A 252,701-nucleotide genomic window follows, 5' to 3' on the forward strand; every position below is an offset into this window, starting at 1 on the left:
AACGCCATCTCTTTCATCACCTGCAAGCCATGCCTTTGTTAAGAGCAGGGGCTGGCCGCCAGGACTGAGGAAACGCCTGTGCAATGATCTCGTTTAAGATGACAGAAGACAGTCAGTCGCTCCCCACAGGGATAACTCGAGGTCCCCAGCAGATGCCTTTTTACCAGCAGATGAATGGACCCTATTCAGGTTCATGGTTGGGGTGGGAGAGGGCTTGGTTGGTGAGGCACAGGGACCTGGCTTCTCACCTTCCCAACTTATCAAAGTTTCCCTGTTCTCCACTTCTTTCCAACAGGCAAAAGAGTAAATGGCAAAGATTTGTCCCAAAGTGATGCTCAGGGATGGTATTCATTTAATTTCTCATTCTCACTTCTTCCCCAAATCACCTAGCTGGCGTCTCAGTGTCAGCAAGCTCATCCCACCTTGTGTCCCGAGGAAAGGGGAGATGAAGGGCATATGTTTGTTTGCAAAATCGGGCTTTCAGAGAAACAGTATTTCTCAAAGTGTGGTCCAAGACCAGCCGCATCAGCAATTCCACATAAAATTGTGGATTCCACCGTGTGGCAGTGTCTCCCAGAATTAAACCCAAACTCACCCTCTAGCCTCTCAACCCCACTCCTAAGTGTAGACAAGAGCACGGAGCATGTGTGTTCCACAAAAGACTGGATTAGAACAGTTGAGCAGCGCTGTTCACAAACGCCCCAAACTGGGATCCACCCAGCTGCCCCTCAGCAGGAGAACAGGGGAATAAATTGTGGTTTATCCACATTCAACGATAGAAGTCAATGAACTCCTGACACAGACAACAGCGTGGGATTCTTCTCACACACATGATGCTGAACAGGATAACCTAGACACAGAAGAGTACCATGTGGTTCCCTTCATAGGAAGTTTCAGCACAGGCTAATCTGTGTCAACAAAAGTTAGAATACTGGTGATCTGCCATCGGAGGTGGAGTGGGGCGGCAGTTACTGGTTAGGAAAGGGCGTTGGGGGTGTTGGGACTGCTCTGTATCCTGATCTGAATAGAGGTTATGCAGGTATATACGTATGTGGAAAACACATAGCTATGTACCTATATGGAGAGCACTAGGTAAATGGCATACTATGGTAGACAGACAGACCACATATGTATAGATATGTAAATATGCACTGAGCCCTGTGCTTACGATTTACAAACGTTACTACATAATTCACACACGCATATTTCCAGCCTCATTCCAGATCTACCAAATCAGAATCTCATTACAGGCGCCAAGGAATCTGCATTTTGCAACCCCGATGTCGGTGGTGCGCACTGAAGGTTGACCACCGGTGATGTAGGCTGTGTGGATGATAAGGGAGGGGCTATTGTCATCCCCCAGAACATACCACACCCCACTTCCCGTCTGGGTTGGAGCACAACAAGATTTTTACTGTCACTAGGGAGTAAGATTGATGTGAGTTCTCTCATCTGTTAAGGTCGGGTGCTGGGATCATGTGAACAAGATTGTCACAGCCTCTATCCCAGACAGAAGCCTCACTCTCGTGGAAATACAAACAGATAAGTCTTCTCTGCTTTTTTTTTTTAATTAAAAATTAAAACCAACTCTTTCTATCTTTCTAACTCTAAGTGGACAAATAGGTATTTTAAACTTGTAATCAGTCTGTAAATGATTTTTGGTTCCATCTTCTTTCCCTGGGTTGTAATCCGCATGTTCAGCATTATTAACTGAAAAAGGAGGCAGGTGACACTCGTTGAGTGTCTAGAATAGGCAAGGCTGTTTTGCTTCTGTGATATCATTGGATTCTAAAAACAAACTAGGAGCGCACCTGAGGCTCAGAAGGATCAGCGCAAATAGGCGGTGCCACTAGGGTTTAACCCCGATCTCTCCAGCTCCGCTGAAGAACGGCTGTTGTTTGGCGGGAAGAGGCTGCTAAGGATCCCAGTCTTCCACTCGTTTAACTTACAGCCAGAAGAGTTTATCTTTGTCATTAAAAGCTATAAGAAAACATCATCTCAATATCTGCATCTTATTCAACAAGTGGATGGATAGAGCGTAATTTATGTAATCATTCCCGTAATTGTTGGAAGAGATGCCTCGTAAGTTTTCTTGCTCATTGAACCTGCCACCTACCAATCTGGTCTGCTTTTTTCTTGGGTCTCTCCCTGCCCTCCGCGTTTGGGGCTGGTTTCAGATTTCCAGTGTTGGCCCAACCAAACGTCTTGATGCACATGTTTTAACATCAGCCATTGCCTTGAGGATGGCTGCCTTTGGACAGGTTATTAAAAATGAATAACCCCAACAAAGCCTATGCACGCTTTTAAGACAGGGACTGTTTTGCCAAACTGCTCTCCAACAACATTCTACTGACTTGCGTTCCTCTCCACAGTGAGCGAGTACCTGTCTCATTCCACTCCCGTCAACTGTGGGTGCCATGACTCATCCGAGCTCCAAACCACACTTGGCCGATACAGCACCGCAATTCAACTGGCATTAACAAGGCTGGTCGTTTTAAATCTATTTATTGTTTCTGTTTTTCCATATATGCATTTCTTAGTCTTGGGAGTGTCGGGGTGAGCTCCTGATATATTAAGAAGCGGTTTTATATTTTGCTGTATCTCATATATCTAGAAGCAGGTTATAGGTTCTACCAAACTCAAGGCAACGGGTCACACAAGCACACAAAACCCAGATCATAGGGCCTCCTTAAGAGTCTGCGCAGGTGGCCTCAAGGGTGTTCATTCAATTATTTAAAAAAACTGTATATATATATGTATGTGTGTATATATTATATAGTAAAGATATTTCTAAACCTATAGTATATTTCACAATTAAAAATTTTTTAAACTGTGTAGCAATTTTTGTTTTAAATAAATTGGTTTGGATCTGAGTGTGCCCATGTACAGCCAAACAGAAGGAATCTCTCTGCTTAGGCGGCCGTGTCTGAAATGAAACCTGGAACTCACTCAAGTGCCCCGGAGGACTCACTCTTTATTTCTGAGATACTGGAATTCAGCGTGAGTTCAGAAGGCACTTTACGGATTGCACTCTGAAATCTTTGAATTGCAGAAATTACCTCAATACTTCATTCTGATTCAAAAAAAGAAAGGAATAGGTTTAACCTATAACCAATCTGCAAAGAATTGACATTTTTACGCTGTTTACCATCTGCCCAGACCATCTCTCTCCAAAGGTCGAATCAACCTTCTTTAACACCCCTTAATATAGTTTGATAGTTGTAGTCATTCACGGAACTCATCTTTCTTACCAAACTGATCCCTAGGTATTCCATGCTTTGTTCCTATTGTGATTTTCATAGATGATTTCTGCTAATTAATTAAATAATTAATAATTTTGCCTTTGCAAAATTCCCAAATTAATTCTAAGAATTTTCATTTCTATTTGCTTAGGTTTTCTAGGTACGCAGTGGCAGCATGTGGACACTGTGGCACTTTTGTTTGTTTGTTTCCTTCTTCCCTGTGGCCGTAACCCTGATTTACACCTCCTGAGGAAAGTTCCTTAAAAGCTTTAACCTGCTGAGTCAGATAAATCTCAGATGGTTTGCTTCTGCCTTGGGAAAGTGGCCTAACCTCTCTGTGCCTCATTTTCCTCATTTGAACCTGGTACTGTTGCCGGTGACTAGGTTCTTGTCCCATCGCAGAAAGAATTCAGAGATGAGACTCTTAGGTTAAGAAAGTGAAGTGGGGATTTATGAAGGGATTTACAGTACACTCTCAAGGGGAGAGCGGGCGGACCCCGGTGAGCAGCTGCCCGGTGTTTCTTTGCAAGTTGGTTACACAGAGTGTCAAAACGATTGGGCAGAATACTCACTGGGGAGGGAAGGGTTTGGGGTTGTATTTCCTGATTTTCATCCCAACTGTTCCTTTCCGAAAGGAGGAGGGATTTTTGTCCTTATTTAGTCTGGATCGGAAGTGTCATGGCATGAGTGCATGATGGGTGCTTCTAATCTGCAAGGCTAATTTTATCAAAATGAGGGCATAATGAGCAAAAGATTACACTCAGACACTGGAGATTCCTGCCTTTTCCAACCTTTCTTTATTGGCCTCAGACTGCTTGTCACCCCCCAGAATGTGTGACCGCTTATCAGCCCAGAGCTTCCTGCTTCTCTTTCTCTGCCCAGCAACCCCTGTTGTTTACATGACGCATGGTTTCCTGCATTCAGCCCGTGCCCCTCCTTTCTGCCCAGTTCCCGCCGTTTGGCCTGAGTCCCCCTTTCTCTGCTCACATAGCTGTCTGCCTGCTCTAACAGAACCACCACCAAATCTTCTTCATACGATTATTGTGAGGGTTGGATAATGCCTACTGGGAGCACAGCATCTGTCTCAAAACTTGGTCCATGTTAGAGAAAGCAGGGTTATTATTATATTTTAACAGGAACTTACCCAAAAGTGACAGAGCGGGGCAGCCAGGTTGTTAAGCCCGAGCTGGGTGGTGGAGCAGACGTGTGCTGACGTATGACACCTGCTATGTCTCCTGGGACTGTGCTGGGTGCTTTCCAAGTATCTCCTAACGTAACCAGCAGCCTCAGGGAGGTAAAGCAGCTGTCCCAGCATCTCCTAATTCCCTCGAAGGGCAAACCTGGCACACCTTGTTGGTCCTGGGGGAAGGGTCAGAGTTTATTCAGCCCAGAGGCGTCCAACCCTGGCTGTGCACTGGGAATATCTGAGGGTCCCTTTATCTTTTCCCTTAACAGAGGCACTGAGGATGGAACCCAGGACCTTGTGCTACCAAGCACACGCCCTACCACTGAGCTACATCCCTACCCGCTCTGACAGCACACTGATGGCTGAGCCCAGCCTCAGACCAACTGGATTGGACTCCCAAAGGTAGATCTGACACCTGCATCTTTTCAAACCTCCCCAGGTAATTGTAATGACCAGGGCTGGGAACCACCGATGGCTCCTATAACACTGACCTTTCAGGCATAACCATGGAAGCCTGGCCCTAAATTCCAGGTGTGCTCAAGGGCATCGTCCCTCTCTTTGCCGTGAGTGAATTCACCCATCACTGCCTGATGTGATTCATTCTGTGTGTCCACTAGGCTGGGCCACAGCGCCCAGATATTCAGTCAAATGTTATTCTGGATGTTTCTTCTAAGGTGTTTGTTGGGTGAGATTAACATTGAAATCCTCAGACTTTGGGCAAAGCCTTACCCTCCATATTGCGGGTGGGCCTTGAGAAACAGAAGACTGACCTCCTTGGAGCAAGAGGGAATTCAGCAGTGGGCTGCCTTGGGACTTGGACTGCAAGTCTGTCTGGGGCTCCAGCCTGCCAGCCTGCCCTGTGGACTGTGGACTTACACCTGCACAAATCACATGAGCTGAGTCCTCCTGTGGTTCTGTTGTACTGGAGAACCTCAATGCACGGCCATTGGGAAAACTGACCTCCTGTTCAATACAGTCATAAATAAAACATCTCACTCCCGTTCTTCTTTGGGAAACTATGACTAGAGAATGAGTGTTACAGAAGCAGGATTTTCAGTCTAAGGGAGGATACGGGTCACCTGGTCCAACAGAGACAGAGGCGCAGAGATGGGCATAGCCCTGGGGTGATTTTGCCCCTCGGGAGACATTGAGCAATGTCTGGAGACATTTTTGGTTATAATGGGGTTGGGGGAGAGGGGCTGGAGTCAGGGATGGGGGTGCAAAGTGGCTACTGGCATCGAGTGAGCAGAGGGGCCAGGGATGCTGTTAACCGTGCCACAATGCACAGAGTTATCCAGCGTAAAAGGCAATTGTGGCAAGGCTGAGAGACCCTGGGTTAGGAGGGGAAACACTTCGTCATAAAGGAATTAACTTCTCACCACTGTGGAGGGAGGAGGATTACACTCAAATCTGGAAGGAGCCCTAACACGGCAACGGGACTCTAGTAGACAGACTGGAAAAACAGGCTGGGGAGAAACATTACTGTAAAGCCTAAAGCACATCGGAACTTCTCAAGAGGCCAGCTCTTCCTGGGAGGTAGGACAGAACGTCCCGCCGTGGGAGCTTCATCGGCTGGTGTGTGGCTTGAATTATGCTCCTAAGTGACCATGAACTGAGAAGGTCTCTTTCTAGGAGTTCTGGCACCACGTCCTAGTGCGAGACAAGAGGTGCTGAGTAGCTGTCTTGTGTTTGGGGGTGCTCCGTGGGGAGGGCTAGGATGCCAGAGTTCCGGTCTTCTCTCCACCAAGGATGAGTTTTTACACTGATGGTAAGAGGTTCATGGTTTCATGTTTTCCCTTCTCAGAACTTGGGATACATCCAGGCAGCAGCAGGAGTGTGCGATGTTCTGAACACAAGGTCAAGTGCAGGCAGTCAGCCCTCAGCAGTGTTTATTAAGGAGTTCATGAGTAAGTGGGGGAAAAAAGGAGCTAATAAACAAGTAAATGACAATTCAGTTCCATCATCTGTTGAGCGAGGATGTCAAAACACTGGAGGTGGTAGCGTGAACCCAGTGGGATGACATAGGGACGTCAGTGAAAAAGATTGCATGTCCTTTAAAAACTCCAGATGTTCTTTGCACGTCTTACAGCCCAGAGTGTGTCCGGGATGATGTTAGAAACAAACAAACAAACAAACAAAAAACAGAAAGGGAGGGCTGAGTTGAGACGAATGTGCCTTAACTTCAGGGAAACAAACACTCCTGTGACGGAAGGCACAGGTTAGACAGCGCGTGGTTGGAGGGCAGGTGTGTCCTGTGAAGCATTTTCATCTCTAGCCAGTTCCACCCGAGCCAAGTGCCACACAGGTGCCTTTCATCAAGCTCGTGAGTCCCCTGGGGATCTGAGAGGTGGACACAGAGCGGGGAGGGGAGTTGCCCACTCCTTCAGACCGCGCTGGTGCAGCCGGGTCCATGCTGGGCACCCAGTCCTAAACCGACCCAGAGGAATTATAGGGACAGGTCAGTAGAGGGACTTCAGATCGTCTTCTCTCATTCGTTTATTCATTAATTCATTCAGCAAATAGTTACAAGGACTATATTTCCTGTGGCTGCTGTCATAAATTACCACAAACTCAGTGGCTTAAATGCCAACTTATTGTCTTATATTTCCAGAGGTCAGAAATCTGACACCGGTGTCTTGGAGCCAAAATCAAAGTGTCAGCAGGGTGCGTGCCTTTCTGGAGGCTCTAGGGGACAGTCCCTTGCTTGCCTGTTACAGCTTCTCAGGACTGCCTGCACTCCTTGGCTCACGGGCCCTTCCTCATCTTCAAAGCTAAAAACCTTGATGACCAAGGAAATGAACACGGGTGGCTCTGTAGACTCACTGCACCCCCTGTGTGACATACCTGAGCCAGAACTACATTGCCTACCTGATTCTCATATGGCTTATGTTAATGGTGGAGGGGGCTTAACAATGCTTTGGGTCCCTGGATGTCAGCGTCAACACAGACGCTGTATGCAACAGCCCTTGAAATGTATAATTGTAATTTTTGCCCAGTATATGGATTCTTGGGTAACGTCTTGGGGCATTAAATGAGGGAATCACTACTGTATATCCACCTGCTCTTCCACCTTCAAGCAAAGGCTGTTTGTACCCGAGTATCAGACAATCATCCGCTGGGTCTGGGGGTTGGTGGTCTGCCAGGCAGGATGCTCCTGTTGGTTGAAGAAAGTTCTTTGGAGAAGGAAGCAGCGGTGAGCTTTTATCGGCCACACTGACAGCAGCTAGGGGACAGGTGCATGGGCTACTGAAGGGGCTACAGGTGGGACATCAATGCATCCACCGCAGGCATCTCCTGAGAGTGATGGGTAGATGGGGAGGTTAGAGGACACTTGAAAAACACTTGGTGGAGAGTGAGATGCCAGCAGCATGGTGCCCGTGTGAATATGGTACCCTGTGTTTAGTGATGGAAGCCACAGATGCTGCTGGCCCAAAGCTGTGAAGAAGGAATGGGAGGAGAAGAGTTTAGGATATGTTAACATCTGGAATCTGACTGAGATGAGGGGACTGGGAAGAAGAGGAGGGCTGGGGGACTGGGGAGAAGCTGAAGGGACCAGTGAACCGCAATAGTCACAAACAGAGCAAGCTGAAAGGAGACTAGATGGTGTCCCGCGGCTGCCCTAACAAAGACAGCACAACAGAAATTTATTCCCTCCCAGTTCCGGAGGCTAGAGTCTGAGATCAGGGCATCAGCAGAGCCAGGCTCCCTCTGCAGAGACTCTGGGGAGAATCCTTTCCCGCCTCTCCAGCTTCCGGTGGTGCCTGTGATCCTTGGCATCAGTTGCCTTCTCCCTATGTGTGTCTGTCTCTTCTTCTTAAAAGGACCCCCATCATATTGGATTAGGGCCACCTAATGACTGTATCTTAGCCTGACTACATCTGCAAAGACTTTATTTCCAATGAAGGCCACATTCACAGGTACCAAGGCTTAGGAACTCAACATATCTTTCTGGCACAGGGAACACAGTTCAACTCATGAAAGTGTAAATCCTGAACTTTATATCTCATCATACTGCTCTGAAAATAAAATAATAGGATGCATGAAAAGATATGGTTAAAAGAAAAAAAGCAAGGCAGTTCTTTCTCCCTCCCTGGCTGAGTCACTAGCTGGATGTTGGGATGCCGGGAAGTTCAGAGGGGGTCCATGAGGCAGGTTCAGCTGGAACCACTTGGAACTGGAAGATTCTGAGACAGCAACATTTTCCTATTTGAAATAGTTCTAAAGACAAATGATGATGGAAGTCACAAGCTGAAATCTTCTGAGCCATAAATTAAATACCATTCTGGGAGCCAGCGACACGGGGTGTGTTAATAATGACTGAAATGGGAAAACATGTCACAGTGCTCATGGTGAGCTTTCTTCATTCAGAACTCTTCACCTGAACTTCCTGGAAACTAATGTGAACATCTCCCCAGATTTCTTTCTGACTTTTTAATGGATGGTTTATAAACATTGTTTTATTTACCAAGTGCCTTGGCAGCACCCGCTGAGTAAAATGAATACACTTATTACAACCACAGCATCCATCCATCACAGTCACTCGCATGGGAGTATTTACGAAAGGAGGACCCTACTCTTGGCCTAAAAGAAAATGGCATGTCGCTAACGGTGTTTATTCAAACTGTTCAGATACCTGCAAGTTCCACCGCCCTTTGGGCTACCCTCTTCTCCAGTGGCTCCCGTCACCCAGTTTCACTGCATTTCTTTCTCCCTTTTGGCTTGCTTGGGAGCCAAGAAAAGAGAAGGTCTGAATCTGGAACAATTAGTCTGGTTTTCGGTTGATAAAAGCCCTAGCAGGTGTGTCATCAAATACCAGGGATGGAAGGGCTGAGTGTGTTGATCTTTGTCTTGGCATCAGAAAGCCAGCAACCGATAGTCACGGCGAGAAGCAGAGGATCTGAGGGGCTGACACCCCCAAAAGGAGAGATCATGGGTGCTTCGATTCTGCAGCACATGAAAAATCACCCTGGAGGAGACTGCAGAGAATTGGATAGGAGGCTGGATGCTTGTGATGGGGAAGCCAGGCAGCAGGCTGATGTCCAGGTGGGGCAGGAAGAGGTTGGGGCTCAGGAGAATGGCAGCAGGGAGGTGAAACCCAGGTAGAGACATCCTCTGAGATGGGGTCACCTGGATGCGCGGAGAAGGAGCCTGACAGGTTGTTCAGCTGGAGCAGCAGGGTGCTTGATGAGGTGGAGGAGGAGGAAGGGTCTTCTTCATGGAAACACCTTTGCATGGCTCCCAGGTCCCCCTGCCCCATGCCCCCGGCTGCTGGCCACTGATGGACAGTCATCCGTTGACTCACCTCCTCATTCGCCCACCTGCCGCCCAGCCTTTCCAGAAGCTCTCACTGCACGTGGCTGAGGGCGCTTGGTAAGTGGCATCCAAGACCCCCTCTGGAGAGAGGAGATGCTCTTCACATCCTTAGCTGAAATATTGATGTGAAACATGGACAGACATCAAGAGACTTAAAACCACACGCTGCGTTTATTCTGACACGGCACTCCTTTACTGGCATCCAGTCTAGGGGAGGGATGCGCAGCAGAGAGGAAGGATTTGCTCCTGCATGCCCTCATCTGGCCTCATTTTTTGAAATGCATCGCCCCTCACACACACTCCATAAATAAACAAACATGTGAGGGACTGACAGAGGGTAATAAAGGTTTAGGAAGAAGAATGAAAGCAGCCAGAGTGGCCACCGGGTGCCAAAGGCTGCTTTTCAGAGAACGTGGGTGGAAAACCTTGTCTCAGGATCCGACCCCACACCCGTAAGACTCACCTCACTCGCCTCCCGCTCACCCCCAACCAGCTCCTGCCTTTCTTGAAAATGCTGATAATTCGTGCATCGTGGGCTTTTTGCATTCATTGTGACTTTTTAGAAATATTGCATTAAGTATTATTTATCTTGATGACTGCTGTTTTCAATACCTCCTTCGTCTCGATTTGCTCCCAGGACAGAGGCTCGCTCGCCTCACCCTAGTCCCAGCTCTGGGAGAAGGAACAACCAGGCTGGGCGGAAAACAAACAAGCACAGGCTCTTGGACGTGCCGACCGAAAACACATGACAACGTGACAGCTGTGAGTTCAGGTTTACTGGGGGCAAAATGAGGACGGCAGCCCGGGAGGCAGCCTCTCAGGTCGCCCTGGAGAACTGCTCCGAAGACGTAGCAAGGAGGGTCACTGTTACACGTGGTTTCAGTGACGGGGCACGTGCTGTGAAGCACGTTTACACGGAGGCTTGCTGCTAGTCACGAGCTGCACACAGCAACGGCTTCGGGGCTTTTCTAGACGCAAGAATCTGGGCTCATAAAACCTCCTCCTGAAAATCTCTATCTGAAGGCCTGTTCTGCCAGTTTTCCCAGAACACAGAGCACCTCCCTCCTGACCTCCACCCTGAGATCCCTTCCGTGGCTGCAGCGACTCGTGACGTATCCCTCGTAGAGGCAGATGGCGGTGCCAGCTGTTAGTTGGCAGATGTCTGTGGGTCTCCCTCCCAAATCCTCTACTGGTTCTCCACCCTTAGAGTTGTCACAAAGCCACAGAAGTGGCCGCTCACTGTCTGGACAGAGGGTGAATGAGGGAGTGCCCAAGACCTGATGCTCACAGCTGGGGTCCTTCTCTGTGGGAATGCCACTCAGTGTCCCCTCTCCTCGCTGCAGGGTGGTGGGCCCTGGGGACTTGCCGTGATCCCAGCAAGCATCTTTGCTGCTTCAGGACAGAGGGTCAGCCTCTGCGTGCACAGCCTCAGAGAGTGCAGCAGGGCTGGATAGGTGGGGCTGGCAACTGGGGCTCCAAGGTCAAGGGGATCTCAGACTCCATATGCATCTCTCTGGGAGGAAGGTCCTGTAATCTTAACCTTCAAGGGAAGAGCCAACACAGGAGACAGGCTTGGCACCCTGCTGAGCACCCAATTCAGAGGAACCCATGGATTCTCCTCACTTTATTCCCCCTCCATTTATGTTTCCGTGAAAGTTAACTCATTGGCTTAACTCATTTTTTCTTTAAAGGAAACAAAATGGCTTTAAAGGCAATCTATTTGTTTATAGATTCATTCTGTTAAGTAGCATATTGATTTCCTTCCATTCATTCTTCTGCTAATGAGTTAATTAGCTCATTAATTAATGAGGGATATTGAGTGAGCACCCGTTATGTTCCAGGCGCTATTTCAAGTGCTGGACGCAGTCGCAAACGTGACGGACTGGCTGGGCTAGGGTTTCAGGAGGAAACCGAACGCACCCCAGATGGTGAAGGGAGGACTCACAGAGGCGTGGGCAGAGGGAAAGGAACAAACAAGGATGGCCAAGGTCCCCAGGACAGCAGGAGCCGTTTCCCCAAGAGCCAAGGGCAAGGGGAGGGCCAGTGTCTAGGGGGCTGACTGAGAGCCCTGGAGGGAGGCTGCCTGGGCCGGGGCGGGGAGGTGCAGTTGGATGCAGCGGTTACCAGAGCTGCTGGACAGAGCAGGGAGGCGGCGGGGAAGATTCGCCCCCGCCTCTGTCTCTTCCTGCCCCTTGTCTGCTGCTGCCTCTCCTGGGCTGGCAGCCAGTTGTAAGAGAAGAGGCTGACACTGTCCTTCAGGGCCAGCCTTCCAGGACTGGAGCAGCACAGGGAAGTTGGGGGACTGGAGCTGGGAGGCAAGGAGAGGGAACAGCACAGAGACCAAACCCCAGCTCTCTGGGCAACGTATTCTAGCTGGAGGACACAGATCAACAAACAGGTAAATGTTCATCAGGTGGTGATTGGTGCCGTTCCAAAGGTAAAAGGATGGAATAGACAGAAATGAGGGGGTTGATTAATTGTGAGGGTTGCATCTAACATTGGGAGGTTAGAGGTCCTTTCCTGTGGGTCTTATTTGAAGTGGAGACCTGAGGGAAGTGAGGAGGGAGCCCTTTGAGTATCTGAGAGAGGGTGTTCTGGGCAGAGAAACAGCAGATAACAAAGGTCCTGAGACAAGCATGTACTAGACTTGCTTAAGAACAACCAGGAGTCCAGCTGGCCAGAGTGGAGGGGAAGAGGGAAGAGAGCGTGTGGACCGGGGTCAGTCAGGTGTGAGACAGTGAGGGTCAGAGCCTGTGGACCTTGCTAAGACATGGCCCTGAGGGGGTGGGGAGCCACTGGGAGGAGGGCGGGTTCTGAACAGACCTGACCCGTTAGAAGGAGCGCTCGGCTGCTCTGGGGGTGGTGCTGGGTGGTGGTGTGGGGAGCAGGCGCTGCAGGTGCAGGGAGAATGGGCAGGAGGCCTCGGCACAACTTAGCCGAGAGCCCCGGGACGGGGGCAGCTGGGACTCAGCTTGATGAGAAGTGGTCAGATCCCGGATAGATCTCAGGCGCAAGGTGGGGCGTGGACAGCAGGTAGGGTGGTGGACAGAAGGTGATGCCATTTACCTGGAGGGGAAGACTGAGGGGAACAGGTTTGTATACAGTGGGCTTGAGATGCATGTTACTCATCTACGTGGAGCAGCGGAGTGCAGCCCAGGAGGGCCGCCCTGGCCTCAGACACACGACCATCATCAAGTCTTCGCTCTGCCAGAACCTGGCCCAGCCACTTTGCTGGCTTCATTTGGTTACCTTAAGGCTGAGGTCCCATGTGGTATCTGAGTGACGATGGCGTGTAGTCTGGATGGGAACGTGGGGTGCAGGTCTGGGCTGGTGATGTGAAATGTGGGAATCATTAGTCTAGAGAAGGGATCGGAAACACCTTGGGGTCAAATGCAGAGAGAAGAGGTCGAGGGGAAGGAGGCTCCACAGAAGAACGTGGAGGGCGGCTAGTGAGGCGGGAAGAACCCAACAAGCTCAGGGGAGGGGCTCAGTGAGCCTGGAAAAGGTCTTAGGTCTTAGCAGCATCCGAGCTGACCTCCTCTGGCCCACTGACTTTCCTCCAATGTCTAGACACGTGCTGAGTCTCCCTGACAAACACAAAGTCATCGAGATGTGCTCAGGGCGGCAAAAGTGTTCTACATTCTTGTGAGTCAGCTCTGGTCAAGTGGGAGAAGAAATATTTATCTTGGACCAGCTGAATTTGATGAATGATTGACCTACAGATGTTAAAAATGGGTAGAATTTACCAGTCTCTGCCAGGTGTTGAGTATTATGTCCACTTATGGTTATTGATCCCCACACATGTTATTATGGGGCATGTTGTGATGTTTATGATACAAGTAAAGAAACTGAGCTCAGAGAGGTTAAGCGAGTTGTTGACGGTCACACAGCTGGTTGGCAGCAGAGTCAGGGTTTGAAGCTGGGTCACTGTGGATGCCAGAGCCTCACTCCAAACAGCTTAGACCAAACTGATGAGCAGGGAGGAGGGTCTGAATTTAGAACATTCCACTCCACTTAAAAAAAAAATTGAAATTTTGAATTTATTTCAAAATGGTGACTAAACCGAGGCATACCACTGACGGGCTTGTGAAGTTAAAGCGACAGTTCCCTGAGGGCTCCAGTCAGACCCAAAGGGATACCCACTGAGCGTGTGATCCACAGAGACAGGCTCTTTAAACTTGGGGGGTTTTTAGAACTTCTCCACCCTAATTTCTGAATGTAATAAAAAAGCCCTTCTGTCATTTTTCTTTTGAAAACATTTTTAGCGGCAAAGCAGAACTGTTTGTTTTCCTCACTTTATTTTTAAAAATGTAGTAGTTATATGCTGACTTACTTAAAATCAGAGGGAGGCAAACAGAACCCCCTGGTGGGTGACCCTGCCTGTCCCCGAAGGCTCCTGTGGCTGGGAACTAACTCAGCTTTTTCACTTTTTAAGGGGCTGAGATTCTGAGGGTGTCCCCAGGGCTGCGTTTGAGTTCACTGACTTTTCTCATCCAAAAGGGTTTGCTTTGTTCTCGATCATTTTTCCAACTAAGTTGTCAAGGCCTGGTCCTGTGGGCTTCCTGGTCAACCTTCCCGAGAAGGGACCTGGGGGCACAGAGACCTAAACAGAACACCTAGAAGGAGCCAAGTGGACCAGTTGGACTCGAATCCACCCCAATGGACTCAGGTAGAAAAGAGGATTAATGGGCAGACCGTGGAAGCTCATGGCTGAATCTGTGGAGAGACTACAGATCCAGGTTCTGGGAAGATGCAGAAAACCCAGGAAGCAGGCAGCAGGAGAGCCTGGTCAGGAGGTCCCTGAGCCCCTGCTGCTGGGCCCTCGGTGTTCTCGCCACCAGACCCTCTCCAGGCAGCCACCTCTGCACGGAGGACACATCCTCAACTCTCCCGCCTCTCTGTGTCGCAATCAGGGTCCAGTGTTGGTGGGCCCACCCAGAGGCGCGTCCAGGCTGGGCAGCCTCGCTGAAGCTTTCTGAGGGCAAGACAGGTCTCAGCGGGTGTTTTGACTTCTCTGCTTAGTTGGTCAGTCGGTCATCAAGTACTCATTAAGTGCCTACTGTGTGCTAGACACTGTTCTGGGCACTGGGGACACAGCAGGGACTAAAAGAGACGAGGTTCCTGCCCCCCGTGGAGTCACGGTCTGTCAGGGAAAATGAGACAGGAGCTCAAAAAACAAAGAGACAAATAAGGTAACTTCAGATATTAAGTATGTTGAAAGACAATAAAAGATAATGAGATGGAGGGGAAGAGGGAGGGAGAGAAAAAGGAGGAGAAGGGGGAGAGGAGGAGGGGGAGGGGAAGGAGGGGAGGAGGGGGAGGGGAAGGAGGGGAGGAGAGGGGGGAGGGAAAGGAGGGGGAGGGGAGGAGGGGGAGGAAGGGAAGGAGAAGATGGAGGGAGGGAAGGAGAAGATGGGGGAAGGAAGGGAGGGACAAGGGAGGAAGGAAAGGAGAGAGGAGGAAGGAGGGAGAGACAGACAGACAGACAGACAGACGTAGGGTCAGGGTGGGTTTGGTTCAGCCAGGGAGGTGAGGGCAGCACTACTACAGAGGAGACGTTTGAGGTAAGACTTGAAGCACAAGAACGAAGCAGCCTTGCAGTGATTTTGGGACAGATTTTCTGGGCAGAGCAAACAGCAAGTGCAAAGGCCCTGAGATGGGGGGAAGCTGGGGGTGTTGGGAGGCAGGGATAGGCCAGGGTCGGGGGGATGGAGGACGCGGGAGAGAGCAAGTGAAGAGGCTGGAGAGCAGACAAGGCCTCTTGGTCACCTGGGACCTCCGTGGCCTGCTCAGTCACACAGCTAGTTGGTAGCAGCGATATTGGCCAAATTCAGTTCAACTGGGGACCTGCTCTGCTTGAGAAGCTTCTGAGCCAAGTGAGGGCACTGACCAGGTGTGTGGACATAGGAGTCTGGATCTCTGGGACACAGTCCAAGCTGGAGAGATGGATTTGGGAGCTGGCAGCATGCTGGTGGTTTTAAGATGACAGATGAGTCTGGGTGAGGACAGCCCCGGAGAGAGTGTGGGCGAAGTGGGGAGCAGGGCCTTGAGCTGAGTCCTGGGGCCCTCCACCCCCGGAGGTTGGTAGGTAACAGGGAGCAGCAGAAGGGACTCAGAACGAGTGGTCAGGGGGGCAGAGGGATAACCAGGCCAGTGTGTGGCCCAGGAGATGGGAAAAGGAAGTTTCCAGAAGGACCCAGAGGAAGTGGAGTGGTCGGCTTCACCAAAGCTGCAGGGAGATTACAGGGACTTGACTGTTGACTTTGGATGATTGATGTTCTCAGAAGAGCAGTTTGAGCGGCCTGGTGGGTCAGCCCCGTGGGCATCAGCTGGGGAGGACCAGACGTGAGACAGTGGGTTCCCGTAGCAAGAGCCAGGAAATGGGCTGACGCCAGGTGGACATCTCCAGGTGGTCACAGGAGGTTGTTTTTTTATTTTTCCCATTGAGGTGAAATGCACTTAACATAAAAATAACCATTTCAAAGTGAACAACTGGACAGCATTTAATACATTCACAATTCTGTACAACCACCACATCTGTCTAGATCCAAAACCATTTTCACCCCCCCAAAGCAACCTTCTCACCCATAAAATAGCCCCCCCCAATCACCTTCTCCCCCAGCCCCTGGCAAACACTGCTCTGCATTCTGCCTCCGCCAAGTTCCTCTTTTGGACATTTTACTAAAATGGAATCACACAATATGTGATCATTCAGATCTAGCCTCTCTTCACTTAGCATAAGGGTTTTAAGATCCTTCCACATTGCATCACGTATCAGAACTTACATTCCATTGTACGGAGAGACCACTTTGTTTACCCATTCATCAGAGGATGGACATTTGGGCCGTTTCCACCTTTCGGCTATTGTGAATAGCAGTGCTGTGAGCATTCGTGTATAAGTTTTTGTTTGAACACCTGTTTTCAATTCTCTTGGTTCTAAACCTGGGAGTGGAGTTGCCGTGTCATACATTTATTTTTTGAGAAGCCATCAAATGATTTCCCACAGTGGCCAAACCAGTTTACATCCCCACTAGCAGCATAGGAGAGCTCTAATTTCTCCACATCCTTGCCAACACTTAGTTTTGTTTTTGTTTTCTTAATTGTAATATTAAGACTTTTTTTATGTAGCCAGGGGTGACCTAAGAGAGAAGGAGAAATTGGTGATGCTCCAGAGAAATGGGATCATTGGTGGAAGGGAATCCAGGAGAAGCTGAAAAAGACTTTCCCATGAGACCCACAAATGGGAGCTCCTCCCAAGTGAGAAGTCGTCTGGATGCCAGACTACAAAAAGAACAAAGAGAAATGTGTCTGACATCAAGCCCCAGGCTCACTTGGATGGGCTGGACAGTGGAAGAGGGTCAGTGCAGACAGAGGGGGTGCTCTTGCTTTAAGCCTCAGTTCTCATCCATCAGCCATGGTGCTTTGGGCAAGTGGGGTGATCTCTGAAAGCCCAGCACGCTAGCTGTGGAGTGGAAATAATGAGATCACAGTGGCTGCTCTTGGGGTTTGATGGGGCTGTACAGAACCAGTGCCTGGCACACAGTAGGTGCTTACTTAAAGTAAGTCCCTTCCTGTGGCTCATCCTTCTGATTAGACTGAAATACCCGATAGGAGTACAGGCTTACCCTTCTTTGCCACCTTCTCAGTATCCAGCACTGTGCTGGCCACGCAGTAGGTGCTCTGTCAACATCTATAAAGGAATAAGTCAAGGAACAAGACTAAAACATCATGATCGATAAAGAGATTTCCGAACAAGAACAGCAACAGCGAATGTTTACCAGACTCTTGCTATGCGGGAGGCAATTGCAAACGTATACACCCAGGAGCGGCGGGTGGGAATATAAACTGGTTTGGTCACTGTGGAAGATAGTTTGGTGTTTCTCAAACAAATAAACAGAATTACCACTTGACACAGCAGTTCCCGCCCTAGGTATGCACCAGACGTCTCATTCGGTCTGCACGTGACCCTGTGATGAGTTCTCCCTTATCCCCACTTGGCAGGGAGGCGGCTTGTCCCATGAAACGTGCTGGGGCAGCTGGGATTTGAGATCTGACATCAAATCCCGGGCTCTGAGTCACCATCTTACACAGTCTATGTGGAGGCTGCTAAACCAATGGTTGAATAGTCCTGGCACCCAGGAATGATTTATTGCAGCAAAAGAGACATCACGACAGAGGTTGGGTGACTGCTTGGGGAAAGGAGGCGGTGGGCACCAGCTAGATACTTGTGGAAGATTTGAAAAGCCTGGGAAAGCAATCCCATGGCTCAGAGACAGACTTTGTCCTGGTGTGTCTGTGTCCGAAAGCACAGCTGAAGCCACCCCAGGCACAGAAATGTCATCTTTCTAGCAGGTGGGCTGTGCTGACATCGGAGGTCAGTTGATAAAGACACCTGGGGAGATGTCTTCCAGAAATCAAGTGATTTCCTTCTGCCTCTCCAGGCCACCTTTGTCAACATTAGGGCACGGGGAACGGGATCAGCCCTGAGAAGGTGGCCCGGTTACTCTTAATCGACGCCAAGGGAATTGGATGGGCTTTTGCAGGCCCCAGCGCTGTCTCTCAGGGCCTGAGTCGTGCCCGTGCCAGGCACAGCGTCCCTTTCCCAAGGTGGGTGGGACTCCTGGGCACCTATCTCTCTGTCCTTCACCCCAGAACCACGCTTCCCTTCCCACCCCTCACCTCCCTCTGTGAACTGCTCAAAAGGAGGCTCTTGGTGATGCTGACTGAGCTGGGATCTCGCATCAGCTACCCAGCAATGCTCTCGGCCCCTCCCCTCTTTCCCTCACATTCATCTGCCACTCCAGCCCTCTGTGTATCCCAGAGTCCTGAAAAATAGAAGGATCAGCACATGAGCATCACTTCGGGACTGGAGAGAGCTCAGGAGGACAACATGGCATGCATAAAGTAACAGCAGTGGCTGATACCACATGGGGAGCGCTTCCCAAAGGACAGCTCTCGTGGACTTCCCCACGGCTGATTTCACTCCTGTGTCGACAAAGCAGTAGGAGTTACCCCTGCATCTTGCTCCTCTGGGCTCCGGACTCGATCAGCCTGCATTCATTTGTGTTTTGCTTTACAACGATCGCGTGTCATTTCACCCGACCTCCATCATAGCTGCCAGGGTCAGTTAGTCCTACACAGTTGTCGAGAAGGGAGCCGACACCCGCGGTCAGCAGTGGCCTCGCCAGGGCACTCCTGCCTTCAGCTCACAGTCCAGAACTTGCTGACCTGCCACTGGGCATGTTTTTACTAAGCTGAGCTGGACATCAATAGCTCGATGTTAATCATTTATCACCGGTCAAAACTGGCAGCACGGAATATTTGCAGAAACAGTTGGGTGTCATTTGATCATTAACACGGCTTTCTTTCACAAATTCACAGGCTTCGGTCTGATTGTAAGGGGAGCCGTCCCATTTGTGAAGCATCTTCTGCTCACTCTTTAGACTGGACCAGGCTGGGGGAGGTCCAGGAAACAGGTAAGTCAGGCTCACAGACTCGGATCAGCTTTGGGGACGATTTCAGGAATTACCGAGCCTCACAGAGCTGCTGGAGCAAGGGATTTAAAAATTGAGCGATGTGAAAATCAACTTGGTGAGGATTAAGTGAGAAAAGGCGCTTGGAGTGCTTAGCGTGGTGTCTGACAAACGTTTATATAAAAACGAAATTGATTATGAGTGATTATGGCTGTGTTATTATTCCAGAGGCCCCTCATTGTCCCTCCCCCTCCCCTCCTCCTTCCCTCCTCCTTTCTCTCTCCCTCCGTCTCCCTCTCCCTCTCTCTCTCTCTGTGTATCTTCCTAGCTGCCCTATTTTCCACATTCTTTTTCAGTATCTTGCTATAGGTTAGCTTTAGCTCCATGCCAAAGTCAATGGAGAGTTAACCCTGAAAATTAAGAATAAAATCACCACCCAGTATTGGTCGGGGAGACCCAGGACCAGAGAGTGTGCAGCGTTTCCTGCTCAGAGCTGTCAGCCAGTGACTTGCTGGACCTCAGGGCTTTGCTCAGCAGGGCCACGTCTTGGGGTGGACAGTACACAAGGCTGCGACTCCAGACAGTTCAGGGAGGTGGCCTCTGCCCACAGGAGCGGATTTGGGAGAAGACCTCCACCTTTGCTGTCTGCGGGCACTTTGCGCCTTCTCTCTGCCTGTGTCCTTCCACCCAGTGCAGGGTCATGAGTGAGGAGCCAGCTTCAAGCAGACCGGGCTCTGATCTGACCTCTGGGACAGGTTGGGTGGGAAAAGATTCTTTTCCGAGCCCCATTTGCTTTACTTCTAGCAGGATCAGTTATAGTGTCCCATGTATGGTGCCCCTGAAGGTTGTATTATAAGGAGCAGCAGCAATAGTACAGCAGAGGTGAATTTCTAAACATGTAACCCCAGGTACAGCCTAGGTTGGGCCAATCAGATTGCCCTGAGCAGAGTCCTACTACCTGTAGCTGCTGGACTGTGGCAGGTGGGCCCCAGGGCCTCAGGGTGTGGCTATTCACCAATGGGAACAGCAGCAACCCAACCTTTCAGGCCACGCTGGCAGGCACCAGCAGAGCTAGTTACACTTGAATAGCAGCAATCTTCGTATTGTTACCGCAGATTGAAAAGGCAGGAGCTAGCATTTTTGGACCCTCGTGCTGGGTTTATATTTACGTTATGTTATTTACTATTCTATTTAAGACTTAGAGAATTATTCTGAGGCAGTTTAAGGTTCTCTAGTCAAACATCAAATGGATCCCCCTCCTTCTCCCCTTAACCAGCTCTAAGCCACCATCTGTTCCGTGAGACCCTTACAAACGAGAGATGCCTTCTCTGTGCTTCGCCAAGGCCGTTGGCAGACATTTACTATGTGCTTCACACTCCTTAACTCATTGAATCCTCACAACAGCCCTATTAGGCAGGTCCTGTTACTACTCCCTACTTGACACAAAGAAATGGAGGTACAGAGTGGTTAAGTAACTTTCCCCAAGTCACACAGCTAATGAGCTGTAGAGCTGGGATTTGAACCCACAGCTCCATATTGCCTGGAGCGCAAGCTGTCTGCACTTGGCCTTGCACTGCACAGGTGGCAGCTCCCCCCTGTGATGTGACGTCTCAGGGACATGAGGTCATTCTCAGCTCTGCAGTGGTCTCTGCATGTGAGGCACACAGTCTCAGGCTTCTGCTGCAGACGGCTCCCCTGGGCAGTGGGTCCCGATGGACTGAGTGTCCCTCATACAGAAGGTCAGAGCCGGCTGTGACCCTGAAGGAAGCCACCGCCCACGCCCCGCTCACTCTCTCCTGGCACCAGCCGTATTCCCCGTTTGCAACAGGTTTTCTGGGAAGATGACAGCAATATCTCCGCATCCTTGGCCTAGGGCACATCTCACCCCTGTCAACATGGAGGACTTACTCAAGCTCTCGGTTTGGATCTGCTGAGCACAATGCTCCCCTGCACCCTGCCCACGCCCCCTCGCCTTGGGTGTAGCCCACAGAAGTGTGTAACACACACGGTGACTGGTTATCGTCCACGCACTGCCTTCTCTTCTCCCCCACGTCTGTGCTCACTCCCTCCTCATCCGTGACTGTCCACCTGCTCTAACTGTGAGTTCTAGGAGGTTCCAGCTTTGGGCAGACAACGCACATCCTCTCCAAATCCACCCTCTGACCCCAGCTTGAATCAAGCCTTCTCTTGGTTTTTCTGCCATCTAAGTCGCCAGTGGAAGCTGACTTCCTGCCGTCACTGCCTCGTCCCACCTGTCACTCACCCAAACACCCAGAGCTCTGACACGTGAGACCCACATCTCCCTTCCAGCACTGAGAGCGAGTGGATGGTCCACACCCTCCCGCTGCCTGACCAGCACTGGTTTTTAAAGCTGCTCCCCAGATGTCCTGGATGGCAGTTTCTCAGCTTCACAAACCTCTCTGCCCCTTCAGCTGATTGCTTGGCCTTGCAGGTCACCGAGAATACAGACGCCATTGGACAGGAGGCCCCGTTCCCGCACTTCCAAACCTGCAGTCCTGCCCGTCCTTCACCCACAGTCGGTCCTCTGCCCATGTCTGCCCATGTCTCTGCTCCTCCCCAGAAACCCCCGGATCCCCCCACCCCTCCACCTCCACTTACCAGTAGCTTCCCTGTGGCCACGTGCCCTGGACACGCTAATTCCTGTTGCTTGAGCCCCAAGCCACATTCAGCCCTGCCGACCACGCGCATCCTCCTCAAGCTCTGTCTTGTCCCCTCTACCGCCTCCTGCTCCCTGTTGTCTCTGACTACGCCTCCTTTGCCATTTTCCGTCCCCCATCTAGCTGGGGTTCCTTGGGAGTTTCCTTCACCCTCTCTCCCTGGGCGACCTTGCCTAGTCCCCAGGTGTTAATTGTTACCCATCTACGTCCACCCAGACCACGTCTTGAGAGCCGCTCTTCTGACTACCCACGTGATGCGTGCACCCAGATGCCACGCAAACACCTCAAGCCACATGCTTCCTGGACAGAGCTCTGTTTCCTCCCAGCCCCACATCTGCTGCTTCCTGGGACTCCTCCAGCTCGATGAATGATAGTCGGCAGCCACTGGACACCAAGGATTTGCCAGGCGTCTCCCCGGGCCTGTTAGATACAGTTTCCCTCATCCAAGAATCGGAGAACTGCAGGAAAACGAGTTAGATAAAAATTGGTTGCGAAACCACAGGCAAGTGGTAGTCGCCGGCGTATTGAGCTGCTTCCAGGAAGCCTGCTTTTTAAGCACAGAAATACGTGACTGTCCCCTGCCCATCCCTGCAGCACACCTCCTGCGGCTCCCCCTTCCTGTGCTGGGCCGGGCCACCCGCCTTCTGTACCCCGTGAGCAGCCCACATGCCAGTCCTAAGCTGCCTCTTCTCCCAGAATGTCAGCTCCCCGAGGGCAGGGCGAGGTCTGTCCTGCTCAAGAGTGCGTCCCCGTAATAATAAGCCCCATAGATAATGGGGGCTTCATAAATAATTACTGAATAAATAATTCAATGTAGGAACATTTTATTTTGCATTTAATTTTTTTATTGAAGTATGTATAGTTGATTTACAATGTTGTGTTAGTTTCCGGTGTACAGCATAGTGGTTCAGTTATACACATATAAATACTCCTTTTTGTATTCTTTTTCATCAAAGGCCATTACAGGCTATTATAAGGTTATTACAAGGTATTGAATATAGTTTCCTGTGCTAAACAGTAGGACCTTGTGGTTTATCTATTTTACATACAGTGGTGTGTGTCTGCAAATCCCGAACTCCCAATTCATCCCTTCCCACTCCTTCCCCCCTCCCCCCAGTAACCATAAGTTCTCTATGTCTGTGAGTCTGTTTCTGTTTTGTAAATAAGTTCATTTGTCTCATTTTTTTTAGATTCTACATGTAAGTGATATCCTATGATATTTTTCTTTCTCTTTCTGGCTAACTTCACTTAGTGTGATGATCTCCAGGTCCATCCCCCAAAATACAGAACACTTCACGAAGCGGCGTGTCATCCTTGTGCAGGGGCCGTGATTATCTTCTCTGTGTGGTTCCAGTTTCAGTACACGTGCTGCTGAAGTCAGCACTGTTTAGGGTTTATTTTAAGTTAAAAATCACACAGACGTGGCTTAAGTACACGTATTGTTTAATAGTATCACTCTGTAAGTACACCTTTTTTCTTTTCTAACATTTTTTATTGAGTTATAGTCATTTTACAATGTTGTGTCAAATTCCAGTGTAGAGCGCAATTTTTCAGTTATACATGAACATACATACATTCACTGTCACATTTTTTTCTCTGTGAGCCACCACAAGATCTTGTGTATATTTCCCTGTGCTACACAGTACAATCTTGTTTATCTGTTCTACATTTTGAAATCCCAGTCTGTCCCTTCCCACCCCCCGCACCCTTGGCAACCACAAGTTTGCATTCTATGTCTATGAGTCTGTTTCTGTTTTGTATTTATGTTTTTTTGTTTTGTTTGTTTGTTTTTGATTTTTTTAGATTCCACATATGAGCGATCTCATATGGTATTTTTCTTTCTCTTTCCGGCTTACTTCACTTAGAATGACATTCTCCTGGAACATCCAGTTGCTGCAAATAGCATTATGTTGTTGGTTTTTATGGCTGAATAGTATTCCATTGTATAAATTTACCACATCTTCTTTATCCAGTCATCTGTTGATGGACATTTAGGCTGTTTCCATGTCTTGGCTATTGTGAACAGTGCTGCTGTGAACATTGGTGTGCAGGTGTCATTTTGAAGTAGGGTTCCTTCTGGATATATGCCCAGGAGCGGGATTCCTGGGTCATATGGTAAGTCTATTCCTAGCCTTTTGAGGAATCTCTATACTGTTTTCCACAGTGGCTGCACCAAACTGCATTCCCACCAGCAGTGTAGGAGGGTTCCCTTTTCTCCGCATCCTCTCCAGCATTTGTCATTTGCATAAGTACACCTATTTTTAATGTTGACTAGTGTGTATTCTTTTATATACCTTCCTCCTCTTCTCAAGTAAGAATTACAAGCATTTTCCAATGACATTAAATATTCTTCTCCAGTGTACATTTTCAAGTACTACATGAGTTTCTGTCATGTGAACGTACCAGGATTTTAAACTTTATTTTGTCCGATTGTGAAGACCATTTTTCTAACAATAAAAATGCTGGCAGTGACAATCAGGCTTAAATCTTTGCACATTTTTATTCCTGCTTTGGATTAACTATTTATAAATGGAATAGTTGAGCCAAAGGAACCTAAGGATTTTATGGCTCGAGAAATGTATTTCGGAATTCCAGAACAGCTGTGTGTTTTTCTCCTTTGTTGTGCCGGAGATCCGAGTCACAATTTTGGTGACTGCTCCCAACTTGACTGGGGACACTGGCACTTTGTTTTGAATTTGCACTGCTTTTGTTTTCACATCTTGGGGACAGAGAATCTGGTGTTTCCAAAACATGCCCCACCGTAAGAGTGACCTGCTGAGAGAGAATGTTCCAGGGAGCGGCCTGTACTTAATAAGCAATGTGGCAAGTGCGGGAAATGCAGAAGCTGTCCAACACGACCATCTGGCAAATGGAGAAACTGAGGCCAGAGAGGCGCCCAGGTCTCTGGGGGTGGGGGAGCTCCCCATCCTGGTGTCCTCTCAGGGCCACCTCCCCTGAGTTACTCATCTGTGACAGCAATTATCTAATGGCTTCTTCCTTGTTCTTTCTTTTTTTAGGAACAAAAATAGGCCAGTCCAAAATCTGAAAACTGACCATGAAGCTCCGGGAAGAGGACCCAGCAGATAACAAAGAAAGCGATTTGGCAAAAAAGAAATTGGTCTGTCCTGGTTTCCTAACCTCTCTCTTGTGTGAGTGTTCAGGTGGTCACAGGCCAGCCCCTCTGACCCCCTCCCTCCTGCCAGGGGAAGTGGTGCAGGTGAGCTCAGGCACAGAAGGGTGAACAGAGGCTGGAGGCAAAGCTACATGGGAAGGACCTGTGTGAAAGGCACGGTGTATACGGCGAGGCTCCGGCTGCTGATGGCCTTGTACTTTGGTGGGTGAGGATACTGTCTGCTGTGACCATCTGGACTTGGGGGGTCTCCATTCCAGAGATCGTTTCTCAACAAGGGGGCATTGATGTTGAAGGTGATAATGTCATAGTCCTTAAGGAAACATTGAAACCCATCCCCCATCACACCACAATGCCCAGTCCACCTGCCTCCTCCTCCAGGAAGTCCTCCACACTTAGAAAGTCTCCTTCCTCAGGACTCCTTGGCCTCTCTCTTTAAATCAGGTTCAAAACCAACAGCCAGAGAGCACCTGTTCTGTACCAGACCTTACACAGGTCTCCCCTTCAGTTCTGGCCACACAGTAGTGAGGGCACTGCTATCCCCATTTTGTAGGCAAGGAACTGAGGCTCAGAGAAGGCCAAAGCCATGTGTCCAAGGCTACATAGCTCGTTTGCAGTGCAGGCAGTCTTGAATGTTGGCCCATCTGTGCCTCGCCTCCTGTGATGAGTGGGGAGGCCACCAGGCGAAGAAGAATATATGCCCATGTTTGTAATTAACCTGTATTTAGCAGGTCAAAGGTCAACACGAGTGTATTTACCAGACTCTGGCAAGTGTGAAGTGATATGTGGGGCATCACCACCTCATCTCCCAGGTGCGACCTGGAGGTCCAGGGAGGCCAAGCCACCTGCCTCAGGTCCTCCGGGACACGGCAGAACCAGGCTAAACAGAGAGCGACCCCCTCCAAGTGGACACAGTACCTTTTCCTGGGCGCCCCATTAGGTTGAGTCAAGGCTCCCGTCTACGCCTTTGGTATGAAGGAGGAGGTGGTGTGGTCATCACAAACCTTCTGCTCAAATGATATTCAGTGGAAAATTCTTTATTTTCCCCCTACCTCTTCCTGATAGGAAATTTTCACCTTGTCCAAGCCAGCGTTACAGTGTCAGGACATCATCCAAGGGAGAGTCTGAGTTCAGTTCCCGAAGCACCTACCGGGCCCCTTCCCTGACCAGCTGGGAATTCAAAAAGGTTTATAGGACACCGAGATTTTTTAGGGCTTCCATGACAAAGCCCCACAGTCTGGGGGGCTTAAACAACGGAGCTGTATCTCTTCACAGTCTGGAGACTAGAAGTCCAAGATCAAGGTGTCAGCAGAGTTGGCCCCTTCTGAGGCCTCTCTCCTAGGCCTGCAGATGGCTGTCTTCTCCGTGTCCTCACGTGGTCGTCCCTCTGTGTGTGTCTGTGTCCTGATCTCTTCTTCCTATAAGGACATTAGTCAGGTCAGATCAGGGCCCTCTCACACGACCTCATTTTACCTTGGTGACCTCTTTAAAAGCCCTGTCTCCAAATACAGTCACCTTCTGTGATACTAAGGTTGGGACTTCAACGTATGAATGTTGGGGGACACAGTTTACCCCCTAACATGCACACGCAAGTCCCTGCCCTCAGTGAGCTCCTGTCCAGAGGGGAAGGCATACATGGGGAAAGACCCCTGGGAGAAAGGGGGTCACAGCCAGCACAGGTCTGAGCAGCACGTGCAACACAGGGGCGGCAGAGAGAGGCCTAGGGAGGCTTCTCGGGGGAGGTGGCGAGGGCACTGAGCACTGAAGGACGAGCGAAGTTACGGGTGGTCAGAGGAAGAGCCCGGGCCGGGCCAGGAGAGCCGGCGAGAGGAGACGCTTACCAAACACTGGCGGACGTGTCTGCGTGGAGGGGTGACTGTCAGAACAGGCCCCAGCACACCCGGGAATGTGTGTTTTATGACCACATCCTTGATAGAACTAACTTTTAGAATCTGCCTGAGAGCCTGGGCCACAACCCGTGCGGGTAGGGAGCTGGCACTGGATTTGGAGGTGAATCCAGGCTCCCCCTGAACTTCTGTTCTTCCCCCCAAACGGCAGCCTAGAGGCTCCTCCTGAGACTGCTGAGAGGGTTGGTGACATCGCGGGTGTGCACACAGCTGGACGAGGGCCTAGCAGTGCAGACATGTGCTGGGAGAGGGCGACTGGGGAACCACGCCGAGTCATGGTCCATCATGGAAGGACGGAACTCGCGTCTGGGAACGGGCCTTAGCGGCTGTCCACTGACACCGAGCTGCCCCAGACCTCTCCTTTTCTGCTGTGGACACCGATCCCCCCGGAGGGAGGAGGCAATTCTTTCTACCCAGAGCACTCACCGTGCCTTTGGTTTAAAAAAAGATGAGGGCGCCTGGGTTAAGAAATAGCTCATTGTCTGGGGACAAGGTGACTTGAAGAGTAATGATGAGTATTCACCGTGCACTTGCTGGACGCCGGGTGCTGGCTTGGGTTCCACAGTTCCCATGTTTTCCGTGTATGAACTCAAGTCTTCCCAAGTCTGTGAGGTGCTGGCACCATCATCACCCCATTCTACAGATAAGGCCGAGTAACTTGCCCCAGAGCTCACAGGCTGTAAAAGTGGCTGGGCCGAGACCCAAACCCAGGCTGTCCAGCCCCAGTGTCTGGGTTTTAACCCACTGAGCTGTGGCAAAGTGGTGGGACAGCTCCCATCACCCTCACCAAGGCTTGTCACCCTGGGAAGCCCTGGGGATGCGAGTGGGAACCTGAGATCCCCCATCTCCCTGAAGGAAGAATGCACAGTTAACCCAACGGCCAGGAGCTTCAGCGGGGACACCTGGGCTCTAGTCTCAGGGGTGTGACTTTAGGCCAAGGTGCTGCTCACCTCTGGGCTGGTTGCTGGCAGGCTCTGGGGAGGATCAGCAGGCAGCCAGCTCCACCAGGAGGAGGAGCTCTGCAGGCCAAGCCGCGCCCTCAGGCTGCAGGACAAAAGGGACACCATGCAAGTTTCTCCTGCTCTGCTGGCTTGTGTCCAGTCCCAGGTTCTGGGAGAGCCCCTGGCGCAGGGCAGGGCCAAGGAAGCTGCTGGCAGTTTGTCCCCACCCCCCACCCCTGGCCTCCAGTCCACACACCACTTCCCACAACCACTCCCTGTCCCTGGCCCGGGCTTCTGCCCTCAGGGCTCAAAATCAGCAGGACTTTGGGCAGGAAAGTGGAGACGGGAGGAATGGTCAGGGACAGCTGGGAGAGGGCCTCCAGTCCACACTTTGTGTCCACTGCGTGGCCCATGGACGTGCTGGGCTGGCTGGCAGGACCTTTAGTGCCTTCTGACTTTGGCAACTCTTGCAACACCGGGACACCAGGGACCCTCCCGGCTGTAGCTGCACATTTGTGTGAACTGCCTGGGTCCTGGCATCTTTGAGTTTTCAACCCCAATGGAGAACATGGAACAATTTTAAATGAAACGGATGGGTCACCTGATCCAATGTGAGTTTTAGTAAGATCAGGTAGACACCCTCCCCCCCATTACAGATGAGGAGACCAGGGAGGATACATAAAAGGGCCTGAGTCAGGGAGGGGGTGGAGGAGGAAATAAGATGCTTAGTACGAAGCCCCAGCAGGACGGCACAGGGTGCAGCCATCCTTCCCCTCCATCGCCCCTCCTAAACTAGACCCCAACCCGCTCAGTTATTTTGCTTCCCCACGTGCCCTGGGGCGTCCATGCCTGCAGCCCTGGCTCAGTGCCCTCTCATCCCACGCCCTTCCTTGCCTGCGTGTTCCCATGGCTTACTCATCCCCTAAGAGACGGCTCAGGAATCACCTCTTCCAGAAAGTCTTCTGGGATCCGCTCCCGGCTGGCCCAGTGCCTCCTATGCGTGTCACATTTTAATCGAGAGCTCCCATGTTAGAGCTCCGCTCTGGACCAGGCTCTGTGAGGGGAGCTGGCCAACCGGCTGAAAATTGTTTCCAGGAGCAGCCAATTCTCCAAGCGGCATCCCGACATCCCTGCGTGATGAATACGCAGCGTGAGTGTTGCCCTGAATGGTTCATGTGCTTGGTAAATAACCAGCCTAATTATTCAGGGTTGGCTTTTCCTTTGGGAAGTTTTGGTTCCCCGTGGAGCAGCGGCTTTCCAACATCACGGGGCTGGATGTTTGCAAAGGCATGTGACCATCCATGCTCCCAGAAGTTCTACAGCGATCCACAGTTTTATTTCAACATGCGTTTTCCATTAAACCCAGGTGGCTGACTTCTCATCTCTGTTTTGTGGTCTTGAGGCCACTGTGGCCTTCCAGGGGTTCTGCAATCCCCAAGCACGCCTTTGCTTCCCTGGCCTCTGCACCTGCTCTCTGCCTCCAGGGGCAAGCGGCCAAGGCAACCTGTCCTAGACATGATTCAAGGCACTTCTCTGACATCTGGGCAATCCAGCCATGCAGTGAGTTAATTCTCACGACATCCTGGTGTGCAGGAGGGGGTCTTGGCTCCTTAATGCTTCCCCTGAGCCAGCCTCCGGGGCAGGCACGTCAGAAGTGTTCCCTCAGCCGGCCGAATGAGCAGGGCAGAGTAATGATCAGCGACAGGTGCTTTTTCTTCCAAACCCTGCACCCTCCCACTTGTTCCAGAGCTGCAGGGCAGCCCGTGTCCACCTCCAGCAGGCTGTTTGGGACTGTGTGTTTTCTATCTGAGCCTCAGAATTGCTCTGCTGCACGATCAGAGCAGGATCAATCTTCCATTTTGTGCTTGTAACCATGGTAGCTCAGAGAAGCAAAGCTACTTGCCTAAGGACACACAGTGAGAAAGTGCTGGAGTCTGGGCTGGAACCCCCAGGCTTCTCCTGCAGCCGGTCACTTTTCCATCTGTCCCAGTCCTTAGGGAGACTTGTCCTGGGTTCATGCCAGTGGCTCCCCTCCCAGCACACTGGCCTTAAGAGGGAAAAGGAAGACTTCATACTCAGGGTGGTGATTCCTGAGAAGACGAGTCTCCCTCTTAGGCTCTCTAGTTGCTGGGATGACTTGGGAACAGGGTAAAAATTCACTGCCCACTTCCCGTTCAGGCAAGATTAAATTGCCACGTTTCCTGTTCGGGAGCTCAGACTCTGCCTCCTCATTCAGGGAGATGCTCCGGCAGAGCCCGGCAGAGGTGCCGCGGGCTGAGCCGACTGCAGGGAGGGCCAGCAAGCTGATCGTTGGGAAACAGGACATGGGCTCCTGGGAACTGAGCTTAGCTCCTCTTATGCATGGTCTGAGCCTCCCAGGGCCTCCTGAGTGTGCCCACCCGAGCAGCAGCCGGACACCGGGCAGGAGGAGAAGAAAGGTAAACACAGAAATCGGCCTCTGTACTTGCCACGAGGGCTGTCTCTGCCCCCTCTGAAAGCCCTAGGGCCTGAGTCCTGGCGTCCTGGTCCATTGACCTTGGCTGTAGGGCTCCAACTCTTGAGCTGCAGATTCCTGGGGCCGACAGCATCTTCTGGCAGCGGCTGTGCTCGTGTGATGCGGCCACGGCAGAGAGCCGCCCGCTCGTGCTGGGTGCTGTCCTCCCCTCCCTCCTGCCCCCACCAGCGGGCACCCTCTGCCCTTGGGGCGGGTATGAGAGGTGGTGGGCCCAGGTGGGCCATGCAGGGGTGGGGGCTCCAAGGGAGACGGCTTCCACCCACTCTGCTCTCTGATGGGTGCAGACAAGGGAATAATGACCAAGGCTGGGAGTGAGGGAAACCCAGGGGACCAGCACAGCCCAGGGGGTCAGAAGGAGTGAGATCTGAACTGAGGCCCAGAGGATGAGTTTAAATACAAAAGGCGATGGAGAACGGGCATTTTGTCCAAAATGATTCTGTTCTGTCAAGGAATCCCACTCAGTTCAAGCTCCTCTTACTGCAGAAAAGTATCCTGGCCCCACACCTGCCAGTGTCCATCTCCGTGGCCCGTCAACCCTCCCTCTGGCCTATCATCCGATCACCAGCATTTTCCGAGCGCCTCCTCTATGACCGGCACAGCGCCTGGAAGCAAGGCTCCCGCCCTCAAAAAGTAAGACCTGCACCCTCTGCCCCGCCCCTGCTGCTGTCCCTCACCGGCCCCGGCCCCCAGACGGGTGAGGGGCTCCCCTGCTCTAACTCCTTTCTTCTGCAGAATATCCCATGAGGCGGGTCCCTTATCACCCCCATTTCACAGATGAGGACATTGAGTCACAGAGCAACTATGTAACTGGTCTAAGTTTGCACAGACACGAGTGGCCGAGCTGGGAGTCAGACAGTATTGAATCAAAGAGAGAAACGTGGAAATGAGGAGGTGAAGCTTCCAGGGAGGCTTTCCATCGGTCTGACATATGAAAGTCTCCAGAAGGGAAGAGTTCAGGGGGATGCAGCCACACTGGCCAGGGCAAGAGAGACCTTAGCATGTAACTCAGGTGCTGGCCATTCTGCGTGGCTGGGCCAGAGGGAGTGGAGAGAGAAAACAGAATAAGTAAACACCCTTTCTGAACACTGGCTACATGCATGTGCCCCCCTCCATGGCCTTGGCCAGCAGCACATCCACCACCGCCTATGCAGCTGGTGCTACAGTTTAGGTCCCATTTTATAGCTGGGCAAACTGAGGCCCAGAAAGGTCAAGACCCTGGACAGGCCCCCCAGCCGAGCGGTGGAGCCTTCTGGTGCTGGAGCCTGAGCTAGAGGCAGCGCTGGGGCAGGGAGAGCAGGGACCTGGCTTCCAAACAGTGTTTGATCTATTCAGTTCCCTAAACTGTGGACCTCATCTGTCATGTCTATTGCTGTGTCCCTGGAGCTGTGTCAGGGCCTGGCACTTAGAACACACAAGCACACACACACACACACACACAATAAATGATGGCAGAGAAAGTAACTTCCAAGAGCACCTGGGCCCCTCCATCTGGTGAATTTCCTCACTTTCCTGGCCAGCCTGGGATGGCAGCCCCTCCAGCCTCCAGCTCCTGCCTTCTGACGAGCCTTTGCCAAGGGGCCCAGATGTTTCTGCTCTGGTCCTAGTGCAGCTGCAGCCGTGCGTGGATGGGGCCATAGGGCAGGATCGCATGGAGGCAGATGCCTGGTTCTCCAGGCCAAGCCCTACATCTCTCTGTCTGCAGGTCCTTGTTCCAAGGTGCTCCCACTGGCCAGTAGATGGCCAGCCCAGCCTGCAGCGGGGCCTGCATGAGCTTGTGTGCATCTCTGCAGCTTCAGGCCCCAGACACTGCTCCAAGGCGAAGAAGCAGTGTGGTGCAGTGATGACTGCACGAGGGCTGGAACCAGGCCATCTGGGCTCCAGTCTCCATCCCAGACAGCACCAGGGACAGCTCCTCACCTCTGTTTCCTCACCTGTAAAAGCAAGCTAAAAAGTACTGATCTGAGGATTCCAGGAGAGAAAATCCAGAAGGCGCTTAGAACAGATGACGAGACTATAGCTCTTAATAAGAAGCAGCTGCGGCTGCTGGCAACTTAGTCTGGCTTTGCTCTTTTGCTCCTCTGTGGGTCAGAGGCAGGCCAGATTCAGCTAAAATAGCAGCGTGTAGCTGCTGTCAGAGCACCTGCAAGGATGGTAGGTCGGCGTTTCCCAGATCTAAATGCAGCAGGGCAAGGAGGGCAGTGGTGTGGCTGCCAACAGAGGCGACCTGAGCTCCGTGGGTTGACCACACCCACCGGGACCAGACCTGGATGGGAAACCCTCCGGCCAGCTGGCTCCAAAAAGACTTGCATCCTTGCCCTGGGAATCCTCTGAGTTGGACTCCCTAGCTAAGGGGACAGCCCAGGTGCCTCCCGCGGGTCCCTGGCTCTGCGCCCAAGTGTCAGGTCTGACTTGCTTTGCTCTCCTTTCCAGGATTGGTCCTGCTCGCTCATCGTGGCCTCTCTCGTGGGCGCCTTCGGCTCCTCCTTCCTCTGTGAGTACAACCTCTCCGTGGTCAACGCCCCAACTCCGGTGAGTGTCCTGCAGTGGCGGGATGCACCCGGCAGAGGGCGCTGCGGCAACGCGGAAAACCAGGTGTTACCACCTAGCCCAGGATGGTACCCCATTCTGCAAACTTCTGCAGGCCAGGTCTATGCCAGACCCCTGATGGACACTTGGGTGAGGGGAGGGACAGAGAGCGTGAGAACAGCCCCGCCTTGGAGGGGTAGGTGAGAGATACAGAAACAGAGGATAGTGACAACGCTTGGGGTCAGTTTCTTGCTTCTAGAGTGTCCTGGGAGACTGTAGAGAGGGGTCTTCGGAGATTCCCAAGGAGTGGATGCTAAAGGTCTTATTCCAGGGCTAGGAGCATGCAATCTGAGTAACCACGAAGGGATCCAGACACAGAAACATTTTCCTGATCTTTCTTTTGTGTTTATGGCTTTAAATCACAGTTAGAGGCCACATGGATATCTGTTGGTTAAGATCCATCACTAATTTTTGTTTTCATCTGGAATGAGGTCATTAGGAGCAATTTCTCAGGCTCTCTTAACACCATTCTGCTAATTTGCAGATGGAGGTTTGGTTCCCACCCACCTAGGCTATTAGGTTTAGGTGCTGCCCATTCCTGGGTGTGCTGGCTTCTGCTTCAACAGCCTCCACCTTGGGGTAAGGTGGATGGGTCAATGGGGGGTATGAGGGAAGACTTCCTGGAGGAGGTGATGCCTGAGTTGCACCCTGAGTTGCACCTCGAAGGTGGAGCAAAGGCACAGAAGCCTGAGATATGAAACATTTGTGGAAATGCAGGTATGATGTGGTCGGAGTGCAGGATGTGTTTTGCAGAGCACAAGGGCAGACACCAAAGACACAGAAACCTCGCTGTGGACCTTCCTGGATGCTTTTAAGGCTTTTGCTTGTTGGGGGCCCAGCATCCTGTGTACAAAACACAGTGGAAGACTGGACCAGCAGCCCAAGGCTTTGCAGACGTGTCACAGGGATCCAGACTCCTTTTGTGCCAGGACAGATCTGGGTTTTTGTTTTTGTATTTTTTTTTTTTTTTTTTTACTGTTAACTCTTTTATATTTGGGGGCTCTGTGTAAGTTTGTTTGAAAAATTGATTCTGATGCTAAAAACAGTTTGAAAACCAGGGAGCCGGGATGGTTTCTCTGAATGCTTGCAGCAATCACTGGCTTTGATTTTGTCACTGTGGTGTCATCCTGAGATGGGATCGGATTTGTTCAGATTTGTCTTTAAAAGAGGTGTGAATGAAAAATATTGCCGGCCACAGCAGTAAACAAAGGATGCTGGGGCCATCAAGTCATCAGCCACTACCACCAACCCTGACTGTGACTGGAGGGCACTCAGGATAGAGACAGGCAGGCAGCCTAGCCTCTGAGCCACCGCCAGTGGTGCCCCCGAGGGAACTCAGGGTGTGGAAGGACAGGACACTGGCCCTAGACAGCTAGGTGCACATCAGAGGAATGATTTCAATGAGCTCAGACCTTTGCACCTTCCCATATATAGAAAAGCACTAAATCCCCTAACTTAGGGTATCTGTTTTTATTATTATTATTACTATTATTATATTATTATTATTATTTAACAATACTCTTTTTATGTTCTGACTACCTGGTCTTTGCGGCAAAACTCTTCTATGTCCCAGCTTCTCCCCTGCCTCTTTGAAGCAACCTCTTAGAGAGATCTGAGAGGCCTCCCAGGTTCAAGTCCTCAGAAAGTCTGCCAAACAAAACATAACTCTCAACTTTAAGGTTGTGCTTTTTTTCCCCAGCTGACAGACGACTGAGAATTTGCCCTCCAGCTTCATGTTGAAAGTTCATGAGGCTCCAGCAGAGGGTGGAGAACCCTTGCACCCATGGTTTACGTGGCAAAGAGACGTGTACAACTTGAAGCTGGAACAGAATGTGTGGGTGGAAAAGTGATAGTCCAAGCAATGACCATGGGGACACGAGGAAGGAGCAATTCTGTCATTCCCGCATTTATTCATTCAAAAAATGTTTTTAAGTAATAAACTTAATATTTTAGACTAGTTTTAGGCTCAGAGCAAACTTGAGCAGAACGCCCAGAGTTCCCAGTACCCTCTTGTCCCCACACAGGCCCAGCCTCCCCCACTGTCACCATCCTGCACTGGCAGGGGTACCTCTGTTTAATCCATGAGCCGAACTTGACACACACCAGCACCCAAAGCCCACTGCTCATTCCTTCCTCCCCGACCCTGGCAGCCGCCGGTCTCTTTGCTGTCTCTACACAGACACACCTCGTTTGATCGTGCTTGGCTTTATCACAAATATTGCATATTTTGCAGATTGAAGGTTTGTGGCAGCTCCATCTGGAACAAGTCGATCAGCGTCATTTTTCCAACAGCATTTGCTTACTTCCTGTCTCTGTGTCACATTTGGGTGATTCTCACAGTATTTCCAGCTTTCCCATGATTCCATCTGCATGGTGCTCTGGGATCAGTCATTTCTGATGTTACTGTTGTACTTGTTTGGGGCACCACCAACCGCGCCCAGAGAAGACAGCGAACTTAGCAGGTAAATGCTGTGTGTGTTCTGACTGCTCCACCCACCTGCTGTTCCCCCGTCTCTCCCCTTGTCCTCCGGCTCCCTGCTCCCTGAGACAGCGCAACATTGAAATTAGGCCAGCGAGTAATCCTACGATGGCCTCTAAGTGTGCAAGTGAAAGGAGTCACACGTCTCTCACTTTAAATCAAAAGCTAAAAATGATTAAGCTTAGTGAGGAAGGTGTGTTGAAAGACAAGAGAGGCTAAAAGTGATTTTGCCAAATAGCCAAGTGAATGCAAAGGGAAAGCTCTTGAAGGCAATTAAAAGTGCTACTCCAGGGGGGCGGTATAGCTCAAGTTGTAGAGTGCGTGCCTAGCATGCATGAGGTCCTAGGTTCGATCCCCAGTACCTCCTCCAAATAGAAATAAATAAAGAAACCTAATTACCTCCCCTTCATAAAACAAACAAACAAACAAAAAGTGCTACTCCAGTGAGCACACAAGTGTTAAAGCAAGGGGATAAATTGGGAGCTGGAGGTTTGCAGATAGTAATATATATAAAATAGATGAACACCATGATCGTGCTGTAGAGCACAGGGAACTATATTCAGTGTCCAGTAGTAATTTATGGTGAAAGAGAATATGAAAATGAATGTGTGTATGTTCATGTATGACTGAAGCATTGTGCTGTACCCCAGAAATTCGCACAACACTGTAAACTGACTATACTTCAAAAAATATATTTAAAAAATTTTTAAAAAACAAATGATAAAGCAAAACAGGCTTATTGCTGACATGGAGAAAGTTGGAGTGGTCTGGATAGAAGATCAAATGAGCCACAACCTTTCCTTAATCCAAAGCCTCACCCAGAGCAAGGCTGGATTCTACTGTCTTCAATTTCGTGAAGGCTGAGAGAGGTGAGGAAGCTGCAGAAGAAGCTGGAAGCGACCAGAGGTTGCTTCACGAGGTTTAAGGAAAGATGCCGTCTCCAGGACATCAGCGTGCAAGGTGCAGCAGCCGGTGCTGATGTACGAGCCGCAGCAGGTTCTCCAGAAGCTCCAGCTCAGAGAATTCATGGAAGTGACTTCACTAAATGACAGATTCTCAATGCAGACAGAACAGCGCTGTGTCGGAGATGCCATCTAGGACTTTCACAGCTAGAGAGGAGAAGTCAGGGCCTGGCTTCAGGGGACAGGCCGGCTTTCTTGTTAGGGGCTAATGCAGCTGGGCTTTAAGTTGAAGCCAATGCTCATTTACCAGCCTGGAAATCCTAGGGCCCTTAAGAATTACACCGACTACCCACAGGCAGGCCAAGTTCACAGGTTAAAACATCTGCCCTCACCTCAGACACCAGCTGCAAGCTTGGGGATTTCAGGGCCGCCTACGACTCTGACCAACTGTTTACAGATTTGGGGAGGCTCCCATTAGCCCCTCAGTCTTGATAATTTGCTAGAACAACTCCAAGAACTCAGGAAAGCAGCATGCTTATGTAATTATAAGTTTTATTATGACAAAAAGGATACCAATGAGAACCAGGCAAAGGAGACCCATACAGTGAGGTACTCTATGGGGGAGGGGGGCTTCCAAATGTAAAACTTCAGGTGTCCTCTCCCTGGAATGTCAAGACACATCACCCTCCCAGCACACTGATACACCAAGTAGTGCCCACAGGTTAGCTCACCCGCACCTCCGTGTCCAGAGCTTTTATTTGGGCTTCATTACCTAGGCATGACTGATCAAATCTGTCTCCAGTCCGCCTCCCCTCCTTGGACGTAGGGAGGGCATGACCTGGCCTCTGGCCACATGGATGGTCCTCCTGGCATGGCCAGCCCCCAACCTGAGATATCGCACATGCATAAAGCACCAGGTGGGGTCTGAGACCCCCTCCATGAATAACAAAGACACACCTCTCATTCCGAAAATCCAAGGGTTTAGAGGCTACCTTCCAAGAACCAGGAAGAAAAGCCAGCCAAATTCCTAATTATACAACTGCACATACACCATGTGCTTCATACAAAATATGTTCTAAACCTAAAAATACCGAAAAAAGAGTTTGTTAAATGAATTAATGAATAAGGGAAGGAAGGAGTGGGAAAGGAAGGAAGGAAGGAAAGAAAGAGAGAAAGAGAGAAAGAAAAAGAAAGAAAGGAAAGAAAGAAAGAAAGAAAGAAAGAAAGAAAGGAAAGAAAGAAAGAAAGAAAGAAAGAAAGAAAGAAAGAAAGAAAGAAAGAAAGAAAGAAAGAAAGAAAGAAAGAAAGAAAGAAAGAAAGAAAGGAAGGAAGGAAAGAAAGGAAGGAAAGGAAGGAAGGAAGGAAAGGAAGGAAGGAAGGAAGGAAGGAAGGAAGGAAGGAAGGAAGGAAGGAAGGAAGGAAGGAAGGAAGAAACTTTGCTTTGCTTTGGGGGTCTAACTTATCACCCCTGCTCCCAAGGCATATAAACTAGGACTAAACTTGAAACAAACCCAGCGTCCGCAAGAATAACAATGAGTGCTTTGGCTTTTACATATAATGAATGACTCAGTGATTTCTAAGTTGGTGACATTTCTCCTCTTAGAAGGAGAGACAGAATCGCACCCCCCTGGTGTTAGTATCTAAGCCCAGCACTTCAGCAAAACAATTAATTTGACATTCCATAAATCTCCCAGCAGAAAGTTTACTGACTCATTCTCCTCTCCGGGATCCTTCCCTAAGGGCAGGTAAACAGGCGGTGATGAGGAGGAAAACCATCACCTCTCTCTGCAAGAAGAGAGCTGTCCCCATTAGCAGCAGGTGTTCGATGCTGGCCCAAAAGAAAGAGTCCAATGAACCAGCAGACAGAGAACCAACAGCGAGTCCTGGTCCTTTCAGTTAATGCTGCCCTGAGCTGCAACTTTAGTGACTCTTCTGGGAGCCCCTGTGCTCTCAGAGAAGGAGAGCACGTGGTGGGGCAGCTCTGTGTGGCCTGAGGCCCACAGCAGGACAGCCAGGATGGATGACGGGTGCAGAGAGGGTCACAGGCATCGGCACCCACTGGGTGGATGGAGGGGCACAGTGGGGCATCTTGGTGGGAGAGGCTGAGATCACAGGAGAAACCAGTGCATCTTGTTGCTACAGAAACGACTGGCCATTATTTTGATGAGACAGGTATCGCAGGAGAGTTTAAGCGCGGGACAGGACTCTGATTTTGGAAAGTCAAAGTTGTTCTTTCTCTTTCCTCTGTCTTCCTTCTGCCTCACTTTGTCCCAGTAGTTGTAAGAGAAAAGCAGGCTGCTTATCAGCAAAAGCAAACGGCACACAGTTAATAATTTAACAATAAAACTGCTCTGTGAATCCCCGTCTATGAAGCAGGAACTGGAACTCTCACTTGTGTCCCAGCTTACTGTGTATACCAAATTATTGTGACAATAATCCCATTTTACAAAAAAAGGAAACTGGGAGGAGGAAGATTGAGTAACTGGTCCAAAGCCACTCAGCCAATGGATGGTGCCCTTGTGTCTGCAGAGGACGGTCACAACCTTGGCCCCACCCAGAGGCCACTTTTCAAAAACTTTTACTGAAGTCTAGTTGATTTACAGTGTTGAGCAGTTTCTGGTGTACAGCATAGTGATTCAGTTATACATATATATCTATTCTTTCTCATATTCTTTTTCATTATAGGTTATTATGGGCTATTGAATATAGCTCTCTGTGCTGTACAGGAGGACCTTGTTGTTTATCTATTTTATATATAGCAGTTTGCATCTGCGAATCTCAAACTCCTAATTTATCCCTCCCCTACCTTTCTCCTTTGGCAACCATAAATTTGTTTTCTATGTCTGTGAGTCTCTTTCTGTTTTGTAAATAAGTTCACTTGTGTCATTTTTTTTTTAGATTCCACATATAAATGATTTCATATGATATTTATCTTTCTCTGTCTGACTTACCTCACTTAGTATGATCATCTCCAGGTCCATCCATGTTGCTGCAAATGGCATTTCATATTTATAGCTGAGTAGTATTCCATTGTATAAATATGCCACATCTTCTTTATCCAGTCATCTTTTGATGGACATTTAGGTTGCTTCCATTTCTTGGCTACTGTAAATGGTGCTGCTATGAACATTGGGGTGCATGCATCTTTTCAAATTAGAGTTTCCCCAAATAAATGCCTAGGAGTGGGACTGCTCTAAGTCTATTTTTAGTTTTTTGAGGGATCTCCATACTATTTTCCATAGTGGCTGTACCAATTTACATTCTCACGAACAGTGTAGCAGGGTTCCCTTTTCTTCACACCCTCTCCAGCATTTATCATTTGTGGATTTTTTTTTTTTTTTTTTTTTTTTTTTTGCAGTGAGGAGGTAATTAGGTTTATCGATTTATTTACTTTTTCCCTGGAGGTACTGGAGGTTGAACTCAGAACCTTGCACATGGTAAGCATGTGTTCTACCATTTGAGTTACACCCTCCCCCCTGTTTGTGAACTTTTTAATATTGGCCATTCTGACTGGTGTAAGGTGATACCTCATTGTAGTTTTGATTTGCATTTCTCTGATAATTAACAATATTGAGCATCTTTTCATGTTATCTCAGAGCAAAGAGCAGGCCTGCATGAATGCACTGTCCCCCCACAAACACAGCTATGCCATCTCTCAAAAGAACGTTCCAGCAGGAGAGAGGCTCTGGATCCTTTTTTTTTTTTTTTTTTTTTTTATAAGATGGGTGTCTGTGTGCACACACACACTTCTCTCTGCTTCTGCCTGGGGCCACACAGAAAATGCGTTTCTTTCCTCATGTTCTATCTAATTAAACCCAAGAGTCAAGCTGCCTCATTGCAAAGGTGGTTGAAGGGGGAACCCAGGAAACTCTGAGGGTCTTACTCTCTGACCATGGCTTGCAGTCCCAAGCATCCTCTTTCACTGTGTTCAGTTTTCATTTTAAAAGCCAGCGAAGGGAGCAAACTGTTCTCAGGTCTAGAAGGAGAGGCCTCTTTCTCAAACTCCTCCGGGGGAGTCACACAGTAGGAAGGAAATAAACCACCACAAACCCGCAAACTGAACATCAAGTTAAGTCCAAATGGAGCTGGACATTTCGCTAGGGACCTGGGAGGTGCGCCGGACCCCAGGGCCGCCCCAGTTTTGCGCATTCGCTAGCAGGGTCGGCACGCAGACTTCCTTGGCCTGTGCTTTGTCACCGCGAGAGGATACAAGCAAGATCAGCCAAAAGGCGAGGCGCCTGGGGCGGGGGCGCAGGGGCCCAGGCACACGCGGCCGGCTCCTCCCCGCGCGGAGCCGTGCGGGTGCACCGAGCTTCCCCGGCAGCCGGCTGTGACCGCAGTGTGAGGTGCTGCCCTCCCGGCAAGCTGAGCAGAGGCTCGGAGCTCGGGGCTTGTATTAGGGGCTGGGCACATAGGCGCCTCCTCTGGGCACGTCCACCACACCTGCCTCCCGGAGAGGAGCAGGCGTGCAGCACAAACGAAGCTGTTTGCTCAGTGTAGGCCCTGGGGGCCCCTCTTCTCTGTTCTGGGAAGAGTGGGGCCCCTCCCCCCATCCAGGTTCCCCGACCCCAGCCCAGGGCCGACCTTGCAAGCAGAACTTTTCAGAGGCTAGAAGTCTCAGGCCACTTTCTCTGCACGGGAGGCCTTAGCTGTGCCACTCAAGTGACATTAGGTGGCACTGCTGGGCTTGTGGAATTTTGTCTTGTGTGGTCCTTGCTTCAAAGAGCATGGCTGGGCGGTGGGCACTTTTGTAAGGAATTCTGTACCGTTGTCCTCCCTGTGCGGATGTGTTCGGTGGTGCGGACTTTCTCTGCAAACCCCTAAGGACCTCCAGGCATGACTTGCTCTGTTATGCAACAGTGTGGGTCCTCCGGGCCATCCATAGAAGGGTTCTATTTATGAGAATTTTTCTAGCCCTCCTGAGAATAATTTGAGGTGAATTCATGACAGGCTCGGTGTGAATCAGTAAGGAACATTAATATCGTAACACAGGCTACAAGGTAATTTGCCTCCCATTATCCTGTCATCATTGGAAGGTGTTCTCTGCCAGCCCTCCCGGCTGGGAATTGCATGGTTCAATTTATTGCCAGAAGCTTGGCCCCTGGCTTGTTGGCAGGGGAAATAGAGGGAAATTATCCATGGATTCATAGACCTGAGAAATAAACAAGTCTAGGACCCTTTTTTGACGAGACAGAAATAATGACGTCCACACCACCGTTAGCCTCTCCAGCTTCTGATGACCATCATGTGCCTCTCGTGGGCCCAGCACTGGGCTGGAGGTGCATCCTCACACTACATCCTTCCAGTAACTCTTTAGGGAGGAAAACCATTGAATGAATGAGGCACTTGAGGCACAGAGAGGTTGAGTGATTTACTCAGGATCACCCAGCAGATACGTGGCAGAGCTGAGAGTTGAATGCAATGAATTCCAGGGCCCTTAACTGCTGAGAACCCTGACCTCAGAGGCATAGCCACTTGCTAGAGGTCACAGAAGGACTCAGTGGTGCAAGCAAGTCTTGAACCCACGACCCTCAGCTCTTTGTGGTGTCTCCTTTCCTTTCACCATATGGCCTCTTACTCACTTCTTTGCTGTTTGGCCTCTAGTAAGTACTAACCATAATATAAATACTCCTCGATGAATTCATAAAACATTTCTGTTAGACTCATCATCTTTTACCAGTGCAGAGCCTCCTCACTGGTCCAGCCACCTCTCAATGAAACTTTCTGAAATAACTCCACACTGCACCTCCTGTGTTCTGAAACCCAAAGTAGAGTCTCGACTGCATGCTCAAATCTCCAATTGCTCCCCAAGGATTTAAAGCAGACTCCTTAGAGAGAAAGATACAAGAAAGGGTTTCTTGGAAGCAGGCTCCATGGAAAAGCAGTGTGGAATCCACGAATGAGATGGCCCCAAGTGGGCCTAGAGGTTAGCTAGCACAGTGAGCTTAAACTATGTTTTACTGCAGAATACTTTTTTCTAATGGAGTCTTATGAGTTTCCCAAACTGTAAAAGGAAACCTATAGTTGAAGGCCCACCTCTCCCAACCTACCCATTCTTCATGATCTTGCCTTAATCTTCCCTCTTTCTTAAAGTCCCATGTCATAGTAATTGTCATGGCGTGGGCGTTGGGGTCAGGTTGACAGTGTTCAGATAAATTAGCTGTGATGACATGCAAGTCCTAAATCTCGGTGGCTTAACACAGTGAGAGTTCATTCTCACTCCTGTCGCTGTCCAAAGCAGGTGAGCAGGGGTGCTCTGCTCCACGCAGTCATTCAGGAGCCCAGGCTCCTTCTGTTGAGTGGCTCCACCTTTCCTTAGGGCTTCAGAGGGCTCTGCTGGGTCCTCTGTGCATGACCAGCCTACAAGAAAAAGGAGTGAGTAGGGACAAGGCACATGAACTCTGAATCCTCAATGAAGGAGACATACACCAAATCAGACTCCTTTGGTGAGAACATACGGCCCTACCCAGATGCAAGGGGCTGAGAAGTGTGACCTGGCAGTGGGGCCAGGAAGGGGAGGCGGGCACAGACGCCATGAGCATGAGCAGGCTCTGCAGTTCCACTGCAGTCTGTAGCTTTCAGGTACATTTCTAGCTCCAGAGTTTTCAGCTCTCATGAAACCTAATAGGATGGCTGGAAGGGTCAGCTGAGGGCAGGTGTACAGATGTCTGATACACACTTAGCAGTCAGCCAAAATTCATTCCATGTCTCCTTTTCTCCCCCACCTCAGTCTTTCCACATGCAGTAGAGTTATGGATGGGACCATCTTTGTGTTTTCTGTACTAAGGATTGGAATAGGGTAGTGGTTCAGAGATAGGCTCTGGAGTCCTGACCCTGCCACTTGCCAAAGGTGTCACCTTAGGAAAGCCCTATGGCTCTGGGCCTCAGATTCCTCATCTGCCCCAGAGAGAAGTCAAAACACAGTACCTGCCTCACAGGGTTTGCAGAGGGGATGAGTTCACATGTGTCCCCATGGCACATTGTAAATTTGACCTATGGGTTACCTATTTTTATTTACATGGTGACCAACCCATGGCAGAGACTCAATTTAAGACACAGACATTTATTTAAGCACCTGTTCTGTACCATGTGCTACAAGTCAGTGTTGACATATACTAGGTCCACAAATCTCAAACCCAGTGAATGTCTGTGCAATGAATCAGCTGAACAACCCTCATCACCTGGCTTTTACTATCACATAAGCTTTCAGGCTGCCTTTCATGTAAGCCTTTGCTGAATTCACACCTGGAGAAGACAAATATTTAATCATCAAAGGCATCACTCTGAAACTAGCTTTTGGGGACTATTTGAAATGTGTTTCTGCAGGGGGCAACTCTCCCAGGCTTAGCCAGCCCTCTGCAGGGGCTTTCATTCCCCAGTTTCCCAAAACTGAAATAAGTCTCTGCAGAGACTTCCAAAGCAGTGTCTAGCAGTGCGTGACGTGAAAGCCGCCTCTTTTCCCACCAGGCTCCTGAATGATTGGAAGGGAAAAGAGAAAATTTCCTCCCAAACAGCATCTTTTTAGTTTTTGCACATTGACTGGAAACTGATCAATGCTGCAAGTGTGGCAGTAAGAGATTCCTCTACCATGGGTATCAGCTGGACTCCTTGCAACATAGCAGCAGTTCCTAGAATCAGTGCAGGATTGCAGTAGGGACCAAGTCACACCCAAGAATAACCTTCAGTGCTTGGGGGTCTCCTGATTATTGGGTGGCAGGAGGGATGCCTGTGAAGTGCTGGATGCTCACTCATTATGCCAGCTTCTCTGGAGAGTCTGGACCCTGTATGTACTCGTTTTAGACCTCGTGGCATCCTGGACCCCCTGCCTTCCTGTGGCCCTTTGGTCCCTCTGGCTTAGCGATTGTCACACTGTTTCTCCCGCTATACTCTGCTGCTTGAGGGCTGTCCTTATGCTCTCCAGGACCTGATAGGGCGTCTAGCCCGTAACAAGGGCCTAACCGATACTGACCTTTAAATCAATAAATGTCCTATTGGACTTAGCTGCTTAACTTTCCACCTTAGTCATGATCGAGGAGTCACTGGGGGTTGTTGTGTTCGGGCTCTGAGGCCAGCAGATCTCACGCAAACCCTCCTGCACCACTTTTTGGGTTCCCTCATTTGTAAATGAGGGTGTCTGCCACTAGGATCATCATGAGGATGAAATGGGATTATTTACGTGTTCTGATAGAGTTCTAGTCGTACGCAACATCAACAATTTTGCCTGATTGAAGCTAAAAAAGAAATCATTGAAAAAATAGGAAGCGGCTCCCAGGATTGGTGGGAGCGCTGGCGAGCCGGGCGGGGAAGCTCCGCTGCCGCTGCCGGGATAACACCCCAGATCTCGCCCGAAGCTGGTCCTGCGGGGTCGGCTGCAGCACCCCCCTGCCGTCTCCCGTCTCCCCCACGGCTGGCAAATGACACCGCAGCTCCCACCGCAGGTGCTGCCGCCGGCGGACCCAGTCCTACCTGAGCGCACTCTGCGGCGGGGGAACCCTCAGCCCCGCCTCTTAGCCACTCCGCGCGCAAAGCCAGGCCTCTGATTGGCTGAGCTGGCTCGGTCACGTGGCCCCTCCCGAACTGCAGGGCATGCTGGGAGGCGCGTCTGCATTTTCAGCCTGGGGTGATGCGGGCACTCTGTTTCCCTCAGGGCTCCTAAAAGGCACGAAGTTCTCCCAAACGAGGAGGGGGCTTCTGACGCTGGGTAGCCTAAAGGATGCCAGATGGTTCCCGGAGAGCTTGAAAACTGCGGGTCAAAGTTCATGTCCAGCCACCGACAGCAAGGTACCCGCTCAGAGAAGCAGCGCCAGGCACCTTGGTGAGGGTCCCAGAGGGTGGGCTTGTTACCCAAACGGGAAAGGGGTTGGGTGGGGTGGGGCGATCCTTGTCTCAACCAAAAGATAAGATTTACAGACAGGAGACAGAAAGCGTTATGTAGCAAAAATATTTTAAAAGATTTAGGAAAAGTGTATGCCACTAAGATTGGAGGCGGGCTGATTCAAGGAGGAGTCCCGGTGTTCTTCGTCCCCCTTTCTCTTATACCCTCGCTTGGAGGTGGTCTTTTGATTGATTGACGGCTCTTGTGCCTGGAGTGCTTAGTCATGTTTAATCCCTTTGCATTGTACTTAACCGTGGTAATGCATAGAAAAGCCCAAAGGGGGAGCCTAAGTCGCAATGTTAATTATAATACAGTGAACACTGGGTCGTGTCTGGTTAAGTCCTTTCTGCTACTGCAGTTGTGGCCGTCGGGTTTTAACCAGGGTGTGCCGGTTTCTTGCTGGCACTCATTTAGAAGAAGTAAAGTCCCTTTGTGCTGGAGGCGGGCATAACACCATCTTCTGGACCCTCCTCCCTCTCCTCCACCTAGCTGCCTGGTGCCCCAACTTACCCAACTACCTTACAGGCTGTTATGGTGGCCCAAGTGAGAGGGACGTGGCTTGGGCTGGCTTCAGTGGTGAAAGAAGTGTGAAGTATTTTGGAGATCAGACAGTGTATTAATTTTCTAGGGATGCCAAAACAAAGTACCACAGACTGTGTGGCTTGAACAACAGGAATTCATTCTCTCACAGTCCTGGAGGCCAGAAGTCCAAGGTCAAGGTGTGGGCAGGGTCAGTTGCTCCCCAGGCCTGTGAGGGCAGGACTGTTCCAGGCCTCTCTCCTTGGCTTGTAGATGGCCATCCTCTCTTCCTGTGTCTTCACATCACCTTCCCTCTATGCATGTCTCTGTTTCCAAATGTACCTTTTTAATATGTACATTAGTATTGCGTTACAGCCCACCCTATTACCTCATTTTAACTTGATTACCTCTGTAAGACCCTATCTCCAAATAAAGTAATGTTCTGAGGTGCTGGAGGCTAGGACTTCAGCATATGAATTTCACGGGGACACAGTTCAACCCATAACAAGGTTTGTCTCTGCGTCCAAGTTTTCCCTGTTTTTTTTTTTTTTGTGTGTGTGTGCATATATATATATATATATATTTTTTTTTATTGAAATATAATCAGTTTGCAGTGTTGTGTCAATTTCTGGTACAGCATCATACTTCGGGCATACATGAACATACATATATTTGTTTTCATATTCTTTTTCACCGTAAGTTACTACGAGATATTGAATATAGTCCCCTGTGCTATACAGTATAAATTTATTATTTATCTATTTTGTATATATTAGTTAGTAATCTGCAAATCTTGAACTCCCGATTTATCCCTTTCTACCCCCTTCCCCCAGTAACGTCAGTTTGTTTTCTATGTCTGTGAGTCTGTTTCTGTTTTGTAAATAATTTCGTTTGTCTTTTTTTTTTTTAAAGATTCCGCAAATAAGTGATATCATATGGTGTTTTTCTTTCTCTTTCTGGCTTACTTTGCTTAAAATGACAAATTTTCCCTTTTAGTAAGAAAACTAGTCATATTAGAGTAGGGTAGACTGGGAGAAGGGGCCAGTAGGGCCCACCCTACTCCAATATTACCTTATCTTAATGACATCTGCAGTGACCCTATTTCTAAATAAGGTCACATTCTGAGGTGCTGAGGTTAGCACTTTAACATCTAAATTGTTGGGGGAGGGGAGGACAAAATTCAACCCATAACAGACAGGGATGAGTCCGAATGGCTTAGTTGAAGGGTGTGGATCAAGGGCAAGAGTTAAGGATAAAGTCAAGACTTTTGGTTGAGCAACTGGTGAACGGTGGTGCTATTTAATAAGGTGGGAAGAAGAAGATAGAGGAATGGATCCAGGTGATGGTTCCCATCCCACTTTCCAACTATCAGCTTAGTAAGGGGCCTGTGCCCCAATCAGGACATAAAGAGAGGTTTGCTAGAGGCTTTTAAGAAAGTTCTTCTTAGTACCAAGAGATCTCTGAGAGACCAGGGTTAGTCTCTCCAGTCAAACATGAATGGGAAAGCATGTAGCCAAAATTGCTACTAGGAGTCATCCTATAATTATGAGTGGGTGCAGCCTTAGGTTAGCCGAATGAAGCAGGAGGAAGCACCTGGATTCCTGACCACATTATGGAACCACAAGATCAATAGTCCTAGTAAATGTCCCTGTTGCTTAGCTATTTTAAGTTGGAATATCCTGTTTCTTGCAGCCAAGAGCATTCTTAAATGATACAGTGCTTTATCAGCTCCCATGGACTAGAAGATCTTTGAGATCCTGGGGCCATGTTTGGTTTATTTCTGTGTCCATATCAGCACGGGTTTGTTGAGTGAATCAGTGGATGATGGCAGATCAGAGCATTTTGTGTATTAACACATGGAAACTTCATCAGTGTTAGAAAAAGCTCTAATTGTTGACAATGTAGTCTGGCCTCACTCCATACAATGAGCAAGGTAGTTATGGATCCAGAAGGAGAGAGAAAATGGGAGGAGAAGAGATACCTCACAGGGAGAGGGTACTACCTCTCCCTGCCTTACCTCCTGCCATCAGCCTGTTTGCTTACGCCAGAAACCCGGCAGTCTGCTGTGTTCCTCTTTTGCCATCGCCAACACCATCCCTCCCCAGACTTGGAGCCAATGACCCAGTTAGTCCTGTCCATTCTACATTCAAAACATATCTCAGATTTACCCCCTTCTTTCATCTCTGCCACCTGGTCCAGGCCACCATGACATGCAGAGCCTCCCAACAGGGTGCCACCTTCCTCCCTCGCCTGCCTCTAATCCACTTGCCACTCTGAAGCCAGAGGCTTCTCCTGAAAATGCAAGCCACACCATGTCCTCCCCTTGATTAGAACCCGCCAACAGTTTCTCACTCTATCCCCCCCAAAAATCCAAGAACAATCAACCTTATTATGACCTTTATGGTCCCACATCGCCTGCCCTTTTCAGCCCTTCCCATTCCATGCAGCCCACTCCTTTCTTTACAGTCCCATTTCATCCCCACAGGCCGCCTTCCGTCACCATGGACATGCCAAGCCATCCTCAGCTGTCTTGGCACATGCTGTTCCCTCTGCCTGGAACACTTTCCCACCATTTTTGAGAAGTTTTTAAATGGTGAAACATAGTATGCTTACAAAAGTATATAAAAAGCATACAAAGATAGTTTAAAGTCTAGCACCCACCTAAGATTAAGAATAAGAATGAAAGAGAATAGAAAATCCTACAAATGCCCCTCTCCAATCATTTCTTCCACCAGCCCCTAGAGGTGACCCCTGACCTGACATTTGAAATAATTGTTTCTTGGCTTCTCTTTGTAGTTTTATAATCTATATATAATTCCCCCAAAGCCTTTTAATTTTGCTTATTTTTGCATTTTATATATGGAATCATACCATATGCATTCTTTTGTTCCTGGCTTATTTCCTTCAATCTTATTTTTGGTAAGATTTTATTTTGTGTGCTTGCATGTAGCTATAGTTCATTCATGTTTGTGGCTGTCACATTTCATTTTATAACTGTTCCAAAGTGTGTTCATCCATTCTGCTGTCAATTGGCATCTGGATTGTTTCCTGTTTGGAACCGTTAAAAGCAATGCTACCATGGATGTTTGGATAGATGTATCCTAGGGCAAATGGGAAAGAGGAGTTTTTAAGAGGAAGTTTCTAGAAATGGATTTGCTGGGTTGTGGGTTAGGCTCATCCTCAACTTTACAAGATAATGCAAACTATTTTCCAAGATGATTGTACAAATTAAACTCACACCATAAATGTGCAAGAGCACACACTGCTGGTCACTGCGTACTTTTACCAGACTTTTCAGTCCTTAACCCACCTGGGGATTGTGTGAGTTCCCCACAAGTACTGGGAACTGCTCTGAGTTCTCGTACGACCTTCACGACAGGCCGCAGACATCAGTATCATCATTCCCCTTTTGCAGATGAGCAAGTCAAAGTCCACCTTGTTTAAATAACTAGCAAATCATGGTGCTGGGATTCAAGCCCAGGTCTGTGTGACCTGAACCTGTGCCTCTTCTGTCATGTCATACTCTGGCTGTTGTTGGAGAAGTTTGTGGGCCCTTATTGGGTTGCTGTGGGTAACTGTGAGCATCTTGGGGATGGGACTCTCTTGGGGAATGTAGTGCACCAGGACCTCAGGCTTTGGGGAACATCAGAATCACTGAGTCCCACCCCAAACCCACTGACTCAGAATTGACAGCAGTGGGGGTCTAGTGAGTGTGGAGTAGACATCTCATTGTGGTTTTAACTTGTGTGTCCCTGTTGACTAATGATAGTGAGCATCATGTCATTAGCTTCCTGGTCATTTGAAATTTTTTTGAAGTCTGTTCAAGTCTTTCACTCATTTCTAATTGGGTTGTCTTCTTATTGACTTGTTAGAATTCTTTACACACTGAGGATACAAGTCCTTTGTATTGCAAACATGTTAGCTCAGTCTGTGGCTTGTCTTCATTTTTCTTGATGTCTTCTAAAGATCAGAACACTTTAATTTTGATGAAATCTAAATGAGCATTTTCTTTTCCTTTAGGACTAGTGTTTTTGTGTGTCTTGAACCTTTATTTACCCCAGGGTGGCAAGTATTCTCTCTTATGTTAGGGATGCATATTTTAAACACATTTCCAGTGTGATTCTGCTATGCACCAAAGTTGGACAAGTCCAGGAATAACAATTTCCCCGGGCTCAGAGTCAGATCTGAGTTTGACTGAGGTTTGCCACTTAACTGAGCAAGTCACTGTCTCTCCGAGCCTTGGTTTCCTTTTCTGCAAAGGGATCGGGTCCAGCCACAAAATTTGTTAGAAGGATTCAATGAACTAAAGCTCAAACAGAACTTAGCAGAGTGCCTTGCAGGAAGAAGGCTGTTTTGTTTATATACTGGCTGGCTTCGAGCCACAGGACCAGACAGAAGGCATTCCTAATACTATACCTAACTCCTGGTTAGGTATTCCTAACACCTCATAACACGGTCTGTTGCTTGTTTTCAGTACATCAAGGCCTTTTACAGTGAGTCGTGGGAAAGAAGGCACGGACATCCGATAGACCAGGACAGTCTGACTCTGCTCTGGTCTGTGACTGTGTCCATATTCGCCATCAGTGGACTCATGGGGACGCTAATGGTGAAGTTGATTGGAAGAGTTCTTGGGAGGTCAGTGGGGGCCGTCTGTTTGGCGATCCCCTCTGTCATGTTCATGATATGTCTGTGTAAGAGTCAGGATCCCAGCAGGCAGCAGAGTTCCACCCATACAGTGCAACTGGAGAGATTTTAATGTTGGGAGGGCAAGGAGAGGAAACAGGGTACCAGAAGCCCAGGAGCGGGGAATCGGTGGGCGATGGGCTGACGAGCAGGCGCTGAGGTTGTGGGGGCGCTGAGCTATGTCAGAACCCTAGTGTCCACACAGAGAGGGAGCTGGGAAGAAATATCCTGGCTTCTCTCTCCTCCTGCCCTCCAGTCTGCTGCAGGTCTCTCACAGGTTAAACCCAAGTGGAAGCCAGAAAAGCCAGGAGTCTCACTGGTAGGGAGGACCAGCCCTCAGGGCACAGAGCAGGGCAGGGAGAGAGGAGACGGTCAGGGTGCCACGGCAAATGCAGAGCAGTCAGCACAGGGTCTTAGAGACGGTTCCATGGAAGTACCTTGAGTTCTGCTTTTCCAAAATCAGTTGCTTAGACAATCTTCCATTGTATGACTGGATGAGAACCTATTTAACCAGTTCCCTATTGATAGACATTTAGGTTATTTCAAATCCTCTGCATTACAAATCCGCTGCAGTGAGTATCAAAAGCTTCATATTGAAATTCTCCATCCAGGCCCTCTCCAGTCAGATCCACTTTACCTCTGAGCTTCATTCCTCACTTATTTTTTTACGGGAAGCCTTCTCTTAGATCTGATTGACTTTTCAGAAAATCCCCCCAAATATTTCCCCTGTGTCCTTGCTCACAGCGACGTCCTGGGGGACACTCTAATGGAGACGCGATGACCGGGAGGGACCCAAACCAACTCCACAGACCTGGATGGTCTTGGGCATGGCACGCCTTCTACTTTGTCACCTTCACCAGAAAATTCATATTCCAAGTTGCCTGTGGTATCCAGGGAGTTTCTGTCTGGTGATGTTTCCTGTCTGGGCCTCTGACTCATTCAGTCATTCATTTACTCCCCAGGCGTTGACCGAGCGCCCGCTGGGCCTGGCGCTCCTCTCCACGCTGGGGACGCGGTGGCGAGCAGGACCGCCGGTCCCTGTGCCCGGCGCTCACATGCTGAAGGGTGGACGGGTACATCGTGGGACCCACAGGGTAGACAGTGGCAGCCCTGGGAGGAAAATGACGCAGGCGGGCAGACAGCAAGGGCGACTGCAGACGGGGCTCCGGGAGACCGCGCGGGGCGGAGACAGGGGCGGAGACCGGCATGACCCAAGGGTGAGAAACAAGCGCATGTTGGGGGAGTTGTGGGAAGAATCCAATGTCCCTGAGGTGGGAGCGTGCTTGGCAGGTCCAAGGAGGAGTGAGGAGGCCAGTGTGGCTGGAGCTTGGTGAGTCGGGGTGAGTGGGTGCAGACGAGGTGGAGGAGGGGCCGGTCAGCTCATGGAGGACTTGTAGGCCACAGTGAGGACTGAGGATGTGAGCTGAGTGTGACGGAAGCCGGGGAGGGTTGAGAGGGATGCGACATGAGCTGGTTATGTTTCAGTAAGAATCCTTCCTCCTTCCATGTGGAGAGGCGTGGGTGAGGGGAGGGCAGGAGTGGAAAGAGGGAGCCAGCCATCTGGAGGAGAGGGCTCTGGGTGGGACACGGTAGCGGTGATACGTGGCCTGACTCCGGCTGTAGGGGGGCCACCAAACCAACCCTGCCCTCTTTCTAAACACATGCATCTGTAGAGTATTAGTTTTAGGCGTTTGTGGAAAGATCGCCAGCTTTTGTTAGAAACCCCTGGGTTTGGATCCCAGCCCTGCCATTTGCCAATTACTGACTTTTGATAAGTTACTGAATGGTTCTGAGCCTCAGTTTCCCAAATTGTAAAATGGGAGCAACCAAATCTACTTCGAAGGGCTGTTAAAAGGCTGACATGAAGATATATACACACACACATACAGACGTATGTATATAAACTGCCTAATGCTGCTGGAACCCAGTAAGAGCTTGTTAAGGGCTAGTGCCCTTCCTTGTCCGTCTCTTACAAACGGGGGGCACCAGGCGTCATTATCAGTGCCGTGAACGAGGCAGGGAGGGGAGAGCCGAACAGTGAGGGGCCAGACAGGAGGTCAGGGAGAAAGAGACTTCACTTACCTCCACTGCGCTGCTGGTGGGAACTAATCAGGATTCTCTAATAACCTAAGCTCTTGCTCCCCAATCTTGGTCTTCAGTAGAAGGGAGATGCCTACAGGAAGAAGGTTAACTGCAGAGAATAATGCCTGATACTCATGTAATGTTTTCTAATTGACCACTCATCTTCATCACCTTTGGTCTCCCACTAATGCTGAAAGGCTGTTATTTTTTTTTTTCCAACTGTCATGGATTTTTCGCCATGATAGACCAAATGTTGGGCAGAAAACAAGCGTCAATCAGTTTGAACAGACTGAAGTTATATAAGTCTATTCTCTGACCACAACATGATTAAGTTAGAAATTGCAAACAGCGTCTAGGAAGCCCCCCTAAATTTGGAAAATAATAAAAACACACTTCTAAATATTGTATGAGTCAAAGAAGAAGTTACAAGGGACATTTAAAATATTTTTGACTGAATGATAATGAAAATACAACATATCAAAATTTGTTGGATGCAGTTAGAGAAAAAAGTGGCTTTTAATGCTTATATTAGAAAAGAACAGGATTTGATAAACTCTGTCCCTTGGGACGAATTTGGCCTGTAGTCTGTTTTTTATGGCCTGTGAACCAGAGGGTATTATGTTCAGTGAAGACAGAGAAAGACAAATACTGTATGTTTTCACTTATACGTGGAATCTAAAAAACAAAACAAATGAACGAACATAACAAAACAGAACAGACTCATAGACTCAGGGAACAAACAGACAGCTGCTAGAGGGAAGGAGGGTGGGGGTTGGGCGAAATAGATGAGGGAGCTTAAGAGGTACAAACTTGTAGTTATAAGATAAGTGAGTCAGGGGATGCAATGTACAGCACAGGAAATACAGCCGGTGCTACTGCAGCAACTTTGCGTGGTGACAGATGGTAAAGAGATTTGGTGGTGATCATTTTGTAATGTATAAACATATCGAGTCACTGTGTTGTGCACCTGAAATGAATATAATATTGTAAGTCAACTGTACTTCAATGAAAGGCTTTGCTGTCGTTTTATGTAAGAGGACACTGAGGCTCAGAGACTTGAGACAATGAAATGGTTAAGGGTGAGGGTCATGAATTAAGATGGCCTGGGTTCTGCCACCTACCTAGGTTAATTTCATCACCTTGTCTGTATCAGGCTTTGCTATATTAAAAAACAAAACAAAACAAAAACATAATGGCTTAAGGCAATAACCATTTTGCTGAGCTTACAGTTTTGAGGGTTGGCAGGGCGGTTCTGACCTGGGCCGGCCCTGCTGGGCTCTGCTGGGCTCTCTCCCCGTGGCTGAGGCTGGCTGCAGGTCGGTCAGTGGCTGGATAAACTTGGATAGTCTCACTCACATGCGGTTACCCGCAGGTTGGCTGGTCTCAGGGGATCCCGCAGGGCCAGCTCATCTCTGCTGCACGTGGCCTCTCACCCTCGGGTGCCCTTGGAATTGCCGTGGAGTTCTCGTGGTTCCAACAAGCAACAAGAGGGGTGAGTGCCTCAGGGAGCTCGCACACACTGTTCTCCCTGCCCAGATCACTCTTCCCTGCACTATCCCTGTAGCTAGTTCCTCATCCACCCCAGGACACTGCTCAGAAGCCAATACAATGAGGCTTCGCTGGCCACCCCATGTAAAACTGCAACTTCTCCACCCAGGCATCCTCTGTCTCCTCCCTCCAACCCCACTTTGTGTTTCTCTGGAGCCCTTGTCACCCCCTACCACACGGCACATTCCTCATGCTTATGCTCAGCCTCCCTCCAATACAATCCCCCCAGCCCTGCCCAGGATACAGACTGCTCAACAGCAAGGCTTTTTATCTGTTTCATTGCCATTGCCTCGGCTTCTAACAGTGACCACAGTGACCACCTCTCAGTATACACTCAGTAAATGTCTGTTGAATGGTAAATAAGTGAAAAATGAGGCTCCTTTGCCATAAAGAAATGGTTTAATTAATAGATAGATAGATAAATAGATAGATAAATAGATAGAAGGAATTATGTTTTTGAAGTAGTTAGAAAAAGTGTCTGTTTAAAGATACCAGATAGCTACCTAGGTAGGGAGGACTTATAGGACCACAGTCTGGGAAAGGAGTAAAACCCAGAGAGGTAAGCCCACATTGGGGGCAGCTTTTCCTCTTAGAGGTATCTCCTAATTCCACAATGATGGCTGAGAATCTGAGATGCTTATTAGACCTCTCAGCAGATTCATGGAGCTGATGAGGAGGAACTGGGGTCGAACTCCTATCACTAGTCACAGTAAGGCTACACCATAGGAGCAAGGGTCAACCATAAATATATCAGCTCTTCAGACCCTTTCAATCACTGATGGAATCCTGGTAAACTGGGATTGCTCGTGCCTCTAGCCTGTCACCCTGCCAGATGCGTTCATCCAGAACCTCAAACTATTTTTACAATTTTCATATATGCTCTGGCATTAAATAAAAAATAACCAGGCATAAAGAAGAAAATCAGGAGATATAACAGAAATAAGAAACAAACTGATAGTGATTCTGGAAATAAAAGTATCTGACACAACCTTTAAAACAATTATGTTTAATATGTTCAGATGATCAAGAGATATGGTCAAGAATTTTGGCAAAGAAATGAAAGTTATATTTTGATTTACCAAATCAAAATTCTGGAACTAAAAAATGCAAAAGCTGAAGTTAAGAATTTAATGGATTGTTTTATCAGTAGGTTGCACTCAACTGAATCAAGAATCAGGGAACTAAAGCATCAAAAATCAGAAGAAAATATCCGGATTGAAGCATGAAAATACAGAAAAGATGGTAAGAAATGTCTGGGAAATTGTAAAAATGCCTAGCATGCATAAATTGGAGAATCAGAAAGAGAGGAGACAGAGCATGGAGAAAAAGCAGTTTTTGTGAACTAATGGCCAACACTTTTTTCAAGACTGATGAACAACATCAAGCAAACCTGAGAAGCAGCATGGATCCCGAGGAGGATAAACACAAGGAAAACCACACCTATGCACAGTTTAGTAAAATTTCTGACTACCAAGGCAAAACAAAAAGTTATTCTAAAACACAGTCAGGATAAAAAGATATCCTACCTTCAAATTAGTAAGAATAGAATGGACAGCTGGCTATTCAACAAAAACAAAGGAAGACGAAAAAGCAGCAAAATGTTATTTTCAAAGAGCTGACAGAAAAGAACTGCCAACCTAGAATTCTCCACCCAATGAAAATGTCTTTCAAAATTAAAGGTGAAACAAAGACACCTTTTCAAGTCAAACAAAAGCTAATAAAGTTTGTCACCAGCACACTTGCACAAAAGTACAAGACGCTAAGTAGTGTTCTTTAGCTGGGGAGCACCGAGGCTTCCTGGCAGCACTAGAAGCCAGGCGAGGGCACGGAACAGACTCTCCTTCAGAGCCTCCAGAGGAGACCAACCCTGCTGATACCTTGATATTATACCTCTGGCCTCCAGAGCTCTGCGAACGCAATTTCTGTTCCCCCCAGTCATAGCACTTCATGACGGCAGCAAAGGAAACCACCACACCTCCTCACTCACGGAGACCTTCATCTATTGAAATCAGCCCCTTCCCATCACAATTCACCCCACCATCTCGTCTTAACATTCCCTGGCTGGTGACAGCATCACTCCCATCTCTGCCTCCATCTTCACATGCCTCTGTGTCTCCATGAATCTTCACATGGCCTTATTATAAGGACACTGGCCTTTGGATTGAGGGCCCACCCTAGTCCAATGTGACCTCATCTTAACTTGATTACATCTGCAAAGGACCCGTTAGGTCAAATTGGGTCACGTTCGTGGGAAGGAGTGAAGCTGAGCTGAGACAGGAGGACAGGAGGGAGTCAGCCTGTGGAGCTGTGTGGACGAGGGCTCCAGAGAAACAGAACAGCCAAGGCTGAGGTCCTGTGGTCAGAATAAGCCTGGAGTGTTCAGTAAACCCTACAGCTGGGGCACCTGGGAGAAGGAAAGGCAAGAGATGAGGTCAGAGATCGAGAGAGGCCACTCGGGTGTGTGGGATGCTTGGCGCAGCACTACGGGCCTAGGATGGCCAACTGTCCTGGTTTGCCCAGCACTCAGGGGGTTCCCAGGACAGAGAACGTTCAGTGCGGAAACCAGGATGGTCCACAGCAAACTGGGATGTGTTGGTCATCCTATGACCAGCTTTCAAATAGACCATCTCCTCATTCACCACTGGTTTAGCCATCAGCATTTCATTTTTCCATGTCATTTCACAACAGGCAAGTAAAAAGAGTCTCCATTAATTGACAGCCTACTGTGTGCCAGGCACTCTGCTAAGCACTTCCATGTATCCAGTCTGTGCAGGCTCCCTGTGAAGGAGGGTTCTTACTGTGTCAGACGGGCTCCGTGTCCTTCACCACGACCCACGCCCCCTCTCTCCTGCCAGCCTTATCATTTCCTTATTAGCTTTTTGTGAGATGATGATAATTATCCCCAGGGGGTAGGAGGCGTGTGAGGGTGAAGACCTAACAGTTTTCTAAGTGTCCATCAAGTGACCATACATGAGGCGGGTGCTTTATTTATAGTAATTTTATTCCCACCGCAACAGGAATAGGCAGCAATGATTACCCTTTCACAGGTGAGTAAGCGGAGCTACAGGAAGCTAATTAACTTGATCAAGGTCACCCCGTGCAGAAGGCAGGGCTCTGGGACTTGAATCCTTGCACATTTCTCTCTATTCCACTGCCCCCTAAGCAGCATTGTGCCAAATTGATCTGTGGCCAGCCCATTTTTACATGAGGCCAGATGCTCTCAATATGTGTGTTTGGGATAAAAATCCAAATATTATCCAGTTTATGTTGCAACTTTGGAGATAATTCCTGTCTTTTTGCTTCTTAAGCATGTTTGCCTTGAGGGGTGAACAACTGTCACTACCACCATCACCACCATCACCACCACCATCACCACCATCACCATCACCTCAACCCCAACATCAGCTGTATCCTCTCCTGAAATCCACGTCCCAGCCATACTTTACGGATTAAGTGATAAAGCGTGTGTTAAAGTGTTGGCAGTTTGTGCAGAGTGCTGGCAGTGGTACTGTGGCTACAATGCTAGTTTTGTCAATCTCAAAGCAGAGGGAGGTGCCACGACCAGAGTCTTCCCTGGAGGAGCCACCTCTCTCACTGCTGCCACGCTTCCTTCACAGGCATCGCCCTCAGTGCGCTCCCCACGCACCTGAGCGAGATCTCGCCCAGGGAGATCCGTGGCTCTCTGGGGCAGGCGACTGCCACCTTCATCTGCATTGGCGTGTTCCCTGGGCAGCTGCCGGGCCTCCCTGAGCTGCTGGGAAAGGTAAGTGTGGCTCCGCAGCCAACCACGTCCGTTCTCATTCCACATCACCATCTCAGCTCCCCATGTCCCTTGCAGGACGAAGGGTAGTCAGTGAACCCTCCCCCCAAAAGTTCGTTCCTAAGCCTTGGAATTCCCGAGCATTCAAGCCTTTCACGTATCACTGGAGAAAAGTTGTTGTTGAGTTCCTTTGATTGAGTTTGATTTTTTTTTTTTTTTAGAAAATAAAGAATATACAACAAATTCAAAGCTCATAGAGCGTTTGAATCCACCCATTCAATAGCTCTTGCTAACAGCTCAATTAGAATTCATTTAGGCTTTTTCCCTTGCTTATTCAAACTTAAACACAGGTGGTTTTTTTTTTTTTTTGTTTGTTTTTAATGGAATCATGCCATATGCATTGTTCTGCTACTTGCTGTCTTCATTTAATGTATTTTGGGACTCTTGCCAAGATGTTTTCAGCTCTACTTCACTCTAGAGTCTTTCCTTCCCACATAAATATGCATAGTCTTCTGTTTTTGGCTTTCTGTTTTGGAAGCAGGAAGGTCTGACTTTAAATCCCAGTGCAACAATATACCTGCTGTGTGGCCTTGGCAAGGAGGAGTGCCTCATCCAGATTGGGGTGGGGAGGGATGTGATCAAGGAAGGCTTCCCAGAAGGGGTGGCCTCTAAATTGAACCCTGAAGGGTGAGCAGCAGTTAGGCAGGTAATGATGGAGTTCAGAGAGAAGACACTGCCCGGAAAGGGGGCAGCTAAAGAAAAGGCCCTGAGATGGGAAAGGGGCTGTGAAAGACTGGGAGTGGCTTGGGGGCTGAGGGAGGAGCACGTGCAGGGAGGGCGGGAGGGGAGGCACCTGTTCCCTGAGCCGCAGTAGACTTACCCCTGGGGGAGTAGGGAGCCCTAGGTGGCACGAGAGCAGGAGAGTGACAAGGCCACATCTGAGTTAGAAGGTGGCTCTGGGGTCGTGGGGGGCAGGTGTGGACAAGGGTGGGAAGGGTGAGGAGGGAGGAGAGGGACCTGACGGAGACTTGCTGTGGGTGCCCGTGGTGAGGGTAGGCGGAGGCGGGAACTGAGGCAGTGGACCAGAGGAGAGAGAAGGGGTGGACTGAGACCCCGGGCCTTGCTGCCTGAGTATCCGATGAGCACGAGGGAAGGAGAAGCGCGAGGACCCCTCCCAGGGACACGAGGCGTCCCCTCCCCACTGACACAAGAGGGCCGGGAGGGAGGAGATTAAACCGCTAGTGAGGGTCCAGCGCCCAATGCCCGCCACTTCTGGGCGCGTGAGCGGAGCACAGCTGTCACGCCGGCCCTGCGCTGAGTGCCCACGGCCGGGGCCGCGTCACGGGCAGCTGTATCTGCAGGCGTGGGAACGGGAGCTGAGAGCCGGGCGGGGCTCACTACTGGGAAAATGCTGGAGCTGCAGCCGGAACCCGCTCAGTCCGCCCGCCGAGCCACGCGTGCGGGTGTCTTCCTCCGCCCGGAACGGGGCCCTCTGGGCTCTCTGGGAATGTGAGAATGACTGACTACAGTTCCAACGTGTGGGTTCTGCCCCTGCATCGAGCAATGTGTCCTGCGATTCAGCTCAGTTCTGACACCACCCCCTGGACGCAGCGTCAGGGCTCAGTCCGCCAGGACTGCCTCACCGTCAGGGCTCATCCAAGTCCAGGTCGTCACCTGTGCTTCTGACCGACGGGCTGTAAATGAGAGGGTCCCAGGACCCCTCCTAGATTCAGTGCATTTGCTAGAGTACTCACAGAACTCAGAAAACCAGTTTACTCACTAGACTACTGGTTTATTGTGAAAGGGTGTAACTCAAGAGCTGTCCGATGGAACTGCTGTAGAGGCTGAGGGCTGAGAAAGGCGCGGGGCTTCCACACTTCAAACCGTGTTCACCAGCTGGGAGGCACTCCAAGCCCCATCCTTTTGGGTTTTAATGGAGCCTTCATTATATAAGCATGATTTTTTGTTTAGTCTTTTAATTAATTTTATTTTTAATACAATTTTTAAAGGTTACACTCCATTAAAAGCTATTACAAAATACTGGCTATATTCCCCGTGTTGTGTAATACGTCCTTGAGCCCGTCTTGACACGGTAGTTGGTACCTCCCCCGCCCCACTTCTCTATTGCCCCTTCCGTCCTGGTAACCACTAGTTCGTTCTCTGTCTGTGAGTCTGTGTCCTTTTTGTTATATTCACTAGTTTGTTGTATTTTTTAGATTCCACATATAAGTGATACCATACAGTATTTGTCTTTGTCTGACTTATTTCACCTAGCATAATGCTCTCCAGGTCCTTCCATATTGCTGCAAATGGCAGAATTTCATTCTTTTTTATTGCTGAGTAATATTCCACACATACCACACCTTCTTTGTTCATTTATCTGTTGATGAACACTTAGGCTGTTTTCATACCATGACAATTGTAAATAATGCTGCTGGGAACACTGGGGTGCATGTATCTTTTCAAATTATTATTTTTGTTTTTTCTCAGATGCATGCCCAGCAGTGGAATTGCTGGATCATGTGGTAGTTCTATTTTTTGTTTTTTGAGAAACCTCCATACTCTTTTCCCCTGTGGCTGCACCAGTTTACATTCCCTTCAACAGTATCTAGGGTTCCCTTTTCTCCACATCCTTGCTAACATTTGTTATGTGTGTTCTTCTTGACGATAGCCATTCTGAAGGTGTGTGAGGTGATATCTTATGGTTTTGATTTGCATTTCCCTGGGGATAAGCGCTGTTGAGCATCTTTTCATGTGCCTGTTGGCCATCTGCATTTCACATAGGCAGGATGTGAAATGTCACATAGGCAGGATGTCACATAGGCAGGATGAATTAAACATGGGCCATTGGTGGCTGAACTCAATCTCCAGCCCCTCTCCCCTTGCCAGACAGCAGAGGGTGGGATTGAAAGTTCCAGCCCTCTAATCGTGTGATTGATTCACCTGGCCACCTGCTCCCATCCTTAGGTGTGGTCCTAAAGTCGCTTCACTAACCTAGACTTAGATGTAGTTGAAAGAGGTTTGTTATGAATATAAAATATCTTGACTGGTCTTAGCACTTAGGAAATTCCAAGGGTTTTAGGAGGAGCTTTGTGCTTCTGGACGAAGACCAAGTACATATTTCTTACTATAAACCCCAACAGGACGGTGAGCGCTGAGGCCGGGAGGACACAGGGTCTTCCTAAGCCTCTTGCCTCCTTCAGCAAAGGTTCCATGAGCAGGAATTAGGCAGGGTGGCTCCAGATGACAGGGTAATGGGGGCTGGTTGGCATTTATCACTTAAAAACCTTTTTTTGGAGGAATGTTTTGCTATTTCTATTGTGGTAAAATATACATAAGGTTTACCATTTTAACCATTTTAAAGTGTGTTATTCTATAGCGTTATGTATGTCTTTGTATATCTCATCTAATCCAGGTCACCTCAGAGGCATCTGCTTCTGATCGTTTATCATCAACCCTTCTGGGTTATTATCGCTACAATTTTGTTTTCTTCATTTGCAAAACTGGAAACAACTCACACATTTGTGGCTGTTGGAGGCATGACAATTTCTCTAATTAATGTTTTTTGAAAACAGTTTCCTTACTGAAGTGAGAGTCCACATTAACGAGACTATTTTGCTTTTTGTTGGTAAAAGTATTTTAAAATTCTGAAAGTAAACATTGCCTGTGTGACAATAAACCAGCATAACAATTACAGCCTCAGCTCTTCAAACATAAGAAATATATTTTAAAATTAATGAATAGAACTGGCCTCCTTGGGTAAAAAGTAAATAAATATCTGCCTCAGGAGAGCCTAAGCTTTTCTCTTTTGAGATACTTTTCAGTTTCTCATCCTTCATCCAAGTTCTCTTTTGTAACTCACTGTCAGTTTCTTTCTGCTCCTTGGGTCCTGTCTCGGTCCTCTGGAGGCTGCTGTAACAGATACCACAGGCCGGCTGGCTTATAAACAACAGAAACTTATTTCTCACAGGTTTGGAGACTGGAGGTCCCAGATCAAGGTGGCAGCGCGATCAGGTTCTGGTGAGGGTCCCCTTTCCTGCTTGTACACAGCCACCTTCTCGCTGTGTCCTCACCTCGGGGACAGCGAGGTCATCTCTCTTCTGTCTCTTCCTCTAAGGGCACTGATCCCATTCATAAGGGCTCCACCCTCATGACCTAAGCACCTCCCAAAAGCCCCACTTCCTAACACTCTAACCTTGGGAATCAGGATTTCAGCATTTGGATTTGGGGGTGGGGGACACATTCAGTCTGCAGCAGGTCCCAGGTCTTTCTTGAACCTCTGTCTTCTCTCTCCATTCACTCACTCGGCACATTCTATGAGTTGCGTGCTGGAGCTGCAGCTTTGATCGTGACCCCGAGCCAGGTACAACCTGCACCTCTATCTTGCTCACGGACTGCGTTGACTGTGTGGCCATGGACAGGTCACCTCCTTGAGCCAGTGTCTCCATCGGTGGCAGGCATGCTCACAAGTCCCAAATCCGAAGCTCCACTTCAACATGACTTCCTCCAGGGAACATCTCTGGCAAACAGTGATCCTGTTCAGCATGTCTCCCGAATGGACACCTTGTCCACGCACCTGTCCCATGCTGTTAGTTCTGCTTTCTTCTGTATCTTTTCTCTGCAGTAGGTCACGTTTTACTGATGCATATATACGTTAAATGCAGAAGCTACAAGTTTGTTCACTCATTCAGCAAATATTCAGGAAGCTTCTGCTCTGGGACGGGTGTTGGGCTGGTGACTGGTGATCATGTACTGGGGAGGTCAGACTGCTCCCTGCTCTGGGGAGCTCACAGGAAAGACAATTCACCAATGATCAGCGGGATGGGGGAAAGGTAGGGCACTGTCCTAGAGTGGGGGGTCAGGGATGGTCTTCCTGTAGAAATGACATTTACACTCATGCCTTGAGGATGCATAGGATTTGCCCAGGTCAGGACTGGTGGGGAGAGAGAGAGGCAGGAGCGGGAAGCGTGTTCCACACAGAGGGAACAGTAAAAGTGAAGGCCCTGTCATCTGTCATCTGTTCAGAGGCAGAAACCCAAGGGGGCCTGGAGCACCAAGACAGAGAGGGAGGTGCCACTAGAAAGGTAAGGGCTGGGGGGCCACACCTGTGTCACGAGTGATTTCAGTGAAGGGTGGACAAGATGAGGGGGCTCAGGGGAGGCTGTGGCAGCTGGGGGGCATGCCTTTCCACTGAGGGTGGCTGCTGCTGTGTCCCCGACAGGTACACGACTGGAGGTGGTTGATTTTCTAATTTTTGAGAGAAGAATCCAGATTTTTATGTCCCATTTCTTGACTTTTATATATTGGAAGCCAGTTGGTTTTTAAAGAAACAAACAGCCTCCTATCTGTGGGTTGGGTCCAGCCTGTTCACACACTTCAACAGGGACTGTGTGTGGCTGTGGAGTTTCTTTATCCAAGAGCCACGGAAGGTCACTGCCAGGTTGAAGTAAGGCAATGACAGAGAGGATGTGTGCTTTAAAAAAGACTCGTCGGCTGCAGCACAGAGAAAGGACTGGATCCCAGTAAAGCCCTAAGAGATTGCACTGGTCTAGTGGAGAGATGGATTAGAGTCATGGCCATGGGCACAGAGAAATCACTTAGTGAGTGGTGGGATGCGGTGCCTGAGGGAGGAGGAGTCAAGGATAAAGCCGAGCATCTGGCACGTCAGCCAGCTAGAGTGGCAGCGGCAGGTGCTAACACAGGGCGCCCTGGAGGAGAAGCAGCTCTGCGGGCATGGATGCCGAGGTCCCTGAAATGAACTGCCCGAGTCGCAGAGCAACTTCAGGGCAGAGCTGATTCAAGAACCCAGGTACCTGGATTCCCAGGCGAGGGTCCCCTCTCCCTGCACCCACCAGGCTCATAAGCATGACACTGGCCAAGGGGCATGGTGCGAATGCCCACCTCTGACCCCAGCAGCTGAGAGGCAGTACTGTTGGTCCCCATAGACTGTCTTTTCCCATCAGATTGGATTTCTTTCGGATAGTCTTGGACTTGGCTACGAGCGTATGTGAGCAACTCAGTGAATGTCTTTTTTTCAAATTCAAGCTCAGGGAAGATGAATTTGGGGTTTCTGGTCCAGGAAAGAATGTCTAATGGGAAGTTTTCATTCATCTCTTCAGGAATTTGTGATACTCCAGCCAAGTGAGAGCCAGTTATTTCGCTAAGTGTCAGCATTTCATTTTCTCTATTTTAATCGTATTTCGTTTACCTTCAAAGACAGAGACAACTGAGCTCCTAAGAAAAAAAAAATTAAAGAGAGAAAAGCTGTGTTCGATGCAGGCAGTTGCTTTGAAATGCAGAGGCTGGAGGAAGCAGCAAGAAGGCTTTAGAACAGCCGCCGGAAGGCAAGAGAGGGAAATAAATGTAGGAATTAACACTGGGGCTGTGAATTTAATCAAAGACACATCATAAAACACTGTGGAGGTGGTGTGACATTTTATTTTTCCAAAGGATATTTCAAAAATGTATTAATTAGCTATTTCTCTGACAATGATAAAGAAGAAAGGAATTGGGATAAAAACTGTAAGCAGAAGTGTGAGAAGACATGGACACAGCTTGAGATCCTAAGTGAATGGTTTCACACCCCTGGGAGGACATCCTTTCTGCACGAGGCGTTGGGCCCAGGAAGAAGTGGGAGCTCAGACTTCATCACTGCTCCAGTGGGGACGCACTTCACGCACGACTCACGTCCAGTTTGTTCCTTTATAAAAATACTTGGAACCGCTGGGAAATATAAAAAAGGAAGTAAAGTCACTTGAAATTCTGCCATGTTAGGAAAGGCAGCGACGTTGAGTATTTTGGTCTATGACTTGCTAGGTATCTATACACCTGTTATGCAGTAGAGAGAACACTGTGCCTTGAGTTCTGCTTTTAAAAAAGCACTAACTATCCCGTCAAAGGCATTTCTCCATATCACTAGATTCTAGGTAGATGCCTATTTTTAAAATAGCGTCAGTAATTTTCAGTGTTACATTATATTCCATCACAAAGGTGCCCTGTAACTATTATTGTCTGTGTTGAATGCCTTTGCTGTCCCTGGATTTTTCACTAACTTGAACAATACTGAAACAAGTATCTTTCATAAATCTCTTACCTCCTGTTTGTTAACTTACTTGTCTGATTTTCATGATCATGGTATACCCATACTCCTTGTAGACAATATGGAAGAAATTGGTAAAGAAAAACATTAAAATGTCTACATCTCACCATTTCTGGACAAACACTTTAACGGTTTTAAAAGCATCTTTCCATTATTTTTTAACACCTTCATTGTGGTATGATTCCTATACAGTAAACTACATGTATTTCAGATGCACAGTGTAATGAATTTTGATAGATGTGTACACCAATGAAACCACCACCACAATCATTATGTTTTAATCATATAAACTTGTACACACACGCACATACTTGGTTCGTTACATTTATAACTTTCTGTATGCTGATCATTTTGCAACACTATGTTGTAAGCAAGTCATGAAAATTATTTGCCATGATAATTTTAAGAACTGTACCTTACTCTCTTTTATGAGTTGCCGTAATTTGTTTCATTGTTCTCTTATTTGCTGGACATCTGGATCGTGTTTATTATTGGAACACTGAATTTGCCAACTTAGAATAAACAGTCTTCTACATAAATCATTATTCAGATCGCGATTTCTGTGGTTTAGGGTCCTGGAAATGGAAACAATAGGACAAAGAATATAATTTATTTGACACTTTCACACATATGGAATTTTTCTCCGGAGAGGCAGCCTCAATTTCCTTCCCATCACACTGTACAGGAGCATACAGCGTCACTACACCTCTGTCATCCATAAGCGTTTAAATGACTCTTTGGTATTTGATAGGCAAAAATAGTAAGTATTGCCTTAGAATATTATCTTCTGTTTCTTTGCTTATTAGCAAGATTGGATATTTCATAAGTGCTTTATTTTCCTGTTAGTGCTGTAACAAGGTACCACAACAGAGACTGAAATTTATCCTCTCGTATTCCTGGATACCAGAAGTTCAAAAGCAGTTTCACTGGAATGAAATCGAGGTGTAAGAAGGGTGGTGCCCCCTCTGGAGGCTCTGGCCAAGGTTCTGCTCCTTAACTCATCTGGCTGCTGGTGGTGGCCAGTGTTCCTCTGCTTGTGGCCACATTGCTCCAGGCTCTGCCCCCGTGGTCACGCTGGCTCCTCTTTTTCCTTTTCTGGTCAAATGTTCCTTTGCCTCCCTCTTCTAAAAGCACCTGGGCATTTAGGGCCCACCCAGATAATCCAGGATACTCTTCCCATCTGGAGATCTTTAATTGCAAAACAAAATGTTTGCCATATAATTTAATATTCCCAGGTTCCAGGAATTAGCATGTGGATGTCTGAGGAGGCCACCACTGAGCCCACCACACTAAGTTCACTCGTTTCCAGGCATTTCTTCTGTAAATTGTCTATTCGTGTGCTTTGCTTATGCATCTGTTGGGGTGTTAATGACTCTCTTAGTAATTTTTACAACCTCTTTTGCTTTGAAGGATATTAACCCTTCAATATATTGGTGGCAAATATTTTTATGGTTCTTCTTTTTACTTTTAATTTCCTTTTTATTTTCAATGTGAGGATTATAAAAAACCATTTTTATTTAACAAAGTCTTTTCCTTTGAGATTTCTTCCACTGATTTTCAGCTTAGGAACTTCTTCCCATCTCAGGAATCTTCATCTGTATTTATTTGTGGGTGGTCTGTGGTGTCTGGTTTTTACATTTAATTCTTAAAATCTTTTGAGTTATTTTAGAATATGGTTAAAGCATTTAAATGCGTCTCTGCCCTTCCTCACTTACCACTTTTTCTTTAACCCAAACAACCTCTCCCCTATTGATGTTTTTTTGGGGATGAAGCAATTAGGTTTATTTATTTACCTATTCTTGGAGGAGGTACTGGGTATTGAACCCAGGACCTCGGGCCTGCGCAGCATGCACTCTATGACTTGAGCTCCACCTTCCACCCTCCCCTGTTGATTTTTGAGGTTTCCTTACCACACATTAAATTCACAATATACCTGAGTTTCTGCTTCTGGGCCATCCACTTTGTTCCTTTTACATTTCTATTCCAGTGCCCACACCTTGCTGTTTTTCTCATGGTAACTTTATTTATCATATGTTTAATACTGGCCTCCCTAGTCTTCATTTTCAAAACTGAGCCAGAAACAGTATTCTCCTGTGGGAACTTTAAAGCTATTTTCTCATTTTCAAGACAAATAAAAATGTCATTGAAGTTTTAGTTGGAATTGTGTTAAACTGATTCATTAGTTTGAACCCAGTTGAGATTGTTCATAATTCATTATTTCCATTGAGAAACATACCGTGCCTCCCTTTTCATTTAGGTTTTCTTTTGTATCACTCAGCTGTTTTTGTATTTCTCACTAAGCAATAAAAGCTAATTTTCTTATTAATTATAGTTATTTTCCATCTTGTTGCTGCTATTGGAGTTTTTTTTTTTTCATTACATTTTTGGTTGTTAACAAAATATGGGAAAGCTATTGATTATATACGTCAATCTGGAACTCTCTTTTGCTTTCTATTTATTTGTCCGTTTGTTGAGGCAATTCAAATGAGTGATCATTGATCACATCTGCGAAGAGTGATAATTCTGCCCCCTCCTTGCTAATAGCTATGCCTTTTCTTTCTTTTTACTGACAATCATGTCTTATTGCTTTGGCCAGTTATGTTAACAATGTTGACTGTAGTGGGCATCTTTGTTTTTTCATGATTTATTGGGAATACCTATTGTGTTTCAGTATTAAGTTTATTAATTCTTAACTAATTTTAAATGGATATTATTTATCTTGGTAAGGAATTATCCATCTCATCTTAGTTTTTATAGACTATAAGCAATGTGGAAAATATTTTCTGATTTTTATTAAGCTATTGATGCTTTTTTGTTACCTGACAATCAATTATTGGGTATTTTATATCATTAGGATGCCCTTGTATTAAACCATCCTTACATCCTGGGGTATATCTTTATTGGTCACTGTGGAATATTCTTTTTATATGTTGTTAAATTTGATTCATTAATATCTTGTTTAGATTTATATACCTATATCCAGTGATGAGATTAGTCTAGAGTTTTAATTTTTATCTCCTTTCATCTTTTACTCATTCTAAAAGATAGTATATAACATTAGTTGATAAGTAAAGTATCAAACATCCTCACTAGTAAAACCATCTCAACCTGGTCTTTTCAGGAAAGCATTCTTTGAGGAAATTTTATCAGTTTCTTCTTTAATTAATCTAATCTATTTTCTTTTGAGTCAATTTTTTAAATTTCTGCCTTTTCAAAAAAGCACTCATTTCATTGAAACATTCAAATATGGACACAGCTATACATATGACTAAATAAAGTTTAATGTTCTCATGTCTATTCTTTACATCTTCTTTCTTGATTTAATTTTATTTATTTGATTTTGCCTTCTCTCTTTTGAAATAAAATTTCCAGATTGTTGCCTCTAATTCTGTTATTTGAAAGATTAAATTCTGTTATCCATTTTATGGCTTTCCAGTTTTATTAATTTCTGCTTTGTCTTTATTATTCATACATTTTTTCCTTTGAACATAGATTTGCCAACTTTCCCAAAATTTTAGAAAAACATTTTTTCAATGTTAGTGCTTCTAAATAATTTTTCATCTTGATTCCATATTCAGAACAATTATTTAGAACAATGTTTTCAATTCCCAAGTAGATGTGACTCTGTTGTTGTCACTCATCACCAGTTTTATTTTGTTGTGTAAAGAGAACGTAATCCATAAATTACTCCTTTGGGGAACACGTGGAAGTTACTCTGTGACTGGTTTGGGATTAATTTTTGTAAACAGTCTATGTTTGCTGAAGGACAGTATCTCTTTCTTGGCGCATTGTAACACAGAGACCTGACATTACAAAACGATCATGATTTCATTACAATAATTAATGTTAACCTACAAAATACTAAGAATCTCATATCAGAAAAACTCCACACAAGATGAAGAAGGGTTGAGAACATGTGATTCTGTAGTAGAAGAATGAAGTCCAAAGGGCAGGGCGCACAGCTCGTCAGGTAGCGGCCGTGCGGGTTCTGGGTCCAGACTGCCCGGCTCTGCCTCCCAGCCCCACTGCCCACGTGCTGTGGGGCTTTGAGTAAGTTTCTGAACCTCTCTTAGCCTGTTTCCTCACCTATCCGATGGGCTTACAGTGGCCCCTGTTTCATGGGACTATTGTAAGACCTGAAGAAGGAAATATATGTCAAACACTCGAAAGAGTACCTGGAGCTGGTGCTAAATAGATGTCAGCCAATAGCTCATTTAATTCAATACTTGGAAATAAATATTATGACTTTCTATTTTAGAGATTAAAAATTCGGTCCCAGAGAGGTTTAATAATCACCCCTTAAATAATCACCCCAGTGACCACAGCAAGAAGGCGGTGGAGGCTGGCTGGAGCCGGAGCTTCCTGGCTTTGCAGCCATGACCTCTGTGCAGCAGGACCTGCAGAGCTGGCCGTGCTGATAGGGAGCGTGGGGGAACATCCCACAAGTTTAGAGTCCTGGCATAGAAGGCCGGCAGGCCAGTCCTTTTCAGTGTCATGTTGTCCCAGCCCCTGAGTGGGTAAAAGGGTTAGAGCAGGCAAGTAGCTAGATATGAGCAGAGAAAGGGGCACCCCGGGGCCAAATGACAGAAAACCATTCATCTTGTGAACAACAGGGGTCCTTGAAAAGGCCAAGAAAAACAGGAACCTCCAGACTGATAAGAACCCATACACTCTGGGTTGACAGGTGTCCTGGAGGCAAAGAAAAGTGGGACAAGACAAGAAGCTCCACCATCGCTTGCTCATTATGACCTCCATCCGACTGTAACCTTCACTTATGACCTCCATCCAAACGTAACCTTTTGTGTATTATGACCTCATCCGACTTCCCGATCAAGACTAAATAAGCATGAAAAACCCTTCCTCCCCCTGGGAAGGTGGAGCTGGGAGGAAGCTCAGGAAAGACGACACCAAGCCCCTCCCCACCGATGAATATTCTGCCCATTCATTTTTACACCCGATAACCAGCCTGCCAAAGAAACTCGGGGCAGCTGCCCACCTGGGTCTGCCTGCTCTTTCCTTGCGAGCATACAGTCTATCCCTTAATAAATCTTTGCTTTGCTTTCTTGCCCCCGGTGTCTCGTTTCTGAATTCTTTCTGAGATGAGACAAGAACCTTCCCCGTCGACAACAAAAGTATCTATTTTCTCTGAGCTTTTGATCTAGAATTCTCTGTCCTTCCTTTAAGCCCGGGAAGAAAAGAGCACTTGATTTTTATAAAAATATAAGACACGTATTCATTCACATTACAGTGATTTTGAGCCCCAAACAGACCCAACAACATTCTAACCCGATGAGAATCTTCTTCATTCTCCAGTGACTTAGAAATCACATCTTTTCTCTTTGAAAAGAAGAATCTCATTTTGGGCACAACTCAGATGTCTTCTGTAGCCAGAGAAAATGCTCTGGTGGGTGGGGAGCAGCCACATGATGAATTTCCTTTGATGGGAAATAGGAAAAAAGAAAATTAGAGACTGTCATCGCTGCATTCTTCCTGCCACTTCAGAGGTCCTCACCGGGTGATGTCCAGACTCCTTCAAATGACATTCTGAGCGCTTGAGTTTTCTCTTTCAGATAATTCAGGCTTTCAAGTGGGGCGTCCTGTCAGCTTCCTGTGTTGGCTATAATTCACCTCTCCAACAATGGGAAGAAGAATTCTGTTCTGTGTGGGAAGGGCTCTGCCTTTTGTCGAGTATTAGAACTCATGTCTGAAAAATTGCTATTAATAAGATTTGTTTAGGGACGACTCACAGCTGGAATCAGAGTGCAGCCTTGCGGGGATCCTTGGAGTGTGACCCCTGCCCCAACCAATTCCTGCTGAATCTGAAATTCTGGGGTATAGCTTAGCAATCTGTGTCTTAACAAGCCCTCCTGGGGAATCTGATGCCTCGTCAACTTTGAGAACTCCCCTCCCAGGAGAGTGGTTCAGAGCTAGGACCTTGGGACCAATGCCTGCATTAGGAACCTGGCTGTTAGGTCTGTGGCTTTGGGCAGGTTACTTAACCTCTTGTGTGTCTTTGTTAGCACAATGGGTATAAATGTGCACAGCTCACTGAGTTGTTGTGCAAATTAGATGCAGCGTTACATGTAGAGTCTTTAGGACTCCGTCCCTAAATATCAGCTCTGTTATCTTCACTCCATGCAAGGCATGTACTGGACACCTCGTGTGCATAACCTCTTTCCTGTGAGCCACTAGAGTTAGCTGTTCCCGCCTAGGTCTTCCCCAAACCACCCTCCTCACTTGGAGACTCGCTTTGCTTTGTTTCCGAGCCAAGTGGCCATCCTCCTGCTGGTCTTTCCCAGGAACTGCAGTCAGAGGCTTCTTTGTATCATCAGAGATTCCACGGTGGGTCTGCAGCACTGAGATGCTCCCTAATTGTGGAAGGAATGCACAAACCTCCCTTGACCTCGGAATGATAACGAATACCCCAGTTCATGAATTGTCTAATGCTTCTTTCTCCTGAGAACCCAAATGGACCCCCCAGCTCATCTGCTGTGATGTGAGCGAGCGGGCAAGAGTCAGGCCACCGAGCCTCGTGCTGTGACTTTGGGTGGTCCCCTCTCCTGACCTCGAGCTCCACGTCACTAAAAGGAGGGGCCTGCACGGAAGTCGCTCTAAGGCTCCTGTCTGCTCGAGCTGCTGCGTGATGGCTCATGTCGTGTGGTGACGCATGCCCCTGGGCTGGGGGCACTTCAGCCCCTGGCCCGCTCAGCTGGTATCTCAGCCTGCAAGCAAGGAAGGTTGAAGGGATACGAAGATAAATTTAATAGGTCTTGAAGCCGTGTCATCTGGAATTTTAAAGACAGTCTTTGAAGCTTGCCTGAACTTTGCTGTCCTGTCTTCAAGACAGCTTCAGGCGAAAGCAATTAGCCCAGCTGACCTCTGAGTAGGTGGCCTGGTGTGGGTGTTGGAAAGAGAATCTCCTGAGCCCTAAGGAGGGAAGCTGGGCGGCTCTGGAGGTGGCTTGGCCCTGAGGCTCCTGCCCTGTGACTCACGTGGCCCTGGCAGCCAGGCTGGTATGCCCTGGAGGGAAAACTAGTTGGCAGGACAATTCGGCAAAAGTCAGGCAGAGAGCAGGGTCATGCATCATCAGACTCTGGCTCCAAGCTCCAAAAGCTGACATTTGCTGGGGGCTGGTTCCACGTGGTAACTCGGAATCCACACAACCCTCTAGGAATTAGGTACCTTCGATATCATCCCCATCTCACAGATGAGAACGCTGAGGCACAGAGAGACTTACGGATGCGCTCAAGGTCACACACAGGTAGCAAGCCGCAGAGCTGGGGTTGGAATGCACGGTGCTGGAATCCCCACCTTGGCCTTTCTTGGGCAGAACCCAGCTCAATAGAAGTGCTTGTAACAAAGTGCTCCCCGCCCACGGCCAGCTCTTACCACCTGGTTGGTCTGGTTATAACACGTTCTCATCAACAAATGCTTCTGAACAGCAAAGGTGCACCCTCATCACGTCCAGGAGTCTGGCCATTTGTTGTCATCCTCATCTCACGGGGCTGTTGGAAAGACAAGAAGATGCACCTGAGACGCCTTGTGACCTACACACTGCTGCGCAGACGTGCAGAGGGGTTGCGTCCCCTGCGGCCTCCGGGACTCTTTGTGCAATGGCTTTTCCTCCCTGGGGTCAGTGACATCACTAGACCCATTTCTCAGATGAGGAGGAGGGCAAGTCTCAGAGATCTTTGGTGCCTGGCTCTGGGCTGTGCAGCTGCCAAGGAGGACTGAACCCTCAGCCCCCGGCCAGTAGGCCCGGCCCCCTCCACTGCCCCACGTGCGGCCTCTCTCTCAGAAATAGGCCCTGAGCCATCTCATGCAAGCCCCACACCACCCTGGGACAGGGGAGACCTTCAGGCAAGAACTGAGGAGGCTCCAAGATGGGCAGCTCTGTCCCATCCCAATCTTTGATTTGCCTGACTGTCCTGTGCAAGTCACTCAGTGCCTCTGAACTCCAGTTCCCCCATTTGGAGATGGGGGTGGGGATGACCCTTCACCCCACAGCGGAGGAGGAGATGCGAGGCTGGAGTAGGACGACTAGAGTTTGCACAGTGCTGACCTGGTGCCAAGCAGTGGGCTTCAGCCACATCCTCTCACTTAAATCCTGCCTCCACCTGGGAGGTAGGTTCTGTCATCACCCCATTTTACAGGTTAGAAAACAGAGACCCAGAGGGGAAACTTTGCTCATGGCTCTCTGGCCAGTGATCTTGGACATGATCTTGGACCTGGGTAGGCATTACGAATGCATTATTATATGTGAGACTCCTAGCACAGCGCTCGGTCCTTCCTCTCCTCTCCGTGAGGACAGGCGTAGCCAAGTCACCTGTCATCTTTGAGTTTGTGCCCTTCACCCAGGAGACTGGGAGAAGATGCTGTTGAGTAAGTGGGGGAAAGCTCTGCCGCCCTTTCCTGAGGAGTCGTCCTATTTCGGGAACGGTTCTAAGCTCTCCTCTGGCATTGTCAGGGAGCCGCTGCCTAGGACTCAGGGCTCAAATTTTGGGGCACCTGGGTGCTTTGCCAGATCCAGCCTGTGGTCAGGCGCCCTCTAGTGTCTGTAGCCAGCAGGAGCCCAAGCCCCCATTTGGACTTTGTCCGTTAGTGATGCATTCATTCATTGAACAAACATTTATCAAGCACCTACTATGTGCCTGGCACTCTTCTAGGCTCTATCCAGCAGTGAACAAAACAGACAGATCCCTGCCCTCATGAACCTTGCATTTTAGTGGAGGACACAGATCAGAGACAAATAAATATTTGAAGTCAGGCGGTAATGAATGCTGTGAAGCAGAACAAAGCAGGAAGGAGGGGTCGGATGGTGAGGGAGGTTATTTTAGAGAGGTTTTAGGCAGGCTGGGGGAGGCCTCTAGGGCTGAGATGCGAATGAAGCATGGGAGTGGCAGAGGCGGATTGCTGTGGAGAGTCCTAGCCCTACCCCAGAGATGCCTCTGCGGCAGCCCTCACCCAGCCTAGTTTCTTCCCCCTCCCACTGGTCCTGTCCATCTCCCTCCACATCTCCATCTCATGCAGCCCCTCTCTTCCTCCCTGCCAACTGCCCCTGAATTCTCCTTGCCTCTCCTCTGGACCACTGCATATGACCTGCATCTGTTATCTTTACCTCCTATGTCCATATCATTCTGACCAACTCATTTTGCTCAAATCAACCAATATTTATGGAGCAGCCACAACTCACCAGACCTCACAGAGAGGAGCCAGGCCAGGTCCCTGCCTGCAAGGAGCTCTCTGTGTGAGGGGCAGCTGGAAGGGACCACAGGCAGTGGCGGCTTGTGTAGTGTAGAAAGCCCAGGGGTGGAGGGACCCCGTGAGCAGCCCTAAGGCAGCAGGGGACAGCCAGGGACAGCCAGGGAAGCCTTTCTGGAGAGGATGGTGTCCACCTTGAGGGCTAGGGGACAATTAGGTAGCCAGGTGGGAGGAAAAGGAGACACCATTCCAAGTAAAGCAAACGGCCAGGGCAAAAATAATAATTGAGAGGGAGCTCGGCACAGCTGAAGACAGAGTGGCTCAACTAGACCACCAGGGAGGCAACGACGATGAGATGAGGAGAGGACAGGGCAACCGGGGCCCCACCCCCCACCGCGTCTGTCATTTCAGTCACATCTGCCCAATCCTCTTCCTCGGGCAGTGCCCTCAGAGGGAGTGGGGAAGCAGCGGGGAAGATGCTCCTGCGTGGGAGTCAGAAAGTCATAGCTTTCCTGCCCCTGCTCCTCTCTAGCTGTGTAATGTGGACAAGTTACTGCGATTCTCTGGGTCTCAGTTTCTGTATCTGTAAAACGGACACACTCACACACACTCCATGGGGTTAATGTAATCACTGAACGAGCTACTACATGTAAAAGTGCTTATCACTGAATTTTATCAAGAGTGGCCATCTGGTAAAGCAGTGGATCCTGTGTCCACCAAATGAAGCCCAGGTTCCTCAGTCTGGCATCCAAGCCCCCTGCATTTGTGTCCAGTCTCCCATCCTAATCCATCTAACCTCTAGCCACCACTCCGCTGCCTGTATTTCTGAGTACCCTCCGCTCCCCCACATCCCATAATCCTCCTGCCGTCCCCTCGTCCTCTGTCACTTACTCTGCCTCTACCTCTCTCAAGCCACATCCCTCAGCCTTCAAGAAAGATCCTCAAATAACTCTAAACTCCAGAAAAGGAGCATAAATTTAGCATCCCTCCTGAAAATAGAAAGAAGCTGAACATCACTTGAGCTTGGCCTGATGCTCCCGACAAAGGCTCTCGCTCGCTCTGTTGAGTTCTCATAATAGCCGCTTCCTGGGTCTCCGGTCTGCGAGGGTAACGTTGGGATGTGCCCTTTCTTCCCGCTCCCTCTGACTTCACCCCGCCTGTGTGCCCACTGGGGCTGCACCCCTCTCCTTAGGATTCACCTTTCTCTTTCCTGCGCTGCCTGGAGTGGGTAGATGTTGTTGGCTGGCTGAGGAAGCACTTCGTCGGGAGGCTAAGCACCTCTTTCATTGGCTTAATTGGATGGAAGGCGCTATCTTGGGCAAGTGAAGGCAAAGCTTGTTTTCTTCCAGGCAGAAGAGCCTGTTTTGTGTTTTCAGTGCGGTTGAATGGAGTCTGAGAGAGCTGGGAAGATGCAGGGCCCCGGGGAGATGCAGACTTGGACACTGTGCTTCCATAATTACATGAGGCCGATGTTGCTTCTGGCGGATTTCAAGTCTCAGCGTTTAGAACAATAAGCCTCCTCTCACATGTTAACTTGACCTCTGAGCTTCCCCAACAGTACCCCCTAATAGCAGCTCCTTTCTGTGCTGAAACACTGAAGGGAGACTGTCTCCCAGTGAGCCTGGGTCCTTGCCCAGGAGGGCTTGGTGTTGAGAACGACAATTTGACAAACATCATCTCCTTCATCCCGCACACACAAACCCAGCAGTCAGACCTGGGGTGTGACTCAGCCCCTCCCCGAGAGCCAGAGCCTTCGGGCTTCTCAGGCCCAGACCAGCTCCGTTTGCGTGGCTGAATCACAGCAAATGGTGCTGAGCATACAGACCGGGGATTCGTCACTAGAATCCCCAGGGAGTGCACTTAATTCCAGAAAAGTGCCCCAAACAAAAATTGTTCAAGTCTCAACTGTATATTTGATTTAAAACAAATTTTAAATTATTTTAGTCAAAACAATACATGCAAATAGTCAAAAACATTCAGTCCTACTAAGAGGCTCATAGGGGATATAATGAGGAACAGTGATCCATTCCTCCACCCTCTCCAGCCTCTTGTGACTCTTCTAGTTGTTATTTGATAATTCCCCCATATTTTAAAATAATTTGAGCCTGTTCCTTATAACCAAACTATCTCCATATAGCTACGTATAAAGTATCCGCTGTAACACTACTTGTAGATTCACTCCCTTTGGACATTCTCATTGATGTCCTGTTGTAATAGTTGAGGTCTAAGCACCCTTACACCACTGTCCCTCCCCTCCTCTTTCTCTACCTTACCCATACAGTTACAGCACAATTTCTTATAATTCACTGTCTGGCAGTTGTATTATTATGATTATGTACCCTGATTACTTTCCTTTCTCGTACAACTGTTTGTTTCTCCTGGAGTTAATAATTCCTTTGTTGTTACTTTTCACTTGCTTAATTTTCTATGTACCTACAGTTGATTTTTTTCCCCAAATACTCCAACGTTAAACACTTGGCAACAAATCTGCAAAATACTGAAATAAATCACTGGCCAGGAGTGACCTCCCTCTTCCTGGCCCGGCTGGACCCCAGCATGTGTAGCAGACACAAAGAGAACACGTGCCCAATGCCATGTTAAAGGGCAGTAATAGAGACACGTGCGGTGGAGCATGGACGAGGGGTGTCAGGGCAGGACCCACAGGGAGGGGACATCTGAGCTGGTTTTAAAGGAAGAGCTAATAGTTTTCCAGGCAAGCCACAGGAAGTCAGAGGTCTTCCAGGCAGAGGGAACAACACATGCAAAGGCTCAGAGGTGTCAGAGAGGAGTTCTCCGAGAGCCTGGAACCACTGCAGATGGGAAGGAGCTGAGGCTGCACAGGTGGCCACATGGAGCATCTTGAGCGCCAAGCTGAAGAGTGTGAGATTTATTCTGGTGATTTCTTTCCATGACAAAACGTGGACTCTCCTTCTCAGACTCCTGGACACAGACCATGAGGGTGCCACCGGGGGGGTCTTCACCTGCTCAGCCAGAGTTTTCTCTCGGCTCCCCCACCCCACGCTCACTCATGCACCTGCTCACCCAAACCACACACAGCCCGGAAGGAGGGACGCCCACGTGCTGAGGGGCTGGGGACAAGAAGCAGCGCCAGAAAATGGTCCTCTGTTTGAAATCTCTGCCCTCTCTTTGGCTTTAGTCGCCTCCTGACATCTGAGGTGTTTCAAAGATAAAGAAAAGGTGAGGTTCTGAAAAAGCCCTTTCTTCATGAAAAACGATGATACTGATGATGACTCTTCCCGTGAGAGCACGGCAGGTGCCTGGTGGCTGGGACACGCCCCACCCTCCACAGCTGTCTGAAAGGGGGCACATCAGAGGCGAGAATGCTGAGGATGGAGATTTGTCAGGAAAAGCTAAACGCAGCCCAGAGCTCCATGCCGATGGTCCCTCCTCCAGCACTCACACCCGCTGCTCTGGTCCTGCTGCTGCTGTCCTCACACCTGCCCTGTCCTTGAGGAAATGTCCACAGACTGAATGAATGACAATGTGACTGAAATGAGATGTTAGCATCGCTTTGAAAATCCAGCCCCATAGCCTGCGTGTGCAGGGAATGCAGGGCACTCAGAGGCGGAGGGGATGGGAGCGTGCACCTGGGTGCAGCCTAGCGTCGTATAGACGACCAGGCAGCACCCGAGAGGGACGGGTACCGTGCTCGTTCGTCAGTGGGTTCAGCAAAGATCTACCAGGGGTGTCCATGTGCAGGGGAGGGGCACCGGGTAGCTGACAGAGACCCCAAGGGGGAGAGGGCATCCAAGGAGGAAGGGCAGTGGCTGATGACATTAGATGGGGGCTCCTGAGAGAGGTTTGCTGGTCTTCAGCTCCTCGACTTCCCACTCGGGTCTTGAGAGGTGAGTTTCATACCCTCAACCCAGACACAAAGTCACAGGTCTGGGGGCACAGACCCACTCAGTCTTCAGTGAAGACGGGCCACTCACGTTGGCTCAGCGCCACAGCAAAGGGAAAAAAGAAGCAACGTCTCTTTGCTCCCAGTCGTGTACCAGGCCCATACTAGGATATCACCTCTGTTAGCCTCACGGCAGCCCTGCAAAATAAATGTTAATTACTCTTCTCATGTGATTCCAGAGAATAAGCAATTTGCTCAAGGCCCTGAGCTAAGTAAGTCGAAGGATCAGAATTTGAACTTGGGTCCAACTCCAAAGCTGAATGAGGCTGTGAAAGGCCCAAGGTTGTGATCCAGGGTTCAGAACTCCTTGGTAACCAGACCGGTCCCTAGTCTCTGGAAATCAAGACTCCCATATCCCCAAAATTGAGGTCATCAATAGGAAAGTCCAGTTCATATGGGCATCCTTGTGCTTGTGTGAGCCTTAGAACAAACCACATTTCCTTGCCTGCCTGCCTGCCTTCCCTCCTTTCTTTTTTTTCCCTTCCTTTCATGGACTCCATTGGAGGCCACTGGTCTGATCACAGATGACCCACAGTGAGGATTTGCTGAAGGAGGTGGCAGGCGAAGCCATGGTCTGAGCAATGAGCCCTGGGAACCGGCATGGTTCAGCTGGAACACAGAAGGCTGGTAAAGGGATTAAAGATGGGCTTCAAGTCCAGGGAGCATCATCTAGGAGAGAATGCTGGTTACCTAACCCCCTCGGGAGAGAGAAGGGCGATCTCTGTAAAGGCCTAGTCAGGGAAGCTGGACCGCACAGCGGCGGAGAGCACAGAGCCGGGTGCCCTGCTGCCGGCTGGCGGTGCTGCTCTTGCCATTCAGCAGATTCATGACTCTGAATGCGTTACTCTGCTTCTTGGTGCCTCAGTTTTCTCAATTGTCAAATGGGAATGAAGACTGGAGTGTTGTGAAGGTGAAATGGAGTTTCTCTGTAAGACAGATTCACACGTGCTCAGCGCCAGCCCATCCCTGTAGGTTGGCCAGAGGAGGGACCCTGCAGGTCAACAACCTTAAAAAACTGCGTGGATTTCTCTCCCTAAAATGAGGGAGGTACAAAGTTGATTTCATAGAAATTATGTTGCGGCAGGACTTTCAACCTGTCTCCCCACCTCGCCAGCCTCGGTTTCCTTGTCTGTGAAACGGGACTAATAGCTTCTGACTCTACTTTCCCACAAGATCGCTTGAGACAGAGGACATCCGAACCCTTTGAAAAGCAGAGACAAGTTGTAGGAAAGGGGGGAGAAGCTGGAGTTTCTTGAAAGGGGACCCTTTGGGCAGGTGACTTCACTTACGTCTAGAACTTGCGACAACTTTCTGAGAGGTTAGTGTTATGCCTTTGAAGGGTAATTTCAGGATTATTCGTAAGACAGGAAAGCGTGAGGGGAATCATACAGCCATGCTCTTGAGGTCTCTGTTGTTAATGAAATAACAACCAGACCATGAGTTTGTACCAGAAGCAGCACTTGTGGAACAACACACGTGGGGCCATGACCTGAGCATCTCAGCATCTGGACTCACCCTGTAGGGTAGGTGATGATGACTCCTGCATGATCTGCGGTGGAGACAGTGACAGGCCGAGCCGGCGTAAGGTGGTGCGGACACACGCTCCCCACCCCGGGGCTCTGTGAGCTGTGGCCTGCCGGGCCCCTCTCCGGAGGTGCTTGTGAGGACGCCGAGGCCAAGAGTTCCATGGACATTCGTTGACCAGCGCTGTTTCCCTTGGGAGACCCAGCTTGTGACAAGGAACCAGCGAGGAGCATTCATCCCTTTCCTTCACAAAGCACCCTGGGGAAGGCGACTGTTTCTCCCTCCCTGAACGGCCGCCGCGCGCGCCTACATCTCGCCTGGGTGGAGTCCTCACGACGGTTTGGTGCAAAGACGAGCCATTGGAGCTGAGCTCGAGTGATCTCTGGTGAGCTCCGTACAGAACTTTCTATGGAGGAGCAGGACTGGTCCAGCCCAATATAATCTGCATACAAATTCGCTATTCAGCCGCCAGCCGCCAGGGGGCAGGCGGCAGGTGTTGCTTTGCTCTGAGAACCGCACGGTATCGGGAATAATGTCACAAAAAGAGCCCCGTGCTTGCATTGGAAGAGCCAGGCTCCGGGTCAGCTGTGCCCCGCGTCCCACGTGAGCTTGCCTGAGCCACCGGACCTTTCTGGGTCTCAGTTTTCCCTTCTGTAGACTGAAAACTGTAATAACGCCTTATCGGGGAATATGATTTATGCTACTTTAACCCTTTAATGGGGTACCACAGGGAAGTCTCAGCACTAAGCCACACGTAGTCCTTTAAAAGCAGGGCTGTGTGCTATTTCAGGGGTCTCTGTCTCCAGCAGCAGCATCAGTTACCTGTGCCCTTCATGTGACCCAACACAAACTCAGTCAAGAGGCATTTGTGAAACACCTGTCATGCCAGGCAGGGGGCAGAAACATAAAAGAACATGGCCAGGGGTGGCCCCGAGAAACTCAGTCTAGTCGGAGAGACAAACTCATAAAGAATACATGCTACACAGTTTCCAAGTGCTTTAATGGAATTCTGTGCCAGGAAAAGATGCCATGCATGGGGGCAGTGCTAAAACTGGGAGGGTTCATCTATGTGTAGATAAGGGCGGGCACTCCTGGGGGGGAAGCAGCACCTGCTTGAGGTGCTGCAAAGGCACAGCATGATGAAATCAGCTTGCTGGATTCAGAGAGGGACCTCGGGTGGGCAGGACCAGAGCAGAGGAGCAGAGGGTTGGTGTCTAGCCAGCAGCAAGGCTGGAATCCCGGAAGGGTTCTCATAAGACAGGGCTTTGTATCCTGAGGGCAGTGGGGAGCCGCTGACTGGTTTAGGCAGAGAAGTAAGTAACTCAGAACATCAAATTCACCTTCTAGAAGGATCACCCTGAGGCTGTGAGGGGAATACAAAGGAATGCAGGAGCATCTCGGGACAATTAAGATGCTGTTCTGAGAATCCAGGCAGAACGCTGTGAGAACCTCCCGTAAGGCAAGTGCTAGCAAGGAGGAAGAGAAGGAGACTCACAAGGTGGATTCAGAAACAGAGCCAACAGGACTCCAGCAGGGGAGGCAGCAAATCAGACGGTAGTGGGAAGGCTGTGAGTTAAACAGGGACATGGAGGTGACATTGAGTTTCTGCATTAGGTATCTGGATAGGTGGTGATGTCCCCAGCTGTGATCAAGGGACAGGCATGGGCGAGCTGGGAGGTGAGGGACACTGTGTGGAGATTGTGGAACCCAAGGGTTATCAGTGGAGCTGCCTACTAGGCAACTGGAAGTGGGAGTTAGGAGCCCCAATGAGAGGTGTGAACTGGACGTGGAGATTTAAAGTCATGGCCCATAAATGTGTCTTAGGTTGGGTTCCTAGGGAAGAGACCCTGAGATGGAGATTTGTGAGCAGGAAGTTGACTGGGGAGTGATCTCAGATCAGCACCTGCCAGGGAGTAAAGAAGTGGGACTCAGCAGGAGAGGGTGGGCAGCCCTCAGTCACAGTGGAGGTCCCAGCCCACAGGGAGCTCTGGACCTGGGAGAGCCTGTCAGAGTCGTACCATTTTCAGGTACAGGAGGGGAGGGGAGGCCTTTGTGCACCCATATCAGCCAGCCATTGGGTGCAGCTTGCTCCAAAGGAGGGGTGAGTAGCCTTGGTGGAGGAAGCATCCTTCAAGGCCATGTCTCGGGGGGAGGACGAGGACCCAGCTGCAGTCCCATAGCCAACAACACTCCCGGCAGTTGGACGATGAGCCCCTCAGTTCCGGGCCGTGCACCACTGTCTGCTGCAGGTGGAGGGGAGGCCCTAGGTGCTCAACTGGTTGCCACCTGGAGCCACCTGCACAGCTTGAACAACCCAGCTCCCACACCCGCAGGCCAATTAACCCCAAATCTGCAAGTGTGGGAGACCATGGGCATCCGTCATTTTCAAAACCCCCCAAGTGATTCCAATGTGCAGCCAAGTTTAAGAACCACTGCCTTGGGGGAAGAGATGGAGATGAACAGAAAGTAGGGCTCAGATCCCTGGGGAGGTTCTCAAAGAAACTGGAGGAGAACCAGGAGAGATGTGTCCTGAAAGACAAGGGGCAGGTGATTCCAGAAAGAAATTGTCACCTGCAGCAAGAACCTATGTGGCCCCATGCCTGGAGGAGAAGGTGACCCAGCTGCTGTAAAATGCACCTGGGATGTGGCTTTAATCAGGCATGGCAAGGTGACAGGCACAGACACTGCCTTTGAAAGAAGAGTTTATTATTCACGGTTCCCAAGGGGAGGGGGCATGCCACCCCATGCAGGACCACACGAGGAGGCACTAGGGTCCATCAGGAGGTGGGAGGAGAGGGGGCAGAGTATGGTCCAGAGCCTTTATCGTGGCTTCTGTGGGAAGGAATGGGTGAGGCGGGGAGGCAAGCTTGAGCAAGCTCAGAATGGTGTAGTTGGAATAATTTCAGGTGGTCCCAGGGCTACAGGAGCTGTCTCTAGTGGTCCGGTGCCTGGGTGATTTAGGCAGGGGAATATTGGCTTGGTGTGTGAGGTTAGACAGAGGAAGTGGCTGGTGTGGGCTCTGGGTTGGTTGGTTTGTGTGTTAAAGGTATGCTCCCAGGCAAGTTGTTTGCTAGGAATTTGCTGGCCTGGGAGGGACAGTCTCTCCAGGATCAGTAAGTCCTCAAGACAGCAAATCATCATAAGACACAGGAAGCAAAAATCCTAGTTAATACATTAGCCCCGAGGGAGGTCAGAGTGGGCTGGATTTTGTCCTTGACTCACAATGATACACAGGAGCCTTGACCTTGGATTCCTCGGGGCTGCAGAGGAGATGACTCTTCTGAGGACAGAGAAAAAGAGCTGCAAACTCCCAGGTCAGGGAAGCTTCAGGGGGAGGGGAGGTCACCCCAGGGGTGGACCTGTCCGGAACTCCCTCTAAAGTGCTCACAGGGAAAGAATTCCAGCCAAAGCATCTGCCGGCCCCAGAGACCTGACCTAGTTCCTCACCACTCTCATCCTGGACGGTCAGACACTGGTTAGAAGCCGGTGGAAGGGAAGGAAGAAAAACAAGAAGCAATCATCTCCCCGCAGTTCTTTTCACTGCAGACCCCAGCCTGAAGCAGACTTGGACTGGGGGAGAGAAAGCGGGTCATTCATTCAGGCCAATTTGATTATGATTTTAAAACTGTGAGCCTAGGACTGAGACGGGGCAGGGTGGGGAAAGTCACCCCCACTGATTAAAATTTGAAGGACTGTAGGAGACAAAAGCCAAGGTTGTCTTTTGATGGCATCATGAACTGTCTGTCTTTCAGCCTTGCTACAGTTCCCTTTGTAAAGTATGGGGCAGGGAGCTTGGCCCATGGAGAGCTGGATACATGCTAGCCTTCGTTATAATTAGTTAGATACTCAGTATGAAGACATATAAAGAAAACTGCCCCATCTCCTCCACCTAAGAGCCTTGGGAGAGTGTTCTCCCCGCCCTTCCTGAGTCTCATCTCCAGCAGCATGGGCCTCAGAGGCCCCTGGACCCTGTCCTGCCGGTGGAGGGGTTGGAGGGGCGCCAGTAGCGGGGGCACCTTGTGATGTCCTTAAATTAGAACCTGACTTGGGGTAAGATCAGTGATTCCAGCTCTATTTAACAGTTTTTGCTGTCTCATCGCAGTCCAGGAGGGTTTTATTTATGGAAAGGCCTGAGGTCATCTATAACTTGGGGGAAATAAGGACTGAGAAGTCTGTTTTTAAAAAGGAAGTCTTGTGGTTAAAGAGCAAGATAATCGAGTTATTGCAAGACCCACTCACCCTACCTGTGCAGGAGTTGAAAAGCATCTCAGCCGACAAGACTATCCACTTTCCTTTCCTCCAGAGTGAAATAAGCAAACGTGGGGACGCAGACCTCGTGCTCTACTGAACACATCAGACTCCACCCAGCACCACTCATCTAAGACTGACTTTCCGTGGCAGCTCATGGTTCTGTGTGAGGCAGGTCACACGTGTTTTTAAAAGCATGCCTTCTTGTTTGAACAGCTCCTGAGAAGGAAGTGCAAATGGCAGGGGTCTTTGTGACAGTGGTGATGTATAAGAAGCCCCTTCCCACATGCCATCGTTTCTCTAGTAGGTGTTTACTGAACTACTACTACGTGCCAGGGTGACCTCTGCCTGCAGGCGGCAAGAAGTCTAGACTGCGCTGTGAAATGCCAAGACCTCGGCTCATGCTGGGACCAGGTACCCAGGAGCACTGTTGAGGGCCACTGAGGATTCTCTGGCCTGAGGCCGATGGAGGAGGTCCCCTGGGTCCCCTGGGTCTGGTGGCCTTGTGGCCCCTCCCTGGTCACTGAGACACCACAGTGTCAGGCTTCATGGATCAGAACTCAGGTTCTGGGATCCGAGACATGGCATTCAGTCGGGCCTCTGTGACAGGACTGTGGCCTCAATGAGCTGTTTCTCTGTGCTGCAGTGAATGTTTCTGTAAAACAGCCATGATAATACTGGGCTCTATCTCTGTGGACTGCTGTGAAAATTCAAGGAGATAATCTATGTGGTGAACTTCTCACCATGCTTGATAGTAAAACCGCTCTTTCCCGTTGAATGTTTAGCGTGTGGGGTCCTATGCCGGGCATTATATACCTCTATTAACTCCTTTAGCCTTCCCGACAACCTATGAGCAGGCATTAACATTATCCCCAGTTTACAGCTGAGAAAACTGAGGCCTGGGCAGTTAGGTCACAAAGAGTGGGAGAGAGGCAGAATTCAAATCCAGACAGCCTGCTCAGGAGCTGCCCAGGCTGCAGGCCACTGCTTGTAAGTGTTTATGACGGTTATTACGTCATCGCCTCTGTCATTGGCAGAGGGGACCTGTTCATTCATCATCACACTTAGGGAAAGCACTTCATGCAGCCTTCCGTATAAGCAGGGCATCGTGGCTATTTTTATTATTTGAATGGGTCACATGGTATCATATAGGCTGAAATATTCTATTTAAAATCACCTACCCACATATCCACTCACACCTTTCTTGGCAGAAGATGGGTAGTAATTACTTCTAAATACAACACTTCTCCCTATAGCTGCTGAACATTTCCAGGAAATCTCTGAACACTCGCTGGAGAAAGCCAAGTTCATGTACTCCACTGTTGGCTAAGCTCAGTCCCCCGGGAGCGAACTGTTGCCCAAGCTCCGCTCTCGACATTCCCGCCACCTTTCTTCCCCGGTCCAGGCACCGCCAGCACCCAACTCCGGGGATCAGTAGCATCTGCTTTTATCCAAGATGGAAACCAGACCACGGCCATTGAAGTGGCCGCTCTTAGGGAAGATTCCACGTGTCCTTGCATTTAAGACACCGTGTATCACAGTCTGTACCACCGACTGGTCTTCTCAGTAATACCTGGAATCCACTCACTGTACTCACGGACTGCATGGTTCCAGGAATGCTGACTTGAAGATTCAAGGAAATACAGGGTGTCCAACTCAGTTCAAAGGCTCTCGGAGGTCCTCAGAGCCAGGTACAAGTGCCATGGAATAGCAGCAAAGCCACCCATGACCCAGGTTCCACCCCGGATCCCATGTCTCCAGCATCCCCAGCCCTACATTTCCTCTACAGCTGTTGTTCCCAATGAGCCCAGGTGGATCACATCTCTGCACGTCCGTACACACTGTTCCCATTCCAGAAGTGCCCTTCCAGCTTCCCCCCTCCTCCTACCAACGGTAGCTCCAAGGGAGCCACCCATCGGAGGTACCTCTCTATTTTGATGCTGTGGGAAACGCTGGGGCTTGATTCCCCCTGTGTGGCTACTGGCTGGGAGGCGTCAGCACAGACATTTCCTTTGTCTCCACATCCCTCACAGCAAACAGCACCAGCTGCCAGGAGGCTGAAAGACTATTATGCAATGAGCTCCCACCAGGCCTGGTACATAGTAGAAGCTTAGTCGGGTTGGTTGCCTTACCTTTTCCCCCAGCTTTCTGTCTTTGCTCTTACTGAGATAGCAGCCAAGCTGTAAGATAAAACAAACAACACACACACACCAAAGAGCTGTAGTGAAAACTCCACTTACGTGTGTGTCATTTTTCAATTCCATGATCTTTTTAAAAAATCTTTTTAATTCACATACCATAAAATTCATCATTTAAAAGTAGTTTTCAGTATAATCACAAAGTTGCATAACCATCACTCCTTTCTAATTCCAGAATATTTTCATCATTCTCATGAATGAAAAATTAATCAGTCAATCTAAGAAAGAAATGGAAATTTTTATTTGAGCCAAATTTGAGGATTATAACTTAGGAAGAGCATCTAAGAAAGCTCTGAGAAGTGTTTCACCCATTAGGAGTCGACGCAGTTATATGAGTTTTTTGAGACAGAAGGCTGTACATTAAATGACCTATTATTGACAGTTTACACAATCAAGATCTAAGCATGTTCATGGTCCCTTACAAGATCAAGAAGGAATGTTATCTTTTAAGAAGTTGTCTTGTTGATGCTAGAAAAATGTCACTCTTTACAGCTGAGCAGACATTTCTGCCCGTGAGGGAGTCTGGTGGATGCGTAATGCAGATATCCAACACACAGAAGAGGGGACAGTGGAGGCCAAAGGGCAGAGAAAATTTTTTATGTATAAATTCTTCTTGTCTTGCCATAAAATATGAATTTTATTTCACACCCCAAAAGGTAACCCCACACCCATCAGCAGTCACTCCCCTCTCTGCCCTCTCCAGTCCCTCAGGTTCACTTGCCCAATGCACAGCAAAGCCAATCTATGGATGCTGAATTGTGGTGAAGGAAAGTACAGCATTTATTGCAGGCCACAAGCAAGGAGAAGGGGCAGCTTATGCTCAAAAGACTTGACTCAAACTCCTCGATGGCTTTTGAAGGGTTTTTAAAGATAGGGTAAGGGAGGGGTTCACAGGGTACCTGATCATCTTGTGCACAATTCTCTGATTGGTAGGTGGTGAGGCAATAGAGTGACATTTTAGGAATCTAAATCATCAGTCTTCTGGCTCCAACCAGCCTGGAAGTCTACATTCATCAGTCGGGGGCTACCTGCTGATGGTCAGCAGTTTCCATCTGGTGGGGTCCTGGTTTCTGTAGAAACAACTCAAGAATGTGCATCAGATTGCTCTCTGTATCCCTCAGGAGGAGCCATGAGTCCTGTGACTCTGTTTTATGATTGGCTTGCTTATTGTTCAAGTTACGATTACTTTTCTTGCATGATTACATTTTATTTCTGCATTCCCCATTTCTTTAATTATCAACTTCTTGAGCTTGATCTTTGAAACTCAGAGAGGCCAATGCTTTTCCTACAAACAAGAAGTGGGGCACATGGAGGGTTCTATTACCAGGAAGGCCCCAGGGTCCTGCTTGGTTTCGCTGGTAGCCACTCATCTGCCTTTGGTCTCCTCTCCTGGCCTCATACAGGGAGCTCCCCACCAAACTGAAAGCTGGCATCCGCCTGACAGGTCCCTCATAGGCCAGGGAGTCGTGCTGACCGGTGAGATCAGAGGAATTTGCAAATATACATTGTTATTATGTACAGAAAGGGGAGCAGAATGGATGGTACTGACCAAGCACTGGCCACCGCCCCTTGGCCAGCTCTGCACTTCAGGGGTCCCTGCTGCGCCACCCTCCTGTGATCCCAGCACTGCCCTGGGACCTCTGTCACAGGGAGTCAGTAGGGAGACACCACAGGGAAACCCTGCAGCTGTGAGAGACAAAGGAGGGCTGAGGGCCCTGTGGTCTCCACATCACAAAGGGCGCATGCCCGCAGGCTCCTGTCCTGAGCCCAGCTGAACCTTCGCCCGTGCAAAGCCTTTCCAGGTCTGGATGGGTCTTCTTTTCTCCTTGGCTGTCTCCGTGTAGCTTCTTAGGAAATAAGACATTCAAGAATTGGGCATTGAGAACTTTGTTTCTCATCTTCCTCCCCATGAGACCTGCCCCCTGTTGCCCTCTCTCCTTTCTGAAGCACAATGAGAGTTTATTTGTAAACCTGGGCTAAAAAAAAAATCGGGACGAATGCTGGCTTAATCAGCATAATAATTCGAGCTCTGTGCATTTAGGCTGCACTATAGGCAAATGGTGCTGCTTGAAGTGGCTCAAAATGCTTCTGGAATGGTGCCTGTGATAGACCCTCCTTGCATTTCACAGCCACAGCAGGTGGGAAAAGTAAAGGTTCCCCCACCCCCCAGGATGAGCTGCGTCCCGCCCTTCATCACCCTCACTTCCTCCGGGATGTTCACAGACAGGAGCAAGGTGGGCCGGGTGCTGTGGGCCCCGGAGGCATTTGGGCATTGGCACCAATACAGCAGTAGTTTTATTGCAAGAAAATGGGGTGCATGAGAGGATGGTTGTGTCCTAGGTCTCCAGCAAATCCCTGAGATGCACCCCACCAAGTGAGTGTCCTTGGCTTTGTACAGAAAGAATTCAAGAGCAAACCACAGTAAAGCGAAAGCAAGTTTTTTTAGAGAGATACACACTCCATAGACAGTGTGGCTCATCTCAAATGTGACAGTGGCCCCAGGGGGTGGGGGTGTTTAGTTTTTATGGGCTGGGTAATTTCACAGGCTAACAAGTGGGAGGATTATTCCAACTAGATTTCCAGAAATTGGGTCACTGCCCACCTTTTTGGCCTTTTATGGTCAGCCTTATGGCTCTCTTGGTGCCAGAAGGCGTGTAATTTAGCAGCTAATACAACACAACCAGTGTATAATGAGGTCAAGGTCCATTGGAAGTCAAATCTTCTGCCATCTTAGGCCTGGTTGGTTCTAACCAGTTTTTGTCACATCCTGTTTCTCTCAATGGCTGTGCCATTCTCTTAATGGTTATGCCCTGCCCCCTTCCTTCCTGTCTCAATTTCCTCTGTGCACCTACTGTGTGCCAGGCCCCACAGTCAAAGCATTATCTGATCCCTCTCTCACAATTGCCTGAGAGGTGTCTGTGGCTGTCCTCGTCCCTCAGGTGAGGACAAAGGGATTCCGAGGGGCCGTGAAAATGGTTTCCAAGACCACACAAAGAGGAAGTAGTAGAGGGGAAATAGCCCAAGGACCTTGGAGTAGGCCAGCCCTTGGCTTCCCTGAACTCCTCCTTCTCAGAGTCACCCCGCAGGTAACCTCCTCACAGGTGGCTCTGAGGGTTCACCAGCCCTGTGCGTGGAAATGCCAAACACGGGGGCCTGGTGCTAAACCAGTGTCCATTCCCTCTCGCAGCTTTGTTCGTGGGACTCGCACTGGGCAAAGGGACCTTGTGCAAAGAGCAGAAGCTGCTTGGCCCAGAGGCCCAGCCCCCAGATAATGACCAAAGTCCTCATAATTCACTAGCCTCCTCTTCTTCCTCAGGAGAGCACCTGGCCATACCTGTTTGGAGTGATTGCCATCCCTGCCTTGGTCCAGCTGGTGAGCCTGCCCTTTCTCCCCAAGAGCCCACACTACCTGCTCTTTGAGAAGCATGACTGGGTGGGAGCTGAGAAAGGTAGGGGGCCCTTAGCCTGGCCCATGCGGCCCCAGCCTCTTCATGGGGGTCAGCACTGCAAGGTGTGCTGGGACCAGGGCCACCCCTCTCTGCAGGTGCTGTGCTGGGTTCCCTAGGACACCCTGATCCATATCATCTTCCCAGCAGCCTGCTGTGGGTGGCCCTGGGAGGGGACAAAGATCAGCATCAACTGAAAAAAAAAAAAAAAAGCACAACGTGAGAGCTGTGAGTTAAGTTTTATTTAGGGCCAAATTAGCACTATCGCCCGGGAGACAACCTCTCAGATAACGCTGAGGAACTGCTCCAAAGAGGAGGGTGAGGTGGTCAATATATATGTGATTTTGGTGAAGGGGGATACGTGCAGTCAAGCACACACTTTGGCAGAAGGTTACTGCTGGTCACAAGAAGGTTGTGTTGCAGAAGTAGGGAGAACTCAGGTGAGTGAGTCCCTGGGACAGGCTGCCAAGTGAGGGTCCTTGGCTTTGTGCAGCAAAGAGTGAGCCAGAATAGAGTCAAAGGGAGTTTATTTAGAGAGGTACATGTTCCGTGGCAGAATGCAGTCCATCTCAGAAGGGGAGAGTAGCCCCCGGTGTGGTGGTGGTTAGTTTTTATGGACCAGGTAATTTCATATGCTAAAGAGTGGGAGGACTATTCCAACTATTTTGGAGAAGGGGTGGGGATCTCCAGGAACTGGGCCACCTCCTACTTCTTGGCGTTTTATGGTCAGCCTCGGAACTGTGGGAGGGCTACTTAGCAGCTAATGTATTGCAGTGAGTGTATAATAAGGCTCCAGGTCTATGGAAAGTTAAATCTTGGGCCTACCTGGTTCTAACCAGTATTTGTCCCATCCTCAATGGCCATGTCATTCTTTTAACAGTTGTGCCTGCCCCCTTCCCTCCTGTCTCATTTGCTGCTAGTCACAGGGAGCAGATGTCTCCATTAATGCTTCTAGTGCTTTTCTAGATATGATGCAAGACATTGGGCTCATAAAATCTCCTCCTGGAAGTCTCTAGCTACCTGAAGCACTGCTCTGCCAGTTTTCCCGGAGCAGAGGGCCTCATTCCTGACCTCTGCCCTAAGCTCCTCTCAGGGTGTGTTAAAGGTCAGAGGCAACAGTGGCTAGTGACTTCATTCCTGTAGAACCAGATGGCAAGTGACAGTTAGTGACAGGGAGTCTGGAAAAGCTAGGACAGAGCAGGAGAAGATCCAGGTCCACTCACTTCATGTCTGTCCATCGCCCCCTCTCGGGTGGTCCCAACCACAGAGATGCTGCAAACCCAGACTTCTTAGCGGTTTAGGTCTTTTTGGGCCCTCTTTCCACTCTTGTCTTCCTCACTAACCAGCTCTCCCATCTTAACATTAACAACAAGGAAAGGGGATACACAGGCACAGAATAAGCACTCACATCACACCAGCACAGGGCCGCTGTACCAACACCCACCCGAATGTTCCCATCAGCCCTGCAGGGAAGCAGAAAAGTACCCGTTTTACAGGAGGGGAACAGGAGGCCCACGTGGGGCTTGGCAGTCGCCTTGTGTAGTTTTCCTTAAATTCCCTGAATGGGGAGGTGCTGGGCCAGTTCAAAGCACAGCTCTAAGAATCAGAGGCATTTCTATAGAGCCCAGAAAAGGCAAAGTCATTTTGCCTGGAGATAGAAATGTAGAATGAACAACAGAATTCCCATCCTTTTAGTTTTATAAAACAAGATACGGTCAGCAGCACCGTGGTTAAGCATGAGGACTCAGAATAGTAGTGCTTCCTTCACATCCCTGCTCTGCAGTCTGTCCTTGGCCAATTCTTTTCACCTCTCTGATTCTCAGAACCCTCGTCTATAAAAAGGAAATGATATAAACGTCCCCCATGGGCTTGTTGTAAGGATTAAATTAGATGATTATATATATATGCGGTTCATAGTACTATCTGCTGTCATTATTACTGAAGACTCTGTCCATTTCCCTGTTATCCATATCCTGTCCTCTAATCTAAATTTCACTAATGTCAACATCCAAGAAAAAAACTGAGAATTATATGAAGTCCTTAATATAATTTGTGCAACATCTTTTAAAATCCAAACAACCTCGGTATTTTCTGAATTAACCAAAGTCATGATGAAATGTTAGTAGCCGCCTGTGTTTGTCTGGCAGTTCGTGGTTGGGATCTATTTTCTCGTTTACAGCATGTCTAGAATGTGAAGTCAGAGAACAGTATCGTTGCCTTTATTTTCTGGATGAAGAAACGGAGGCTTAGAGGGGTGAAGTGCCTTCCCCAGGGCTGTGGTTATGTGGTTTTTGGTTTCTACAGGCCTTTACAAATTGATGGAGATGGCAGAGCTTTCTTCAGTAGAGGGCCCACATACACAACACGTGTGGAGCTTGGTGGTGGGGTGGAATGTGAACCTGCTCTCTCAGAAGCCCGCAGGGGACCCTGGTTAATGACCCCTTCCCCATCTCACAGCCACAAGTGACGAAAGAAGGACTGGAACCTGAGGGTGATTTTCCTCCCACCACCCTCACACGTAGAGGGACACCAGTGGGTAATGTTTGAGGGGGGTTTCCCCTGGGGCCCATGGGGAGGCAAACCATCCAAAACTCAGGCTTCAGGTTGATTATCAGAAGGTGGAGGTTCTGGAGTTAAAACAAAGCGGCTGAGAAAGAGCTGAGAGGATCTGATTCCCAAAAGCACCTGGCTTACGGGCTGTTGGAAGACAGCTTTTCCTCCAGCTCCATCTCTCCTGGCGTGCGAGATGCCCGTCCACCCATCTGGCTCCACTCGGGAGGAACTCTTGGGAAACGTTCCAATTAAGTACAGTTGGAATGGGCAGAGCATGCAAATACCAGACAGCAAAGAAGATTTAAAAGATTTATTTCACAGCACAGCAGTGAGTGAGAGAGAAGGCCAGTTGTGGGAAAAAAATGATAAATATTGCATGTGCACTTTATAAAAAGAACAATGTTGGCCTTAGATTGGAATAGAATATTGGAATCTGCGTCTGTCCTAATGAAAGTGCTCATGTCACTCCAGGCATCCGGCAAACAATGGCTATTTACTGTGCTGGGTGGTCTGCCCAGTGATGGGGAGAGGGGAGCAAACACTGGCCTTCCAGCCCTCCAGGAGCTGAGGGGGGCATCTGGTTAAGGCAGATGGACACACTCCTCATCAATAGCTCATCTGCATTGAGAACTATTTATTTCATCCTAAGAACTTCACGTGTATGAGATTGTTAGTCCTTCACAACAACCATGGAAAGTAGATCGCATTATTATTTCCATTTTCAGACCCCCAAAAATGACGATGGGATAATTTGACCAAGGACACAAAGTTAGCAAATGGCAGCACTGGGATTTGAACTCTGACAGTCTCGCTCTGGAACCTTTGAGCATAAATAAAACACTTTATTCTCTAGCACTTGGTTTGGCATGGTGGGAGAAACACCTTGCCTAGTCTGTTGGTAATTTGGTGGACATGCCCTGTAGCAGCTAGCTGTTGCTATAATAATGCTGCATAACAAACTATCTCAGAACTCACTGGCTTAAGACAGGGACATTTATTGTTCCCAAGTCTAGGGGTCAGCTGTAAGTTCTCTTAACCTGGATAGGGCTCGCCCTTGCAGCTCTTCTGGTCTCAGCAGAAGCTCTCTCACATGCCTGGGGGTCAGCCGGCTGATCCAGGGTGGTCAGCTCTGCTCCATGTGCCTCATCCCCCAGCAGGCTAGCTCGGGCATGTTCTCCTGGTGAGCACAGAGGTCCCAGAGAGGGGAACTGAAAAGCAGTTCTTCAAGTTTCAAAACAGCTAAAATACTGCAGGCTAGAGTAAGTCACAGGGTCAAGCCCCAGATCGGAGCGGGAGGGGCTACGCAGTTACAGAGCGAAGGGCAAAGACGCAGGGGAGGCCGCAATGAGGGCCGTCAGCGCAGTCAGTCCACACCACACGCCCCTTCCCGCTCTCCCACCCCTCCCCACCCCCACTTCAGAGTGGCCAGGGATGAAGTCCCAGCCCTGGGTCTGATCTATTTGTGCCCTCCTGCCAGTGGAGAAGCCCCCAGCATCTCTAAAAGGGGAAAGAGCCCAAATCTCCACTGTGAGAAGCGGTGGTTTGTTTAATTGAGTGGAAGTGAAGTATTAGCACAGGGAATGTGATAAGGCAACGCCTCACACATCAGGGGCAGAGAAGCCACATCTGTCAGGGCCCTTTGGGTTGTAAGAGACAGAGACTCAAACAGCATAAGCAAAAGGGAAACTTCTGAAGACGGCGGAAGGGGCCAGGAGCCGAGGAAACGCAGGCAGCGTCTAGAAGCTGGAAAAGGCCAGGGAATGGATGTCCCTTTAGAGCCTCCAGGAGGGGCAGAGCCCTGCCGACATCTGGATGTCAGCCCAGCGAGGCCCACTTTGGACCTCCGACCTCCAGAACTGCCAAGTGAGTCTGCACTGTTTTAGCCCCTCTGGTGATTTGTTCGTGGTGATTTATTAGAGCAGCACAGGAAGCTCATGCCTCATGTCAAGGAAGGAAAATGAGTCATGGTTGAACTCGGACTTCACCTTCATTTTAAATATAGTTTGTTTTATTTACTTGAAGTCTCAAAATTGTTGGACATTCCGATTGCTTCTAATTTTTATTTATAATAAATAATGGAGTGAAATGCCTCTGTGCATGAAAGCCTTCAAAGCTTTCTCTTGCCAATACACCATTTTATTGCTATAACGTGTCAAATGCCTTCTCCACAACAGGTGCTTTGCTTTCATAATCTCCGATATCATAAATCTCCAGAACCTCAGAGCCCTCAGACAGAAAATCAGAGAGGCTAGTGGAGACAGAAATAAGGTTTAAAGTCAGCCAACCACACTCCAGTCCTGAGTTCATTACAGGGCAGGGCGCTGCCTTGAGTGTGTGGTTATAATTATGACACATTACGTACATACAGACAAATATATTAGCAAGAGATCATTGCCCCATTGGTTGCTAGGTTTAAGGCTCAGAAAATGTCCACTGCAATATTGTGATTTTTCTATATTTGAGCCAGGGTTGAACTCCAGATATGCGTCTGTTGCATCAAAGAACAGTTAAGTAATTACTTGCATTTCGGTATTCAAAACCAAAAATTCTACCCCCAAGCCAACTTGCTTCACTTATGTAACAAACAATTAAAAGATGATGGTAGCTTTTTGAAGGCATGCTTAGTAGTAATGCTCAGTGGGGAGAAAATAGAACATTAAATAAATCCATGTGATCACAGAAGTGTGGAAATAATAGAAATAAACAGGGCAGGAGGGGAAGGAGGCAGGCCTGGGTGGAGACTTGTGCGAGAGCTGTGCTTTGTGCTGTGTGGGCTCTGGATAGGGGAGGATGCCGGAGGTGACTCGGTGCTCCTGAAGCCTCCTCCCTGCTAAATGCATCCACAAAAGCCAAGCCAGGTACCCTGGAAGGAAGCCCTGGGGCGGTCATCCCCTCTCAGGCCCTGCTCTTGCCTGGAGGCTCCTGGCCAACCGTGTCCACCTGGGGATGGCTGGAGAGAGGAAGGGACAGTTTCGTGCCCTGTGCTCACACTGGTCAACTAGAAAGACCGTACCATCTCCTGAACCTGGCAGAGGGACACGGCACTCTGTCCCTCCGAAGTCTTACCTCTGCCTCCACGGCCACCTGCTCTCGGGAGACCTGGCCCTGCTTTCCCTCTTACGATGTAGCCATGATGAGTGAGCTCTGAGCATCTCCCCACTTTGCCCCCAGGAATAGCTGTCTCCCAGGGCTCCTTGTTCCCTGGCTAGAGAGCCTGCTGGTGGGACAGGCTGCAGAGCCCAGGGAAACAGGGCTCTTCCTGCAGAACATGCAAGAGTCCACAGCGGGCAGGAAAACACAGCTCAGAGCCACCCCTTAAAAGCCCGGCGCTACCCAAGGTGCCCGGCTTCCGGCCTCTCCCCAGCCTCTGCCTTCCCCCCTCATCTCCAGGCCTCCGCTCTGCCTCCTCAGGGCCCCTGAGCTCCACTTTCTTCTCCTTCTAGTATGTGGAGCAGCTTCCCTCCCTCCTGAAGCTGGAACCAGCTGACTGGCAAACCTCTTACTCCAGACACTTATCAAAATATTTTTCTCAGCCAAGACAGTTCTTTCCTTGAGAGACATTCTGGTGTCAGCCGTTAAGTGTACACACTTTCTTTCCTTCTCTATTCTGGGGGCGTCACTGCTACGATGTTGAGGCGCCCGGGCTCTCTGGAAGCCCCCTGCGTGTGGGCTCGGGGTGGGTGGGTTCTAGCCTCCGCTTCCCAACACTGCAGCGCTGGGAGCCCTGGGAGCCCTGGTGAGTTGCTCAGCGTCTCAGATGAGGCTCAGTTTTCTCACCTGTAAAATGGGAGTAACACAGATGCCTAGCTCCAGGGACTGGAAGGATCAGAGAAGATTATGGATGTGAGAAGACTGCAATGTGCAAAAATGCTGTACAAAGTCGGCTGTGGTCATGACAATCATCAGTCAATCCAGACACTCATCGTTTATCAAGCAGGTCATTGCCAAGGAGGGGAAGGAAATAACTGCCCATAGAGGCCCCAAGCACCCCAGGCCCAGCCAAGACCCAGGGTCATGCAGAAAGATCCTGAGCCTTGGGAAGACCTTCCATGTCACCCAGTAATACTGGACCTGTCTCAAAGGGCTGTCGAGGGGCCCAGGAGATGCTGCCTTGTTGGAAATGCGTGTGCTTCCTTCTTGCCCAGCTGACTCCTCCTCAGTGCATCTCTGCTGGGGTTGGACTTCGGTGTCTGGGCTGTGCAGTTGGGTCCTCTAAGAAGTGGACACCAGGGGGACTAGTGGGCAGGGATTTATTGGGGTAAGTGAGGGCCTGTGAGTGAATGCAGAGGGACCAGGGGAGATGGAGAGACCACAGGCCGCGGGGCCAGGCCAACCTCCAGTGGAGAAGCGAGGGACGGGAGTTGGGTAGAGGGGCTTTAGGTGCCATGCAGTATGAGGAAGGTTCAGCAAGGCCCTAACGCACCCTCCAGCCAGCGTCAGCCCCAGAGGAGCTGCGCGTCCCGGGAACAAGCCTGCCTCATTTCCTGGCCATGCTGTCACTTGCTGGGAACAGCCCCCAAAGCCCGGCCTGGACACCCAGGCTGATGGGTGGCAGAGCACAGTGGCTGCGGCCCTTGGTCAGGTCCAGCCCTGTGTGTGGGGGTCTGTGGGCACGTCCCCCTGGCTGCCACACTCAGAGAGGCCATGCGCCTGTAGAACAGGGCGCTCGGTGAAGGAGCAAGGAGGACGGATGCCTTCCCTGAGGCCCCGGCTGGGTCACGACGGCCCCTGTATGAGTCAGGGCTCTCCAGAGAAAGAGAATCAATGTGTGGGGGGGGGGGTGTAGAGGGAGAGAGAGAGATTGAGGGAGAGATGTAGTTTCAGGAATTGGCTCCTGTAACGTGGGGGCTGGCAAGTCTACAATCTGCAGGGCAGCTGGAGACCCAGGGAAGAGCCGATGCTGCAGCTCGAGTTTGCAGGCCGTCTGCTGGCCGAGCTCCCTCTTCCTGGGGGACCTCAGTCACTTTCTCTTAGGCCCTTCAACTGCTTGGGTGAGGCCCACCCTGGGGCCTTTGCACCTGCTCCTCCACCTGAAAGCCTCCTCCCCCAGACGTTTGCCCAGCCCCCACCTCCCTCACATCACTGAGGTCTCTGCTGCTGTGGTGTCTTCTCAAAAACATCTTCCCAATCACAGTAGTTCAAACAGCACCTCTTCACTGGTGCTCACCAGCTTTCTTCTTAGCACTTTTCAAGCACCAAGACTTACACAGTTCTATGTTAATTTGTTTCATATCTTTCCTCCACTCAAATGGAAGTTCCCTGAGGACAGGGAATTTTCCTGTTTTGTTCATTGCAGAAACTCCAGCACCCAGAGCAGGACCTGGCATGTAATAGGTGCTCACTAAATAGCTGTTGAAAGAGTGAACAAAACCAGAGTACAGGCATCTTACACCAGAGTTGGTGCTCTGGTCTCACTGGAGCACACTGCTTCTCAAAGCTCTGTGCTTCCTGCTTGGGGGTTTTCATGGCAATCAGAGAGAGACTGACTTGCCCTGAGGGCACAAAGAAGCTAGGAGACAGGAGTGAGGGAGCATATAATGCAGATCAGCTGTTTTTCCAGTGAGATGTTTCAGATAATTACTTGGGACCTTCTGATGTCTTTGTTTTGTAAGTTTCTACCTCTGTATCCAAAGGGTCTCCCTCAGGGTAAAGATTTCCCAGGTCAAAGTAGAGTCATCCCATTTCTGGCCTCCTTGCAGTCACTCAGAGTGGAAGGGAAGACCAGGCAGGCAGAGAATTTGATAGAGATTTCATTGAATCTGTAGATCACTTTGGGTTGTATGGACATTTTAACAATATTAACTCTTCTAATCCATGAACATGGGATATCTTTCCATTTATTTGTGTCTTTCATAAATGTTTTTTCAGTGCAAAAGACTTTCACCTTCTTCGTTTATTCCTAAGTATTTTATTCTTTTTGATGTTTGCAAATGGGATTATTTTCCTAATTTCCTTTTTAAATAATTCATTGTTAGCATACTGAAACACAGCTGATATGTGTATGTTGATTTTGTATCCTGCAACTTTACTGAATCCATTTTTTAGTTCTAACAGTTTTTGGTGAAGTCTTTAGGACTTCCTATACACAAGATCATGTTGTCTGTGAAGAAGGACAATTTTGCTACTTCCTTTCTGACTTGGATAATTTTACTTCTTTTTTTCACTTAATTGCTCTGGCTAGGGCTTCTGAATAGAAGTGGCAAGAATAGTATTCTTGCCTTATTTCTAACCTTGGAGGAAAAACTTTGGTTTTTCACCATTGAGTATGAATGTTAGCTGTGGGCTATAGTAGCTTCAACAAGTAGTGTTGAGAAAACTGGGTATCTGTATGCAGAAGAATGAAGTTGGACCCTTAATGTACACCATACACAAAAGTCAGCACAAAACTAATGAAACACTTAAATGTAAGGCCTGCAAATATCAAACTCCCAGAAGAAAACGGGGAGAATCTCATCACATTGGTCTTGGTAATGGCTTTTTTGAATTTGACACCAAAAGCACAGAAAACAAATGCAAAAATAGACAAGCGGAACTATATCAAAGTAAAAAGCTTCTGCACAGCGAAGGAAATTATCAAGAGAGTGCAAAAGCAGCCTATAGAATGAGAGGAAAGATTAGCAAACCATCTACCTGATAAGGGGCTAATCTGAAAAATATATAGGAAACTTGTACATCTCCACAGCAAAAAACAAAGGAAACTAATAACCTAATTTTTAAAACAGGCTAAGACATTGAATTCATAGACATTTCTCCAAAGAAGACACACAAATCATCGGGGAAATACAAATCAAAACCACAATGAGATGTCGTCTTATACCTGTCAAATGGCTGTTACCAAAACACAAAAGACAGTGTTGGCAAGGATGTGGAGAAATTGGAAAACTTACACCATGCACACGGTTGGTATGCAAAATGGTATGTTTGCTAGAGAAGACAGTTTGGAGACTCCTCAGAAAATGAAAAATAGAACCACCACACAACCCAGCAAGCCCAATTCTGGGATTTTATCCAAAAATTGAAACCCCGATCTCTAAGCGATATTAGCATTCCTCTTCCTATGAGCATTGCAGCGTTATTTACAACAGCCAAGATGTGGAAACAACCGAAATGTTCATCATTGAATGAATGGATCAAGAAAACATGGTGTATACATACAGTGGAATATTACTCAGCCTGACCAAAAAAAAGGCAAATCTTGCAGCATGAGACAGCATGGATGGACCTGAAGGACATTACACAAAGTGAAATAAACCAGTCACAGAAGGCAAGTACTGCATGAGGTATCTGGAATAGTCAAATTCATAGAATCAAACTGCGGAACAGTGACTGCTAGGGACTGAGGTGGGGGAAGGGGGAAATGGAAAGTTGCCACCAGTGGATATAAAGTTTCAATTATGCAAGATGAACAAGCTTGTACGATACAAGGAGGCCTGCTGTCTGTGACCACCTCCCATCAGCGGCATCCTCTGAGCCCGGCTTGTGTCATACCTGGGGACAGAGGCAGCGCAGGAGTGGAAGTGCCAGCTCTCCTGTGACTTGGGCACACCCCTTCATCCTGCTGAACCTTGGTTTCCGCATCTGTTAAACGGCAGTGAGACCACCGAGCTTGCAGGGGTTTTGTGAGGCTCCTGCAGGTTCCGCATCCATCACCGTCCACCTGGAGTGGCTGTGAGCTGTGTTCTGGCTCCAACCTGAGAGAACTCCTTCAAACAGAATCCATGCCTTATTTTTTCCCTTAATGCAGTAGGCCTTCCCAGCTCCTGGCGTATAGCAGGCTCTCAGAAGCTGCAGGTTAATGGAAATGAACTGAATTTGGTTCCGTTAGCTTCTCAGCCCCGCAATTTCTTTTCATCATCCTTTGAGGTGCGTGGAAAGAAAGATCAGATAGAACCAGGTTGGAACATTGACTCCCTCCCTTTCTACCTGGAATCGTCCTAATTTCCCTGGGGCTCAGTGGACGAAACAACACTAGGAATCACAGCAAAGTCCGTAAGACGCCCAGCCCGGGGTCTGGCACACACTAGGCACACAATAAATGTTAGCCTCCTCGCCCTTGCTTGCTGGCCTGAGTCCCCTTGAATAAAGGCGAGTCTTAAACTGGAACAAGACCTGGTTACAGAATGACTCCCCTTCCCAGCCCGAGAGTTGAACATGCTGCCCAGAGGGGTTTCTTTCCTGCAAATTCTCACTCCTTTTTCAAGTCCTTTGGAGTTAGTGATTAGAACATGGCCAGGAATATGAATGAGGTGTGAGCTGCAGGGCGAGGGTGGGAGTCTGAGCCAGGAGGGGAGGACCCGGGGTAGATCGGATAAACTATTTAAATGGCTTGGAAATTCAAGAGAACGGATTCCTCTGGGAAAGTCATCTTCCACAGCAGGTGTCTTTTTGAAATGGGCTCACAGACTACAAGTTTTTAAAGCCCTTTCCTCTCTCTCCACGGACAGCCAGTTACAGCAGCATGTGCCTGGCCCCTGCTCTCCTCTCCCTGCCCCGTAGGTGCTGTGCCTCCTCTTCTCCCAGTCTCCACAGGACCTGCAACACTCCCAGGGTTCGTCCATCTTCTGTTTAATGCCTGGGTTTGGCCACGCTACCCAAAGCAATCTACAGATTTAATGCGATCCCTATCAAATTACCTAGGACATTTTTCACAGAACTAGAACAAACAGTCCTAAAATTTGTATGGAATCACAAAAGACCCAGAATTGCCAAAGAACGAAGCTGGAGGAATAACCCTCCCAGACTTCAGACAATACTACAGAGCTGCAGTAATCAAAACGGCATGGTAGTGGCATAAAAACAGGCACATAGATCAACAGAACAGAATAGAGAGCCCAGAAACAAACCCACACACTTATGGCCAATTAATATTCAACAAGTTTTAGGAGCCCCTGCTTGGTTCTAATCCCAGCTACTCCAACACCAGCTGGTGACAGTAGTGAGTGGCATCCTTGGGTCACGTCCTCCCAAGGCCCACCCTGGCTTTAGTCCCGCGGGAGTGCAGGTGTAAGGTGACAGTCCCCCACCTCCAGCACACTCAGGCCTCTTCCATGGCTGGAATGCCGCTCAGCCTGTCTGCAGTGCTGTGTGGACCTGAGGGAGTTAATCCCCTGGGCAGCCACCCCTGTGGGACAGTTTTGGGAGATGTTCCCATGGGCTGCTCAGAAGTCCAGTGGAATTGACCCCCTTTGTCCACAGAAGCCTCCCTCCTCAAGACCAGCCTTGAACGGCCTCCTCCTTCCCTGCCCCACGCTCCCCACCTGCTCCCACCTGCTGTCTGCAGTCATCATTTGTGTCAGCCTCCCGCACCCGATCCTTGTCTCAGGCTCTGCTCTCGGGAACCCCAGGTCTCCTGACTGTGGGCAAGTTTCTTCCTGCTTTTCATCTGCAAGAGGGGCACTAACAGTGTCACTTCAGAGGATGGTGACATGAGAGTTAAGTAAGCACAGGCACATGCAGCCTGTAGAATGGTGGCCGGCCGAGAGGAACCCTCAGCAAGTCATTAACAGTATTATTTCAATATTGGCCTCGATGGTGATGACAGCTGAAAGGGAGCCTCACCAAATGATGTGGATCCAAATGGGAGAAGGCGGCAAGGCGGGCTGAACTCATCGTGCAACCCCACCACCAGGGATGAACCACCCAGGGAAGGAGGATGAGCAGCTAGCAAAGTTCCATCTTCCCGTCATCAGTCACTTGTTCTTGCAAACTAATCAGAAGGTGTTGCCTGTTGCCTTTCTTACATTTCAACAAACAAAATTTAGCAAAACCCACTGAAACTCTTCTTTTGGAATATTTTTAAATAGGAATTATTTTAGCACCGTTTGCAATTTTTTTTATGTGCAGACATGAGAGTTTGAATCGGTGACCTGTGTACATTACTTTGGTGTCCAATTCACGTGGTGACAAAAACATTTCCAAACATCTTTTCTTCATGGAACAATTTCTGTCAAAAGCTTGCTACTGTCTCACTCTTGTTAATAGGTCACCTTACCTTGAAGAGATAGATTGCTTATGTCTTAACTTTTAAAACCTCTGCGAGGCCGCCTCCCGTCCCAGCCTGGAGCTGACGACAGGCGTGTTCCTGGCGAACAGGCGGCAGTTTGCTGTTCCGTCCTTGTACCGGGGCTTTTCGTTTTGTCTTTAATCTGTGGTATCTTGCCGCATTCTTTATTAGCTGCGTGTACATTTGTTAGAGTTGATTCCATTAAACCCTAGCAGCACCATCCCCAATTCCGCCACCCAGTAAACTGCACAAGGAACGGCACTAGCTCACTCTACGCCAAAAGCAAAGAGAGTTTAAGGGCTCGCTGTCAGCCCCTGTGCACGGTGGAGCCCCACGCCCCTCACACGGGCCAGGTGAAGGCTCTGGGGTTGGCCCATCATGAAATGTCATGAAACCACAAACATGAGTCCCAATATCTTTTGCTGCCCGACTCTCACATATCCTACTGAGGATCGCACTGCTGTCGGTTATACAAAGAAGCCAAACCTAAATTAAAAACCCCGTGACTTCCTCCTCCACTTAAACACCAATAGCAGGTGAAAACAAATGCTTGGATGGAGCCTGTTTTTAGGAGTGCTGAGGCCTGCGCGGTGCTGAGTTCAGGGCTATTTTTGACACGTGACTGCAAAGAGCTGTCGCCCTGTGCTCCCCCTAAAATCCCTTGGCCCGCTGGTACCGGGGCCCCTCCAGGTCACGAGAATAAGTCTCCAGGTGGTTCGGTGCTTTGCTGTAGCGCAAGGTGATAAATGCTAACTGAGGTGATGAAGTGTGGCTTTTGCTGTAACGAAGCACCACAGTCGGATGGCTGTAGGACAGCAGAAATTGTTTCTCTCACAGTTCTGGAGACCAAAGGTCCAAAGTCAGGGTGTCGGCGGGACCTGCCTTCTCTCCCGCCTCTGGTGCTGCCGGCAGTCCTTGGCGGTCCTCTGCCTCCAGCTGCATCCCCCCAATCTCTGCCTCCATCGTCACATGACCATCTTCCCTGTGTGGGTCTGTCTCTGTGTCTCCTCTCCTTATGAGGACAAGAGTCATATTCGACTAAGGGCCTGCCTTCCTCCAGTGTGAACTCCTCTTAACTGACATCATAATTACATCTGCAAAGACCCTATTTCCAAATAAAGTCACGTTCACAGGTAGAGGTTAGGGCTTGAATATATGTTTATGAGGACACAGTTCAACCCACAGCAGATGAGAGTGTTCTGCACCCATTGTCAGTTTAAGATAAAAGGAAGGTAAAAAAGAAGGAAGGGACAGGAGGATGTAGCGAGTACCTTCTGTAATAGTTGCGGGCTTATGGTGCTCAGGGCTCATGAAGAGCCAGTGCTGTGCTGAGGGCTCGTGAGCTGGCGTTGGATGGTGCCGCACGTCCTGGGAGGAGCCAGGCGCCTACAACAGTTCGAGGCAGCGGTTGGGAACAGGGTCATGACTTTGCCCCAGGAGACAATTGGCAGTGTCTGGAGACATTTTTGAATCTGTTCATTTCTTTATTGAGCCGTCATAGACATACAACACTGCATTAGTTTCAGGCGTACGACATAACAATCTGATAGCTGTACGTACAGGTATTCTCCACCCTCTGAACGTCGAGTGTTCCTACGAAACCTTTCCTAAGCCGAGTGGTGCAAAGCAAAGAAAAGTTAGTTTAGGACACTTCTTGCTAATGGATGAGATGCAAAAAGTAAATCCAGACAGGGCACAGAAGCTCACAGACACGTTCAGAGCTGTGGAGACTTGATGCCGAAATGCTGAGTGTAGTTCCAGGGGAAGGAGCTTGGCGGCGCTGTTCTCCCCGTGCCGCTTGGGTGCTCAACAGCTCGCTGCAAAACACATGCCGAAGGCTAGTTTTGATTTTTGTCTTTTTTTCGTAAAAGGGAAAATCATCTTCGGATTTCTTTAGGTTGCTGAAAACAAGTATTAATGTAGGCCTTTTGTAAAAGCTGAGTGTCGTAAAGCAAATTTTCAAAAAGCGAGGGATGCCTGTATTGTACAATGATCACTGTGTTGTGAAATGGTCTGGTTAGCGTCTATCACCTCACACATTGCAGGATTTTTTTCTTGTGATAAGAACTTTTAAGAGCCTCTCTCTTAGCAATTTTCAAGTATCCAATACAGTGTTATTAACTATAGGCACTGCGCTGTATATTATGTCCCCAGGACTTACGTCTTTTATAACAAGACGTTTGTACCTTTTAACCACCTCCCCCAACTCCCCCACCCACCACCTCCTTCCTCTGGCAACCACCAGTCTGTGCTCTGTACCTATGAGCTCGGTGTGGGGTGGGGGCAGTCAGAGTCCACATGCAAGGGAGATCATACAGTATTTGTCTTTCTCTGACTTATGTCACTTAACATAATGAACGGACTCCTAAGGTCCATCCATGTTGTTGCAGATGGCAGGATTTCCTCCTTTTTAAAGGCTTAATAATATTCCGTTTTGTGTGTGTGTGTATTTTCTGTATCCATTCATTCATCACAACTGAGAGGGTTCTCCTAGTGTCTAGTGGGTAGAGGGCAGGGGTGCTACTAAGCATCTTACAATGCACAGGACGGCTCCAGTGTGAGGAGTTTTCCGGCTCCAGGTGTCCTTGCTGCCAAGGTGGAGACATGCTGCTTTAAAGGAAGGGAGTGGGTTTACCAGCTGGGTTGGTTCAGCACACACGGACTTGGCACCAGTTCATCACCAGGCACCAGGAAGGGAGCCTCAGGTGCTCACAACAAGTGGAAAGGAGGTGCCAGTGATGATATGGGAGAAAGTGCTGAGATGGGAAAGCACAGGGGACTGTGCGAGCCCTGGGCGGCCAGGGCATCGGGGAGGGAGGAGAAGTTAGCCAGGCGAGGAGAGGCAGAAGAGCATTCCCGGCAGGCGGACGGGCGTGGCTGAGTGCAGAGTGCCAAGAAAGCAGAGCATGTGTGGGAAGGAGGAGCAGGTTGCAAGTCTGAGAGAGATGTGTGCAAAGATGGAGGCAGCGGGAAGGGCCGTGGGCAGGGCCAGGGAGCCTGGACTTCCCTCTGTGCAGAATGTACCGGCCGCGTAGCCTTTTACAAGCAAACACAGTGGTGAGACTGTGCTGATGCAGCAGCGTGGAGAAGAGGTTTATGGTAGGAGCTCCACAGGGCGTGAGAAGACTGGACCCGGGAGAGTGGTTAGCAGCTATTGAAATAGTTCAGGAAAAGGTATGAGGATCAGAGCGTCTTGGCACTTCCGAAGTTGGAAATAGAGCGAAACTGATTGATTATTTCTCTCTGTCAAGTAATTAGTTGTTGCAGGCTGGCTTCTCCAGGAAGCAGAGTCTGAGGAGGAGTTCAGAGTGCAGAAGTTTCACTGGGGAGTAACACCTGGGCGAGGAAAGGGCGGAAGCAGATTGAGCAGGGGAAGCATCAGAGCCCAAGTTCTCTGCAAGCCCCACCAGAGCCCTGGAGCAATGCTTGCACATTACAAGGGTCCCCACGGGCAGGAGTGACTGGGTCTCTGTGCCACCGCCCTGCTTAGGCATAGACTGGGGCCACTATGAGAACAGCACCTCCTGGGCTTCAAAGTTGAGGTGGACGCCCACGAAGCTAAGAGCTGGAGGCTGTCAGCTAACCACACTCCTCACAGCCCAGCGGCCAAGTACTTTACTGAAGGGGAGCTGAGTGGTGCCTCTCCATGTCTGCCACACCAGTCACAAAAGACACTCCATCTCATCCAGTCATGGGAACCATATAAGAAGGGGTATGGGACAAGTGAAAACAAACTATTTTTATGAACACATATACAGCAGGAAAATTAAATAGATGCCTTAAAAGAAGAAGGAGATTAGAACTTTTAAGAGGAAGAAGAGAAATTTTTGTTTCAGGAAACTCTAAGAGCTGACCACTGATTTTAAATGAGAACTTCCTAGCAGCCAGGGTGAAAAGGGAAAAAAAAAAAAGAAGATGCTAAAGTTCTCTTTGTTTTATATGGAAAGCATATATGTCAGGGAGGAGAGAGAAATATTTTCCTGCCCTAAGAATGCGAAGATTACTTTATCACATGAATGTTGCAGCTTGAGAAATGAAATGTTGAGAAAGTCTGAGAATGTCGCATAGTGAGAAATACTATGGTTTAGTGCATGATACAGAAGCATTACTCATTCAGCTGCTTCTTCCACTCATTCTTAATAAGTGCTAGGAAACGTATTAAGTAACAGCTTACAAAAGAGACCTTCCGAAGCAGTTTTTAAGATGCTACCGGAAATAACACCGTAGAACCTTTGTGGGCTTGCTTCTTGGAGAATCTGGAGAAGTTTAACAGCTTTTTTTCTTTTCCTCGTGCTACGTAAGAAGAGCGCTTTTACGTGGCCTGCGGTGCAGAGCAGTGTTTTTAGGACGATGCCCACTGTGTCTGGAAAGGACTGTCTGCAGGAGCCATCCCAGAGCCGCCTTGCCTATAGGAAGATGTACGTCGGAGTGCTGAGTATTTAAATCCAGGGGCTAGAAGTGTCTGCCATGGTCTGATTGTTGTGATCTCAGGGTCCTAATCAGTCAGCCCACCTTTGCGCATATATCCATGTAGGGTTACACAATTTAAGGCTTGGTTAAAAAAAAAAAAATGACGGGTTTGCTGAGGCTGGAAAATTGCAGTGTTCAGCCTGTAAAAGGCCTGTCACATGGGTAAGCTTGAATCCTAGGAAGATTAGCTCTTTGACTCGATTTCCAGCCAAGGTTTCTGTGTTTCAGGGCGGCATGTGGCTCTGGAGGTCATTTAGTTCAATCCTCCCTCGATGTTAGAATCGGCTCCCAGGCATCCTGGCCAAGTGGTGATCTGACCTTCGTCTGGATGCCTCCAATGAGGATGAAGTATAGGCTGGGTAAACAGGAGGTGCTCAATAAATATTCATCGAGCCAGGGTTTAGTGTGTGTTACAGCAGCCACGTGAGGCACGGGGCACTGTTCATCTACCCAGTGGTGGAGATGGGATTTGAACACTGGGTGTGCTCTGCTTTGGGTTCAGGAGACCCTCGTGCTCGACTGCCTCTTTTCCCAGCCAACTCGGTGACCTTGGGCAAGACATTGCATCTCTCAGGGCCTCTGTTTTCCCACTTTTACACAAAGGCTTGGTACTTTATGGTTCAAAGGTCCCTGCCAGCTCCACCCCTGACGGGGAGTGTGTCTGGGGCCAACCATCCCTGCAGGGCCCAGCATCACACACAGCAGGCAGCCCAATCCCCGCCGATCCGTGCCCATCCCTGCTGGCAGCCTTCCAGACAGTCCTGGGCCAAAAGGACACCTCCCGCGGGGCGGAGGAGGTCCTGGCGGAGAGCCACATGCAGAGGAGCATCCGCCTGGTGCCGCGCTGGAGCTGCTCAGGAGTCCCTTCGTCCGCTGGCAGGTCATCACCGTGGTCACCACCATGGCCTGCTACCAGCTCTGCGGCCTCAATGCGGTGAGCATCCCCACACCAACGGAGGAACCGGAGGGAGGGGGCTGATTTGGGGCTTGGGCCCTGGACACCCGGGCTCCAGTCCCAGCTCTGCCACCTCCAGTGGCTCCGTGACTTTGGGGAAACACAGCCTGATCTTCAGTTTCTGTGCCTGTAAAGTGGGGTAACGTAATATTGAAAGAAATGATCCGTGCAAGGTGTTCCATGAAACAGCCAGCCCAGAACTGCCCCTTAATAAATGCCGCCTTTCATTATAATTACTTATCCCCAGAAATATTTACAAGTCATATTTCTCAATAAAATGGATATTAGGAAGTCATAGTGAGCAACACTGAGATGATCTCAGTTAAAGTACTCTTGGCTGGGCTGGCTTCAGCGCACGATCTGGCCTGAGAAAATCTCAAGGCTTTAAAGGAAAAGTTTCCTGGGGCCTGAGTTGATGTGGGCAGGGAAACCAGAAGAGGGGTGTGCAGTGAGGTCCCTAACTCTTTGATGGAAACAGCCGCCCTTCTCTTCCGGGGGCTCCAGAGGGCAGACTCCAGGACTTCAAGGACTGAGGAGGCGGACTCGGATCTCTATTGTTATTGTTGGGTCTGGAAAGCAGTGGATTGCCTCCAGGGGCGGTAGGTTCCCCACTCATGAAAGTGTGCAAGCCAGCTGGCCAGCCACTTAGCAGGGAGGCTGTTGGACTGAAGCATCCACACACACATGCGCGCAAACACTGAGTCACTTATGTAGCCCAGGACACGTGTGCCTGGACCCAGAAGGAGGGAGAAGGGAACTTCTGAAGGGGCCCAGATAAAATAGCTCCTCCATGTTTATGAGCCTGGGGTCCCCCAAAAGTTGACAGGGAGGGTCTGTGGTTGTAGAGGGGTGATGACGTGAAAGGGGAGTAGCTCCTGTCTGGAGCGAGAAAGACAACAGCACAGAAAGTGACAACCACAATGTCTGCCTCGTTTCAACAACTCCTGATTCTCTTTTTGGAAACATTGAGATGAAATGAAATCATCTCGCTACTTATTCGTGTAACCTTTTCCTTGGTCTGGTTAACAGCGTGACCTTGGACTAGTCCTCTTGTTTCCTCCTCGTTACAAGACCAAGATCGTGCTAGACAATCCACCTTCCCTGTTCTGAGAAAGCAGAGGAAGAATGTATCCGTTTCTTAAAGTTAACACTTGGAATTATAAAACCACATATGGAATCTGTATTTAATGAGACATTTCGATTGAGAACCATGACATTTCTAAACAGAATTCTCTCCTCCGCTGGGACATAATTTTCTGATTTGCACATGCTGTATAACTTTATAAATTCCACTGGGGAATATCTGTAAGCCCCACTGCATAAGCATAGACCGAAAAAAAAAAACTCCTCCCAGAGCCAGCAGCGCTGACATCCAGCCCCAGAGCATTCCCCGCTCCTCACACTGACTGCTTTCCATCCCTTGTCTTACCGTCCTGAGAACATGTCACATGAGATGTACCCTTCTAACAAACGTGTACAGGCACAAGTCAGTATTTTTTAACTGTAGGCACCGTACTGTGTGCATCTCTAGAGCTTGTTTATCCTGCTTAACTGAAACTTTACATCTTGGTTAACAACACCCCTTTTCCCCTCCCCCAGCCCCTGGCAACCACCATCCAGCTCTCTGCTTCTACAAGTTTGACTATTTTAGACACACCATATAATGGGAATTGTGCAGTATTTGTCCCCTGTGACCAGCTTAGTTCATGAGGCATAAGGTCTTCCAGGTTCCGCCATGTTGTCACATGACACAAGATTTCCTTCTCTTTTTTAAGGCTGAATAATATTCCATGATATGTATATACCACATTTTCTTTATCCATCCATCCATCAGTGAACGTTTAGGTTATTTCTACATCTTGGCTGTGAATAGTGCCGCGCTGAACATGGGGGTGCTAATATGTCTTCAAGATCCTGCTTTCAACTCTTTAGAATAAATACCCAGGAGTGGACTTGCTGGCTCATATGGTAGTTCTATTTTTAGCTTTTTGAAGAACCTCCGTACTGTTTTCCACGTGGCTGCACAAGTTCACGTTCCCACCAGCAGTGCGCTAGGCTGGGCTGCCGGCTCCCCACAGCCTCACCAGCACTTACTGTTAGTGGTAGCGGAAGCGGCAGCAGTAGCACCAGTAGTCATAGTAATACCATCCCAGCAGGTGGGAGGCCACACCTCGTGCTTGTGACCCGCATTGCTCTGATGACTGATGCTGCGGAGCCTGTTTTCACGTGCCTGTTGGAGTTATGTGTGTTTTCTTTAGGGAAATGTCTATTCAAGTCCATTGCCCTTTTGCTAACAGGGCTATTTGGAGGATTTTGGGGAGAGGGAGTGGATTTTGTTGTTGTTTTATTTTTGTTTATTTTATTTGTTTGCTGTTGACATGTAGGATTTCCTTATATATTTTGGGTATTAACCCCTTACTGGATATACATGGTTTACTAATACTTTCTCCCATTCTAGGTTGCATTTGCACTCTGTTGATGATTTCCTTTGCTGTGCAAAAGCTTTCTGTTTGATATAGTCCTACCTGTCTAATTTTGCTTTTGGTGTCATACCCAAAAAATCATTGCCAAGACCAGCGTTATGAAGTTTTCCCCCTGTATTTTCTTCTAGAGGTTTTACTGCTCCAGGTGTTATGTTTAAGTCTTTAATCCATTTTGAAAGAAGACAGGGGTCCAATTTCACTCTGTTGTGTTTGGATGTCCGGTTCTTCCACTGCTGTTTGTCAAAAAGACTATCCTTTCCTTATTGAATATTCTTGGCACCCTTGTCAGTGACCGAGTGACCATATATGCATGGGTTATTTCTGGGCTCTCTCTTCTGTTCCATTGGCCTATCTGTCTGCCTTTATGCCAGCGCCATACTGTTTTAATTACTGTGGCTTTGCAGTATATTTGAAATCAGGAAGTGTGATGCCTCTAGTTTTTCTTTTCTCAAGATTGGTTTGGTCTTCATGGTCTTCTGTGGTTCCATATAAATTGTAGGATTTTTTTTCTATTTGTATAAAGCATGCCATTGGGATTTTTATAGGGATTGCATTGAATGTGTAGATTACTTTGGGTAGTATGGACCTTAAATATATTGTCTTCTAATACATGAACATGGGACATCTTTCCATTTATTTTTGTCTTTAATTTCTTTCGTCAGTGTTTTGTAGTTTTGGTGTAAAAGTCTTTCACCTGGATAGTTAACTTTATTCCCAAGTATTTTATTATTTTTGATATTATTGAAAATAAGATTGTTTTCTTAATTTCCTTTTTGGATGATTTATTGTTAGTACATAGAAATGCAACTGATTTTTGTATGTTGATGTTGTATCCTGAAACTTCACTGAATGTCTTTATTAGTTCTTACATTCTGTGTGTGTATGTGTGTGTGTGTGTGTGTGTGTGTGTGTGTGTGTGTGGTGGGGGTGTCTTAAGGTCTTCTACCTATAAGAGCATATTATTTGCAAAGAGTGCTAACTTTACTGTTCCTTTCTGATTTGGATGTCTTTTCTTTCTTTTTCTTGCCTGATCGCTCTGGCTAGGACTTCTAAAAATGGCAAGAGTGGGCATTCTTGCCTTGTTCCTGACCTTAGAGGGAAAGCTTTCAGTTTTTCACTGTTGAGTGTGATGTGAGCTTATCATGTATGCCCTTTATTACACTGAGGCAATTTCCTTCTATCCTTAGTTTGTTGACGATTGTTTTTAATCTTTAAGTCAGGAGTAATACTTTCAGCTCGGCATGGCACTTGACATGGCATAGAGTAAAGCCCTTAGGACCAAGATCTGGAGACCTGGCTTTCTGTCTCACTGCGACCACAAACCTGCACTTGAAAACGGGGTCAGTTACTTTCCCTCACCCAGCCTCTGTCTGTTCAGCTGTGATAATAATCAAGTGCACGCTTATTTAGCACTTCATATGAGCCAAGAGCTGCCTCCACCGTGGCCCTGTGAGCTCGGCACCACTGATAGGCACAGAGACATTGAGAGGCTTTCCCTAGGTCACACAGCTAGGAAAGGTCGAAAGGGGATTCTAGCCCCAGCCATTTGGCCACAAGATCTGGGTGCTTAAGCTCTGAGCAGGGTGGGTCTCCAGGGACCCCTCAGAGCATCCTCATTTGTGTCACTGGGCTGAGTTCCCCAGGTCACCCTGAGACAGCCAAGGGGACAAATCTTACTTCCATCTTACATACAAAAGGACAAACACTGGTTAGCAGCAAATCCCAGCATCAGAGCCCAGTTGTGCTGTGCTGCAGTCCACGCCCCCTCCCTGCCCCCGCTACCTTTTAATCCAAATGATTCATGAGACCGAAGAAAAGCACTATCTTTCACAGATGAAAAACTTGAAATGCCCTTTAAAACTTGCTTTGTCACCTTAGTTTTAGCAGAAATTATTGGGGGACATAGCCTGGGGTTAAGGCAGTTGTAAATACTGCTCGGCATCTCCATTCATCATCTTATTCTGGCCCCAGGTGTCCTGCAGGGTAGGTGGTATCGTCCGCCTTTTCTAGATAAAGAAACTGGCTTACAGAGGGCCAAGGACTTGCTCAAGGTCACAGTGGGCAGTGCCAGTGCTGTCAGACTCACATGTCCTGGCACCAGGTGCCCTGCCAGGTTGGCCAGCCCATCTCTAAGACCATCTATCTTGTACTGAATCAGCGCTTCTCAGCCTTGGCACTATGCACATTTGGGGCTAGAAAAATATATTGTCGTGGGAGCTGTCCTATGCACTGTAGGATGTTTTGCAGCTTACCTGGCCTCTAGCCACTAGATGACACTAAATATAACAACCAAAATGTCTCCAGACATTATCAAATGTCAGCTGGGGTCAAAATTGCCCCCAGTTGAGAACTGCTATATTAAACACGCCTTATATCTTGTTCAGAACATTTTTGCCTTAAGAGTCGATGAATGGCTTTCGCACACTTTAGAAAGTTGGATTTAACAACATTGAGTTATTTCTCAATTCCTTTTCAGTGTCGGATTGTTTTTTCCCCTTCTTCTCACAATAGCTTTCAAATTCTCTTCTCTAAAATTAGACCTGTCACTTAAAATTGCTTATTTTATGCAGCTGCCTTCCTCCTGAGCAATTTGTCCTTTGCATAAAAACCAGACTTTGTGCAAATGTTGTCTCTCCTAGGCTGCTTCCTCATCCTAACCATCCTCAAGGATGGAGGCCCCTCTCATTGTCCCTGGGTCTCCAGCAGCCCCTGACACAGGGCAGGCGCCGGAATGTTTGGGGCAGAAAGGAGTAGGAGGTGAGAATAGGGGGCAGGGAGGGCGCTGTTTCTACCAAGTCCCTGGGTTGAAAACTGGACCAACTGCCAAAACTGATGCAAGGAAGCCCTAGTTTCCTTGAACCTTCTTGAATCTTCTGGAATGTCAAGGATGATGGTGGTACTCTCATCTACCACGGGACGCCCTTCCTTCTTCTGCAGTCCTTCCCTCTTGAACAAAGGAGGCCAATCATACCAACTTCTCCGGACCTCAGCTTCCTGTTATGAAAAACAGAGATGTGGGGAAGGCATAGCTCAGTGGTAGAGCACGTGCTTAGCATGCAGGTCCTGGGTTCAATCCCCAGTGCCTCCATTTAAATAAAATAAATAAATAAAACCTAATTACTGCCCCGCCAAATTTAAAAAAGAAAGAAAGAAAGAAAGAAAAATAGGGATGATCATACTCCTTTTTCAGTAGAGCTGCCATGAGCTTGTGCCATCTGGGCTTGTGTACGTGGACCGTCTCAGATGGTAACTTCTGAGCTTCTGTGAGGTCTCCCTTCCTCCCGGCTGCTCTCAGCAAGCCTGTTCCTAGCATTGTTTTCTTCTCCCTCGATGCCACACGCTTTCAAACTTTACTGCTTCCGATAGGCACCTTGGCTGGGAAAGATGATAGCCAAGCTTGTCAAAGATAGTTGTAAACCAAGAGTGGAGACGCTCAGAGCGCAGGCTGAGCACAAGCCGCAGGGGCCTGGTGACCCCATTCTAGACACTCGGAGGCCTTTTACTGCTGCCATGTTTGTTCACTCAGTGGGGGTCCAAGCATCACGTTCCCACGGAGCTGGTGTGGTCCTCGAACTCTTTACCTCCTCCTGGACTAGATCTGGGAGGGCGAGGATGTGTGTGGTGATCCCTGCTGTAACCCCCGTGCCTAGCAGAGCACCAGACATCCTGCATTTTCTGTAAACAATCAATCAAACGGAAAAGGAACAAGGCTGGCAGAAGGGAGGGAGTGTGGGAGACAGGAAAGCCTCAGGTAGGTTTGTAGTGAAAATATGGCACCTTCCCCCTTGGCCAGCCTGGAACCATATGAGGGTCCATCTCCTTTGTCTAAGGATCACTGGGAATTCTGAAGCCTAAATCATGTTCTGCACAAAACTTCTCATCAGAAGTTCAGAAGCACTATAAATAGCATTCATTTTGAATTTCCTTCCCAAATAGCTTCCTGACCCAAATTAGGAGAATCAAATGTTTTGTTACCCTAATAACTGAGACCATCTCACTGAATGAACTTGCTCTGTCCCCATGAGTGGAGAGAATGCTAAAATGGGGAGCCTCTGTGTGGCCACCGTAGCGTGTGGTTAAAAGCAGAAGTCCTGGAGGCCACTGTCTATGTTCAACTCCCAGCATTGAACTTTCGGTTTAGAGGACAAGTTGCATAACTGCTCCGTGCCTCAGTTTCCCCAGCTGTAAAGGGGAAATGGTTGTGAAGTCAGAGAAAGGATGTGTATAAATCCCTCACCACAGGGCCAGCTGCATAGTTGGTACCAAATAATCCTATTACTAGGCATAAGACAAAGGCAGTATCTTGTTTTAGGAGCCCTGCCCTGAGACCACCGGATGCCTGGTTCCAGCCCACCTCCTACGACCTCCTAGCTGTGTAACCCTGGGGAACATTTAACTATTTGATCTCAATCCCTGACATGAAAAATGGGGACATGACTCAAAGGAGACGAGAAAGGTGGTTCCAGCTGGATAAGGGCTGGCAGGGTGAGGTAATGTCCTTATGTAAGAGGAAGGGCAAGACCAGGTAACTCAACCACTTAGAAAATCTTTTAAAAGCTAGAATTTTCTGGCCAGTATTAACATTTGATTCCTTACTTTGTATCTTTCTATATTTTCATGGAGAAAAAGAGGGGCAGAGAAGGGAGCTACCCTTCACTGAGCACAGAGAGCCGGGCGCTACGGATGCCTCATGTGACTTAGTGCTCACAGCACTTGAAGGATGCGAAGCGGGGCCGGGAGGCTGAGGCCCCGCCACATTCACTCCGCTGGTAGCTACTGCTGGGAATCAAGCCAGCGTGTCCACTCACGGCCTCCCCTGTTTCCAAAGTTCATGAGGAAGGGACTTCCAATTTTAAGTTGCCCTGACCCTGGAGTTCAGCCCCTCTGGGGGCTCAGTCACAGGCCCGCTTGCCCTGGAGGAGGCCTGCAATGGTTTGTGGGTCCTGTTTTGCAAACAGGAGGTAGGCTGCCGAGGCCAGGCCTCAGCTGGCCTCACGGAGAGCGGCAGGGACAACCAGCCCAGTCCTCCACCTCCACTGTCAGGCTGAATCAAGGCCTGATGAGAGTGAGGAGTGACGTTGGCGCAGGGCTCTGGATGAAGCAGCTCTGCCAGGGAACAGGGTCCGGGCTTTCAGGGACTGTCAGAAAGTGAAGCCCCTGCCTAGTGGAGGAGGGCTTGCTTTTCTCTGCTGCAGCCCCGTTATCCTTTCCCATGATGCACTCTGTTCCCTCCCGGCCCGTAGTTATCCTTTCCCGTGGTGCAGTCAAGGCCACGGGTATATACGGGAGTCGGGGAGTAACAGTGGCTAGAGGAGAATCTCAAGTCAGTAAGCTGGGCTCAGAGCCCAGCACAGCCCGCGCAGCAGGGAGAACGCGGTGCGGGAAGCAAACAGGCCTGGGTGTCAGCCCTGTTCTTGCATTCTGCGCTGTGTGTAGTCTCTCTGATCCTCAGGCAACATGCTTCCCACGCTGTTGAGAGGTGAAAATGATTATGCGTGCTGCACTTTGTCTCTAGAACACATGTGCTGAGTTAAGAACGAGGGCTTAGGGCATTAGAGGAAAGGAGTCAAGGAGTCAAGGAGCCCAAATCCTTTCCGTGTGCCCCCCTCCCACCGGCCCCTGTAAAGTCCCTCAAAGGTCCGTCCCATGGGGAGGAGGCCCAGCTGAGGCAGGTGCAGAGTGCATCCTCCCTCGGTGTGCCCACGACTGTCCCACGTTCTCCTTTGCCAAGGAGCAGTCACATCTCGACAGAGACAGGAATCCTCCAGAACCATACCCACTATTTGTTATGCATCAATTAGAGAAAAGATGCTTCACTTCATCATTTAAAAAACTTTCATAACAACCCTGAAAGACAGAGCATGATTACCTTCTTTCAGAGACAGAGATTCAGAGACATGAAATCACTTGCCTCCAGACCCACAGGTCAAGAGAGGCAGCGCTGGGACTGAAATCCCAGCTTGCGGGCCTCCCAGAATTGCTGCTCCATCCGCTCCAGGGTCTGCCTCAGTAGGCAGAGACTGTCAGGCGGCCAGAAAGAGCACGATCTTGTTGGGATGAGGTCAACACAAATCATAGTCTACAGGAGGGTCCACTTCAAGACACGCTCCCCACTCCTTGGGGACTTGACTCCATGTTGTATGATGCCCTCAAACTGCCCGATCAAATAAGCCTCAGTGGGAGCAGAGGCAGTTACCTTCCTGCTCTGTAAGATGATGCAGGGAGAGAGGGGAGAGGGACTCGTGGGACCAGCAGAATGAGACCGGCAGCTTCTGTGACATGCAGGCCTTCCCCCGGGGACAGGGCCAGTTCACCAGGTCCTCCCTGCAGGCCCCAGATGGGAAAGAGGGTCCAAAGGGCCAGTTTCTGCCTATCGATGCAGAAATGCATTAAGTGCAATATGAGTGGAGATCCACTTATAACTGTCCCTCTGAGCACGTGGTGTTATGCTCAGTGACTCTCCTTGCTAGCATTTAAACCCAGGGAAGCAGGGAAGAAAGGGGCCCGGAGAGGGGATGAGGAGCAGGAAGGAGCACTGCGTGGGAGGACAGCACGTAGCTTGCACAGAGAACCCATATCGCAGGGATCAGAGGCTGAAAGCCCCTAGAAGATGAAAAAGTCAGGGTGTGGGGTTCAGAGCCCAGGCTGAGAATAACACAAATGTCAGGCCCCCTGTGTGTGGGGTGAAAAGGGCCACAGAGACTGTTGGCTGTTGAAAATCAACAAATGTGGGCAAAGATTAAGAAAGGCATTTAAACTCCTCTGATCTGACCCTGAAGATGTGCTGGGGACCACAGCTACCTTCAAAAGTAGAGGAGGTCATCTAAGCAAATTCAGTAGAGATTGAGGCTTTGGGGAATAATTGTAGCTTCTGTCACAGCCCTGAGAGCCATAGTAATAAACGGATTTATCAGGAACTACTTCTGCACTCTATGGATGTGACAGCAAAGATAGAGACTAAAATTCTAATTGATCAGCTCACGCAAGTGACAGGCAGACACAAGCAGGAGGGTCTTTATTTACGTGAACATTAAAACCCATTTTTGCCACCAGATGCATCAGTGCCCACAAGCTCAGAGAAATTTGTGCAGTGGTTTTTACTGAAGTCTTCAGGTGTGCCTATAATTTTAGGAAGGATTACTAATTCACTCAAAAACAAACTGGAAAAAAAATGCACAGCACGGGAGCTGTGAGTTCAGTCTGACGGGGACTTACTGAGGACTATAGCCTGGGAGACAGCCTCTCAGATACCTCTGAGGAACTGCTCCAAAGAGGGAGCAGGGGAGGTCAGTATCTATACGATTTTGGTGAATGAGGCACGTGCAATCAAACACATCTCCATAGGAGGTTGCTGCTAGTCACAAGAACAGATGTATCTGTTAATGGTTTTAGTGCTTTTCTAGATATGAGAAGATGCAAGAAATTGAGTTCATAAAATCTCTTGAAAACATCTTAACTGTCTGAAGGACTGTTCTTCCAGTTTTTCCCAGAGTGCAGAGGGCCTCATTCCTGACCTCCGCCCTGAGCTCCTTTCAGGGCCTGTTAAAGGTCAGTGACCGCAGTGGCTAATGACCTTGTGTGGATGGCGAGTGATCTTAGTTGGCAGAACTGTCTGTAGATATGAGTAGGTCCTAAATTATATCTTCTCCCCTAGTGTGTGAAAAAGTTTTGCCAAACAAAGTCTGGTAAAAAGACAAATCTGTAGAAACATGAGCTTTCTCCAAAAACAAAGAGCCAAATGCAGAGAGCATGCTCAGTAGAGTCGAGCCTGACGAGTCACAAGCAATAAGCTCTGATGTTTCTGCTTAATGATGATCAGTTTACAGGTGTTTCCAAGGCCCTTCGAGGAAGCAGGTGTCCTCATCAGATTTCACGTATCAGGACGGCATGATTTTCTGTCATTCAGCAAACTCTTGCTTTTCAATGAAATGGCTGGGGTTGGGAGAACACAGATGATTTCTGTCTAGCTTTCTGATCCAAAACTTGAAGTAAATAACGAACAGTGACAATCCTTCCCCAATTCCTGACATCTCCCAGGAAGGGTGTGACTATCCTCTTTTGATCTCGGAGGAGAAGGAATCTCAGTGGGGCAGAGAGAATTACCTGAGGTCACACAGGTAATTCAAGATGGAGCCAGGTCTCCAAACTTCAAATCAGTGATTGTGATAGTGTTTATGCCCTGTGAGCATAAACAATATAGGCCTTCTCTCACATGAAGGAAATTGGGAGGGCTGGCACAGCAGCCCTAGGACCACATACTCTGGTTTGCTGAGGGGAGGCCCGATTTATGCCTGCTGTCCTGGAATAATTATTTACACTCTCCAAAGTACCCAGGTTTGGGTAATGAATTATAAAATCACTCTAGTGAATAAGGACAGAGGTTCCTTCTAACTTCCTGCTCCAGCATCTGGACAGGTGGCTTCCATCTCATAAGGGTTCTATATATAGTTATGCAGCTTGTGTGTTGCACAACTCTCAGGAGCTTCATTCACATTGTACCCATTACAGATTTATTATGACAATTTTCCGATGGATGACAGTAAAGTGTCTTTAGATCAGGGACCATTTCTAATTCTCACAAAGTTACTGTGAAAACTAAAAGCAATGCTGTCCTGAGGTCACCTAGTGTCCCAACAGGGCTGCTGAAGCTCCAGCCATCACATTCACCATCCTGACAGCAGAAAGGCAGAAGAGCAAAAATGGGATCACAACTCCTTGAAGAAAATCTCCTTTTAAGGAGGATTACTAGAAGCCCCACCAACATTTCTGTTCATATCTCATTGCCACACTTAGCTGAGCACATGTTGCTCCTAGTAACATAGGAGTTCTGTTAGTGATGGAGAGGCGGAAATGTGGGAGAAGGCAGAAAATAAGTGATTGGCTACACCACATACCTCCACCTTGTGACTCTGGATTTAGTAGCAAATCTCAGAGACTACCAAGTACCTGAATTTAATTTGGGAAATACATACCTCTCACTGACTTTCCTGCCTTCTTTTTTTTTTTTTTTTTTTTTTTTTCCTGCTCTAAAGATTGGTTCTACACCAACAGTATCTTTGGAAATGCTGGAATCCCTCCAGAAAAGATCCCCTACATCACCTTGAGCACAGGTGGCATCGAGATTTTGGCTTCCATCTTCTCTGTAAGTAAATTGAGGGTTATTCTTGAGAACATCACGCGGGGCTGGGGGATGGTAAACAGCGCTGTGGGGACCCCCTGGTAACAAACTGACATGCCTTTAAGAGAGCATACCCTTTGTCACTCCACAGATGTCTGAATTTGGGGAGTTTATCATGCAGTTTATCACTGACATTTCGCCCATCTAAAGAGTATTCTTGTCTACATTTTGTTTCCCTGTTGTCTCCCTGTTAATAAATAGCTTCTTTCTTTGAATGACACATTATGATGAGCACTGAGTGGAGAGAGCCATGTCTCCCTGGGAGTCCAGATCAGAGTCCAGGGGAGCCTAAGTTTAAAACCATTAGCTGACTTTAAACCATGACTGTCCCAAACATGTGGGAGTTTTCAAGGCAAAGGAAAGGAGAAAGGATACTTTTATAATAAGCAACAGTGTCCAAAAGAAGAGGGGCACAGATCTCATCACTCCTTCTCAACCTCCAATGTATAGAGTAAACATTGGGGGAAAATGAATCATTAGAGATTTCTGAATCTAGCAGAAATTGCAGAGGTTTTGCAATCAGACCGAATGAAATTTGAGTCCTGGCTCTGAAACTTACTGTCTTTGTGATGTCACAACACACTCAACCTCTCTGATCTTCGGTTTCCCCCTTTAGGAGCTACTTCTGTCTCTTCAACCTTGACTTTGATGACCTTATTTCTACTCTTGCTTACTGATTTACACTGACAAGATTGATGCCAGTGCAACAGGCAGAGGTTTCCAACTGTATTTCTGGCGCATTTTCGAAAGAACACTTTATTTTGCCCCTTGCTTTTAATGGGGCATTCTAACAAGATGCTTTTAAAAGTGGATGTTATAAAAGTGTTGAGGACTGATGTTCCATCTCCTTCCCCTTCCACTGGCAGTCTTTTTGTTAGAGAGAAAATATCTTGATATTTCACAATCTGTAAGTTTCCCAGAGTTCTTGTCTCACATTATAGACCCCAACCAATTGTCATCATTAATTTTCACATCGATCAGCGGGAGAGCACAGTCAGCCTGGAATGAAAGTGATGGGAAAATTACAGGGTTTGTTTTGGGGTTTTTTTTGGTAAAGTATTTTGTTGTTATAAGAAATCAGCATGAGCTCATTAGGATAAATTTGTAAAATACAGAAAATAGAAGCAAAGGATCCATCACCTGTGATCATACCACCCAAGTAAGTTGGGCAAACTCTCCCCTGGTGCTCTCTGTACATAGATGACTGTGCTGACCTTACTCAGTATAATCCTATCTATAGACTAATTTTAATTCTGCTTTTGTCCACATAAACTTATGTCAGAATGATTTTCCATTTTATTATTTATTGTTTGAGTAAATTTTTAATTGAAGTATAACACATGTACAGAAAAGCAGGTAGAGCATCATCCCCTCTGAGTTAACACCAGTTGTGAGAGCGTATCATTCTCCAAAAAGAAGCTATGCAGCAATTTCCGTGACCGTTGTCTGTGGGGCAGGGTTCTTGAGTGTCTCTACTCGGAGCCCAGACGACAGAGCCACACTGCCTGGAATCCCAGATTTATCCCCTTTGAACTGCGTGACCCCAGGAAGTTATTCAACAGCTCTGTGACTCGATTCCCCTTTTCTGTAATGACACCATCCCTGCCTCATAGGGACGGAGTGAGAATTAAACAAGTGGACACATGGCACGTGATGTGACTCAGGGAGGGGTAGCTCTTCTTGTTCTGTTTAGGTAGGGTCCCACTATTTGTCTTTTTTAATAAGGCTATGGTGGATATCCTCCAGGAGAGCAGGACTTTACAGGGACTCTCGCAGTCTTTCTGCAGTTGCGGAAACCAAGACCAGAAGAAACGACTTACCCGGGATCACACAGCCAACAGGTCAGAACCTGAGGGAGTGGGTAGCACTCACATCTAGGACCCTATTGCTCCCCAAGACCCTGAGACTTTATGTGGGATCTCACGAATGTGCACATCACTCCTGAAGGTCTGGTTACTGCCCCCATTTGAAAGGGGACCGAACAGAGGGAGTGGTGATGCTTGCAACCTCAGTCCCTCTGATTCCAGAAGCCCCTCCTTCTGGTCCCCATGCTCTAGCTGGCCGATCACCCTCATTAAAAGCTGACAATGTTTGATGAAGTACCTCTTGCAAGGACTAATCCCAGGAAGGAGGTAAATGACTTCACCCTCCTGGGAGAGAAAGAGGGGACCTTTCTCAAATCAGAACAGGGAGTCACAGCCTCTGGAGAGTCTGCCCGCTGCTCTCCTCAAGTTTGGATCATGACGGGCCATGGTCATTTGGATTATGTGCATTTTAGAGGCATGGGCACCCCCGTGTGGGCCCAGAATGGGAATGACAGCTTCATAGTTCTGGTGGTGGATTCATCCATCCACGCATTCACCCATGCCAGGCAGCTATGGGGCACCCATATCATGCTCCTGCTGGGAGGTCACTAGTGAAGTTATCGTGATCTAAGGAAAAGGACCCAGAAACAGATGTGTGCCGTGTGTGGGATGGGTTCTCCTGTGAAGGGATCCAAGAGGTCTTCCTGGAGGAGGGGCCCAGGAGGCTGAGTGCTGAAGGGCCAGCGGGAGTTAGCCAGGTGGAGGGCAGCCTGCCCGTGGCCCTGTGTGCAGCCCCCAGTGTGTGCTTCCTGCTAGTTTACCTTCTTAAGGAGCTGAAAATGCAGAACTGTCCGTTGAAAACAGTTGTAGAAATAGTAGCATTTACTCCAATCCCTGGAAAACCATGAGGTTAAATTCAGCACGAGGCTGGGAGTCTGGGATGGAACAATGTTCTGGCAGAGAGACAGTTCAGGCTTTAGTGCCTGGTGGCTCTGAATTCAAATCCTAATCATCCTTTTACCAACTGTGGTTTTGGGAAAAGTGCCCAACATCTCTGAAATGATTTGTTCATCTTTAAAATGGATACCTAACCACATCCACCTGTGGGAGGCAGAATACTGCCCAAATGTCCATGTCCTAATTGCTAGGAAAAGAATATGTTACTTGACAGGGCAAAAGAGGCTTTGCGGGCGTGACTGAGTTAAGGGTTGGGGGATGGGGAGGTCATCCTGGATTGTCTGGGTGGGTTCGATAGAATTGCAAGGGCCCTTACAAGAGAGGCAGGAGGGTCCGTCAGAGAAGGAGATGTGAAGCCCAAAGCAGAGGTGGTGCAGCTGTTGGCTCTGATGATGGAGGGCCAGGCCGCAAGCCAAGGAGTGAGGTCAGCCGTGAGAAGCCGGAAAAGGCGGGGGACAGGTCCTCCCTGAGAGCCTCCCGGAGGGACAGAGCCCTGCCAGCAACCGATCTTTGCTCCACGAGACCTGGTTCAGACTTGTGACCTCGGGAACTGTGAGAGAATAAATGTAGGTTCCAAAAAGCCACAAAGTTGGTGGTAACTTGTTACAGCAGCCACAGGAAACGGATGCACAAGCTTCCAGAACGCGTCATGGAAACGAAACTCAGAGCACGTGGAGGCCCGCTGGATGGTCCTGGCGGGGTCGAGATTCAGGGCATCCCTTGACCCTTCCAAAGCCTGTGTGACCTTTTTTCCAAATGTCTGCGTGCTGTTTCATCCAGCCCCGGGGGGAAATGGCCTGCCTGAAAGGACTTTCCAAGTTTTTTTTCTTCTTCTTGAGATTTTGACATTCTCTTCAAATGGCTCCAGGACCTGATAACACTGAGAAAGACATTTTTGTTCTTTTGATCTGCAATTAATTTTGGCTCCTGGCTTCGCTCATCAGCGGGGGCAGCTGTAAATAATTGCCGCCTTGCAGAAACAGCTGGTTTTCCAAATAGCTTCTCAAGGCGCAGCATTGGGTCTCTGATGAGTGAGCATCCGCAGAGTGTCGCTCAGGGCGCAGGACCCAAGGGTCCACTGCCACGTGAGGCGGCAGCTGGTGAGGCACAAGGCTCATTCCATTGAGAAGCAGGGAGGCTGTCCTCTTTTAAATCAGGGGAGACGGAATTCACATGTCACTCTTACTCTTTAGTCATGGCAGGAAATTTCTGCCATCGTCTGAAACAGACTACACCATAGAGACTAAGTAAAACAAACAAATTAACAAACAAACAAAAACTACTGGTTTCCACCAGTCACTCTGCTTCCCAACAAATTCCACGATTTCACCATCAAAACCTCCCGTGTTCCCTGCTGCATCCCTGGCCACTGGATCCAGCGCACGCTGGAGGAGAGAGCAGGTGGAGGGGATGATGCAGAACGGCGAGGTGCCCTTGTTGCCGCAAAACCAGCCTCTGTAACCCCAGAAGACGACTGAGACTCGGGGGCAGAGTTTTGGGAGAATCCAGAAAGAGCAGAACTTTGCTGCTTTGCCAGGGGAAGGGGAGTCATACCAGGCTCATGCCTTAGGGGCTGTGAATCCATCTTGGGGTGGGGTCTTGAGGTATTTACAGAAAAACTGAACGGAACAGAAAAGGTGGTAACAGTCAGGGCGCTTTGCAGGGTGCTGCTGCAATCCTCTCAGCCTCGGTAAATCTTCCTGGCGTCAGGAGGAACTCCAGCGGGTCTGTCTGTCCTTCCGCGATTATAGCCTGTTACCTCCTTCCTGGAGCTTAGCCTCTGCGTTAAAGCTAGTAATGAATCAGCAAGCAGTTTTAGCCTCAGGGAAGCAAGTTTGTCTGTCTCCTGCTCCTTCACCGCGGCGCTGCGCTCACCAGCTGGGTGCCCTTGGGCCAGTTATTCAGCCTCTCTGAGCCCCTGTTTTCTCTTAGGGGAAGTGGAGTAAGAGCAAATCTCTCCCTCAGCAGGTATTATCACGAGAATCCTACAGTGACTCGCAGCGCTTGGCACAGGGCAGGCACTTAATAAATGTTAACTGTTGCTATGGGTTGAATGGTGACCCCTGAAAATCCGTATGTTGACACTCTAGCCCCTAGTATCTTAGAACATGACCTGACTTGGAAATAGGGTCACCGCAGATGTCATTAGCTAAGATGAGACCCCCCCTGGAGCCCTGATCCAACATGACTGGTGTCTTTATAAAAAGGGGGAGTTTGGACACAGGCTCACACAGGGAGCACCACGTGAATGCTGACATTAGGCTGCAAAAGCCAAGGAGCTGCGAGAAGCTGGGAGAGAGGCCTGGGACAGACCCTTCCCCACACCTTCAGAGGGAGACGGCCCTGCCACTGCCTTGATCTTGGACTTGTAGCCTCCAGGCCTTCTGGAGAAGAAATTTCTGCTGCTTAAGCCACTCAGTTTGCGATTCGTTATGACAGCAACCCCTGGCAAACGAGCCCAGTCATTGTTGGTTATTAGCATTCCTGAAGAGAACCAAACGTATGTTACAGAAAGACGTGAGCATGCCCTGCTGCCTCCTAAAATCCTGGGAGATGAAACGGAGCCAGAGCGTCATTCTTTCAACATTCAGCAGGTGCCAGGTGGGCCCCTGCCCTGTGCCAGGCATGGCCCAGGTTCGCAGGATGCACCAGTGGCTGAAAGAGACACAGGTCCTTGCCCAGGAGGAGGCGAGCTCCCAGCGGGGGGACCAACCAAAACAATGGCACGAGCTAGCGGGCACCTGCAGGGTGGTTAGAAGGTGTGGGAGGCTGTGAGGACAGTAGAGCAGAGCAGCGGGATGGAGAGGTGGGGCGGGTTGCTGTATTAAATACCATGGTCGGGATCCAGGGATGAGGGAGCTGTCTGTCACCCAGACACCTGGGGAAGAACGTTCCAGGCAGAGGGAGTAGCCAGAAGGAAGGCTTGCATCAGTCAGACCCCAGCAGGAGTCGGCCCAGTGACCGGAGGGGTCAGAGGACAGACGAACTCGGGGTTGGCGGGTCTGTAGGGTGGGTGGGCTACGCATCAGGAGCCGTGACCTTCAGTAGAGGGACACAGCCAACCAACCTTCACCTGTAGGAAGGGGACCGGGGGACCATCCCCAGGTTCCCTTCCCTCCTTCTGATTTCTTACTGCTGCCTTGTTGGCGGACACCCTCTGGAGGCAGCGGGCGAGGGGGCCTGTTGATCTGGTCCTGTGGATCCTTATCCAGGACACAGGGCATCTGGAGAGGCAGACGGTGTCTAGAAGAGGCTTTACATGGGAGTAGGAACACGCCTGCAGGTTTGAAGGATGGCAGGGGGGCTGGGGATCTGGAGGGGCTCAACCCAGGGGATCAAAAGCAGAATGCCATGTTGCGTTAGGAAAGGATCCCTCCGGCCACTGTAAAGAAGTAGGTGTAGGGGAGGGGTGTGGGAAGGACGGAAGCGGGGAGACTGTTAGGAGGCTTGAAAAGAGGCTGCTTTGCCCAGTGAATCATCAGACTGAACACGCTCTAAAGCTGGCACCAAAACTGAGTTCAGTTCATCCTCCTCTGCGGAGGAAACCCTTCCACCGCTGAACGACGACTCTGCGGCATTTCTATGGGTCACAACGTGGCAGGAAGAAACTTCCCCCCCACAGCCTCCACTGAGAGATTAAGTCCCCAGTTTATCGAACAAAGGTTACAGGAACTTAGCAGAGGTGGGTGCCACAGCAAACAAAAGCAGAACCAGAGTTCTCCCTTGGCCCCCAAACTCCCTGGAAGGCGTGGTGGCTGTCAGAGGCTCCATCCAACCAGGCAACACCCACCAGAGCTGAGGAACTAAAATTCAGGCTGAGCAGCTTTTTGGATCCTGCGCTCACATCATCATTCAAGAAGCACTCAGGCCATCTGTGGCCTCGGTGGGAAGTCTGCATGTGGGCATGGGGACTCTCCTGGTTCTGAGGGCTCCTCCTCACGGGAGGGGGGTTAGAAGGGGAGTGAGGAAGAGGGCGTGCAGAGTCAGGACAGGCAGTTTCTCCCTGGGAGCCATCTCCCCGCTGTCACTGCTCCCACCCACTCCCAACACTGATAATAGCTTCCGTCAGGTGGTTCTGTTTCTGAGTTTGGCCAAGGACATTCCCTGACTCCCAGGATATGTGCCTGATGATTCATTTTTCCACCAAACATCTTCTGATCTCCTCCCGATCTCTCCGGTAGCCTCCTTCGGCTCCCCTGTGTCTGGGCTGCCCTACAGCTTCCTGCATCAAAGGAAGGTGGAGACATGCCTCGGGGCTCCAGGCTCCTGATGTGAGCACACTGATTCTGAAGCCAGCTGGCCACTCAGTGTCTCTTTCTCAATTCCTATTCATTAAGGACCAATTTTTTTCCATTTGCCCAGAGTTGAGAACAGTTTAAACTATGATCATAAGCCTCTCAAGGTCTACCTTTTCCTTTCTCGAGATGGGCAGGAGGGTGAGATGTGTTCCCCTTAGAAGTTACGGCAGCTCTGGCCTCAAGCCACTTCTCAAGTGACTGGAAAGGAAAAGATTCTCCCAGGACTTGGGAACCTGGAGGGGCCTGGTCTGCGGGCCGCCTCTCCTGCTCTCCCCGTGGGCTTCAGTCCATGTCTGACTGTGCCCTTTGGTTGAAATGTCTCAAGACCATTTTAATCTATTATACTTGGGGATCACAGACCACCCTGGAATAACAATCATTTAAACAGTTACTTTTTTCATTCTTCAACCTTTGACCCAAACAGATACACATGTCTCACACACATTCATCTTTTAAACAGAAATTTCCAAACAAAGTTTATGTTTCAGTGAATTATTTTCAGCTTTCACTTTAGAGAGAGCCTGTTCCAAGTCGAAAATGACTTCTGAGACCCCGTCTTCTGAACACAGACTGAAAAACTCCATTAACTGGCAGATAACCACAGCTTTCCATGGCCTCTGCTTCTTTTCAGACCGAGATTTGTGAAAGCAAAGATGAGCGCTGGCATATTTAAAACAGAAGCACTAGGCGTTCAGAGTAACACTGAAGCTTGACGGTTTCCTCAGGCACTCTGCCTTGGTGGCAGAGCTGAGCTGGTGATAATGAAGCCATTCCCTGTTCCTTTCCCCCATCCTTCCATAACTGAAGCTTTAGCAATAATCCAGTTTCTGCCTGGGGCGTCACTCACTGCTGGTGCGGCAAGAGCTCCTCAGGGATCCCGCCAGCCCCAAAGTGTCAGGGTCAAGGGCAACCATTTGGGATACGTGGGGGCTGTCCCCAGCCTGGGAGGCATCTTGCTCCAGTGTTCCGACTGCGTGTGTGTGTGTGTGTGTGTGTGTGTGTGTGTGTGTGTGTGTGTGTGTGTGTGTGTGTGACACAGTAGGTTTGAAGAAATGGCGATGGTAGTTATCCCACCGTATTTCTGCAAACCTCGTCTGCCCTGCTCTGCACGCGTTCTGCTAGGCGAGGGGCCGGCCCATAATTGCAGAAGCACACAGTGCATAGTTGCTTAACTGAGTGAGACTCGGTTAAAGCCATTGGAGGAAAGAAGCATCCGCTAACTAGACGGAGCGCTCTGCCTCTGGCTGGGGTCCACGCCCTCTGCCCCAAGCAGTCAGCTCGGATGTTCTGAGGGAGGCTGAGCTCCCACCAGCAGCACCTTCTTTTTCTGGAGCCCTGCACACTGTCAGCCCATGTGGCCCGTGTGCTCATGAGCAGCAAATCAAGCCAGGTGAAGGCTGAGTTCAGCGGGAACCAGCAGAATCAGAAAAAGGCCGGCCTGGAATAGGACAGAATGAAAGGGTAACTTCCATGATCTTGTAGAGGAAGGAGCTCTCCCAGGACCCCGCCATCCCTAAGATGTCAGGGATTCTGCCAAGTGCTGAGCAAGTCAGACACTTTATGCTCAGCTGTATACACAGAATGCAACATAGACAGAGATCGACCTATAAAATTCACAAGAAGTGATGTATGTAAAAGACTTTAAAGGCACATTAAGTCAAATTTGGAGGCTTAGATTGAGTCATATTTGAAATACATGAAATACATGTTTTCCTCCCTCCATCCCTTTCTTCTTTCTTCATGTGTTTAATCATTTAACAGACAAGGAGCCAAGCCCTGCTCTCCATCAGACTTGTGCTGCCTGTATTGGTTTGCTAGCGGTGCATAACAAAGTATCACAAACGAGCAGCTTCAACACAGAAATTTATCGTCTTGCATTCTGGAGGTCAGAAGCTGGAAACCATGTGTTGGAGGGTAGATTCCTTCTAAGGCTGAGGAAGACTCTGTTCTAGGCTTCTGCCCTAGCACCTGGAGATTTGCTGACAATCCTTGGCATTCCTTGTAGAAGCATCACCTGACCTCTGCCTTCATGTTCACATGGTGTTCTCCCTGTGTGCGTGTCTGTGTCCGCATTTCCCCCTCTTTATAAGGATACCAGTCATCCTGGATTAGGGCCTACCCTAGTGACCTCATTTCAACTTGATTACTTCTGTAAAGATCCTATTTCCAAATAAAGTCACATTTTGATGTACCAGGGATTAGGACTTCAACCTGTCTTTTTTGGAGAGGACACATTTCGACTCATAACATTCCCCAAGGGCATAAGAGCCCAAACTGGAAACAGCCCAAGTCTCCATCAACCGATGAGTGGAGAAATAAATGTGGTATATCCAGTCAATGAAATACTACTGAGCACTAAAAAGGAATCAACTATTGATACATATACAACACGGATGAATCTCAAAAGCATTTCAATAACCAGTGTGGAACTCTCATCTGATCTAGACTAATCTAGACTAATCTAGACTGATGAAAAGCATATTAGTGGTTGCCTGGGGCCAGGGGAGGGCACACAAAGGAACTTTGAAATGACAGAAATGTTCTGTATTTTGATGTGGCCAGGGTTTTATGGGTGTATAAATCTGTCAAAACATACCAAACTGTACGATGATTAAAATGGGTACATTTTTACTGAATCTAACTACATATCCATCAATGAAGTTGATTTTAAAATACCATTATTATTCCACATTTGGTCCTAGCACTGTGGGGTGGGCAGAAGGTGCATGTACATGGCTGCTGAATGACCCTGGCTCAGGAGTCCCCAGAGGAACTTTCTTGGGAGCATCAGGAGACAGACAGGTCATCCCCAGCTAACGCCAGTAACCTTCAGAGGCTGCTGTTGACGTTGAGTTAATGTCTTCTCTAATGATTTCAATGTTGAGTGGAAATACCATGTTTACTGTAATGCCTTTCGATGGACTGCGCTTCAGTGCTATTTAAAGGAGGAAGAAAGGAGCCCTGCAAACTTGACCTTCCATCCACTAGGATGGAGAGGGTTGTTTCCATCTCTTCTTCCTCTTTCACAGCCATTTCCTTGGCGTCTTCCTAGACCACATTTACAGAGTGTTTCCAAATCAAGGACAATATTTCCAGCTTTACTTTGGCTCACATTACTGGTTCACGCAGAGGCTTCAGTGACACGAAACGGCCAAATTCCTGCCCCCAACCAAGTACTCAAATGCTGGCATCATGGTGTGAGACAGTGATTATCAACTGGTTTGTGTTTGGGGTACACTTTCTGACTCTGAAATTGATGGTGGTGCCTTTGAAGAAACTAAAACAAACAAACAAAAAAACCCCGAAACAATGAAAAATACTAAAAACACTGAAGTCAGTAACAAGTTCAATGTGACAGTGCAGCACACGTCAATCTCAGTGTAGCAGCCTCGGTGCTCAGTGTCTCCCGATGGCTGGTGCAGTTGTCTTGGTAATTTCTCCAGTCATTTTAGTGCCCTGTCACTGGGGACACTAGCCAAAGCCCCCAAGATGCTTATGAGGTGAAGCCCCCACACGGTCCAGTTATGAGTGGCCATGGCCTCCAGTGCCAGTGTAACTTTAGACTCTTAGACCTTTAACCATAAGAATGGCTCTGACATCCTTAATTGTAGCAAAAACACATTCTATGCAGTGATGAAAATTTGCCAGTGTGAGTATTGGAAATCATTGAAGACCAGGAAAAAGTAAAGATTTGTGACTCAGGAGCTAGGGATTTGCATCTCCAAGTTTTAGCTAGTCTTTTTTTTTTTAAGCAAAAATGTTGTATAAAAGATTTGGAAAAGACTGAAAAATAACAAGTGAACTAAGAAGCCAATGTTATCCCCCAAGCGGAGGTAGCCGTTATAAACTATTTTTGTTTATATTTTTCTAGAGTGTGTTAGTTTCACATAACTGTAATTTATAGAACTGTATATAAGTTGGTATACCTTTATGCCCAGCTCTTTTCACTTAAAATCATATCCTGAGGATTTTTCTATATTATTTTAAGTTCTTTTAAAAATATGAATTCCTACGTAATTATCATCTGGATATTCCAGTGTTTATTTAAGCAATTCACTTATTGATGGACCTCTTGATGGTCGTGTGATGGTCCCTGAGTTACTTCATCCCTCTGATCCTCAGCGTCCTCTTTCTGTGAAATTGCGGCAGGAGGAAAGAGGAGAGGATGGCACTGGACATAATCAGAAGATTTATTTGTGTTTTGAACACAGCCTCTTATTAACCCTCCCCACCCTGCAGACAGCCTTGTTGGAGGGTACTTGGTCCTTCTGTCACAGATAAAGGCCCTGAAGCTCTGGGAGGGGGAGTCGTGCACCGGAGTCCACACAGCTGGAAAGCGGCAGACCCAGGATATGAGCCCCAGGCTGCCTGTCTCTGAAACTTCCATCAGGATGTTTTTGGGCCGTTGGCATTTGAAGGAGCTCAGTGAAGAGTCTGTGCTTACCCGCCTGAGATGGAAACACAGGGACAGCTGAACGGAGGCTGGTGACAGCCCTACAGCTGCGGGAAGCTGGGTTGGGGACATGGTTTCAGGGGCTGCAGTCACCTGGGGTTACGGATCTCACACTCCAGAATGAAGCTGACCTGCCCGGGCACAGGCAGAGTGAAAAACAGCGGAGCCTTCTCTGCCCACTCCCACCCCCGGACCTCTGCCCTGGGAGTTGCCCCTAGAGCACCCACGACACGACACGACACGGAGGGATGGAGAATGCTTGCCTCCCGCCCACTGGAGCCAAAGGTGGGGGAAGGGCTGGGAACCACATACGTTCTGTAGCTTTTCCAGACTCCCAGCAGATAAGCCCACCGTCCCCAATGAGGAAGATTAGGGGAAATGTGAGTGTGTGGACACAGCCAGTGCCCATGATCTGTCACTTTATCCTCCCTGCCTTTCCTCCTTTCTCAAAGAGATGTTTCCTCCTGGTTGTGGCAGCGGAGGAAGTGGCCAAGAGTCTCCAGCTGAGAGCCCTTTAGCCATGACCCCAGTGTGGTTCCCAGCACCATGGTCCCCTTCGCTTGCTGCCAAAAGTGGAGTCATAACTGTCTCTCTCTGACCCTGACCTAGGGCTTGGCCATCGAGCACGTGGGACGGAGACCCCTCCTCATTGGTGGCTTTGGGCTGATGACGCTCTTTGGGATCCTCACCATCACACTGACGCTGCAGGTGAGGACACGTGTCTGTCACTCCCCAAGCGAGGTCTGTGTGGGCCTGGCTTCAGCCCCAGTGCTTTTAGGCCTTTGGCCTGGGGAGTCCCCCAAAGAGCCTGGCCCCTTCCTCCTCCCAGGGTTCCCTCCTCAACTGGCTTCTCTTGCTTTTCTGACTCAGGAAGCCCTTCTGCCTCTTGGATACCTCCTCCTCCAGGAAGGCTTCCCTCACCCCACATCTGAGGGAGACACCCTCCTCTGTGTTCCCAGGGACCCCAGAGGCAATTCTGCAACCTCATCACATAGCAGTGGCTTTCACTGTTGACACATCTCTCTCTCCCGATGGACAGTGAGTTGTGGGGGTGAGGACCATGCCTCTATCATTTCCACATTCCCACCTCCCAGCCCAGTGCATGGTGCCCAGGAGGAACTTGGAACGATCTGCAAATGGATGGCTGGATGGGTGGATGGATGGATGTGTGGGTGGATGGATGGATGGATGGATTGACCAACGGATGGGTGGATGGGTGGATGGATAGGTGGATGAATGACCTAGCAGAGAGCCATACAAGAGCTTGCAAGGCTCCTCCCAACCCTAGACCCCCCTGCAGCAGGAGCTGGAGGACTTGGCACGGAGGGGCCTCCCTCTCCCCCCGCCCTCTGTTCTGGACGTTTGCCGCTTACCCCTACCTGTCTCTCTTGTGCTTCCATGCCCTTGCCCACGCAGAACCCTCTCCGGGAACTCCTTTCCTTTCCTTTTCCCCCGGCTGACTTCAGCTCAGCCTTCGAGGTGAGCACAGACTCCTCCCACCCTGAGTCTCTCCAGACTGGGCTCAGGTGCCCCAGCACCTGTTCCCACACTCATCATGTCCCAGCGCCAGTGACACCATGTTCTCATCAACCATCCGGTCTGCTAGAGCGGCGGCAATTTCCTAAACGTCCTTCCACACCCAGCGTGAAGCCACCCCCACGTGCTAGACAAGTGACAGCCCCTCCAGGCACATTTAATGACAGGAGTTAAGTCATCTTACACCTCGTCAGGACAGCAGGTGTAGAAATACAGTGTTTTACATAATAATAGGGATTGACTAAGAGCATTTTTGAAATGTGATATTGCCTGTAAAAATGTCTCATATTGCCTGCTTCCATCTAAGCCCTCAATACATGTTAGTTATTCATTTATTGACCACCTACTGTGTGCCAGGACTGTGCTAACCTCTTCAAAGGCAACATCCCATTTCACTCCCTCATCTGTAAAATCGGCGATGGGATAGCTTAGGGGTCATCCTTGTCCCAATTTTACAGACGCTGAAACTGGGGCTCAGAGATAGAAAGTGACCTGCCCCAGGTCACACAGCTGGATCGAGGAGGAGCTCCTTCCCTGCCCAACGGCTGCTCTCTCGCAGGACCAAGCTCCCTAGATCCCCTACCTGAGTATCATGTGCATTCTGGCCATCATCGCCTCCTTCTGCAGCAGGCCAGGTAAGGCGTCCCTCCTTCCTCACTGGCTGGCCCAGGGACTCACGGCGCCACCAGGGTGGGGTGTCTCAGTACAGATGACTCCTTGGGGTCCAGGGAGGGGCGAGGGCCACTGAGGATGGAGGGGGAAGAGAGTCCACCTGTTTAAATGCAGCGACTGCCTTCATTTCCATCCCACCGATGGATGGGTAACGGGCTCCCCAAAGATGCATAGACAATAGCGTACGACAGCCCAGCAGCTGGGAGCCGCTGCGAGAGCTGTGAGCCGCTGCGAGAGCTGTGAGCCGGATACACTGGTTTGGGGTGAATCAAAGCTATTCGGTTACAGTCTGTGCCCACAGAGAAGCTCCAGCTTAGTGTGGAAGATACAGGGATGAGATGATGACGATGTCTGAGACGCAGTGGTCATTGCCTGTGTGCTGTACTTGTGTGTACACGTGTGTACACGCGTCCTGGTGTGTGCCAAGCACTTGATGTGTGCTCACTACTTTAGGGCTCCTGGTAGCTCAGGAAGAGGCAGAGATGGGCACCTCCTTGCACAGAGCAAGGAGTGATGGACTTGTCGACTCCCAGGTCCCTCATCACCCACTTACACCTGTGTAGATGTGAAGTCTTCAGAGCCTCAGTTTACCCGGGACCCATCTTCAGTCCCAGCTCTGCCGCTTTCCTAGTAGGAACATCCTCTCCTCTCCTGGGGCCTCAGTCTCCTCATCTGTCAAATGGCCAGGGTGGGTGGGACCGAGGGCCCTGCCCTCCCCTGGCTCTGGGTCTGGATCCCACCGGGGCCCATCACAGGCCAGGGTGGGACCAGGAAGGTGGTTCAGGGAGGTCTGTTGTACAGACCTCTCCGGGAGGGGCTGCCGCGCTGCGTCTCTGCCCTGGTTCCTATGTTGATGAAAACAACACTAAGTTTCTATGAGAACAAATGGAGCTGAATTTCTCTCTCTCCTTTTGTGCTGCTGATTTTCAGGGGCCACCGTGTTTCATGTCCCATCCCTACCTGGGACCACAGAATGTTATAATGAGATGGTGGAATGGGCTGTAGAATGACTGGGGGGAGGCACCAGGCACTCACACGTGTGCGCGCATGCACACGCACATACACACACACACACACACACACACTGCGCTGCCATGATGAGACGGCTGGAGGAAGGGGAAGGCACCTTCCAGGCGGGGTGGCTAATTAACAGGAGGATGAGTTAGGAGCACACGTTGCAGGTGAAGGAGGTTCAAGGAGGGGAGGTGTTCAGCCCCACGCAGCCTCCACGTGTCCCCCCACCATGGGCAGCATTCACAGCGGTGCCCCTGGAGCTGGGCGGCCAGTGGCTCTGGGCGAGGCCTGGGGACACTGGGGTGCAGACCCAGAGGGGCAGTCTCTGTGCTCACAGGGTTTCTAGGCTGAGATGACACCTGCCCAGTGAGATACACGGGCACACACACACCACTGGACACAAACACTCACAGACACACAGGTATGCACACCACACCCGTGCACCCACATGCCCTACATGCACGCATACTCTCCGTCACATCATCCCGGTTCACTTCCTTCCCAGCATCTTTCCTGGTCTCGTCAGCTCACGGTCTGCTCATTTGTTTAACACAGGGATTGACAGACTGTTTTCTGTAAAGGGCACAATAGTAAATATTTTACAGGCCACGCAGCCTCAGTCGCAACGATGCAGCTCTGCAGTGCAAGTGCAGCCCCAGGCAGTGCAGAGGAAGGGTACATGGCTGTGTCCCAATAAAACTTTATTCACATGAGCAGGTGGAGGGCCAGATGTGGCCTGTGGGTGGTGGTCCGCGGAGGCCGGGTTTCATGTGTCTCCCCCCGACTAGAATATAAGCCCCACGAAAGGACCTTGTATGTGGTTCCTTATCTTCCCCTGAGAACCTAGCAAGTATTCCAGACACGTTAAGGAATGGGTGACAGAAGTGAGTAAGGAGCCAGGAAGGAGGGATGTAGGCTTTGGGAGCAGGTGTGACAGTGGCTTTCTAGCTGGCGGAGGCCACAGGCCCCCAGTTCTGCCATATCCCTGAAGTTCCTTAGGAAGAGGCAGCTGGGTTTCATGATGTCAGTGGAAATATGGAGGAGGCATTAGCCAACTGCATGTACTAAAAGGATTAGCTAAGCTGATACCAAAATTCTTTATTAGAGAAAGAACAGACGTAGGTTTAATTCTATTCAAATCAATTACACAAGCATTTATTGAGCACCTGCTCTGTGCTAAACTGGGGGTGGAGGCAAAGATAAAATAGAACTAGATTTTTAAATCTCGAAGTCCAAACTGAAGAGTATGTACTGTTGTTGGAAACGTCCAATCACTTTCTCATCTCTGCAACAAATAGACGGCACACCTGCTATACGGCCGAACAACACCTTAACCGCAGACAAAAAGAATGGTCTCATTGCTTTTAACCCAGCCTTACTAACTTAAAAAACGGTCCTGAGGTCACTGACTTAGCAAAATGATCCTTAATAATGCATTCTTGAGCAGTGCACTTCAACTGCCTGACGGATCGGGTCGGAATTCTGAGTCATGTTAACATCGGTGTATTGGTCAGCATAATGCTAGCTGCCTAACAAATAGGTCCCCAATGGCCACAGCTCCCACAGTAAAACTCACCTCCTCATCCGTGTAACCATCCACAGCCAGTGTCCCTTTTAGGTGGGTGGCTTGGACCCAGGCTCCGTCGGTGCTGTGGCTCTACCAGTCCTGGGGATGCACTGTCCGTTGCATCCAGTAGGCAGGAGAGGGAAATGCATGTGGAGGAAGCTTCTTAAGAGCCTTGACCCAGAGTAACCCCATCTCTTCCATTCATATTCTAGTGGTGAGGACAAGTCACAGGGCCAGACTTAGAGGCATAGGGGCTGGGAAATGGAGGCCCTGCTGAGCAGCTGCTCACCAGCAAGAGCTTTGTGCTGTGAAAGGTGCATCACAGATAATTCGGGCAGCCAGGAATCTCTGCTGTGAGCATGGCCTGTACCTGAAACACCAGTTCCCCCAAAGTGCCAGTTCTGGCCTGAGACCTAGAAGGACTTGTGGGTGCTCATAATGACCAGAGAGCTCAGAAGGGCCCAGGACAGGCGCTGTCACTGCTGGGCTGTTCTAAGAGGGAGGCAGGGCAGGTTACCACAAGTGATTTGGTTAAACCCAGAGGCAGTGACTAGGGTCCTCTCTGGCCCCATCCTGCCCTTTGCCCTGCCCTTGCCACACCGGTAATGGCGTTCGGGCATTAACCTTTCTTGGTTGTGCCCGTGCTGGGTGCCTTACACATCACCCCTACTCTGCACATTAGTCTTGAAACTAGAATTAACCACCCTCATTGACAAATGAGGAAACTGAAGGCCAGAGAGGTTACAAAGTCCCCAACATAAAACTGCTGGTAAGTGTTGGAGTCAAGATTTGAACCCAGATTCTTTAAAACCCTGTGCTTTTTTACCCATTGCAGAGGATGAGAATTCACATCCATGCACAGCTCTGAATTTTTTCAACACATTCCCCCTGGCCCCTGATCTAGTCTTCACACCAGTTTCTGATAATAACAGTTATTGAGCACTTCCTATGTACCAGGCCGTGTTCCAAGTGCTTTAATTCTTGTAAAAATAACTACATGAACACACCCCAGAGTCCAGTTGTCAAAATAAAATCACAATAAGCAGACACGTTTTCGGAATCAAACTTTACTGATAATTCTCAGGACACCACTCATGTTAAAGCACAGGTGAAGTCTAAAACCATCAGTGCAACTCCCCAGATTCTTCCCTGCACATTAGAGGGCCTTCCGGTCCAGGTTAAACTTATAAGGCCTCTAAATAAAACATGCAGGGAATACACTTATACACAGGAACTATTTTACTCATAAAGCATCTTCATTTCATACTTGGATAATTACACAGCTGACACTGGCATTTTCCAGTGGACTGTCCCTGTAGCTACACATTCCATTCTAAATAGACCAGGGATAGCCTACTAAGAAGCATTTTGCACATAAGGACTCTCTCTTATCTTTCTGCCAGAAAATACCATTACAAGGATGGTTTAGCAAGCTTACGAACAGAATGGACCGGGTTATTTTTTTTTCCTCCCTCCCTATCCCAGGTGATAAAAGATGCATTATAGGTAAGCTGTGATAGCTTTCCTTCCCAAACTAATTTTATTCCCATTTTATAAATGAAAAAACCCAAAGAACACATTAAGTAATTTTCCCCAAATCACGCAGCTAAGAGGCAAGGGCTGGATTTGAACCTACACCATCTTAGCCTGCCGTCTTCACTCTGATCTGTGCACATGGTCAAAACTCATTGGCTGTTTGCTAAAAGGTGGTGCAATTAGCCCCTTTTGAATTGACCTGCAGGGCCGACACAGAGAATTGAGGTTAAGAGGGGAAGCTTCTGTCTTTATCTGCTTAGGCTGCGTCTACTCTGGGTCAATGTGAATCAGTCCTGTGTGTGTCTACACAGAAAGGTAGAATTCTGCCATTCGTGTCTAGTTGTCAGATCTCCAGGGCTGAAGGTCAATTTAGAGCAGTTTGATTTTCATGGTTTCCAGCTGTTCCTGCTTCAGATACTATCTGCACACCGAGGTCAGGATGGGTCCTTCTTCGTCTCTTAAACTCAGATACTTTCTAAATCATAGCACTCGGTATTGACGCAAAGGCTGAGCTGACACGCACGGAGCTTCACAATGAACTGGGGCAGAGCAGCACATGGGAACAATTTCAAAGCTGGTGGGGGACATCCGAGACCCTTTGGCAGATGAGGAATTATGCCCGGGAGCTGGGACGAATTAGAACTAAGACATCCCAAGTTCATAAAAGAACAGAAAGGTTTTCAGTCCAGTTATTCATTGGACACTTAAGTCTCATCGAAGATTTCCCTGCCAGGAAGTCCTCCAACCATGACTTGATTGCTTCCATTGATGGGGAACTCACTAGCTGACAAAAAGTCCAACATCAGCGAACTAGGGCCTGTAAGCCAATTCTGGCCCATGGCCTTTCATGTATGACCCACGAGCAACGAATGGCTTTTACAATTTAAAAGGAAAACAGGAAGAATGTGTGACAGAGACCAGACATGGTGGCCAAAAATAACCCTGATCTATTTCCTTTCTGAGCTTTTTCAGAAAAAGTTCGCCACCCTCTCTAGAGTCCCTCCATTCTGACATTTGGAAGAAGGAGAGTGAGCTAGTTTAAGAGGGAAAGAAAGATGAATTTCCACACAGCAGGACCAGCCAGCAAAAATGCCAGAATGTAAAAGGAAGTTAATGGCAAAGGAAACACCAGTGACCCAGCTGGACCAGAGCAGTGGTCCCCAAACAGTGCTGAATCACCTGGGGAGCTTCTAAAAGTCCGAATGCCCGGGCTGCCTCCACAGCCAACCAAACCCTGGTCTCGGGGTGGGACCTGGTCCCACAGTTTCTAACACTCACGCGTGATTCCAGCCTGCAGCCAAATTTGGGAATCCCTGGGCTAGAGCCTTGTTTTTCAGCCTTGGCTGAACACTTTACAATCCCCCAGGTGGCTTAGAGACTGACAGTGAACGCTGATTCAGGCCTCAGCAGACGCCAGCTCAATGGCACCTCTGGGGTGGCGCCGGCGAGCTCGGGTGGGACACGGCACAGAGGACGAGTCTGGAGCCAGTCCAGGGAGCCTGGGGCATCACACTAAGATTCGCGATTTTATCCTGAGCTCCAGAGAGGTCTGCTGGGGGAAATCTTAAGCATGAACTTCACGGGGCAGATTTGCAGTGAGAAGAGTGGATCTGGGAAGCGGATGGGAGGGTACAAACCAGTTACACAAAGAATGCAAATTGGGCTCATCCACAAACCCACCAGAAGTGCTTCCCTGACCAAAACCACAAAGCTCTGCCTTCTGTGCTTTTCCTCAAACCCTCACTCTCCTCGTGATGATCTTGTTTCCCTCCCGGTGTTTGCAAGCGCTGCTGTCTCATAACCACGCTGTGTGCTGAGTGCCTGGCACTTCAGACCCAGCTCTCCATCAGTGTCTGAGAGGGTCCCCAAGGGAGGTCCACCTGGCCCCCAGGCTCAGATTATTGCCGTGGACTCGGTTCTTGTCTTGCTGCAGAAAGAATTCAGAGACGAGAAGAGGAGGTTAAAGTAAAGTGAAGATTTATTAAAGGGTAGACAGTACACTCTCAAGGAGAGAGCGGGCGGGTTCAGGTGAGCATCTGCCCTGAGTTTCTTTGGCGAGTTGGTTACTTAGGGTGTGAAAATGAATGGGTGGGATAGTCATTGGGGAGGAAAGGGTCTGGGGTCATATTCCCTGATTTTCATCCTAACTCCACCTTCCCGAAGGGGTTTGTTATTTAGTCTGGATCTGAAGTGTCTTGGTGTCGGTGCATGATGGGTACTTCCAATCTGCAAGGCTAATTTTATTGAAATGAAGGCATAATGAGCAAAAGGTTACTTCGGACACTGGAGATTCTTGCCCTTTCCACCTTTCTTTGTCGGCCTCCAGGGCACTTGTCACTCCAAAATGTGTGACCACTTATCAGCCCAGAGGTTCCTGCTTTTCTTTCTCTGCCCAGCGACCCCTGTTTTTACATGATAAAGGGTTTCCTGCATTAAGCCCGTGCCCCTCCTTTCTACCCAGTTCCTGCCATTTGGCCTTTGTCCTCCTTTCTTTGCTTATATCTAGCTGTCTGCCTGCTCTAACAAAATCAGCTGTCCGTCCTTACCCTCTGCTCCCCAAACCCCCTGTGTTCACCCCGCAGCTGGGCCCCGCCCCCTCCAGCTACTGTGGCCATGAGATCAACCAGGGCTTAGAAGCTTCGCTTGGACTCACACTGACGGCACACAGCTTAAGCCCCCAGGACAATGACCTGTCCGAGGGGAGCTGCCATTTGGGTTGTGAGAGCACCTTGCATCTTCCTAAGTGGACAGGAAGGAGCAGATCCCAAGAGGAGCCACCCTAGGAGACTGGCTGGGAGACACTAGGAGATAAATGGCCGAGGGTTTCCTGGTGGGGGCCGCCCCTCCAGGATTGAATGAAAAGGCTCAACCTCCCAGGAGAGAAGCTTTAAGTTAGCCTGAGGCAGCTTCTGTGGCGAGCAGATCAACTCAAGGAGACTTGACAGGGAGCTGGAATTAGGTGAAGGCAAAGAAAGAAAACCAGAAAGGCAGTTTCCTGCCACATATTTTATTCGTGGGCATAACCCCCAGGCAGTGGCGGAGAAGCCTAATGAATGAGGCAGATGAAAGAACTTAAATTCAAGGGAAAGGAGATTGTCCCGAAGCCTGTCAGTTACAGTCTGAAAAAGCTTATGACGGCTGACTCTGTGCCCGGCACGAAGTTAAGCCCTGTAAGCACAGTTTACGAGTGGCTGGGAAGGACGGACGCACCCTGGTCCACGCAACAGGGTGGAGTTTGATCTCAGCTCTTATGAAGGTGCACACTGGGATCTGAACGCTCCAGGGGCTCGCGCAGTACTGAGGGAGGAGATGCCAAGTGCCCAGGGAGCAGAACGGGACACCTCTATCTGTCACATGGACTTATCTGGAAAGACTGCCCACATGTACTGACCTCTGCGGGGACCATCAGGATCTCTGCCCTGCCTGCCCCTCTTGCCCACCCCGACCCTCTCCCCACACCACACATTCTCCCTGCTTCCCGGCCACACGGAGGTGCCTGCAGCTGCCCCACTGGCCACCCATGCTTGCAGAAGTCCAGCCTTTGCACATCTGTTCCCCCACCTTATCCATTTGAGGAATGGCTTCTCAGCTTTAAAAAGTCAGCGCACACTGACCCTTGAACCTTTCTTAGAACCAGACAGCCCCTCCTCCGTGCTCCCTCCGCCCCGAGATTTGCTGCTGGTCTCATTCTCTTCACCCCGTACTGCAGAGGCCGTGGCTGCTCAGTCCCATCTAACATCGGGGGTGTTGCAAAAGCAGGGACCTCGTCTCCATCCCTTCTGTGCTCCAGGCACCAGACACAGAGCCTGGCAACTGGCTAGCACTCAGGAAGTGATTGTATTTCTCACGTATTTATTCGACACTCACTCAGAAAGTCCCTACGGTGTGACGTGTGGTGTTTTCTGTGTTATTTTTCCCCACGCCAATTCTCCACGTCTCTCACACCAGCTGGGCGTCCAGCCATTCGATTCAGTCCTCACGCTATCTGCCCAGAGCGAGCACAGACCCTCAAGACCAGGGCTCAGTCCCGCAGGACTCCCCGGCTTCGCACGCCAGCTGCAGCCGGGGTCCCCGGGTGACCGCATCTCCTCCTGACTGACTGCAGCGCAGGGCTTCCCAAGACCCGCCCCCTCGGGTTCAGTGCTTTGCTAGAATGCCTCCCAGAACTCTGGAACATGCTCTACCTACGACTACAGCTTATATAAAGGACACAACTCAGGAAATGGGAGAGACGCCCAGGGCGAGGTACTGGGAGTGAGTGTGGAGCTTCCGGGCCCCGTCCCGGGCCCCCACCTTCCCAGCCCCTAGCAGTGCTCACCAGCTTGCAAGCACCCCGACTCCATGTAGGAACTTCTGCAGAGGTTTCATCACACAGGCATGATCGACTCAGCCACTGGCCAGAGGGGACTGAACTCTGCCTCTGTGGAGGTAGGAGGGTTGAGCTGAAATCTCCAGCCTTGTCAGCAAGGCCAGCTTCTCCTTGGAAACTGTCTAAGGGCCACGTGAGTCACCTTCTCAGCATAAACTCTGGCGTGGTGTTAGGGGCTCCGTAGGAACAAGGAGACGCTCCTATCACTCAGGAACTTCCAAGGGTTTGAGGCACTCCATGCCCTCTGCCAGGAACCAGGGAGAGAGACCAAATGTGTATTCTTATTGTAGTTCCTTGCCAGGCTCTGGGCCAGGATTGGAGATAACAGAGAGCCAGACAGACGGTGTCCCCGCCCCCGCGGACATGCCTGAAGCATAAAAGAGCAGCAGGGGCCGCCACCCATGCAAGCCTGAACAGGCACAGGATAGACTAATTTTAACTGCAATTAATTTCTCCCTAATAAGAGAAATTATATACTAAGAAATGATTGGGCCAGGTAAGACTGAGCTTTGAAGCACCACAAACCACTGTCATAGTTAAGATGTTCTGTCACCAGACCCACCCCCAAGAACTAATTTTCATCCCAGTTGAGAATAATGTAGATAAAGACATAAGTTCGTTAAGTTAGTACAAGGGGTTCCTTCGTCCCAGGAGGGCAAACAGGAATAAGAAACGTCCCAACTAGGAGCTCAGAGCCCAGGATTAGAGGCAGTTTCTAAGCAAAGAAAAAGAGGACGTAATCTATCATCATCGGGGAAGGAGTCTGGGTGAGAAGTTGAGGCTCAGAGAGGTTAAGTGTTTACCAAGAGTCACACAGCTGATGAGCAGGGGAGCTAAGATTCCAGTTCAGGTTAGTGTGACTCCAAAGCCTGAGTTCTTAAGATCTACAACAGGCTACCAAGATAAGGCAGAGTTAGAATCCAGGCTTCTTTTATACTAAAAGCAGAAGGAGTAAAATCAAACATTTCCTGGTTCCCATCAGCCTCCAGAGGGGATGTTAATTCCTTCCTTCCTGCGGTCAGTCACAGGTGGGCCTGCTCAGGGTGTTTCCTGTGAGCTACACAAAGGTATTTTAGCTTAATGCTCATTACCTGGGAGCCAGGGTTCCCAGAGATGGGCCATTATGTATAAGTTTAGCTCATAGGCAACATCCCTTTAGGGATGAACTTGTAGCAAAAGCAATAGAAGACAAAGGTTAGAGTAAAAGAAACAAATCCAACATGGAGTCAGATTTGTTCTCCCCGATTACAAGGGTCCCCGCTGAGAATGTATGACACACTCCACCGGGGTAATTTGAAGAGAGTTTGATGAGAAGACAAATTGCAATGGTGAAGGCAGACTACTGGGAAATGTCAAAGACCTTAATTAATTTGAATGTCTCAGCATACGACCCAAACATCGTCCCTCCGCCAACTGGCCATGTAGGAGGCAAAGCCATTACTGAAAGTCAATTCATCAAAAGTCAACTCCCTGAATGGTCAGATGGCTGAAAGCCAAGTCACAGAGAAAAATAATTTGCTGAATTTATCTTATCTCTTTTAACTCATCTATCAAGAATGTACAGAATTCGGTGTGGAATAGAATGGTTTTAACGCCTTTAATTGATTTCTGTCTTATGCTTCATTTTGCCTGCATAGGTGAATTTTGAACATTTTCCCTCTGTTTTTAAATTTAATTCCCTGTTGTTACAGCTGAAGGCTACTGGGGCAAGAGGAAACACAGCTGAGCAGCATAAAATATATCGGTACCCACGGTAAGAACAGTTGTCTTCCTTCCTCTCGGAATCCGTTTCGTTGCAGAGACTCATACACACAAGCAACAGGGTTTTGGGATAGCAAGAGATGCATCGACACATTTATCTTAATTTATTAGATTCCTGTGTTTGGGAAGCAAGAGTTTGGAGAACAAAGGTGCAGAGAGCAAGGGATCCCCACACAGCCGTAGACGGGGTTTCTCTTTTTACCTTATTCTTACTCTTATTCACAAATGGATTTTACATTGTTGTCTTTTGGTGAAATGACCTTGAGCCGACCATGTGCCCTTCATCAGTCACTTTTCCGAGCCCTAATTCTTGGCCAGAACGAGGAGACACCAGACCCGCATGCCCCAGGTGAGCCCCGTGCCCCAGGTAACCCCCAGGGGGGCTGTGAGGCTCAAGAAAGAGGATGCTTAGTGGATGCTCTTGGAATCTCACCAGAACTTTAACAAAATCTGCATCGATCTTGGCAAGTCCTTGTTCCTTTCTGGGTCTTGGGTTCCCCATCAATGAAATGGGCTGAACCAGATTTAGGGGTTCTGCAGCTGGATAGCTGTGCTTCAGAACCTTCTTCTATGGTCAGGTGGCCCACCCGCCCCCCATCCAGGCCACTGGGTAGGCAACAGGAATGGCATTTTAACATGTTTTCTGGAAGATCCCTGAGCATCCAGTCCAGCCCAAACCACTTTCCTGTTCGTGGAAGTTTCCAGGGTTAAGGACCAACTCTGGCTGCCTGGAGACCCACACCCAGGTGAACTGGCCAAACTGTGCACTGGCCACTCACTTCTCCCATACAGACCCTCAGGGCAATAGTAAAGGTCGTACGACAATGGTGACAGTGTGAACAATCGTGTGTTTAGCCAGCATTCCGGGTTCTGTGCTGAGTATTTCTCCCCAGCAGTCTCACCCAGCCCTCACACCAGCGTGCTGGGCAGAACGTCTTGTTCCTACTTTGACCACGAGGAGGCTGAGACTCCAAGTGGTTATGACTCTTATGGGTCACGTGTGCAGGTGCCCTGGCATCAGAGGGCTGGCGATGTTTGTGCTCTTTACTCCTGTAGTGGGGGGGAATATTGACCCCCTAAGACTCACGTCCATTCAGGATCTCAGAATGTGACCTTGTTTAGAAATAAGGTCTTTGCCAATGTCATTGGTTATGGGTCTCAAGAGGAAATCACCCTAGATTCAGGGTGGGCCTCAAATCCAATGACTAGTGTCCTTATAAGACATGGAGAGGACACAGAAAGACACACAGAGGGCAAGGTGAAGATGGCAGAGGTTGGGGTGATGTGGCTACCATCCAAAGAACACCATGGTTGGCCGGCGACACTGCAAGTTAAGAGGCACAGGATGGTTCCTCCCTCACAGAATCCAGAGAAAACCAAGCCTGCCAACACCTCGATTTCAGATGTCTAGACTCCAGACCTGAGAGAGAATAAATATCTACTGTGTTAAGTCACCAGGTTTATGATGATTTGTTAGAGCAGGCACAGGAAACTAATAGAGCCACACAGTTGGCAGGAAGATATTTCCTCGCATCCAGGCAGCTGTCGATGCAGGGCCTGTGGGCTTTGGGAATGACAGCTTTCCATCATCTAACCATCCTCATCCCCATCATCGTTAACCGCACAGATGGGGGCCAGCTGCTCACCAAGTCCACGGTGGGCATTCTGCTTATCCAAGAAGACCAGAGAGAATTTTCTCAATTAATATCATCTTCCTTAAGCAGAGCACCTGTTCAGAGGTAGGTACTCTGCCACATTCACCCTGATCTTCACTGCATCCTGCCAATGAAACACCCTACTCCTGACGAGGACACCTGGGCTCCGGGAGCCTGCTTTACCCGCATCCCAGGGCACGTGGCTGGCCCAGGATTGGCACCCATTTCTTCCTGACTTTGATGTCACCTTTCCTGCCATTCTCTCTCCTGTTTTTCCAAACACCTAGTTTCCCTGCTTATCTCTTTCCCACAGCCTAAGACAGAGTTAATTAGCGAGCTTATCTCCTAAGGCAGTGTGAACTTGGAAATGTGGCTGTGCTCTGATTTCTGGCTAAATTGTCTCCAGATAGGATGGTCCCTCAGACGCAATCCCAAGAAAACATGTCCTGAGAGGGAACTTGAGCCCTCCAAGGGTTCCACACAGAAGGCTGGATTTGCAACAGAAATGTGGAACGTTTTTTATGAACAACTATATGGAAACAAAATGGATAACCTAGAGGAGATGGACAAGTTTCTGGAAACATATAGTCCACCAAGACTGAATCAAGAAGAAACTGACCACTTGAACAAACCGATCACTAGAAATGAAATCGAATTAGCAATAAAAAACCTCCCTACAAATAAAAGTCCAACCAGACGGCTTCACTGGGGAATTCTACCAAACATACAATGAAGAACTCATACCAGTCCTTCTCAAACTCTTCCAAAGATTGAAAGGAGGGAATACTCACAAACTCATTCTATGAAGCCACCATCACCCTGATACCAAAACCAGGCAAAGACACTACCAAAAAAGAGAATTACAGACCAATATCACTGATGAACACAGATGCAAAAATCCTTACCAGATTATTAGCAAATAGAATGCAACAGCACATAAACAAGATTATACACCATGATCAAGTGGGGTTCATCCCAGGGACACATGGGTGGTTCAACATACGCAAATCAGTCAATATAATACATCACATCAACAAGAGAAAGGACAGAAACCACATGATCATCTCAATAGATACAGAAAAAGCACTTGATAAAATTCAACACCCATTTATGATAAAAACTCTCACCAAAGTGGGTATAGAAGGAACATATCTCAACATAATAAAAGCTATATATGACAAACCTACAGCCAGCATAGTACTCAATGGTGAAAAACTCAAAAGCTTCCTACTAAAATCTGGGACAAGACAAGGCTGTCCACTCTCACCACTCCTATTTAACATAATCTTAGAAGTGCTAGCCACAGCAATCAGGCAAGAGAGAGAAATAAAAGGGATCCAAATTGGAAAAGAAGAGGTAAAATTGTCACTATATGCAGATGACATGATACTATATATAGAAAACCCTAAAAGGTCCACACAAAAACTACTAGAACTAATTGAAGAATTCAGCAAAGTAGCAGATTACAAGATTAACATTCAAAAATCAGTTGCATTTCTTTACACTAATGATGAATCAACAGGAAAGGAAAGGAAAGAAACAATCCCCTTTAAAATAGCACCCAAAGTAATAAAATACCTAGGAATAAATCTAACCAAGGAGGTGAAAGACTTATACATGGAGAACTATAAACCACTGATGAAGGAAATTAAAGAAGACTTTAAAAAATGGAAAGATATCCCATGCTCCTGGATTGGAAGAATCAATATTGTTAAAATGGTCATACTGCCCAAAGCAATCTACAGATTTAATGCAATCCCTATCAGATTACCCAGGACATATTTCACAGACTAAAACAAATCATAAAATTTATATGGAACCACAAAAGACCTAAAATTGCCAAAGCATCACTGAAGAAAAAGAAAGAGGCTGAATGAATAACCCTCCCAGACTTCAGACAACACTATAGAGCTACAGTAATCAAAACAGCATGGTATTAGTACAGAAACAGACCAGAAATGAATCTACAAACTTTTGGTCAACTGATCTTCGACAAAGGAGGCAAGAACATACCATGGAATAAAGAGTCTCTTCAGCAAATGGTGTTGGGAAAACTGGACAGCAGCATGTAAATCAATGAAGCTAGAACACTCCCTTACACCATACACAAAAATAAACTCAAAATGGATCAAAGACTTAAATAGAAGACAAGATACAATAAACCCCCAGAAGAAAACAGGCAAAACATTATCTCACATACATCTCAAAAATATTCTCCTAGGGCAGTCTACCCAAGCAATAGAAATAAAAGCAAGAATAAACAAATGGGACCTAATGAAACTTACAAGCTTTTGCACAGCAAAGGAAACCATAAGCAAAATAAAATGACAACCTACAGAATGGGAGAAAATTTTTGCAAAAGATGAAACTGACAAAGGCTTGATCTCCAGAATATATAAGCAGCTCATATGACTAAATAAAAAAACAAACAACCCAATCCAAAAATCAGCTGAAGACCTAAACAAGCAATTCTCCAAGGAAGATATACAAATGATCAATAGGCACAAGAAAAGATGCTCAGAATCACTAATTATCAGAGAAATGCAAATCAAAACTACAATGAGGTATCATCTCACACCAGTCAGAACGGCCATCATTCAAAAGTCCACAAATGACAAATGCTGGAGAGGCTGTGGAGAAAAGGGAACCCTCCTACACTGCTGGTGGGAATGCAGTTTAGTGCAGCCACTGTGGAAAACAGTATGGAGATTCCTCAAAAACTAGGAATAGACTTACCATATGACCCAGTAATCCCACTCCTGGGCATATATCCAGAAGAAACCCTACTTCAAAAAGACACCTGCACCCCAATGTTCATAGCAGCACTGTTTACAATAGCCAAGACATAGAAACAGCCTAAATGTCCATCAACAGATGACTGGATAAGGAAGAAGTGATATATTTATACAATGGAATACTATACAGCCATAAAAATAACAACATAACGCCATTTGCAGCAACATGGATGTCCCTGGAGAATGTCATTCTAAGTGAAGTAAGCCAGAAAGAGAAAGAAAAATACCATATGAGATCGCTCATATGTGGAATCTTAAAAAAAAAAAAGAACACAAATACAAAACAGAAACAGACTCATAGACATAGAAAACAAACTTGTGGTTCCCAGTGGGGAGGGGGTGGGAAGGGATAGACTGGGAGTTTGTAGATACTGACAGGCATATGCAGAATAGATAAACAAGATTATACTGTATAGCACAGGGAAATATGCTCACAATCCTACAAGACCTGGTGGTTGCTCACAGTGAAAAAGAATGTGACAATGAATATATGTATGTTCATGTATAACTGAAAAATTGCTCTCCACAGGAAATTGACACAACATTGTAAAATGACTACAATTCAGTAAAATAAAATTTAAAAAAAAAAGAAATGTGGAACGTTCTGAAAACTGGTTATGCAGCCCCGGAGTCGGTGACATCTGCCTGGCTTCTAGGGCATCCCTGTGGTCCTCATCAGCCGCCATCCTCCTGGCTGGGATGGAGTAATCTCGACCAAGCAGAGGAATGTGCCGCTAGTCGCTCCTTGCAGCCACTGAGATGGTGAAAGCGTGATTCTTTGGGTGATTAGTGTCCTGGGGCTGCGGTGTCAAGTACCCCAAGCTGGTGGCTCTAACACCAGCTAGCTAGTCCCTCACAGTTCTGGAGCCCAGACGTCTGAGATCAGACTGTCGGGAAGGCTGAGCTCCTCCAGAAGCTCGGGGAGAATCTGTTCCCGCCTCTCTGCTGCCTCCTGGTGGCTGCCAGCATTCCTTGACTTGTAGCCACATTCTCCAGTCTCTGCCCCACCTTCCCGTTGCCTCCTCCTCTATGTGTCTGTCCCTCAAATCCCCCCACCTCTCTTGTGAGAATACGTGACTCTGCATTTAGAACCCACCCAAATAATCCAGGATAAGCACCTCCTCTCAAGACCCGTAACGGAACCATCTCCTTTGTCCTATAAGAATATGCACACGCTCCAGGGGTTAGGAGTAAGTGGAGGGTCCCACCCCGCTCCTGTGGTGGGGGAAGGGCTCACAGCTCTGCAGTAGCACCTCCCCCCATCCCCACACAAGTCCTCCTCCTTCTCTCCTGGCTCACCCATTCTGATCGCACAGTGGGTGGGGGGGCTCGAGAGCTCTGAACAACCTGTCGGCCCTACTTGTGCACACAGTGACCTGACTCTGCAGTTTCCACCTCCATCATGTCTTGGTTCTATTCTGTCCTCCCATTGCCCATACAATGTAAATATTCCCTAAACACAATGTGAGTCCAAGGCAAGGAACTGTCACCTCCAATAAAGAGGATCGGGGAGGCATAAAAGCGTATTCAGTGTCTATGTCTTGAGGAGTTAATAGGCAGTGGTTCTTGGGGGCCAGTCAGGATGGGGCAGGGACTGTGCTAATGTCCTGTGACTGCTGTTACAGATCACCACTAACCTGGCAGCTTAGAACAATGTACATCTCTTCTTCTATGGTTCTGGAAGCCAGAAGTCTGAAACCAGCCTCCCTGGAGCAGACTCAAGGTGTCTGCAGGGCTGGTTCCTTCTGCTCTGGGGGAATTTGTTCTCCAGCCTTTGCCCACTTAGAGACGGCACACATTCCTTGGCTGGTGGCCCCTTTATCTGTCTTCAAAGCCAACAGGGGAACAGCTTCTCTATTCCCTGACCTCCTGCCTCCTTTTTACAAGGACCCTGTGATTGGGCCCGTCTGGATTGGATCCAGAATAATCTTTCCATCTCAAGATCCTTAAGCACATCTGCAAGGACTCCTGTCATATAAGGTAACATTCTCAGGTTCTAGGGATTAAGATTTTGACATCTTTGCAAGGAGGTGGTAAGCAACATTCCAGGTGGTAACAGCACTTCCTAAGTTGCTGTTATATGTTGATTTGATGCGATGCGATGCAATGCGATGGGATGTGATGCGATGGGATGGGGTGAGGTGAGGTGAGGTGAGATGAGATGGAATGGGATGGGATGCTCCCTAGTAACACACAAGAGAGCAGGGCATGTTTGGAAAGCAGCAGCTAGTCCAGGTGGCTGGTGGTGTCAAGGCAGCTGTGGTGTTAGCGGCGGGGCTCAGAGGGCAGCAGGACCACATGAGGCGCTGCCTCGCATGCTCAGTTTGCACAGTGAGTGTATTGGTTCTCTGGGGCCTCCATAACCAAGTCCTACAGACCAGGCGGCTTTAACAACAGAAATGTATTGTCTCACAATTCTGGAGGCGGGAAGTCCAAGATCAAGGTGTCGGTAGGGTTAATCTCTGCCACCTCTCTCCTTGGCGTGTAGACGGCCCCTTCTCACTGTGTCCTCACGTGGTCATCCCTCTGTGCGTGTCTGTGCCTTAATCTCCTTGTCTCATAAGAACACCAGTCAGACTGGTTTAGGACTCACCCGTATAGCCTTGTTTAGCCTGAAAGGCCCGATCTCCAAATGCAGTCACATTCGGAGGTGCTGGAGGTTAAAACACATGAATTCATGTGACTTCAACACACGAATTTTAGAGGGGACACAATTCAACCTATGACAGGCATTAAAAGTGAGGGTTCTAGAACAAGAAGCCTCCATGGTTCAGGTACTGATTCTTCCTGTTAATAACCATGTGGCTTTGGGCAAGTTGCTTAACCTCTCTGGGCCTCATCTGAAAGCTAAAGATGATAATACCTCACTGGATTAAATCCATCCATTCATTTGGCAGGTAGTTCCTGATGGCAACCAGGTGCTGGGCGCCCCGTAAGTGCTGGGGATACAGAAACAAACAAAAGAGACATAACATGAGTCACCATGGAATGTTCATTATAGTGAGACATTATACGTTATACAGGGAAACAATATAGAGCAATATGAAGATTCACTTATAAAGTATGTTGGACTAGAATAAGCACTGTGGAGAAATTTAGAGCAGGGGAGGTGGACAGGAAGCACCTATGGGAAGGTATTGCAACTTGACATAGAAGTGGTGGTCAGGGAAGGTTTTGGTGGTAAGTTGATGATAAGGCAAAGATGTGAAAGCTTGAGGGAACAAGACATCCAGAGAGCTGGAGGAAGGGCACACTAAGCAGAGGGAACAGCCAGTGCAAAGGCCCTGGGGCAGGAACATGTCTGATCTGCTTGAGGAGCAGCACGGTGGCCACTGAGGCCAGGGAGTGCGTGAAGGGAGAGCAGCAGGAGATGAGATGAAGGGCTAAGGACAGAAGACGAGGGAGCAGCAGATCGTGAACTCCACAGGCCATTCTAAGGGCCTCAGGCTTTTTCTTTGGGGTAGATTGCAACACTCTGGGGATTGGGTTGCGGAGTGACGGGGTTTGAGCTCCATTTTTAAAGGATCCTTTGATGATGCTGTGTTTAAGCAGCCTGCAGAAGGCCAAGGGTAGAAGTTGGGAAACCAGTTGGGAGGTTCTTAAAATCACACAGGCAAGAATGGCCCCCAGGACCAGGGTGGGAGCGGAGGAGGTAAGGAGAAATGGTGGATTCTAAATGTGGCAATATTTAAACTTTTTAATGGGCAGAATGCCTCGGCAGGTTGGCTGTGGCTGTGAAGTCAGGATGATTCCAAGCGTGGTGCCGCCGTTAATTGAGAAGGCAGATCCGGGGTCTGCGTCAGACATGTTAGAGTGGGCGTGGCCGTAAGCTTCCCAGGGCAGGTGAGCTGCGATGTGTAAAGTCACAGAGTGGGCTTCCCGGAGTTCGATGCTAGGATGCAGTTTGGGATGAGAGATGTTTGTCAGGGATCCCCCCACCCGCCATGGAAGGGAAGAGAGGAAGCAGCGGTGGGCAGAGGGAGAGGCTGAGCTCCCACGTGGGCCCCAGGGCAGCTTCGGCCATCCCCACGGGAGCTCTGCCGCTGAGGCCGACCCTGAAGGGGCTGTGGCCAGAGGTGTCTGCTGACAGCACCCCCCCCCACCGCCCAGCTGAGCAGAACTCTTTCCCTGAAGGCCAATCTGGATGGGGCAACTCCATGCCCACCACACCCATGCTCCCTTATCCACAATTCCAAAATCCAAAAAGCTTGGGAAAGTCAGTAATGCTGCAGTCCTGTGGCACTAAGACTGACTGGAGCAGCTGGGAGCCTTTTTGTCACCATTTTTTGTCCCACTTACTAAGATCCTTGGTAATTCTCTCCTCCAAGCTCACTTCTTCCTTGCTCCTGCTTTTCCCCCTACCTCCCTGGTTGCCCCGCCTCCGTCCCCTCCCCCTTGGCCTCTGTCTGTCTGGGGTGGATGCTGTTACCCTCCCCAGGCTCTGTCCTCGGTCCACACATGTCTCACTGCAATGCATCTCCCAGGCTGGCTTTTTTCACAGTAGCATCATGTCCACTCTTCTCTGCTGATCCCCACTCCAGGTCTCCATCTGCACTCCTCCCTAAGTTCCAGACCCAGGTGTCTCCTTCCCTACAGAACAAGGCCACGTGGATTGCTATAGGCTCCTAAAAACTCAACATGCCCAATCAGAAGTCATCATTTTTCTCCCTAAATCTGCTCCTCCTCCTGTATCCCCTTATTTCAATGAGTGGAGCCACCACTGATAACCTTGAGGTTATCCTAGACTCTCCACGCCCCTCATTCTCTACCTTCACACAGGCACTGGTTTTGAGGAAGTCTCAAAACATCATTCTCAGTGCTCAACATAGCTCAGCAGAGGACTGAAGTTTGCCAGTTATCTTCATCACCAACACCAGCATCGTATCAGCATCAGCATCACCATTATCATCACCATAATCAGCATCTGTCCATCAAGTGGCATCTTTGCCCGTTACCAGGAGCAGAAGTCTGAGCACTTCTGACCACTGCCTCACAGTATCAGAGTCACCAAGGAAACACAACGCAGTTAAGCACTGGATGGAACACTCTACTCACGTAGAAAAGAGATAGAGCAATACTAGCTTCCACTGGCCTGCACGCGCCCCTCTGAGCTGCAGCAGGGGAAAGACACAGCAGTGCAGCTGGCCAGGTGCCGTGTGCTGCACATGCGTAAGCAGAACGAAGGAGCACATGCTGAGTCAGAAACAGGAGAAGATGTGCCTCCACAAGGTGACCAGCCCAGCGTGGGCCGTGTGGACTCTGTCTCTTGGTAGGAAGTGTTCCAGGCCCAAGGCCCACTCTTATGCAGCCTAGTAGAGGTTGAAAGACTGCATACAAGAGGCCACCTTTCCTAGCATCATCACCACTATTATCACCATGATCAACATGACCACCATTACTACCACCATCATCATCATCATCATCATCAGCCCCCCACCATCACCACCACCACCATCATCATCACCATGATCACCAATGGCCACCACCATTACCCCCACCATCATCATCACCAGCCCACCACCATCACCACCACCACCATCATCATCACCATGATCACCAATGGCCACCACCATTACCCCCACCATCATCATCACCACCACCACCATCACCACCGCCATCATAACCACCACCATCACCACCACCATCATCATCACCATGATCACCATGACCACCATTACTACCACCATCATCATTGTCATCACCAGCCCACCACCATCACCACCATCACCATCATCATCACCATGATCACCAATGGCCACCACCATTACCCCCACCATCATCATCACCAGCCCACCACCATCACCACCACCACCATCTTCACCACCACTATCATCATCATCACCATGATCACCATGACACCACCACTACCACCATTATCATCATCACTGATACCAATTATTGAGCACTTATTATGGGCCAAGCACAGTGCTAAGTACATTATCCATGTTACCTCCTTTAATAAGAAACTCAAGAGTCAGCTGAGAATGAAGGTGAGGCGCTCTGCTTCACTTGCCTCTGCTGACCTCAGAAACGTGTGTGATGCAGGGACTGCAGCTGGGGACGGGTGGCGGAAACAGGTTGTGAGGAAATAGCACTTCCACCTTCATTTTTCTTTCACGATTTTAATGACTAAACTCTTGTGAGGGCCCAGGCTATTGGCATTAACCTTGGTTTAATTTGTATTTTTCCAAAGGAGATACAATTATATGATAATGATTCACTTCTCCGGGGTGTCAAAAAGAAACAGCTAAAATGGAAAAGTGGCCCCTCACATCCACACATCGTCCACTGTTTTCTGTTAACTTAAGGAAAGGCGAGATTCACGCTGGTGAAAGTACCTGGAGGATCTCTGTTCAGTTCCCCACCGTAGCAGCAGTATGGCCGGCGTTCAGGGTCAAGAATTGTCTCATAAGAAGCAAAAGATGATGTTTCCCAGAGAGGCCACGTGCAGGGGAGGGGACCCTGGGCTGCCTCCCTCCTTCCTCGGTTTGAATCCCCGTGCAACCGGCAGCGTGGCCTTGGCCTCCCCTCGCCCTCTCTCCATCAGTTTGCCCACACTTAAAGTGGGTCTTGGGTGTTGTGAGGAGTAAATTCAACAACATACATGGAACAAGTGTAGATGGGGCCCGTGAGCCAGCAAGCGGAGCACATCCACTAGGCGTGTACCAGAGCACGAAGGGTGTCTAGTCCATGCTGGCTGCCACTCCCTTCCAACAGCACCTGCCTTAGGACCATAACGGTGGTCGGCGTCATCACCATGTTCCCAGATGCACCTTGTTGCCTGAACCCGGGTCTCAGCTCTGGCTTCCTTTCCCCGTTCTCTGCCTCTCACTGACCTGAGCCAGGGAGCATGAGGGTCCCTCCACCTCCCTCCAAGGCTGAGAACAGGGAAGGGACAAAATAGTTTGGCCTTTTTTTTTTTTTAAGACCTTTATCTGTTCTGTTCATTTCTATATTCGCAGCATCTATAAATGAGGGACTCGGCGGGGGCTGGGGAGGGTACAGCTCAAGTGGTAGAGGGCATCCTTAGCATGCATGAGGTACTGGGTTCAATCCCCAGTACCTCCTCTAAAAATAAATAAAACCTAATTACCTCCCCCCTAAAATAGAATAATTGAATAACACAATAAATAAACGAGGGTTTCCTCTGCACCCAGCTGTGTCCCAGATGCTGGGATAAGCATGCAGAGCAACCCCAGGGAGCGTGCGCTCCTCAGAAGGGAGTTAGGCGCAGCCAAAGGACATGTCAAGTCCTGGGGGGGGGGGGGCGGCAGGATAAGGGAATGAAGGGTGACAGACAATCAGGGGTGCAATTTAACTAAGGTCGTCAGGAAAGACCTCTCTGAACAGGTGAAGTTTGAACAAAGATCTATACAAAGTCAGGAATTGAGCCTTGCAGGCACCTAGAGGGAAACTCTCCCAGGCAGGGGCAGTAACTGAGGCAAGAACCTGCCTTGCTCGTTCTAGGAAAGTGCTGCCCCCCAAAATACAATTCAAACCACACGTGTAATTTTGAATTTTCTAGTAGCCACATTGAAAAAGGAAACAGGCAAAATTTCTCTTAATGACGTATTGTATTCCACCCCATATATTCAAAACATCAGTTCAGCATGTAATCATTATAGAAAATGTGTTAATAGGGTATTTTAAATGTCTTTTTTTTCCCACACAGTCTCTGGAATTGTCAGCGTGTGTTTTACACTCACTGCACATCTCAGATCAGACCAGCTGCGTCTCAGGTCCCCAGTAACCACGTGGGGCTGAGGGCCACCATGTCGGACAGTTCTAGAAAGAGCAGGGAGGGGTGTGCGCCTGGCGTGGAATAAACAGGGTCGAGGTGAGGAGACAGGAAGGCAGGGTGGGGGGGGATCCAGCCCCACAGCGGTACTTGGTTTAGCTGCTGGATTCCAAGGGCAGTGGGGTTTTGCTCAGAGGGCTGCCTTAATCTGCCTCCTGTTTCAAATGCTCACTTTGGCTTCTGTGTGGAGCACAGATTGGAGGAGGTGCCCCAGGTATCCTCAGAGAGCCGCTTGAAGAGGGGCTTTCAGTCCTAAGAGTAGCAGCCATGGTAGTCGTTGTGTTGCTGGAGGATGGGTTCTTGTCTCGTGCAGGAAAGAATTCAAGAGCGAGGCATAGAGAAATGAAAGCAAGTTTATTTAGAGAGATACACACTCCAGAGACAGTGGGGTCCGTCTCAGAAGGGACAACAGCTTAGGAGATACACACTCCACAGACAGAATGCGGGCCGTCTCAAAAGGCGAGAGGGAGAGGCTGAGCGGTGGGGGGGTTAGTTCAAAGCGAAAGTAGAGGCACACTCTACAGAGTGCGGGCCGTCTCAGAAGGCCGGAGAGAGCGCCACCACGAGGCGCGGGTTGTTAGTTTTTATGCGCTTGGTAATTTCATGTGCTAATAAGTAGGAGGATTATTCCAGCTACTTTGGGAAAGGGGCGGGGATGTCCAGGAGTCGGGCTCCGCCCACTTTTTGACTGTTGTCAGCCTCAGAACTGCCATGGCGCCTGCCGGTGGGTGCACCTTGAGGCTCCAGGTCCACTGGAAGTTGAATCTTCTGCCATCTTGGTTCTAACCAGTGTGTCCTGTCCTCAATTCCTGTGTCAGTCCTTCAGTGATTGTGCCCCGCCCCCTTCCCTCCTGTCTCAGTTGTGGTCATAGTAACACAGCACTGATAATCACTAGCTGGGGGCAGGGGCAGTGGCCATGCCTCATTTCTCTGCATTACATTCCTTCATCTGGGAGCCATGTGCTTTGAAATGCTCTGTTTGCTAAAGTGGCAAATCATGGGTCCGGGGGCCAGATTCCCGCAAACCAGCGCTACTGCAGGGAGCTTGGGCTGTCTCATCCATCCAGCGGTGGCAGATCTTCAAAGACCTTCAAGCATGGAACCAGCCCCACCTCGTTCCCCTCTATTCTGTCCAGGAAAGTGTAACCAACTAGCCGCTGGCCCATGGCGCCAAGAGAGAGACATGGGCTGGAGGTCAGATCACCCTTCCAACAGCTGTGACATCCTTGGGAAGTCACCTAGCTTCCCTAAGCTGCATTTCCTCGTCTGCAAAATGACACTAGCAGCCTCCCCCTTGCTGTGCAGTAAGGACTGTTTGGGATCCGCATGGGGCCTGGCACACGGAAGGTGCCTAGTGAGCCTTCAATTCCTTCCTCTCCTCCCTCCCTTTGTTAAGGCAGATTTAAATACATTCTGCAGCAACACAAATTATAGATTCAGAGTTCTAGGAAGAAATAAGAAATGGTCTGATGGAAATCTGGTGTGTTCACAGGCACCCGCCTCCCCAAGCTGACAAACACATGCTCATTTAATGATGCCATTACGTAACTTGCTGAAGAAGATTCCAGAACAGGGTTTCTCCACCTCAGCACTACTGACATTTGGAGCCAGGTAACCCTCTGTTGTGGGGCCGTCCTGTGCATTGCACAGTGTTGAGCAGCAGCCCTGGCCTCTCCTTGCCAGCTGCCAGTAGTATCTTGTTTTGGTTGTGATCACCAAAAATGTCTCCAAACATTTAAAAAAAAAAAAAAAAGTCCCCTGGGCAGAATCGCCCTTGGTTAAGAAGCACTGTCATAACTTGGTGTTTGGAAAAAAGCACCAACTCAAGACAAATCTACTTGTCTCCATCTCTTACTTGCTGTGCGATCTGCGGCAACCCCCCCCCCCTTCTCTTTCTCTCTCCTCGTTTCCCCACCTCTGATTCTCACCTACGTGACTATTTTCCATTTTACAGATGAAGGAACTGAGGTTCAGAGATACAAGGTGCTCCTCCAGGGCCACACAGCCAGTAACAAGGAAGCCAGGTTTCAAATTGGAGCAGTGCAGCCTCATAGCCCACGCTCTTCTTAATATGATGCTCCCGCCTCTGAAATGCGCAAGGGACAGTGCAGGGGGGTGGGCGGCAGATGTCAATGGGAGGAACTACCCCATACATCTAGAATCAGGCTTGGCATAGAGTCAATGCTCAATAAATGCTAGTTCCCTCCTCACCAAGCTGATTTCAACCCAGAAGATCCTTTGGGTCCCTCATTCCATGGTTGTATCTCAAAGTGTTTGCATTGGAATAGAAAAGAAGCTAAGAATCTCCGGTGATTGTTTCTTAGGTTTTATTACGCCTGGAGGAGTTTGACTCAGGGAGGAAGGGGAAAGCCACAGGAGACGTCTCAAATGCCTGCATCCTCAGAAGAGGCAGGAGCAGTCAGGCTTCAAACCATCTCCTGGCTTCAAACTGAAACCTTTCTGAGGCTCCCCGGCTGCATGAATGGTGTATCTTTTAGACTCGCATTAGTTTCCTGTCACTGTTGTAACAAAGTATCACAAACTTAGTGAATGAAAGTAACGCTGATGTATTTATCACCTTACAGGGCTTACAGAGCCCAAAAATCTAAACTGAGTCAGTAGGGCTGCATTCCTTCCAGAAGCTCTAGGAATTTATTTCTTGCCATTTTCAGCCTCTCGAGGCAGCCTGAATCCCTTTCCTCATGGTCTCTTCTTCCATCTTCAACCCTCTGCTTCTGTCATAACACCTCTTTTTCTGACTTTAACCCTCTTGCCTCCCTCTTTTAAGGACCCTTATTTTAAGGACATTGAGCCAACCTGGACAAGGCAAGCTAATTTTCCCATCTCAAGATTCTTACAGTTCCATCTGCAAAGTTCCTTGGCCATGTAAGGTGACATTTTCATAGGTTCCGGTGGTTCGGACATGGACTTTGGGGGAACATTCTGTCTATCCCAGCATACTCTGTGCTCTAAGTTTGCACAAGGGGAGGAAAAAACAGGGAATAAGAAATAGCATTTCCTCTATTTTATGTTTCCAGCAATCAGCTTGATGTAGTCGAGAAACTATGGGCTGGCTTCATACTCTTCCAGCCTGGGGCTCTAAAGCCAGGACCCCACTTATCAGCTGTGTGACCTTGGGCAGATTAGCTCAGCTCTCTGATCAGGTCCCATCTGTAATATGAGGAGACTGCATCTTAGAAGGCTGTGGTAGGAGATGTAAAAGAAATCCCTGCCAAGTGGCTAATAAAATTCCAACTCACAGAAAGCTTTCAAGAAATGGGGGCTGTTACACAGGTTTCCGAAGCCATAAATCCAGCTTCCTGCACTTAAGAAAACCACCCCTGGTGGGTTGCATCTTATCAGCAAAAGCCGGGCCACTCCAGCACTCTGCAATTCTGGAGGCTGAACTTTCGAGACCTAAGAGTCTTCACTAAATCAAACAAGCCTCTGGGAAGAGAACTGGCTCTGAGAGGATGTCCAATGCACATTTTCGGGGTTATTTTTCTAAGACAGTAGCATCTCTGGTGGCAAGTCTCACCCACCACGAAGTCTCATTTTTCAGATGCAGTCAGAGGAAGAGCTGGTGCGTGTCAGTGCAACTGCCTCACCCCTGAGCCCTGAGCACATCCAGCTTCTTTATTTAAATAAAATATGAGTAAAAGTAGAAAAGCAAGCAGGGGAGGGTGTAGCTCAGTGGTAGAGCGCATGCTTAGCATGCACGAGGTCCTAGGTTCAATCCCCAGTACCTCCATTAAAAAAAAAAAAAAATCAAGCTTGTGAGAATTAGGTCTTCCAAAAACCTATAGGCAGCTTTCTTTATAAGGAAACAAGTGCATGTGCTTTAGTGCACGGATTTTTATGAAACCTATGTTGGCTGTTTATAATACCTTTTGTGCACTTTTAATCTATTCTCGGTTATGTTCCCAATTGATTCATTCAACAAAATATTTTGAACAAAGACTGTGTGCCAGGTGCTGCAATCCATACAGAGGGTGCAGAAACAGAGTCAGAGGCATTTTCCGTCTCTGTGGGGTTCTATTTAATTAAGATAGACGTGCAAATAATGATAGCCTAAAAGACTGATAAGTAATTATAAATTATAAAATAGTTATAAATAAGTGTAAATTAGGTTGTGAATAATTATAACTTGAAAGAACTAAAAAATAAACTGAAAAAATAACCTGGGAAGTGCAAATTCCATGGGCTTGACTGTCAAGTACTACAGGGAGGAGGGATGGGTAAGGCTGAGAGGTAAGTGTGTTCGTTAACTTGAAAGTATTGATCAGGCACTTGCTGCTGTTGACCCGGCACCAGAAACACCCTGGTGAATGACACAGGGACGTGGTCTTTGCTCTTGGACCTTACATCTCGGCAATGAATGCTCAGACCCCAAGCTGTGCATATTTATAGAACCCTGACCTGCAAAACTAATAAATATTTTATGATAGTGACATGAACTAAGAAGGAATAAATAGAGTAAGGGCAAGAGTGGTAAGAGGGTGGACAGGAAGGGCCCCTGTGAGCACTGAGGGCAAGACTTGGATGCTAAGAAGGAAGCAGCCCTGTAAGGATCTAGGGAAAGAACATGCAAAGGTCCTGAGGCAGAAACTTGCTTGAAAGTTCAGGGGAGGCTGCAATGTTGTCAGCAAGGGAAAGAGACGACGTTGGCGATGGAGTCGGAGGGGTAGCAAGGCCTAGTGATGGAGGAGCGCATAACTCTTGGGGGAGGAGTTAGGATTTCCTTCTCACCGCAGTGGGAAGCTATCAGAAGTTTGAAGCAGAGGAGGAACTTGATCCAGCCTCAAAATGTGAGCAACGTGGCCATATTTTCAATCATTTATTCAGCAAGTAGTCATTAATCACCTGCTATGTGTCTGGCTCCACCCTTGGCCCAGGGGATGCAGTTATGAATGACTCACCTAGTGGAGAAATCACCAGTTTCATTCATTCATTCATTCATTTATTCATCCATTTACCAATATTTACTTTGCTCTTATACTCTGTGCCTGAGACTGTTCTAGAAATTAGGGCACAGCATGGAACAAAACAGACAGCATATCAGCCCTCAAAGAGCTGCCACTCTGTTGGGGGAGGCTTATAGAAAACACATTAAAAATATAACGTAAGGTAGTGATGAGTGCTGTAAAGAAACGTCGTTCAAAATGAGAGGAAGGGGAATGGTGGAGGAGGCACTCTTCGAGATGGGGAAGGGCCAGGAAAGGCCTCTCTGGGGAGGTGATAATGGAGCAGAGATAGGAGGGAAAAGAGGGAGGCAGCCGTGCAGGTATCTGGAGGCGAGCAGTCTGGGCAGAGGGAACAGCCAGTGTGCAGGCCCTGCGTGTAATTCCGTGCTCGAGAGGGAAGTGCCCAAGGTGCTGACCTAGGTACTGAGATCCACCAGTGACACGTCTTCTCGCAAGCCAGCCTCAGGGAGGACGTCCTGGGAAGGAGGAATGCCTAAGGCGGGGCTTGAGAGATGATCAAGACTCAGATTTGGGCTCCACTGAAAAGCTGGACTCTTTCTTTCATAGGGAGTGAGTTCCCCATCACTTGAGGTATACAAGGAACCACATTGATGGGACTCCATGGAAAGGAGCCAGGCTCACCTGGAGTCTGGCCCTGGATGAGAAAGTCACTGATTTACTCATCATCCCCACCTTCGTTCAACACCCCCTCACCAAGCACCCTGTCTAGGTCTGGTTTATCCCTTCATCCCTCACAGGTCCAAGGGGATGGCAGGTGGTGTCCCCACTGTGCAGGAGGCTGTGGGCATACAGAGGAAAGTACCAGTGGTGAATTTTAAAAGGTGAGAAAGAGTTTTCAGGCAGACAGGTGGAAGGAGGAGGAAGGGGAAGGGGATGCCCACGAGGAGACCAGCAGGTGCCAGCTGGGTACCATCTGAAGCCGCAGCCTGTCCTCGCCGGCTGCTGTCCTTTCTGACAAGGCTGCAGCTTCACTGGCAGGGAGAAGCTAGGCTGTGGAAACGGGCCAGCTGAGCATCTGTGGTCCCGCCCAGCAGGAGGGTTTCTGCTCCCCAACCTTCAGGAGCCGGGGCTGAGCAGATCCCCATGGAGAGGTTCAGCCTTTTGATCTAGAAATGGTTCAGCTGTATCGAGGCTGGTGTGTCACAGCCAACCCAGTGACAGCACAGCTGGGGCGGCTGGTTGTGCAGAGACAGTGCTCCCTGACTTCCAGGGGTGGCTTTACCTCAGCCTTCACATCTGCCGCTGCAGCAGGAGCTGTGGGCCACGTGGATTTTTGGGTGACACCGGGAAAAGAGTAAGTTCACCTCCCCAGTGAGGGAAACTCCCAAAGAAGGTCAGGAAGAGCCCCAAGGTCTGACGAGGTCACAGCACACGGAGCACTTCAACTTGCTGCACGGGCTGTCTCCCGGCATCCCCGGGTCTCCCGTCTTAATCGCCTAAGCGTGGGCTTCTTCCTCTGCGCTCCCGGACTCGGCCTCGTAGCTGGCGTGGCAGGAAGACCACGGGTCCTACCTCTGCCAGGCGGTGAATGACCTCGAGCAAGTCACCTCATGCTTCTGTGGCTCGGTTTCCTCATCTGTAAGTTGGGGATAATACCCTGGCCTAGAGAGACTCGTAGGCAATTAAATTTAATGACTGTAACTGCACAGGAGGCCACCCCGTGGGTGGGGAGCACAAGGAGGGTGTAGTCTTATTTCAGCTGTTTGCCGTGCCTGAGAGGATTCCACGGAAGGCCCGGGAGACCTGGTTCGCATCCCGCCTCTGCCCCTGCCTTACCCGCTGCGGGACCTCAGCTGAGAGCTTTTACCCCGGGCCTGACTCCCCCATCGGTAGTTTGCCTGGGACAGTCTCAGCTTGTAGCGGATATCCTGACGTGATTATCGATATCAGCCCCTGAGTCTCTGAAGACAAATCATATGGTCTCCCCACCCATCGACCTGCCACCCGCAAGGACTCCTGGGAGGATGAACAAAGGAAAACTCCTGATGAAGCTGAAAGTGCCCCCCAGCCACAAGCTGACCTCGGCTGAGTTGCATTTACAGAAACATCAGTCTGATACCCAAAAAGAAGAAGCGATTTAAATTCTACCACGGCCAGTCATGAGAGCACCATCCACAACAGGCGGCAGGATTTGCTGAGAACTTCATTCTCCATCTCTCTCCATCTCAGCCTCGATAGCGGTAGCGTACTGAGCTGCCGTGAAGCCCGGCTCCTGCCGCCGCTGAGCTCACATCTCAAGCCCTGGGCTTTCCATTGTGTCTCTGCTCCTCCTTCTGCTCAGTCCTTCCCTATGTAGGTCAGTTCAGTCTCTCCAGAAATATTTACAACATGGTATTTTCTCTTTCTCCCCATCTCAGAAACCCAATGAACCCTGCTGAGCAATCAGGAGATGAGTTGAGATACCACTGGGGTGACCAGCCATCTCAGGGGTTTCTGAGACACTTGACGTTCGGTTTGTAAAGCCAGGACAAGCTGGTCACCCTAGGTGCCCCAGCCATCTAGGTGATAAATCAGTAGGTGTTCAGAAAAGGGCAGGTGTGTGGGTTTCAGTCCTGGGCAATGCAGAACTTTGAAAAACTAGGATGGCTTTCCCCAGAAAGATACCCAAGACAAGGACTCAAGGAAGGCAGTTTATTTGAGTGATGGTCCCAGTGTGGGGCCAGCTGCTCTGAGAGGGGGAGGAACTGGAATAAGGGTGGGTCACATCTGCTTCAGTATTGCTGAGGTCTCGAGCCAGACAACACCATGAACCCACAGGATCGAAGATGCCATCCAGCCCGGGAACCGTGGCTCCATCAGAGCTGTATCCCCAGGGCCCAGCATAGCAGCAGCCCACAGCAGGAACTCAGTAACTTGTGTTCACTGAATGAATATACAAATCCGTTCTTCCGAGACCCAGGCTGACGGTGTGATTGCCCAGAGTTGCAGGTCCCAGGCTGTGTCCCCAGATCCTTGACTATATTCCAGGCTGCCTTATACTGCGGCTCGCTGTGCCAAAGACCTTCCTCGTCCAGTCACCCTCGCGTGTCTATTTCAACAGCCCCCCTAGTGCTCATCCAAAAAAGGAAGAATATTAAAGTGTACCCATGGGAACTGACTACTGAGAACTCTGACCTCTGGCTTTATCTAAATGTAGACTCCTGATTAAGCTTAGTAACAGATCATCTGAGGGCCGTGAACCCACCAAACACATCACCGGGGGGTTTGTCCTGACAGATCAGAGCTGTGTTTTCCTACCTGCTAATGAGCCATCTGCACTCATTGAAATGTGGCGGCTCCTCAGTTTTAATTAGAATCAGCAAAGTCAGGTTGGCCTTACGTGGCCCACTTGCTCCAGAGACTCTTCAAAAGCATCCTCTCCCCCCAGAAATTCCAGTATGGAGACCTTCAAACCTAAGAAGAATTTGACTTAAAAGTCCAGATTAAAGAAATTCCACTGGAATAAAGTCTTTGTCGAAACACACTAATTGGCAGACAAGAGGAGGACTCACTTTATGTTCAGTGGAGCACGGTTCAGGAAGGAGTCTAACCGAGTCTCATGGCTGATGCTTCCAGGCACGAAGCGTGGTTGTTAATGATGCTGAGAGGCAGGAGGTGCTGTTACGCAAACATTTTTCCATCTTTCTTCTCAAGTTCTCAATTACTGTGTCCTAACCAGCATCCTTATCTGCCTCCACACTCTCCCTCCACTGAGACACACTCCACTCTGTGTCTAGGACTACTTTCCAAATCACACATCTGACTGTGGCTCTCTCCTGCTAAAGGAGCCTGCTGCATCTCCTCCCTGCAAACTCCTAGCCCCCTAGCCCAGCAATCTGAACACCAGGGTCCACCACAGACTCTGCAGACAATACCTCTGCCGTCCCACCTCCTCCGTCTCCAGCCTGGTTTCCACCAAACAGCACCCTCTAGACCTGCTCTTGTCTTCTCCCCTAGGCTGGCCCTGGGGTCTGGTTAGCCCACCATCCACTGGCCACGTAGTGAATTTCCACTCACTCTTAAAAGACCTGGGTAACTCTCTGTCATCATTTCCTATTCATTCGTCCATTCAATGGACATCTGTTGAGCCCAAACGTCTATTAAGGGACACAGTTTGCTCCAGGGGAAGGAACAGTGAGCAAAAGAAACCACATACCTGCCCTGAAAGAACACAATAAACAAACAAAGAATAAAGGAATAAAAAGATAATGATACCACCCATGGAAGGAATAGGTGGTGGTGACGGGACCTCCTCCTTCTGTCTAGATAAATTCACTCCCGAACCTCATTTCATTTCCCAAAGAAGCCTCCCTTCCATTTCCTTAGACATGCATCCTGCAGGTGAGACCACAGGCTGGGATCAGGACCTTTCTGGTTCCCAGCTTGGGCTGTGGTTAGACTGGGAGGAAGGGGAGAAAGGTGCCGTCGCTTCTATACCATCACCTGCTGGGAGCCAAGCCCACGCTGAGTAAATCGCCCATGTCCCTTGTGCCCTGCAGCGTGTCCGAAGCCAGGGGGCACTCCCAGCAGTGGGAACAGTCTGAGCTTGGGCAGGAGCTAGGAATTCCCAAAAAAGACACTGCACAGAGCAGACAGGCCAGTTTGGAAACCCTGTAACCTAGGGAATCTCACTTCACCTCTCTGCCCTCAGTCTCCCCACCCAGAAGATGGGGTTGGGGCTGGACAGGTGGCACCCGATCCTGGAGCGTCTCTGGATGCAAAAGGAGACGCACTGCCTTTGCTCTTTAGGCCCAGACAACGCCTCCTGCTGACATGTGACTTTCCCTTATCCACGATCAACGATGTCTGATGCTGCGTCCCTGTGGTAAAGGGAAGTTTATCGCTCCCTTTTTGAAATAATTTAGAACTCCATAAAGGGAAAGCTTTCCCAGAGCCTGGCACACAGGAAGTACTCAGCGCACTGACTGTTTTTACTGTTACAATTGCCCAGAAGAGATGTGGTCCAGGAAAACATTAATCTTGTGATGGGTTTGGCTTTCTTGCCTCAGTGGCTCCCCAGACGCTGGAGGCTACTTGAAGGCAGAAATTGCGTCTGCTTCTTGCTCGGCATCAACATCCCAGCAGAGGGCCTGGCTCAAAGTCCGTACTCAACGGACATGTATTAAATGAATGAACAATGAGAAGACTTCAGCAGTCGATAGGATTGAGCCTTTGCTGCATGCTGATCACAGTGCTAAGCACTGTTTCATTTAATCCCCAAGCAACTCTAAGAGGTAGGAGCTATGGCTCTATCCTCATTTTATAGATGAGAAAGTTGAGAGCTGTCCACGTGACTTGCCTGTGGTCACACAGCCTGTGGATGGAGAGTTCATCTAACACCAAAGCCAGTGCTCTTGGCCACTAGCCTGGCTGCCCCGGGCATGGTCATAATTTACATGTGCCAAGTAAGCCAGCTGTACTGAGATTTCAAATAGTTCATCAAGTGCCAGGTTATAGGTGGGAAAACTGAGGCTTGGGGAAGGACCAAAGCCTCCCACCTTGTCTGCGGAGCCAGAGGTGCCCCCTGTCAGAATGGGACAAGCCTCTGCAAGGGCTCCAAGGAGGTGGGCATCTGAGCTGCTCAGAAACAGGAGGACAGACCTGCTTTTCTGCTTGGCTGAGCAGACCTCCTCCAAGGGGCAGGGCTGCCTGAGTGGACAGCTCCCTTGGGCACTATTCCCCTCCCTGCACCAAGTTCCACAGCCAGCTCCCCACCACCATCCCAGGCTGGGAGCCATGCTCTCTGATTGCCGACACACTCCCAGCTACCATCATAAGACAAACCTGTTGGGAAATCTTGCCTTCGCCTTCTTTCTACTGTCTCCCAGGGAAAGGGCAGGGGAGTGAGTCTTTTCCCAGACCAGAAGCTCTCGGTTTCAGGACCAGATCTATCATTTACAGCTCGTGCGGCCTTGAGCAAGTCATTCTGCTCCTCTGTGCCTTGATTTCCTCCCCTGTCCAGTGGGGATCAGAATACCTACCTCCTAAGGCAGTTCATCGTGTGGACAAGTAGACTCTAAAATGCCCAGCACAGGACTCAGCACATACATGTTGGATGAAAATGGGTGAATGAATGGACGAATAAGACTAAGTATAGTGAAAGATACACAGCTAACTATCCATGAAGAATCTTCAAAATGGCTATATGTGATTTTTTAAATTTAATAAGCAATTTTTCAAAGCTGGCACCTCAGAGAAAAAATTGTTTAAAGGCTTATGTGGCATATGGACACACTTGTCGAGGTTTTTAAAGGGATTTCCAAGCATTTTAAAGGGCTTTTGAAACTGATGATAGGGGTTCCACTAAAGAATTTTAATAAATATGAATTGTAGAAAAGTTTGGACAGGTGCCCTTCATTTCTCTTATATACAAGTTGATATTGGAGGGAAGAGTCCAGCTCAAGTGCTAGAGCACATGCTTAACATGCGCGAGGTCCTGGGTCCCAGTACCTCCTCTAAAATAAATTAAAAAACAAACAAATACACAAATAAGCAAACAAATAAACAAATTGCGATTTCTCTCAGGTACCCAAGTGTTAGAAATTACCAGAGGAGGAAGGGAGTTAAATATGCAGAGAAGCTTGCTGGGGGCGGAAATACGAGGGCAGTGTTTGCTAGAATACAGCAGACGCACATTGCTGAGCGTGCTGATCCTCAAAACAACACTACAAGAAAGGAACTCGTGTTATCTTCATTTCATGGGTAAGAAAACTGAGAGCCATAGATGTCCTTAGCTGTGGTCACATAGTCAGTAGTAGATGTGGGAATTTAAATCAGGTATATCTCCTGGAGGAGAAAGAAAGGAGGTTGTGAGAAGGAATGTGGTGTCAGATGGCCCCTCATGGTGGACACCAGGGGTGCTGTTGTCTGATACAGCTTGGTTGTTACAACAGCTGAGCCAGAGACGGAGGAGCTGTGTTGTAACACCCCACCCCATGATCTAACCACAGTGTGAAAGACAGACAACCCAGAAGAAGATAAAAAGTGAAGGTGGGACTGGAAGAAAAAAGAAAGGAAGGGAAGGGAGAAAAGAAAGAAGGGAGAGATCGCCCAGAGCGTGCGGAGTCCAGGCAGGAAATAAGAGAGTGAAGTGACTCGAGAGACCATGGATGCAGAAGAGAGATAAAGCTGATCCAACATAGGGATAATAGTGTCTCCAAAGTAAAGAATCCAACACAGAGAACAGAAGTCTTCAAAAGTACAACATAGAAAGTGAGTAAAGAGTGGATCTGTAGCTCAGAGGGACACACGGTGTTCTAAGAAAGATTGTTGCAGGGAAGTCAACACCAGCCCCATCAAAGTTAAGTTAATGAACTTCACGGATAAAGAAAGATTCCTTTAGGGCTTCAGGTAGAAAAAGCCAGTCACTGAAGCAGAAATTCCAGACTAGGTCTAGGCTTCTTTATAGCAACAATCGATTCTCCAAGCACCAAAAGACAAATGGGGATCATCCCCGGGTGGAAGGGTTAAGGGCGACCTTGTTTCCTTTTTAAGCTTTTTTATATTGCATGCTTCCTTTACTTGTTTAAAATGGGCAAATATTACTTATGATAATCTGAAAAAAATAAAACTATTTTCACTTTGAAAAGCAAAACAAAAATAAAGGACCTAGACAGAAACTCATTCTGTTCCCATATCAAAACTCACTCTTTGTCATTTTACCCTTGATTTAAAGAAACAGACCAGGAGAGACTCTTAGGAAATCAGGCCACCAATGCCCAGAGGCAAAAGAGAAACAAGTGAATTCCAGGACTTGGAAGAACATTCAAATAAAAGCATGAAGACTGTTAAGTTCCTTTTGCATACTTTTAAGACTGTTAGTGTCTTGGACTTGCTTGCGTCACAATGGATAATTAAGACTCATACTTGGGAGTGACCCAGCCTTGAGTTTGGGTCCCACTAGTGATGTGATTTAAGGAAGTTACTTTACTTTCTTAAGTGTAGGTTCCTTTGTATGCTAAGTGGGAAAAATAATAGTAGAAACTATCACATAGTAGTGATAACTGAATGAAATAGTATGTCAAGTGCTTTTCATAACGTCTGCCACATGTTTACCACCACCATCATGAAGCAGCACCATCATCTCTATTATCACCATTACTGCCATCATCTTCATTTCTTTATCATCATCATTATTATTATCACTCTCCTTGCTAGCTAGCATCATTATCAACCCCACCACCAGCATCACCATCACCATCATCATCACAATCATCACCATTATCATCACCAGCATCATTATCACCACCACCACCACCACCACCACCACCACCATCATCATCACCATCATCACTCCTTGCTAAGAGACCTTGGGCATGTAACTCCCCTTCTCTGAGCTTCAGCTAACTCATACAATGGGGAAAAATAATGCAGAGGAGTTTTAAATTGTAATTATAGTAGCTAACATTTAATTATTGAGTATCTTTCAGGTGGCAGACTTAGACTAAGTGCTTACACACAGCAGTTCATGTATCCTCGCAAACATCCCCAGTACTAAGTCCCTGCCATCATACTTCACATGTGAGAGACCTGGATTCCAGAGGAATCTGGCGGGGTCCGGACTTCAACGTGTTCTCACCGACACCGGCACCCAAGCCCCAGCCCACTGTGCCTCACCACCTTCTCTGGTTGTGAGGTTCAAAGGAAATGATGGAAGTGAAAGCCCATGATTACAGGGGCCATGCAGGATCCTCGTGGTTGCTTGTGTTTGTCCTGCGGGGGTGGCCTGAAGACCTGACGAAGGAAAGAAAGAAGAGGCCTGATGTAGATGTCCTTTGGACTCCAGGGTGTCTTAATCATTCCTTCACTGATCCTGAAAATCTTTACAGAGCACTTTGCATGTGTATCCTAAGAGGAGGGTCCATAGCCAATAAATAAATCATGGCCCCAGCCCTGAAGCAACAAAGAAAGTGCAGAGAGGTGGGTTTGTCAATGTTCTGCTCCATCTCAAGCTGATGCACCGTCATCAGGAAGTGTTAACTGAGTTACCCGCAGGTGCTCCCAAAACACACCTAGGGAAGTCAGGGAAGGTGAAACACCAGCTCTCAAGCCTGTTCAGGCTTCAGAAGAGCTGTGAACTGCCCCCTGGGATATGCTGCAAGGCTCACAGCAGCGTTCGCTGCAGGACCAGCTGGGTGTGTGATACAAACTCTTTCGGACAATGCAACATCATGTGCCCTACAGACCCAAGGCTGGTTTCAGCACATTAACTTTCAATATGCAACCGTTGATCTTGTACATTTTGATAGATACCTTTAAGGTAAAGAGAGTCCACTTTTTTGTAGTAAACAGCATATCAAATCTTTTCAAAATCAAACTTAGGGCATTTAATTCAAGTAAATAAATATTATTTGCATGTCTACTGTGTCAGAGATGCCAGGCAATTGGAGATGCTGCCTGCCCCGGAGGGCTCACAGTCTAGTAGAGGGGTCAGGGAATGGTGCATGCATTCTGGGTCAGTTTTGAAGTGCGAAGTCCCAGGCTTGGTGGCAGCTTGCTGGAGTGGTAATTGTGAAAGCTCTGGAGAGACACAGGCCTGAGTTGGTCCAGGCTCTGTGACCTTGGGTTGCCTGGTTGAACTTGATGAGTGTTGTGGTTGTGTGCAGTGCTCACACTGAGCTCCATGGGATGGAGAATCCCAGAATTCAGCCCCTCCCTTCCATCCACCTCCACTGCCACCATCCAAACCCCCTAGGCAACATTGCCTCCTTCCTGTGGTACAGGAGAATGAGGTGTGGGAGGATGGTCAGTCGTGTCCCAGGTCTTTGGTGAGTCCCTGGGATGCATCCCACCAAGTGAGGGTCCTTGGCTTCTTGCGGGAAAGAATTCAAGAGTGAGCTGTAGTTGAGTGAAAGTAGATTTATGCAGAGAAATGCACACTCCATAGACTGAGTATAGACCATCACAGAAGGCCAGAGAGGCCACAAGGTATGTGTGGGGGGAGGGTTCAAAGTAAAGGTACTCTCCATACAGAGCGCAGGCCATCTCCAAAGGCAAAAGAGCTACCGCGAGGGGCGGGGTTGCTAGTTTTGATGGGCGGTAACTTCATATGCTAACAAGTGGGAGGATTATTCCACGTACTTTGGAGAAGGAGCTGGGATTCCCAGGAACTGGACCACTTCCCACTTTTTGACCTTTAATGGTCAGCCTTGCAACTGTCATGGCCCCTGTGGGAGTGCCACTTAGTATGCTAATATGTTACAGTGAGCATATACTGAAGCTCAAGGTCTACTGGGAGTTGAATCTTCTGCCACCTTGGTGCTAATTGCTGTGTCATTCTTTTCATGGCTGTGCCCTGCCCCTTGCCCTCCTGCCTCACCTGCACTGCCCAATAGCCTCCTGTACCCATCTTTTATCCCTCAGTCCTTTCTCCAGACAGCAGTGATCTCCACAAAGTGCAGCTTAATCACATCTACTTAAAGGCCCACGGGAGTTCTCTTCAACGGCAACCCCTCTCCTTCACCTACAGAGGCTGCTTAATCGGCCCTGCTCACCTTTGCCACCTCACCCCATTCCTCCCTACCCTCCCTCAGGTGTCCAGACAGGCTGGCCTGTGTTCTAGACCTTGACCCAACCCTTTTCGCCTCTCTACCCTCCCATCCCTCCCCCGGCAGGATCTCCCTCAGATCTTCACAAGCTGCAACTCCTCCTTTAAGCCACATCTCCACCATCATCTCCCCCAGTACTACTAAATAGACCCTCTCCCATTGCTCTGAATGTTTCCTCCAGTGCCTATCACACACTGTGATTATTCATTCCTTCACTCTCATCCTTTAAACAAGGACAAATAAACAAGTCATCTTTTCTCCCCAGCCAGATGAGGGAATGTCATGAGAGCAGGGGCATTGCCGCTGTCCTCCAGGAATGAGGGGCCAGCCCAGCACAGCCAGTAATCACTGAATCTTGATGGAATGAGTGACCCCAGACCAGTGGTTTCCAAACTGAGGTCGGCAAAGGTCCCTCAGGGTTTTCCCCTCTACCATCCATCCTGTCTTGTCCGTGGACCTCCAAGGTCTAGGTCTGATGAGAATGAGGACTTCTGTTGAGGAAGGGAGGCTGCAAACCAGACCTTCATGGTCATACTGAGCCCCAGGTACAGCGCGTGGGCACAGAGCCCAATCCTGTGTCTCACTGAGCAGGACAGTTGGGAAGGGAGGGGTGCAGACCTCAGGGAATCTAGGCCAGGTATGGTGCCCAGAGGGCATTTGGAAATGGGTGGAAGCAGTTTGGGTTGCCATGGCGAAGAGGGGCACTCCTGGCTTCAGGAGGCAAAGGGTGGAAAACATTCTGCAATTGCACAAGTTCAGTCTCTCAAAATAAAGAATTGTTCCGCCCCATGTCGATGATGTTTCTGCTAACACTCTAATGCTTGGGCACCTCAGGGACGGGGGCCCACCACCCATCCAATCAAGGGGAGATCAGACAGGGACTTCCCTCTTCTTAAGCAAGGATCAGCAGAAAACCCCTGAGATTTGGAGGTCAGAGTCCCAAGCCTGAGCCCTGGCTCTGCTACTCAGGAGCTGGGTTACCTTGGCTAAGTCAAGTAACCTCTCTGAGCTTCAGTTTTCTCATCCAGGGAATATGGCAGCCAATACCTGCCTGACTCAGTTATTCCAAAGATAAATTATAAGCATTCCTAACACAATATATTCAGTAAATGCCAGTTGCCTTTTAAATCAAATTGCCACATATCGTACTCAGTTTATGGTGGAGCACAGCTTGATACAGAGGGCATTTGGAGAGCCAGGAGGCTCATCTCGTTGGGATGGGCAGGTCAGAGGAAAGGTTTAGGTACTGTTAAGGGTCAAAGGCTGTAACTCCAGCACCCCCTTCTGCAGGCTCGGCTCTCCCAGGCAGAGCCAGCTCTTGCCAGGAGGGGCTCCTCCACCACGTGGAGATGGGTGCTGGCAGCCTGACCTCTGCAGGGTGACTAGTCCGTGCCCTGGCTGTGGTTGCAGGTGGCATCCCCTTCATCCTGACCGGTGAGCTCTTCCAGCGATCACAGCGGCCGGCTGCCTTCACCGCGGCAGGAACCACCAGCTGGCTCTCCAGCTTCGCTCTGGGGCTCCTCTTCCCGTTCGTTCAGGTATGACCGACAAGGGGTCTTTTGCTCACGAGATTCCCTCAGAGTGATGGATGATTCAGAAAGCAGAGGCTGGTCCCCTCTCTACGGGAGATTCATACTCTTGGTCTGAGGAAAGGGGAGATGTGCTTTGGTCCAAAGCCTTAATCCTCTCCCTCTCTCCCACACCTTCCGGAAGCTGCCCCTAAATGCTCAGGGAGTAGGTCTGCTGAGGGTCTGCAGGGAAACCTCAGTGATCATCTTAAACCAGCATTTTTGCAACGCGCTGGCCCCAGTGTGAGACAAGTCCGTGTCCTTGTTCCCGTGCACACGGCCACCCTGCCCTGCATGTAGCCTCCAGATTGTCATCCACATCCCCACGGCTCCTGTGGTCATTGTCCCAAGAATGATCACAATCGACAGGGAATCGATAACTCAGGGAACAGACACAGGTTCTTTTTGTGTTAGACTCTATTCATTCACTCGCTCGTTCATTCAACACATATTTATTGAGCCCTTGCCTTGTACCTGGCATGATTTCCTGCAATAGAGATGGAGGAGGGGACAAAAACTTGTGTTCAATGGTCCCGGAGTGAAAAAGGAGGCAGGCAACCAAGGTGGACGTGAGGAGGTCAGAGAAGGCTTCTTGAAGCTGGTGACATCAGAGCGGAGACCTGAGTGAAGGGAGGGAGCAGCCTGGGAATGGAGACATCCAGGCAGAGAAGCAGCAAGTGCAAAGGCCCTGAGGCAGGGCCATGCTTGACCTGTGTAAGGAACAGCAAAGAGGCCAGTGTCGCTGGAACAGAAGGAGCAGGGAAGACCAGAGAGGCAGGAAATGAGATCAGAGGGTTCTCCAGGGCCAGGAACACAAAAGATGTTCTGCACAGAGCAAGGGACCCAGCTGCATTCCAGGAGGGAGGGTCAGGCTTCCCTGCTTTAATGCCCACCAGGGCTCCCTGCTGCCCAGAGAGCAGGTGACACCACTGGTGAAGGTGAGAATCTATCAGATGCCTCTGAGAAAGAACCCACCATCCATTCTCGGGGCCTATTTCAACCCTCCCCTGCCTCTCTATTAATAGTCTGCCTGTTAATTAGCTGGCGCTAAGCCCAGCACATTCTGGATTCTCTGCTAGAAGCTGGGCTGAGTCGAGGTCAGCACCCGGCTGCAGATCCACGTGATGGCTACTCCTGCATCCACAGCTAGAAAGCAATTACTCTGCACCAGGCCCCCTGCACGAGGCTTTATGTGTTCATGTCACCCTCATGCAGCCCCCAGCTGGGGTTTCTCAGCCTTTCCATCTTGCAGAGAAGTGAGGCTCAGGGAGCAGACGTGATCAGCCCGAGAGCCTGAGTCACAGTCAAAGCCGGTGGCTCTGCCCCATCACGGCTTCCTCACCAACAGTCTCCATCAGCCTCCCCATCTCCTCAGTCTCAGAGTCAGGGGTTGAGGCACTCTGCAACTTTTAAAACATCCTGACTTAGCTACAGCCATTGCATGTCAGGGGAGGCCAGGAGCCAGGGAGTTAGAGATGCCTCTGCACCCATTTACTCCATCCTCAGGGCCCCTTCGCCTGGCTGCGCTCAGAACATAACAAATTGTCTTTTCAATTGACTTCAAACCTTTAATGGCTTTTTCCAGTTTGGTTCAAAGCCAGCAGAGCCAGGGGTTAGTAAAATATTCATTATCGTGGGGAAAATTCACTTCAAATCGCTTCTCTGTCAACACAGATCTCCCCAACACCCTTACAAATTAAGTGGAGAAATTCTAGAGCCTTCACACAGCCCACAACTAAGTTTTACACATCCTCGACGACGGCCGCTGTCTTCTGAGCGGTTTGGAGGAGAGGGCATGAAAGCTCTCACTGAACTCCCAGACCCAAAGCACCAGCTGGCTTTCCCGCTGCAGCCTGGGAGTTACAGCACTGACATGCCACTAATGCTAGTGTTTACTGAGCGCTTGCCGCGGGCCAGGGAGCGCCTCTTTTTCTGCCTCGACAGATCAGAGACTGGAGCTCAGAAAGATGCTCAGAAAAATGACAGAGTCTAACTTGAACCCTGCTCTCACCCTCACCTGTAAGACAGGGAGATGGACCCCTTGGTTAAAAGCAGATGACCCTGTCCTAAAAGTCCATTTGAACTGGGGTTGAGTTGCTAATCATTAAATACATACACACACACACACACACACACACACACACACACACCCTCAGAGAGATCTCCAGCTAAAATCGATCCATCTGGCCTGTATTTCACGTTGTTCGTTTGGCAGATCCTAGCCCACCCGCAGCTTCTCCCAAACAGAAATGCAGGACTGCGTTTACCTTGAGACACTTTCTGAGTCGGGTGAGTCTGGGGCCCAGTTTTATGCTCAGTTCCATAAAGTGCACACCAGTTCAGGGTACTGAGCTGGAGTGCAGGTCAGGGAAAGGGTAGGGGAGAAGCCAGCGACACAACGGGGCATTTCCTAGGTGTCAGGTTACACGTGCAGTCACTCCGCTTCATGGAAGGTCTTACTACCCCCACATACCAGTCAGGATGGGCTGCGGTTTGCTGCAGGAAGAAACAGCCCCCAAGTCTCAGTGGTGTCCGACCACCTGGGGTTATGTCACTCGTGCTAGATAATCACTGTGGGGAGGCTAGAGATTCTGTCCCAGAGCTTTCTGACTAGGATGCTGGCTGGCAGGACCCCTTCCTTCCGTAACAGCTGCCCCCGGGGCAGGTGGGGGGAATGTGGTAGGTTCCACACCTGCTCATTAAGACCCTGATGCACAAATTCCTGTGAGTGAAATTCACATGGCCACATCCTACCTGAGCGGAAAAGCAAGCTGCCTTCCAAGGGGAAGAGGCAGAAAGTTTGTGCCCTCCCCTGATGAGGACCCTAGCCCGCTTTTCGGAAGAAGGTTGGGTTCAGCAGGCCTGGGAGACCTGCCCGAGGCTAGGGAGCGGAAGCGCACAGTCACGGCCGTGGACTGGCGACTTCCTCTACCCACACGGCTTTTATGGGTTTCACTCTCCTTTCAGGATAACCTGCTTTCTGACGGCCTTGGCAACATGCTGGGGGGCTCACCACATTCATCCCAACTGGCTCGCTTCCCGCCAGGCACTCACCTGGCTGGCGGCCCTGGGGAGCCTGAGAGGTTTCTGGGGCCACCGCTCGTGCTGGGTCACCACTCATGCTGAGTCACCCTGCCATAAGGAGCTGGAGTGTCTGAGGACAGAGTGGGACCAGGACTCAGGACTCTGAGGGTTAGTGTCTCTCCTGCAAGAGCCGCATGCTGAGGCTGTCACCACGTGTAAAAACACATCCATTTGCACTGTCAGGGTGATCTCAGAGATACATCAGTCCCAGGGATGCTGAGAGCCTGGCCTGAGCAGGGACTGTGGCCCGGGAGGGCTCGGCCTGGGCTAGGAGCTCAGGGCCAGGAGGGGTGCCACCCACCCACAGATCTGAGGTCCCACCAGGCGCAAATGACACACATCTGCGTGCCCATCTTAGAACATCCAGAACAGCTGCTTCCTGTCAGACATGTCGGAGCACAGGTGTCACGGGAAGAAGCCACCAAGATGGACAATCAGAGCCGACACTGATTAAGAATTACTGTGCACCTGCTTCTGGTCCAAGCATTGTACATATTTAATTCATTTACAAATGTAATTCATTTACTCCTGCAACAGCCCTGTGAGGTAGATGCCATTATGGCCCCATTTCACACATAGAGAACCTGATGCACAGAAAGGTTAAGTAATTTACCCAGGGTTGCCCAGCTAATGAGGGGTAGAAGTGGGATTGAAACCCATGCAGCTCCAGGCTGTGCCTTCCTGACCACTACACTATACAGTGTCCCCCCAGGAGTCACAAATCTTGACCAGTGTCTCCTACACGGAGGGTGAGAGGTGCTAATCCAGCCTTGCAAATGAGACAGCAAGGTGAATCCCAGAGGCGCGGCCCTGGGAGTGTACGCCCTTCCTGGGGCTGCTCCAACAAATTAGCACAAAATGTGTGGCTTAATAGAAATCTACTATCTTACAGCTCTGGAAGCCCGAAGGTCCAAAATCAGTCTCCCTGAGCTGAAGCCAAGGTGTTGGCAGGGCCGCACCCCCACCACAGGCTCCAGAGCAGAATCCAGTTTCTTGCCTTTCTCACCTTCTAGGATGCTTTCTGGAGTGCCTCGGCTCCCGGCCCCTCCCCATCTTCAAAGCCAGCAGTGAAGCATTTTGCTTCAATGATCACGTGGTCTCACCTTCCATGTCACAACTCTCTCAGCCTCCCTTTTATAAGGGCAGTTGTGATGGCAGTTAGGGTCGACCCAGATAACACAGGAGAGAATTTCCATCTCAAGATCCGAACCTAATCACATGTACAAAGTCTCTTTTTGCCATGTAAGGCAGGCAACATTCACAGGATGTCGGGTCCTGGGATTTGGAGCCATTCCACAGCCGACTACAGGAAGTACGGGTGGGTTTTGGAAGCCTGGCCTGGACACCTGGTCGGAGGCTGCCCAGGAGCCGGGCAGATGTGCTGCTGAGTCCCTGACTACTTCCCCTCTGGTTGAGCACAGGGTGGTCCTGAGACCCCCTGGAGGAGTCATCAGGTGCCAGTTCTGGGGTGGGAGGGCTCCTGGTAGATTCCAAAAGGGCCTGGATGTGCCTGGTAGCAGGAGACAGACTGGACGCTCATACACTAACCACAAATAGTAATTGCATGCCTGGCCTTTGCTTCAGGCATTTGCTATTTCATCAGTGATGTGGGGTCGACCCCACTAGACCTTGTATGCTCTGGTAGGGAGCTCACGCTTGATCCTGTGGGCCAGAGGTTCTCAGCCCTGGAAGCACGTGAGATCCAGAAGGGTGAGTGAAAGAAATAATTAATGCTTGGGACCTGCCACCACCATCACCAAGATTCAGAGCTACTTGGAGCAGCGGGGGAGGGGCAGGGTGGCACTGTTTTAAGTGCTCCAGATGGTTCTAATGCATAGCGGTGGTTGAGACCCTCCAGAGCAGACATTTAGGAAACAGTGAGGATACTACACCACGGGACTAGTGATTGCGTTTGTGTTTCGGGAAGACCCTTCCAGCGGCTTGATGGAGGGGACAGGCTGTGGGCAGGGGACCTGGTGGCTGGGATTGTCTGTCACCTGGAAGAGGAATGGTGTTGGGTTGGATAGGGTGCCGGCCAAGGGAGGGATCAGTCAGGAGTGGAGTAGATCCGCTCTGCAGAGCCGGGGGGGGGGGGGGGGCGGGGGGAGGGGCATGCGCGAGGCAGCCCGGGCTGGGCCGACAGCCAAGCTGGTGGCAGTCACCTTGCTGTCAGGGCAGCGCACACCCCCCACCCCTGTCTTCATCACCCGTGTTTACAGTCCAGCGTCAGCCAGTCAGCAGCGCTGCCTTCCCGGTTGAACTCACGGCACAGCTACGTCTGAACTGGTCCACAGGAAGACCCCCACGATCTAAACAAGGCCGTGGGCATCATCAGGAGGGGAAAGGGGGCCTTCTTCCCTCCTTAGCCCTGACCTTTCAGCCTGGCTCGTGCCTCCTCTTTCCCAGGTGCCCAGTTAGTGTTGTGCTAGGTGACTGTCGGTTTGTTCCCAGGAAAGACGTCCATGAATGTGACACTGGCTTCACAGTTCAGAAGTTCGACGGCACAGCGCCTTCAAAAGTACTCAGTCCCGTCTTCCTTCCTGTTTACGGAGAGCACAGTTTATACGTCAGCATCGGTTTAGTAGGTCTGCCCGGTGAACCCTCTGTGGAAGCGAAACCTTTCGAACTTAAAAAGAAGGAACAGGGACTAAACAGATAGAACAGTATAAAATGATTCTAGATGTATTCAGGACCAAAATGTGCACGCAAAACTAAAAACCAAACGGAAGACAAAGTAGGAAGGTATCACCATGACCCGGGCTGGGGAAGGACAAGACCCCTCAAAGCACAAACAATGGGGAGAGAAAGGGTAGATTCAACTACATCAAAATGGTGGGTTTCTGCCCAACAAGGAACGGCAGGGTCAAGGCTGCGGCAGACGATGGGGCAAGAGAAGCCCTGTGTAGCCTCTAAAACTGATCAGGGAGCAACACCTGCAACAGTGAGGACCTCCTGTGGGTCAACAGTAAAAAGACCTGAGTCCTACAGGGAAGGGGAAGTAGAAAGGGCCGTTCCCAGAACTAGATGCCGAAGTGGTAACATGCGAGGGAAGAGAGGCCTTGAACTTGTTTAAATCAGACAGACAGACTACACCGAGAACATGCCTCTGTGTACTTGCCCAGTTGTCAAATTAGAAATGTGGAGAATACCAGGTGTTGACAAAGACCTAGGGAAATGGGAGCCCTCAAGCACAGATCGAACAATCTGTTACTAGTTATTCAAAATTAAGCATCCGTATTCCCAATGACCCCAGACTCCACCCCTAGTTACATATCCCAGAGATTTTCACGTAGGTCCGTAGGATAGACTGTACAGGAATATTAACTACAGCCTTGTTTGTGGCAATGAGGGGTTAAAGGTAACCTGAGTCGCCATCCCTTGGGGAAAGTATAAATAAAGCATAGGAGAAACACACTACCAAATAGTTACGCTGCCGTGAAAAGCAGTGAACCCGATCTTGACCCGCAAGTGCACAGATCCGACCCCAGTGCTGAGAGCAGAGCAGAGGAGTCTGAAGCCCGATACCATGTGTGTCGTTTATGTAAATTTAAAACACACATATAATGCAGGCGACTTAAAGACGCTGCAAGGGCACACACAGCCGGTGGGAAATGTTTGCCTTTAGAGAAATGTACAGTGTATTCTGTGAGTGTTTAGATTCCTGTGAACGCTGAGGGTCATGGCGATTTTGATCTCACAACAATAGTTCTTGGCACTTATTTAATAACCTTTTCATTTCTCTTTAGGCCATTCAACATCTAATTATTAAATAATTGACACATTGAAGATAGTAGGGAAAGTGGAATAAAGCTAAAATGAAGTAAATACTGTGCTCAGAATAAAGACAGTAAAAGTACTTCAGCTGGCATTTGTTTAACCCAAATTAATTATAGTAAAGAAGAGTTTTTATTTTTAAAACACACATATATAAAGCAACAATACAGATTTTCAGGAAGAAAATGACAGAAAGTTGACTGGTAAAAAGATAGATGGATGATGATGGTGATGACGGATGGATGGATGGATGGATGGATGGATAGATAGATAATAGATAGACAGACAGATAGAAAGAACTGGTTGATTTCAAGAACATCCATCAAACACTTGCACATGAGTTTGTCTAGGGTTGAGGGAAGCGCATGGAAGGGCAAAAGGAATGAGCACAGAGACTGAGGGGAAAAAGAGGAAAAACAAATCAATATAAATAAGAGAGGAATGGTACCCAGTCCAGTAATGATAGAAAGTCAAGAAACGGGGAGTGTGATTGACTCACCTTGCTGTGTCCTCCTCCTCCTCCTCTTCCTTTTTCCCTGTGAAGTTTCCTGGGAGAATTCCGAGGGAAGTCTAGTTATAAATGGCTCAGGATCTCTTGTAGCAACTAAGAAAATACAAAGAAAAGCAAGTGAAAGCACCTGTGTCACGGGTTACTGATGCTGCTTCCTTCCTTTCTGCCAAATGTATGTAATTTTTTATATTTATAAAAAATTGAAATTGATTTTTGTTTTCTTTTGTTTTTGGCTTTTCTCATCCGGCATGATTTTATGAGCCTTTCCTTATGCCCATGGGCATTTTTTTATGGCAACTTCCCTCTGGAAGCAGAGTTCCTGGGGCATCTCCTGGGTCTCTTGGTTTTCAGGGATTGTTCAGGACATGTTGGAGGTCTGCTGCTGACTAGAGTTGAATGGCCCTGCTGGACGCGCTGATAGAGACACTGGTCAAGTGGCCACGTTTAGATTTGGGGAAATTTCGGCCTCCTGATCAAGCTGGGGAGGACAATGTTGGTTAAATGTCCTTTCTGGACGGGAACTTGCCAAGGCAGAGGGCCAGGCTCCAGGGGCCACTGCTGGAAATGATGAAGGCATTGGGGACACACAGGACTTACAAGTTCTGAGTCACAACCCTCCCCTTGCCCAGACCCTCCGGTGGGATCAGCTCTGCTTGCTGTAGACTCTGTAAACGAACCATTCCCATTCCACAGCCCTTCTCAAAGCCATCTCAGCCACAATCGAGAGCCACTGTGTTCCTTTCCCACGGCTACCATAACCAAGTGTCACAGGCTAGGGGGCTTAAACAGCAGAAATCTGCTGCCTCACAATTCTGGAGGCTGAAAGTCCAGGACGGAGGCCTTGGCAATGTTGGTTTCTTCTGAGGCCTCTCTCCTCGGCGTGCAGACGGCCGTCTTCTCCCTGTGTCCTCGCGTGTTCTTCCATCTGTGTGCGTCTACTCCTAATCTCCTCTTCTTGTGAGAAAACAAGTCACCTGGATTAGGGCCCACCCATATGACCTCGTTTTACCTTATCACCTCTTTAGAGACCCCACCTCCAAATACAGTCCATCTGAGATACTGGGGGTTAGGATTTCAGCATGAAGCTTGAGGGGACGCAAGTCCGCCCACAGTAGCCACCAAGCACTGCTGTTCAAGCATTTTGGTCCTTTCACTTATTACAAAATGTGTCAGGGGCAAATGTCTCCCAGCCCCCAACAGAGGCCTGCAAGGAGCCTGAAATTCTTCAGAAAGAAGAAATATCTGTGCCAGCATGACTCTGGACAAAGGCATGAATCCAATCTGTATTGTAGCCCGTCCATTAGCAAAGGGGCCCTGGGCTGCCTCTCTAAGCCTCAGTTTTCTCAGTTTTCTCATCTGTTAGAGGATAAATACCCCAGCTCCCTGCTCCTCATATGTATTGAGAAGGCTGTTTCCTGCCATGTGATTTCAGGGTCACCTGGAGAGAGGAGACAGGGCAGAAAGGGCAATCGTGGTGAATGCCAGAAACCTGCCCCACCCATCACTAGCTGAGCCATATGGGACAAACAGCCTCTCAAGGCTTGCCTCTCCCCTCCCTGCTCCTTCTCTACCACCCACCCTGCCCTCTTCCCGCAAGATGCTCTAGATGGGCTGGGCTGGGCTGGGCTGTCTTGACCCCTGGGAAGATTAATATCACTCTCTGGAGAAACAGCCATAGCCTGTCTTCTCCTCTAGGCCTTCGCTGTGGTCAGCATCATTGGGTCCCTTGGGACACTGGTTATAAAAGCCTACAGATTACTCGGACTTTTCCGTAAACATCAATATTTTCTGGTTTGGAGAAAAGTGCATGCAAATGTGTGCCTGCTTGATTCCACTGGAGTTACAAAATTCCACCTGAGTTCAATAAAATCTGGAAGGGAGAAAATGATGCTCTTCAACTTGAAAAATAGGGTCTTATCCCAAATACCTATGCAAAGTGAGGGGGAAAACTGACACAGATCTGGGAAAATGGGAGCTAAAATCAAGCAAAAGTGCCCCCAGCCTCTCTGGATGGGCCAAGTGGTCCTCCAAGGAAGACAGTCTTTTACCCACTCAGTCCCTGCAGGTACCAGCATTGTGCCAGAGGCAGGGAGGGCAGTGAACAGTGGGGCACAACCTGCCCCAACATTTTATAAAGAACAGATATGACTCTCGTGGGACAAGTGTAGTTTGTGTTTCACGGGAGGAGGTAAAACGGGGTGGGGGGGTCACTTAACTGGACTGATCAGTGCAGGGACCTTTCAAGCTGAGATTGAAGAAGCACCTGCTTGGGGTAGGGGAGGGAGGCGATGCCTGGCAAGGGGATGGAAGATGCTGGCAGAAGCCCTGAGCAGGCATAGAGCAGGCTTCCGAGGGAAGGAGAGGATTTCAGGTCCTTCTGAGGGAGGACAGGAAGCTGGGGCCAAATCCCTCAAGGCATTGAGGCACTTAGGGACTTGGGGCTTATCCGAAGGACGGTGGAAGCCACTGCAAGATTTTAAGACATGATCCGTTTTGTGCTAAGAGACTTCTCTTTATCTGCCTGGTGGGAACTAGATTCAGGGCAGAGGAAGGAAAAATGGAAGCTAAGGTGATAGAAGCCAGCACAGCGGTTAACTCTGTGTGTGCTGGGGGTGGGATGAGGGACATTGACTAGAAAATGGCACAAGGAACTTTCTGGAGTGGCGGAAATGTTCCACATCTTAGTAGAGGTATTGGTTACGCAGGGGTATACTTTCCTCTGAATGCACTGAACTCTACACTAGAGTTCTTTGCAAGTTATTATATGCAAACTATATATTGGTAAAAATTAGTATTTTTTAAAAAAAGATGTTTCAGGGTAAAGTCATCAGGACTTAGCAGCAAAGACAGAGAGGGAAGGAGTCATCAAAGGTGATATCAGGTGTCGGTCTCGGGCAGGAGGGAGGACGGCAGGGCCATTTCTGCAGGCAGCTGGAGGAAGAGCAGGCTTGCAGGGAGGGAGGGAGGCTGCGAGGGGGAGACGTCGGCAGGGCTGTTAATGTGGCTTCCAGCAGGGCATGTGGAGCTGAAACGCCATCCATCAGGCAGCCCCAGGGCCGTGCCTACCTCAGAGGTTCCTGGGCAACTCCAACGAGACCTTCAGTGCACATGGGACAGCAACTTGGGAGCCACAACACACACCAGAGATGCACGTCATCACTGAGGTCCCCGCCCCCTTCCAGCATCCCGAGAAGCGTCCTGATGTTTCCGGTCCGCTCTGCTCACAAAGCAGAACAGCCTGGCCTTTTAAAGCTCTTCGCAGAATTGGAGTCACAAGTGTAAGGCACCTGGCTTCCCATCAATTCTTAAATGGCGGTCTGTGCGCTGACTCATCCAGGAGCTCGGTGTGAATCACCAACCGGCCAGCGTTCCAGCTCCGGGAGCGGGAGCAGGGCGGACACTGAGCAGAAGGATTATATTTTCGTCACATCATGAAAATCTAACTTGGAAGCTTTTTTGTACTTTCCTGCATCTCCATAAAAGTCCTCTCATTTCGTTAATTTATCAACTCGTTCAACAATACTAAGAAAACGCTTACACTGAGCCAAGCGCTATCTCAGGTTGGGGGTCCTGTGGAGAGCAGGTGACATGGATTCTGCCATCATGGAACTTACAGCCCAAGCTTGGACACGAGGTGACAATTCAGGGAGAGAGGGAACAGCAAGCGCAGAGGCTCGGAGCCCGCAGAGGCACGGTGGGAGGCGGGAGCGACCCAGAGCCAACGTGGAGGAAGCACCGAGCGAGGGAGGCGGAGGGGACACCGCACGCCTCTTCGGGGCAGGCCGAGGAGGCTGGTCTTCATCCCAGAGCAGGGGCCCGGAAGTGGTTTCAGTAGGGACTCACGTGACCAAGGTATTTTTCTGAAAGGCTCCTCGGGCTTTGCTGTGCAGAACAGACTGGGGAGGGAACACAGACGGGGGACACCAGTCAAGAAGGCGAGAAGCTATGGCTCCTTGGGTGAGGCAGGGCTGATAAGCTCCAGCCCACCCCTTTTTTCGGTAAATAAAGTTTTATCGGGATGTAGCCAAGCGCGTCCCTGTGTGTTTCATCGTCTCCCATTGCCTTCCCGCAAAAGCAGAGCTGAGAGGTCCTGACAGAGACCCGATGTCGCTTTACAGGCAAATGTTGCCAGTCCCTGGGCTAGACTTCCAGAGTGGAGCTGCCAAGGTGGGGTGGCTAGACTGGGGGGCTATTTAAGGAAGGCAATACAGCAGGATTTAGTGGGAGGACCTCACATGGCTGCCGAGGGGACAGGAAGCAACATGAATGACTTTCAGGTCTCCAGCTGGTGTCGTCCAACCTCAGGCACCCTCGTCCTCATTGTGCCGGGCCCCACGGGGAGGGAGGAGGGCTGCCATTCACATCACACTAGAGTCCAGGCGCTGTCCTCAACACGCTGTGATTAACTCAATTTGGCAAACAGTCTACACCAGATGCTGTGGTGAGTTCTTGGGACCCAGAGAGGGGTGACTTGTGCCCCATCCTCAGAGAGATGACAGCAGGGATGCCACCGACTTGCTAACAGCGGGACATGCTCAGTAGAGGTCTGTGCGTGTGAAAGTCTCTCAGAGGAGACACGCTTGGACCTAGTGTGAAAGACGCAGGGACGGCTTCTAAGTAAAGTTTGGAAGAGAATCTCTGGTCTGTTCTGGGGAATGTAGTCACTATTGCAGGAATTATTCATTCTAACTCTTTTTTTTTTCCTTTCTAACACTTGTTGCTTTTGATAAATATAACCCAGAGTTACACGGGGTTCTAACTGTGTTACCTCTAGAGCACGTGGCTTTGTGACCAGATTTCTAGGCAGTGCCCGTGCCCCTCCTCCACCCCGACAAGGCTGATGTGCGAAGGGACCCGGGACTACTCTGTCAGGGCTCGCAGCTCCCTTCCCAGCTCTGTACTTCGCATCTAAAGCTTTCCTTTGTTCAGGGAAGCTGGCAGCTTCAAAGAGCTGCTGTGTTTTCACAAAATTCTGATAAACTGGAGCAGAAGAAAGGTGAGATTTCTCTTTAATATCAGGATCTTTTCCTAAAAGTGGCCCTTTGCCATAATTGCTTTATTTTTTTTAGCATAATTTGGTGGTATAGCATACTCTCAAAAGAAAAATTGTTTCTCCATTTTAAAGACTATGGAACATTTTCATGATAGTTTGTAATAGCACAAAAGATGTGTTAGAGAAAGGATGTAACTGCAGCTCATAGCGTTTATGTGGGTTGGAGAAGGGAGTTCCCCGGATGACAGGACCAAGCACCTACACAAGGGTCTCCTGTCGCTACTACTTCTGTTCCCTTTGGGGCTTCCAGGAGATCACCAGGACCTCAGGGCCAGCTACCTGTCCCTGCCTCCAGACTGGTCCTCAGCTGAGCCACCTGGCAGGCTGAGTCCCGTGTCCTGGGAGAATTTTTTTTTTTTTTTTTTTTACCAAATTCTTGTATCTAACTCTAGCTATAGAATTTTCTTTTGGTTAAGTTCCTTTTGAAACTTGTTCACCGTGAGTGAATTACCGCTTGGGTTTGGGTTCTTTCACTCATACTATTATATGTATATATATTTCTATAGAAAGTGTACATAATAAATCAATTTCTCTGTAAGTATATAATATACAGAGTATATATTTTTAATTATAATTATGAAACACGTCATACTCAAAGGAGGATGAAATGCATCACCTAGACAAAGAGAGTAATTTGATTACTGTTATTATAGAATTATAATATGGAAAAAGTAGCATTATACGGAAAAGTAGCAGGGAAAAATCAGCGCACTCAGCCAGCGTAAGCCATGGCAATGCCCTGGGTGCCTCTCCCTGATTCCTGGCTGGGATTTTGCACTCATCATGCTTTTGTTTTTTTCTTTTTTTATGGTTTGACCCCCGTATGAAGGTGTCCCCTAAAAATCTAGTGTTGTGCTTTGCCTGATTTTTGTGTTTATATAAAGAGAACCGCCATCCTGGAGGTGCTTGCTGTGCCTCGTTCTTATACGCAGCGTGTCTTCAGGTGCCATCCATGTCACATGCCCGACCACAGGCCACCGTCTTTTACTGCTCTATAGAATCCTTTGTATGAATGCATCCTAATTATTAGCCCCTTCCCTTTCCCCAGAGCATCAGAGCCGTCTCCCGTTTGCTCGCTCTGTGAGCAGTATTGCTCTGAATTTCCAGGTACGGCGCACCAGTGTTCTGTGCTGATGGGAACGCTGGCTGCCCGCTAACGCAATGCGGGAGCCACCGCCAGCCACGTGACCGCTGAGCACCTGAATGTGGCTGGGGTGGCCGAAGCGCTGGGCTTTTCGTTCATTTAAATTCAAATAGAGCCTCTCCAGAACAGACGCACCCTGCGTGTCACTGCTGGGTCGCAGGACACGCGCAACTCGCCTTGACGCGGTAAAGCCCAGTCGTGCTCCAAGGTCGGCACGGCCGTTTCCAGGATGAAAGTTCGTGTTGCTCCTCAACACTTGGCATTGGCGTTGGCAGACTTTTCCGACTTTCACCGACCTGGTAGTGCGGGATGATATAAAATTATGGTTTTATCTCGTATTATCCTGAATCACTAAGGACAGTGAGCACCTTTTCACAGGCTTAGTTGCCATTTGTGTTTCCTCTTCTGTGAAACACCTGTTCACGCATTCTGTCCTTTTCCCTGTTAGGTCACCTTTTTCTGATTGACTCATAAGAGTTGGGTTTTTAAAAGCTGGGACACAAATTCTCTGTTCGCTGTGTATGATACCTCCTGCCCGTCTGTGGCTCCTGCACTCTGTGGTGCTTTCAGATGAACAGATGCTCTTAATTTTAAAGTAGCCAGAGGTTGGTTTGTTTGCCTTAATTTATGAACTAAGCCTCATGAATGTGACAGTGTTTTACAGAAAACCTCTGTTATGATTGTGTCTATTTTATTCGTGGGGAAAATGAGGCCCCGACGGGTTGGGCACACTTGCCAGCGTCACGTAACGAGCTGGGTGTTTGGTGGAGTCAGATCTGGAACCGAGCCCTGTTGCTTCTCGGGCAGGGTCCCTCCTGCTACAGACGCCTGAAATCTCTTTGCTCGGGGGACACTGGACGGACCTTCCCACACCAACCATACTCGGGAGGGACTGAAAAACTTCTCAGGAGCAGCCAGCTGGGCAGAAAGTCAATTTCTGAGTTGTTTTGAAGTAAAAGAGGAAAGAGGGAAAAAGTGACACATACATCCTCCACGCCAGGTGCTTCACCAGACCAACTGCACTGAATGAATTTGCCCAAAAGGGGCAGGTACAGAAGCGAGACAGTGGCCTCCAGATCAGGCCAGCCGGGATCAGACCCAGATGCAGCCCTTACCAACTGGGTAACTGCAGGCAAGTCACTCGCCCTCTCTTTTTTTTTTTAAACATTTTTTTTTATTGAGTTATAGTCATTCTACAATGTTGTGTCAAATTCCAGTATTGAGCACAATTTTTCAGTTATACATGAACATACATACATTCATTGCCACATTCTCTTTTGCTGTGAGCCACCACAAGATCCTGTACATACTTCCCTGTGCTACACAGTACCATCTTGTTTAGTCACTCGCCCTCTCTGATCTCCATTTTCTCACCTGTAAGAGAAGGTTAAGAAGATCAACTTCACAAGTGAGTTGGTGAATCACTGTAGGATCCTAGTAGCATTTTATTCCCCCTGCACACACACACACACACACACACACACACACACACACACGACAGTGAGAGTCATGATAAATAATGGAGAAGGTGCGAGCTGCTAGTCAGGCCCTACGTGGCCCTGGACGTGTTACAAAACCTCTCGAATCCTCAATTTCATCTTTTGTCAAAGGGAAGGACAAATGGCTGCATCACAGTGTGGGCTGTGGGCATCAGACTAGACAATGTCTGTGATGTTGCTGGCACCCAGGAGGGGCTTAATAAGTGCATTTCTCTGCCCAGATTAAATGCAATCACGTACTTGCAGGAGTGACAGGTTGCCACATGATGGCTGGCATGGAATTATTTGGGGCAGATGCTGACGAAGGTCCTTCTGCTGCCAGGACAGGGTGAACTCCAGCTCCCAGGTTTCTGGTCCTTCCATCCATGCAATGCTCTATGCACTGCTCAGGGGGGCGGTGAGGGGGACCCTATTGGTCCCTCCTTACAGTTGAGGAAACCAAAGCACAGGGAGGTCGCACTGCTCATGCAGGCTCCCACGTGGCGGGCGGGACGGGGCGAGCCCAGGCAGCCCTTCTCCAGCGCTGGCCCATACCTTCTGTTGGAACCTCTGGGCTTGGCAGGCCCTGAGGCTTCTTTTTCCTGTTGACCCTTTAGCCAGGTCTCTCCTGTCTTCTCCCCAGTCCTTGCTTTCTAAGCTGTGAGCACAGCTCTCTCTTCTCTGTTCTGCTCTTGGAATCTGCGTGGGCAAGTGGAAGGCACACGCCCTCAGAGACAAGCCTCCCTGGTGTGGAATGTTTGCTACCTCCACAGCCGCCCTCTGACCTTAACAGGAAATAGCTCTTTTAATCCTTACAACAGCCAGTGAGTACCATTATTACCCGCATTTCACAGCTGTGAAAACTGAGGCACGGATAGCCTCAGATTCAGTAAATGGTGGATCTGGGATGTGATCTAGAGATCCAGTTTTTAAGCACTGGCTATGCTTTAAAGATAAATGTTTGTCAAATCAAAGAACAGCCTGCAATTGACTAAAATCAAGATATTGCTTCTTGTGAAGTATCATTCGTAGACAATGTCACCTTATCTGTCAATCTGTAGACATTTGTTGAATGAAAAAGTCATGGCTCTGACAACTGGAACCTATAAAGCCTTTTTTAAATATTTGATTTATTTATTATTGTATTATTTAATTATTGTGTGTGGGGGGAGATAATTAGGTTTATTTATTTTTAGAGGAGGGACTGGGGATTGAACCCAGGACCTCCTGCATGCAAAGCACGTGCTCTACCATTGAGCTGTCCACTCCCCCCTGGAATATATAAAGCCTCTCATCTAACAAATATTTATTAGGAAATTACTGTGAGCCAGGCACTGTGCAGGCACAGGAGCTGCAGAGATGACCGAGTCACTGAGAAGCTCAAGGTCAAGTGCTGTCATCAGGGTCACTCTAGTCCAAGCACTAGGGGTGCTATAATCAAGACACATAAAATAGAGCGATTGCATTCAACTGTTCTCCTTTTTCTAGTCTCTCTTATTTGTAGGAAGCTGTATCAGAGCATCAGTGAGTTACACATTTTGCATGTTAGAAAAGATGGTGTTAGCTTGACCTCGTCTCCGTATTTTTCTTACTAACTTGGGAATTACACTTCCCTTTTGACAACACACTTTTCTCATGCATCTCTTGGGGAGTAGGGGAAGGAGAATGTGGCTAATGGTAAATATGAACTTAAGACAACATTTAGTAAGTATCACGTTTTGCTTTTGTGACGGTTAATTTCTATATGCCTAGTTTTCAAAATAAATAAAGACTGCCTGCCGTTTCTTCATCTCTACCAGGGTTTGAAGCTGATTTATTCGTGCCTCGTGTGAGAACATCTCCTGTAGACTCTTATAAAACACATTTGCCTGTAGAGCCAGCCTCACTCATGCTGTGTTTTATCCAGGAGTATTGGTATATGAACAGGAAACTATTTTTAAAAATCTGCTCAGAGAGGTACTCACAGCCAGCTTGGCGGCTGTCTTCCTCATGCTTTTTATCCCTGCCTGTCCACAGAAGAGTCTGCACACCTACTGTTTCGTGGTCTTTGCTGCAATCTGCTTCATAGGTGCTGTTTGTTTATATTTTGTCCTGCCTGAGACCAAAAACAGAACCCATGCAGAAATCAGCCAGGCATTTGCCAAAAGGAACAAGACGTGCCAACCAGAGGAGAAAACGGATTCAGCTATAACTGATGATAAAATGAACAGAAAGCCCGAACCAGACTCCTCCTCCACGCTGGAGAATTGTGTCCAAAGCAGGCCTGTCTGAATGGATACTCCCACCATTTTAGGAAGCCAGAGATCCCCCTGCAAGTTCAACATTATCAAATATTTAAAAATAAACCTTTGCTAATCTAACATCACAACCATTGGGGATTTATTCACAGCTAGAAAGAATCACGCTATGTTTCAATGGACCCCTCATTCTTCTTTAGAGATCCATGGCCTGCCTTCTTCATGACTTAGCCCATGGTTTCAAAATGAAATTGGGGGAATAGCATTTGAATGCTTTCTCAAAAGACAGCCGTCTGGTCTGACAGAGGACTCAACGGACTGGGAATCACAGACTGAGGTTCTAGTCCCAGCTCTGGCCTAAGGGACCAGTGGGATGTCTCATGGAAGAGAAAGACACCCACGATCCCTGTGAACTGAATTATGACCCAGGGCTGAAGAAATAATAAACCCCTGAGAAAAGATAATGAAGTTGTATTGATGGCCTTGCCCGCGGAAAGCAAACTGCTTCTGGTGGTCCTTACTAATAGGTGTCGATCAACAGCGTTTTCCAGATCAGTAACTGCATACAAGTTACCAGGGGATGTGTTCAATTGCTCAAGCAATGAATCCACATCTGGTACAGCAGCTGCAATTGGAGTCACCCAATAATCCACCGTTATTCTCCAAGATCCGTCTGTCTTCTGCACAGACCAGATAAGGAGCTTGAGTGGGAATGTGGTGGGAATCACCACCCCTGCACCTTTCAAGTCCTTCTTGGTGGCATTAATATCTGAAGGAATTTGGTAATCCTCCAGGAATTTGGTATTGCTTTTGGTTTACTGTTTCCCCAGGTAGAGGCAGTTCTAATGGCTTCCTCTTCCCACAACAATCGTCTTCACTTCACAGGTTATGGAATCAATTTGGGGATTCTGTTGGTTTTTAACCCATCCCAGTTGTGCACTCAGAGCTTGGAAAATAACCACAGGATGGGTTAGGAGACCCACCAGGCCCATTTGTGAGATGGATCTGAGCTAAAACTCCATTGATCTCCTGAGGTCCGTAAGCTCCTACTCTGACTAGTGGACCACAGTGATGTTTTGGGTCTTCTCAAATTAGCATCAGTTTGGAGCCAATGTAGTAATTCCCAAACTCTGATTGTTCTCTTTTCCAATGCACAATCACCTTGGTAAAGGTTGTAGGTCATTTTGGGGAAGGCTAGAAGAAAGATTAACAGGATAAATTTTGATTAGGGTCTCGGGGTTCTTCCTCAAGGGGAACCAGCCTCCCCTTCATTCGAGGAATTCTGGGACTTCAGCAAGGGGCTGTGACTGTTTTTATCATTCAAGTCAGACTTTTGTTCACTTGGCCTAGAACTTTTCTGCTTACACAGATCAAGTAAGAATTTTCCAGGCTTCCTATATATTTCATGTGTATAAACACTGTGATCAGCTAGCCAATGCCCAAATGTCTGTGCTAGTCAGACTATTCTGATTGTTGCTTTGCCTCTGTTGCCCATCATGGTAACCCAGCCCACCTCGACTTTGGCAACTGAGTGCCACCACTTGGCCCCTGACACCCTAGGATCCAATTATTTCCTTTGCATTTAGGTTTCCCAATTCTGTGATTGCAGTTTCCACTGTAGGGTCTTGTCTACAGAGAACAATCATTGAGCTCCTCAAACGCACTAGGCCCCCCTCCCCAAGTTTATTTTTCAAAGTATTGGTCAAGGTCTGTCTTCTAGACCCTCCCAGTGTGGGAGAGCAGGTCTCAAATAGAAAACCCACTCCAACACGCCAGTGTCCCTAAGCTTTGAATCCCTTCATATACATTAAATTAAAGAAAGGCCAGCATTTCTCTTTTTCCCACCATGGGCCACCTTTTTCATGTCCATGTTTTAGCCAACCAACCAGATTAACTGTTCGAGCCCTTTCTAACTACAACATTAAGTGCAGGATCTCTGCTTAGTGAGCCCACATCAGTTAGTTCAGCCTGATCCAACTTTATGGTCCTCCCACATTTATCCCACAGCCTTAATATCCATTCCCACACATGGTCCCCACACTTATGTCTGCATAAATTAGAAAATGCAAGCTGTTCTTTAGAGCATAGCACACCTCCATGAGCCACACTTGTAGCTCTCTTTTAGGGGCCTGTGGGGACTCGAATCTAGAAGAGGAGTGGTAGGGGTGGGTCCTGAGGAGAAGCAGCATTGTCTTGCTCAGGAGAGGCTGTTACAGTTTCTCAGGCAGTGCAGGGTTAATTTCCTCAGACAGAAATGCAAAGGCCAATACCACTGTAGATGGAGAGGCTGTTACCATTAGGGGTGGGGAGGCCACTTCTACTTGAGGTAGGAAGGTCAATTCTGCTGGGGGTAGGGCGACCTCTTCCACAGGCACAGAAGACTCAGAATTTAGGGGCTTGATGGCCCCAGATTTATCAAGGTCTTCCCATGCGTTCCCCATCCCAACTTACAGGATCACAATCATTGCCTTTATTTAACAGTGAGGTTTGGAGTTCAATGTGCGTTATAATCCAGCTGGTCACAGGATGAGATTCTGTGTTTTATTTTCAACAGTCTCAGTCCACCAGCTACAGGAGGTAAAGGTTTCTTTCAAGGCACACATACATTACATAAAAAAAAAAAAAACAGAATATACATTCTTTTCAAGGGCACATGGAACATTCTCTAAGATAGACCACATACTTGGACACAAAAGAAGCCTCAACAAATTTAAGAGGATAGAAATTATTTCAGTCATCTTTTTATGACCACAATGACATGAAACTAGAAATCAACCACGTGAAGAGAAATGAGACCAAAAAAAAAAAAAAAAGATTGCATGGAGACTAAATATGCTACTAAAAAACCAGGGCACACACAGAAGGTTTTAGGTCATTTATGTAGTGCTAGAGCTGGGAATTCAAGTCCCTAAACTCATCCTTTTCTTTCATGCCAGCCAATCTCATCATACTGGTTTTTTAAAAATGTTCAGAGGTATATACACAGTCACCAACTCTTTGCTTCTTATAAGTGGTTGACCAGGAGAATCCAGATCATGCCATGGATGACCAGTGCTCTCTTTACTACTGGAGATAGAGTCTTCAGCATCTTAAAATCTAATCAAATTAGACAGCCAATTCCAGAAACACCAGAACCAATTCAGAAAACTCACCCTTAAAATGCTGTTTCTCTAGAACCACTCAAAATCTATGCTCATCAGGGTTCCCTGGAGGAGCAGAACCAATGGTATAAATATAGAGATTTATTATGAGGAATTGGCTCACATGCTTATGGAGGCTGAGAAACCCCACAAACTGCTCTCTCAAGATAGAGACCCAAGAAAGCTGGTGTTTTAATTCCAGCCCAAGTCCGAAGAGCTGTGAACCAGGAATAACAATGGTGTAAGTTTCAGTCTGAGGGCAGAAGAAGACCTATGTCTCAACTTAATCAGTCAGGTTGAGTGAATTCTCACCTCTTCTGTCCTTTTGTTCCATTCAGGCCTTCAGCAGGCTGAATGATGCCCATCCACATGAGGAGGGCAATCTGCTTTACAGCCTCCCAGTTCAGATGCTAATCTCATCCAGAAATAACATTTAAGCAAATATCTGGGCACCCATGACCAATAATTCTTAACACATGAAATTAACTATCACAGATAGTGAGTTCTTCACTACTCAAAGTCACAACCAAAGGTTGGGTGATTACTTGTTTTGACTGTTGTTAAAAAATTTTTAAGTGTCAATTTGGAAAGAAGTTCTTCCAACTCTTATATGCTAGCATTGTTTGGGTGGAAACACTTGCAGCCTGCTGTTATACTGCATGCCTTGTGCTTTGGGTGTTTGCCTGCATTTGCCTCGAGAGTGAAACAAATTCAAAGTGCTCATCAGTAAATGATAGTGCACTTGAATTAGCTTCAGTGTATTTGAAATTTGTATGTCACAGTAGCAGGAGTGGGGCCAGAGAAGAAAGGCTCTGGACCTAGCAACAGCACTGGAACCCCATATCAGCCATAACCCCTTCAGTCTTTCTGATCATGCTTGATAAAGGCTGCCTTAGCCAAAACTGGAGTTCTGATTTTCCTTTTCTACAGAATATTCTTTCATCACTGGGCCTCTCCTTCAGTTGATTGCCAACTCAGTGCACCATACCATCCAGCTGTGGTTTGGCTGAAAATTTTGGATCGTGTTGCCAATATGGAAAGAAAATGATATGAGGGTACAAAAAGTACCTGAGACCAAAAAAAAAAAAAAAAAAAAAAAGCCAAATAAAGCATAAAAAGAAATATTAGCTTTGGGTGCTTCCTTTCATTTGTAGACTTGAGTATTTAGTTACTACGTATTTATTGGGTACCTGTCATGGACCAGGCACCAGCTAGGTGCTGAGGATACATCGGTGAGCAAAGCCTTGCCTGCATTAGCTCATGTCTCCACAGGAGGCTGAAAATGATGGACACATAAACAGTAAAGTGTCATCGGCACTTGGAGAAGGAGCACACAGTGATATAGGAACATGCAAGAGGACCAGCTCATCTGGGGTTGGTCTGAGAGATGGGTATCAGGAAAGCCTTCCCCAAATAATGACAGAGACGGAATGGGAAACAACAAGACCAGCAGGCAACAGGCCAGGAATCATTCTTATATGTTATGATATTTGAAAAATTAGTAGAACATTAAGTAAATTTCTGAAATAGAACAATGATGCCCATAATCTCATATGCTTCATTCTCTCCAGCACTGTTGTTTTAATTTTTATACATCTCTGTCCTTCTCTGTTCTATTATTTATCCTGCTGTAATCACAGAATACATAAAACACAATTTATAACTATCTTGTTTCTTCTGTGTTTTCCACTTTATGTTAAATCAAATGCATCACCTCAATTTCAAAGCCTTTTGCTCATAATCTAGTATCCACTGAACACATGTGCAGAGCTGTTCTGCATTTCAGATACTGGAGGATAATGGGGAGTGGTGAGTCAGAGAGACAGATATTTCCAAGAGCCCAGAGACACAAGCTCTAGCATTTTGCTCCAAGGTGCCAACCGTTTACAGCACCCTGCATCCATCATGGACCCTGAAGAAATCTACTCCAGTTAACAGACCGCCTGCCCTAATTCTTGTTGAGGTCTTAGGGGTGAGGCCCTAGTCTTACTATTTACCTCTTCTTTCATCTCCAAGACGTGGAGACTGACATTTTCTCTTTTCAAGTTCACGGAAAGAAAAGGAACTCATCCAGCTTCTGGTCCTGGTTAAGATGAAATAACCACACTCCTCCCTACTTCTGCCGCTGATTATAACTAACAACCCTGAACAGGGTGCATAATACAAACATACAAGAGCTCTGAAAATAAACTACAGCAGCAAACTGATGAGAGAAATCAAAACTTGAAGGATAACCAATATGGCAGTGAGATTTTTGCAGTTTCTCCTCTCATATCCCCTGGCATAGACTCCAGGACAGACAATTCCCAGAACTGCCCAATGAGCACCGACAGGAAAAGCTCCAAGGGACACCCTCCCAATCTGGCCAGAGGGACAGAAGTGGTGACCATGTGGGGACAAGAATGCAGTGTGAAAGAGTTGCCTTTAAAAGAATAACACACACACACACACACACACACACACACACACACACCCGCCTTGTTTTTGCACTGAGACAAGCCCCAGCCATGAAGCTGAACTCCTAGGAAGGTGGCAGAAAATGGTAGCCACATAGACACCAAAAATCTAAGAAATATTTTTCTCTCTGATAAGAAGAGCTGGTAAAATGGGCCTCTGTGGGCTGAAGATTGTGGGGGATGCCTGTTATGTTTTCTTTCTTTTTTTTTTAATTAATGTTTTGCCCCAGATGCAAACCCAGTTGTGAAGATTTAACACAATGAGGAAGCTAAATCATTGCATTTCTAGCCAGAATACCAGAAGTGACAACTGGAAACTGAAGATTGCAGGGGAAATCATAGTGAAGAGCCAGCTGAAGAAAGGGGTGCCCTGAATCTATGTGTGAAGTCCTGGGCTCACCCCTGAACTCCATATCAGGAAACTGACTCCTGATCAGCTCCAAAACAGGAAGCAATATAGAAAAACTTTGAGAATTGAACTCCAAGATGGATCACCACATGGGTTCGGATAGCCCCTGGGTTGTGCACACACAGGGTGGACCCAAACAACACCACAAAGCCTTTGAAATTAAGCTGAAATTGGAGACTGTCCTCAGAATGTAGATCAGGATTTGCAGGATGCACATAACTAGCTTGATTGCCTGCTTTAAAAAAAAAAAGTGTCCAGAAAGATTTAATAGGACACACAGCCTCATAGCATATTCAAAATATCCAAGATATAATTCAGAATTACTTGATATATGAAGAACTAGAAAACCTCAACAACTCTCAGGGAAATAAGTCAACAGACGCCAACCTCAAAATGATCTAGAGGTTACAGCTCCTTTAAAGTAACTGTCAGAGTCATGCTCTGTGAGGTAAGGGAAAACACTCTTGAAATGAATGGAAAGATAGTTCTCAGCAGAAAAAATCAAAATGGCATCTAAAATTGAAAATTCAGAACTGAATAATGCAATAACAAATTTAAAATTAACTTTACAGCATGAGCATCAGGGTTGAGATGACAGAGGGAAGGAACAGCGAACTTACAGAAAGATCAATAGAAGTTACTCAATCCAAACAACAGAGGGGAAAGAGTGAAAACATGAACAACATCAAGTATTGGCAAGTCAAAACTCCCACACATCACTAGTGGGAATGAACACACAGGAACAGTCACTCTGGAATGGCCATCAAATTACCATCTCTGTCACTGACCGTGGCTCTACTGGAGAAAACGTCTAAGGCACGTTTCCTAATAGTGAGTCCCTGAGTTGTACCTGTGCACCAAGCCCTGCGGGCTTCTCACCACCCTCCACCCCCACACACACTCACACATCCTCTCTCAAGCATACTTACGGGGCCAGGGCATTCACACCTGAGGGACTGAGAGTGTGTAGGGCATGGGGCAGGTCAATTCCCGAGACAGAGAACATAGTGACGCTGATAAGGATTCCTCCTCAGACAAACTTCCTCCTCTGAGCTCTCTTCTGGACTAGACCTTGTCCTTGGCCTGCTGACCCAGCTTTTAGCAACAATCCTGCTAAGCCAGTTTAGTGAGAATACCCCCAAACTGTGACATCTAATCAAGGTCCTCTTCCTCTACCCTTGATATCCAATCAAGCTCCTGTCTCCCCTGCTCTTGGAAATTTCCATCTACTGACTCCCTCACCCTGCCCACTGGCTATAAATCTCCAGCTGCCCCTATTTTATTCAAGCTGAGCTCAATCTCTCGCCTCTATTCAATAGTCTTAACCGCTACTGCAATAGTCTTAAATAATGTTTTCCTTGTCTGCTAAACTCCATCTGGCGCAATTTTCCTTTAACAAGACTCACAGCTTTAAACCCATATGTTTAATTCAATTAGAAAAGTTGAACCAGTGACTGTCAGATTCCTCATCTCCTCAGTCCAAGAAAACCAGTTCTCCTCCCTTTGGGAAGGAGTGGGTGATAGAAGTTCCTGTTTAAGAGACTCAGGAAGAAAAAGATAATGACTGGCCCCACATACAGTGTCAGGTGGAAATGAAAGTCCTGCAAAGGATACCTTCTCAGTACAGCTAGAGCCATTCATAGTCCAGCTTCCTTCTCTGGAGTGCAGACCGGAAGGGGAATGCAAGGTGCTGGGCCTCTGGATTATGAGGTGGCCCTAAAGCTTGGGAAACTTCATAAGTAACACAGCACTGGAAGGCTGCCACCCAAAGAAAGTCTGCAGCCAGGTATTCACTGGTCAGTCCATCTGCCAATCACCAGCAAGCAAGGAAGGCGAGGCAAAGCCAGTGATTGGCCAGGCTTGGTTCTCCACAGCAGGGACTGACTCTGCTCTTACAGCCTGGCTAGAGTCACCCATGGGCCCTTGAGAGATGAGGGAGCTGAAATTATCAAGAAGCACAGGACTTAGTGGAACAAAAAATCTCCCTGCTTTTTATTGACTAGTGAGACTGAGGTCAAGATATTTGCACTGAGCATTAGGGGTATTTTCCTTACAGTGAGGGTTCACTCATTTAGAAAGAGGTCACAGGGTGGGCATCCCATCCTAAATGTTCACAGGCACAAGGGTACTTGTACTAAAGTGACTATGTGAGTGAGTATGCTTGTGTCTGTGTTTTAAACATATTCGAACTGCTCCAGGAGAGAAGGGGCCCTGTCTGTTTGACTCTACACTGTTTGCAGCTGACATAGTATCTGACACACAGCAAGGGCACAATAAGTATAGGTTGAATGAATAAATGAATGAATGGGTAGCGTAATAGGCAGAAAAATAACCCCTAAGGACACGCAGGGTCTAATCCCCAGAACCTGTGAATATGTTACCTTGCAGGCAAAAGAGGCTTCGCTGGCATATGCTTTCGCATTATTGCTTATGGTGTGGTTAAGTCAGGGGGGGTTGAGGTGGGGAGATTAGCATAGATTGTACAGGCAGATCCAGTGTGATCACGATGGTCCTTATAAAAGGGAGGCAGGAGCGTCAGAGTGAGAAAAGAGATGTGATGGTGAAAGCAGAGAGTGGAGAGAGACAGGGAGAAAGAGAGAGAGAAAAAAGAGAGAGAGCAAGAGACTTGAAAATGCTACACTATTGGCTTTGAAGATGGAGGAAGGAGTCCAGGCGCCTCTAGAAGTTAGAAAAGGAAAGGAAACTGATTCTCTCCTACAGACGCAAAGGAATGTGCCCCCGCCAACATAATGATTTTATGATTTCTGACCTCCAGAACAACAAGATAATAAATTCGTGTTGTTTTAAGGCACTGATTTTGCAGCAAATTTTTACAGCAGCAATAGGAACCTAATACAGATCACTGAGAGCAGTTGTCTCTACAATGAGATAAGCACAGCACAAGATGATCCTTTGGGATCTGAGAAGAAAACATTAAAAAGCCTTTATATTCACCTTCTATTTTGAAGTAGATGTTACTGGACTTACTTTACATGATTCAAACACCATCCCAGACCCAGACTGGCCATTACTTAGATTGCGCATCTTGACTGCTCTCCTCACAAATGTTTTGAAGAACTTCTCTCTCCCTCTTCTCAAAAATTCGAGATTCCTGACTTTCAAGCTCACATTTATAACACCATTTAGTCTATTTTTGGTACACAGTAGGCACCAGAAAGACTGTCTTTATTAGAAGGAGTAGCAAATAAAAAGTATAGATGCAGCCATAAAGGAGACCTGGCCACCCACCTTAGACCATGATGTTGAAGGTCACACCCTGAGGATACAGGGCAGTGAGCAGTAAGGAGCCCAGGTCTGGACTTCATGAAGCAGAGCTGCTATAACAGCCCTGAGCTGCCTAGCAATATCCTTTTCTTGTGAGAGTCAAAGCTACTCTTATTTTGTTTGGGTTTTCTCTTCCTCATGACTAAACCTAAACTCAATTCATACGGGTCGTGACAGGAAAGAGCCCAAGGCAAATAAGACTATATGAAGCAAAACCAATTATTTAGACACTCAGCAAGTCGCTTCTCTAGGGCACAGGTGCCTCTGGGTTCAGGGAGCTTGGATTCATATTCATGCTATCTAGTTACAGCAGCTTTGCGGTCGTCTTGGAGCTGTCTGTGGTGCTGACCTGGGTTTTCTGCCTACCAATACTAATTTCGCTTCTTTTCAAGTTTGCAAAATACTTTCACATTATTGCTTATGATGCTAGAGATAACTTGTGAGGTAAATATTATTGGACTCACTTCATTTGATCCAAACCCTGTTCTTCCAGCTCCAAATCCAGCCAAATTTAGTGTTCCTATCACAGCACTACAGGCCCTCAGAAATGTGGCCCCAGCTCCTTGTCCTGGGAACGATGACTCTGATATGTGTTCCTACCCTTGTGTACCATACCTATGTGTTGATCCCCCCCACTGTGACAACCTGATGCCTACTGACCTATAGTGGATGTTTCATTAACAGCTCCGATGAATACTTCCTGGTATGCATGCTCTTACATAATCTTCTACTGCATTGAGTCTGAACTTAGCCATGCAATTTTCTTTGGCCACTGAGACATCCAAAAATATGACACAAAACAGAGACTTGATAAGCACTTGTGCTCAAGGGCTTTCCCTCTTAGAGTGCTAATGTCATCATGTGTGGAAGCCCAGTCTAGCCTTCTTGAGGATGAAAGACCATATAAAGAGAGAGGCCCAGCTGTCCCCGCTGTCCCGGCTAAGCCCAGATCCAGTGACCCCCCAGCTGAATGTAGCTGTATGAATGAGTCCAAGAGAAAACAGCAGTAGAAAATCACCAAACCAAGCACAGAATCACAAGAAATAACAAATTACTGTTGCTTTAAGCTGCCAGTTTTGGCATGGTTTGTCAAACAGCAATAGATAGCTGGTACAGATCCATTATTTTTGGTTACATCTTCTTATTATTCACTTAGTTATTTAGTACTGATTAGGTTCCAGACCCCCCCCCCCCCAAAATACAAGAATTAACATTTTCTGGAGTAATGTCTCATTCATTCTCCCCTGCCCCCCAAAACATTACCTATACACCTGTCCTAGGTAATGGGGATACAAAAATCAATCTCTACCTTCAAAATATTGAGAAAATTTTAGAGAATACCACACCATCCTTCCTCTAGAACTCCATCTATGATTCCCCAGTCTTGGCTGGGTTCTGTCCCTTTGATTCCCACAGAGGCCTGTGTTCATCTTTATTGAGGAATATATCACTCCATGAGAATTGGGGTGATCTTTTACTACTTGAATGTCTCCCCTACTAGACTCTGAGGTCCTACAAGAAAATGACTGATTCACCTCAGGACCCCATATTCTTGGTAAGTGTTCACTACATATTGACTGAACAAATAAATGCCGTGACGTAGATATAAAGAGGATGTGATGGGAGCCCTGAGGACAGAGTGACTGTGGCTCGGGGTGATTAGGACAGACGTTTTAGCATCAAGTGGTTACAAATGAGCTGCATCTCAGATGAGGATTAGGATTCCATCAGATTGAGAAGAGACAGGGGAGGAATATGAGACCAAAAGGCATGGAAATAACAAGTAACAAGTAAATGCCATATTCAAAGAATAGTGAACTACTGGTGTGGCCAAATATGGTTCCTATCAGGGTAAAATTGGGAGATAAAGCTGGTCCGTGGTTTTGGTCTGGATTGAAAAATCATGAGTGTGGAACCAACACCACTTCCTACGTATGCCTGGGACCAGCCCTCCCACAGCTTCCACCTCTGGCTGGACCTAGGGCTATGCAGAAAACACCCTATTCTTTATTTTTTTTTTTTAAGAATACGTTTCTTTCTTTATTTTGGGGGTGTGGGAGGTAATTAAGTTTGTTTGTTTATTTAATGGAGGTAGTAGGGATTGAACCCATGACCTCGAGCATGCTGAGCATGCGCTCTACCACTGAGCTAAACCCTCCTCCGAAAACACCTTATTCTGATACTACTTCTTGCGTGAATAAATGATGAGACTCAGGGATGTCAGATGGTTATAATCAGACTTCTCATTCTGCTTCCACTAAACATTCCTTAGCTGGTTGTGCACCCAAAGGACGGAGGTCGGGTTGCGTGATAGGGACTCAGTGGCTGCTCACAGTTTCAGACATTTGCTGTAATTTACACTAAGATGTGGATGTAATTATCCTTATCAGAATCACTTCCCTTGCCACATTTGTATGTTAAATCAAGTAAATTTCCTCTTATTAAATCACGGCATTTGGGACTGCAGTTTATCTTAGCCAAGAACTAGAGCTTGGAAGTAATAAAGGCAAAGGGAAAAAAAAAAAAAAAAAAAACCCTGTATTCTCAGCAGGAAGTGCGGGTGCTGAAGACAGAGGCAGTATTTCAGAAGTGTGTTGGAATCCCAAGCCTCCAGCAGTTCCACGACTACATGCCTCTTGAATTTAGAGCAGGCTTGTCTCAGCTACTCACTGCCCCACTATTTGGCAAACTGAGAATGTTGCATTCCAAGGAAGATTTAGAAGTGAAAAAAGAAAGTCTAAGAGGAGGAAATTTCAGTGATGGGCTCAGATACTTCAGAAATGGGCTTGTAATTTCATCCCGTTAAAAAATAAATGTTTTTATGCTGGAACGATGTTAGGTGTTTCCACACACGGCCCCCCGGGTCTCCCCACAAGACTAGGGGGCAGATTGTGTGTGTTCAGAATGGCCATTTCTTTTTCTCCTTGGAATTTAAGGCAATTCTAATTAACTAGCCTGAAGTGGAGATTAAGGCACTAGATACGTCACATTACCTGCTAAATCTCCAGCAGGAATCACAGTCCCTTGAGCATAGTAAACAAAATATAGAGAGCTGGCAAATGAATACACTAATTGTGAACGAGATCATTTTTTAAAATCAGGGAATTTTGACTGACACGGGAACTAACTTTAAGGAACTGGAAGTCATTAAGCCAATAAAATTTGGCTGAAAACTAACTGCATAGATTAACACACCCAGCCAATGACTGCGTATCAGTTAGCACTCGTTAAGATGCAGGTGACAGAATCCTAACTCATACTAACTTACAAATTAAAAGAACTTCTTTATTTGCTTAACTAGGAAGTCTGATAAGGCAGCCAGTTTAAGTTTTGGCTGGATTCAGAAGCTCAAATATTATCATTTACGGTTTCGACTCTGTCTCTGTCATCTCTCAGTTCTGCTCATCTCTACTTGGCTTTCTCTTCTTGAGATTCTCAGTATAGCAGCCTCCTGTAGACCCAGCAGTGCACCTTCTCAGATTGGCCCCCCAGTGGAGAACTTCTCTCTCCCAGTGTATCAGTTATCTATTGCTGTGGAAAAAGATACCCCCAAAACTTTGTGGCTTAAAAGAACAACCATTTTTCTGCTCACAATTCTGTGGGTCAGCAGTTCAGGCAAGGCTCAGCTGGGCAATTCTTTGGCTCCATATGGTATCTTCTGGATCCAATCAGTCATCTGTGGTCAGGCAGTGTCATCAGGAGGCTGGTTGGTCTCAGATGGCCTGATTCACATGTCTGGGAACTCAACTGGGAGGAGCTAGAAAACCTAGGAGGTCTGGGCTTCTCTCTTTCTACATGGAGTGTTTCAATCTCAAAGAAGCTCCAGCCTGGATTGCTCACAAGGCAGCAGAATTCTCAGAGTGAGAACAGAATCTGCAAAGCCTCTAGAAGCTGAGGCTCAGAGCTCAGGCAACATCTCTTCAACTGATCACACCAAGTCGTGGGACCAGCCCAGATTCAAAGGGAGGGGAAATAGACTCCACCACCCAATGATAGGTACCTAAAGTCACATTGCAAAGGAGCGTGTAGGATGGGAGGGGTTATCGTGGCCAGCTTTTCAGTCTCCCTTCCCCCAATATCCAGGCATCAACCTCATGAAGATTCTGATTCCCCTATTCAGGTCACATATATGTGCCTGAGTCAATCACTGTGGCCAGGGCAGGTTGAGTTGCTCATACACTCAACCCAAAAGTGGTGGGCAGGGCAGAGGACCAGTCTAATTGACAACTCTCCCAGAACCAGTTAAGATCAAGGAGGGAGAATCAAGAAAACGAGAAGGAGATGGGAAATTGTGTTCAGAAGACAAAACTAAGGCTGGCAGAGTCCAAGGCAGGTTCTGTCCATCACGCGGGGATGATGATCACCTGTGCAAGCCCGAAAACAAAGCTTGCAGTATAACAGGGAGAGGCCACTGGTCTCCTCAAAGACGAGGATGCCCTGACTTATAGATGCAACCTGTCCAATCGCTCCTGATTCTGGCAATGAATGCATAGTTCTCAAAGCCAGATGCCAGAAATGACAAACATTTATATCAATTAACTCATGCCCCTTTTTCTCATTCCACAATGCCCTGGTAGGCTTCTCATTACAATTTGGCTTCCAGCAAACTGGTGAAACCAATTTGAGCTCAGGGTTTTCCAAAAAATCTTCTTTTTCACAGCAAAAATTAGTAAATTATCATGGCTGGTTTATATATTAGTCTCTTGTGAGACTAGTAGGAATGAGTCATCCCCCAGTTCAACTTCTCAGCTACAAGAAGATTTCATCTTTAAGGCTAAAAGCCAGATCATGGTGAGTTTGCAAAAATTTTATCCTTTGATGCATCTCCCTGAAGCCTCCTTGGAAATGCCTGACTTCAGCCTGTATCTCCAGGTATTATTGTCCCCACTTTAGCACAGAAGAAAATTAGGCTTAGAAAAGCAACTTGTCCAAGGTCACAAAGCTTGCCACCATCACCCATAAGATGACTCCTCACCACTCTTACTGTGCCCCCTACTATGTGTCTGGCTGTGTTCCAGATGCTGGGGATATGAGGGTAAAAAAAAATTTCCGGCTATAATGAAGCTGACACTCAAGAAGAGGGAGATGGAAAATAAACACATAGGCCATAAAAACTAATCAAATGTTAATAAATACAGTGCAAATAATTAGAAGATGGTGATGTGCTAGGAGGTGCCTGGGTTGTGACTTCAGATTGGATGGCTAGAGAATGAGAACACAAGAACAGCATCGAACTTACTCATGGATCTCTAGTACCCACCTGTAAAATAGGTTGGCTGACTATAGAAATAGTGGAGATTCCTTAAAAAACTAAAAATAGACTTACCATATGATCCAGCAATCCCACTTATGGGCATATATCTGGAGAAAACTCTAATTCAAAAAGATATATGCATCCCAATGTTCATAGCAATACCATTTACAATAGCCAAGACATGGAAGCCACCTAAATGTCTATCGACAGATAACTGGATAAAGAAGATGTGGTGTATAAATACAGTGGAATACTACTCGGCCATAAAAAAGAATAAAATAATGACATTGTCAGCAACATGGATGGACCTAGAGATTATCACAGTAAGTGAAGTAAATCATTCAGAGAAAGACAAATTTCATATGATATCACTTACATGTGGAATCTTAAAATTGATACAAATGAACTTGTTTACAAAACAGAAAGAGACTCACAGACATAGAAAACAAACTTATAGTTATCAAAGGGTAAGGCAGAGGAGGGCTAAATTAGGAGTTTGGAATTAGCAGATACAAACTACTATATATAAAATACATAAACAACAAGGTTCTATTGCATAATACAAGGAACTACAATCAATATCTTGTAATAACCTATAATGAAAAAGAATATATATATATATATATATATATAACTGAATCACTGTGCTGTACACCAGAAACTAACACAAAATTGTATATCAACTAAACTTCAATAAAAAATTAAAAATTAAAATGGGTAGGCTGGACACAGTTCCCTCTAGAGTGCCACCATGAACAAGTCTAAGATGGGGAGAACTGGTTTAGCAACACATCACGTGGATGAAGGGCATGGTGGGGTGGACATGGTAGTGCTGGGGAGGTTGGGCTCAGGGAAAGTAATCGGCACCAGTAGCAGGATCCATAATGTACTGAGCTGTGCTGGATGCCTGGGATGATTTCTCTCTAATCTTCATGACAGCCCTGCCAGTTCAGATATTTGTCTCAACATTTAACCACCAAGGTTGAAGAATTTATCCCAGCAGAGGTTGGAAGAGGTCAGGTCACGGAGAGCCCTGCAGGCCAGGCTGAAGGGTGGTTTGGAATTTTCTCTGCTGCCTGCTGCCTCTCTGCAGCCCTCCCCCCATTCTTCCTCCTCTGCCATGCCCACTCTGCTCCCTTCTCTCTGTCGCAGTGCGCACAGGAGACCCTCCCTGCTCGGAACCATCTCTTCCCAGTGGTCAGTAGAGTGTTTTCTGTTTGCGTGGGAGAGGCATCTGGCTGCCCACTGCCAACCTTAATCCCTCCAACCCCCAGATGCTCCCCAGCCTCTGAGCCCAGCACCAGTGCTCCCACAAACCTCAGCATCTGAGCCTGGGGAAGGCAGGATGTGATGCCCAGGGACTTCTGACCCACCCACCCTGCCCTCACCACTCTATACTATTTGATAGAAAATTAGTCTGACGTCTGGGACACCTGCCCAAGATTTCCCAGATGATGAGCAAAGAAGTTGTATTTGAGCCTAAATACGCTAAATCCTAGACTAATGTTCATTTTACCACGCCACATCATATCAGAAAAACGAATGGATTTTCCCAAATAGGGTAATTTAGAATCATCTTCAAAATGACGCACACAGACCCGGCCTCTTTTCTTCTCAGTTACATCACAGGCCTTCCAAGAAAGAACAGTTGGCCCAAACATAAATGCTTCCACCTCCAGGGCTTCAGTGAGAGCCCAGTGTCTAATACAAGAAGGAAGCAGTGCCGGCCAGGGCTCTTCCAAGCCAGGGCCATCCTGTGGCCCCTTCTTTTGTGTGAATGGCACCCCTGGGGCTGTGCAGGGCAGCCTTGACCCCAAGTCCAAATAAGACCGAAGGGAGAGGCTCCCAAGCCAAGAGACAGTGTTTCCTCCAGGGCTCACACTGCTGTTCACCTTATAAATGTGTTTTAAAAGGGCTCCACGCTGGAAATTGACACAACATTGTAAACTCACTATAACTCAATTTAAAAAAAGTGGGGGGAGAGGACAGCTTTTCTGGCTTCATCCCTCATGTGGGCGATCTTTATTTGTGGGTATGAGCCACTGGCAGGAGCATTACAAAATCTCTTCTTAAATGTGAAACCATATTTATGTCAGGAAGTGAGAGAGCATATGAGAAAGTGCCTTGTATACCAGACGGGCTCTGGAACATAAGGAATTGCTGGTAGGTTGGAGACAGCTGGCCAAAGATTGCTCCGGCAGAAATTTTACACCACAAGCTCTGTCTCTGCCTTTCTCCATCTTTCCATTAACTCAAAAACTATGATTAGAAGCACTCAGCATGCGGTCAACCCTGGGAACACAAAGATAAGTCCAATGCAACCCTGTCACTGAAGGGAGCAAAGTCTGACGAGAAAGGCAGCAGGAGCACGATTTCAGCACCACGGGTGAGCACAGGCTTGAAGGGCAAGAGGGGGCATTACGGGAGGGCACCTAACCTGACTTAGAGAACCAGAGAAGACTTCCTGGAGGAGGGGGCCTCTCACTGGAGGGAGCCACAGATAAGAGAAAAGACCTTGCCAGCAAAAGGCGAAGGGCCCCAACAACGTGTGACAACACAGCAAGTGGGGACCGTGCGTGCAGCTGGTGTGGCGAGAGTGCAGCGTGTTCTAGGAGGTTATGAAGGTGCAGTGAGCTTCTAAACTCAAGAAGCAAACATGCCATTTGGAGGAATAAGTACTTTGTGCAGAAGACCAGCATTTCTGAACTGTGTTTCATGAAATCCCAGGCCCTGGGGCCCCCAAGAAAGAGGGGTTCCATAGCCACAGGAGTTTGGGGAGTCCCTTCTGTTATCCCCTGTTTAACCTCGTCTAACCCATCCTTTCCCAACCACATCTAGCCGGGGGAACAGAACGCCTGTAACAGTTCCACGGGACACTAGGGGAATCTGCCGGAGACTCTGGGGGGACTTCGGATGCTCTTTGAAGCCCAAGAATGACCAGGTCAGGCTTGTGTATTAGAAAGATGTCCAGAGCGAAGGAATTGCCCCTTCACTAGCCTGCTTCCAGATTTTCCCCAGAATGTCAGTTATTGAAACATGTTAGCCCTCAGCGCATCCTCTTTGTCCTCCCCATGTCCCTCCTTCCTCACCAGGTGCAGAGTCACTCTTCAAGGCTCAATTTGGGGGTCTCCCCCTCCAGGTTGCTTCCTCTGACCCACCCGGGGAGGTTTGATGGTCCCCAGTGTGACTCGTAGCCCGGTGAATTGTCCGACAAGGGGTGCCTGGGGCCTCCTTCCTCTCTGAACGTTCCTGCTCAGCTTTCTTTGCTGACTCCTGCTCTTCCTGCCCTTCCTGAGGGCCCACCTTCAGCCTTCATCCCATCTCACATTCAAATGCCATCCCTGGACAGTATCTCTCATGTCCATGGTTTCGACAACCCAACCAATCAAGGACTGACAGATGACTGTCTCCTGCCAGAACCCCTTCCCAGCGGCAGATGTAGTTCAAGTACCTGCCGGACAGCGCCCCCAGACACCCCTCAGGTGCTGCAGATCAGCGTGTCCCTTCCTTCTGTGTCACACCTGTTCCTCCTGCAGCTGCCCTGACTCGGAGAACCACGGCATCCGCCCGCCTGCCCAGGCTGCAACCCGAGAGCCACGCGGACTGTGCTCTCTTCCCCCCGCACTCAGCATCCGGGTCCTGAGGACGCTGAAAGTGTGCTTCTCTTTCCTCCCCGCCTTGCACGCTGTCCTGCCACCTGGAGCCTGGTCATCACCCTTCTGCATCATTACAACAGCTCCAGAACTGCTCCCTCTCACACCACTGTCCCCTCTGCAGCAGGACCATTCTAAAGCACAGATGTGTCCCGTAACATCCCTCTCAAAACTTCCGTGAATCCTCATTCCTGCCCCGTTGTGTGACTCACAGGGGCCTCACCCTGTGGCCTGGGCCTGCTTCCCCCACGCTCACCTCCGTGAATGCTCTGTTCTAGTCCCGCTCGCCGTTCCTGCCCCCGCTTCATTCCTTTCCCACTCTCAGATTTTGCAGATGCTGTTCCCTCTGCCTTGGATGCCTGTCCATCTATTTTACCCTGAAAAACTCCTAGCTCTCCTCCAAGTCTCACCTCAAGGGCCACCTGTCCTTGGCAGCCCACCACCCCCGGGGCAGATTGGAGGCTTTTTCTCCCAGACCCCATAGCCCTGCTGAGCCTCAGTCTCCTCACGTGCAAAACCACAATCCCCACAGCAGCCATCAACTCATTAAGTGCCTTAGGTGTCAAAAGAGTTCTGCCCCATGCCCCAGAGTGGCTGCCGTGATCCCCTCTCGAGCTGACCGAGCCCCGTCCCTCAGCAGGGCACCACCCGTCGCCCTGAAGGCTGCGCGGCTCCCACTGTGGCTGATACAGGCAAAGCACCACCAAAAGCCCCAAACCTGTGCTGTAAAGTTTGAATGTGATCAAAGGCTCCTGAAAGACAAGCGTGTAATATGCCAACTGCCAAGACACCAGGGTGGACTGGCGCTGGCCCCAGGGTGCCAAAAACCTCATCAAAATGGAAATAGGTTTTCGGAGAAAAATCTGGCCTGCAGTAGAGGGAAGCTGTGCAGAGCTGCCAGAAGAGGAGTGAGCAGAGGCCCAAAAGTCCAGCCCAGACACTGATGGGCAGCTTCCTCCTGGCCGAAGACAGAGCCATGAAGCCAGGGCACATCCCAGAGACATCCACCATGGCTTGGAGCTGACCCGGCTGCCAGAGGGCAGGGTGTAGCGGGATGGGAGAGGAAAGGAGTGAGGCCTGGAGCAGACTAACTGAGGGGCTCACAGAGACCCACAGCATCCAACCTCGCTCACGGGGTAAGGGTGCGCTGTAATGATTTCAGCCCAGAGCCTAGAGAATAACAAGAAACACACACATGACCAGCCTTTCTGCAGATCTCCTTAGAGAAACTGCCCTGGCCGCTGGCAGCTGGCCTTGGATTTGGGTGATTGATGTTGGATTCTGGCCAAATCTTCCATCAAACCTCAGGTTGATTTGGGGCAACCTGGCACCTGCACCCCAGCGATGCCAGCACGATTCCTCCAGGTCAATGCTGGTTATTTGAGCTTGTGGAGTCTTTGGGAGGCAGCCATCACGCACAGATGCTCTGCCCGGATTGCAAGGCAGCAAGGGGCCCTGTGCCTGCTGTTGAAGAGCTAGTCCAGTGGGGGAGAAAGCTGAGTAGACAAGGAGGGTGTGTGACAAATGTCAGGACAGGATGTGGACTGTAATGTGGGGCAGCTGACCCAGTATTAGCAGGGAAGGTGATGGAGTCAGGGATGGCTTCCTGGAGGAGAAGACACCTCAGCTAAACCTTGAAGGAGTACAGGAATCTGTAAGGTGGAGAAAGGAGAACGAGCATTCTGGAAGTAGGATCGGCAGAGGCGTGGGAATGTGAAACAGCATGGTGTGTCCTTCTCGCTTCGATACGGCTGCAGCCCCGAGGAGAGCAGGAGTGGCAGGTGACCAAGGCCAGAGGGCTACAGGGGCCAAAGGCATCGGGGAGAGGACCTCACCTGAACTTGTCCCTTGTGAAGGAGCTGCCTCCTTTTTTCCAGAGTCATGATATTTCTCCGCTCTGTCCACACACCAAAAGGCTGGGTGCCAATTAGAGCTGGGATTATTCTATGAAACAGGGTCACTTTTTTGGAGCCCAGACCCCAGCTCTGAAGCCCAGACTGCACATAAACACCTGCCCAAACTAGGCAGGTGGACGTCATCAGGTAAAGGTGCGTCCTGGGAAGGCGGCTCAGGAAGAAATCAATGAACTTGGTCTCTTCCAGTTTTTAAGAGTCTTAAAAGCCCATCAGATGCTTCTCTGGCCACTACAAGCATCTCCCAAAAGGCTATTTTGAATCAAGTGCATCCTCTTCAGTGGCTCTCACCTGCCCTGGGATCCAGGTGGCAAAGTGCCATTTTTCCATCTTTCAAGAGAAGTATCATGAAGGGACGAGAAAGCCCGTTCTCCCAGGTCACCGTGAGGCTAAGCCCACTACATCGTAACTTCTTCAAAGCTTTGTCTCAACCCAGAAGCATTCTGTGCTGGTGACTATTGTAGCCACAGGATCTAACATTCACCAGCACATAGGAGGTGTCTAATAAGTGTATCATTCATTCATTTATCAAACAAGTATTTATTGGGAGCCTGCCTGCTCCAGCTGTCAGCTGGGTTCTGGGCACTAAGGACACCACAGGTAAAGCAGAGTCAAGAGCGCTGCCCTCCCCGCACTGATGTCCTGTGGGCCAGGCAGACTGCAGATGTGTAATTTAATATCAAGTAGTAACAAGCGCTACTAAAAGTATCTGATGAGAGTGAGGGTTCCGAGGGCGATGGAGAGCGTCTCTGGCAGGCAGGCAGGCAGGCAATGACTTCCCCAGTGTCTCTTGATGGACAGTGAATTGCTCTTTTAGTGATAATGAGATCTCAGGCTGGGACTGGATCCTGACTTTGCTGTTTATTGGCTATGGGGTCGTGGGAAAGGGGCAGAAATTTTTTGAGCCTTAGTTTTCTCATCTGTAAAATGAGGAGAATGTTGCCTATTTTCATGGTTGTTTTGAAGGTTACAGTAGATTCTGTATAGAAAGTGCTTAGCATATTTCTTGGCAGAGCCTCAATCAGTCAGCAACAATATTACTAGACGATGTAGCAAAATCACAAACACAAAGCCCAGGACGCCGTCGTCATCGCCGTGCTGTCATCGCAATCCCAGTAGCTCACAGAGTGTGCCAGCCTACTCTAAGCACTTTCCGTGAACTTGTATTTAATCCTCAAATAACCCAACTACTATTAATCTCACCTTATAAACAGACAGAATTGGAGGGATTGAAACATACAGAGGATCAGTGGTTCTCCAGATCAAACAGCAAGACAGCGCCAAGCCAGGCCCAGTGTCCAGGTCTCCTTCCCTCCTTCCATCATACACTCTAAGCAAGTCTCATCTCCTCTGGCTCCACATACCTGAAATGGCTTTGTGACATGTTCCTGCAGCCTGGTGTCTACAAGGATTCCTGAAGAAGTTGTTTGAGCTCCTCCATAAAAGGTCCTGTGATCGACCTCCTCTGGGAAACCTGAGTGAGGCAAGACCAGGGAGCTCCCCTTACTGCCCACCCACTGGGGGAGACGCATTGCTGCAGAGCATCACAACTGCCCCAAGAGGAGAAAGTCCTCTCCCATCCTCCACGCACGTGCCTCCCTCAGAGCCCTTCTCTCCCAGGTGTGGCGCTGGCTGTCCCCGAACACGCTCAGGAAGGCACACCCCAGTTAGCAAGTGCCTCCCAAGCCTCTATCTGTGTCACATCTGAGGACGCATTCCCAGTGATCCCCAAGTTGGGCACATAGACTGGTGCTGAATGAGGTCCCACTGTCCCCTAGTTCTGTTGTTGTTTTTCATCAGCTCCTCCTTGGAATGTGTGAGTGTTTGCATCTGTGACAGGAGGAGGAGCTGTGTTTTTTTATTGTAGCACCATGAGAATGAGGCCCACAGACCTCCAACTACAAAAAGTGCCATGACTGTAGAGTTTTCTAGGTGTGCTGGGCGGCTCCAACAGCAGGAGTTTGTTGTCTGACAGTTCTGGAGGCTGTAAGCCCAACATCAAGGTATTAGCAGGGTTGGTTTCTTCTTGAGGACTCTCTCCTTGGCTTGTGGAGGGCTGCCTTTTGAGAGTTCACCGGAGCCACCACTCAGGGGAGCTTAGGGGCAGCAGACTTCTGTGGGAGGGAGCGCAGAAAGCATCTCTGCAGAGCAATTCACTGAAGACTGAGAACCCACCAAAGCACGGGTGTCCTGGAGATCATGGGGTGAATCTACCTTTCCCTCAGTCCTTGACCCCTCCCGCCAGCATCTTCTGTCCCTAGAGGAACAGGGGCTCCCATATGATACTGCCTGTTCTGTGTCCACAAAAAACCAAAATGAGTCACACTGAGAAGCAGGGAACGTGGAAGTCTGTTATTCTGCAGCAGCGTGAAGCTAGTTGAAGCAATGTGCGGTGATGGGAAGAGGACAGTCACTCTGGCACAAACTCTTTTACTCCAGCATCACTGGAGCAACTCCCATAAGCCATCGACTTATACATTCGTCTCTAACCATCACCGAACAGGTATTACTCTCCCTTCTTTCCAGAAAAGCAAACTCAAGCCCAGAAACACTGGTAACTAACTCAAAAGCATACCCATTATAAGTGACTAAGCCTGAATTAGGACCGGAGACTCAGATTTCCAAACCCCCCACCTTCTTCCTAACTATCTGACTTCAACAACTTAGTGAAGTTTTTTGATCTTCTAGTTTTTTCCTCTGTAACATGGGGTAGTCCGACTAGAAAACCTCTAAGGGGCCTTTTATCTCTGGGGTTCTTTGTGTCTCAAAGATGAGAGTCATGAAACTCCTTTGCTGTTCGCACTTGCCAATTCACAAGCCTGTTCATTAAGTCTTATCACTGCAGCCAGAAGCCTTACACGAAATGGAGAGATTGACGGCCTTGGGGGAGGGGAGGCAAACAGCTCTCTTTACACAATGATCCCCACTGTGATTTGGTTATAAATAACCCACGAGGAAAATTAGGCTTCTCTGGCAGGCCCTGATTGTAGTGGATGTTGGGATACAGGACCATGACTGTGCAGTTGACCGGGGAGTTACCACTTACGATTTGTCTGGGCTAAGGTGCTCTGCACCAGTGGAGTATTTGGGTTAAGGGCTAAAGTCAGCTGATAGAGCACAATGAACATCGAGGTCACTTCTCAGAAAAGAAAACACAAGGGCATTCTGTCCCAGTGTTTACTGAGATGCCCAAGAAAGCTCCCCTCTGTGCCTGTACCCCTGAGAGACTCTGGTGTTTTTTTGCACCAGACCCATTCCAGCTAAAATCCCTCCAAAGGACCAGAGAGCAGATAGGGACAAAAATAAATCTCACCTGCTCTCTTCCCGATGGACTCTGCAGCCTCTCTGGGTATCCAGCCATTCACTCACTCATTCCACACTCTGTTATTCAGCCCCTCCTCCATGCCAGGCACCGGCCGGAGCTCTGGAGACTGTGCAGATGAAAATGGAGAACAGGGGCTTTCTGTGAGCAGCAATCACCTGGGATATATATATTGCCCCAAGGACACCGGGAGGGCGCCTTTGGCTTGAGAATGGGCTTAGCATCCCAAGGCAAAGCAGAAAGCAGCTTCTGGACAGCTCACTGGATTGGCAGTTGTTAACGAGAGTCTGCTCTTCAAATGGTTGAAGTCACTAGTCCAGCTGGGAAGGGCTGGGCTTAACGGATGTGTCTGCCAGAGCTCGCGTGCATGCGGACCAGGGATCAGACTCCTGCCAGGACTGAGAGTCTCCATAAGACTATCTTACTCCTAATGTCCCTGACTTCACACTTGAGTCTGGAGCTGTCAGGCAAAGATCAGAGCCTTGGGACGGTCACCAGGGTTGGGTTCCAGGCTCAGCCACTTTCTACCTGTGGAAAAAAAGGAACTGACTTAACCTGTCCGAGTCTCAGTTTCCTTATATGTAAAATGAATATAGTGATATCTGGTGTATGGAGCTTATGAGAACTAAAATCATTCTTGCCAGGTAAGTTCTCCTAGGGACTTCCTCGTAGCCTCCTGTCCACTCCTGTCCTTGTAGTTGCCACAGAGAGGGGAGAGTGCCCTGGAGGGCAGTCACTGTCTGATCCACCTCTGAATCCCTGTGTAAGAACATTTCCTGGGAGCTATTAGGCACTCAAGAAATATTTAATAATACTGTAGGAGATCATGTTACTGTATTATTGTTCAGCAGATGTTTGCCCCACCTCCTGTGAGAGTGATGTACTTCACCATCCCACTGCGGGTGAGCCTGGATGTGTGACCTGGCTTTGGCCAGTGGAATGTGAGTCAACTTAGAGAATGCACATCCAGCAGAGACATTAAATGAGACATGCCTCAGATAGCTCAGATGCCTTTCCTGGCTCCTCTGAGAGCCAAATGAAGCTGATGTGAACCCAACTTACAGCCTAGACTTAGACCCATCTGGAATCTAGTCAAACCCATTAGAGTCCCGTAGAGCCATAGCTTACCTCTGAATATAAGAAGTAACTGTTGTTAGCACTGAGATTTTAAGGATTGTTTGTTAAGTGGCATTATGGCAATAGAGCCTGACTAATACATTATATAAAGTTAATTCAGTACTAACAATGTGCCAGGTATTGTTCTAAGTACTTTATATAAAGTATCTCCTCTAATCTTTATAGCATTGCAATGGGATATAATTATCCCCATTCAACAGATTGGGAAACTGAGACACAAGTTATCCCCAAGGTCACATAGCTATTATGTGGGAGAGAAGGGATTCCAAACTAGCAACCTGACTCCAGAGCCTAAGTGGCACAGCTCCTGCTGTACTGCCTCCTGTCATGAGTCAGTCAGTGAACTAATATAATAAATTAATCTATCTGTCCATCAGCCTGGGGCTACGCCCTGTGCAGTTGCAGCTACGCTGCCCTTCCCACACAGAGGCATCAGATGTTCTTGCATGGTATGACATGGTCTCTTGTGATCTTAACCTCCAACATGACATGAGCAATAGGATACATATATCTATATATTTCTTAAAAGTCATTTTTATAAGGAATTGTTTCATGTAATTATGGAGGTTGAAAAGCCCCAAGATCTGCAGGTGACAAGCTAGAGACAGGCATGAGACCAAAGAAGAACCAGTGTTTCATCCCGAGTCTGAAGGCAAAAAAAAAAAAAAAAGAAAGAAAGAAAAATAAAAAAAGAGAACAATGCCTCAGCTCAGCAGCTTGTCAGCCAGGAGTCCCTCTTATTGGGACCTTTTGTTGCTCAGGTCTTCAACTGATTGGGCAAGACCCACCCACACTCAGGAGGGCAATCTGTTTTACTTAGTCCACTGTTACTCTCATCCAGAAACACCCCCACAGACACACCCACAATAATGTTTGACCAAATCTCTAGACACCCAAGGCCCAGTCAAGTTGACACATCAAATTAACTACCACAGAGACAAGAGAAAACATACAAGAATTTTCATAACAGTTTTTTCATAGGAGCCAAAAAGTGAAAATAACTCAACTGTATATAAACATAAAATGGACAAACTGGCTGTTCACATAATTGAATTCTACTCAGCATTAAAAAGGCACAAGCTTCTGACATGTGGATAAATCTCAAAAACATATGTTGACTAAAATCATCTCCTTACTAGATGATTCCAGTGCTATGAAATTCTAGGGGGAAAACGTATCCTAGTGGCAAAAAAAAGCAGGGGTTGCTTCCCGGGGCGTGGGGTAAGGATTGTCTTAGAAGGCACAGGAGGGAAGTTTCTGGGATGACTATGATGTTCCAGGTATATGTTTTTCAAAACTCAGGAAATACAAACTTTATACATATGTGTGTGTGTGTTTATTTCATTGTATATAAATTTTCTATCAAAGGAAAAATTGTAAACAAATATTAAACTCTAGTTAATAATAAGCATGCTGAAGAATTTAGATAGACCTCTACTTAGTCTGCAATTTACTTTAAAATCCATCAGAATTAGATGGATTAATGGACAGATCGAGGGATAGATAAATGAATAGATACGTTCATACAGGAAGCAAGGATAAGACTATGTTAATGGTAAAGTGAGGTTGTGGTTATCAGGTATTCACTGTAACATTTTTTTCAACTTTGGAAGGGGACAAGCATTAAGCAGAAAATAGACGCCGATTAAATATTTGTTGAATGAATAAATGAGTAAGTCACTTGAAAACAAAACTCATCTAGACAGCAGGAACTGTTCACAATATTTTAAGTAAGAGGGGAAAAAAATTACCAGAATGTGAGAACAATAAGATACTTCTTTACTTGAGAAAAGATTAAAAATGTGTGAAGGTGTGTATATATAAGCAAACATGTGTGAAAATACAATATTGAAATCATACACAGTAAAGTATTAATAGCAGTTAATTTTGCGGGGTGGAAATGTGAAACATTTTGTTTTTGAGGCTTTCTGTATTTTTCAATCGTGTCATTGAACATGTACTCTTTATACAACTTGGAAAAAACAACACATATTATATGAAACCATTATATAAAAGATTATTTAATGGTCTATTTTTTTATTGTGGTCAAATACATGTAAGATAAAATTTGCCATTGTGACCATTTTTAAGTGTACAATGGGTGGCATTAAGTGCACTGACATTGGTGTAGAGCCGTCACCCCATCCATCCCCAGAGCGTCTTCCCAACCTGAAACTCTGTCCCCATGAAACACTCACTTCCCGTATCCCTCTTCCCCCAGCTCATGGTAACCACATTCTGCTTTCTGTAACTATGAATTTGACAGCTCAAGGTACCTCATCTAAGTGGAAGCCTACAATTTTGTCCTTTTATGATTGGCTTATTTACTTTAGCATAATATCCTCAAGTTTCATGCATGCTGTATCATGAGTCAGCATTTCCTTCCCCTACATAAGGCTGAATAATAAATACTTCATTGCATGGATGGACCAACTTTCGTTCATCTACTCATTCACTGATGGACACCAGGTACTGCCACTTTTTGATAGCCTGCCTCTTTAACATAACATTTTGTGAACATTTTCCCATGTTCCATAGGGACTGGTGGGAGATGGGTAAGGGAGCTTCAAGGAGCTAGGCATGCCTGTGGGGTAGCCAATCCACAGTGTCTGCCCCTGCCCACCCGGGGAACTGGAAGAACAAGGCAATGGGGCAGAGAGAGGAGTTCCAGCTGAAGTTCATGTATATATAATTTAGAAGAAAGGTAATTGAAGGGACAGCTGGAATACAGAGACAGATTTTTTAATTGCTGTTTCCTCTAGCTAAAAATACTTTGACATAATAGGGGAAGGTAGCGACCAAGGCACAGGGGAAGAAGTCCGCAGTGCAGATTGGAAGCTGATATGAATTTAGATCCTCCAAGCTGGGTGTCGGGGCACAAATCAGAGTGAAGTAACCAGCAGGGGTGACACCTGTGGTCCCTGCCTGAGCTCTCATATTGACTACTGTTTGGTTTATAACATTAGACTCTAAAATGCTCTGGCGCAGTACGGCCTGGGGTTAGGTCTATGACGATAGAGAGGCAACCCTCCGACCAAAACAGATGTGCCAGGCTGTCCCAGCCACACTAAAGGGACAGCCTGTGCACAGGAACAGGAGGTTCTAGCTCAGCCACTGCCAGTGTGTGACAAGGCTCTCTCTGAGCTTCAAATTACCCACCTGTGAAAGCCTGCTCGTAAGGATAGAGTAAGGATATGTGAGCTCGTGTGTAGAAAGCCCAAAGCACAGTACCTGGGCACCAGTGCTCAGTAATGATCACTGACATCACCATCACCATCACCATCACCATCACCACCACCACGATCATCTTTACCACCATCACAGCATCACCGTCATCATTACCATCATCACCACCACCATCAACTTCACTATCACGTGTGGCATCACTCTCATCATGACCGCCGCCATCATCAACATCACTATCACCATTATTATTAATCCCCATCCTCTGAAAGATGGCAGCTGAGTCTGTAATCAGTCACTGAGCCCCTGCCAGCCCAAGATGTCTGGACTTTGTTCTGTAATCAGCCTAAGGGAGCCACTAAGAGTCATTCAGCAGGAGAGTGTACAGTGATCAGAATTCTACTTTTGGCAGATAGATTGGGCAAGGTGTATGGAAGGTGGGATAAAGGAGTGGGAATTTGGCACTTTTATTGTAATGGGGGCAAAGGGGGGAGGGCCAGGGTGAGCACAGGGCAAATGGAAACCAACATTCCTGTGGCCCTGCCCCCAAAGGAGCCCAGTCCTTGGCATCAGAAGGTGGTGGCAGAACTTGATTTCTGGGAGAGGAGCCCACCTTCTGAAACCCTTTTAAGCAACTACATTAGTTTTCTGTTGCAGCTACAGCAAATTACCACAAACTCAGTGGTTTAAAACAACAGAAATTCATTCTCTCACAGTTCTGGAGGCAAGAAAGCCGAAATCAGTTTCACTGGGCTAAGATCGTGCTGTCAGCAAGAGCAGGGCCCTCTGCAGAGAATCTAGGGGAGAGCTTGTTCCCTGCCCCTCCCAGCTGCTGGCGGCTGCTGGCTTCCCTTGGCTCACGGCCCCTTCCTCCGTCTTCAAAGCTGCAGCCGAGCGTCTCCCGGTCCTTCTCTGCAGATGTTCTCACATTATCTTCTCCTCTGTGTAGCATCTCTCTCTGCCTCTCTCTTATAAAGAGCCTTGTGATTACATTGGGCCCGTTTGGATAATCCAGGATAATCTCCCCTTCTCAAGATCTCAACTTAATTACATATTTCATCCTATAAGGTAATGTTCATCGTTTTGCCATATAAGGTAAACTTCCCAGGTTCTGAGAATTGGGATGTGGACATCTTTGGGACCCACATTTAACCTGTCACAGCAGCCCAAGCTTAGTTTGGTGGCTGTCCCCTCCATACCACCACTGTATCTTTCTGTCTATTCAATCCTACAGCCCAGTAACCACGCCTCATGAGCTCTCCATCACCTCGCCCCATGCCAGTAAAACTGGCAAAGGGGAAAGTCTCCCAGCTCCCCGATTCTTACTTTTCTATTCCATCCTTTACATACCTTCCCCAATTTTTCTGCTAACGTGGAATTCTGATCACTGTACACCCTCCTGCCAAAGGACTCTCAGGGGGTCCCCACTCCCACTACAGAGCACAGCCCTGACTTCTCAGACTGGCACTCGGAGCCCACCATGATTCAGATCCCTTTGCCTTCCTAGTCTGCCTTCATCCACGTACCTCACAATCCAGGCAGATTGACCTCCTTGATGACTCTGTTGACAACCGAACCCAGAGGCATGTGGGGGTCAGAGTTTCAGAATCAGAGGAAAATCATCTAATTCAGGTGAAGACAAGAAACAGAGCTGCAGGATAAAGCTGGGGTCAGTTACCCAGATTTCCAGTTGGGTACCCTAAGAGACCAAAGATGATGAAAGCGACAAAGAGGAAGAGGGAAGAGGAAGAGAGGAGATAGAACAAGAGAAAGACATCTTTGAGCCTCTATCTAGATCCCATCACTCCTGGCCTTTGCAGTTACAAAAGCCAATAAACTACCCTTCTGCTAACACGTGTCTGAGTTGAGTTTCAGTTGTTACCTGCAACTCTTAAGCTTTACATAGAGCAGGGAATAAACAAGGCTTAGCGGTGGCATGAGAACAGGAAGGTGGACCGCCCATTTGGGCAGGCAGCACAGAAAAGGGCTGCACAGAAGAGAGGATGCTCCAGCTGGAGGGTGAAACAGAGTCCACCAGCATTCTCTGGTGGAACAGGATTCCTAATAGAGAGAACAGGATGTGCAAAGGCCCAGAGGCTAGAAGCTTTGTGTGTGGAATCGTAGGGAAGGAAAAGTTCTCCTCTACCCTCTTTGGATCTCTGGCTGGACCAAAGAAGTAAACTGACATGAGACAGATCAACAGGAGAAAAGTATACAAATTTTAACAAATTTTTACATGTACATGGGAGCCTTCACAGGCAATTAAAACCTTGAGAAAGTGGCAAGAGTGGGAAGCTTTTATACCTTTTAGACAAAGAAACAATCAACTTGTGAAGAATTCACAAGACAGTAGGTTTGGGCTCTGGGCAATAAATGATGAAGAAGTAACAAGGTTTGTTATACAATCTTCTCATCCCTAAATTCCCTGTCTCTAGTAATAAGATGCCTCCCTTCCTCCTCCTGGCACAGAGAGGCTGCCTGTCACATGGGAGACTCATCTTCTGCTTTCAGGGATCAGGGCAGGAGGACACAGCGACCTTCCTGTTTCTGCCATTTTCTCAGGGAGCTATATTCAGTATCTTGTAATAGCCTATCATGAAAAAGAATATGTTTATATATATATAACATGTATATATATATATATACACACACACACACACACATATATATATATGACTGAATCACTATGCTATTCACCAGAAATTAACACATGACATTGTAAATCAACTGTGCTTCAATTTTAAAAAATCATTAATTCCTGAAAGGAAGACTCAATCTATGATAGATGTACTAAGTGTCAAGAATTGTGCTCAACATCCTGTGAGGTGGGTATTACCACCCTTTTTCAGATATGGAAGCAAGGTTCAGAGAGCAAAGAGATTTGCCCAGGGTAACACAGCTAGGAACACCCAACCTCCTTCTACTTCCAGCTACTATACTACACCATCTGCCTGGATTGTAGGAACTCTTAGCAATGACTTAAACTAGTTCATGAAGCTACAGCAGGGAAACATGGAAGGCCTGTTTCAGGTCTGCTATTAAGACCCAAGCATCCTACTGCTCACTAGGGGTGGATGTCACCAAGGACTGTGCTTTCCTCTCTCCAGACCCCTGAGCTGAAATAGGGAGCCACGTGTTTTTATCCCGCCATCTTGACCCCACTGTTTCTCTTTGCTCCAGCCACACTATAAACAATAAGCCCACAGTATTCAACCTGATGGGCAGTATTTTAAAGAACTGAATTAGCAGTATAATTACCCACTCCAGGACAAAACACCAGTCCTGGAATGTCTGAGGTGATCTGCTCACAAATTTCCCATGGATCAGCTAAATGATAAATCCAAATTATTAGTTTTAAATCTAATTCATAATGAATATTACTGATATAAAGCATCAATAAAAAATAAAACTAAAAAAGTTTATTTTGTATAGCACAGGGAACTATGTTTAATATCTTATAATAACCTTTAATCGAAAAAATATGAAAATGAATATATGTATGCATGACTAGGACATTGTGCTGTACACCAGAAATTGACACATTGTAATTGACTGTACTTCAATTTTAAAAAATAAAAAATAAAAATAATAAAACTGGTGTAATTGCAAAATTACATGGTAATTTGCTAAAAATAACTCCCTTCCCTCCAAAGAGAAAACACAATGGTGGAAGAGATTGATGAAATTTGAAATGGAGAAAAGAAACTGACTAATAAATTCTATCTTCACTGTAAAGTTTTCCAAGAAAATAATTGATTCAATAAAAATAAATTTAGTAAGATAAAAAGAGAAAATGGAAAGTAATGCTTGTAAATGGCTTAACTGCACCAAAGAGAAAAATGATCAATGCATTTAATTTGCTCAGTGCATTCTACTCTAGAAAATACTTGCTTGGGAAAAATCTGTCAGTGTTGATATACTTATGGTTAAAATGCTTGTTTTCAGAGCCAAAACATTTTCAGTTTCAGTTGGGAGGGACGACATATCCTTCCACCTTTGTTTGCTCATGCTGTTCCTTCTTCCTGAATTGCTTTGTCCCCATTCCTTTTCACCTGTTCTCATGCTTATAAACCTTTCAAGGACTAATTTAAATGCTATCTTAGCCACAAAATATTCCCTGATGCTCCCTTTAACTCACCTCTTTGGACTCCCTCTCTACTTTTCCTCACCTCTCTTGAGGCACCAAGGACTTTCAATCGTCTTCAAGTTACTGGAATCAAGCAATCCTCTTCTCCTGGGCTTGACAGTCTGTGTCCTGCTGCTCTGCAGTCCCAGCGCCCGGCTCAGAACCCCAGCACCGGGAGCTGGCCAGAAACTCGCACAAGAGTGAACACCAGGTCAAAGTGCTGGCGTTGACCACTTACTCGCACGCCAGCATGTGAATCTGAGTCCATGGGCCACCTTCCCAAGAAAGGTCGGCTTCTTATATGCAGAGCAAAATCACTGACCTCCTGTCAAAATGTTCCTGAGCCAGGAGAACAGGCAAGGCAGATGCTGCCAGGGGCTGAGGATCCATCTCAGGATGAAACTCTCGCCTCCAGCGTGACACACATTCCACTGAGATATCTGCTCAACCTCACTCATGTTATTCCTCGTCGTGTTAGTCACTTCCTGCCTTGAAATGAACCAGGCTCCCTATGTTAGAACCACAGGCCAAGCTTGCTGGAGAAAGGGTGGCTGTGGGAGATGGGAATGGTCTGGGAACAGCTACAGACGACGATGTTAAGGTCAGAAAAATGCCCTTAATAACCTCACATGATTGCTGATAAAGGCTGCTTGAGAAAAGACAAGGATGGATGCCCTGGATGGGGTATTAGAGGGTCCTCCCTTGGCGACCAGGACTCAGGCCAATGGGAACACAAGCCACGAAGCCATGACAGGCAGGGAGTTTTGTGGGGACCGTGGGCTCTAGACAGTTAATGCATCCGTCTGAATCTCAGATCTGCTACATGCACCGTGTGACCTAGTGCAAGTCACTAAACCTCTCCATTCCTCAGTTTTGTCGTTTGTACAGCTGCAGTATTAATTACACCTACCTCCTGGATCTTTTGTGAACATTAAATGAGTTAATGTTTATAAAATGTTCGGCAGGGAGCCTGTGCATGTAGCGAGCAGCTCACAAATCACTATTCTCATGACCCTCTCTCTCAGGATGCTCTTTGGAGCCCCAAGGTCCTCTGGGGACAGAGTAAACATGCCCTATACTTGTGCAGGGAACAGAACTGGGGCTGAGAGGCCTGTGCTTGGACCAGGTCAGTGCCTCCCTCACCACATTCTTGATAGTGAACCCTTTCCTGTCATCTTTTTGATCAGGAATCTTAATTTTAGTTTCGTGCCTCCTATTGGTGTGCAAAGGCATTCACTTGAGGGTCCTTCAACCCAGTGGTCACAAAACTGCTTTCCAGCTCTCAGGGAGAAAAGTTCTGACACACACTGAGCCCAAAAGAATCAAATGAAGCGGAACAAAGGCACAGGGGAGCTCTCACAAGACAAAAAGTGACTCAAAATAGAGAGGACATTAGAGCCTGAGGAATGAGATTGGTCTGTGAATCACCAAATGGGAAACCCTGGGACTCAGGAGAACTATCCGCGTTAGGTTTTACCTTTCGCCTGCATGTGAGTGAGAAGCAGTCCCCCTCACCACTCGGCGCAGCAGGCGTGATGGTACAGCTACCTCACAGCATCACCGTGAGGCCGGAACCGAGTAACACCTGGGAACCCTTTGGCAAAAATTAAGCCGTCAATCAATGTTGGCTATTATCTTTGGTGGTGGTGGTCCCAGACCCAGACCTCTGCCCTGGCCCTCACCCCATTTGCCCACATGGATGGCCCATATGCACCTTAAACATGAGTCCAAAGATACATCCAAAAGCATCAGCCCTCCTCACCACCACCACCAGACTCTCTCTCCTCCCCAGCCTCCGAGGGCTCCCCAGAATAGGCAATCAGGTGCATGGAAGCAGAGGCCATAATGTTAATCCATTTCCATTCTGGGTTCCTAGCACAGGGGCACTGAATAGGCAGCAATGTGTTTTATTTTGCAATTTGTTGTCGTCACATTCTTACCATGTGGGGTAGCGGCAAATCAGACAGGGATGGGCTGGAATCTGCACTTCTTATCTGTGTGACCTGGAGCAAGAAGCATGACCTCTCTGAACCTCAGCATCTTTTTCTGTACAAGAGGAACAGGCAGACCCACTCACAGGGCTGCTGTGAAGGATCAGTGAGACCTCTCTGTACGAGTCCTAACATGGCATCGGGTATGGAGTCAATTCTAGCTCGTGGGCAGTTTTTATATTAATAATGACCCTGTGATGTAAGCGTGATGGTTCTCATTATTAGAGATGAGGGAACCAAACCCAGACGTGGTGAATTATTTACTTAAAATGACACTACTGAGACTCGAACCCAAATCTGTTGCTTCCAGATCTGATGCTCATTCTTTGTTGCCTGAGATGTCCATATCAGTTTACCAAATTGGGGGAGGAGGAGAGGGCGGGGGACAGAAAGTTGCTTAAATTCTTTACTTTCATTTTAACAGCCTCTGTCCCAGTGGGAGGAACTTGTAATGAAGGCCCAGTGCCTCTGAGTCTGTTTTCGATTCATTTTTAAAGTCCTCTTTTCCCTCTGAGCTCTTCTTTGAAAATGTCTTCCTGCCACTTTGCACAGAAAAGTCTGCTCTCTTTCATGAAATACCAAAAACAAACAAACAAAATACGGCCTTTGACATGCTGTTTCGTCCCCACTAAGAGCTAACATTCATCTGTTGTGAATTGCTGTTCTCAACACTTCTTTCAATTAGAATTAATCAGGGTCCTAAAAATCCCTGAGCATCTGTATTTGATCCATAAACAACTAAACAATGTTTTTTTAACCGGGATGTTGTGAGAAAAGAATAAATGTCATCAACTTCTCTTACACAGAAAGAACAATTGACTATGAACGTTTTGTACTCATGTTCTCCTTTGAAAATGAATTTCCAAGGTCAAGGAGTGCCACCTAGGCCCCTACCCTCCAACCCCCCGTCTCCCCCATCCCCCATCCTCCCACACCCTGGCCTCCATGACAAGTGCATATTGCCAGGGAAAGAGCTGTGATCTGAGATCAGGAGACCTGGATTCTAGTTCTTACAACCTTGCTGGGCTTCTTGGACAAGCCCCTCAACTTCTCTGGGCCTCTGTTTCTGCATGTACACAATGTAGGGAACGGGCAAAATGCTTTCCAAAGTCTCCAGCCAGATTTCTAATTTGCTTAAAGTACATGGGAAATTGCTAAAGAAAAAAATGATAGTGGCCATTTCTGTTCAGGCTCAAAAGCCTTGTGGAATATTTCTTTATTTAGGTACGGACTGTTACAAAGGACCACCTCTTAGAAGATGAAGGTGGAGATAAGTGTATGTGAGGACGCGTGTGCGTGCCGGTGCGTGCGTATGTGAGCATAGGTGCGCCACCATGCTAATAAATGTAGTTTGGGCACATGTGTATTGTGGGGGCACCTGTGTACATGTGAGATGTGTGTGCACACGTGTCCTGGTGTGTATTTAACTGGGGAGGCACAGGGGGTCAGCTACAGTGGTTGTTGATTCTTTTTTGTGGCAGAATATACGAGAATAATACAAGATAACAAGAGAGCCAGAGTATTGTCAGATGTCACTGCTGATGAGAACCAACTGCATATTGTAGCGAAAGTCAGCCGGAGGTATCAAGGCACATAGATTTGAAACCTGCCTAATGACAGAGCAGACTAGTTGTTTCCCTCAGGTGTGGTTAAACATTCAAACAAATTAAATTTTTAAAAATACCAAATCTTAGGCCTCAAAAATCCTGATTCAACTGTTTGGAATGGCAGACACCAATACTTTAAGTGGTTCTGTGGGGCAGGCAGGATTGAGGACTACTGGTAGACCCAGAATGCCAAGTGGTTCACACTTATCACATGTCCCCTACCCTTTCCCAAGCCCGAAATAGACATCGCCAGTCAATCAGCCACCTCTTTTCCATTGATTGAAATGCAGCCGTGAAATCTTTCTCATCACAGGACTTTGAGCAGCTACCACCAATGAATCCAAATTGACTTTTGAACTGGGATGTGTTGGCTGTTCCTGACAAGCCATGTTGGACCTGCTTTCCCAATTGTTGAAATTACAGGAGTGAGGAAAGACAGGACCCCCCAGGCATGCTGAGCAGACACGATCTGATATAACTGAGATCTCGTTTCTCATTGTTCGAGGGCCACTGGAAGAGGGGCCAAGATGGGGAGAGAATTTACAGCCAGGTCTGATGAGAGCTGGTTTTCGAATCCAAGATGTTTAGCTTAGAGAAGACCCGTGGGGCAACATGTATGAAGGAGGGACCCTCCGTCTGTGTCCCTCCAAGGACTGTGTAAGGCCCCAAAGGGGGCCTCTCCGGGAGGGAGACTATGGCTCAGTCTGTGGAGCCTCTTCACGAACAATTCTCTCTTCCAGCCCCACTTACTAGAAGTGTGAATGTACACAGATCACTGAACCTCTCTGAACTTCCTTTTCCTCATCTTTCAAATGAAGACGGGGCACCTCCTTCACCAGAACATTGCAACGATGGTGTGAAAAGATGGGCGTGGGGCATCTGGCACAGAGTGTGGTCAGCAAATGCTAGTCGTCGCCATCCCGTCACTGCTGGTGGAGTGCCAGTCCCCAGAGATGATCGCGGAAGAGAATGGAAAAGAACGTCCTAAGTGTTTCCCCGGGTCCAGCACTGTGTCAGCATCCTACAAATGTGACATGTGCGTCTCCAGGCCCCTAACTGGGAATGTCACAATGGCATCTCTTTGACAGTGGCAGAGCAAAAGTCTGATGGTTCTGCCCCACTTGTGAAAGGGGGTACTCATGTACCTTCTATGTTCTTCCCCAAATTGGCTTTGAGATCCAGGGGTTCTGTGTGAGCTCAAGAATATTCTCCTCTTAGAGGCCCCTGGTCTCACCATTTCTCTCCTCATCGAGCTTGACATCTTGCCCTGCTTCTACTGTTCCAGGTGCGGCCAAGTCTTCTTTGCTTTTCCATTCTACCCCTCTCCAGGACCTTGGCCCCTGAGCCCTTGGTCCCTGCACTCCTCCTGAGATGGAGCACGGAACCACCGCATGGACACAGAGAGGTTCCAGCCTGTGCTCTCGGGTCTTATGGGCACAACTGCAGAGCAGACAGCTTTCTAATTCTCCCTGTGTGTCTGGCCTCACACCTGCCACCTGCCTCCTGCCTCCCACCACACAACCCTGCTAGCAAACTACAAGGTAAGTCCAGCTATTATCCCCATTTTAATAAGAAAAGAAAAAAGCCTTGGCAGGTCACTTAATCTCTTTGACTTCCAGTTCTCATGAACTAAGTAAGACATCAGAGATTCAGGATTTGAACAGAGGGGATGATTTTTTTTTTATTGAAGTATATAGTCAGTTACAATGTGTCACTTTTTGGTGTACAGCACAGTGTCCCAGTCATGCAGGTATATACGTATATTCGTTTTCGTATTCTTTTTCATTAAAGGTTATTACAAGATATTGAATATAGTTCCCTGTTCTATATAGAAAAAATATGTGGGGTTTTTTTGTACATATTTTTTTTTATTGAAGTATATTCAGTTTACAATGTTGTGTCAATTTCTGGTGTACAGCACAATGCTTCAGTCATACATGAGTATGCATATATTCATTTTCATATTCTTTTTCACCATAAGTTACTAAAAGATATTGAATATAGTTCCTGTGCTATACAGTATGAACTTGTTGTTTACCAGATTTTGTGAGAATCCTCCTGTATTTCGAAGCCAGAGACACTGCCGGAGTTCAGCAGGTGTTCTGTGCAGTTCAGTGGGTCTGCAGATGCAATTCTTGGTGTATTTGTGGGAGAGGGAAAGATGTGAGTCTCTATTCCGCTATCTTGGCATCTCCCCAGAAATTTTTTAAATCTATTTTTATATATGGTCGCTAACATTTAGGGGTGATGATTTTAAAATACATCCAGAAGTATCAGAAGGAATCCATGGGACTTAATATACACACATAGCTAGATACAGAAATATATACAGATGCTTATGAATGTATGTGTGTGTGTGTATACATGTGTCTATTCCCCACCTCTGTCCTGTGAGAGGACCTAGAAGCAATGTCACCTCAGTAGCAATAACACCCCACCCCTTGGATCTTGATTTCTAAATACCATTTTCTGATAAAAAGGAACCAAAGCCCCCTGGAGAAATGGCTGCTTCCAGGGCTCAGGCAGGGAATATATAAGATGAGTCTGGAATATCTTGTGCCAAAAACAGCAAACTGCTCAAAGAATAATATAGCGAATCCAAAGGACACCGGAGCCAACCTGACAAGGCTCCCAGCAGCCAGATCTGGGACAATTTAAACATCACAATAAATGTGGAGAATAAAGGATTATAACCTACTGAAAAAAAAAACTAGGAATCCTAGAGTCTACATCAGTATAAATAAATACATAAATTCCCTGACTTACAATAAAAAGATGATGGAATTTTTAAAAACCCACTATTTGGCAATCACCATAATAACTGACTTGGGGAAGGACCATTATTAATAGATGCTAAAACCAACGGGTGAGAAGTTGAGGAACGATAGGATAGTTTTAGAGTCTCACAGTCTTTCTCCCAAGGATACTTATGAGTTACACAGGGTGACATAGTAACTCCGTAGTGGACACTGCCATCACCCTATCATGGAAGCTCCCGTTGCTAGTGACAGGATGGATTGACAGCACGTGCCCCCGGACACGGTGCTCTGAGAGGAGCTCCGCGCCGATCGCTTCTGTGCCGTTTCTGCCCAAAGTGCATGTCAGAAGCTATTCGGGAGGAACCACCAGACAAACCCAGATTTAGGGACATTCTACCAAGTGACTGGCTGGGGGTTTTTCACAAATGTCAGTATCATGAAGGACAAAAAGGCAGGAAATGTTTCGGAGTAAAGAAAGGCAAAGAGAGATGCAGTGAACAGAACCCACGGTCTTGGCTGATTTTCTTGTTAAAAGCATGATCATGAAATCTGAATGAGGTCTGTAGGTTAGATAAGAAAATTCCTTGTTTTTAGGAAATATGTACTGAAGTATTCAGGGGTAAATGGGCATCATGTCTTAAATGGTTCAGAAAAGAAAAAGAGAGAAGAGAGAGGAACACAGCAAGTAACATGGTGAACAGTTAATGTTAGGGGACCTGGATGGACAAAGAGTATTTAGCATTCTCTTGTAATAGTTTGCACCTTTTCTGTAAATCTGAAATTATGTTAGAATAATTTTTTTTAATAAAATGTAACATGTAAAACATCTCTTCTGCAAAACTGCTTGACATGTCCCATCAAGAGATGAAGCCTAATTCCTGCCCCTTGAATAAGGTCTGATGTTGGGGACTCACTTCTAATGAACAGAGTATGGTTCATGGAGGCCAAGTTACAAAAGGAAACTCAGTGTCCACCTGGCTCTCCCCTGCTTGGGGCACAGCTGTGAGCTCTGAGCCACCGGGTACGAATCCACCCCCCTCTGAAGCCACCAGGCTGGAGAGAGCACGTGGGAGACCCCCTAGAGGTGGCAATGCTGGAGGCGCCCCTGGGTGGCCCCTGGGTGGCCATGTCCTGTCTCACCAAACAGGCCATGGAACTCCCCCAAAGCGGGGGCAGGCGGTTCCTGTCATCACACAGAGACAGGAATAGGATGAGGAGAGTGAGATGCAGAGCTCAAGGAAGTGCTCACCGCTCATCTGGGATCACCTGTTCTTTCTGCAAAGAGTAATGGAGAAGGTGCAAGAATTAGGGCCACCTTCAAATTCAGCCTGGGTCGCTCTGGGTGGGTGACTGTGGATGAGTCTCTGGACCCCTCCCTGGGTCAATTGCCTCCTCTCTTTAAAGGGCAGGCTGGAGGGACCTCACCAGGTGACTGTGGCGCTCTGGGTAGCACTGTGGAGACACTTTGCTAGTTATAAAGAACATTCAGCTGTGTTGTATGATAACACTTCTCATGGCACTTTCAGGCCTGCAGGGCTTTGCTCAGCCCAAAATGTGAGGACCACCGCCCTGACAGGCAATGCCGCCCTGAGACTTGCTGTATAAACACCTAGTTAATCACAGCACCTAAGCCTGGGGTGTGTGTGTGTGTGTGTGTGTGTGTGTGTGTGTGTGTGTGTGTAAAAAGAACGACACGGAAACAACCTCCATGTTACACATACTCTTAATCCTCACCCAGACCTGTTGAGGTTAATGTACCTATTTCTCAGATAAACAAACTGAAGCCAGGAGAGGTGCCTAAATTCAGACAATTAATAAATGAAGGAGGTAAAATTTGAACTCGGGGCTTTGGCACTTCAAAGCCTGCGTGGTGTGGCTTTGAGACAATCAGCTGGGACCCGGCTCAGGGCCTCTCAGGCCGGATAATTCTCTGTTGTTGGGGGGTGGGGTGGGGCATCCTGTGCACTGTAGGAGGTGTAGCAGCATCCCTGGCCTCTACCCTCTAGATGGTAGGGGTACCTCAACTCGGTTGTGACAACCCAAAAATGTCCCAAGACATGGCCAAATGTCCTTTGGGAGATAAAATTACCCCAGTTGAGAACCACAGGCCTATGTAAAAACCCTGGTTTCAAAACTTACTAGTCATATGACCTTGGACAAGCATCTTGACCTTTCTGTGTCTCAGTGTTCTCATCTGTAAAATGGAAATTAATAGTACGTGAGGTTAATGTGAAGAACACAAAGGAATGAGGAAGGGGCATCTGGCCAAAATATGTGCTCCTTTTCCCACTGCTGCCTCCCCTCCAAACACAAAGGAACGCCCAGGGCAGGTGACAATGAAAGTCAGCTTACACGTGGATACAGGAATGCATCAGTTAACCCAGTAATTACCAAATGAGCGAGGACTGTTCTGAGCCAGGCACCAGTGCATTTGCTGATGGGGGGGCCTCGGCAGCCCCTTTCACCCCTGCAGGGGGTCAAGGAAGACTGTGCGGCCAGGCTCTCCAGTTCAAGTCCATGTCGGCCACTTACCAGCCATGTGACCCAGGGCTAGTTATTTAGCTTTCTGATGCCTTCATTTCCCCTTCAGTAAAATGTTGGTAACAATGGTGACTGCCTCGCAGGGTTGCGAGCATCGGAGGAATCCACGCACCTGCAGCCCGGGCACAGGATGAGTCTCTAGAATGCCTGCCGTTGCTGTTGGCATTAACCCTCCACAGTTCTGCAGCCACACTGGCCACCCCCTTTTACCCAGCGTGCCCCACGCAGTCCCCGTTCAGGTCTTCCCCTGGACGTGGGTGTCACCCCTTTTCCATCTGCATCTCTCTTCGTGCCTCTCGCTTGAACACCCTAAATCAAACAGCAGCCTCATCACTCCACCCTGGTTTACTTGGCACCCCACCAGTTACCGCTGCCTGACGTGACATCTCACAGTCTGGGGAGCATGGACACTCCCGTGCAGCACAGTATCGTGTGCTCGTCTGCTGTCTCTCTCCTACTGAAATACAAGTTCCCAGACATCAGCGTATTTAATTGGTGACAATATTCCCAGAAGAGTGCCTAGCATACAGTAGGTATAAATAATTATATTGAATGATGAATGATAGTTTGCAGAAGGGATTCCCAACGTTCTCACATAAGCCTTTTCCCTAACACAAATTATTTGAACTAGAGTCTAGAGCAATGTTTGCCACCAAAAAAATTTGGCTTATTATAACAACCTGTCCTTTAGAATAGAAGAGCTACATTTTAGACATTTTTGGATCAGAGTTTCTCCGACTGTGCTCCCTGCAAACTGTGATCTCCAGAGAAATAAAGCAATAAGGAATTGCACCAAACAAGGATTCACAAGGTCAAAGGCATTGGAAAACAAGGCAGAATTCTCTCCTGCTTGGGGATTCACAGTACACAGGAAAAGCTGTAAGAAACCCTGTAGAAGACAGATACTGTACCTGGTCTGCAGAACTTCTTTCATGCTAGACCTTATCCATTAACATCTGCATCATCTAATACAATTTGGAAAACAGTGCTCGGGGTAAGTCCTTCAATTTACAGATGCAGAGAGAAAGTGAAGCCCAGAGAGGTTTATTGACCCATTCGAGGTCACACAGCCATCTCCTGACTCCTAGAACAGGGTACTTTTCACTGCCCCTGATGTCTCCCTAATTGTCCACTGAGCAATCAGCTCACAAGAGGTCAAAAACTGAACACTAGACCTCAGATTCCAATATTGATTTGACTAAATCATAGATGAAAACTAATGCACCAAGTAGGATTTGCTTTCAATCTCACTGCTTCAGAAATAGTCAGTTATTCATTCAACAACTACTGATGACGCATGACATGCCAGGCACTGCACATTTTGCAGCGAGCAAGACCTGCCAGTTCAGTAGACTGACAATAAAATTATCCCTAAAGAGACCAAAATTGATTGAACTGTCCTTGATAAGCCTGCTTCAAAGGAGAGACTCGCAAGAAATTACACATTTACATTTCATTTGCTTCCATTAACAATGCTTGCATTTGGATCTAATGGCAATAATATGCTCTCGACTGGAATGGCTGTGGAACTAAGCACTCCCTTTCCCTGTGCAGACTGCAGAGCAGAAAAACAAAAAGATTGGAATTCATTGGGCTTTTTCATTGGGCCCCTCAACCAACAGATTTTCCAATTTCAAGTCCATTCAGAGATCACCTCTGGCTCCTACGTTTTAGTTTAAATGTATTTCTCACTTCCTATTGTCTACAAATGCCTATTTTAAAAAACGAAATTTGTTTTTTAAAGCACATCAACTCACACAATTCAAAGCCCTTCAGAAAACACGGTAGATCAAAAGCCACATAACTCTAAAAACACCATAGATTTGAGGTTGAGAAAGATCGAGCCATTATTCTTTATGATCTTTTCAATGAATTGATAGCATCTGTCTAGAAATCAGGAGAATTGTTTTATGTCATGTAATTTTAAAAAGAAGATTCTCAATGAGAAAATAAATATTGGAATTCCTGGCTTAAGAAGACCATATTTGATGATGCAGCATTGAAGCCAGATTTCTGCACAGACTTGAGATGTGTGCACCTGATTTAAAAAAAAAAAAACTGAGTTATTGGAAGCCCTTCAAGTTCTCTTGCCCCTGTGTGTACCTTTAAGGCCAAACTGTCTGTAAAGAAAATAAGCGTGTGCTTCCAGACCCAGCCAAGATCTTCCCTGCTTTTAAAGATGCTCTCATGGCTTCTCCAGGAGCTGTCCTGAGAACCAATCTGGCAAAGCAAAGATAATCACCCTGTAATACACATAACTCGTGTTTATTAGACACCAGAACAAATCAGGAAGAATTCCTCAGCTGTAGTAAAGACATACAGAGAGCAGAAACTGCATAAACACAGGCCACAGGAAGCAAGATTCCGGAAAGCCACACACACTCCCATCAGCACTACACACATACTAAGCCTACTGTTTAAAAATCAGCCCAAACACAAATAAGTCACTGAATGATCCTTTTGTTTAAAAAGGAAGGGGAGAGTATATTTTTTAAAGACTAAGTACCACTTTTTCTTCCCCCGCCTTATCTTCTCTAACAGAACAACTGGTCCATCTCTGCTAGGCTAAGGTATATTTGTCTGAGTTTACTCCAACTGCTTCTGCCAGATCTTTCAACAACAAATCGGTCTGGTGAGGTTTCTAAGCACGTGGACGACCACACCAACACAGAAAACGTGAGAGACTGAGCAGCACTCGAAACGTGTCAGTGTGTGCCCGTGTGTGGGTTCCGCATGCTTGCTAGTGTCTGCGCGGTTATATAGATCCACGAGGCGTGTTTCTTATGCGGGTTAATGGAATCCATTTGGGGGGAAAGGCGTTATCTTGCCTAGTGAAGTCTCCCCCTCGCAGTCCAGCTCCCAGACAGACTGAGCAGCAGGGTCGCCACCTGGGGACCTCGGAGAGATATGGGATATACGATCGAAAGGGCTCTCCTCCTCTGCCTGCTTGTCCACATCCGCGTCGCCCGGTGTCACGACGTTGGGGATCATATGGATGTAGGCGGCTGCGATCTCCTTGTGGAACACGGTGTCCTGGTTGTAAGAGATGAGCTCATTGCTGATGTTCACGGTCTCCACCTGGGTGCGAGAGCAGAGGTGGCTGCACCCCAGCAGCTGGGCAAACACCTGCCGGAAGTCAGCGTTGAAGGCATAGATGATGGGGTTGAGAGAGGAGTTGGCCCAGCCGAACCAGACGAAGACGTCGAAGGTGGTCTCGCTGACACAGGGGAAGCCCGCCCCGGGGCCCTCGGGGTATCCGCTGCAGAAGGGGACCATGCAGTTAAGGATGAAGAAGGGTAGCCAGCAGCATACGAAGACCCCCATGATCACCGACAGGGTCTTGAGGACCTTGGTCTCCTTCTTGATGGACGCCCGCAGGCCGGCGTCGGGCGCACAAGCCTCACGGCTCCGGCAGCTCTGCGCGTGCTCCGCGGCCCTCTCCAGGGAGGAAATCCTGCGAATTTGTACCTGGGCAATGCGGTAGATGCGCGTATAGGTCACAATCATAATAGCCACCGGGATGTAGAAGCTGATGAGCGAGGAGGAGATCGCGTAGGTTCGGTTCAGGCTGGAGTCACAGTTTTCCGCGCTCACTTCTGGCTCCCCGGCTTCCTCCCAGGGCGTCCCGTTGGCGGAGTTAGATGGCGGGTCCACCCCACCCCAGGAGCCCATCTTGTCCCTGTGCCAGTGGAGCTGGACTGGGATGAAGGAGATGAGGATGGACAAGGTCCACACCAGGCCGACCATGACCAAGGCCACAAGCTGGGTCATCTTGCGCTCGTAGCAGAAGGGCCTGGAGATGGCCCAGTAGCGGTCCACGCTGATGATGCACAGGTTCAGGATGGAGGCAGTGGAGCACATGATGTCGAAGGCCACCCAGACGTCGCAGAAGGCCCCAAAGGGCCAGTAACCGGCCACCTCGGCGACCGCCTTCCAGGGCATGACCAGCAGCGCCACGAAGAGGTCGGACACAGCCAGAGACACGATGAAGACGTTGGTCATCTTGGCGCGCAGGTGGCGGCTGCGCACGATGGCCGCGCACACCAGCACATTGCCCAGCAGAGTCCAGACGATGAGCAGGGTCAGGAGGCCGGCGGTGACCACCTGCGCCGGCCCCAGCGGCGCCGCCCCCTCCGAGCCCCCCACGGCGCCCCCCTGCGCCAGCTGCTGCTGCCCAGACCGCGCCCGGTACGTGGTGGCGTTGCGCCCTGGCGGCAGTATGTCGGGCTCGGCGGCAGAGGCAGGCTGCGTTCGGTCCCAACTTCTGCCCTGCGCCCCCAGGGCGGCCCCATCCGGCACCCGGGAGGTGGTACCCCGGGACCCGCGGCTAAGGGATCCCCGAGCCCCGGGGGCGCTCACCGTGCGCTGCGCCGGGGCCCCGGAGCGCGCCGGGACCCCTCTCGCCTCCTGGAGCACCACCGGGTCGGTGGCCGCGTTGTGCCCCTCCAGTGCCGGGAAGTGGCCGGTGTCCGAGAGGCTGTTCCAGGGAGCCGGCAGCGCGCCAGGCAGCGGCGGCGGCGGCGGCGGCGGCGGCGGCGGAGGCTGTGTCTGTTTCGGAGCCGGAGAAGCGAAGAGCGAGCCACCACCGAGGGGGCGGGGGCCCGAAACAGCCGGCCCCCAAGCGCTGCTGCGCGGCCGCCGTCCCTCGCTGCTCCCGGGGCCCGCGCTCCCGCCCCCAGCGCTTCCGCGCTCCCCAGTCTCCTGCGCACCCGCCCCAACTGTGCACTGGCGCCCTCGCTCCGAGCTCCGGAGTCTGGGGGCAAATCCACAGGTCCGAGAGGCGCTCTAGTGCCAGACCCTGGTCCTGTGAAGACCCAGACCCTCGCCCCAGGAAGTCTTAAAACGTGCCTGGCCCAGCCCTGGTGCTCTGGCCCTGGCCACGTTTGGGGAACAGGGAGGTGAGGTAGGGATGGGGGAAATCACTGGCTTCTAGACTGGGAAAGAGCCTTTGTAGGGTAAAGAGTGTGGCCTTGGATTTCTCATAGACCTAAATCCCACTCGGTACATGATTCCTGGCTCTGTGACCTTGAGTGTCCTCCTTAACTTCGCTGGGCCTTGATTTCCTCATCCACAAAATGGGGTAAGGATTCCTGTCCTTCCTGATGGTGTAAGGGTTCAGCGGAGCCAGGAGGAGGTGTCTCCTGGGAACATCTTCTTCCAGACTTCCTTGAACATCTATCCTAAGATTCAGACTTAACCTGACCTCTGAAAGAGCCCTTTCCCCGCCACCACCTGCCAATTCTTGTGTGATTTTCCCTTTGGGAAATAATTCGGGGTGAAGCCAGCAGGCAAAGGGGAGGAAGGGAGCCTCCAGCCAGTGAGAACCTCCTCCCTGCAGGGCACTTTCAGTCCTTCTCTTTTTTAACCTTGAGAGGGATGGATTAATAACTCATGCTGAACAGAAAAGGAAACTGAGGCTTGAATAAGTGGCCCAGAGCCCAGATTTTTTTTTAAAAGGATGCTGGGGAAACACTGGAGAGAGCGAGCAGTGTTCCTGGATCTTACCTCCCTCCCAGCTGACAAGCTCCATTTGTGAGCCGCCAAGTCCCTCTGCTAGTGTCCAGCTCAGCTGAAGGCAGCTGGGGAGAGAAACGGATGAGGCAGCAGCAAGCTGCCCAGTCTCACCTAAGACCCGCCGACCCACATACTCTCCTTCATTGAGGTCTAGAAACAAGGATTGGACTCTCTCATCCCCTCCCTAGTAGCCTCTCCACTCAGACCCACCTGCCCCATTCTCCCTGGGCCCCACCTGCATCTTGGTCCAACAACGACAAATGTCCCAGCTTCTCAGATCCAGCCCGCTTAGCCTTATACAGCCTCTTCCCCCTCAAAGCTCCTCGCCATTCAGTGCCTATGAAATCCAGAGACAGCAAAACCATCTGTCCAGGTGTCTATGCCTAAAACTGGAGAGCCACACTTAACGCCTGTCTCCCCTGTCTCCTGGGAGCTGGACCGCTCCTCTCCCCACTGAAGACCCTGTCCAGGACTGTTTCTTCTCCAGCTGGCTTTATAGTGACACTATCCTAGAGTCCAGTTTTTGTCCACCCGACACTCAGTGGCAGGCAGAGTGAGCTTTCTCAAATATAACTATGATCATGCCGCTCCCCAGATGAAAACCCCCCAGTAGCTCCCTGTGATCCTTGCTCCTTAGGCAAGTGAGGTCCTTTTCTAATCATCTTGCCCCCCTCCACATGCAGCCTGTATTCAAACCACTACCAACACACCCCCCCCCACAAATTTTCACTTCCTAATGAGTCATATAGTAATTCCTCACCCTGAAATGACCTCCACCCCATCTTGTTCTCCTGGAGAACACAAACACTGATTTTAGAAAAGAACTTGGGTTTTAGAGACAAGGGTTTGAATTCCAGTTCCTTATTCATTTCTTTGACAAATATTTATTGAGCATCTATTATGTCCCAGATTCTGTTTTATTCACTGGGAATACAGGGTATAATATATATATATATTGCCCTTTCCCTCTGTAAGGTTATAGTCTAGCATTGGAGATGGGCTTTAACCCAAGAATCATCCACAGAAATGGACAATTACAACTGTGACAAGTACTATGAAGGAAAAGCACGCAGCCTTATGAAGGTGTACAATAGGTTGGTTTGACCAAAACAAAATGTCAAGAGGAGGCTTCCCTGGGGAAGTCTCTCTTTGAGTTGAAGTCACGGTCAAGTAGGCAAAGGGGACAATAAGAGAAGGAAAGGCATGGCAGGCAGAAGTAGGCATTTACTAGCTGTGAGATCTTGGGCAAGTTATTTGATCTCTCTGAGCCTCAGTTTCCTCATCTTCAAAATGGGTTAATAATAGTAGTTTGAAAGATAAATGTGATGATACCAAAATAATTCCTGTAGAAGAGGTTCTGAACCTCCCTCTTCCTCCAGCTGTACCAGTGCAGTTCCTTGCCCCGGGCTGCTCTCCACAGAGGCTTCTGCCCTGACTTTTTTGAAGGAGAGTCAGAAAGTGGGTGCGTTATTGCACCTGAGAGGCTAGAGGAGAAAGAAAAGGTCCCCAAAGGAAGAGACTTTATTTGTCGTCATAATAAAGAGCAGAAGGAGAAAGATGGGGAGAGGGACTAAAAAAGTTCAGTGTGGGATTTCCCAGGAAAGTTTGATGTAAGAGAGGTGAGTGAATTGGGAAGCCTGCAGGAAAGTGAATAAGGAGGAGAAAAGGGAATTTTAGAGAAGGGTTAACTGTTGCGTTCGCAGAACTTTAAAAATGCAAGAAAGCAATTTGCATTTGGAAATTATCTTTTTGAATACGACACTGCTTGGAGACTGGACCACACCGAACACGGCTTTATGCGTTGCGTGGGGCACTCAACGATGTCAGTGCCTTTCCCTCCTTTTAGGTCTGACTTAAACTGTGCCTCTCCAGGAAGCCTTCCTGGCTCTTCTGGACTGAGTGGATGTCCTGAGTTCTCGTAGAGCCCTGGGTTGGCTCGTATCCCATAACGTTCAGCAATTGTGACACAGCGTTGTCACCATTCATTTACATGGCTTCTGGCTCTCTAGCCTTCGAACTTCTTAAATCAAGGAATTGTATCTTGTTCATGTCTGAATTCCCCAAACCAACACAATGAGTGGGTGCTTGACAAACTTTTGTTGGTGGAGGAATAATAAAAGGGGGACTCTGTGCCCAACTCTGTGACACCAATGGACAGACAATTCAACCAACAAAGGTACACACAGGTTCACCTCACAACTTTGCATTCGTTTTCAGTTAGTTCCAACTCCCTGAATCCCATCTATTCACTCATCCAGCAAGCATTTATTAAGGACCTACTATGTGGGAGATGGAGGGGAGATGGTACAGGGTATACAAGTCAGAGCCAGTGTAGGTTTGTATCATGATTATTAAAAACTTCCACAAAAGGCAGTAAATCATAGTGAGAAAAGGGAATCTTTTTCTTCTTAGCACAGAATTGATGTCTGAGCTGGGGGCTGAGCTGCAGCTAGATCCCAGGCTCTGTCCTAAGCTGGGGGTTACAAGGAGAATCAAACATACACTCCTGTCCTCCTGGGACTCATGTTCCCAAAGAGGGAGGAGGAGGAGGAAGAGAGGGTGAAGAAGAAAAGGAAGAGGAAAGAGAGAGTGTGAGAAAGAATGACATCTATGAGCCTCTAGATTCAGTCATACCCTGGTCTTTGCAGTTACAAGCTTTTTGCTAACACATGACTGAGCTGAGTTTCCATTGTCACCTGCAACTGAAAAAGCCTTGCTTAGAGCAAATAATGAACCAGACTCAGAGGGGGCCTGATGGACAAGGGGATGCCCGTTTGGGTGGGCAGCACTGGGACAGGCTGCACAGAAGAGAGGCGGCTCCAGCTGGAGGGTGAGATGGAATCCGCCAGCACTCTGGGCTGGGAGGGGCATTCCTAGCAGAGGGAATAGCACATGCAAAGGCTCAGAGGCATGAAGCCTTGTGCATGAAAGGATCGATTTTGGAACTCGAGGACTTTTCCCTCTGTAATCCAGAAGACCAGGTTTCTCATCACTTCTGGAAACTGAGAGTTTCCTCTCTATCAGTAAGACCGTATGCAAGCAAAGGAAATGAATGTGCTGCGAGGTTACGGTGTCACGTGTCCCGCCCGTCTTCGCAGGGAGTAGCTTGGTGGGGATGATGGTTTTGCATAAGTGATGGCTGCCCTCTCTCACCCAAGCTCTTTCCCACATTTTCAAAGGAGCTGGGCAGAGTTAACAACTGAAAATGGTGGAGTCTCTGGGGTTAGCCTCAGAACCCAACCTGGTCAGCACACACTCTAACCAACCAGGCAGCTGATAAATCTCCTCTCTTTTTTTAACCCAGCCAGAACCCCGCCCTCAGAGGATGTCTGAGAGGAAGAGATCCTCTCACACATTTGGCTCCTGCAAAATTGTACCTAGAGGTTTTCTTAGACCATTTTAACACAAAGGGGATTTTCCTAATCTGGTCAGCAAATAGGCTTCTATTTAAACTCATTTGATCCTTCTTTTTTCTGAAGATATGTTTAAATTGGATTTGCTTTACTGAGACAAATGGCTAAATCAATGGGAAAACAGGTAGGATTTTTTGCTGCTGCAGTCAGTGCTGGTATCAAGAGAGTCAACTCTTTTTACACCAAGACAGGCATAGTCCCTGGCTACAGAATACACCCAGGCACCAGCCCTGCCAACATACTTGGCTTGGCTCAGTGGAGCCCAGGCAGAAAGTTGGAGATGACCTGTCAGTATCCACCCCTGTGGCTGGAGAAGCCACTTCAAGCACACATCCATGGATGGTGGCCTTGAGGCTTCTTCAAACCTAAAGGCTGGTTCCCGGACCCCCATCCCCTCCCCCACTCAGAAACACAGGAAGCTGAAAACAGGCATTCCTGGCAGGTAAAAATACAGCTATCGCAAAAATTAGCACAATAGTGTAGGTAGAGGAAGGAGGATGGGCTAGCAAGTCACACAGTCCTGTATTCAAATCCCTCTTCTCTGGCTTGCTAGCTCTGGAACCTTGAGCAAGTTACTTAACCTCTCTAAGCCTCAATTTCCTCATCTTTAAAATGGTAACAGTAATACTTACTATGCAGAGATATTATGAATAAATGACATGCCATAGTTGGGACATGGTAAGTCTCTATTAGTCAGGTTTTGTTACCATAATGCTGTGTAACAAACAGCCCCAGGAGCTCTTGAAACAATAAACATTTGTTTCTTACTAATGGTCTGTGATCAAGCTGGGGAAGCTTGGCCCCACACTGTGGGTCAAGTTCAGTTTGCTCCTCCAGTCTCTCATTCCCAGTCTTGCTCTCCTAGGGATGCAGGGTGGGAGCCAATGAGGCTGCCCCAACCATGCACATACTTGGAGCCTCTTGTTGGATGGAGCACGTGGTAACTCAGTTCACACACTCGTCACCAAAGCAGGTCTTGTGTGTAAGCAAGAATTATGCCCTGTCCACAAGGAAGCCACTGCAAGGGGGGGAAGCCAGGAAAATTTGTGAGCAAATAGTATCATCCTCACAACCTACAGTAAGTGGAAGCCATTATGTTGCATTGTTCCAGAATAGCTCTAAGAGCCAACCCCTTCTGTCCATCCCCTCTGCCTCCCCCAACTCAGGTCCTCAGCGCTTTGTGCCTCCATAATTGCCAGAGCCTCCCAACAGGTCCCTGCATCTTGGTGTCTTCTCTCCCCTCCACCCAATGTGCTACCACCAAGATGGTTCTCCTAAAGCACAGACGCGATGCCTTTCATCAGCTTGAACACATCCCATGATTCCTCAAGACCCACATTATTAAGTATTAACCCAACTAATGAAAATTAATCTGTTCATTCCAAACTTCTTAGCACGGCCCTTCACAATCTGGTCGCCACTCATGAACGTGTTTATGCACCTGGTTACCAGCCTCGTCTCTTGCCTCCCAAGACCTTCCCCAGCAGACCCCACCTTCGACCCTCCCAAAGCGGGTCCCTCTTCTCACAGCATGCCTCGTGCTTTCGGGTCTTCTGGCCTTGACCTCGCTCTCCCTCTGCCTGAGATGTTCTTCCCACTCTTTTCTGGGTGGAGGCAAAGCCCGTTCGCCTTTCTAACCCAGCACCCATGGACGGCCTCGGTGGGTCTTCCTCAGGACTCAGGGCAGTAATCACTCAGTGTCTGGGCTTGTGCAGGCCCAGCACCTCCCCTGTTACAGCTCACAGTCCACCGTCACATGGACTTACTGTTTCCTTGCCTTTCTCCTCCTGCTATAGACCACTCGCAGGGAGGGCAGCTCACCCTCGGGGTAGCCTGGCCGCCAGGAACCGAGCTGCTATTCATTGCATGAAGGAACGTGCAGCGGTGGAGGGATGAGGGCACACGGACTATCCCTGTGTTCCGAGGCTGCCCAGGTTCCCCTGCGCTCCTGGCAAATGGAAATTCGAGCAGAAGTTATGCAGATTTCCTTGTCGGAAGCACCTTAGTCAGTGGTATGAGTCACTGGCCCTCTCATCTCTTCAGCGATGACCTACTACACAGACGGCAGGGCTGCAAAGATGGAATCTGCCTGGATTCATGGCCCTGCATCAGGGTATCTGTGAGTGAGACGTGTGTCTCTTTCTCTGGGTCACGGAGACGTGGGGATGTTTCTCTCAGCAGCCTAGCCTAACATTTGTTAGCATGACTAATACACAGATGAGTAAATGTTGCTCTGTTGCTCATGGCTTCTAACTGAATCCACAGGGAAAGGAGAGAGGGAGGAAGGGAGGAAGGCAGCAGGGATGGATGGAGGAAGGGAGAATTCCTGACAGAAGAATGCCAATTAATAAACATCAAAGGAACAAAAGAATGAGAAAATCACATCTTGCAGCCATACTAGTAATAATTGATTTAGACAAGAATCATCACTAAGTAAAAGTTTGGAGAGGACCAGGATATCTGCACAGTCTCAAAGCTCCATTCATATTATTTGTTCATTACAGAGAGAAAAATGGTAACTTTACAGCTGAGAAAACTTAACAAAGTGAACAGAGTGGCACCCCCAGGAGTAGGGCAAACAGACGCTGAGTGGCTCTCCACGTGATGCCCCAAGGACGTGGCATCCTCATGTGGTGTCCCTGCTCCCTGAGGAAACATCAGACAAATCCAGATGGAACAGCTGGCCTGAACTCTCCTGAAGTATCAATGTCACACAGGCAAAGGAGGGCCAAGGGACCGTTCCGGACTGAAGGGGCCTGCGGAGGCAGACCAGGGATCAGGGCAAGACCTGATAACGTCCTAACAAAGCATGTTACTGTGGCAATTGGCAACATGTTCGTGTGGGCTGTACGTTAGACAATTACTGACAATTAGACTGTTGACCAGTGACAGTTATTGACAACTGGGCAGTGGCATGGCAGCAACCTAACCTTAAATGTCCTGAATTTGATCACTGGACCCCCCTTCTTCTTAGAGAACATTCGCTAGAAAGTTTAAGGGAAAAGGAGCCAGATGTCTAACCTAAGCTTCACATGCTTCAGGAGAAGACCCAGGTCAGATCAGATCAGATACGGAGTAAAGAGAGAAAGCAAATGGCATTAAGAACAATTGGTGAATCTGGGTGAAGGGTATCTGAACATTTTTCATCTTACAACTCTTCTGTAAGCTGGAAATTATTTCAAAGTAAAAGAAATTTTAAATAAATACATTGATTAAGAGTGCTTTCAGCTGTGCGTAACAGAAAGCCTGACTATTCACGGCTTATGCAATAGAGACGTATATAACAGGAAGTTCAGAGGGAGCCGACCAGGGCTGGTGCAGAAGCTCCATGATACAACTGAAGACCCAGAGTCTTTTCATCTTTTCATCCAAATGCTCCACCTTTGTGTCCTTGGAGCCTCGTGGTCACAGGATGCTACAGCTGCAGGCATCACGATCAAGTTCAAACTCCGGGAGCAAATCGGGGGGAAACTATCTCAGGGGGACTTTTCTTTATGCGTCTGTAACTTGTCACCAGTGAAGAAAAGCTTCTTAGAAGGACCTTATGTCTTATTAGCCAAAAGTGAACCACTTGGCCACCCCTAGTTACAAGGCAGACCACAAACTGTTTCAAGGGAACAAAGTGCCTGTGCTTGACTTGAATAAACCATGATCCAGCACCTGAGACTGGGCACTTTGCATCCCCAACCAAAATTAGGACTTTCTTAGCAAGCGAAGAAGTCACTTCTGGGAAGGCATTGTCCAGTGTGTGCGTCATTAGTCTCTGCTAAGTCTTGCTCAGTTGACCCGGTGCTGAACGTCGGAATTAAAAAGGAAGACCCAGTCCCCAGCCCTGGGGGTTCACAGTCTGTAACTCCCCCGTCACAGCTCTCCACCTGGAGCACAGAAGCCCCTTCACAGCTCACTTAGGAAGTGGTGCCAGGAAAAGGTGACCTCGTCAAGTTTATCTGAGGTTTTCCAATGGCAAATAAATAAATAACTTCTTAACCTTCATAGCCAAATATCAAATAAATACATGCTTTCTTACTGAGATTTCTGTAGTATTGACAGTATCTCCCAGCTCCTTGGTTTTGCCTCAAAAGATCTTTAAGCATTCATTCACTGATTTGCTCATTTGACAACGATTACGGAGTTCCTCCTCTCCTGCCACTGGGGACACACTTGGGGGGTGGGACAGACACTCTTTCTCCCTCTTGAGGCTTATAGTTAAGTGATTTTTCTTAAAAAGGGACCACTATTCAAACAATCCAACACATAATTCTATGATTAAAAGGTACAAGAGACAAAATGAAGGAAAGTTAGATGGCGTTGCAAGAGTTCATAATAGGGACACCAGACTTGGTCAAGAGGTATGTGAAGACTTCCTTGAGAAACCATTGTTTGGATGGAGATCTGAAAGATGAGTGGGAATTAACTGACTGAAAGGAAGAGGAAGCAGCAGGTGCAAAGGTCCTGGGGCAGGAGGGACCATAACACATTCAAAAAACTAAAGAGGCTGCTCAGTGTGATGGAGCACAGAGGAAAAGTGAAGCACAAGGAAAGTGGATATGAGATCAGGTTGAGAGGTGGGCAAGAGAGACCACACAGGACCCAGGGCCAAGGTGAGTTTCTCTGTCTCAACAGCAAGGAGAAGCTACTGGAAGATGTTGGGCAGGGGAGGGACAGGAGCTTCTATCCTTTCTCAAACACCACTCCAGCTACAGTTCAGACGACAAACTGGTAGAGGCAAGGGATGAATTGGAGAAATGGGTAAGGAAGCTACTTCAGAAAACCCAGGTGGAGACGACTGTGACTTGGAGTAGGTGGTGGCATTGGAAGTAGGGGGGAGTGGATGGAACCAAGGTGTTTGGGGCTAGAGGTGACAGGTTGGCTAAAGGCAGTGTAAAGACAGCCTTTGTATGCCTGGCTTGAATAACAGACAAAGGCTGGTACAAAATCCATTGGGACGGAAGATATGGGAGGAGGGAACTGGCCAGAGGAGCGGGAAGTCTTGACTTTGGTGCTGGACACATGCAGTATAAAGCGCCTTTGTGACATCTAAGCAGGGTGCTGGGAACAGCCAGCCTGCAGCTGAGAAGTCAGGCTGAAAATGCAAATTTCTGAGTCAACGGTATCTGCACGGTAAGCGAGCCCTTGGCAAAGAACTAGACCATTGAGGAGAGCAGTGAGAAGCCAAGAGGACCCAGAACAGCCCTCCTAGGAATGCCAGCACCAAATGGCCAAGAGGAGGGTAATGAGTCTGCGAACAGCTCCGAGAAAGGAGGCCAGAGACACTGAACCGGAGGGAGTGTGGCACTGAAGCCAAGACCCTATTTGTGCTGCTCACCCCTCCGTCTGCAGATGGGGAAGCCGAGACTCGGAGGGCTTGGTAGTACCCCAGACCACCCAGCCCTTTCCTGGGTAAAAGACTCTGCATCTTCTGTGTTGCTATAACAAACCACTGCAAATTTAGTGGCTTAAAACAAATTTATTATCACTCTTCTGGACCTCAGAAGTCCCAACTGAGTCTTATTGGACTGAAATTAAGGTGTTGGCAGAGCCATGGGCAGAGGCCTTAGAGAATTCCATCCCTGCCTCTTCCAGATTCTGGCGGCTGCCGGCATTCCTTGGCTTGTGGCCACATCACCTGAATCTCTCCCTCTGTGATCACGCTGCCTCCTCCTCTTCTGTAGTTAAAACTTCCTTTCATGAGGACACTTGTGACTACCTCCAGGCTAGTCCAGATATTCCAGGAGAATCTCCCACCTTGAGATCCTCGACTTAATCACATCTGCAAAGTCTCTTTTTTCTTCTAAGGTGACCTATTCACAGGCTCCAGGGATTAGGATGTGAACAGCTTTGGGGGTATTGTCTGCCCTCCTATAGGCTCTCTGAGTCACACAGAGGACCAGCGATCTGAGAATTTCTTGGAGCACAAGAAATTCTTTGCACGTCTGTGCAAAGAGCAACAGCCAGCCCACACTCAGCAGCGGTCCCTGGAGGCAGAGACCTGAAACTGTCCATGTGGCCGTAATAAGAGCTTGCTGCCTGCCAGACTCTTTGGTTCCAGCTTTATGTGCATCATTTCAGTTTATTCTTTCAATGACTCTTTAAGGTGTGTCATTCTATTCCCACTGTCTTACAGAGGAGGAGACCAAGGTGCAAGGAGGGCAAGGTAACTTGCAGCGGAGACCTGAACCTACACCCAAATCCTTGTCCCTCTCCCGAGCCACACTTCTGCCAGGGAAGCACCATTCATCAGGGACCTGTTAGCTGGCAGCCCCAGCTGAGTGTGCATGGGGGACGACAGAATCAGGGCCCTTTTGCAGAAGTCTCACCTCTCACTCTTGCTGAAACGGTCTTTTTTCAGGGTCCAGCATAGCACCCTAGGAACGCCTGGATGCTAACACCAAGGACAGAGTCCACCTGCCTCTGCAGTGCATCAGTGGTTCTGGTGATGGCCATGGTCTTAATCATCATTGTGTCATCACATCACCTTCGAATTGTTGGAGAAATTGTACTTCTGGGGACTGTGCTCAGTCAGGGAAGGTAAACTCCCCTACTCCTCCTCCAACCACTCTCTGGCTCTGTGACTCGGTGGGCACAGCTGCCACCACCCTGTTGCTCTATGGGACTCAGTCCTGCCCAGTGAACGGGCCACACCATCCCCTGCCAGATGGGGTGGGTGAAGGGCTGACTGCAGCCGGAGCGGAACATCCAGGGACACCAGTCATTCCCTAGATCACATTCCCGGAAAAGGTAAGAGCATTTTTGTCAAAGTCTTGTGCTCACACGGCAATCGTTAGGACTATGGAAAGATACTGGAGGAAGCACTAGGACGGCAGGATGCCCACACATAGAAAAGGATGTACCAGCGGGTGCAATTTGTGTTAATCCTCCATCAGCCAGGGCTGCAGGCCCCACCCACTCCCAGGCTTATCCCTCCCCGAGAGAAAGCAGGGCTTCTGAGCTGAGGCCAACTTTAGGGAGTGCCAGTGAGGATAGCTGCAAGTAACAAAAAACCTGACAGACAGCAGGGGTCTGTCAGCAAACTCCAGCTCCAGGGCCAGATCCCACCCGCTGCCTGTTTGGGTAAATGAAGTTTTATTGGCACAGCCATGCCCACTCCTTTATATAGCACTTGTGTCTGCTTTCATGCTCCAGTGGCAGAGTTGAGTGGTTGCAAAAGAGAACTTATGGTCCACAAAACCTAAAATGTTTTCTACCTGGCCCTCTACAGAAACTGTTTGCCCACCCTTTGCTTAAAGAACAATCATGATTATCTCCCATAACAAGGAGTCCAGAGAAGAAAGCTCAGGATCAGACAGCAGCTCAGCAGTGTATCTGAAGACCCAGCCTCCCTCTGTCTCTTTCCTTGGCACACAGGTCTCTCATTCTTGGGCTGCTTGCTTCATGGTCACAAACTGGCTGCCGCAGCTCCAAGCTTGACTTTCTCCCACAACCACATCTAGGCAAGAAGAAAGGCAGACCTCCTCCTCATCTCATAAGGGATGAGAATCCTGCCAGGGCTATCAGGCAGCGGACCCTACCTCTCATTGTGAGGACCAGGGGTCAGCAAATGTTTTCTGTAAAGGGCCAGATAGTCAATACGGCCATCTATGGTCTCTGCAGTATATTCTTTTTGAGTATGTTTTTTTTTTAACAACTTTTCAAAAATGTAAAAACCACTCTTAACTCATGGACGTAGTTTGCCCACACCTGATCTAGAGCTGTTCACACGCCCACCTCCACACCATTGCCCCGCGAAGGTGGGGGCGTTCGCCACGCTTGGCTTAGACCAAATCACCCAAGACGGAGGTTCCAGAAGCACCTGCCCAGACACGTAGGCGGCCCTGAGGCTGTCAGGGAGACAGTTCAATCACTTCCTGCCCCAGCGGAAAGAACTGGCTGCTGGTTCTTCCCTACCGAGAGGAGAGCGGGCCACAGCTGCACCCTCCGTAGAACGGGGTCCCCTGCTCCCCGCCTGGTGGAGCGCCGGCGGAGAGGAGGACGTCCTGATACTCGGTCTTCTGGACTCGTTATCAACAACCAGGCTTAAAGCGCCCTCTTGTGCCTTAAAGGCGGACGAGGAACTAAAAGCGGGGTAGAAGCCGGCGGACTCTCCCAAGATCCGAAAAGCTGTTCGAGGAAACATGTCAGACATGAGCTCCCGCCGCGTTCCCGGCGCCTCCCCAGGCCCTGCAATGGTCGGGGGTCGTGGGGGCAGCACACGTGGTCATGCAGCCCACGTGGTGAGGCCCGGGGTGGGGGGAGAGAGAGGCAAAGCCCGGCCCTCCCAAGGCTGACAGTGGGATCAGGGAGAGACAAGCACAAAAGATAAAAAAAGAAAAAAAAAAAAAAAAAAAGAAAAAAAAGCCAACAACTAAGCTAACAACTACGCAAGTAGTGGCAAAGGGGCCAAGGTGAAGCACAATATGGGTCTGTTCAGACGGAGGACCCGAGCGCGAGCAAGAGACTGATCCTCCCCACGGAACGGGGCGGGGGGCGGGGACCACTGCAAAGATCCTGGGGAGCAGGAGAGTTTGGAGTCTCCAAGGATGGGGGGATGTGTGTGGAGACGCACGTGGCTGCAGCCGGGCAGCTGGGCATGCCTGCGGGGGTGGCAGAGGGGGAGCGGGGGCCGAGGAAGGGACTGGCATGAGAAGGTGAAGCCGAAGATCCCCATCCAGCACGGTTAGGAGTTTGTACCTCCTTCTAAAAGCAACGGGAAACCATTGAAGGGCTTTTAGCAGGTGACTTGATTTAAGTGTTTCAGACGATTAGCATACCGTCATCACTGTGACGTTTCATGTGTTATTGATGTGGCTGAAACATCACACCAGAATCACCCTCGCTTTTGGGCATTGAAACATTGCACTCATCCCCCTGTCCCCTCCCCATGCTCCCCTGGGGTCTGCTCTGAGGACTAGCTAATGTCATTCCCCACCAGACCCCACGGAGCGCCCTCCCCGCCAGCTGCCCTGACCAGGTTCCGCCCCAGCCTGATGCCCTCCTCTCAGAGAGCACCCTACAAACACCATTTCCCTCCAAACCTCTTGATAGACAAGGATCGCCCGCCTCCCGACCCCCGGGGAATGGGAGGTGGTGACGGCAGGTGGAGGCAAAGTCTTTGTTGAAACCGTACCTAGTTCTCAGCTTCCCTGTGAGAACTCAGAATCTTCCCCGCCCTCCCCTGGGAGAGGGGACAGCCATCTCTGACACATCGAGGGGACCCAAAGGTGTGGAGAGACTAAAATGGAGGCCTCTGCGGACCCACCGCATCTCCCCTGTTTGAACTGCAAGCGCAGGTGAGGACTCAGACGGAAAGGCACCAGCGCCCCCTGCTGTTCGTGCTCTTTCACTGCAAGGCTCGCAATCACAGTCCCGCCCAAGAACCAGTTTCCAACGGTTTCCGCTCTTCACAATTGGAGACCAAGTGTAGCAATTTATAACCGAGCCAAAAGGGAAACATTATGTCAGTTGATGGATTTTTCTGCACACACATCCTCAAGCAATTTTTTGACAGATATTTTTACTGAATTGACTTTCTTTTTAAGATGACATGTCTAATAGGAAAGGCAATGAGTTTTTAAAAGGCATAATTCAAATGCTACAACTTCCTCGGAATGCGGGCATGATCAAAGTTCCTTTCCCTCTGTTAGGGTAGTGATGCTTATCTAATGAGGTCAGCGCGGAGCTGAGACTTCACAGGCAGACAGACACTGCAGGTGCTTGGTTACCTGGAAGTCACAGGCAGGCAGGAGTAGTAATTACTCCAACGGGACTTCATCACTGATGTTGGCGCGGGGAGACAAAGGAATCTAATCTGACATTTAGTCACGGAGGACTAGGCAGATGCTGGTGGGGTTTGGCACAGGAGGTCATAAAAGGGCTTGTGGAAGGGACATCTTTTCTAATGCACACTCAGACGCCGTGGGGCTCGTTGTGACCCTGCGTGTCAGCTCCAAAGTTCTCGCCCCTCCATTCAGCCTCACGAAGAGCCCATGGTAATGGAGAAAACTCTAATTCAAAAAGATACATGCACCGCAGTGCTCACAGCAGCACTATTTACAACAGCCAAGACAAGGAAGCAACCTAAATGTCCATTGACAGATGACTGGATACAGAAGTTGTGGTATATTTATACAATGGAATATTGCTCAATGATAAAAAGAAAGAAAGAAAAGAATAAAATAATGCCATTTACAGAAACATGAATGGACCTAGAGATTATCATACTAAGTGAAGTAAGTCAGAGAAAGACAAATAGCATGTGATACCACTTACATGCAGAATCTTAAAAAATTACACAAATGAACTTATTTACAAAAGAGAAATGGACTCACAGACATAGAAAACAAATTTTTGGTTACCAAAGGGGAAAGTTGGGGGGAGGGGATAAGTCAGGAGTTTGGGATTAACATATACACACTACTATACCTAAAATAGATTAAAAAAAAACAATGTCCTACTGTATAGCACAGGGAACTATGTTCAACTTCTTGTAATAACCTGTAATGGAAAAGAATCTGAAAAAAATTATATATATATATATATCACTTTGTTGTACACCTGAAACTAACACATTGTGAATTAGCTATACTTCAATTTTTTAAAAGTATTTGAAATTGTTGAATAGATTTTGGAGCGTTAGAACTAGAAGGTATATAAAATATATCATATAATCTAGCTGGATCATTGATTATGATATATTTTACCTAGAAAACATATAAATCACAATGCAGATTTTAATAATTAACTATCTGTGCTAGAAAGAAATGGCCAGTATATCACCAAACCTAACATTCCATCATGCATCTGTATAAATTACTGAGTATCTCCAGGAATGGAAGTTTTAATAAATTATGTTCAAGGACACCATGCAGGTATTCTTATAGGAAATAAAAGCATTTAAGATAAATGAAAAAAACAGTCACAGTACCCAAAAATCACGAGTTCAAATCCTGCCTTGATGGGGGTCAGGGATAAATGACCTCAAGCTGCCAAATGCGCAGGCTCCTCCCAGGTCAAGTTGTAACACATAGGAACAGGTAGGATTTTGCTGTCAACTGGAATGCCCAGAGCATCAGTCTCCACAGTGAGGACCCACATCAGAAGGCAAATCCAGGTCGGGTTTCCCGCTGAACATGGAATCATCCCTGGGGAGTCAGTTGGAGGTGATGTTTACAGCTAACGACATAGAGCTGCCCCACCTCAGGGATCCACCTTCCTGGAAGACCGCAGGGCAGTGGCCTTAACACCCTCCTCCCAGCAGTGGTGCGTGAATATTGCAAATTTACCTTCCGTGACGACTCTGAGTTTGTCTTCCTTACACTGACGTTCTTTTCTCTTTCTTTCAAATGTTTTTATTATGAAATAGCTCATGCATATAAAAAAGCACAGAAGGAAACATAATGACTACTTTTATACCCGTCACTTTGTCAAAGGCATAAACATGTCAGACACAGAACGCATTCAGCTTAGTCTCCACTCTGGTCCTGCCCCTCCCTCCCAGCCCGCAGGTCACCCCTGTGCTGAACTTGGGGTGCACCCTTTCCTCATATATTTTGATCATTTTACTGCATGTATATGTATCCTCTAAGTATCAAGAATTGTTTTGCCTGTTTTTAAACATTATATTAATAGTATCATACCAATCATACCTTTATGCTACTGAATTTTTTTATTGACATATAGTTGATTTACAATATTGTGTTAGTTTCAGGTGTACAGCAAAGTGATTCAGTTATACACATATATACTTTTATATTGTTTTTCATCATAGGTTATTACAAGATATTGAATATGGTTCGCTCTGCTATACAGTAGGTCCTTGTTGTTTATCTTATATATAGTAGTGTGTATATGTTAATCCCAAACTCCTAATTAATCCGTGCCCCTCCCTTTCCCCTTTGGTAGCCATAACTTAGTTTTCTATGTCTGTGAGTCTCTTTTTTGTTTTGTAACTAAATTTCTGTCATTTTTTTTAGATTCCACATATAAGTGATATCATATATTTATCTTTCACTTAGTATGATAATCTGTAGGTCCATCCATGTTGCTCCAAATGGCATTATTTCATTCTTCTTTATGGCTAATGATCCATTGTGTATACATATACACCACGTCTTCTTTATCCAGTTATCTGCCAATGGACATTTAGGTCGCTTCCATGTCTTGGCTACTGTAAATAGTGCTGCTATGAACATCAGGGCGCATGTATCTTTTGGAATTAGAGTTTTCTCTGAATATATGCCCAGGAGTGGGATTGCTGGATAATAGGGTAACTCTATTTTTAGTTTTTTAAGGAATCTCCATACTGTTTTCCATAGTGTCTGCATCAAATTATCTTCCCACCAACAGTGTAGGAGGGTTCCCTTTTCTCCACACCCTCTCCAGCATTTATTGTTTGTGGACTTTTTAACGATGGTCTTTCTGACAGGTGTGAGGTGATACTTCATTGTGGTTTCAACTTGCGTTTCTCTAATAATTATATGCTACTTACTTCTTAATTAGACATTATCTTGGGGACTTACACATGCTGACACATGTTGTTCTGGCCCATCCATTCTTCACTCCTGTGTGGTCTTCCATGTAAGGATAGTCCATAATTTATCTATTCCTACTCCTAACTGATGTTTTCCCAATTACAAGCCCTGCTACAGTAGACATTTCTGAGCGTGTCTCCTTACACATGTGGGGAGGGGATCTCTGGACACACACAAGGAGCAGCATCGCCAGGTCCTAAGGAATGTGCACCTTCAGCCCGAGTCAATGTTGTCAGTTGTTCTTCGGTCTGGCTTTACCAATTTACTCTCCCACCTCACGTATGTGAGTTCCCTTTCTTATTCATCTTGGCCACCCTTGCCAATCTGATGAACGGGAAATGGTGTCTCATTATAATTTTAAGTTGTACTGCTCTTACTCTAGCCCAGAGATCTTGACACTTGTCTATTGCACACTCCGGTTCCTCTGCTGTGAATTGCATTGGCATTAAGGTAATAAATTCTCCTTGCTGCCTAAGCTGGTTGAGCCCGGATGACTGACTGCTTGTGGGTCGGAGCTGCCTGGCTGGAATAACCATCCCTGACGCTGTGGGCTCTTCCTGTTTACGGCCAAGAGATGATCCATCTTTAAGATCACTCCTCAGAAGCCCCGAATCCAGCACGACGGTGCTGACTTTTCTGAGCTCTGATGATGCCCCATGTCCACCCCAAAACACCACCTCTGGACCACTTAATTCTTCCCAGTGTTATTGTGATTCCCTCTATCTCTTTGGCAGGGCCTGAAACCCACAGGCTGAGGCCCTAGGGCTGTACTAATGTGCTTAGAACAGGGGGAAGT

The 252,701-nt window shown here is 48.4% G+C and overlaps 2 protein-coding genes and 1 non-coding gene across 3 annotated transcripts; 1 reads left to right on the top strand and 2 right to left on the bottom strand.

Annotated features, from left to right (window-relative positions):
• Positions 1-19,102: 19,102 nt before the first annotated feature.
• SLC2A9 (solute carrier family 2 member 9) lies at positions 19,103-189,709 on the top strand. Its single transcript, XM_064489355.1, is given in 14 exon segments — positions 19,103-19,217; positions 24,623-24,792; positions 24,910-25,010; positions 32,816-32,914; positions 50,221-50,437; positions 57,677-57,822; positions 89,328-89,460; positions 107,231-107,320; positions 107,323-107,421; positions 118,954-119,063; positions 131,222-131,320; positions 132,708-132,783; positions 172,237-172,364; positions 189,455-189,709. Coding segments are annotated over 12 exon segments (1,515 nt in total). The 5' UTR covers positions 19,103-19,217; positions 24,623-24,792; positions 24,910-24,947.
• On the bottom strand, positions 23,170-23,276 carry LOC116149158 (U6 spliceosomal RNA). Its single transcript, XR_004132790.1, has one exon. It is a non-coding gene; the product is annotated as a U6 spliceosomal RNA (small nuclear RNA).
• A 42,826-nt stretch (positions 189,710-232,535) lies between the features above and the next one.
• On the bottom strand, positions 232,536-236,206 carry DRD5 (dopamine receptor D5). The gene is made up of 3 exons (XM_031462795.2): positions 236,201-236,206; positions 235,957-236,030; positions 232,536-235,204 (listed from the first exon to the last, which is right to left on the bottom strand). The coding sequence occupies exons 1-3, from the start codon at positions 236,204-236,206 to the stop codon at positions 233,242-233,244; spliced, it is 2,043 nt and encodes a 680-aa protein (XP_031318655.2). The 3' UTR covers positions 232,536-233,241.
• Positions 236,207-252,701: the final 16,495 nt, after the last annotated feature.

Source organism: Camelus dromedarius, chromosome 1 (assembly GCF_036321535.1).
Source record: "Camelus dromedarius isolate mCamDro1 chromosome 1, mCamDro1.pat, whole genome shotgun sequence".
Lineage (NCBI taxonomy): Eukaryota > Metazoa > Chordata > Mammalia > Artiodactyla > Camelidae > Camelus > Camelus dromedarius.

Excerpts from the sequence above, each read along its gene's own strand:
- DRD5 (XM_031462795.2), bottom strand. Across the intron at positions 235,205-235,956 it reads GCTTGTCAGCTGGGAGGGAG|ACTCCGGAGCTCGGAGCGAG; the intron begins GTAAGATCCAGG and ends ATTTGCCCCCAG.